The 288,358-nt window shown below is 39.8% G+C and overlaps 5 protein-coding genes across 17 annotated transcripts; 1 reads left to right on the forward strand and 4 right to left on the reverse strand.

The window, feature by feature from the left end:
• Positions 1 to 3,497: 3,497 nt before the first annotated feature.
• On the reverse strand, positions 3,498 to 114,081 carry INPP4A (inositol polyphosphate-4-phosphatase type I A). Of its 11 annotated transcripts, XM_050975607.1 has the most exons (29): positions 113,968 to 114,081; positions 73,325 to 73,385; positions 67,215 to 67,361; positions 52,948 to 53,031; positions 50,530 to 50,592; positions 47,963 to 48,181; positions 47,090 to 47,134; positions 45,508 to 45,626; positions 45,276 to 45,392; positions 44,195 to 44,274; positions 43,662 to 43,773; positions 42,717 to 42,807; positions 41,893 to 42,040; positions 38,950 to 39,080; positions 38,483 to 38,587; positions 37,590 to 37,698; positions 35,936 to 35,953; positions 33,290 to 33,473; positions 31,591 to 31,809; positions 30,182 to 30,452; positions 27,383 to 27,415; positions 24,566 to 24,738; positions 22,700 to 22,823; positions 21,743 to 21,869; positions 21,226 to 21,366; positions 19,754 to 19,851; positions 16,152 to 16,264; positions 15,644 to 15,798; positions 3,498 to 5,792 (listed from the first exon to the last, which is right to left on the reverse strand). In XM_050975607.1, the coding sequence occupies exons 6-29, from the start codon at positions 48,066 to 48,068 to the stop codon at positions 5,660 to 5,662; spliced, it is 2,952 nt and encodes a 983-aa protein (XP_050831564.1). In that variant the 5' UTR covers positions 48,069 to 48,181; positions 50,530 to 50,592; positions 52,948 to 53,031; positions 67,215 to 67,361; positions 73,325 to 73,385; positions 113,968 to 114,081; the 3' UTR covers positions 3,498 to 5,659. The 11 variants fall into 11 exon arrangements, with proteins under 11 accessions (XP_050831564.1, XP_030090993.1, XP_030090990.1 ...); XM_030235133.2 differs by lacking the exon at positions 52,948 to 53,031 and having other exon boundaries at positions 30,314 to 30,452; XM_030235130.2 differs by lacking the exon at positions 52,948 to 53,031.
• A 6,216-nt stretch (positions 114,082 to 120,297) lies between these two features.
• LOC103812348 (cytochrome c oxidase assembly factor 5) lies at positions 120,298 to 123,116 on the reverse strand. The gene is made up of 3 exons (XM_009085399.4): positions 122,974 to 123,116; positions 122,492 to 122,575; positions 120,298 to 120,702 (listed from the first exon to the last, which is right to left on the reverse strand). The coding sequence occupies exons 1-3, from the start codon at positions 123,073 to 123,075 to the stop codon at positions 120,661 to 120,663; spliced, it is 228 nt and encodes a 75-aa protein (XP_009083647.1). The 5' UTR covers positions 123,076 to 123,116; the 3' UTR covers positions 120,298 to 120,660.
• Positions 123,117 to 123,162: 46 nt separating this feature from the next.
• On the forward strand, positions 123,163 to 137,972 carry UNC50 (unc-50 inner nuclear membrane RNA binding protein). Of its 3 annotated transcripts, none has more exons than XM_050975649.1 (6): positions 123,163 to 123,304; positions 124,031 to 124,314; positions 125,142 to 125,262; positions 127,127 to 127,266; positions 127,343 to 127,444; positions 137,953 to 137,972. In XM_050975649.1, exons 2-6 carry the CDS (start codon positions 124,035 to 124,037, stop codon positions 137,955 to 137,957), a joined length of 648 nt encoding a protein of 215 aa, XP_050831606.1. In that variant the 5' UTR covers positions 123,163 to 123,304; positions 124,031 to 124,034; the 3' UTR covers positions 137,958 to 137,972. The 3 variants fall into 3 exon arrangements, with proteins under 3 accessions (XP_050831606.1, XP_050831600.1, XP_009083646.1); XM_050975643.1 differs by lacking the exon at positions 137,953 to 137,972 and adding an exon at positions 129,294 to 132,231; XM_009085398.4 differs by lacking the exon at positions 137,953 to 137,972 and adding an exon at positions 127,961 to 128,170.
• MGAT4A (alpha-1,3-mannosyl-glycoprotein 4-beta-N-acetylglucosaminyltransferase A) lies at positions 130,228 to 206,925 on the reverse strand. The gene is made up of 16 exons (XM_030234985.2): positions 206,844 to 206,925; positions 202,628 to 202,942; positions 178,522 to 178,689; positions 175,819 to 175,959; positions 173,191 to 173,324; positions 162,195 to 162,241; positions 161,546 to 161,659; positions 160,855 to 160,930; positions 159,263 to 159,377; positions 151,272 to 151,402; positions 150,563 to 150,670; positions 149,970 to 150,163; positions 137,497 to 137,575; positions 135,166 to 135,232; positions 134,046 to 134,158; positions 130,228 to 133,882 (listed from the first exon to the last, which is right to left on the reverse strand). Exons 2-16 carry the CDS (start codon positions 202,719 to 202,721, stop codon positions 133,856 to 133,858), a joined length of 1,608 nt encoding a protein of 535 aa, XP_030090845.1. The 5' UTR covers positions 202,722 to 202,942; positions 206,844 to 206,925; the 3' UTR covers positions 130,228 to 133,855.
• Positions 206,926 to 222,560: 15,635 nt separating this feature from the next.
• CRACDL (CRACD like) lies at positions 222,561 to 247,542 on the reverse strand. The gene is made up of 10 exons (XM_009085400.4): positions 247,494 to 247,542; positions 246,375 to 246,540; positions 243,302 to 243,437; positions 242,773 to 242,937; positions 242,086 to 242,154; positions 238,662 to 238,889; positions 235,453 to 237,013; positions 225,584 to 225,783; positions 223,814 to 223,946; positions 222,561 to 222,940 (listed from the first exon to the last, which is right to left on the reverse strand). Exons 1-10 carry the CDS (start codon positions 247,540 to 247,542, stop codon positions 222,807 to 222,809), a joined length of 2,841 nt encoding a protein of 946 aa, XP_009083648.3. The 3' UTR covers positions 222,561 to 222,806.
• Positions 247,543 to 288,358: the final 40,816 nt, after the last annotated feature.

Here is a 288,358-nt window from a genome sequence, read left to right on the forward strand (position 1 = left end):
CGGCAATTCAATCAACACCTTGAAATACCTAAAAAAAATGTGAGTTATTCCCATATTGCATTTCAGAACTTCTCCAATCTGTACTGTAGGCTAACAGCAGCATTTTGAGAGGTGTCTACAATTCAAGCAATTTGTTGACAAATACTAAGAACACTTAATAGCTATCTTGCCTTTGTGTAAGCATGTTTTACTGCGTTTATTTTAGGAACTCCAAAGATCAACTTGCCTCTCTTTCAAAATGGAAATTGCAGGTGCCACCAATATGCTGAGCCAATGGAAAACTAAATGACAGGCAGCAACCAGAGTATGATCCTTGGGATGTTTCATTTAAGGGCAGGATCTAGCAAACACTACAACAGGATTCTCAATCCTAGATGAAATGACACTACAGTACTACAGTCCCAGCACATTTCCACAAGAGGTGCTGCACAGCGGGAGAGGGGATGGTCTGTGCTGCCAAGCAGCCCTTGCCCACGAGGAGCGATGTCTGAGGGGACATGTGTGAGCACTATGCCACCAGGCCAGCCTTGCTTCCACAGCAGCCTCCTTCCCTCCCTCCCTCCCTCCCTCCCTCCTTCCCTTTCCAGTGGCCACTGCTGTGGGGCCTCTCTGGCTGCCCAGGACACCCAGAGTAGGTGGGAATATGCAGGTGGCCATGGGTGGAAGAGGACGAGTGGGAGCCCCTGGCTGGGTCCTGGTGCTCCCCAACCTTCCCTGTGTGTCTGTCACACAGGATCACAGAGCATTCTGGGTCACAAGGACCCACCAGGACCACCGAGTCCAACTCTTGAGCAAATGGCCCATACAGGGATGAAACCCCCAACCCTGGCGTTATTAACACCACACTCCCAGCAGTTTCCCGTGGTGAGCAGGGTTATGGCCATTCCTGGTGTCCAGGTTGAAAGGTCCCAGGTGACCCCTGTGTCCATGTCACTCACTCTTGTTACTTACTCATTTTCTACTTACCCCTCTTCAAATCACATTGAGAATAAATGGATAAACTGCATCCATCCCAGATTGTGAAGGGCAAAATACTTCATGAATTGGGAGAGAAAGTTTTCCTGACATTTAAAGCAATATGAGAAAAAAAGGTTGCTGTTATGTTTTCCTTCTTTGCCTTGAAGTCTTGTAGTTCATTAGGAAGAGGTATTTTAAACAAACCCATATGCAGTGAGCAACAATATATAGATACAAAGTTTCTAAGATACAAGACTTAGATATATTTAAGAATTCACAAACTGAAAAAGCTTACCCTTGGTCACCAAAATTACATACAGCTTCTTCTGATGAGGACTCTTTCTCTGGTTTAAACAAGTGGTTTGCTATTTTTTGTTGTACCCTTCTTGATTTTCTATTCTCTCATGCATTTTTGTGTTTCATCTATGAATATTTCCTCTCTTTTGTCACAGTACACGATTCAGACTTGAAGCACATCTTTGGCACCAGGTAATCCCTTCAGAAGTGGTGTTGGTGTCCGTACAGAGTCCTGTACCAGCACTTCCAGCCCTGCCTGAAGGGCAGCAGAAGTCATGGGGAGAGATGGAGTTCTGCCCCAGAGCAGAGCACATGGTCATTGCTGCTTCCAGCAGCTCCCCATGGGATCATTCACAGCCCACAGGCACACAAAGGCCCTTCACACAGCCAGGGGTGCACAGGGAACCCAGAGTCATGGTGGGCTCCCGATGGAGCAATCTTTATGGAAACACGTTCACCAGCGTCAAACATGGGACGCTTCCCAACAGCTCAGAATGCCTTTTAAAGATGCCAGATTTTCACCCATTTTTTAAACAGCCCACCTTTTAAAATCAAGGGTAATACTGCCAGATACTTTTTGAACACCAATTAGAAGTTTTGAAATCTGTGTATATATATTTTTATATATGCAACTGATTTTGCATTTGCAGTTCAGGAATTCCTTCCTACCTGTCAAGCACCTTCACTTTCTGTATTTTGAATGAAAGCAGAGTGGGTTTTTGTCTTCTATTGTTTTTCCTTTTCTATAACTAAAAAAGACTAATTCATTGAGCTCCATCAATGCTCCTCATCCCTCCTTCACACAAAGAAAATTCTATTTGGCAGTTCCCAAACTCCCAGTGGAAACAATTATATTTTTGTGTTCTATTCTTCATATTTTAGAGAAATCGATATGCTCCAAATTATTGTCTGTTACACTACTATATAAATTTTTTTTAATTTGAAATCAAAATGACAATCAACAAGGACAACCTGTCCATGTTGAAAAGCAGCACAACTGCTAAAGCTGCTTGGAGGGATCAGTTGGCTCAATGGCAAGCAGCAGCAGAGAAAAAATTCTGCTAATGGAAGGAAAAGTGAAAGAACAGAGAACAAAGCTCAGGAAGCTCTTACGGAATATTCACAGAGGAAGTAGGTAAAATTAAGGAAGAAGAATATGTCATATCACTTCTTTACTTTGCTGCTGCACAATGTGCAGCATGTGGGACAAGCTGGTGCCTCACTTACAACTACAGAAAATTGGTATCAGCTGTTCTTTAGCAGGGGTTAGAAGTAACTACTTCCTGACTTGCACATCTGTGTAAAATGACTCCCTACACAACTTGGCTTTATATGCTCTCCAACAGATAAAAGTGTATCAAGTCAAGGAGCCTGAAAGTGTTTATTTTCTCTTACCACAGACGTATTAAAAGTAAGCCACCATTGTTATTCTTGTCAGTTCTTTATTGGTTTTCATCCTAAAGACTAGCACATTTACAGCATACATGGATTGGATGAACTAGAATATATAAAACAGTAGCCATATGTTTATGATATATTAATACTGCCCAAAACCAAATAAATAAAAATATTTCAATGCACAAAGCATAGCAAATACAGTCGTGTTGGGACAAAACTGTGTCATATTATACAATAATTTTACACGTATAAATGAAAAAAAGGCAACTGTGCTGTAGGTACTTTCACAGAACATACACAGAACATACTTGGCAACAGTTTTCTTCTTTTACCTTTGTATGTTTTATAATTTAAAAAATGTACTCAAAAAAGGAACATTAGACAGAACTTCATTTTACAGTAATCCTTAGATTTGCCTCTCCTGTGCAACAGAAAAGCTCCCTTCCCCCTTGTGAGGGTCCCATGTGGACTTCACGTGTCACAGTTTTCTCTGGAGGCACCGCTCGAGCCCTCGCTGTCAGCGCTGCCCTTGGGAGGAGCCCGAGCTGTGCCAATCCCAGCAGTGCTGTGCCCATCCTGGCAGTGCCATGTCCATCCTGACAGTGCTGTGCCCCTCCTGGCAATGCCCATCCCGGCAGTGCCATGTCCATCCCAGCAGTGCCGTGTCCATCCCGGCAGTGCCGTGCCCATCCTGGCAGGGCCCATCCTGGCAGTGCCATCTCCATCCCAGCAGTGCCATGCCCATCCTGGCAGTGCCATGTCCAGGGCGCTCCGCAGGAACACCGCGCTGGCAGCTCAGCGCCCCAGCACAGCCCCGCGGCACCCAGGGCTGCGGCTCCACCATGACAAAATTCAGCAACTTTTTCAGATTACATTGCTTTACAAAATAAATAAAGGATTGCTAAGCTCTATAGCAGGTCTAATGATTGTTGGCCACCATCTAAGAGGGTAGCACTGCTAATTGTTACAAGAGACATTTTTAATTTCTTTCTGAAGCTGAACATTGGGAGATTTTTAGTGTAACAATACAGGACTTAAAATAAATCACGTTTGAAATAGACAAAATAAAATTATCAACTCATAAAAACTAAGGGATATAAAGAGCATAGTTTATACAAAAATAAAGTAGCATTTAATAATGGGCCAGGGACTGAAGGCTGAGCAGAACTAATGGAGTAGCATGTCTAAAGAGATCTCACTGAAAACTTTTTCATCATATATAAAACAAAATCAACATTTACTAATTAGCAAATAGGTTTGCAACATTTCTGAAGGCTCGTTCTACTGTAGATGATTTGTTCAAACCTGGGGTAGGTACTACAATACATTGCTTTTGCACAGAATTCCATGTTTTGTTATCCTAAAGAGTCTAAAATAATGGTAACAGCCTAGTTCAGCAGAACTATCTGTCCTGGCTTTGTGACATGCTGCTCAGTGTTAAACTGCAAAAAGCAAAATGCAAAAACTGCTGGACCTGTAACCCCCAGACCTACATGGGAGCAGAATGAACATGGCTGATTGATAGAGCAGTGACAGCACAGACAAACATCAGTGAGAGGGAGAAAGAAATCAGAAAACAGCCAAATACTTACCTGGCTGTTGCTACTCCCACAAGAAAAAATGGACAGATTTTTTCTATTCTAAAACTCAGATTCTTAGAAACCAAGAAGGAAAGGACAGTGTGCTGGATGAAACTAGCTAGAGATTACTGGATCCTGTTAAATTTGGAAATGAACATTTAGCTGCTTTTTAAAATGCTATCTTAGCTTCAAAGGCATTCTTTGGGAGATTATTTCAGAGGAGATCTGTTGAACATTTTTTATCAAATGCTATCCAACTGACCACCTTTGTCATAAGCTAGAACCCACCTGTGGTTCTCAGGCACGAGCAGTAGCACTGAGCAGTTTCCCTCTATCAACACAGGGCATTGCTACCTTCCTCAGAAATACCCTGACACCAGCCACGCTTCCCCCCACCAGGACTCTCAACAGGTGAAATGCAAAGGCAAACAGAAAGCAATTTTGATTTTGGAGCAAAGGGGATGCATTGGGCACTTTGAGCATTTTGGTAATGACATACAAAACCAATACAGAAAAATCGTACGCTGACCAAAATGACGCAACGCCCCGAGACACTGAGGCTTACAATCCAGAAGTGATATAAAAAACCATGGGTAAAAATGTGTTACTTAATGTACAACACCATGGAATATACTGAACACGTCACGTGCAACATCAGCAACTTGCTTGTTGCACTTGCCTTAGAGTGGGGAAGGGCATGAGGAACTGTTGCTGGCATTAAGAGTTAAGCATCATGATGTTTCTGAAATACTTTTAAAAATCAGTTGTGTGCCCAAGGCCTTATCTGCCAAAGATGACACGAATTTGTTTTATTTGAACAGAATTAAAATCCAGACCTCACATGTCTGGCCTTTTATATATTGTTAATTTCACACATGAAGGTGGCATCCTATATACAGTAAAACAATTCTTTCTCCTGGGTCTTATTGTGCTGATTTTTTTTTAATCAAACCCCCTTTTATTGATTGTAACAATGCGTTCTACAGTTACTAAACTGTCTAGGATCCTTTTTATTTACATCTTTTGAGTTTTACTCTCAGTTTTAAAAAGTTTAGGAAAAGCTCAATCTGACATCAACTCAGTATAAAAAGATGTTACGGAAACAGCTGCCTAAATGCCGTTCCTAGAGTCCTTGCCCATCCAGGAGGTACCTAGCTATTTGCATATAGGTAATTATTAAGTAGCACAGTATCTGCTCATCTTACATACACTGAAGGCTATTGAAACGGGCAGAGAGTCATCACACTATTCTCAAGCTAAGGTGTCAGAATAATTGTTACTATAGATTCCAATTCAGTAACATGCTCTGTATGACCTAACGAAACATACAAAAAGGTTATTTATCTCTTCTGGATGACAAAATAATGTGTTAATCTAGTGTGTATCCACATGTTTTAATGGAACAGCAATTAAAGGACATGGTATGCTTATGTTTCAACTTTTCCATAAGTTCCTTCTGGAGGCCTGTAATACTTTGGGAAAGCCTTCAGTTGCAGGGAATTAAATGCATACTTGCGACATCCAACATTCTTCATTGTATTTTCTCGGCGACAACCCTCACTGGGGAAAAAAACAAGCACAAAAAATGACAGCAGTAAAAGGGAAAAAAAAAAAAAAAAGAAAAAAGACTTAAACTAAGATGAAATGAACTGGTTATTTTATAGCATTAAAATAAAGTTGGTTATATTTAATGATCGTTTAATTAATTTGCCACTGCAAATATTAAAAGAGATGACTCATCATACAATGCCAGTAAGAAGCACACAGAATGGACACAAGCTATGTCTGATTGCTAGTTTTGCATTTCTAGAAAGCAGCAGCACATCTACTCAAAAGGTTCTTTCACGCCAGTTTCATGTATTTCAGGGTACACTGTTGTGGAGTTCACATGCTATTCACTGCACAAGGGATCCCAAGGGATTGCTCAAAAGCAGTTCTGCTAATTTATTAACACATAAGTCTGAAAACCAAAACCTGCTGATCTCTCTATAAGAGCTTTAAAGTAATTTTATTGTTCCCTGTATGTCAGTATTATAAGTACTTACTTAAAGATTAGAGCTGATACAAAAATAATGTATGCTTTTCTAGTTATCTCTGCATGCATAAATGGACGTGAAAACCAAAGCAATCTAAAAAAAAATCCTAACCAAGAAATAGCAGTGCAATAAAGACTGGCTGCATTGACAGTCATCACCCCAAAGAAACAAAGCTGTGCAGAATTTAATTTTCACCCAATATTTTGGTGCAACAGCGCCACATTACAAAGAGGTTCTGTGCTACAATAGAAAACTACTCCAGTTATAAGGCTTCTTTACACTTGTAAATCTAATCCAGAGTTCCTTTGATTATATCCAAAAAACAGACATACAAAGAGGAAGCACTATCTTTTAAATATATATTATAAATCAATTTAGGCTTGCAGGAGACTTATTTTCCCTGATTAAGGACTGGAACCTAAACAATGACTACGAAACCTTCATGGCAAAGTGTACAGTACAGCATCTTACGGTGGAAATGTCAGATTAGTCCTGCCTTGGAGACAGCTGCAGCATCTACCAGGTAAGTTGTGATCATCTGATTCAAAAGGAGGGGTTGGATTCTGGTTCTGTTTGGAAGCTCTCGTGCTCTTACAGACCTCACCATTCTTCTAATTTTGGTTCATGAAACTGGCTGTAACTGTGTTCTGTATGTAACACCTAGTTTAACTTCATAAAATACAGTAAATTCTTTTTTTGCTTCAAGGAATAGTTTAACTAAGTCTGAAATTTGTCTCTGGAGCACATTCTGTGCTTGCCTTTTATAGAATGGATCATCTGTGATGACACTGTTTTTCTGGCACTGGTTTGTATTTCACAAAACTCCCCCGACAGCTCTCGCAGCCAAATAGATACATCAAAAGTTTGCACAAATTATACTTCAGAGAACTAATGAAAGCAGTAAGTTTAACTAGCAAATATGTGATGCTAGGTGAGCATTTTAACTGCAACGTGAATCATTCTCTTCATATCACATTTCACTGCATCTGGTTATTGCATGTGTCCCTCATGGCACAGATAAGGTGACAAGGATTTATTTCCCACATTTCACATTCCATCTTCCTTTCCTTGGAAGCACATAAGTAGGATGCACTACTGCATCTTAAATCTGAGTGCCTTAACAAAAGCACAGACCTGGCCCCAAAAGGAGAAAAAAACCAACAAATTTGTCCCCATTGAAATGATAAAGAAAAAAACTACATTATTTCCCAGAAGCCTGGGCTTTCATTCCAAACAGTTTTAAGGTGGTCTTATTGCAACCCTAGTGGTAATCATGAGCTGCACCTTCATACTTTAAACAGATTAATAATCTCAGGGAGCTCAGTGAATGTGCCTGCCACCAGAGTGTGGCTGGACACTGGAACAGGCTGCCCAGGGAAGTGTTTATGGCCCCAAGCCTGCCAGAGTGCAAGAAGTGTTTGGACAGTGCTCTCAGGCACAGCCTGTGCCAAGCCAGGAACTGATCCTTGGCCCTTCCGACTCAGGATATTCTGTGATTCTAAAGTTACTTTCACATCTGGTTAGACTGAACCCAGGACACTCCTCACATTGCAAGATCAAGGCCACAGCCCAACCTGACAACTGCTCACCTTGTAAAAAGGTAGACTGGGGCACCCCCAGCAAACAAACCAGTGCTAACCATAAAGAACAGATGATTTCTGTGGAGACACAGCAGCGTCAGGTGTCAGCACAGCACAGGGATGTGTCCCAAACCACCACAGCATGGTAAACCTCAACAGCAGTGAGGATGTACCAATGTAATGAAATTCATTGCAACTAAAAATTAATATGACATGTGCTTTATATATATAGATAAACATATTGTGGTGGGTTTTTTTTTTGTTTTTCTTTTAAAAACAAAATTGGAAGAATAGTGAGGAAAAATATTAAGAGATAGTGTACTGCACAGTCTGATTTCATGAAGACACAAATATAACCACACAATTTTTTTTTTTAGTTAGAATAATTAAATCCAAATTTAGGATTTAATTCTGATTTTTATTCTAACTGTGCTTTTTTGTTTTTTTTTTTATTTCAGCATACTTCTCTCAGCAGCTCTCAATTCCATTAAAATTTATAATAAAAGCTAAAGCTATCTATATTTTTTGAGCAAGTTAATAGTAGAAAATACAAATCACAGTACTAGTTCTCCTCAGAAGCCCAATGTCATCTCAGGCACCAAGCGAAGTAAAACCCCGTATGAAGTTATCAAACTCCATTAAATGAGGTTAGTATTTTTATCAGCTATTGCTATTGACAAGCTCTGCCAGACCACAGCATCCACAAAATCTTTCTGTTTAAATAGGCCTCCCCTAGTTTGATGTTATATATAAATGGTGATCAGATTTCATCTGCATTTACTCTGCATCACTAAACTAGGAAGCCACTTTAGCCTCACCACTGAAATAAATGCTAACTTACCATCGCTCGCTTATCACTAAGCCACTATCAGCATCATAATTTATTAAAGCTGTGCAACGCTTAAAAATGAAAGTAACAGTAATATTTAGTCTAATGTAATTAAAATAAAGACCAGTGGAAAACCTGAACCCCACCTACCAAAAGAGTTAACTGATACCTCCCACTTCTTGCCTGAAAATTAAAGACCATTATCTTTAACTTCTAGGATGACCCTATTTCACAGTAAGTTCTATAACAGAGCACCTAAAATAGATAATGGATCATTAGCCAGTCATCCCCTTCCTAACCACAATGTTCATTTTCCTCATGTCTTTAATACATTGCAAAATGCAGATCTACAAAAAGAATGAAATAATTCTGCATGCAGCACACTGCAAGTTGTTTTATGAGTGTTTTCTAGTCTATTAGAATATATTTAACCATGAGAAAGGAACAAGACTATGGTTCTACAAACTGTTCAATAATGTAATTTGGATATTATGCTTTGAAATGAAAGTATAAATTTGTTACTTCTTTAAATAAATTTCTTATAAACCCCACCCATGTTTTTATTTTTCTCTTCATACCTCATAAAAATGAAAGGCAAGATTAGCATACACCTTAAATATACAAAAAGATACAAATTCTTTTCAGACAGAGTTCCTTTCTCTGGAATACATGAAACAAGTAACACAAAACTGTATTTGGTAAGAGATCTTCAGGCCGGCTAAAGTAAAGAGGTAACAGGCCAATGTCAGACTATGTTACAAGCACTGAAAGCAGAACAATAATTTAAAGTTTCAATACAACTGTTTTTGATAAAATAATTTGATGTATATTTACAGTTTAGTACAATAGAAACGTAAAATTGTAAGGCATAATAATAATTCTTGGCAGACAATGCTATGACACATTCCTTTGTCCAGCAGGTACCAAGTGGCAATACACATTCAAGCACTTTATTGTTTTTGTGGTTTTTTGTTGTTTTTCTTTTTTTTCTTTTTTCTTTTTTTTTTTTTTTTGTTTTTGTTTTTGTTTTGTTTTTGAACTCTATCATCACTTGCAACGTAATCTGGCCACCAGGTATGCTATGCTCAGAAACAGCCACACAATCAGTAAATTGGGGCTGAGAGCTAGCAAAGGAATAGAGTAGAGGAGGCTGGGATCTAGTCTGAAATCTCGGATGGGCACCAGGCCACTCAAGTTCTTCTGGGTGACTATCTCCCGTGTTCCAATGCTGTGAAAAGGAAGAAGTTTGGGAAGAGGGAAAATAAAACAGAAAGGAAGACAGACATGCAAATGGATGGATAAAAAGAGATGGCAACACAAGGTGGTCAAGAAAATGAAAAACCATGGAAGAACGCACAACAGAACCAGAAGATGAAGTAAAGAAAGAGTGGAAAAACATCTCAAAAATATGTATCAGTACAATTATAAAAATAAGGAGAGGGAAAGAGAATAAAAGAGAAAAATAAGAAAGAAGTACTGTAGTCTAGTGAAAATAAACACATGTAGGTTGAACATTAATGGTTTTCCATGTTCATTCTTTCAGATTACCAAGCAATAATACCCCATGCTGCTCTGCCATGCTTTGGCGTGCTGCAAAGTAGTGGAGCTCTGAAAAGCAAGCTGAACATGAATAACCATTGTAGTATTTGACCCTTTCAAACATCTTTCCATGTGGGCTGCAGTGATTTAATTTAACCTCTTAACTACCTGTCCAACACCTTAATCAAAAAAAAACCCACCCACCTATTTTTCTGCTTGGACATGAATTCAAGGATATATCATTAGGCTTATTTCTGAAGACATGCTCAAAGCCCATCTCATTGTACACCCACCCCTTCCATTGAGCACCGAAGGCTACAGTGAAGAACAGCTCCTCAGGTAGCCTGGTTGGCTTTGTGGTGTGGTCTTCAAGTTTGGATCACTCTTATACCCTGAGCACTCCAACTCTAATTATAGTTCACAAAGCAACAACTAAATGACCAAGATGAACAGAGAGATGGAGCACCTCTCCTACAAGGAAAGGCTGAGAGAACTGGGTTTGTTCAGCCTAAAAAAGAGATGACTTAGGGGTTATGGTATTGCAGCCTTCCAGTACTAGAAAGGAGCACACAGGAAAGAGGGAGAGAGACTATTTACAAGAGCATGTAGTGACAGGACAAGGGGGAATATCCTCAAAGGGAAAGAGAACAGGTTTAGATTAGTTATAATGAAAAAATTCTTTACTCTGAGGGTGGGGAGGCAGCCAGGGATGCTTATCCCTGGGAGTGTTCAAGGCCAGGCAGGATGGGGCTTTGAGCAACCTGGTCTAATTGAATATGTCCCTGTCCATGGCAGGAGTGTTGGAACTAGATCATTTTCAAGGTCCCCTTCAACTCAAAAAATTCTATGATTCTGTGATTCTAAATGCAATCTGTAAGCCTGATGCTGTTCAAGCTTGTGCACTTGCACCATCCATAACAAACCATCCATAACCTTGATGGTTGAGTAGCAGGGTTATGTAAGCATCAGACAATGTCCTGCAAGAAATCAGACACACCCTGGAGGTGGTGAAAAAGAGCATTCAGATGCTGGTGACACATCAAGTCAAACGGAATTAGGGGGGTAAGGAACTAAACCAACTGTATTTCTGATGTGGATTTGATCCAAATTGGTGATTAAGACATGTTTTCACTCCTGGTGCCTACAGTGGACAAGGCTAGATTGAATCTGTGATGCCTACATATCCCAATTTCTTTGTAGCATTGGGGAGAGTGTGTGTGTGATCAGGAGAATCAGCCAGTGGAAACCTAGTGTTTACTGGAAAGTGGTGGATAAAGGTTCAACAAAATGGCCTGGAGGAAGAAAAGTGTTTTAGAATTTCGAGAAAATGTACAACAATGGGAGAGGTAAAGAAGAAAGGCTAAAAATGCTAAGTTGGCATTATGAACACCACATGCCACATCTCCACCATTAAAAATTAGTATCATGCTACTAAATTTTACACAAAGACATATACACAGACACATAAGGTGGGAATGGAGGCAAGAGCTGGAAAGTGCTTTCCTTGTCACTGTTGGCCCATGAAGATGCTTCCCCCTGCCAGGTGGAAAGTCACCTTTTGGAAGTATCAAATATTCCAAATTGTACAGGGTCTTAAATCAAAATATTCATCAGCAGACTAGCTCTAGGAGAGGACTAGGGTTAGGAGACACAGCAATTTCTCTTCTAATTTAGCTTGGATATGGTAATTCTCTCTGTGAGGAGAGGCCAGGGCTGCCCCATGCTGGACACTGCTGGCTCCAGCCAGCTTCAGTGACCCACTGCAGGCACAGCTGAGCCCTCAGCCACGCTGGTGCCTCGGGGAAGGAGTGTGTGAGAAAAGGCAAAGCACTGCATGGCAGTGAAGAGTGATGGGAAAAGATCTGAGAAAGAGCCCTGTGAGCACCAAAGTCAGGGAAGGAGGAGAGAAAGAGTTGAAGCAGTCTCCCCTGCAGTTGTGGAGAGGCACTATCCACACTGTAGCCCATGGAGGACCCACAGTGCTGCAGATGAATATTTACTGAAGGAAACTGGAGACCATGGAGAGCCCATGCAGGAGCAGGTTCATCCTGAAGGACTGCAGGCCATGGGAAGGACCCACGCTGGAGTGAAGGAAGAGTGCAAGGAGGAAGGAGCAGAGGAGACTGTTACAGACTGACTGCAAATCCCTGTTCCATATCCACTGTGCATGGCTCAGCATGGGGAGGAGGTAGAAGAGCTGAATAAGAAGCAGTGGAATACTTTGGCCTGGGACAAGAAGGGAGATGGAGGTCAAGGTTCTCTAACTTTCATCTTTATTTCTTAACATCTCCAATCCATTGGCAAGAAATAAAAAATTTTTCTCTGAGTCTGGTTTGCAGGTTTTTTTATCAGTAACTGGCAAGGGATCCCCTTGTCTTTATCTCAACCCATGAGCTTTTTCACATATTTTTTCCCCCTGTCCTTTTGGGGGAAGGTAGTGAGCAGCTGAGTGGGCATCTGCCAAGTGGTCTAGCTCAACTCAATATGATTTTATTTTCAAAGCAGGTCAATCAGTGAAGAAATCCAACCAAGTTATCATAGCTGTTTTATTGAGTGGTCATACCCAAACATGACTCCTAGGACTTTATTATGTAGTCATTTTAGTCAGCACCATGGTGATTTTCCTCACCTCATTTCCAGCTGCTTTTCAAGAGCCCCTATCAGAGATGGCTCTTCTCTGTTGGCTAAATTGCTTGTGTTGCACCTCCCTCATTAATTTCATTTAATGAAAATGAGCTGGGTTACCTGAAACATGTAAAAGATTTTGCTACCCATGATGATCTTGACTGAAACTGCCTTAGAGCGTATTCCCACAAACAGCTCCACTGGCATTTCTGACAAGACAAAAATCTGGTAGGAAGAGGGAGGGCAGGGAGTCAAAGATCTAGTGGGGAGCGTGGGCTGCAGATGGAAGAGGCTACCCGAGCCAGCTGGACTTTGACTCTTGTTCTGCCTTTACTGGTCAGGTACCCATGTCCTCTTAGCTTGGACTTCCAGACACATCATCATGATTTTACTATTTGTGAGCTGGGTGTTACTGTGTGTTTAATTTAGGACTGGAAAGGCTGTAACTTATTAAGAGAAAATGAGATTATTGTAATAGGGTATTTGTTTCTAAGGTGAAAGCCACGAACTTGTATCTGTAAATTTCTACAAGAATCTAGAAGAACATTCAATGCCCCCTCCCTGATGTCCCTGCTCATTGCATATAATTATCACAGATACATAATTATCACAAGACTAGGAAAGAAGGGAAGTCCCTGGGGACAAGTAAGTGGGAACTAACATCTCTGAAGACCAACATTACATGGAAGAAGATGATGCTTTCCTAACTTGTTTAAGACTGGTACAAGCAAGGGCACTTTTCTTCTCTGGAAGTTTGTCAGCAGAAAAGAGATGAAATACTTTGAGTCTCACAAATTAGTAGTACTTCTTCCCTGTCCTTCCAAATGCCTCAGAAACTTCAAAAGTCTAAGAATGAGCCAAACCTTCCTTTTCCAGCACAATTAAATAAAAGACTCAAGTTAAAAGAACAAAACCCAAGTTTTCTGAATGCCCTGGAAGCAATTTGGGTACAATTTGCTACCCTTTTTTATCCTGTATCTGTCATCTATGTCAGGTCAAACTGTCCATACTGGATTGGAATTTGGTGGAGTTGGACTCCTACATATTTGTTCCATAATCCTGTCTCTCTCATTAAGCTTTATTAATTCTGTGCCATTGTTCCTGAGTGGAATTGACAAATAATTTTAAAAACACAACCACTAATCCCAAAGAGCAATAAGATGTGAGGAAGAGTGATGGGCTGGAAGAATGGTCTAATCTTGGTTTTCCTTCTGGACTAGTCAGCATTTGTCCTGCACAATCTCTCTTAGTTAAAGATTTAACAGAAGAAAAAGTCATGTCCTTCACCTGCCAGAGCAAGTCCCTGATGTTGGTAGAACACTCAAGCCAAAAGTTTTGATTAAATTGGCCCTCTTTCAATATCCCTGTGTAGGTCAACACAAAGCACTATTTTTCTTGGGTCATTATTTTATCTGATCCTGTGTTATATTAAATTGGCAGACTGAAGGACCAAAACAATGTTATTAACCTCTCTCTCTATATATTGTGTCCGTGATTGCATTAAAAAACCAAGTGACCCAGTAAAGAATTTGAAGAAAGTAACAAGATTCCCAGTATTTCTCCTAGTTGGTTTTATTATTACTAAATACACAACTGTGAAACTGTATAACAGTTTGAGATGTCTATGTCAACAAGAGACACTATTTAAATAAAGATGTTTGAGAACCACTTAGTCCATTTTAAGCTAGTAAATTCTCCCTCACAAAGCTGTTTCAAGTTTTGTTTCTAATATCAAGGTTTAAGTAGTTTATGAGTGCACTTTTCATGTACTGTACTAACTCTGTGACAATGTAGCAAAAAGTGCAGCAAAAAATTGAAAATAAGTCCTGTGCCTCCCAATTAGATGTAGGTATAAACCCCAAATTACTAGTGTAATAGGCTGCAAGTGTTATTATATGAGACATTTTTTCTTCTAGGTAACCGAAGAGTAAGAAAGGGTCAAACAGCAAAAACATACAGAAAGGATAAGAGAATTGAACACTCTAGAGAATTTGGTGAAAAGACACACAGTACAGTACATTCGATAAGAGTGAATGTTGAAAAACAGGACTGAACAGCATTGTTGAACTACATTGATAAAGACTAAAGCTAGATTTCTTATCCTTTCTTTTGGTATGTGACTTACGGAGTTTTCCAGCAGTGCTTGAAACAAGGCATTGAACAACAGTAAACAGATTTTTTTTTTTTTTTAAGTACAGTACTTAATTCTGCAAACATCTCTGCTGCTTCAGAATACAGAACATCATTATTTTGATATGACAACAGCACACTGACATGTTGTGATGAAATTTGGTTGCTATATAGCGTGAAACACTCATACTGACATTTCACCCAGTGAGCAGTGTTTCACTGCTAAAGAATACACTGGCAAACCAGTGCAAACTGCAGGTGTCTGTGTTTCAAAGAATAAAAACCAGGTCATCCCTGAGAAATCTCCCTGATCTAGAACTAAGAAACCTAGTGCTATGACGGTTGAGGTAAAGTCATCATTAAACAACTTTCAAAGAAGCACCAGTTTCCTGTTCTGTAAGCTCAGCATTAAGGGAAAACATATTTTTACATGCTTGTCTGAAAACTCCTAATTTTCTACTGAAAACTCAAGCCCATCTGATATAAATCTGGTAAGAACCAGCTTTAGCATATGCAACTCACATGCACAGGAGGGATGAATTCTAGCAGTCAGTTTTACAGTTCCTGACTTTAGCTTACTTTTTTTTTCTTTTGATGGAAACAGAGACCACCACTCCTCTGCAGTTTGCATGGTTCCTTATTTAGGAATAAGTAATGTGGTCAAACTCTTACCTCCTCATACACTCCAGAGCCTGAGTGAAGACCTGTGGAGCCATTCCATGTTCATGCTGTAGGATCAAACACTGCTCCAGGGTGATGGACATGGCAGTCCTATCCTTGGCACTCTTACAGCTCGTGAACCGAACACCGTTCAGTCTGCGGCATATCTAGAAATGGGATAGACAGCCCATGACTCCTTCCACAGGCAAAACTTCCTGCCAGAGACAACACCTGTACTTCCCCTCAAAGAGACACAAATGCTGACTAGGGCTTCAATGTCAAAGTTTGGTATGTTTGAGGGAGCAGAACTTCATTGTATGAGTTGAGGGGAAAGTCTGACATGGAAAACACATTTTATTTCCCCGTATCTCATTCTAGAGGAGGTCTAGCCTGGAAGCATTTGCAAGCTACACACAAGCAAATGAACAAATTCAAACATACCAGTAATAAAAAAGGGACAAATACATATGAATACAGAAAATCAGCTGAACTATGCAGAGATGGTTAGATGAATAAATACCTCAGCAGCTTGCCAAAGGATATCAACATTCTTGTTTTTCCTTGCATGAACATTTTGTCCCAGAAATCTTAACAGTTCAGGCAGGCACGTCTGACTACGAGATCGAGGTAGACCTATAAAACAAACAAAAGCAACTCCACTTATTCATCTGTATTCAACAGAGCTTTTACAAAGTGCTTCTATGTGCCTGTTGCAAACACATTTGGGTTTTCTTGGGACTAGAACAATTATTCATGTTCTGATTTACTTAGTACCATCAACGAAACAAATTCATGCTTAATTAAACTCAATTGGAAATATAAATTCCAGTTATTTAAAACTTCAGGGACTCAGAATCTAAAAGCAGTATAATAAGAGAATGAACAAAGGGAGCAAGATTGGTAGAGTCTTTTGGTTTGTGAGTCACAGACATGACAGGAGAACATGGATGTCTTCAGAGAAACTCTGCAGACATTTTATATTCTACTCACATTGTTGATTTTAAAATTGCACGCTGGTCAGCTTTCAGTTACAAGAAACACCCAAAGGACACCACATTGTCATGATCTGTTTATTAATACTTCACTAAGTAGAAATAAAGTAGTTGAAATTTTTCAGAGTACTTTCAGTATTCATCTTCTGTGTTCAAACTGTTATCCATACTGTTACATATATAGAAAGATACTCCAGACAATCAATTACAAGTATTCAACAAGTTCTCTTTTTTAAAAGGAGTAACCACAGAGAACACCAACTAAAGTTGTGACTGAATAAGTACAGAGGCATGCACTGTAAGAGATGACACTGTGACAAAAAGAATCCTGCCTGAGTGACACATGAGGCTTTATTTTAGGCCTACTTCTCACAGCAAATGGAATGTTGGACTAACCTGAGCTCCTCCTACAGGAAGGTGACCTGCTGTAGATGAGGGAAGGCTGTGGACATTGTTTACCTGGACCTTGGCAAAGCCTTTATCACGGCTCCCACAGCATTCTCCTGGACTGACTGCTCGTGGCTTGGTGGGACACACTGTTCACTGGGTAAAACAGCCCAGCTGCATGGCCAGGCCCACAGGGGGCTGCTGAATGCTGCTACACCCAGCGGTGGCTGGTCACCAGTGTGCCTCCCCAGGGCTCAGTTCTGCAGCCAGTCCTGCTCAAAATCCTTATCAGTGATCAGGAGGAGGGGATCAAGTGCACCCTCACTCAGTGGCAGATGGCTCCAAGCTGGGCTTCTGATGTACTGGAGGGCAGGAAAGCTCTACAGAGGGACCTGAACAGGCTGGATCAATAGGTCAAAGCCACTTTTATGGGGTTCAGCATGACCAAGTGGCAGGTCCTGCCCTTGGGTCACAACAACCCCAGGCAGTGCTACAGACTGGGGACAGAGTGGCTGGGGAGCTTCTGGCAGAAAAGGACCTGGGGGTGCTGATCCACAGCAGCTGAACATGAGCCAGCAGGGCCCAGGTGGCCCAGAGGCCAATGGTGACCTGGCCTGGATCAGCAATAGTGTGGCCAGCAGGAGCAGGCAGGGATTGCCCCCTGTACTGGGGACTGGTGAGGCCACACCTCAAATCCTGTGCTCAGTTCTGGGCCCCTCACAGTAAAATGGAACTCGAGGTACTGAAACCTCAGTGGTGTCCAGAGAAGGGCAATGGAGCTGGTGGAGGGTGTGGAGCACAAGTCTTATGAGAAGCAGCTGAAGGAGCAGCTGTGTAGCCTGGAGAAAAAGAGGCTCAGGGGGACCTTATTGCTCTCTACAACCACCTGAAAGCCAGCAGGCAACTTCTCCCAGGCAACCAGCAACAGGACAGGAGAAAATGGCCTCAAGCTGCACCAGGGGAGATTTAGATTGGATGTTGGGAAAAATTTCTTCACTGAAAGAGTTGTCAAGCACTGGAACAAGCTGCTCAGGGAAGTGGTTGAGTCAGCCACTGGAGGTATTTAAAAAACGTGGAGATGTGGCACTTGGGGAAACAGTTTAGGGGGGCACTTAGCAGTGCTGGGGAAATAGTTGGACTTGATGATCTTAAAGATCTTTTCCAACCTAAAGAATTCTACATTTCTATTCTATAATTAACAATACTGTGCCTGTCCTGGGCTGGGTTGTTTGGACTCTACACCTAGAAAGAAAGCAATACCTGTAAACAAAAAGAGGGCACAGGCCATCTCCTCTTTCTAAAGACAAGGAGAGCTAACAGAACAAGGACAGGGAGCTAAGACTAATTTCTTAGAAATTCTGCAGAGTTTAGAATTAATAACACAGGGACATGTACAGTGGATAAGGAATCAACTTTTCTTGGGTACTGCTCCTGAAGGGAACATTCCCTACAATCTGCCAGCAGATAGTTCACTGGTACCTTTGTCCCCTAGAGTGATCTGTTTGTTTTTCCTTTTGCCTCTGCCTACCACAGACTACATAACTGGGCATAATTACCTGGTTTGCAGTTCAATGTAAAATGCTATTCTCCCTTGATAAGGGTACACAGAAAACTATACTTCATTTTGTATATCCTAAATTATCACAACTTTCAGGAGGAAAAATAAAAAGGCAAAAGCAAAAAGATAATTGGATCAAACATAAGAGGTTTGGGGAAGAGGGAAGAGACTGAAGTTAAATAAAAAAGGCAAGCAAAATAAAGAGGAGAGGGAGGAGTTGAATGGGAATAATTATTATAAAAGACTAGACGGAGACATGAACAAAATTCATTTTAAATTGGTTAATTTTTGAATCGTACAAGAAAATCTGATGCTAGACTACTGTACAATAAAGAATTAAACTCTGCAGCTAACATTCCAGAGAATTTATTATGCAGCATTATGAATGCCTGGATGGAGAAAAGCTGGCTGTGCTCTCAGCTGTATCAAAAAAAATTCAGGGTAACCAAACTCACAATAACACACTTTAACAGACAGAATTCTTACTATCTTGTCGCATGCTGTTGCATTTGTATTTCTGGAATAAAATTGTAACTGTAGAGTACATGAAACAACCTTAGAAGAGGTTTGATTAATAATCATGAATTGATGAATTTTCACTATTTTTGTAAGTAACACACCGCTGCCTTCTCAACAAAACCCCAAGCAGGAACAAGCAAATAAAAGAACCAGTAAAAATGAAGCATGTAGCTTTTGTCACTCTTCTAGGCTCTCTGTTGTTGGCTGCAGACACAACAATTACAGGGAAGTGCCAAAGGAAAAACAGAGGGAAGTGACTGAGTTCCAAAAAACTGGCAGTTACTCTCTGTGCAGGTTTTATCATAAGTACAGGGAGCATCACCAAAAACTGCAGACAAAAGTGCTGCTGCTAGAACCTGTCACTTTTACACCTTTACCTTACAACAATCTCACTGCCTAGTTGGATGATTATACAGTACACAGTGCCACTTAGAGATGTAAAAGTAACCTTAAAAAGGAAAGTTAATCAGTCTGACCTTTAAACCCCTTGAATCCACTCTGCTTTAGTACTATAGTATTAAAAGTATTTAGTAACCTCGTTTCTTGGAGGTTACTAAAGCTGGTATATCATCAACATTTAAAAAAACAACATAAAGCAAACAAATGAAAAAATCAGCCTGAATTGTGCTGTTCCAGCAAATTTGTCATTAGTTACAAAATACTTACAATCATCAGGCAAAACTTCCTTGAACTGCTCAAAATATGAATTCAACCTCACTAAGCTTTCCATGTTAATTATTTCTTGCAGTGAGGTGTCTCCAAACCTTTCAAAGGAGAAAAAAGGAACAATTAAGCCCAAGGTAAAATGTGTCTCTGTTTCTTTGAAACAACTGCACTAGGCAATATGTTAACCAAAAAAAACAGTTTAAAGATTCATCCCAGGAGTTCCCTAACCATTCAAATGCCAGGTGAAGTGTAACAGAGAACCTGTTGTAATGATTCATTACAGAGAAAGAAAATATATGAGTATGCGGGGAAAAAGGGAAGGAAGGTATAAGAAAAATATTGTAGAAAATAGTATTTTAAATTCTTTGGCTTTCATGTCTCTCTTTCAATATTAAATTCTTACCTGGCTTATTTTTTTTTTAACCTAAATTTAAACTTTTAATAATGGACTTAATAGTTTAGTTCATAAACTAATAATAACAACCATAACATCAGTAGATAGGACTGTGACTGCTGACTTCAGGTATATAAATGAAAAATATGGCTCTAGGATTAATAAGCCATGAATGTAATAAATATTTACAACAATGCCCCAATGCATCTATCTAAATATATCCACATACACAGATGTACACACAGAGTGCTGACATCTGTAACTGTGCTAGTCATCTTGGGGCAACAGAGGACAGCAGTAATTGCTGGAATGCTTTTTTGTTAGACTTTTTCTCGTTGTCCACCACCACAGTGCACACTCCAGCCTGGTACCAAGGCTGCTGTCACAACATGCATGTGCCTGGCTTCACTGGAGTGCTCTGTTGGAGCAGTGCTCTGCCAATGTACTCTTTACAGGATGTGGCCATTACAGAGGGAATCTGCTGGCTCTTCCAGAACTGAGCAGTCTCCCTAGCAAATATAATTACATAATTATATTTTTCAGTTTTACAACAGCAGTGTTGCATTACATTAATACTGCAAGGGTGTGTTAAAACAGAGGTGTACCTTGCCCATTATCCTGAATTTTGACAGTGACCAGGAGAGGGAGTCTCGGGGAGAGTGCAAAACCAAGGCAGTAAATACACAGCAAGAGAGTGCAAAACCAAGACAGTAAATACACAGCAACACCCAGAATGATCTCAGCCTCTAGTGATCTGTCACTCACAGAGGTCTTAAGTCACAAGGAGCACCTGTGTGCTAACTAGCCCTTGATAGATCTCCATTGTAAATTCACATCTGAACCACATAAACCTGCACTAATCTCAAACCCACGAGGTAAGGAGTCTCACAGCTATGTGGCACACAAAGAAGGAGCTCTTTTTGTTTGGCATTTGGCAGATTCCTTTAGAACAGTGCTCCCATGTCCGTGTATTGGAGAAACTGAATTGCTGTCACTTTTGTAAGAGTGCAATTCCACATCAACATAGTTCCATTGCTGAACTGCCAGCAAGGCTGAGCTTGCCTGACTGGACACCTACTTCTCTGCTAGGGTTTGCTGCTCATTGATTCCCACGTTGAAAAGAACAGGCTGAACCCTCAGTAACATTCCACTTTGAATCTCACGCGGCAACAAATCAAACAAGGCGCTTGGCAGAGGGATCCTCACGTTAAATCCATCACTGAAAAGAAATAAATGGCTGTTAGACATAGGGATCAAAAAGCTACACTCCAAGAATGTACTACTTGTCTAAAGAAGGATAACACCTAGAACATAATACAACCATTAAAAAGCAACCATCAGTCAGAACTGACCCTGAGGAACTGCCACAACTTGCTTCTAGTCAGAAGATCTATCCTAGTTCAAAAACAAACCTGCAGCAACCTGTAATGTAGCATTTATATCCTCACAGACATTCACATCAGATCTACCAATCTCCTGACAATGGCTGATTTTGCTCTGCTCATTTATACTGCAGCTCTTCTCCTTGGGTAGAAAAAGCCAAATTTTAGCATGTTCCCACTCATCAAGGATAAAGTATATTCATTGTTTTTTACCGATTTCCAGTGATGACTGGCAGCATGTCAGTAGATGTATTTGATGTAGCCTGAGTTACTTTAAAGGTTACATTCCTCAAGTCCATGATTCCCAGACTCATGTCCTCCAGCATTGCCAGCTCCTCACCTAAATCCAAGAGGGAAAAGTGAATTGTAATTACTTGTTATGCACAACTTCCCTTTGTCAATATGATGGCAACAATAGGCCATTACTCCATAGAGAAGTTCCACAGATGAAGCAATGCTGCAGCCCCAGCCTCCCCCTTGACCTACAGACAATGTCATGGCTGATTTTTTGAGTTCAGCAAGTTTAGAAAACACCAATTATCTAGAACAGTCCAGACTACTGTTCTTTAAGTATTTTATATGCTGATTTTCCAAGTTAGGTGATGCTAATAAGTACTTCTCAGCATTGTCAGAGCCATGAAATCCTTTGCACAAGGTATTCTGGATTTGTCCAATAAAACATTCCCTAATGAGTATCCAGACAGCTTTTGAGACAAAGGAGTGAAACACTTCTGAGTGAAGTACTTTCCCTTTTTATATTCTCTCTTCACTCTCACATTGTGCTGCAAGACTACAGAAGTTTCAAGAAAATTCAAAAAGTGTATTTTGGGCACAGTTTCTCCCAGCTTACCAGAAGTTTCATCCAATTATTTTCTGAAAAAAAAACCCCAAAGACCACTGTGATACATTTTAGTCTTTCTTAAACCTTTGACATTCTATTATAAAAGAAGTACACTTATCTTTTGGAAGCAATTCAAGCAAGTGAGAAAAAATTCAGAGTTTTTAGATAATTAAGTCTTTCAGCGATAATTTAGTTTTGCGTTTTAGTTTTCAAAATAATTTTGTAGCTGAGCTGCAGATTGTCCCAAACACTGAGATCCTGCTGTAGCCAATTTAATGCAGAATTTGCTGACTCAACAGCTAATCCCACCCCTGGCCCTGTGCCTTTACCATAAGTGCTCAGCAGGCTCTCAAACTGTGCCAGCAAGCCAATGGTGTAGAGTTGTCTTAGAAATCCATCATCATGCAGGCAGTTCCTCAGCTTGATAATGAAACCACAAATGAGAGCTGTCAGCTGGGAGAGAGGAAACAGACAAGAATGAAATGATTCAAAATAAAACAGATTCTTCAGCCCCAAACAAAAATCATAGCATGTATAAGAGGTGCAATAAAATCTGTCACACAGACACTCTTTTCCTTTAAACATCATTTTTTCCTTGCAGCTGAAGAACTACCAACCAATGAAAGCCCAAAACATTCAGAAAATCAGATTCAGGGCACGCTGCCTTCATCTCACAAGCTGTCTCAAAATGGGGCTGCTGTAGATCTCACACCTTTTTGTTTTCTGAACACGATCACTTGTGGTAGGGTCTACAACTTGAATGAAATACAGAAGTTGCTCCTTAGAGAATTGGTTTCATTTTAGACAGAAAAGCAACACAGCTAGTTCCAGGCCAAGAATTTTGATAGTATGAATAAATTACTGCTTTTCAAAAATGACATTTGAGAAAGCTTAAAAATGCAGTATCTGTTGGCATTATGCAGACTTAAACTCTGATGTTACAAGATATTCAGAACAAGATCCTGAGGATTTAGTACTAAGGTCAGTACTATTCTCTAAGATTAATACTAGTCTTAATTCACTGTCTACAAAGGAATTTCTCAGGTGATGGCAATATACTATGGATACAGGTTATTACTTTGTTATAGAATTAAACAGAAGAGAATAAAGTCCTGGTCATGATAGGTTATCATATTCAAAGGATTGAATTTAAAAATTATCTGCATTAGGAGGTGGGTTTTTATATTAGAAAATTCCCTGATTTTATCTCTATGAGATCACAGAATCATTAAGGTTGGAAAACAACTCCAAGATCACCAAGTCCAACCCAGCAGTACCACCACATACACCACTAAACCATGCCCTCAACTGCCATTTCTACACATTTTTTGAACACTTCAGGGATGGTGACTCCACCACTTTCCTGGGCAGCCCACTCCAGGTCTTAACAAGCCCTCCCATGAAGAAATTTTTCCTAATATCTACTCTAAATCTCCCCTGGCACAACTTGAGGACATTTCCTCTCATCCTGTCACTTGTTCTACATTTTTGATAATACATTATTGGACTAAACCCCTGCCAATGATGTCCAAGAAATAAACTGTTTAAAATAAATGAACAAAACAGTGATTTCACAGGAAAGCAGACTTAATACAAAGGTGTAGTGGGCAGAGCAATTTTTTTTCTGTGGGCAGTGGAAATTTTTTTAGTGCAGACACCTGCTAATCAGGGTCTGATACAAAAGATGCCAGCAGGTCCAGAAACAGAACTTCTGGGAAAAAAAACCCAGAACTAATTTCTCTTCCTGTGGCTGGACTTCTCTCCTTAGGTACCATATGTCCTGCTGGGTTTCTCAATGCAGAAAACAACAAAAGGTAACTGGGGGAGTACACCTGCTACTCACAGACCTTTTTGCCCCCCTCTCTCACACCTTACTTTTGCTTTGGCCTGGTGGCATTGGAAGGCAAGGGCTGTTTCTGAATACAGTGGTATATTTTAGTATACTAGTATTTTTACTAGTTCTGGAATAATTTTTGTTTCCAATAGTGAATGACTGCATATCCAAGGAAACACCTAATTTATGAATTGTCAAATGCACATAACCAGTAAGGACAGGATAGCACAGCTTGAGAGGGGAAATCAGTGTCAAACCTGGGAAGAGATCTGAAAAATTCTCAAAAGGGTAATCTTTCATATTCATAAAAACCCCACCAAATGTGGAAGTGAAATCAAATCATGTCTATGTGCTTGCTTACAGTCTGGCAGAAGACAACATCCCTGCGATACTGAAGGCTCAGGCAGAGCCCTATTGTCGGGGCACTGTCCTGCATTAATAAAAACACCATGGCTTTCTTGGCCTTGTCGCTCATCATGGCTACACAGTCAGTGAGTGTGGTCAGCAAGGGGTAAAGAGCTTCACTCCATTCACCTGGTTGAAAGAAAAAAAAAATTAGTAGCAGTGGAAGTGCTTTATTTGAAACAACCACACTTTAAGAAGAAACTTCCAGTTGCAGGACAAAGTTGTTGATAATTCACATTTAGAGCTCATTTTATTTTGGCTGGACGGTTATTCCCTGCTTTGTAATAATTAAGTAACCTTTCAGTGTGGTTATTGCATGAGGAAAATATGGAGAATTTTACTGAATTTAGAATTTGTAAAGCCGTTATGACTTTCCAGGCCATGTAAAATTTACCACAATTTGTGCCCGCACAACAGGCTGTACAATAGCTGATTTGGAAATCATAACAGAAACACGAACAATTATACACAGAAGTGTATATAACTGCATGTCCATGTTCAAACAAACCCTTTCACTGCACACACATGGACAGACAGTAAGGAGTACAGAAACAGGGACCATCTGCTTAGCCATCTCTGTCAATGAGATTCTTCCCAAACATCCTGCTTTTTGAATCTCTAGCCCCATAGGTGTATCATTCAATTGCTTCACCACCTTATTGATCCTTATTGCACCTCACTGAGGCAGGATGATGCTCATCTCCTATTTGCAGCTAAGAATAATAAGGTGTGAGGTGAGAAATTAATGTAGGTACTCTTTTAAGTGTTTCCTGTCTCCTGAGCAGTTTTAAAGGCTTTAAGTTGGATAACAAGAAATATTTAACATAGTGAATTAGACGGGAGTCCTACAGATTGTTGGAAGTACTTTGGAGCTTTTCTTCCACTGAAATACACAACATATGACCCAGAGGGATTCTGTTCACGGTCCTGCACAGGAAGCACAGGAGTGAAACTGAGTTGTCAAAGTCTTTCTTTTTTTAAAGGGCAGGACAATATGTTTTATTTTTTTAAAGCACCAGAGTTCACAAACAGCACACACACAACTCCCACCCCAGCTGGCTGTAGGAACAAGGCAATGTACAGACCAGAACCTGCCTGAATGAGACACTTGGAGCCCCTGAAAGTAAATTGTTTGGGATTTTGACTCAAAGGCAGAACTAGGAGTCAATAATAATAAATGTTCCTTTGATACCCAGCCAAAGAGGGGAACTCTGGAACTTCTGCTAACAGAAACATATCTGGTGAGAGTAATAGAACTATCCTTTTGGCTTTTGTTCTATGTGGTAGATAAATAACCTAACAAGCTACACAAAGGGAAAGTTGTTTGACTCTGGTTTACTGCCTTTAAAAAAGCAGGAGACATCAAAAGACCAGGCAAGGAATCACAGCTTGTCTTTTACATTCTATTAAGTATTTTATCTCAAAATTAGTCAGATGCCATAACATGGCCTTGTGAACACTTAGAAAGCAAAATATAGATGAAACTAAGTGTTTCTCTTACTGCATTTAAGAGCTTTTCTGTAAGCAAATGAGAATAACAAGAACTGAAAATATCTTCCAGCACATCATCATCTTTTTGACTGTATGTACATACATGTATATAGCTACTAATTCGGCAAAGATTTAAAACTGCAGTGTGTCTGACAGCACTTCATTTTAAAGATATGTTTATCTTTGGTAATCAGAAAGTACATGGTAAAGGCAATGTAATTATTAGATGGGGTTTTTTCTTCCAACATTCACATACAAGGCAGGAACTCAACTGCGGTAGTGAGCAAAAATCCTCAGGGCTGTGTATTCTCTTGGTTTAAAATTCTGGCCATGAAAACACAAACCCTTGTCAGTCTGCAAGATTCTAAAAGATTTTTGCTACCTATTTCACAGAGGTGTCACCTGTGTTCATTTTTCTTTTTTTTTTTTTACTCAGTGGCAGTTGTTATTAACAGTAAACAGGAATAAAACAAATTGCACTCCTAGTCTCAAATTAGGCTGGAACAAGGTAGGGGTGTTGGGAAGGCCAATGAGTTCTCACAGTGAACATTTGCTGACTATATAATACTGACCATTTCATAAAAATTAATGTCTTATCAAGAGAACCAAATACATAAAGCTTGTAGGATGCAATGGCAGGCAGGAAAAGTTCTTGCTTTTTTTGCCCTAAGGGTCTCTTCTCCAGAGCAATAAAAGTATTATTAAAACAGCTGTCCTCCATGAAAAGATATTTTAGTCTTTTCATATGAAGTACAGAGGGACAAGGACAGAAGAAAGAAGGTTAACACTGGGATGAGACTCCTAAATTCTGCATTCTGGAACATGAGACTTGTAATCCCCAATAATACTTGGAGTGCACCCACAACAGAGATTTTCCATCAGCTTTGTTGACTCCTTGATGCTCTGCTCAATTTCTCATTCAGAAAGACCAGCCCAACAGCCCATGTGAAAGGACATGTCTGAAATGTTAGACTCCCACAGTCTTCAATGACATTTGGAACAGGCCTCAATCCATGGTCACCTACATCAGTTTGCTGAAACACATCAACTGGAGAGATCCAAGAGGCCCTGAACAAGCACTCTCCCATATCTGGACATGTGAAAGGACCAGATACCCGCTGCACTCTTAGGAAATAACTGCTCAACAGCTTAGGTAACTCACGTGGTGTTGTAAAGCACTGCCATTTCAAAATGGTCCATCTTAAAGCAAGGCACTTGTTCAGTAAAGTATGAACAAACCCCTGCAGTTTTCAGAAGAAGCAGAAGCCATGAATGCACATACCTGGGGCAGATTCTTCCGGAGTAGGGCTGCAATCTGCACAGAAATGGAGGGGCAACATGCATGATTAAGGAGCAGCAACACAGTCTAAATACAAGCAACTCAAATGCTCAGTGCCAGGGTTCTCAAACATTTTCACTGAGTGAAGAGGAGCTAGGCAGAAATACTCTGTTGCCCCCAGGCATCGAGGGCATGGGCTGCCTCCTCCACTCCATTGTTCTGATCAGAGGAACACCTGGATGGGGACTTGGAGGAAAGCCAGTACCTGCTAGCTCAGAGGCTCGCTGTGGATTACCAGCAAGTGCACTGTCAACCCCCAGTGATCCACAGGGCACAATTTGAGAACCACTGGTTTACTGCAATTACAGATTAAGCTGGCAGTAAGGCTGCTAAACAGAAGAGCAAAAGACCAGCAGTAAATTCAATGCACTTAACAGAAAATTACATTAAGGCACCCACAATGTAAGAGTAATAAGAAACCAGTACTTGGCTACCTGAGTCTAAATTCCATTACACAATTTCTGAAATAATTAACAGAAATATTAGAATGTATTTTAAGGGCTGAAACCCCACCAGTGAAGTCTGTGAGTATTCCATACTCACTTCAGTGGGAGGATCAAGCTGTCAGATGAAAACATACTACAGGTCAGTGCTAACAGTAAAAAAATAACATAAGCCCTGTTATAGCAAGTCCTGCATTAATGAAAAGTAGCTTACTAAGCTAACAGGATTTAAGCTTCTGTTGTTTATATCTAGATTCACTAGTCAATGAATTATAAATCTGAACTTAACAGAAAATATAAAATTCAACAGTGTGCATCAGGACAATAATCTCAGCTAGACAATCAGAAAAAACCTCTCAGTAAATTAAAATCCATCATGTTTACTAAAGAAACTGTATGTCCCCATGTGATTTTAGAAATGAATACCTAAGCCCAAGTACATTTGAAAATATCTTTTTTCAATTTCCCTTCTACTATTTCAGGCAGTATTTTCTTTCACAAGCATTCATTTCTAGAGAGATCCTTCAATAAAATTTTACTGTCCCTCTCTTACCGATTCTGGAACTATCTTGCTTGGCTTGGTTTTACATTGCTTTCAAAATAATTTCTGTCTCCTCTCTGCTCATTTATGGAATTAAAGTTTTTCCAGTCATAGTGACTGGAAAAACTTTAATTCTTTCAATATACAAAACCAAAAATGTTGTCATTCTGAACTTAGAGAAAGGACCTTCTTTGTCATTCAATTCTGCCCCAGGTTCTATTGGTTAAACAGAAGGATTTTTTCCCCCTTTTTTGGAGGGGCAGCAGGGAAAAGTTACAGAAATTCTTTGCACTAAAAAAAAAAAATCTTCGGTAGGGTCACACAGCCAATTCCACTTTTAAATGGTATAAGTGTCAAAATCCAGAGTAGATTTAAAAGAGCCACTGAAAATGGTAGGAAAATATTATTCTAAGGTGTTTCCAGCATCGTATTATCTTGGGAAAAGCTTCTGACAACACTCAACACAGATTTTTCCTGTGAATTTTTAATATTAAAAATCCACAACATTTAATAATTTATGTGAATGTGCATTGAAGGTTACTGATTAAACTTACATGTAAATACATATAAAACTTCATGTAAACTAGCTAGGAAACAAAAACATTTATAGGTATCAAACCAGCTGAAGGAATTTAGTCAAAGGTTACTGAAACAAAAACCTACACTCCTATTTTTTAATAATGCACAAACATGTCAGTCTAATCTAGAAAAACATAGTTGTCTAAGATACTAAATAAACTATAAGGTAACATGCAAAGCTACACAAAAAATATATTAACATTTATTGTTACTTCCTTTTTGCCTTTTTTGTCTTGAGGCACTGCCTTCCACTGCAACACTAACAATGTGATGGACATGAAGTCACAGACACACATAAGGGACAAGGGCCCTTAAACAAGAAGACAGAACAGGACACAGGCAATGAGAACACAGATCAGTCTTTTTAGAGCTTCACTTTGCCCACCTGCACTATTAAGTGGCCAAATCAGAGTGACCACACAAAGAATGTCAGAATAAGTCAAGTACACAAGTAAATGAAATAATTCTGAAATTTAGTGCACAGCTGCCAAACTGTCAGTCTAAAATGATAAGGATTTATTTCATTCACATGTTTACAACTTTACACTGAGTTCAATACAGCACCCACTTGAGCTTAAATTTTGAATGGATTATTCAACTAAGAACTTGCACTGCCAATTCCTACATTCCAGATACAAGATGTCTAAATAATTGAGTGCCACAGCACCACAGTTTAGGTTAAAATCTGCTCTGAACTCTGTTAGGTTCATCTACATTCAGCTCTAAATCTAATGGGACTGTTTGGGGTCCTCTCCCATGCTTCAGCAGCCCAGCTGGGACTATCAGTTTTTCAGTAGTGCCTGCACTTCCCTCATGTTTTATTTACCTGTAATAAGTTTTGATTGCTGCAAAGAAGCTGAAGCCAACAGGAAAGCTAGCAGAGGTGGTGTCAGTCATGTGATAACCCATACAACTGTTTCACCAGCTTAACACACACAGAGTGAAAACCAAGTGCCACTGCCATCAATGGATTTGGAAATTATTTCAGTGGGACCAGGATTTCAAACCAAGTAATGGGCTTAGCAGCTCCCAGTACACCTAACAGCTCTTTCTACCTGACATCACTGCTTAACACCACCACTGAGCTAAAAACACACGGAGGGCTGCAGGGGAGGCTTAGGAATGATGCCAGCACACAGGAAGAGAGCAGCAGTGAGAAGCAGTGTCTGGCATACGCACTTGTCTTGAGAGAATGGCATGCACAGGATGGTGTGGATGAAGATGGTGGTGAGGATGATGAAGGTGGTGAGGATGCTGAGGTCTCATTTAAATCTTCTGGATTTATCCAGTAGGCACGACTGTCCCGATTACCTTTCTTACTAGTACTGCTGACGTCACACTGGAAAACGTCCTCGCAGCTGTCACTCTGCAGGCGCTCCTTCTGCAGCAGTTTGTCCACCCGCTGGATGATGCACTCCAGACTCTTGTCAACATTCAACCAAACTTTCTCCTGAAAAGAAAACATTTCTTTCTCAGTTTAAAACCAAAAGGGTAACAAATCCTTGGTGATATATTTGCTCCTCTGATTCTAGTCACAATTCCTCTGCAAACTAAACTTTCCTCTGGGCTATTGTGGTTGCATGTGTGCACAGACAAATTATGGGTATATAAATAACATATACCAGGCTGTCAACAATATCTAGTGACATGACTTGTGTGGTAAATTGCAAAGTTATTTTCTGTGTAAGCTTGCCAAACAATTTTAAGCTCTTCTTCCTGCCCTATTATTCCAATTTCTAGCTGGCACTATTGTTTACTCTTGAAATTCATGTTTGACATAATAATTATATACAATCACACATCTTTTTTTCTCTGTAACTCAGTGAACAACAGACAAAATTATTGTATTATAGTAATGTCTAAATACTGAATTAGGTTTATTTGTATCTTATTACTGTGACTTTGACTGTAAGTCAAAGTATGCCAAAATAATTACAACTAGCAAGGATCCATTTCCAAAATGAATTTAATCTCTTTGAAAAATTGGTATTTCCCAATATTTATAATTGCTTAAATCAATCTTGACTATCTGTGAGATTTAGTTAACTTCTGTTTATTTAACATAATGACAGAATTTACACAGTCCAATTCTCATTTTGATTGGCAGTGTGGTAGGGAAAATCATTTAAATACTTCATGAAAACAGTTTTAAAATGCTGTTCATAATCAAGACAGTGATTGACTGCAAGTTCTAAATGTTTATGGTAGTATTTCTATAAGAGGAAGCCTAAATTGCATAGCTAGCACCCACAAAATACCACTTTATTTGGGAAAGTGCAAAAGTCCATTGTAGTGTGGTCAGTTTTTCACTTGATAAGCTATTTACTTTCCCTTGGGCCTCACCTTAAAAATGCTATGCACCTACTCTAACAATTTCCAGTGTTTAGGAGATCCAGAAATATTTATTAAAGCATGCTTGCATTCCCATCCCAAGGAGTAACTTCCTGCAGGATAGAGACAACATCTTTGCTAGCTGACCAATACCTCCTACATACTCATCCTATGCCTATCTGGTGGGCAGCTACAGAGCTTATTAAAAAAGAAAGTAAAAAGAACAAAGGATTCATCACTCCCCTATGCAAACATACCCATTCCTCTTCGTGCCAGTCCACCTGCAGAGAAGATCGGCTATTTCTTCCTGTCCATCTGGCCACAAGTGTATCTTGATCATTCCTTAGCATCACTTGTTCCCCTTCTCCAGAGGTTGGAGATGCTTTTGAAGCTATATAGTCTGGCCTTGCAGCATTCAGTCCATGTATTGAATTTGCCAACAGCTTGCAGTCACAAACTGTGACAAGTTGCCGGGTCTAAAAAGCAATAAAGCCCCACATTTTGAAAACTTTTCATTATTCCACACACACAATTTATACTGTATTTTTTTCAAGAAAGAAAAAAAAAAGAAGCAGTATTCTGTAAAAAACTATTGCTTGAAGGTGCCTTTAGAATACCTCTACAGAATGACCTTAAAAAATAGTATAGGAACCCAAGATAGAAATGATACATTTCCAAAGTCTGTACTACTATATTAGATTTGTAATTGTTGAAAATTTCACTGAGGAATGTGCAATTAATCTTTAGTTGCACTTCATTCTCCATTTGATGAAAGCTTAGAACAATGTGCAGACACATGTGGAGTGTTTGAGCACTGGAACAGGCTCCCCAGAGAGGTGGTCACAGCACCAAGACAGAGTTCGAGAAGTGTTTGGGCAATGCTCTCAGGCACATGGTGTAAGTCTGGGAGTGCAGGACCAGGATGATCCTGGTCCCAACCCACTATATTCTATATTAAATGATTTTTATACCCCACACAACAGTTGCCACACCAGAAGGCTCAGGTTTCACCCCAATCATCCTGAAATCATAATAAGACTTAAGAGGAGGGCTGAAGGTATAACCCATTAATCAATGCAATTTGTTCCTTGTCTTATTTAGCCCTGTTGTATTAAAGGATTTCTGTGAGCCATATGAATATGAAAATTATGTGGCCTGTGTGTCTACTAAAATAACAACAAACAAGACATGAATATGTTAAATATAAACATAATCCAGTTGTAGAAAATCCCACAGAACAATTATGCACTGTATTCATTTAGAAAGAGTATTATAATAAATAATACATTTACATGAGGTCCTATTATACAAAGTTGTATGTGTATCTCTTCCACTGGGACAATTTATGGCAAACTGATTGGCCACTACTGCTGCTTAGAGCCATCAGATCTGCTTCAAGGACAGAAGAGGTCAGTAAACCTGTATTTGGGTTTTTCCTCCCTGTAAGATTGTGTTCAGCTTTGGGTCCAGTCTGTTAGCACACACTGTTGTTAGCACACATCAAGAAATAATTGGTTACATCACTATAATTCAAGCAAAGGTTGTGTCACCATTATTCCTTATTTCACCAGTGGAAAAATACAGAATTGTTTCATTAACTTTCACACAGTTGCTGCTGCTTGACAGATGACTCAGAACATTAAAAAACCCCAGGTGGTTATGGAGAAAAGGATATAAAAGAAAGTGAAGAATGCACATTACTGCGATGTGATGAATGAATAGAGGGAATCCAAGGACACTGCACTTTCAAGAGGAGGTGAAGGCAAGAGTGTCAAAAGTAGGAGACACATAAATAAAACCAGGAACTTTTAAAGGCTACAACTTTTGTGTAGGTCTGTGCATGTTACAACACACTACTGAAAATGGTAAAACAGAAGTTTCAAGAAAACCTGCTAAAGGTACAGACAGAACAAGAAATACACTGTGCTTCAGCAGGGAAATTAATTATTCTCCTACCTTATCTGCTAGGATGGCAAGTGTTCTTTCAAGGCCATTAGCTGATCTATCCTTGGCAGCTCTTGAGAGCCTTTCTGCATAGTAACTGACTTGTGTTTTCAGGGTGTTGATTTGTGCAATAATTTCCTTTGCTCTAACGATGTCCTGTGGGATGTATATTATAGATTGGGAACCTGTTGAAGTGCTGAAAAAGAAAGACTGATTTTAGGAGGGAAATTGATCTAGAGGTACACACATTACAGTGGCATGCTGGGGAATTAATGGCAGACAACAAAAATGTACCTAAACTAGAGAACAACAGTGAAAGTCCAGTGGGCAATTGCACAGCAGGAACATGATGCTAGAGACTTCTCTGCCTTTACTAAAAGTATTCAGATGCAGATTTACTAATCCCTAATACCAAGGGGCTGTGGGCATAGTTTGTACACCAGGGGACAGTTTTGCTGAGGAGAATGTGGGTGACAGATTTTGTCATCAGATACAGAACCTCCTTTTGCAGAGACATCTTGCTCCATTCTCCCTCTCCTTACAACACAGATACTTCACGGAGGCCTTGCTTACAAATATGTTTTATCATATATCTACTAACATCATGAAAAGAAAATCTATGCTTCTTCTAACACAGAAATGTCACCCAGATCCATAATGCAAACACTGTTGTATTAACAAAAAAGTCCTTCTGTGAGTATAAAATTTCCCCTATTGCAGACCAGAATCAAGTTACACCAGCAAAAGCAATTTTATGGTATGTAAAAAATCAACATGCATCTTCAGGCTGATCCAAGGACACCGTTCTCTGTGTAGTTTCTATTAGCACATACTTAAAACACTAAACTAGGGACAAACACATCTTTATATGGGGATAATGCAGCTACACTAAGACTGTTATTTGACAGTGGAGAACAGTTTGTGCCCTTTTAAGTTTAGATGTCTACAGAAGTTGTTTATCCAATCCAAGACAGATGCTCTACAACTGCTGGAGAAAGAATAGCACTTCCAAAGGGTAATTTGATCCCACCTGAGAGTCATTCACAAAAGCTGCCTTTTAACTTAGAAAATTACTCAAAGTTTAAGTTGTGTTCTAAGTTAATTATTTGGAACCAGCTAACAACTACTCCCTTTGTCAAGCAAAATGCTGGGTTCTTCCTTCCCAGTAGAAAAGGTACCCAAATACCAGGCCTTTACATCATCTCCAGCTGTGCCAAGCGTGATGTCCATTCTCAACACAGCATCAAGCATGAGAGGACAACAATTGTGTATTATCTTATTTTTTTTCAGTCATGAATGGCTTCAGCATAGTGGCAGCCCAGAAGAACCTACTGTTTGCACCCATCTCAGCACTGTTAAATGGAGACAGCCTCACTGAGAGGTTACATGGAGAGGAGTTTCTTTCTCAGGAACAGTTACCACAGATCATGACCTCCAAGGATGTGAGCTCCTCTGCTACCCTTAGAGCAACGCTGTTCATTCCTGCAGCGTATCTGTGAGGTAGGACACGAGGGTTGCACACTCCAAAATCATGCCACAATTCCAATTCTTATCCCTTAAAGGATATTAAAGCAAGGGAGAAGCCTAGTGCCAGTGTCTGCCTGAGCTCCATTACAAAAGAAATATGGGGGATTTGTTATCAAAGGATGTAACTCAGAAGTGATTCTTGGAAGAGTTTCCTTGTTTGTGCTCTGCTCACCCACCTGAGGGGCAGAGAACAACCACTCCCCAGTACTGCTATCCCATACAGCAAATTAACCTCAGCTTTTAGGGCTTTCCCTGTACTTGATTTGTGCTTTCTAGTGACTGGTGATCTTAGTGACAATTCCTCTGAGCAATTTCTTTCCACGACAGTGTGGTTAACATGCATAAAGACATAGTTGGCAGAAAAGGCCATGCAGCATATTGAGATTGGATTTAGAATTATTATATTTTTAATCATAAACATTTGCTAGGATGACTGGGGGAAAAATTATGGTGTAAAGTTCACATATACTTACTTTCCAACCTGCAATTGCTTTTTCAAATGAACAGCTCTCATTGTATTATAGCAGCAAACTGTAACACAGACTTAAATTCTCAGTGAATTAGGGGTTCAACCTTAATAAGAGTAATTTAGAGGAGAATTTCTGCATTTTTGAACCACCCAGTAAAGTCTGCTTTTGATAGCACTGAACACCAAAAAATGAGAAAAAATATTATGTGAAAATGTTTTATTAAAGACATGGTTTACAAAAATATACACCATGCCAAATCTGTCACTATCAAGGTTTTAAATACATAAAATTATCTTAATTATCTTCCATCACTGGCAGAAAAGGTTCTCATTCCAGATAGTTTTCACTGGAAATAACAAAGGAAAATATGTAAAATCCTTGTGTTCTGATTTTCAGTTTCTTAACCTCTTATGGTCAGAGAGAGCCAGGAAGCTTGCTGTTCATTGCAAACAAACATTGCAGATGAAATGAAGTTCATTCACACATCATGTTCTACAAAGCAGCTACAATTACTTAGAGCACAATTAGGGATGCCATGATGCATGACATTAAAAAGCCCTGCACACTTTAAAACACACCAGATCTTTGCCAAACAAAAGGAAAATAAAACAACCCAGAGAACAGAAACCCTCTATAGAACTCTCAGAAACAGAAAACTCACCAACACTCCTCATAACTGCTACAAAAACAAAAAAACCAAAATAAAATTAGCAGATTGTTAGCAAATACCAAAAGCAGAAACAAAACAAATATGATTGGGGAAATAACTTATTTGAGTAATTTTTTTCAATAAGGTAGGTATGTAAAGTTGTAAGCAAAAAAACACAGGTTGCCAGATGACCATGAGCTGATCTGGGGAAATGCTGTGAATGCACCAAGCACAGTTATGCCAATGAAAGAAGAAGGAACTGAATGTAACAATGGAACTGAGGAGATGGATCTCAGTTCTACTATACTGGCTTTTTGATAGCATAGATGTATTTAAAATGAAAGTTATTCTTCAAATGTTGAACCTGCAGTTTTCACAGACCCAGAAGGAACAGTTCTGAAAAGCTTAGAGGAAAAGTACTGGACAGAAATTAAACTCTCCAATCAACTGAATTATTGAGTGAGGGGAACAAGAACAAATCCACATGGGGAATTAGTTATTGCAGGAGCAAGAACCACTTCAGTGGCTACGCTGACAGAAGGAGGTTATTGCAAAGAGCAATAGTGGTATCAAAAGAACAGAAAGGGTGGGCCTGGCATACCAGTGTTCCCAAGCTTACAGTTTCCTCTAGTCCTATCCTAGGGCACTCTGTCAGCCTGAATAATTACACTAGGTGTTTTTGCACCAATCTGTTTATCAGTACATGTCTGACTGACATTCACAAGATGCTGCTATTCATTTCTCTACTGCCAAAATTAATTCTGCAGTTGATTCCCATGTCATTCCCTTGTCCTATCAGCTCCAAATCCTACTAATCCTTTCTTTGGAAGGGCATTTTCAAGGTCCCCTTTTCCCTGACTACAACGACTCCTTGACCTGCTGCTCCTGTGTCTTAAATGCTCCATTACAGTAGCAGAAGCAATGCAGACCCTGCAGCACTCTCCCCTCTCTGGGAACTGGAGTGGGTGCCATGTTAGCAAATGTGACCTTCCCAGCTTCTGCAATTCCTACAGCTCATACATCCACACTTCTACAGAGGTCACTTGGGAGTCCCTGCAGACAGGACCATGGGGGTCAAGTATCCTGCCTGTGGGGCAAAGGCCAAATTCAGAAGCCCAATATGTGCATAAACCTTAGGCAATGCAGGAAAGCCTCCGGCAATAGTTTCAGAACTAAACCTATTTTTTTCAACAAGGAATTTACTAATCAGGCACAGCAGGTTCCTACTAAAGAGAGCTCAGCAACAGGACCTGGAAGCTATGAGAGGGGTGAAAGTCTCCTGAAAATAATGGGTTGAAGCATGATGCAGTGCAGCTGAGGATGTTCAGCAAATGTTCTGACCCACAACTGGGCAGAACCCAAACCCAACACCTAAAATAGCTAAATTAATTGAATCAACAAGTATTCAGAAAAATTAAAGTTTTCATAAAAAGACCCTTAGAAAGAGCCTGTCAGTAAACAAATAAATATAGTAATATAAGGAGGAAACTGTTTTCCCTCTCCTTCTTTGGAAAAAAAATTGCACAGAAAAATATTCAATACAAAATATTGTATAGTAGTACTATTGAATGAAATAAAAACAGAATGGAATGATTTTCCAAATAACTGAGCATGGGCCAGGAGGAAAAGGCACAATAATAGCTGACACAATAGTATTTCTACTTACTGTTTCTTTGCCTCTTCAAATTTATGCAGCTTTTTCCGCAAGCCACCTGATTTAAAGCCTTGACAGTGAGCTGCTGGTGCTCCTATGGTGACTATGTCGTAGTTCTGATCTGGGATGGACAGAAAGGACTTACAAATGAAAACCTGCCATCTTTAACATGGACAAACAATTGTGTAAGCTCAAAAACTTTTCTGAAAGTAGTTTCTGGAAAACTTTGCCATGGTTTGAAAGACATGGAAAACAGAATTGTTCTAGAGGCCCTGGAAATTCATCAAACACATTTTCAGGTGAAAGACCCACACATGAATGCAAGTCCTTTGTTTCTTAATCTAGAAGATGGACTGTGAAAAAGAAGTATTGAACACTGGTCTGTATACAAAGCTTGCCATTACTGGAATCCCTCATACAGACACAAGTGTGTCCATGGTCACAGGGAATTACTGTTAAAAGAAGGGAAAGCCCAGGTTATTTATGATGAAACAAGCTTGATGTGAAAAAAAATGTGATTTTGCACAACCATCCATGTTGATTCTGGAGAAAAAGCACACAAGCTTAACAAGAAACAACAGTCAGAACCTTTCTTATTCTACTGCAATTCAGAATGTCTGGAAGGGACACAGCAGCTTAACCCAACCCTAGTACAAAGGCTAACTTGTGCCACCTAGAGTCCAGTTAACTCCAGAACCTAGTTTTGCCACCTGTAGAACAACAACAATTATATTTTTGTCTCTTCTTTTGTAAAGAGATTTGGAATCTGAGACTAGAAGGTGCTACAAAAATGCCAAGTAGCACTACTACAGCAGTTTGTAGAAACTTGGCTGTATGGTTGACAATGGAAATAAAAAAAAAGTGGAGAGAAAAGTAACAAGATCAGTGAAGAAAGAAAATAATACCTGATCCTCCATCATCCTGGACTCTCATCCTCTGTATATGTAAATTTGTAGGAACAAACTCCAGTTTTTTATCAGCTTTCAAGCTACTGGCTTTAAATGAAGGACCTGAGAAATGCAAGACAACAGTAAGCATAAAACCCTTCTCCTTGTGCCTATGCTAAAACATTCAAGAAGCTTTATTCATCATTTTCTATGTGCTGAAAGTAAAGCAGAGAAAATTAAAAAGAAAAAACAAACCAAAATTTTTCTGTTCACGCCTTGTCCTCTACTCTCAGAGTAAGATAAGAGAACAAACACAACAGACAAATGTTCCCAGGTAATTAGCAAACTCACAATAATTATTAATAGAGACAAAAAATATAATAGCTTTGTTTACTCATGAAACATTCTGGGTTGCCAGTTTCAGAGGAGCACTAACCATCCTGGTAGAGAAGAATCACATTTTCATTTAAAAAAAAAAAAATCACCTTTATACTGGTGCAGGTCAGTCAGATTTTCCTGGTAAGTTAAAATAATAGTTTGGTACTGTGTAACTATTTGTCGACGAAGGCTTTCCCAACAAGGAGACAGTTCTCCCAATTCTTCTAGTTCACAAACCCTGGGGGGAAAAAAAAGTGGGGAGAGAGAAAAAGAGAGGTGTTTATGTCCATAGTCCACTTGAGCAAGAATGAGTTTCATATCTTATCGACAAAACACCATCCTCAGCTGACACACTCTCAATTTACTGTGTCTGGAAAAGCTTCCAAACACACATCCCAAGCACATCTCAGAGCACAGGCTGAGCACTGCTCCAAGGTAAATTGCTTCCTCACAGGCAGAATACACTGTACTCCCCCAGGAGTCTCAGGTGTTGGTCATAAGCAGAACTTCTCACCTTTCTGCAGGAGCTCTCCAACTATATGAGGATTGGTAAATGATGGGAACTGTCATGGTGTCAGGTGACTTGGGACAGTGAGGATCTTTTAAGGACACTTTACTGAACTGTGGTGGCTCTTAAACTAAGAGGTTAGGTGGATGTTAGGTACAAGGAGTATATTCACGCCTACCTGTTGTGTACCTACCTTACCTACTGGTAAGGTAGGTACACAACAGTTTGCAGGGCCAGGGAAAGCCTAAGAAGTCTAAGCATTAAGGGTTTGGAGAGACTGCAAGCATTAAACATTAAAGGTTTGGAGAGACTGAAGATGAGCCAACAAAACCTTCATCTGAAATCCAGGATTTTGGGTAGAATAAAGGAGGACTGGACATCCACAGATATAAACAGGAAAATCCCTTGTACCCCGACTGCCAGGTTTCCAGTGACACATGGCAATCCTCTGTTACACACTGTTCCCCAGCAGTGCTGCTGAGAAAATACTCAGGGTACTCCATGTCACGTTTGTATTTCTCTCTTCTTGAGTCAGTGTATTATTTGGAATAAAGGAAGAAGGGGGAAAAATAAACAAGTCAACACCAGACACAATTCAACAGCATGTTACCCCAGAAAAGGCAGAACAATCACCTGTCAAAAGGATCCAGCAGTTCTTTTTGCAAGTCTCTCAATATTCCTATTTCCATAGTTTTAACCAATTGTCTGTGTATAATTTAAGACAGCATTTCACAGAGCAATTCCCAGTCCACAGTAATTTGGATATTATCAAAAATAACTAAATTTCCAAAAAAAATCAGATTGATTTGCCAACAGGCAACAGCATAAAGTATATTTATCAGTGACCTAGATAAAGACACTTCCAGTTTCATCACAAAACCTGCTTTCTGCATAAGATGCTATTATGATTACCTCACGAAACTCCCTGCTCAAAACCAGCCATGCATCTGAGCCCTGGTCTTCCTGAAGTAAATTCACACCTTACCACTTCACTTGTTTGTCCCTTAGAGCCAAGACAGCAAGGAATATGGATGCCATAAGTAATGAGGCAGTCAAAATATCACACCCCCAGTAGATGCTTCCTTTCAAAGGGCTCTGGCCCAGAAGAGTTTTATCTAAGAGACAGCAATTGTAATCATCCAAGGACATTTTAAAAGTCACCAGGATGTGAAGACAGAAACAGCTGTGCTTGTGTAGCTGTCTGTCATTCCTCTGGGCTGCAGCCCTGAGAATGGAGAACAGAGCACCTGGTCAAATTTGAGTGACTCTATACAAAGTGGGATTGTGCACATCATTGAGGGTCACCTCAACTGAACAGAGACAAGGGAGCCTTTCTCAGTAATTACACAAAGGCCTATTTACCTTTGAGCCACACCACCCAGTGGACATATGCAAGGTCATATTAACAATCACCTGGGCTGTTATTAACCTGTACCTGTTTACAACAGGCCTCCACCAATCTCTGTGTGATTTTAGCAAGAGCCTCTGAACAGTCACATTTTGTGGCCAAGGCCTCTAACTTCACTGTCTACAGTCTTACAGAAAGACACATCTTTTTGCTCATTCACCCTGAATTCTCCTTATCTTCAAGTCCTTAACCTACATCCATCATACATGGCATCTTATGGATAAGCTTGCCATCTCTTCATTTTTATGGTTGTACCTCATAATGAATGGGTGCCTTTAAACCTACTGTGAGGAAAGCTGTAGAGAAACAAAGATACAAAATAAAAAACAAATAACTCATGACTAAATGTGCAATGGAATACCCTAGCCTGCTCCACCAACATTGTAGTAGGATAGCTGAACAAGATGCAGCATTCAATTTCTAGAATCTAAGCACCACTAAAAACATAACATCAGAAAGTTCAGAAACTCAATTAGCTTTTCCATGCATTCCAAAAAGTCTCTGCCATCTTCCTGTAAGAGTCTGTCATTTTCACAAAATATGAAAATATACCTACAATGAATGGATTAACCCATGATTTTATTTCACAATATCCCAAAGGAACTGAAATGTCCTAATATACAATAATGAGAACACTAGTTAGTATTAATTAAGGTCAGACTTAGTTAAAATCTATAGGATTGGATTCAAATACAGTCAAAATAAAAGCCCAATACTCAAAAACACAGCTAAAATGCTTTAACATTCCAATCTTGGCCTTTACAAAGAGTACATAAAACATTAACCACAGCCTAGAAATGTAGGGAAGAAATACTCATAAAGAAATATGTTGCCTGGAAGAAAGTTAATTGCTTCAAAAATAAGCAAATTCAGAATAAACCTACAAAATGCTTAACAGATTTCCTTCTCCCTCCCACCTCCTGAAATGAGGCAATGTCTTTATTGTACTACAGCATTTCCTTTCACTTGCTTTTATTCTGTTTTCCATTCAAAACTACTTTTCTGTCTCTCAAAGCCATTTCTTACCTCACTGAGTAGTCAGTGCATTAACACAGATATATTTATGCCTTTGCAACTCAGTAACAGCCACATCACTGCTGTATTACTGCACATGTAAACCATCCCAAAACTCACCTTGCTGCATCTTCCTCTAGAAGCAGCTTCACAAATTGTCTAGGGATGTGCAGTGACAGGATGCTCTCTGCCATCTGCTCCAAGATTCTCAAGTGGTTTCCATCGGTGGTTGGGAAACGATACATTCGGCAAATGGCACCACCAAACACTAAAGAATTCAAACCATGTTATTTAAGCCTGGGGTTTGACTTAGAAGTGTACAAAGTCTCTTCTTTCTTAAAGTAAATGGCTTCAGTTTACTAACATGCTGAAACACCCTGCTGTAAAGACCTGGTTTAACCAGGCATCAGTCTATCTTTTGCAAGCATGGTCTTTCTGTCATGGCCATTCTTCAAGTGTTTGCAGGAAAAGCCTCCACTCCAAATGACTTACTACATTGCTAAGGAAATTAAATTAAATACATATTCAACTTTTAAAATGCCTTTTTTTTTTGTCTGTGTACCGTGCATTTTCCTCTCACGCAATCATTTGCTGGAAAACTAACCCTTCTGCAAGATTCTTTTTCTAAAGCAACTTGCTTTCCTCTGTCCCTCTCCTCACCCTGCAACAATTGTTTAGCAATAGACTATGAAATTGCATGGAAAATGTTCTATTACAGTCAATCTAATGGCAAGAGTTTGCTTCTGCTGTTTTTACAATACAGAATCGTGCACAGGATAAAATGATTTATTCTGGTATGACCCTCAAAGGACTGCTCAATCAGCAGCCTGTTCCTATTCAAATGAAACATCTGCTGAAATGCCCTGGGGCCACCACAGGCACACAGGGAAGATTAGCTTTTATTGATACCTAAAGCTTACTTGTTGCAGCCCAGGGCAGCTTACCAGATTTCAGCAGTGCATCCTTCCGCAATGAAGCATATTTGGATCTGATTCCTAAGGATTCTGTTAAACTTTCATCAACTGGCAACACAGTCTGAACAAAAACAAAAAACAAGAAAAATCAGAAATTGTAAAGAATGAAACCTCAGTGCTCAAACAATATGCAGTGATGACCTATCAGAAAGACTTCAAAGAAATATTCAACTCCACACATGCTTTAAATACATATTTGATATTTTTACTGTGGATAAAAAATATTGCAGGCTGGAATAATAAATCCCAAGCATTCCTATTTACTTCTACTGCACAGTTCAAAATGCCACAATAATTTTCATCCAGCCTTTCAATTACTTATGCTAGCACAGCTCCAGAGTCCTTACAAGTACTGCATCAATAGGCATGAACAGATCTGGAGGATAAAAAGGGATTCTAATGCACACAGTGAATATAATACACATATAAGAGTGCAATGATCACCAGGATACTCAAACCACAAGCTTTACAGAATTAAATATATGTCTAGGCTCAGAAAGTACTGCAAACATCTGCTTTCAAACAATTCTGGGAATTCCCTAGCATCTTCATTACAGTTTTGCTTAATGGTACCTATCAATCCACAATGTGAAATAAAATACCACATATCTCTGAAACTGGTTATCCATACACCAAATGCAACTATGAACAGTACCAGAAGCCTCTTAAAGCTTAATAATTTTAAATTAAATTTTTTTCACAAGACTTTTAACCTCACACATGAGCACCAAGAGCTTGGCAAATCTCAGAATGGCTTCATCGCCATTAGGCTGCTCCTTACAGTATTTTGAAAATGTAAAGCACTACTAAATATCAAGGTGGACAGGAAAGTTGATGGCAGATGTCAACCTAGCTTATTTCAATGCTGGCAATAAACCTGCATTCTTTGGAATTTGGTCCAATGCTCATACTCACCCTTCCATTAATTGTATCAGGTGACCTTGTCACTGGAGGCCTTTGGTCAGATTTTTCCTCCATCTGCCATCCAATAACTGTGATGTTACCAACACGGTCACTTTCAGCCGACCTGCAACAAATACTCTGCGTTGAGATTTTTTTGGAGGAGGACCTGTTCATCAACAAGGAAACACTTATAAAAGGATATTAATCTTCAAACTTCAAGAACATTTTAAACAGGAAGCTTTTCAACTTCATTTGGAGTAATTTTATAATGGGTTAGTCCAACAGGAGAACATTCCCCTTATTCCACAAGGATGCTGCATGGAATGAAGGCAGCCTAGGTAGTGCTCTGTGCTCAGCTTATACATTTGAGGGTAACATGACAATGAGAAGAAATGCATGTACTCACACATTTTGATAATCAGAATATACTTGATATCAAAACAAGTTTAATTAGGTCCATTTTAACTTATGAAATAAGAGGTTTTCACCTCATCTTTAGCATGTTTTGAAGAATTAACAGTCAAAAGAAGGAAAATATTACAAACCTTAGTGTTATGTGCAACCTGTGGTACTTCTCCTGAAGAAGATCCTTTACAGTGAATGTCCCAGAACCCAACAAATACATCTGAAAGAAGATGAGTTCCAGAATTTTATTTACCTTTACAGTGAACAAAGGCTTTGACCACAGCACTGAAGTGCAAAATACAAGTGCATACTAGACCAAGAGCAAAACCATAACTAAATATGCCATATACAACTAATGAAAATCTCTTAAAATTTAATATATTTGATAATTTCTACAAGTTTTTCTTCTACTGGAGGACAACATGCATTTTTGTTTCTCTAGGATATGCAGGGAGGCACCTCAGTATATATGAGCTTAGGCCAAGCAATTCAGGAACACTGAAAGCAATGCCTGAACAGGGCTCAGGCTGCATCCTTGACCCAAATTTTTCTCCTTGTGAAGAACTCACTTCCTCTGGAGGTATTCATTTTTCCCTAGAGCTTCTCCACGAAGCACTGAACAGACAGGGACAGCTCTGGACGAGCAGACACATTGGGCCTGAAACAGTATTCTGGACAACAGTGGGAGAATAAATGGCCTGAAAATCCAAGTAGCAACATGGGAGTGCTGCCACTTAGTTTTTTTTCAGTAAAGTAACAAACCTCACCCCTTAACAAAATCTAATGTATCAGGGCAGGGTGATTCCCAGAATTTAGGTGCTCTGTTCCAAAAGACAGTTTCCTGCTGGCATTTTGGCACAGGCTAGAAGCCTCAGTTAGGGATCAGTTAGATCCTATTCATTATATGGTCTAAAGACTTGTGCTCTTACATTGTGACACTAAAGATGTCAAAATGTAAGAGCACAAGTGACAGGACCTTTTTAATTTAAATCCATGGATTCCAAACTTGCTGAAGACAAGCATTATTTGAGAAAAGTGGCAATGCTTCTCACTCTGCCAAGCCAATCTCATTTGTTCCCCCTTTCCCTACCCATCTTGCTTTCTGTATGATCAGTGCTGCTATCCCTTTGTTTTCTTCCACAGAAGTTACTAATTTTATCTCTTTGCCTCTCATTTCCTTGCTTCACTGACTGGGCAGGCAAGAGAATAAAGAAAACTTACTGTTCCCTGAGATCTATCTTTGACGTCATACACGGAGAGTTTGATTTGTGTCATTTGATTGATAAGAGAGTCTTGGAAAAAGGCAATGCTGCTTAGAAAGATGGGATTACTTGTTCCCTGCAATCACAAACAAAAAGCCAAAAGTTAATGTAAGGTTACATTTGTTAGGGAAGACATGATTCCTGTGTTAGCTTTGATTTTAAATGTAATTTAGAAGTACCTCAGCACTCACCTCAATAATTTCTGTCTGTGCATGCTTCGTCCAGAACGCCTGGGGAGGCGTAGTTACACTCACTGCTACAAAACTATTTGGTTTTCGATCTAGCGATGGAGTTAGCAGCTCACTGCAAGCTTTAGGTATGCAACAGATAAAGAAATTTAGATTCAGGATCTTTTTCATATTGCTGTAAGACTCTGCATTTTTATAACACCACATTATACACCCTGAGCAATCAAACCACAAAGAGCTTAATATTCATTCTATCACCACACTATAAAAGCAGACATCACTCACCTTTGTGCACGCAAACAGTAAACATGCAATCAGCTCAGTCTGGCTCCAAGCTCTAGGGCTGCAATTTAAACTTGCTCTCTTCTAATACATGCCTATCCACCCCTTGGCAAGCTCATCCTAGCAGCCCACATGCAGGTTTTCCCCTGGGAATCTCATGGCCTGGCTGCATTTGATTCAAAGTCATGCTCCATTAAGCCCATTATCAAATGGCATTTGCCCAGGGACAACCAACAGAAGCGCCTGAACATTGATCAAGCAGCACTACTGAGGAAAACCAGCCTGTACTTGTAAGATGGCAGCAATTTATTTATAAAATGTTACTGTGAGTTTAACTGCTGGGAAAAGGACTGTGGTGAGTAGGAAACAATTTCCAAAAATTTCCATGAGTGACTCTACACAATTACATTAAACTTCAGAGCCAAATTCTATCTGGCTAGATACAGGTAGCTATAATGTGGTCCAACTCAGCTTCAGCTACGTGAAGGAAGTAAATTCTGAAATTTAGCTGAACAGCTTTGTAATTCTAGATATTTTTAATTTATCTGAAAATAATTGAAATACCTCATTCAGCTCTGAGAATGCTTGTTAAGATCATTATTCATAACACACATAACTGAGAAAATTTTCTAATTTTTCATTAGCTTACTGTTAAAGAGCATAACTTTTCACATAATAGTCCACTATTAAGCCAAGAAAAACATCCTGCAGTCAAAAATGTGGACTGAATTTTCATGAAGAAAATATTATTCATTCATTCATTCTTCAAGTGAGGTAAGTCAATGCACAAGATTCTTGTACAAATTCAGCCATCTCACAATTCAGATCACTTCTGCATCTTGCATTATCACTTGACAGCAAAAACCCCAGGAAAGAAGTTAGGTGTAATTCACAATTCTTAGAAACCATTCTGCCCTAAAATGGTGTTTCCAGCAAATCTTCAGTTTGCTTGAAGACCTGAACTGCTGATTAACTGACAGTGAAGGGAGTTTCACTTCATCTTCATATAAACAAAGCAAACATTTAATAATAATAATATTCACATAGTAAACATTAAAATTTTTGTAAGACTAATGTTTTAGTTACAGATTTTTAGAAACTTCATAAAATGAAACTGCTGGCTGCTTATCAAAAGATACTGTACAGGCAGCACAAAAACTGCCATAAAAACATCTACATAAAAATCAGAGCAAAGTTGCAAACCTTACTATATGAAATGCACTTGAAAATCAACACTTACAAATCCCCACACACATTCAACAGCATGCATTATCAAAACTAGCATAAAAATCACTAAGCCTACCTAAACTGAACTCTAAAATTGGCTCATCTGGATCCTGAATGTTTCCTGTAAAACAGAAAATTACCACAAGATTAGCCAATTCACATCACTGCCATGTGAATTCTTTCCCGAAGTTGCAATCATGCAGACAAAGAAATTACATTTTATACAAAAAATATTTTTCTTTAATTCAGTGAGCCATGACTGGTATCTAAAATATTTATCTCGTAATCCTTGGTATCCAATAATTATTTGGAAAATCTGGGATGATCTCAGTTTATAAAACATATTAAAATATGTAAACCTATATGAGATTACATGCAATATGGGAATAGTAAATGCTTAATCTCAATAGAAAACAACAGGATTAAGGCCTGAGCCACTATTAACTCCAAATTATTAAATCTGTGGTAGTTAATAGGACAAAATTTAAAAGTACCTGTCTCTCTCACTAATGAAAGCAAGCCTCTGAGGGTTAGAATCCTAATTTAATAACCATAAAAGATAAGTGAGACAAAGCTCAGCTCCCTGAACTGTCTTGAAAATTTTATACAATGTCAAACAAGGAGGTTGCCAAGACTCTTCCTAGACCATGACATTATTTTGTTATTTTCTCCCCATTGCTTATTTTTGAGTGACAAACATAACTACACAAATTCTAATTTATTCTTTTTAATCCCCCTCTGATTTCAATGTTTAGTCTAGTTCAAAAGTAGCAAATTCAAGATTTTTAGAATTTTTTAGCCTAATTCCTTTATCTCATTACCTCCAGCTAACCAGACAGATCTAAATCTTTGAGCAATTAAAAGAAAAAAAAAAAACAAACCAACATTAGCACAAGGCAGATTCTGGAAGAAGCAGCAACAGAGCAGAAGCTGCCAGGAAGGTACAAACCTGTCAGGGAAAGGCCAACCATGTCAGAGGTGACATCAATGGTGGAGGCCCTCTGCACAGTGCGGGACTTGGCACCATGGCGGGGGCTGTGTTCTCTTGCTGTCATTTTCTCATGAAGAGCCCTTCTTTTCTGGCTGCTTGGCTTTACTGATGTTTGTCTCACAGAGCAGCAGAGTGCAGCAGGTTGTCTCCAGCTGCTATTCCTCTAACATTACCGTGCTAAATGGCAGAGAAAGCAAAAACATACACCAAAATTTTAGGCCATTATCAGCTACTGTTATTTTCAACAGCAGCAAACCTACTGCCATAAAATCATCTCAGGTCATTCAAATAAAATGCTCAAGGCAGATCCAATGCAGAGTAATTACATTTGCATGAACTCTGCATCTGCAGCATTTTACAGCAAATTGTTGAAAACTGGACCACATGCAAGAAAGCTTTTCTGTCAGAGAATGGGGCTTGAGAGAGACACTTTAACAAACCAGCTGCTCTTCTCCTTTGTCTAAGTTATTAAACCATCCTTAATGAAGTTTCCTGGTTTCTACTCCCTGGGGAGCACAAGTAAATTTATCAGATGGGGCCTCTGGTTGCAGAGGAAGCAAAAGGGATAAGGACAAAGGGACAACAGGTTGGTGCAGTGCTGAACAAAAGGGCAGGAAATGTTGTCAGTGTCAGCACACTGTGCTGTTCTAGGCTCTACTGCCATGAGAAAGGGATAATGAAAACTATAAATAAAGCCTACTGGGCCAGAGAGAGGTTGAAATTCTGGGATGGTGGAGGAAAGAAAAAGCAAAAAGGGATGCCTGCTGATGTGGCAGATGGCAGCATCTGTGCTTTTCCTCCACACCACACTTTTTTGGACTACAGACATCCATGCCAGTCCTTCCCCTCACAATGCCTATGAAGTGAAAAATTACAGTAGGAAAGAAAGCCTACAGCAAATTTGGTTATGATTTTAAATGTGAATGTTCCTTCAATCAACCACGCTAGCACTGCAGTTATGGAACTTTTTTATTTGTTTCATAATCTTATGACAAACATTATTAATTTAGAAAGTGAGGAGTAGGATCTAATAAACCTGAAAAGTACTAATAGAGTAACTAACACCTTCCCAGCAGTCTCTCATTCATTCTACAAAACATTTGAACCACACTGCAAAATTGGAGAATATTTATTTTCCTTTTAGGTTGATGGACCTAACAATGAGCAAGATGCATTCTAATTAAATAGAGCACCTAGCTTACATTTTGTTCTAAAACACCACTTTAAACCTGTCAGAAGGCCTCCAAAGGAACATTCAACCTGCTTAACTTAAGTCTCTGAATTTAATTAGTCAGCATATCCCTCTGGAGGATTTCAAAATAATCTTTCTCTCTCCATGGGGTACTCAAGCTTCTGCTTAACTATCACTGCTTCACTGGACACCAAAAATTCAAATGCAAGTTAAGCATGTGAGACAACTGAACTGAACACAGCCCCGGACATCTACATCAGCTTAGAAATTAGATTGTAAATGAGAAGCTCATTCTAGAGAGGAAAGAATTTGGACTTTGCCTACAAAATAAGCCAGTCTGCTACCACTCAGAACTAAGAATTTGATTAAAGTCAGGTTTATATAATATGTCATAAGTCAATTCCAAATAGGAAAAAAAAATTTTTTTGGATGGTAGAAGCAGAAATTGAGATCTCTGAACATCCCATCCCTAAAGCTCTGAAACTCAGTAACAGTGTATAAAAAACAACACTCTGTCTATAGATATAATTTCTGACAGCCAAATATTAAAGCAGGCAGATTTTCAATGCATATTGAATAGTTGAGGCTGGATAAATTCTGGAGTTTATCTAATCCAAACCTCTTGCTCAAAGGAAGCTTCTCAGGACTGCGTCCAGTTGGTTTTGGACAAGAATGCACCTCTCTAGCTAACCTGGCTCTTCCAAGGTTTGATCACACACAGTAAAAAAGCTTTATTGTATTTATTAATGTTTAAGTGGCTAGTGAATAACCAAACCTTTCTCAAACAGTGCTGAATGTCCTAGTATTCATTCAAATAAAACTTCCATCAAAATTCTTTGACAGTTTCCAAGGCTTTCCATTATCTCATTTTTTTCCCTTCTTTCAGCAATAGGTTTTCCTTGGCTTGTTCTTTATATAAAGTGATGTTTAACAGTCTGTAAGTCCATTAAATCTAACTGCCTGATGTAAAGACCTACAAAATGTACTTGCAGAGATTTAGACAGGATGCCACAGGCCCTTCCCCCAAAATCTACAAATAACATATTAGGGAATAACTAACATGTTCACCAAGGTACAGGCCAGACAGTAATTAGAGCCCGGCTGCTTTTCAGCTAAAATCTCTGCAATTCCTGACATCTTTAAAAAGGGTCAGTCCTTGATAAATTAAAAGAAGGTCAGACATTTAATTTATTTTGAAGCTATTTGTATTTAAATATTACTGAGTGTAGTAATTTTCCAAGGTTCTCTAAGGCCTCAATGATTCATTTAAATTGCAATATTAATTTATGATCTAATGATACATCTTTACATTACTTACAAGGATCATACTTACAGAGGGCTCTTTTCCTTATGTGGGGACGGATTTTGTCTATCATAATATAAGTTAGATCCAGATCTAAAAAAAAAATAAACAAAATAATCATCATAAATGCACAGTCTTTTTATACTGCATAAATCACAACCAGTGGGCAGGTACCATTCTCAGATTAACTGTAAATGTAACTTCTGATTACCAGTGCTCACAATAAAGTTTACTGAAAATGAAAAGATTGTATGATCTTCTACTGGACCTCACAGAGCATTAGTCATGGCAATACCTGGCCAGAGCAGGAGCACAAAGGAACAAGCTTATGCTGAACAGGACTGACTTCAGGTCAGCATTTGGTGAGTGGGTAGAACAGCTGTAAGAAATACATGTAAACATGTTTACCAAAAGGCTTGGTGGTATTAAGAAAAAGGAATGTATATGATATGCTGAGTTTAAGACAGCATTTGTTACTATGCTTGCTTTTCTACAGCTAAACTTCCAAAATGTTGTTTGGAAGAGTTGTAACTGTTACTGTCACAAGAGAAGATCCTGTGTCAAAATACAGAAGTTCAAAAGACCAGCACGTAGGTCTCTTATTCCATTGGGTGAATATACTGTGTGAGGGAGGCTTCTACAAACAGTTGGCAATGAGTATACAGTAAAAGCAAATTATTTTTAAGCTTACTACAGGTTAAATGAAGGTTTATATTTGTTAATGCCACCATCTCATTCAAGTACATTTATATTAAAAGGCTATGTCTTTTAAGATCTCCCATTTATCTCATATTGCAGTAAAAGAAAATGGGAATTCCAGTCTCAGTTTCTTGATTTAATCACCAGCCCTACCAATTACCCAAGAGTGCTTTAGAATTTAACATGAGCTCTTACCACTTACAGAAAGATATTATCTCACCTAAAGAACATAGGAGGCAGGTGTCTGATCTCAACTCACCACTCAGGTTCTCTCACTGTGAGACACGGGCACTTCCAGAGAACAAGTCACTCTTTTCCAAGGTAGGTGGGATGAGTCACCCCATGGAGATACCTCTCTCTAATTATAAAAATTATTTCGATGACTCACTTAGCCCTGCTGCAGCTGGGCAAACTGGATCCCTCCTACAGTTGTGCTAGCTCAGGCAGGGGTGAGTTCCCTTTACTCAATGCATAGCCAAACCACAGGTGCTCTCACCCCTCTCCTGAATGACAACTGCTTCAACAATTACAACATTATCTTCATGTTTTTGAGAAAACCAAAGGAAATAGCATTCTTACTAAATTTAAGGTTGTATTAAGAGATCACACAGTTTCCTTAGATGGTACCTGTCCTTAAATGGATAGTTTCCAAAGGCTGGTACCACTCAAGCAGACAGCAATGCCAAGGCTGATATAATTCATGCTGAGGCACCCTCTCCTGGAGATGGCATGATTTATCTACACATAGCCTTTGGCTTTACTCTTACTAAGATGGCAGACAGTGGATGTTGGCAAGTTGTGCAGCTTTGCACTTCATGAAGCTTTGCTGTAAGCCCAGTTTTCAACATGATAAGCTGTTGTTGAACTCCAGTGTTGGTAAAGGCCACATCCACAGTTCAAAAAGGCTTCTGAACAAGCCTCCCTTCTGTTATGTGAATATTTATTTGTCACTCTACTAGCACAAAAATGTATGACCTGAAGAAAGGATCTTCATCTGATGCCACTTCTGCCCTGCTACCCTCAGACCTGCCAGTTAGCTGTGGAAAGCAAATGTCATCCTGCTCAGCTACGTGAACTTGTGCCTTCTGGGACTGAAACTTTAGGACATTTGGTCTCACTCTGCTTGCAAGATCTCAAGCAAAAATGATGATCATCTCAGCCCCAGAATAAACCCCTGATGATTAGTTTATACAACTGCAAGCTAATATTCTCCTCATTTCACCAACTGTTTTGGCAAAGGGCTTTGGTCCGTCTCCTTCTTGAAAAAAAAAATCTCCTACAAATAGGAGATGTTGAAATAAACATGTGAGGTGAGATTAAACCTTATTTCAGCCTAACATCTACTTTTTTGACACTCCTTACACAACTGCAGAAAACAGGATTTTTCCAGTTCACACATCCATAAGCAGGAGAAAGAGGATATTCCAATTATTGACTGAATTGAAGTCTACTTTGAGACTGTACTTTTCTACAGCTATAGTGCTCTAGGCTTATGGCATTGGATCAGGTAAAGAGGCATACCAAAGCAAAAAATGCAACAGCAGTGGAAGGCTAAATGTTACTACATATAATATAACACAATGTTATATATGTTACTATGATATATCTAAATGAAGAGAATAATAAACAAAAAGGGAGAGTGTGACAGTTTCCTTAATGCTTTTAAAAAAAGCAGCTGGAGATGTAATCCTACTGAAAGTTTACCACCATCTCCAAGAGAGGGTGAAAAAGCAGCTGTGGGTTACTTACTGAAGTGCAATCAGTTTTAGAGTCTCAAGGCTCTCCAGGCTGTAAGGACCATTCCCTGAACCTTACCAATTGGGGTTCTTGTTCCTGAAAAATTCATTTTGAAACATCAAGAGGGCTCCTTCAGCCAACTGCATTCTTCAAACAACATCTTCATAAATTTTTTCTCTGACTGAAAATGTTTTGACGATACACAAAATCATAAAAGTGAATATTGCCCAAAACAGCATTTTGGATCTGCAGCATGGCCTGGTTTCCAACTAACATTCCATTAACCATATAAATATGGACAAAATAATGGAAAGGAAGAAATGCCTGATTATGTTAAGTTATGAACATGTTGCCTTTTGTGTAAGAGCAACATCTCTAGTACAACTAGCATGCAGGGAGTGTTTTATTATTTATTTATTACTTCCAACAATAGAAAACCTTGGTAGTGAAACTAGATTTGACATGTTGGCTCAAACCCAATCTTTCAGCAATTCCAGCAACCCACCTCCAACAACTGTTTCAAAGATGATGCAAGGAACTTTATTAGCCAGGCAAGGATCTGAGGTGAAGGTCTGGATCAACCCTATCACTCATGGCTGCAGAGGCAGCCCAAGAGCAGAGCATCAGCTCAAAGGACACCAGCTCCCAGCTAAACCCTGCTAAGACCTTCTCCAATTAAGAGCTATTTTCTTTACAGTCTGACATGCACTTCACTCTTCTGTCTCATTTAATGAGAAAATGAATGTCCTGAATCTTGCATAGATCAAAACAGGAAAAGTCAAAGCCATGAATTTGGCATCTTGAGCAAAATCCTTCCAGCCAAACTCACAGAGGCAGCAACACAGGCTATGTCTACTGCAGATCCAAGGGCTGACAACAGTTTCAGTCCATTCATTCCATGATCTAGGCCTTGGGAAGGCAAAAGAATGCAAGTGATGGCAACACCCAATATGAACCTTTGCCTCCCACTGACATTTCCCCACAAAGACACACCTGGCAGGTGCCAGTTTGTCAGCCCCACAAAGAGGCTGTATCTCCCCCTTCAGTCTGCTTCTTAGGTCCAGGTGCCCCTCATAATCTGGGTAAATGTCTCCTTCTCCCTTGATTAAAAATACTAAGTTTGGCCTTAATCTTCTTGTCACTCTCTGAAGATTCCCGGAGGATTCTGAGTAAGTGAATAACTGCAGCAAGAAGAGGGAAAAGTCTTCCACAAGAAAATGAAATCAGCTAATGAAGATGTAACAAAGGTAATTGTGCAACGTGGAAATCCCTGAATGCCACCTTTCAGTGATGTTTAGATAAAAGGGCATTTCAGCACCAGGAAGTGGCTTGTTTTCTTTTTGCTTTCCTGTCCACAGATCCCACTTAGTTGCAGATAAGTTTGTAAGGCACAAAATTTATTCTTGATCCTTCCCTACTACGAACTTCAGTAAACTCAAATACACTAAAACCCCAGTTTTACTTCTTTAATATATTTGAGTATTTTTTTAACAGGAAACTGCCATTTAGGCCACTTAGTTCTCTGTGCAAATTAAAACTATTTGTCTGTATGCACAACAGAAATACAATTAGCATTCTTTTTAATGATATACTGTTTTAATTTCACTTGTCATTACAATATTTTTACTCCTTTAGCGCTTCTAGGAGCACAAAAACACACACATCCAGAGGTGGAAGTGAGTATTTGTAACATACATGTCTGATAGCTAAAATGGAAAAAAATATGGCTCTGTTCCACTTTGCAGAGCAGCTTTTATCAAGCTGAATACAGTCCAATGCCATGGAAAATGCTAAGTTTTGCTACAGGGGAGTTTGAAGTCCAACCCTCTCAGGCTCCTCTGTCACTTTACCAGCAGAAACTGAAACAGCTTACAAGTGGTCTTTATCCTAAATTAACCTTTACCCTCTTCACAAGAAATGTGCTGGGCACTTTGTGGTAAAGTTTCCTGTGCATGGGATGAGTTCTCTCCTCCTGACCTGGGGTTCTCACACTGCCTACACAAACACAAGAAGCCCATGAGAACAGGGGACATATTTTCTGTTGAGGAGTCTGGACTGGAAATACTTCTCTGAGTTCAATGGTCCTTTCAACACCCTCCCAACACCAGCCTCTCCTAGAGCAGTCTTTCATCATAACCAAGACCACAAATAAACAACAAACAAACAGAACCCAGACAAAACTAAAAACAAAACAAAAACCACAAACAAATCCAAACCCCAACACTTTATGACCTGAAATGGAGATGAACCAGACATACATAATATTTGCTAAAGATTTCATACTGCTGTTGCTTACAGAGCAATGGCATTAACATATTCTCCCTCATACAGGCAATGAGAGGGGGACCACAGACAAGACAGAGGGATAGAAGCACTGAAACAAGAATTGTAATAAAAACTTTTGGTCCAGTTTGGATCACAACAAAATGTCTAGGGAAGTATGTGATCTACCTGCCTATAATATTCATCCACTGCACATACTAAGGTAGCACTAATTAAAGTCAGTGTATACTGGAAAAACAACCCAGGAATCACAGTGCACTGGCAGCACTGTCCTCTGTGTGTGTGATGGGATCTGACATGCTGCTCTGAAATCACTGAGCTTCACCTGGGCAACAGGAATGCACCACAGAGTCACAGGGGAAACTTTATTTTCCTGGCACTACATTTTCCCACATGGAAGGAATGGCCCATTAGGTCACAGGCACAGCAAAAAAATCTCTCAAGCACTCTTCATTTCCACATGGCATTGTTCTGACTCACTGTGATTCTTACACTTATTATTTAAAATGTTTATATAAAGGAAAACTACAAAACAGCACCTAACAGCAATGTACAAATTCTTTCTCTAATATATGCATTTTAAATAAGATATAACTGACTCAGAATTTGGAACAGTGCCAAGTATTTAGAAAATTAAAAATAAATGTTAGTGTAGGAGTAATATTCCACAAAGTTTATTACTCAGATTTAGGTAGCATAGCAAAACTGGAGTCCTAAGCTGCTAATGTAAATCTGCTGTACCTATTTCTCCATCAACACTTGGTTTGTACTCCTGAACTGTGTTTTGTTCATGTATTTCTGATCATGTAACTTTTATTCTTACAGAGCACATGCCTATGCTATGCCTAATGGCCACAACACTAGATATCTTTTTAAATATTTATTTTTCTGTTGTTCCAGTATCTTATTCCTTTGTGCTGCATTCGTCTCTTCTTCCTGGAAAATAAAATTATTTGTTTGCTTACACTGACCTTTCCAAATCAATGGACAGAGGGTTGCTGCAGGCCAAGATCCTGACTGCATGGCTCTTCCCTGCATTTCTTTCTGGAATCATGTGAACAGTGGTGGGATGCTGGCAGTTTGAAGCATAAGCCGCTAACTCCTCAGAGGCCAACAACAGCCCATGCTTCCCACCACTGTTCCCGTTCCAACGCCTCGGTGGAACAGCTGTCCCAGTGAAAGGAATCCTTTTTAATGCCAGTACTACCCTGTGGGTAAACAGTAAGATCACCCTGTAACATACAATGGAGGGGGTGTGCTGCTTTGGTTTCCTGCCAATTTCTCAAGATAGTTTCCCTGACAAGTTACAGGAAGCCTGTCACTAGTGGTGTCCCCCAGGGTTCAATTCTGGACCCAGTGCTGTGTAACTTACTCATCAGGGACTTGGATGAAGGGGCAGATGCCTCCTCAGCAAGTTCTAGTGACATAAAGCTGGGAGAAGTGGCTGATACCACAGAGTGCTGTGCAGCCCTTTGGAAAGACCTCAGCAGGTTGGAGGGATGGGCAGAGAAGAACCATCTGAAATTCAAGGAAAGCAAATGCAGAGTCCTGCACCTCGTGAGGAACAAACCTGGGCACCAGCACAGGCTGGAGGCTGACCTGCTAGAAAGCAGCTCTGCAGGGAAGGACCTGGTGAACAACAAGCTATCCATGAGAAAGCAGAGTGCCCTTGGGGCCAACAAGGTGTCAATGGTGTCCTGGGGACCATCAGGAAGGGCACTGGCAGCAGGTCAAGGGAGGTGGTCCTGCCTCTCTGCTCAGCCCTGGCAAGGTCACATCTGGAATGCTGTGCCTAGTTCTGGGCTCCCTGGTGCCAGAGAGACATGGGGCTCCTGGAGCAAGCCCGGGGTGGGGTGATAAAAGTGAGTAAGAGACTGGAGCACCTCTCTTTAAGAGGGAAGGCTGAGAAGGCTGGGCCTGTTCAGCCTTCAGAAGAGACTGAGAGGGGACATCAATACATACAAGTATCTGAAGGGAGGGTGTGAAGAGGATGGAGCCAGGCCCTTCCTGCTGGGGCCAAGCCATACAAGACACAATAGGTAGAAACTGATGCCCATGAAGGTCCACCTGAAAATGAAGAACTTCTTTCCTGTGCAGGTTACTGAGCACTGGAACAGATTGTCCAGAGAGGGTGTGGAGCCTCCCTCACTGGGGATATTCAAGAACTGTCTGGACACAATTCTGTGCCATGTGCTCTGGGATGACCCTGCTTGAACAGGAGGTGGGACCAGATGTCCCACTGTGGTCCCTTCCAACCTGACCCACTCTGTGATTCTGTGATTAACTTGTAGCAGAGCAACTGAAACCCAACCATGTAGGAATCGTGATATGAACTAATGATCATCAATCACTTCAAAATATACTGGAATTATATTTGGAATATATCGAAACTGGTTGGTATTTGGCTGCTTAATGAAAAAAAACCCCAAATCAGTAGCACAAAACTGGAATAAATAAAGAACACAAGGTACAAAGAAAGTGGCTTGACGGTCTCTGAAGAGTCATAAGAGGAAACCAGACCAAACGTCACTGACATATTTTTATGAATTTCATTACAAATCAGTATCTAAGATCAATAGCTTTCTATTAGAATATCATATTTCAACAATTGTTCCCTATTTGTGAAAATTCCTGTGAGTTTCCCCAGTTTTGACTATCAGCCTTACCAAAATACTATATTATTTGTTGAGGTGTGATTGAGCAAAAAAGCTATTAGAGAAAATAAATGTCATGTAGTTGATATTATGATCTTATCTCTGAGACAGAAACAACAAAAAGTAAAGTTTGGTAAGACTAACAAAAAGTATTTCAGCTGTTCTCATGGTATTCATGTGTAAGATGAGCAAACATATGAACAGCTGAGGATAAACAAAAATGTTGCAGGTACTTATTTTAAGGGTTCATGTCTCCTCATGCCAGCATATTAATGATTAAAATGCTCCATTCAGACAGAGAAGGTAACAAGTACTTGTGTAGCTGCAGTACGTGTTGTGCAACACTTTATTCAGTGATATCTTTCTTTTCTGTCAGCTACTAACAGACCAGATGCAATAAACAATTCAGTCCAAATTTCCAAGAATTCAAAGAATATTAAGACTCCTGTAGGGTATAGCCATGGATTTCTGGATTACAGGGCTTTTAAAAACAATGTTCAAGTAACTGTAACCACAATCTACTGGTTTGTTTTCAGTGGCTAATACTGATCAGTCTTTAGAACTGACACAGTTTAGTGGCCTTTAAAATTTTATTTAAAAAGTAACAGGGGCAGTTGCAGGGAGGTAACAATCACAAAAAAAAAAATAAACCTTATAAATGGTATGCAAAGACAAAGGGTGTATATTAATGCTGAGTTCCTTGCAGCACTCAGTGCCCAAAAATAAGAAGTTAAATGTCAGAGTTTTGTCAATTCTCCAAGCACTTACATGACTTCTAAAACTGGAATGTTACTATAGGCCAAGTTTGCATGAATTTCACTTTTTGTAAAAGCAAATTTTGCATGAGTACAAAAAAGCCTGAAAATGTGAATGATGTATCCCAATTTACTTTCCTTTCTAAAGTTTATGACTAACTCATTCTCATGACTATTTGACTACCAATTTTTGCATGTTAAGGCAAGCCACAGTGATGCTGACTTTTGCTAACTTCTGTTGCCTCCCACCAGACTTTATCAGAAATTCATAAGCATGCTGCCTACCTCAGCAGTCAAACCTCCACAGCAAGGCAGCAGGAATGATCATTTTGCCCATAGCTACTTGTCTTGATCTTCAGGCCCAGATGAGAGCAGGTAGCTACACTTCAGCCACATTGCATTTTCAGTCCATCACCTCATCAAAGCCCCTTTCAGCAACAGGTTAAACTAAGCTACTGAACTGCATCACAGTGTGGGCACATGTCCCTACATCCACAGTTTCTGCTGGGGAGGCAAAGAGTGGGACCCTTCCAGCCAAAAGGTGGGACCAAAACCTGGATATAGAGACTGGGTCAGAACAAAAGTCTCATCAAGCCTGGAGTCTTCTCTGAGACCAGGCAATGCTAGAGACTGAGAAAAACACAATAATGAGCAGCACTGGTATTCTGTGCAGCATCTCCATGCTTGCACTCCCATGCTCAGCTGACAAGCATCCTGAGAACTTCTGAGCTGGGCATCACACTCAGACCTCAGTATTTAAGGTCTGGAGGTAACATGACAGACAATGTCACCAGTGTCCTTCTCTGGCCCTTGCAGCTCTGTTACCCTGTAGCCCTGCAGTCACCACTGCTATCACCAGTGACTAGCCTGAAGCCTTGCAGCAGGGCTTGCAAACATTGAGCATTTTCATTTTTCAGGCTTGCTTTGTTTGAACTCCTATTGACCTGCCTGCAACTTTGTTTTAGCCCGCAATTAAACTTGGTTCAGCTGTGACAATTTTTTCCAACTGCACAGATATCTGTGGCTGATTTGTTTTAATTTTTGTTTATATTTGCATCATACCATCATCATTTTACAACTCAATACAATAATTTAGTGTAGAAAAATAAAGGCCTGGCATGCTAGCAGAGGCCTTCAGACTTGGAGACATAGGATGGAGAAGAAGCATGGGATAAAATGAGAGAGGGTACAGAGCTGGCACTTGATGGGACTGTGGCTATAGCTCACCCATGGTCACCTAAAGAACTGCAGACTTAAAGCTGGGCAAAATTAGTTCTAGAGTGATCAACTGTATGTATGGTATCACATACAGTAAATCTGGACGTAACTTGGAGCTGCAGACCAACGAAAAAAGGCCACCTTTAAAAGCTTGCCAGCAAATATAAAAATGACCCTAAGTGTATCCTAGAGTGGACAAGAAGAAACTACCAACATGAACATCATATTCCTCAGATATTCAGATCTTTCTGTATCTGAAGTCCTTTGGATCCTGACAACTGCTAAAATGCCTCCACATACCCACCACCAAAATGAAACCTTACAGTCCAGAAGGGGAGGCAAAAGGTGAGCATTACAGCATGATAGAGGTAGACACTTTATGTGTTCAGTGAATTTAACTGCATAGTTACTTATTGAGACTTTCCCCTATACAGAAGCATTAATTCTTTTCTTGTAATTATTGGATCCAGCCAAGTAATGATTCCTGGATCAAGCTGTAATGAGTTTTAATTATAATAACAACAACTACTTGTCTTTAGATGCAACATGAGTTTCACCTTTGTACTTACATAAAAAAGATTCTGAGTGTAACAGCATGTATGGGGAATTTTGTGCCATTCTTCCTTTTTTACATGTACCAACAGATGCTGTGGTCCTGTGCTTTATAAGATCATTTCTGCAACAGTTAGGAGAACTAATTTTATTGTTTCCAGCCTTGTCAGGTCCTGCAGATCTCCTCTCTACTCTTCAGAGTTCATTTACGGAGTTTTTATAGACTGAAGATGCAAGAATGAGAGCGAGCCATAAGAGCTCAGGACAGTTTGTGATCATTTGGATAATTTCCATGTTACAAGCACAATATCTCTGCTTCCACTGAAAACATAATATGATTGTCTGTCCACAGAGATATCACTGTGAATCACAGTCATCACTGTTATGCATCTTTGTCAAATTATTTTTTAAAAAAGCAAATGTCGCAAAACTCAACTTTTTAACTTTTAGAAGTGAAATAAACTAGAACTGCATGACAAAACTAAATGGGACGTTATTAAACTCAGCTATCAATAGCTTTCAATCTTTTCTGATTTGAAAATGCCCTGAAAATTTTCCAGTGGAAGAACAAGCTAATTTAGAGCTACTGATCGTGGGTTGTATTCCACAGTCACTTCCCACTAATTTTATTTGCATAGTTCATGGACAATTTAAAATCATCAATTTAAACATTCTAAGAACTAAACAGCTGTTTCCATCTGCTCAGAACTACACAAAATATTCACCTAACATTCTAAATTTTTCCATGTTTGGTGTCAATTTAGAAGCAAATTTGGAAAGCGTGAGCAAATGTCTTTCTGGGTATTTTCCAGTTCTGAAAAGGGAAAGCCTATTAATAACTTTCTTTATGCAATCAAGAAAAAAAAAAGCAATCTTTTTTCAACAAAGAAAACAAAAATAGAGTGTAACTGAAAACCTACAGGGTAAATAGTTCTTCATAAAGTATACAGTTACAAACAATTAGCACATCTGCTAATCCAAAACAAAGTGAGTTAGAAAAAAAATCAGTCTGGCATTTCCTATGTGGAAGAAGTCAGGAACCATTGGTTGACGTGAAGGAGAGTAGCCTTGACCTTTTAATACTGAAGCAACAACAGTGCCAAAGCCCTGTAAAAACCCAGCTACTAAAGGATGATGCAGAAAAAGTGGTATTAGTGTGCATCCAACAGGCACTTTGTTAATTTTTCCATTCTGAATATCTCTATGGCTAAGTACCCTAGGAGGGGTGGCTCTGGGGTAATACAGACAAGATTTTTAAGGAGCACTCTACAGGCAACAAGCTACTAAACTGCATCCTTATTTTGGCTATGAAATTATCTGAGTGCTAGAGAACGTCAGGCATGCAGCCTCAGTCCCCAACAGAGACTGTAAAAGTCACCAAAAAAATGTCCCCTACCCTTCATTTATACTCTACAAGTTATTATATGATCTAAGCCCCATAAAATGTTTACCTAATTTGAATGATCGGTACTGTAAATTACAATCTTGCAAATGGATGAGTGTTCTCAGAGATCCAGAGGGGGTGAGAAGGTAAAGAAGTGTGACTGTCAGTCAGGTAGAAGATGCAAAAGTTACCATATTTATTAACATTTGCATAAAAGCATATGTCATGAAACGGCAGCTATATCTGCCTTTTACAACTGCAGGTAAAATTAGATCGCCTGGGAGTGGACAACAGCAGCATCCAAATAATTAGAGTTCAAGCATATTCAATTTTTCTCCCCAGTGACAGTCTCCAGGCCCATCCTGCATAAGTAAGAATAGAATTTGTAAACACTTATCCAAATGGATTTTCCTAATGCGTTCTTCCATGTTATACAAGGAGTCCTTAATGTGCCAAGATCACAACTCAGAATGCAGGACTCAACAGGGCAAAATATACTGTGAATTTCCCCTCAGTTCTAGGAAACCAGTGACTATGTGGTAATTGCCCTGTTTTCCAGGCATTTTTACAAACCAAAATCCTTTCAGTTCTCATGTTCAGATTTTCCTTTTTGATCACTAATATGGAAACTGACCCCAGGACAAGAGATATCTTATCCCTTTTGTGCTAAATGACTTCAAAGCCAAAACATTTAAGTTACAATATGCCAGTGTCATCTCTGTAGTGATGGATGCAGCTGCACATAGAAGAGATCTTTCCTATTCTGTGAGGCTCCTATTTAGCAAACTGATTTAGTCTGGTCTAATGAAAGATGTTTTGTAATGGATGCCAAGTACTCATTGGTACTTAGTGGTGCTCCGGGGAAGAGGAAGAAGTACAGTTTTTAAACAAGACCCACAAGAGTGGCACCAGATGACTGGAGCTGTGCTGGGACAGTTACAAGCTGCTTTAAGACTTGAAGAAAAATCGTAAGATATTTTTTGTCTGCACTTGCCTCTTCCCTTCCCTGCACAGCAAGATATCCAAACTCTCAATTACAGACAAGCTGGAGTACAACCAAGTACATTTCTCCAACTCCTAAAGTAGAACAAATATCAACACATAGCAAAACACAGTCAACTGAAACCACTCATTCCCAGGGCTCTGGGCATCTGTTTTGTCCTTCATACCCATAACCACTGCCCCTCAGCTTGACTTTTGCTCCCAGCAGAGTTTCCCTGAAAAAACAGTCCTCAAAACCTCTTTTTTTCAATTTTTTCCTCCTTCCATATCAAATACTATCTGAAAGCATTTCTCTCCCAGCCTTCCTTCTGGAAGAAAGAGAAGACCCTGTGTGGCAGAGTTGACTTGATAACTGTTACTTAACCCATCAAAGCAAATGGTTAACAGACACAACCCATTGTTCCAGGATAAAATGCACCAACAGGCACCACAAAAAACAATGCTGATTTGTCCTACTTTGAATCCAAAACAGAAATAGCTTTTCTTCTGGTAGTATATGTTTTTCAAAGCTGATTCATGGAGAAATACCAGGAAATTATTAACAATTTTTATTATTATGAAAGTTATTCAAAGAAACTAAATGCTACTTGTCAAACTATTGATACATGCTACATGTCTTAAATATTCACAAAAGCCTTTTTTTCAGAATTTATCTTCAAAAGTCATTTAAGTACACAGTTAAAGAACTCATCCTTGAACTAGCAAGGATGAGCAAAGAGCTCATCTGTTTGATAGTGCATCACTGCTGACTTTGAAAATTTTGTATTATCCCCGAACTTATTGTTAAAAATATGTAAAATGCCCTTAAATTCTAATTTCTATTTTTACCTTCTTTGGTCTATGAACTTCAAAACAATAACAAAATAAAGCAGTGATGGCTTTCTTTTTTTTTTTTTTTATTTTTTTCCAGTAACTACAGAAACATTAAAATTACTATGTTGATAAATGCAATTCTATGGCAGGTTTTTTGGTCCACCAATCCCACTATCCCAAGATGCTTTCAGGACACTATACCAAACCTATTTATGTACACAACTGGAGTTTCCTCCACACCACTGTTTTCCTCTACACCTCCACTTTGAATGTTTGAAAGTATTTGGCAGCTGCCTAGGACAGCTCCAAAAACCACCTTGTTTCAGATCACAGCAGATTTGACTGAAGGAAAGTCTCCAAAATGAACATGCACAACCACAAGTGAAAAATGCCTCCATTTAGAAACACCAAATCAATGTTCAAAAGTCCTAGTAAAAATAGCTTGATGGTAATAGCTGAGCAGCACTTTTAAAACTCTTTCTTTGCTCATGGTAAAATGGAGAAAAGGCAAAAGTATCATTTCTGATAGCTTATTATTAAAATGTTTTCAAAGACAGTATGCTCCTACAGGGGTCTGTGCTATCCTTCAGATTATTTTATCTTCAAATTCTAGACATTTCTGGGGTTCAAATTTAGCAGGAACTGCATTATGTATAGGGGGGTTTAATGCAGAAATTACAGAACGATCTTGAACATAAATATTCCGTAAGTCGTATATTCTTGTTTCAAAACAAAATCAACATAAACACATTTCAAGAATAAATTATCTCTATCATGTTTGACTACAAACCCCCAAAATACCTTGGCAAAACTTATTTTTAGTTTTTGTAGCATATATTCTACCCTGACAGCAAACATACTATTGAAAATATCATGATGGAATACTCAAGTAAGTTGGAACAACCTTGGTACTGTGCACAGTTCAGCAGAGACACAGTTCACTAGTCCACATAGTTCTGCTGTAGAAAAATATTTAGGTTTTTATTACTGTTTAAGAATCTGTGTGGACAAAGCATAAGGACAGTGTTTACCTAGATTAAACTATGAAAAGGTTAAGCAAGGGGTACAGTCTTGGGATGGGATTTGCTTCACTGAACTGTACTGAAGTTAAGCAAAAGAGGCAATTAGATAGAATTGAGCAGGGAAGGATAGGAATCTTCAAAAGGTCATTTTCTCTAACTTTCAAACAGCTATCTTAAGAGACTATGAAACAAGATTAAATTTGCATTCCAGCACCTCATGGTTAGTAATTATCTACAGCAGTACATTGTGCTTATTTGATCCACCACCATCCTCCTCACTGCCCATTCCCACACACAAAGAATCTGGGTTTGCTGGAAATTCTTCTGTTTCTTCTTCTTCTTCCCCAGTATGACTGGGGGATATCTTTGTCCTGAAATTTAGAGGTGGGTGCCCTCAGACCTTATAATCCTTTCTCTTCCAGAAACATCTTCAAGTGATGTTCTTCCAGTTTTTCTGGGCATCTTTTTAAGTGACAGACATGCAGGCCTGACATGCTCCAAGTATTGTCTCTCAGGAAGAGGCTTAGACAGATTTTCAAAACAAACCCCCAGCTTACTAGCCAGAAAAACATGACTTGGAGCTAAATAAAACCTAGAATACAGGGGGAAAAAAAGACACATATAAACTGGGACAGATTCTAAATCTAAGGTAGTTGACCATGACTCTAATAAAAAATAAATCTGAAAGAGCTCTGAAACATTTTCACACTTATCTTCTCAATCCTCCCCTCCTTGCCATCCCTCCTCTTGGACTGTCATTCAAAGCACTCTGTTTCCAGCAGAACAACCCCCTTCCAAACTACTGACAATTCAGTGCATAAACAGAGTTTTTCTTCACTGTGGCAACTTTCCAAGTAAGGACTGTGAGATCATCATACAATTGTTTTTACCACAGAACAATAACAATGTAGTACCGCTATACAATAATTAATTACAAAGCAGAAGGGGAAAAAAAAGAGAAGCCATACTACTCTCCCCTGATATTCTTCTCAGCACTTAAAAACCTCAGAATCCCAGGCTGATCCCTTATTAATGAACAAATAACTAGAGAACTAAACATAGTGCTACCAGAAGTACATTAGAAATGTTTCTTGCTGCGGTATTTTCCTCCTGCTGTTTTATGAAGATTTCTGGTAAAAAGCAACCTGATCAATCTCTTAATAACTGGCAAAGCCAATAAGAACAACTCAGGATTTGCAACAGAGCAGAAAGCACATTACTCACTGTTGCTCAAAGGATTCAACTTCTTTTCGAACGCAGTGCTGGGACAAACCAACATCCAGGGAAAGGGCAGCTCTTCACTAACATATAATTTTAAGTTTCAGTGTTTGTCAAACTAAGGAGGTATCTGGGGCAAGGGCTGTCACTGACTGTAAGTGCTGCACCCATCACTTGTCACTACAGGCACATCAGGGATCTATGACCACAGTTTTCACTTCAGAGCAAGCTTTTCTCTCAGTGGTCATGAGTTTGCTACCCAGCAGTCAGCTTCTAAATATGTATTTGTCACAGGCTAAACTAAACATGCCTTGTCCAGCCCTACAAATTCACTCAAAGCCTGATTTATCACACAGCTTTCCATGTGCTGTGCTGGGAACTGCAGGGCAATACAGCAGACAGTAAGCATCACATTCTATAGGAGTTATCAAAAAGCATAAGCAGCCAAACAGCAGCCTAAGTCCAAAGAAACCAAGCAATCACTGACCTTTACAAATCTTTAAGCTTGTTCCTAATTTTACATAAAGCATTCTCCTACTGATTACTGTCCTGTATTATGCAATTATCACTATGCATTCTATGTTGGTTACATATTTTATCCATGTGCTAGGTGAATGCACACAATCAGTAAGACATGCCATATATTCAGTTCACGTCACCTCTAAATCACACAAGTAGACACTTTGGTTTTGGTATCACAATCTTCCTACAATAGCATAATGTTGCACATAGACCTGCATTAGTCCTCTGATGGTCTGCAGGCATCCTGCTTGTTGGCTGTAACCTAGCTGATATCAGCCACATTTCGATGTTCCCCATAACTCCAGCAGCAGAGCTGCGGCAAATGCATTTCCCATTTTACCAGTCTTCCTGAAATACCCAACACAGCTGCCTCAGCCTCCTCTTGTAACATAAGTACTTTGATCATCCCTGCACTTTTTCACAGAGTGGTTTGGGTTAAAATGGACCTTAAAGACCAACTAAACCTGCCATGGGCAGGGACACTTTGCACTAGACCAGGTTGTTCAGAGCCCCATCCAACCTGCCTTTGAACACTTCCAGGGATGGGGCACCCACAGCTTCTTTGGGCAACCTGTTCCAATGTCTCACCACTCACACTGTAAAAAATTACTTCTTCATATCTAATCTAAATCCACCCTCTTTCAGTTTTCTCTGCCTCTATCACATACTGAGGTGAGACTTCTCAGACACTGCAAGAGGTGTTGCACACTTATGCTGTATAAGGTCCCAGATGCACCCAGCTGAGATTCCCTCCTTCAACTGTCAATACCTCTTTTTGACACTTGCCTGTAACCCAGAGATCATTTTCATGATGGTGTCAAACTGACAGACTAAAGACAAACTTAAACCCACTTACCCTCATATAGGCCTTTCTCCTTCAAAATCTTCCATTGCTGAACTCCCTCTTCATAGGAAAAGTTGTTGCATTACTTCCTAAGCTGAGGCTGTAGCACCATCCAGTTTCAGGCACTCTGCACTGATGCCAGAGTCAGGTGCCCAGGCTCTGTTAACAGTCAAGACAGAAAGCAGGAGTTGGGTGCCTAATTAAAAATCTGCCTCTTTCCGCTGATTACATAAGAGCTCAGACTGTCATACTGCTAATTTTGACACCAAGGTTAAACTGGGTAAGGGAATTCATGACAATGTGTGGCCTGACACGTTGCTGGGTTGAATTCCACCCCTTTAGTATTATCTAATTGCCCAGTTAATTGTATAGTCACTCCATCTAAAACTGTGCACTAGAAATTAACGTCCTCCTCCCATCCCCAAGTTTCAACAGCCTGCTTTCAATACAGCATGCCAACAATATCAACTCCAGAAAAACACAGAACAAACCAAACAAAAAAGCCTCAAGAAAATTAAACAAGCCAACTCCCAGAGAAAAATCAATCATGTATATCTACCTCCTTCTGTCTCTCCCATGGGTGTGTTTACAGTTCTTACACTAACCTAATCTTCCTCCACCTTGAACAGTATTTTTGTTGCAACACCACGTTAAATGGCTCAGTAGAATCCAGAGAGACCAGATCTAGCCCATTTATTTTTCTAGAAAACCTACTTTCTTATTAAAAAAAGATACTAGGCCAGTTTGATATGACCTATCTTAGAAAAAGAGATTGTGTTTCATCCTCCCTCCACTCAATTCCCATGTCTTTAATTATTTATTCCTTAAAAATATTTCTAAGGTTATTAGGGTGAAATTAACAAGCCTGAAGTTGCCTGGATGATATTTTCCATATATGTAAAATTCAATATTGTGAGTAATAAAAATCCTCTAAAAACTCTTACTAACAGATCAATATTTCAATCACACATATAAAAAGTACCTTGAAAAAATTCCCAAATTGGAAACTCCCAATGGAGCAACTTAAAAAGCCATTCTGACAGCCAGAAAGTCTGATTGATTTTAAAATATGAGAGATGCAAAAACTGGATGCTTCATCTGAGAAATGTAATATCCTGAGTAAAACACCCAAGACTTCCTGAAATCTCCTGAGACCACAAAAAACACAGGATATAGCTAAAGCCTGTGTATAACTTCATATGTATTGGACTCTATGATCCTGGGGGTCTTTTCCAGTCTTATGGGAAATTCCAGTGCAAATCTGAAATGTTTGTGGGATTCTGTCACACAAGCCTCTAAGAGTTGCACAGTACCTTAAATTCTCATTATTCAGTACAACTTCTTATATTCACAAACTGTTGCATACGTTCATGTAGGCTTTTCAATTACTTGGGTCACTCAAGCATGCAACATCTGGAAAAGTTTCTGTCATAAGGCATGATGATTTTCTTGATAATACCCAAAAGCTTTTTAATAGAATAAGTGCACTATTAATTTCAAGAAAACTGTTAACATGCTGTGAGAATTTGCTTTTTGTTTTTCTTCCTCTTCTTGTTGTTTTAGTGTTTTGGTATCTCTACCAGCTTGACACAAAAATGCAAAAAAAAAAAAAAAAAAAACCCTTAAAAGTACAAAACACAAAACATTTCTTAGTCTGCAATTTCAAACTCTTTTTCTGATCCACATTTGCATTTCTCTGCCTTGAGCTGCAAGTAATCATTTTGTAAAAAGGTAATATTTTTATATGTTGCCTCTTTCAGACAAATTTGGCCTTAATTTTAATATACTCACTTACTGACTCATTCTTCAAACAGCAAAAGTGTGAGTTCTGCATCTTGGTGCTTTAGAAGTAGGTTTGTAGCTGCCTGCACATGTCACACAATAGTCAAAATAGGCAAGCAGTTAAGATTTCTTCTGAATATCATGGCTAAAAATGTCTAATTGTGCTAAATTAATAGCCATGGGGCATCCAATAGGAGGGGTAGAAGTGGGAGAGCAGGCACCAATCTCTTCTCTTTGGTGACCAGTGACAGAATTGCAAAGGAATGGCATGAAGCTGTGTTGGCAAGGTTTGGTTAGATATTAGGAAAAGGTTCTTCACCCAGGTGGCTGGGCACTGGAACAGGCTCCCCAGGGTGGTCACAGCACCAACCAAGCCTGACAGAGCTCAAGAAGCATTTAGACAACACCCTCAGGCACATGGTGGGATTTTTGGGACTGTCCTGTGCAGGATCAAGGGCTTGATGATCCTTGTGGGTTCCCTCCAACTCAGGAGATTCTATGACCAAGTAAGTTCTAGTTCAGGAAGGTGACTCAGCTGAGGGGCAGCACATGAGCAGACACATAACTATAAGCTTCAGTTCACTGTAGCAAGCAGAAAACCTAAGATTTTTCCTGGTGTAGATTTTAAGACTGACCTGACTTTTTGGGAGACCTCAAATCACTGAAAATTGCTCCTGACTTCACCAAGGGCTGCAGATCCTCAGTGTCTGCAGAGGACTTTTATTCAGATGTCTGACTACAGACTAAAGATACGAATTTGAAAATTTTCCCTGCCCCTCCAAAGTCATGAAAAATCCTGCATTAAAGTTAAAAATAACTATGAGTCTATTCTGCTATTTATTCTTCAGAGAGTAGCATGCTAGCAATGCCTCAGTCTGAAAAAAACTGCAAATTTTTTGTCTTTTATTGCAGTGCTCCAAGCTATTGCAGGCCATACATATGGAGACCATAGAGAGTGTTCACAAATGTTTGTACTGCACGGTCCAGACCTTTTGGTGTGGGGAAGTCTGTACCTGAGGACCTACATGGGCTCTTTCTATCTTCCCAGCTAAAAGGAAAATACTAATGGAAGTAGGAAATTATCCATATGCAGAGTTTCCATGAACGAAAGAAGCATGGTGGGCAGCTGGTTTTGAAGGTTGGTTTAGATGGTTCAGATTAAGTGTTAATTCTCTCAGTATGTTTTAGTGAAACAATTATTGCTGAAACCCTCATTACTATTCTGTGGTAGTTCATCTATGTATCTCCCAAGGATAATACTGAAATTATTAACAATTAGGTACTGGACATTTTGTAATTTAAACATTGTAGCAGCTTTATAATTAAAATGCAAACACAGGAGTAAAATTAATGTTATTGAATTGAATGCAAGCTTGGGCTGGATAAAGTTCCAAAGACTTTAAAAGGGTTGATGGAAGAGTAGCATTTAATTCCAGAAAAAGCTTGATTTTTGTGCTTGCACTGAATATAATATAGACAAAATATTTGTAAAAAGAGACAGAAGCCATAAGAAAGAACCAAAGTAAGAGACCACAGATCTGTCTTGTTTCCAGACACTTTAAACACTTGAAATTCTGCCTCTGCCTTCTCCCTTTGTGCCCTCTTCAGCTGTTCTCATTAGCTATGTGACATTATGTCCTCTTACTTTTCTTTCTCTCCCTCTCCCTGGATTCAGGCTCTATTCAATACCATTACACCTTCACATAACATATTATTCAACTCAGTTCTTCGTCTCTCTCTTCACTGCTAAAAGCCATGGGTAGCTCTGTATACTAAAGCCAGCAGTCAGAAAACCCTCTAATGGAATACAGAATATTACAGAAAGGCCAAGTGCCACACATTATGCAATGACTGCACGTGTAGTTATTGCAATTATCCAGGCCACATTGGCATGGGGCATGAATCCATCTACCATTAACAAGAGGATGATGAACATTACGCTCTAAGAAACAAGATCACTGCAGCAGTCACACATGGCCTGCTCTGCATTTATATTTTACAAACTGGCAAGAAGGAAAAAGGAACAAACTAGCAAATGCTGGTGGTTTTTGCTAAAAAACCCCAAACTGTAAAAGCAGATAGAAAATTTGCAGTAAAAGGTAACAAGAATAACCATAAAGCAGCTTGCTGTGCTTATATTAATGATCACCTCTCCTTAGTCAGTCTCCCGTGCTGTTTGTCCACTCACCACATTTTCTAGAGGTGTCACCCAGAGAACTGACTGAAGAGAAAGCTGTGACTTTCACTTAAAAAGAGTGACATAACTTGTCTTATACACAATTAAGGAGCCTTAATTAAAAAAACTACGTGGAGCCTGACATATGCAACCTAGAGTTTGACTCCTAAGAAAGAAGCCACTAAATCCACATCAGTGGAAAGAAAGCATTCACCAAAGTACAAAGCAAACAGGTAAACAGAAGTGGTGGCATTCTCTTTTCCATCTATCTTTTCTCCAGATCTACTCTAACACAAAGTTTCAAGCAGGTAGTGCAATCTGACAAAAAATGGAGTGGGTTGCACAGCCAGGGCCATGTTTGAGAAACACTTAATTAGGATGATATGCTGTCCCTGTAGGGGAGCCCAAAATGCTGGCTTTTAGCTCTATTATTATGGACTTCTTTGCAAGTGTGGAGACAGACCCCACAGGGGAGAAGTCATAGCTGTCTTGGGGTAGAATGACAATTCTTTTTTAATTTCTTCAGCAAAAACCAGAACTGCATTGGATGGAGATGAAGGATTGCCTCAGGCATTTCTTTTCCAATGCAGACAATGATTAATAAAAGAAAGAAAGATGATTTGAATGACTAGTATTACTGCAATTCCTTTTAAGTCACAATATAGCTACAGGATCTGGCAATGCTAATTTGCTGCTGGCAACTTTCTCCTGGCCTTCTTGGCATGGAGAAAGATCTGTAAGTGCATGCCTTGATTCCCAAGTTGTTCTTCACTGAGCAGTTCAAGATGGTCAAAAGAAAAAAATTATACATAAGTCCCTAGAGCATGCTGTTGTGCACTCCATTCCACTCTGCCCAAATTAAATAACTGAGTCCATGGTATCGACCATTTGCTTTAATTTCAGATGTAGGCACAGTCCTGGCAGCACACCTCTCTAGACTTTCCAGTAATTGATTCTCAGTCTGCTTTTAGACACACATTTAACACAAGAGAAGCAATGCTGCAGAAGAAAGTGCATCTGCTGACTTTGTCTGCTTGACCTTACAAAAGAATTTGATCTCCCTTAGCAGGAGCAGGGGAATAACATCTCTGAGAAGTCAATACTGTTCACCATTGACTCTACTCCACCATTCATTATTTGCTGAACTCTGTAAAAGGGGACTAAGGGTACCACATCAGGGACAAGGACACTGAGGTCCACCCTCAATTTCTGCATCACATCTGACCAAGAGCAACCTGTTACACCTCTCACTACTTCCTATTCCCAGCAAAACTTCCTGCCTCTACTAGAAGACTCTTTGTATCAGTCTGCTTCATACTGCTTTGCAGTTCAGGCCACATCCCCTCATCTCATCAGCATAGATGGCCCAACTTCTCTTACTCTCTGGAATGGCAGAAGCAGCTGCTTAGCTCAAAACACAGCTGCTCTGCACACAGGAAGCAACAGGAGTCCTATGACTGAACTTTGCTTGGAAACAAGTGGCCAAGAGTCTTCTCAGTTCTGCTAACAGGAGCCCCACCTGGACAGAGATTTCTTTCTCAGGGCCTAGAAATGTGACCATCAGCCTCTGAACCCTGCCACACACAGGACATAAAGCAGCTCTTTCACTGTGGAGAAGCAAACACTTGACAAATGTTTGTGAAGTGCCCAGCAGGGTTCAGATCCCATCCTGAAGGAGACTGCTCTATGTACAGCAATGCTCAGTGACAGGCAGACCTGCCTTCTTCATCATCTCCAGATGTTTAAGGAGAAAAAGTAAAGAAAGACTGGTTTGTTCCTACAGTAGAAACAGACAACAAACATTGGCCTTTCAGCCTTTCATGTACTTTAAATCTCACAGACTTCCAGAAACACATAATTTGTCCAAATACAGACATATCATACTGTCACTAGCTATTGAACTTCCTCACCTTCTGCGAGCAGTGCATCCAAGTAAGAGCAGAAAACCCCAGGCCAAAATAATGAACTACTCACACTACAAACCATAGGGTAAAAGCATGCCACTGCTATCAGAATGTTGGATCTTGTCAGTGCTTCATTATTTCCATGGCTGAAAGTTCCCTTTAGTTTCTCTGCCTCTAATTTATGATGAATCTTTGAACCTTTGCCTTCAGTGCCAACAGATCATCACACATTACAGTAGTAATCACTAAAATTATCTTACCTTACTCCACCTTTCACAAATTAAATTCAGCATGTGTATCCAGTTCTTTTTTTAATGAAGTCTGAAAGACATAAAAAGCACAAATTATTTCTGACTCAATCATATAAACAAGCTAGTAGTATAGGATTTTTTTTTGGGGGGGGGGGGGGGGAGGAGAGCAGGGCAGTAAGTAATAATTACAGGAATGAAACCCAACTAAAAACCTGTTAAAAATGCTGAGTGTTAACATTTTATAACATAGCTTCTCTATCATTTGAAACAAAATAGCTCATTCAGTTTCACACCTTCACCTCCTTATTTGCACTCAGAGAACAAAGTCTGTATAACTGTGAGGTAGGAAATAACTCTATGGATCAAACTTTTTATCTTAAGGTCAAAACATGAACTTATCAAGTAGCAGCCTTCCAGTATAATTTTTAACCTGAAGTATCTACCATTTTGCTTCAGCAGAGCATGTTAGAAATCTTTGAGTGTGGTACCACAAAACTGTGACAAGTCAACAGGTTCCTATGTGGGGAAGATGCTTCTCTATTAAAATGTACACACAGGGCAACAATATACAGTAAGATTAAGAAAGGTAAATCCATAATTCGCAGGAAAAAAAATGCATTCATAAGAAAAGCACTCCTCAAAACATTAAATTCAGGAAAGATTCATACATAAAGAAGTCTTCAAATCCGTGATGCAGTAACCAAGACGCAATTCATCAGCTTACAGCAAAACTAACAAAGGAGAGCCAGAACCGAAGTAAAAGAAAGAAGTTTAAAAGTACTAAGATAAAACAACACACTACAGACTAACAAGAACTTCTGCTACCAATTGGGAGCTTATCAGTTAATAAAAAACAAGAAGAAAGAAGGCCTTGAGTCAGATAACACAGCCACAAAAAGAGAGATACTTCACTAGGGTGTACCAGCCAACGTGCTCCTGTTGCTACAAGCAGCAGCAATGGAGAAACTCAGTTAGGAACACTTGCTACAATGAGCGGAACAGCATCCAGCTCAGTCTGCAACATGCAGAGAAAGGCTTGTGCAGACAAGGAAGAGCCACCTTCTGCAAAAACACTGCTAAACTCAGCAAAGTGGAAGCTGAGATGAGCTACAATTTGCTCTTCAGAGATACATAACAAGGGCTCCACCACTGTGGTGAAAAGAGTGTTAAGATAAACAGAATGTTAACAAAGTAACAAAGTAAGCTGAATAATACCAACGAAAAAAAGTCAGTTTAGACAAGGGCAACCTTGTTTTTCATATAATAAAGTGTTACCCCAACGTTAAAACAGATTTAACAACTCAGGAAACTGCATGCAGCTCACTGCTTTCATGGACTCATAAGCAAAGCATCTAAAATTTCTTGCAAAATTTCACAGAAGTGGCCTGCAAAGCAGTTTAAGTTTTGTTCTCTTCTCATTGTCCAAGGTGAAGGCAGAACAAACTCAAGGTTCACATCTGTGACTGTCAGTTCAGCATTTAATTAATCCTGGCTTTTTGTCCTCCATGAGGACAGAGACATCTAACATTATATGGAGCTCTTTTAGGGGTAACTGTGATAGACAAGTTATCAGGAAAAAAAATCATCTGCTATTTAAAGTCATTTTTATATTGGCAAATATATTTTATTCAGTTGTAAAGTTCCAATTTAATATTATTTAATATTATTATAACTATATTTAATATTATTTATAACTATTTATTTAGTATGGTTATTTTTTTCTTTTTCCACTCTAAAAGCAGGGCAAGTGCTGTGAAAGCTCCTAGACACCATGAAGGCTACTGTCAAGGCAAGTCATTGCCAGTCACAAGATCAAGGGCTGATACTCTGGACCTACTACATTAATATCCTGTAATATACTGTACCACCTTCACCTTCAGGACATCTAATATTAAACTTAAACATGGCCAGTTATTATTTATTTAATTTAAAGGAAGAAACTAAAATGGCAGAGATGATAAAGGAATCTAAAAATTCTATTTACAATACTGTGACAAAAACCAGATTAGTTCTGTGGAGACAGGCAAATCCTTTTCAACTTTGTGGCTTAGCTCACATATCTGTAAAAGAGACAATGTGACCTAGTAAGTACATGGAGCTTCCTTGCTGCCAAGTCACATTCCTAACTTGTTCACTACCTCCAGCAAGTCACACCCATCTTGCAAAGCAACGCTGAGATTGGTGATGTGTTTTAAAATCAGCCCATCAGTGAGACTTTTTAAAAAATATTTCAACTTCTGCAGAGAAGGCCAGACCTACCCCTACCAATCTCTCTGCAACTTCTGACCTCCTGCAGATGCCCTTCTGCTCTGCACCCCCTTCTGAAAGCAACTCTGGGTTTTCAACTACATTTTTAGAGGCCTTTAAGTCCTCCTCTTTGACACAACCACAGTTTTTAACTGCACTCCAGCTCTGTTGCACTTTGGTACCTGATTAAGAACTGTCAAAGGGCAGCTTTAGCTGTAACAACTAAACTGAAGACCAGCAGCACATGCCCAGGTATTACATTCTGAGATGCCAATGGCACTTGCAGATGAACAATTCTAACTGGGGACCAATTCAAGCCTTTTTCACCTTACATGGTAAAGTTTTTAAATTATATTGCCCTGTAATAGCAGTAAAACCATAGCCTAGGGTGGTAATGTACTACTGTAGACTGCACCAAAGGACATCTTCTTTACATGTTCTGCCTTCTTTCTCTGGCCTTTTGCATTAAGACAGCTTCATTACAGAAAAAAAAAAAACCCAAAAAACCACATTCTATTAAAGACTGCAGCATGGTTTTGCTTAATTAAAACCATTCAGAAATTGTTTTGCAATAGACTGATGATGGCAGTTCAAACCTTAGAGCTTGCTGCCAGATTTTTAAAGCCATTCAGATCCTTCACTGTACAGAAATTATATATAGTGAGGCTTTTTCTCTCCCCAGTCACTTATACTTGCATCCAGGGTTACCACATAAACTGAGGACATAATTTCTCCATTAAATCTGCCACACCATTATTCTAAAGTGCTGCAGAAAGTGACGTGGATGACACTACTTTCTGTAGAAAAACATCAATGTGATAAAAACCAAACATAAAAATAACAGGGAGAATACATGCCCTCACTGGAAATGCCTCACTTTCTCCTCCATGTTCCCTTCTTCCTTCTTTCTGACTCACTGAAGAGCAGCTAAATCATTCCAGGAAGGAAGGCACAGCTAACACTTTTCCTTTGCAATTAAATGTGGTGTCAACACCTCCAAAAGGTACCTGCAACCCATGACACCAGATGTGATTTTGTCTATTAGTTAATCAGGTAAAAACAGAGCTGCTTTGACTGGAGGTTAGCCTTGACAGCTTTTGTCCAGGTTCAGTCCAACAGATGTGCTATTCCCTCAAGAGCTGTGCCAATCTAAACTACTGTCTCCCATTGCTTGCCCTCACTTTTCCCCTCTTTCTGTCTGTCAGCAAAATGGCACATGTTGGTATAACCTAAACATCTTAAAAAAAAAATAAAAATCCAAATACACCACGTTAAAAGCAAGCAAAAGAAAAAAAAACCAAAAACTCCACCGCCCCACCCAACTTCTCTCCAGAATACCCGGACAGAAAAAAAAGAGCAAAACAGAACCTTTGCAAAAGGTACAATGCAAAACCAAAGCTCTCTAACAAGAGCATAGGATGGGGAAGGACTGTTTGCTGATAATACTGGCAAATTTGAGGAGCAAGAACCTCTGCAGTGGACAAGAAGGGGAGGATGAGCCACATGAAAGCAGAGCTGCAAACTAATGATCATTCAAAGCAAGTTGTTAGCTTTGAATGAGCATTAGCAAATATCTTCGGAGCATTCTGGAGCTCAGAAGATATTTCCTGTAAACATATTTTAGAGGCTGGAGTTTCCAATAATCAGCCTACAAACACAGGCAGCATGTTCTTTTTCTAGCAGACAGAAGGTAGAAAATACTGTGTCCTGCTGTGCTGTCTGATCTCCTTTGCTTTGGGGCAAATAAAATACTGCATTGTCTCAACTCTCTTGCAACTCTTGCAATACATTATTTCTTGGACTCTTTCTTCATTCCCCATTTTGAAATACCAGTTTACGGGAACCATAAGAAAGTAAAGAAGATAAACTCACTTCATTCTGAGCAAATCGTTATTGTGATCAATATGGTGCCTCTTTTTGCAGTATTTACACAAGATGCTATCACCATTACACCAAAATATACCCTCCAGGAAAAGAGTAAACTTGCCTTGTCTTCATCTCACTTCCTCAGAATTAATTCAGATTCACTTGCATTATATATGCAACCTGTACTGTGTACATTATGTACACAGCATTAAAATTTTATCAATTCCCAGCTTCTGGTTGTGAAGAAATAAAACACATGTCTGCAACTCTATCTATCACTTGGTTGCAGCAGTGTTTCAACATTCCTAGTGATAAGCTGTGTTCCTGAAGGAGTCACAGCTTCTTGTCAGGCAGAAACACAGGTACAATTTACCTTGCTCTGCACCTGATTTTTATGAAAAGAAAATCATAGAACACAGCAATACCTCCCCAGGTTGAACACACAGAGTCAGAACCCAGAGCATGACCCAACATTAGGTCCATTCCTCAACACTGTCAAATACACACCTCCACAAAGTCAGTCTTGATAAAGAGTGCAGTTCTGCAAGATGGGAAGCCAGGAAGAGAAGATTACAAAAGACAGTCTGAAGGTCAAAGTGGCTTGCACAAGTAGATCCTGCATTTCATATTCTATTTTACATAAAGAGAAGACATGGTTTGATTTCACAAGCATTACTGACCCAACAATCTGCTATGTGTTTATGCAAAAAGATGAGGTGACACCCAGGACCATGGTGCACCAACTGTGAACAATTTTGTAATAGTGTTGATAGCAAATGAATGGTGTCCAGTGTCTAAAATTCCTACTCTCTTCTTTCATTTATTCTATTCTTGTCACAGTAAGACACATTTTACTCAGCTACCAAATGCCCACAATGCCTCTCCCTTTTTTTATCATGGGAGGCAATGTTTTCAAGCTAGATAATATTTTACTAAACTAAACATTCAAGGAACAATGGCTGGAAATTATCTTCATGCAGTATAACTGATAATTTTCTGAGGATGTTCAGTTTTACATAAATTCCCAAGATGCTGAGACATTAAGATGGGTTTTCCTTACTGCACTGGCCTTGTAATGTTCATTTTATGAGCCCCCAAATGCAGCTTGAGAGCTCATGTAAATGGAAACATTGGGCACTCCAGCCATGAAACATACAGTACAATATGGAGAAATCTAGGCTGCATTATTCACTTTTCATATAAATGGTCATGTTTACTGTGAAAGTTTTTTTCCAGAAATCTGAATCACAAAGGAACGGGGGAAAAAAATGCAAGCTCTAGGGAAGTTGGGAAAGATGTCATACTTTCAAAAAAGAAATGCTGCAAACTGTAACATTCTTCCTCCATCAGTTACCACAGCCCTCCCAAATGCCTATTTGACATATACCTTCTTAGCAATCTTTTAGATGTCTGCAAATGCTGCTAGTGACACTAAAGTGCTGTACTAGGAGGAAAATGCTCTTCCCATTTATCCTGGGTGCCTTGCTTATGACTGGAAGGGGGATCAAATCTTCACACAAATTGAGTCAAATTACAAGAGTTCTTGTCTCCTACTTACCACAAAAATAACACCAGCTAAGCAGATCTTCTCTGGAAAGTGTTCTGTCCTCCATTCGTCTTTCTGCTAAATTTTACATTTATTTGCTATTTAAAGACACCCCTGGTTTTTAAAGAGACAGTTCTTACCTGTGCCAATTTTTTTCTAGCCCACAATAAAATCTTACCAGTGGCCCCTTGTGACATTTTGATTTTTCATTAAATTAAAGACTATGGTGATGTTTAGATATCTGAAATATAAACCCCTGTAACAAGCACAGAAAAGAACATGCAGTCCTTCTTGAGGTATTAGGAAATGTTTGCATCCCCCCCAAAAAAGGCAAAGCATTTACAAGGAAGTCAGAATGGAGACAACATGGGGTATTGAAGACAAACCCCTCTCTTCCTCAGATCACATACACATAAACACTGGCAGCCTTCCCTCACTTCCACACATAAAAGAAGCTGTTTCACTCACTCTCTCACTGTGAAAAAGGAGGTTTATCCTTCCATGTGCCCAACCAGGCCCCCCCGTCACTGCTCTCTGTACTCTGAAGGTGCTCATCTCTTTCCACTATGCCCATGCACTCTTTCTTACTACATTCCAGCAAAATCTGCCTTTATTACTATGCACCAGCAAAAGAGCAGCCACTTTTCCAAGCAACTTTCCTGTGTAAAATCAGTTTTCTGTAAAAGTGTCAGCATTACAATATCATGTTCTCATCAGAATCCACAAAGCTATGGGACAATGATGAGAAATCTTCCTTATGCAGGCAAAACCACAAAGGCCACATTCTTCCTATTACTCACTACCTCCTGTTTACCAAAACACAATTGAAAGTTATCTATTTCTCTCAGAAACAGAGAATAATTTGAGTAACTTTTCCCAGACACCCACATTTGAGAAAGGGTTTATGACAGAAAGCTCACTCTGGCCAGCTCAGTTGCATGCATTTTTATGTCATGTATTTAGAGCTATGATGCTAATATGCAATGACAGTAATACTTGTGACACAATCCTTTTCATACAAATCCACCATGCTATCATACAGAGCTCAAAAGAGCTCTTCTTCCAAATTCTCCTGAAACAACAGAGGTCACTGTCAACATGGCATTATTTATTTCATGTCCTTGTATGCGCATTACACAAATCAACATTTTACAATTTTGGTCCATATTTCCTCAGAAGAAGCCCTTCCAACTACTTGACAGAAATAACACTAAAGCCTGGAAAAAAAATAAATCTTACTCTGTAAAGTCAGGCCACTTGTGTCTATTTCTGAAATGAGACAGAAGAAATCTTTTATAGCAGTTTGTATTTCAGGAATCTGGGACTTATAATACATTCACCTATCACACACAGGAAATTGGATGAAGTTATTGGCATTTAGTGCAATCTAGAATATTGCAGTGCTGTCTTTTTTTTTTTTTTAACAGCAGGCTCCATGCTCTGTTATTCACCTCTGCCTGTAGCTGCTTTGGCATCTGGAACTAACAAGTATTTATCTAAAAGGTAAATTTGAATTAAGGATCATGAACCCACTCCCTTTAAACTGTGTTTCACCTGAACATAGAAGGTCAATTCAGTGTTATGTGAGACATCAAGCCTACCAATTAGGTGCTGTTTATTTAAGCTCATGCAGAGGAGATAGAGGTACTCTGGTGCTTTAAAGGCAAAGCATCAGTTTGAAATGAAAACAGAGCTAATCCCAGATTTCTGCATCCCTATAAAATACAAGGACAATTCTGCACAGAAATAACATGCCATCATAATCCAGGCCATAACCTCATTTAACCAGAGCAAAATGAACTATCCTCATCCTTACACTGGCTCTGACTCTGGAGCACAACAGGGGGACTACAGTCATGAAGTCAAGTGAAAACCCCGACCCTGAAGGCAAATGAAAGGACCATCATTGTTATCCTCAGAGTATAGGCTGTACCATTCACTCTTTATTTAAACCAGCATAAGCTTCAAAATACACAGAGGTTTAAACAGACAAAAAATGAGACTGTGACTTTTTCTGCCTGATGCAAAAGCTGGTGCAACTCAATGAGCTGGGAGCCTCTCTAACAGTTCAGGCCTTCCAGGGCAGCCAGGACATGTTCACTGTCTGATTCTGTGTCCCCCTGCTTGAACTGCTCCAGGATTAAGTGAAGAGCTTTTCAGGAAACAACACAAAGATTTCACAGCTCTTTCCCCCTCCTCTTTAAAATCAGGCAACAAATCTAATCCCTATAAGAAGAGTTCTTCAGAAAACAGCCAAAGGGGCCAAGGAGATGCCCTCTATGCTTACACTTGCACAAGACCCCAAAAATAACTCATGTAAAAACTGTCATCTCTAAAAATTGCACAAATAAAAAGAGGAGTTCTCCAACAAACAGGATGGTCCAGTACTGCAAATGCTGCTATTCATACTGCTCACATGCAAGGATTTTATTCCAACAGAACTCCAGTTTACACGGGTTTATTTCAAACATGCAAAAAAAAGAAACAAAAACTTGTCAAAACCCCTAATACAATTTTCCCCTCCCTCCATTTCAAATTCCTATTTGAAAACAGAATGCTGTGCTGCTGTCTGACAAGGATGTACTACACAAACCCCAAGAAGCTGCTTTTTCATATACTGCAGAGTCCTTTATCAGGAAGTTGAATGTCAACCAGCATATCACCACAGAAAATATGGCAACCACTTTTTCTGGGGAAAAAATATAAACTCTTATTCAGTGCATGAGCCATCTTTTACTCTGTGTAAAACTCAGCTTCTGATACAGCAGTGGTCCAGTTTGGGCTGATCATTAGCTAAAACTGTAATACAATAAAAAATATCACTCATATTAAAGATGACTCACATAAATTAAATTAATTACAATGACAGGATTGGATTTCCCCTAAGTTCTTCATCAGGCAAGGCTAGTTATAAATCATTGCTAATGCAGCTTTTGTGTAAAATAGGAGAGTAAGTGCTTCCTCCCACTAAAGAATTTTGGAGAAATGCTTTATTTTCTCTAGGGTCCTCATTTCTCTGTGTACTACCCACAGCAACAGCTCTATTTCCTGCAGCCATTTCCTGCTGTCACAGCAGGGAGAGGTAGAACAACATGCCCAAGGATGATGCCACTGTCTGTTTTCAAACTTCTGCTCAAGAACTGAGAGCAGAACATGTAAGAGATCACAGTTAATCCAGCAGCTGCCAGGAAGGCTGAAAAAGGGCTCAGAGTAACACAGAGCATGGCCACAAAAGAAGCCACCAAAAAAAAGCAGGAGGTTTTACAAAGGAAGAAACAAATAAAGGACAACCTGAACACCCCACCTGTTGTTTGGAACACAAGCAGCACAAGGAGCAAAAGGGAAATGCTGAATTACGTGAGCTTTGTGGCATTCAAGGCTTTCCTAGGTGGAAAACCTACCAAGGGGAGAGAATCCACACCTGAACAGCTGAAGTCAGAATCAAAAAAGGGGCTTAAATTTCAGCAGGAAGTTCATGAAAGCTTTAGAGAAAGCAAAAATGACAAAGCATGGCTCTGTAGTAATGCAGAGATGAGAAAAACAGCTGTGATATCCTGTAGGTTAGGAACAGGAGCGGGGAACAGAGGGCTGGGATCTTCTGTTTGGGTTTACAGAAAAGAAAGGCCAAGGATATCATGAACTCTCACAATTCAAGTCCTGCCAAAAAGTACCAGTGAAATAATCCAAATAGCCTCTGCCACGTGTTACCTCTGCAGCCTAATACAAAGCCATCTTAAGATAACAAAACTCAGCTTTCAGGGTGCCTAGAGAGCAGACTTTGACAAGCCCTGTTGTACTTAGTGCGAAATCCCTCCACAAAAGGATGGAATGCAGCTGGTTACTTTGCACTTAACACAGATATTATGTACCTAAATGCATACTTAGAGGCAATTTTTTAAGCCAAATTCTGACACAATCTTAAATAACAGTAATTAAGATACAAATCAGTAGAGAAATTCGGAATGTAAAGAATGTTTTATTTCTACTTATTTGGATCTGGGAGAAGAAGAAGACTGTCACATGCTAGAACTTTGTTAGTGAACAGTCCCAAACCCAACCCTAACACTGTTTAAACTAGTTTGCATTTATAATGCTGTAACAGGACACATATTTAATATCAGACACACAAGTTATAAAAATTAGTCAACAAAATTTTTCCTCTGGGAGTTGGGCATCCATGACAGACACTGTTTTAAATTCTCCCTCTCACACTGTAGTTTTCCAAGTTGTGTGTCATCAGAAGTATAAAGATCCTACAAATGCACTAACAGACCTTAGTTTCCATTTTATTAAGAAAACTAATCTATTATAAAAGCTAGAGTAACACCAAATCTGATTAATTCATAGCAATGAAAACACTGTGCATCAGTAAATGCTATAAACTAGCATACAGAAGAAGAACCTAAAGATACTGTCATTTTAAAATGCTATTACTACAGCACAGTATTTCTTCCAGAGAAGATGACAGTCATCCCTTTTATGTACATTCTACATGGAAATGAGTGGTAATTTCAAGTACCTGAAAACAATCTAGGAAATTATCAGGTTTTGAAAATACCCCCCATTCCCTCACTCGGAAAACAAACACAAGTGATCTGGCTCCTAATTACTGAAAGCAACTGCCAACCTCACCGTACTTTAAAAGGATACTGCTTTCTAAATATAAAATAAATTGGGGGGGGTGGAAGAGGAGAAAAGAAAAAAATAAATTAAGATAAATTCACTACTGCAGTTCAAAACCAGAATCCCTAGCTTATAAAATCTCTTGTGGGGAATATAGCAACTACTCAAGACTCAGAGGATTCTACACGAGCATAATAAGCAATAACACTCTAACCTATATTAAAATTATAGCACTAAAGTGAGTAAAACAGCAGTGAAGCCACTATAAACAAATGTTATACCTACTCTGCATATGTCAACACTAACTAGAATATATCTCATTTTTTTGCATATTACTAATTGCCAGAATATGACATTTGTGCTTTTAGTGGCACAAGATGAAAATCACCCCAATATCTGGAAGTACCACTTATAGTATTTGAAGAAACTGTTTACATCCAGGCACTGCACAGATCACATGCACAGTCCCAACCTGAATGCTGAAGGCAAAACAACACAGTGACTGTAAAGGTAAACAATTATTTTGCTACTTCAAATACAACTGCTTTTTTTATTCTATTGACACAGAAATTCATTAAGCAAGAACTAGAGAACTGCAGCACCCTCCAAACAACAGAGAGCTGCTTTAAAAACTCCTTGTTTTCCTTGCCCTACCGTCTAGCAGCACTGTTTCTTCAAAAGAGGTCTTCTGTCCTTAACATGGCTGCCATGCCTTACATAACATCAATGAATGAGAAAGTAGTTATTTTGTTTCCTAGGACGCACACTGCCCATTAGCCATATGATTCTCCATATGGCACAGCAAACAGCCCAGAGAAAGCTTTGCAGCTCCAAAGATCAGCATCCTCTGAGGATAACAGCAACAGTAATTCAGACTTCACAAGCTCCAAATTCCCTTTGGTACATATTTAAATAAACAGGCATTCTTACCTTAAGAAAGCAATACTACTAATAATAGCAGCGCTCAGCAGAGCCTCCTCTGTTTCATCTGTGCTCGTAAAAATGAATCTTGGTGCAACTGTCTGCTGCAGCAGGTAATCAATAATATAACCTGCTTCTTCTGCTGCCAGAGCTGCTCCATCTGAACGCTAGCTAACGTGAACACTGTCAGTGTGAGTCATACCAGTGACTCAGAGCAGATGCAGAGCTGCAGGAGGAGTTTAAGTTTCAAGGCTTCCTCTCGCTCCAGCTCCCTGTCACACAGGCACTCACTGCCTGCCTGTGTATCTGTGTGTGCCTGCAGACTACCCCAGAAGTTGGATTTTATCCTCTGTATAATCTTGGAGAGTTGAGCAGTTTCAGTTTGTTTGTTTGCTTTGGGGTTCGGTTTTCCCCCCAGAATAGCAATTCTGCTTCTTCACCGCAAATATATTTATCAGGAATGCAAAAGCTTGCTCTGCAGACCAAGTTAATACCATGGCAGTACTTGCACTACTACAAGATAGACGTGGGCTCATGTATCTCGTCAAGAATAGGGGCAGAACTAAAAAAAACCAGGAAAGACTGTAAAATGAAAGTATTGAGTGTGGGCAATATGCATTTATTCATGACAACTTCATAGCAAAGTGTCTGATTTCATTAAGTACTCTGGGCACGGCAAATTTGGTCTCAAATGCAGTGAGATGAGAGAACTGTAGGAAGGACTGTAAGAAGGGGGGCACATGAGCAGAAATGCTGTGTGCCTGACACCAGTTTAGCAGGGAAAAGAGCCTATAGGAAAAGAGAATAGCTGCATTATAAACTGGAACAGTGCATTTGGGTTTAGGGTTGAGTTCTTGCAGCTATCCCCACAGGTATCCATCTCACTGATAACCTAGTCAAAGAAGCATTTTGAACATGTATTTATTTCCCAGGCCTGCCAGACTCCCCACCATGAACAAGCAAGAACAGGCATCATGAAGCCAAAGTTAGGCACTCAATGTTGGACACTTGATATGCATTGCTGTACTGATCCCACTTATTTCTGAAAGGCACATTGTACTAAGCAGTTGCAGTATTTAACAGATTCAGCCTTCAAGAGAGATGAAGCCATCTAGTACTGAGCCATTAGGTTAAGTGCATGGAAACAATTTACAGTGGGATGAATCAAGCAAGTATTGTCAAAAGAAGATGCTGGCTGAAGGAACAATGCCACTAAAATGCATAGACCTGCTAAACAGCCACTTATATAAACATCCCAGATAGTCTGTGGAAAAAACACTTGGTTTATGTCAAAGCATTTACAGCTGAACAATTTTCCTCATACTTAGCAAATGTCCAGTTGGCAATCACCCAGCTAAACAGATTTGTGTTGAGATTTCTCATGGAAAGGCTAATATCAAAGCATGACTTTCATGGGTCTGTGTGTTTTGTCATTTTAAAGAATTCCTTCTTTTTCAAAACCCAGTAAAATGAAAGATACCCCTGCCCATTCAATCCAAGTATGCGTGCAGCACTCTCCAGGACTGTACCTGGCTGTTAAAACTGCTGAACAAACCTTGTACTACTGACGCCGAATGTTTACTCCGTGTCTCTCAAAGCAGCCAAGAACACTGCCTTGGCAGGGATCAAGAGATGAGAAGGAATCAAGCTGAGCAAAACAATTCTTGAAGCATGGTCATAGAGACAGCATAAACAAGGGGATATAGAATAGCTGGTATCTATGAAGATACACTGAATTAAATTCTTTCCCTTAAAACCATTAGGATTCTATCACCTGGAAAATCTTCTGTTGAATCCCATCCTTTCCCCCAGTTTACTAATGACAGTGAATATTTGCTCCTGTTAAGCTTCCAAGGCTTTATTTTCATGTTTTAAATGCTTGAACAGGCAAGAGAATGTTAAGAACCACAGCATATCAGGGGAAAAAAACAAAATGCAAAAAACACAACAGCAGCAACAAAAAACCAAACCAAGACCCCTGGGATTTTAATCAGGAAAACATGGTACAAATGGCATCTATGACACAGGCAGAGAAGAAGACAAAACTGGATGATACTTCACATGTCTGGGGGTTTGGAGGATGGTAATTAGTTTTCTTTTTGGAGGTGGGGAGTTGTGGGTTTTGTCTCCTTTAAAATATATGGCATGCAATTGTATACCTGCATTCAATTTTGTGCTGCTGTCCAACTAAGAGCCAAGATTTGGATCAAAGCTGACTCAAAGAAAAGAGCTGTTAAAGGCCTCAAAGGGATAAAGCACACCAAGAGTGAGCACCCACTGTGAAAAATGCATGTACTTGCCTCAGCTGCAAATGACCTCATCTACAAATCAGATGTGATTTAGCTGCTGTAGGCAGCAGTTTCCTGTTGTTTAATTGATCAGTCTTTTTTTACAGTAGAAAGGGGTTGGGTCAGGAGTTGAAAAGTGGGAAAACCTGAATCTTCTTACCCCCAAAAAAAGAGAATGTACACAGATGTGGATGAAATCTTGACCAGAAATTTAGTACAGCCTTCTGAACTAAACACTGCTGCAAGAGATTCTGCATTAAGAGGCAGTGTAGACTATTATACACTCTTTACAGTCTACAGATAATGTTTTTTCCTTCTTCACCTTTAGGTAACAAGCAAGCAAAGGCTTTTCTATAGTACCTATTCAACATGGTACCAGGCTCAAGAATCTTGTTCTTCCTTATCACCTCCTATGTCTCTAGGAATTAGTTTGTTTGGAATTACTTTTAAAGTCATCATTAAGCCAGTGATGGTGCAAATGGTTTCCCACAGCCTATTCCAGATTGTCAGATTTCTTATTAACCTGCTTTCTCATGAAAGCTCAGATTGTCCTTACTGAGAACACAAACCTCTAATCCTGTTTCTGAGCCTTATTCTTCTTAGGTTATACTGTCTGGGGGTGGGGAGGGAATGGGAAAAATAAAAATAAAAAAAAATCATTCATTTTCTTCAAGGACAGACCTGGCTCCTGATGCAGTAGGGCAACAGGAGCAGACTGAGGACCACTGCCAATATTCACAGTACCTCCTTCCACCCTCACCCTCCTAGCTTTCCAGTCATCTTTCCAACAGCTACACTCTCTGCTGCATCCTGATATTTTGTAATCTTGTTTTCCTGAGCCCTGTGTAAAGGTAAGAGTTCAGAGACACTAATTTTTGAGAAGCACTGATACACATTTTCAAGAGGAAAAGAAGAGCTATTGTCCTGAACAGGCTTTTACTCTTTTATCATTGACATGGGCATTAAAATACTTTCCCAAGTACCAGTGAGCAGCCACACACAGAAGTGAGCACCATGCACACACACAGTAGTAGACGCCCACTGCAAAAGGAGCATGTATTTTGAAAATACATACAGGCAAAAAGTTGGAAAGAGAAATATTTTTTACATTATCTTCCAAATGCTACAGCTAACTGACTTGACATATGTCCACAGAAAAGAAAAATGCAGAAACTAGATCTCAGTGTCTTGCTCATTAGACATTGCACTATCAGACTTCCCTTTCGATGCATCTCACTGGCTGGTTCCTTTCTTCCATCTAATTACCTTTCATGGGTATTTTGATATGCCATGACAAAAGCACTGTTTGCTTCTCAGGAAAATTAAGACTCCTGCTGGGAAAAGTGTCCGAACCAGAATCTTTACCCTGCACAATGAACAGAGGAAGCCACACATAAAAGCAGATCTTTAGTGATTGGGTATGGGGGCAGGGAAGAGGATGATGCACTTAGCACAGTTATCTCAAGGTTTCTGAAGATAAATAGCAGGACACACTGTAGCAGTTGAACTTTTTACCTTCGCTACATCATCCACCACTCAGTAGCATCTTGCAGTCCTCTCTAAAAAACAGTTAGCAAAGCAACCCACAGGAGGCTGTGGGAAACCATTTCCTGCACACAAGTACATCTCCTCACTGAGACCACCTCCTCAAGCTACTGCTATAGCTGTGACCCACGTAAAATGTATTTTTTATTACTCCCTAACAATCCAAAGCTCCATAGACTGCAATGGGAAGAGACGACAAAGGTACAAGCTGTCAGTAACACACTGCATGCAGATCTGGGAGGGAAGTACTTCTGCAAATCCAGTGAAAATGCAAAAGACAACCTAAATACCCATTTCCCCTTAATTGTCTTTTCTCACCAGATGGAACAACAAACTGCAGAGACTAAGATCAGAGAAATCAGCCAAAACGAGACAAGGACAACACATCTCATAGCAACAAAGATGTACTGACCAGATGAGAGACTGGCTTACAGACACTGCTGTGGCTCCTGCATATACAGACAACCATGCATTGCAAAGGCTTGCTTGGGTAAGGAGGACTCTCCAGATTGCTCTTGATGTCAGCACATAGTCAGCTGATCTTTTGGCAGCCAGCCTGCTCACATCTATCCACTTCTGCTCTCTTTTCCTCTCTAATGCTAACATCTGCCCATGTTTTGCAGCCACAGAAAAGGTCAGCAAACCCTAATGACACATTAAACCTGATAATCAAGCAATGCACCATTTGCAATTACTGTGTGCCCACTCTCATTCTCCTGATATTCAGAACCTCAGTTTTTTCCTAAAAAAATCCCAACATAGGGCAAGTGCAGAAGAATCTGTAATCTCAAATCTTACATACATACATAAATTCATTTTGGATAAAAGAGAAAGTACGTCAGAACACACCCAGTCTCCCCAGGCTTCCATTAAAATTTGTTCTATCAATACAACCACAAATTCCTTATTCCAAACAATCTTTATTTTTCTACACAATGCACAACTACCCTCTGTTGCAAAGCAGCATGCTCATTTTCTGCACTTATACCATCACTTCAATCGAATATTGACCTGTGAATCTTAAGAAAAGAGACACCCAAACAAAACAAACCCAGGCATAAATTCATTTTGAGGCAAGCCTGTCTGACTTAAACATCACAGTTCTTCACATTGTCTAACAAAATTCTATACTCTGATGGATATTCTCTAAACCCACTCATTTTGCTCATTCAATAAACATTTTCAAACTGAAGTTCCTGCTCTTGTCTCCACAATGCAGGAGTTGCAGATCTCACGCTGGTGACCTGTGACTGGTAGATTCTTCAAATGCCTCAGAAAGAACAATTGTCAGTGCTGGAGAAAGTGGATGCAAAGACTTATTGTTTTCCCAGTACCATCTGCTGCACTGGGGAAAACAAATCAAAACCCTGTAAGACTGAATGCAAAGCTGCACATTTTTGATGACTATTCCAGCAATATTTGTTATAAAATTTACTCCTCACTTCCACAAACAAAGAGCAGCTGCAATGAGAGATTTCGGTGGTTGCCCAACAGATTTCTAATGCTTTGTGCTGTCTTCCCAACTCATCTGTAGTCTTTTGCAAGTTAACCAGTCCCTATTTTCAGCAGGGAAATCATCTTTCAATAGGTTCCTAATTAGTAAGGCCATGAAAAGTAACTTCCTATCTAGACATGTTTACGGGCCTCATTCTCTTATTCCTATTTTTGTCATTCTTTGCCTCCATTGTGCCAAAAAAAAAAAAAAAAAGTCCTGCTCTTAGTACAGTGTAATATAGCACTTCACAAAATGCTAAGAGGATCCCCAAATGTAAGTTGATCAGTCAAAAAAATAAATTAAAGGCCACAGGGTTAAACCATTTTTCTTGCTTTTCAAAATTCTTTATTTCTCCTTTCAAAAGAAGAAATTATTAGAAACATTAGAAAACAACCCAATCATAAAGAGTTATCTGCAAGCTCACAACTTTGAAGTCATTATGTATTTGTGGTACACAGGAAATTATTCTCCAGATTAATGCCACCAAATAATCAATGGGACCACTCAAAGACAGAGGTACTGTACACGTTGTGCCTCCAGCGGGGAGCCCAAGGTGGAAAAGCTTATTAAAAGTGTTGATAATGGAAATGTTCCTTTCATGATTAATTTAAATTTTGACATTCAGAACTTAATTGATTTGAGATCATTTGGGATTTTTCCTAAAATTAGGTCACAGAAAAAGCTCACTAAAAGTAGCACTGTGGTGTTCCTAATGGGATTTCAAAAAATCTTTATGTCAAAGGCTACATGTCTTATTCTAAGAACAGTCTATTCCAAACCAGTAAACCTACAGAGACAGTAAAAGTAGGCAAGTAATAATGATTTTTAAAAATAATCAATTCAGAATCTCCTTATTAAATCAACCATTTTCTTTTCTGGCAGGTACATAAAAATACAGATCCCAAAGAGACCCACCGGTTATGACATCTTTTTCCATGTATCTGTTGGAAGAGCAGGTGATATATCAGTGCTGTGATGGGTTTCTGCTTTTCTTTTCAATGAGCTTCACTTGTTTATGTATAATCCATAAGTGTGCATTAATACATTGCTGTATGTTTAGAATATTTTCACTTTCTATTGGAGTAAAAGATCTCTGGCATGGGACGGCTGGTGACTAAGGTGAGACCAGAGATTACAGATGTTTACATCATACAGTGTTTTGGGAAAATACCAAGTCCTTTAATTTTATTTTAACATGCAACCTCTTTTTTATACTTAAACTGCACCAGTCTAAATTGGTAAGATTATTGGCATCATCTTTTTATATTACAAAGACAATAAAACAAGTATTTTCTATCAACCTGCTCTCTCCCATTTCCACCTCCTTCTAATTCTGTATTTCAGCTCTTTGAAATTGATGGCTGCGCCTGCACCTGCCTGATGATGGTCAGAGCCCACAGGTCCTGCCACTCTGCTCCCCTGGGAGCTGCAGCTGTCCTTTCCAGCCTGGCTGAGCCACAGAACCAAGGCTTCCTTCACACTGAGACTAGTTTGGTGAAAAGGACAGGTCTGTTGGCATGCATTTTGCATCTGAGACAACTGGGGATACAGAAAAAGCATGCACCTGGAGATGAGGTCATGTTATCCTCATTACTTGTTCTCTAGATTACCACACAGCTTTTAACCCAAACCAGAGGAAGGCTGGTTTTCCTTCCCCCAGCTCATTTTAGATGCTTCTGAGGGCAAGCTTGTGGGACTGGATGGCTGTGTCTTGTTGGTTTGGCTCTTTTTCAAGTGGAAGAATGAAGCAGATTGAGTCTGAGGCTCAGAGGTACAAGTTTCTAGGACCCACCTCACTGAGCTGGTAATGATTTTATTGCCTGACATGGTACAAAAAGTCTTGGGAACTGAATCTTAAGTTCTAATTAGTGCACTTTATATTGGACCAGCTTTCTTTAGGATATTATTAAGTAAGTCTGGGGTAATGTTTAATTTTGGAAGGAAAATATCAATTTATCTCCCATCCACATCTTATGAAGTTGACTCTAGTCAATGCAAAACACTTCAAAGAACTAATTAAAAATTACAGTCACATTCCTAGAAAGGTGCACTGCAAACTACATTCACTTTTGCAAGTTGAGGATTTCAAAAATTCATTAAATCATTTTAGAGACAAAGAAGACTAACAGAAAAAACCTGGCTATAAACACAAAACCACCAGTACAAGTCAACAAGAGTCACAAAGACAGGTAGCATGAAAATACTTCATCAATTGCTATATTCCAAAATAGCATTAATTTTTGTTAATTTCTTTTGAGAAAAACATTCTAATAAGCCTCCATGCAAGGCCTTCTGAAACAGACTACAGTAGATTAACATTTGCTGATTATATGAAAGGTGAACAGAGACAGCAAGCTGAGCAAAGAGGAAAAACTATGTGATCCACACCCATAACTCTGGAAGGAATCTTAAAATACACAGGCAGTAATTCAATGTTACACCCGTAGTTAAGATGGGAAAGGAAACAGAAACATTAAAATGAAGGACAAGTAAAAGCTATCCTCACATTAAACCAGTTTCAAAAGTATGGGTGTCTTTTTTTTTTACAGTGGGTCTAAAATAAGGTAAGATTTAAGCAGCACCTGTTTTGGGCAGAGTTTCTAAATAATCTGCCTTTTTTAGGAATTCATATAATAGACTGAAACCACACAAATACTGGCTAAACACTATTTCAAAAGAACTCGATGCTTTGTCAGCTACATATAAATAAGACAAAAATTTATTTTTATAGACTATAATAGGTAGTCAACACAAGTATTTTTCTTCTACAAAAATAGAGCTTATTTCTTCAACCTGCTCCCTCCCCCCAAGAGAGAAACTGAAGCAATCAGCATGAAACTAGTAGCAATCAGCACCTATATAAGTAAGTGAAAAGGAAATAATAATTTTTTACTTGCATAGAAAAGAAATCCACACAGGAAAGCAACATATTTATAGTACCTTACTTCTGATCTTTTAGTTTGTTTGCTTTTAAGAAAAGGCTTTTCAGTTCTATTACTCCAATGTGCAAACTCCTGTAATTTAGACACTAAAAAGATGAAATAGTTAGAGTTAAGTTTTTCATTGAAAAATGTCCCATTAAGGAAAAAAAAAAAGGAAAAGTGGGAATTCAAAATACTTCATTAAAGAAACAAATCTATTTATTCCTCCTACAGATGCAGCCTGCTAAATAGGAATAAAGGAATAAGTACAGAAGCTAAAAAGTCATGCCTTAAAATTCTGCAATGCCTCTGTCACTTCAATAGGTTGGAAATGACTACAATTCATGCTACCCCTTATATGCAATGTGGAGGATGAATAGACTCTGTTAACAAGAATGTCCAGGAGAGTCAGAAAATGCACTCTATTCTCTACTTTCTCAGCAAGAAGACAGGCAGAGTGCAATTCAGAGCACCTAAGCTAGGCAGGAGCTATGTTACTAACTTAGATTCTGTCAGGAATCACCTCTATAAAGGCAATTCTTTCCCTCTAAAACCACTGAGAGAATGAAGTCTGCTGGTGCTAATATGACCCCAATAAGGCCTACCAACAAATAAAAAATTCCCCAGAAGATCTACAGAAAGCTGCAGTGGATTAAGTCAAATAGCTATCCACTAGAAGCAGAGCTCAAAATAGAACATGGATGGGAAGAATCTCTGGTGAGATTTTGTACAAGATAATATAAGAAACCGAGGAAATGTCAGAGCAGGGGAATGTCAGCAAGGCAAAGATCAATGTTACCATCAACAGGATACACACCAACCTGAGAGCAGTTCTTAGCATATGGTGTTGAAAGGAGAGAAGTCAATAGCACTGTGGTGGCTCACTAATCAGCCAAACTGGTTTAGAGAGCAGGAAATAGCAAAGTGATGGCAAAAGTGCACAGCAAGTCATCTTAGGGGAAAGCGTGGCTGGGCAGGAAAAACAGCACAGTTAACTCTGATGGAGAAAGATGCAAAGAGGTGGATTCAGGACAGGAGGAACTCAGGCAGAGACAGGCACACATTTCCCCAGGCAAGAGTGAGCTGACTGCTTGACAGGCTGCTCAGAATAAAGAGAGATGCTTGGGGAAGTTGTGACAGTAAAGGGAGAGAGAGGAGACAAAAGGACCTGGGAAGAGATCATCAGGAAAGCTGCATGGAAGTATTATTTGGCAACAAAAACAATGTTTGCTAATTGTCTGTTGGAAAAGACCCAAACTTTTTCAGGTCTGTCTCTTGTTTTGAATTTAGGCAGAAGTTAATTATATGAATTTAGGCTGTAGTTAACTTTGTTCCTTGACAGCATCAAGGCCTCTTCCACTGACACGGCTGTATAGAAACTGCAGAGAGCTTTTCACCATGAAGAGCTCAATAGGCTTCAGTCTGAAAAAAGGTCCATTTACAACTTCTGATGAACACAGCACTTCCAGTAAGTTTGGGTCTGACTGTCAGGAAACCAAGTGAGACACTAAACCAATAAAGCTTTATTTAGTCAGAGGCTTCAAAAGTAACTCCCTTCCTTGTTCAAGGGGACTAACCATTTACCATGAGGCAACAGCTTACACCAAAGCAGTGCTACGTCACATGAAGTATTTAAGGTGACACTTAGCCTCTTTAATGCAATAAAGGCAATAATACTGACTTCAAGAGAAAGAAATACCATGCAAGTTTGCAGTGCTTCAGTCAGAAACTCCTGGCTGGGCATTAAGCAATCCTCAAAGGTTTGGCTCCTGAAGCTGTAAAATGGAGTTTTGCAAGTCCCCCAGGATTTCTGAGCGTGCTGGAGCACAGTTACATAAACCACATGACAGGCTGAGCTTGGATGCTGTTTTGGACCACCCATCCCTGAAACTCCTGGCCTTTTGGCTTGTGACAGAAATACTCTTTTAGTGTCAGCACAGCTTTCTCCAAGTGTCGCTTTGCAGATTGGCACCAGTGCCATTTTTCAGAATTGTGTGGTACCAACAAAAAAGCCAACAAGAAGAAAAATATCAGTTACTCTAAAAGAACTGCTGTGCAGAGCCTCCACATGATATTCTACTGCGTGGGCTTCAGGCCTGGAAAGGTACTGTAGCAGGTGTGGCTTCTAATACTGCAGAAGCCACATAGAAAAAGGAAAAAATGGTACTGCAAGTTAAACCTTTCCATGATACTCTATCAACCCTGAAATCTATAAGAAATCCACCTGTAGTAGTTACCTTTTATTGTCCTCCTTAAGACCACACTAGTTTCTGTACTTTGAGCAGCTAGTTAGTACAGGGTCTTCTTGAAGAGCTGGATGTCAAATATAGGAGGAAGGGGTAACTAATAGGATTGCTTTTTTACCTCTTGGAAGTTGTAGGGGCTGCTCATCCTTTTTTCTCCAAAAACTTCTCTCATTAGTTTTCATTACTACCTCTGCTACTCATCAGTTTTCTCTAAGTACAAGAAACACTGCAGGAAGATGTTAAAAACGTAGATACATAGTAATACAGGCAGTAGTACCATAGTACTCCAGTCTTAGCCTAGTTTCTAGAAACGAAAGACATTAACAGATGAACTACAGGACAAATCTGGCTTAAATGCAGCACAGTGGAGAATAACAGCACCAGCAGAATGAAATACTGTCTTTAGCTCAGATAACACTCAACATACCTCAATTTGTGTACCAAAGTACACCAACCCTAGTTTTTCAAAATAGCATAAAATTAATCCCAGCAAGACATGGGGGATAGCATCCTTAGTATTCAATTTGGGAGAGCAACTAAGAGCAGCTGGTGCAGAGCAGCATGTCTTCAAGCTAATCTCTAAACTGTTATCAAGTCCCAGAGTTCTCCTGCTATCATCTGCAAGCATAAAAATGAGACAATTCAGGAAATTATTGTTAGTCCTTTTTCCCTTTCGTCAGTCTTTTAAGCCTGAGAGCTAACAGCTCTTCTAAGAAAGAAAAAGAAAAAAAACCCAAACAAAATAATTTTTGATATAAGTAATTAGGCTAGTAGGTCTTCTTTTAGACAGAGATTACCCAGTTAAACACCCACAAATTTTTCCAACTCCTAGGTATTTTTTATCCCATTGCCTGTTTGAACAAACACAATATAATCTATTTTTGCACTATATAATTGCCATGGGTACTAAAGAATGAGACTTGTGCACTTGGGGCTAATTAAAGGTAATGTCAACACTTATGCAACATGCACCATAATCAAGCACTTACCTTTCTTTGCAGGTGAAAACACTAAATTAGCTAGTTTTTGTAGTAATTTTGTTCTGTTTCCTCGAGTCTATATCTTTTGTCACCCTTCGAATTATTAAAACAGTCCTGCCACAAAATCATTGAGAGTGAATTATCTGCTTGAAAAATAACCCTACAGACAGGTGTAATTTTTAAAGTAGGAATAGTTTTCTCCTGGCATTCTTTTAAGCAACATAAAATTTGTAACTCTTGCAACTGTTGTATCTAAACAACATAAAAGAAGTAACTCTTGTATTTATGAGAAATCCTTTAATATATTTCTCAAAAAATGTCACTTAGGACGTGAAGCTACATAGATAATAAAACTTGAATTTCTATAAGTTCAGGAAATACTTTAAGAGGACAGTACAGAGATACCTACCCATCTTACTGCACATCCTCATCCACATCTGGCTCAATGCTGCATGGAGAGACCGAAGATCAAACCACGGAAAAGCACATTTTGCAAAGAAAATTAAGGTAGAAAAACACCTTAGGATTAAACTACTACAAGAAATGTAAGGTACACAGGATACACCCTCTGTTATTATGTTGCCCCAAGGCCGGGGCAGAGTCAGAAGTTTTAAAGCATCTGTGGATGTATATAGTGTATCAGGAATTATAAACTCTGTGATATTCAGTGTTTTCCTCAAATTCCCAATTGCTAACATTGCAAGACTAGGCAAAAGTCTCAGATCTGACTCTTAAAATTAAGTAACAATCACTGCAAATCTCTACTCTTTTGTGTTTTAGCAGAGGGAACTTTGAAGACCTGAACCTCCAAAGTTCAAGTGTAAGAACACTGTTACAAGGACTTCCACCTCAGGGTTATTTGAAACCTCATCAATGTTTACAACTAGCTTGAATAATGAGTTTTGACCACTGGCAGGGTAGCTGCACCCAACTGCAGTCGCTTGGACTGGAACACTGCAGAAATACTTAGACCAGGTTCAAGTAGCAAAAAGAAGGATGCAGGTCGGCACAAAAGACAAAAAAAGAGTAAGCTGGTTCCCTCCATATGGACAGTACTATTCTCTCAAAAGAACAGCACCAAAGTGAGACTTTCCACTAAAAAGACAAAGGCATCTTCTGTCCATTGCTACATTACAGGGTACTCTCTACTCAATTATGCCTTCCCTATGCCTCTGTAGCCATACATCCACAAGCAAAGCAGCAAAGCCACTTCCCCATCTCCCTCTAGTAACTCCTTTCAATTTGTATTTTAAAAAGCTCAAGGACAAAGTAGTTTTGCCTATGGTTATAGGTAATTTCTTTAACAGAAGTTATTTAAAACACCGATTCCAGTCAGATAATTAACTTCCTGTTCTGCAAGTAACTTCACCAGTGCCAGGGTAACTTAGCACAAGAAAGACACCAAGGCTCCACTTCAAGCTGCTTTCAATATGTAAGATTGGGTGACAAACAGGAAGAAGTCAGTTTCCCAAGGTGTGAGTTTTGTGCCTCTGAGCACAGGAAGAGCAGAAAGCCAGCACGTTATCAGTCATGAGTGTCTCAGATGTCTTGTGCAAACCTGTCCCCTTTAGAACTAAAACTGCTGGGAAGCACTGATCAATAACTATATGTAACTCTGAACTGCTTCACTTTGTGTAAGGCTGAAGTAATCCATCTAGAGTGAATAAAAAACCCCAGGGAATCTTTGGGGACATAAGCACATCCAAAGGAGAGATCAGCAAAACCTAACACATCTGTGATCCACATTTCTGGGGGTTCTTCATAGGTATAAGCAGAAGTGACAGCAAAACATCAACTCTAAAATATAAACTACTTGAGAAACCCTTCTTAGCAACTGTTTCCTTGTTTCATGCCTAATACAGAAAACCACTTTAAGTATTCTAGTGATACAATTAAAAGCTCTAAGAAAATGAAAGTATTAAACTTTGCAGAGACCTCAGGTTCCTCTGACTAAACCTGTTGCCTTCAAATAGCAAACCCCAAGTCCCAAATGAAATCTGTTGGTGCTTTAGACCTCATCTTGCCTCTGGCTCACAACTGTTATCCCCATAACCCTTCAGCAGAATGAACTAATAGATCACATTATTTCTCACCTCTTTGCTACAAGACATTCTAACATGCCTACCTGTAGAAGCCTCAGCAAGTCAGTTCAACCTAGACTGGTGTTAGTTACACCAGTAAAACCCACAGAAAAAACAATCTGAGCCAGCCCTTCACTCCCATCCTACTTCCAACAGCAGGCTCATGTCTCAGTGTGCAGACAACTGGGCTGAAGCCCAGACAAATATAAGTGCACTTACAAAAGCCTTGATAAAAACACTAGTGCTGATGCAAACAAGCACATCCTGTTTCAGCTCATTTCCACCAGTTACCTAGAAAACTCTTAACTTTGCTTAAAGTATGTTTAATTACATTAATTAGTCATTTCTCAGTTCCAAAGGTTTGCAAAGTAGAAAGGAGACAGCAGTTAAAGCTGTGCTTTTCTGTTCCTCAAAGAAACAACAGGCAGACACCTGAACTCACACCTCTAAGAGCTAAACCTTTCATGATTTGTTGATGAACCAGAACATGACACCATTGATTTAAAAGGAATTACTTTTTTCATCTAAAACTATTAGATACTATTAGAGTTAAGTAGTATTTCTGTTTTCTGTACATTGCTTACTACCTTTCCTCATGTCAGCTTGTCCTATTTCTCCTGCTACAAAAATGTACAGATTTTTTTTCTTTCTATGATTCTATGATCTATCTCCAGTCTGTATGACTTCCACAGAAATAAAGGTTTGATCCAACACCCACTGATGTCAGAGGAAGAGACAAGTCAGACCAAAAAGAGAGGAAAACAGCCAGAACGTAAAAGGTCTGTTCTGACCAATTTAGTGTCTGGCTTTCACAGTTTTTAACGACACCAAGTGCCAAGAACAAAGAATTCCTCAGCAGGAGTCCTGGCAGGTATTATAAGCAAAGATGATGGGTTTGTGTAGTCTTCATTCTCAGTGTACTTATGTGAAATACAAAGCTGTGTTTCGAGTCAGGTACCTACAGGCAACATGTGTATTTGTGATTGTAATATGTGTGGAAACCAACCATGGGACAGTTATAAACATGAATTCTAATAATAACTGAGAAAAGTAAAGCATGGAAGAAGGCCTTTGAACCTATCCTTTGTTTGCAATTAACCTTTATAAGTCTTAAGTTGATTCAGGAGCATTTGAATTAAAGCTTTAAGGATGTTGTTTTTTTGACATGAACTTTCTGCTAGCAGTTAAGCCTTAAAGTGTTTTGCAATAATAACCTTTTGGAGTATAATTTTAGAATATTGTGTGTAGTAAGGATCTTTTGAAACTATAGCTTTAGAATATATGAAAAGGAAACATGCAGCTTGAGAAAGGAAGATGAACATCAACTCAAGGATTAATAGTTTCGACCAAGGGAAGCTGGACATCACTGTTATGAGATTTATAGTCCTTGCAATCAAAAGGTGGACCCACATCTGGAGATTGGATCTCACCATCTGGGAGACTTCTTCCTTCTTTAAGAAACCGAACCACCACCACCTGGGATACTCCTTTTTCTGAGATACATCCTGAGAAAAACTATATCACAATAGTGTATAGAATTGTGACATAAAAACTTGGAATAGAAACTGCTGAGAAAGCTTATGAGTACCCCTACAAATCCCTGTAAGCCCCAACTATTGGTGTGCAGTTGGAGGGAAAACTGCCCCCACTGGACCCAGTGCTGTATGGCTCATACTTTACCATATTAATTAATAAATGGATTGCTGCTTGAATATTGGCCAAGTCAAGCTTCTTTTTTATAACACTTATCATCATGAACTCCATTTGCACATTGCAATCTATTTATTCTCCTGCAACAGAACAGAACTCGAAATTATTTTTTAAAGGGAAAAATCCCCCAAACCTCAGAAAAATATTACATCTTTTCATCCTATCTTCCATTACCTACAAAAGTTTCTGTTGATCATAGTTACCTGAATACACACCCTCTACAGCCAAATTTAAGAGTCACTGTGCATTTGGAACTGAAATGTATATGTAAGTTTTCATATTTGCAGATATTTCTCACCTACATATATGACAAACACCTTTTTCTGAGCAGAAAAACATCTACAGATGTCTCACATCTCTCCATGCCCATAGCAAAAAAAACCAAAAACAAACGTATGTTTAAATAATTTTATCTTTACAATCTGTCATTAGGTCAAATTGAAAGAGAAAAGTAGCCAATACATTTAAAAGAAAAAAACCACATAATATTTTCATTGGCCTTTTCATTGTTTTTGGAGAGCTCCTGAAGAACGCACTATGTAAGAGACAGCTATCAATGGTATTCTATTTCTCTGAAATGAGAAGCTAATTTCAAGGGGAGCAACAATTCTGTCCAGCAAAATAATTTACCATCAAGAGTTGTTTCTGTTTTTAGACTTTGTTTTCCTTTTTTTAGACTTTGTTTTCCTTGAGCAATAAGTAAGCACTGATTTTAATTTCTCAAGCATTAAGAAAATTCTTCATCTCAAAGCCTACATCCACCCTGCCTGGGAAGAACACATACTTTTTTCCAAAGCAACATCATTGTTGACAGCACTGTCACAACCAGCAACTGCATTACACTTCACATCTGTCTGGGTTCTGTCCACCCACGGCCACTCACCCCTTCTACCAGCAATTCCTTGGACAAAACCAACGACAACAAAGAAAAGCAAAGCCTGCAGATTCTAAACCAGGTGGTGACTTGTACCAAAACATAAACAAAAGCACCCCAAAACCTAAAGAATTATTTGTGAAGTTTCTGCTTAAACTGTTTCTTGGGATATTCTAAAAGGACTGCAATTCTCAGCAGTCAACAGCCACATTTAGCCTCCTATGTCACCCTCCTGTGAGTTGTGTTGCATTTTTCCCCCACAATGCAAGCAGCCATAAATAGATGTGGGAATCCAAAAATATTAAATTAGTTTTGTGGAATTTGTTTTCTTTACTTAAAAAGGATGATGGTTAAAAGAAAGAAAAAAAAAATCACATCATACAGTGCAATACCTTTAATTACATTTAGAATTCTCTAGGGAAAAGAAAGATCTGAGCAAATTCACCATCTGAAACAAAACCCAGAGTTTTACAGCACACCAAAATAAAACCACACAGAAATACAGAGCTTTCCCAAAGTCAAAGCACAGGATGTATGTTTACTTTATGCAGCAGCAATTACTGTACACAACAGACATTACTGTCACTTCTGATAAGTAGATATCACAGCATGGCACTCCAGATCCCAGCTACAAATTACTATGGGGAACAAAATACATGAGAAGTTTCTTCTTCTACATGTCCAAAAACATAAAAATGGCTCTACCTAAGCTACACCAGCAGTTCCCTTGTTGCCCTGCCTTGGCCCATTTGTGTTGGTAAAAACTATCTTTTGCAATCACATCTAGATAACCATTGCTACTGACTCACAGAAGCACATTAGTAAAGTGGGATTTATGCCATCTTTTTTTTTTCAGTCAAGACTAATTCAAATGATTTGGCAACACTGCAAACACAATTCAGCATCTCTGGCACTGTTTAGAAAACTGTGATCACAGCTTCACATGTATTAAGACAGGTGGTCATCTGCAAAATTCCATGCTGATGCATCCAAAGAACAGATATCCAGCCAGCCATTTGAACTATGGGTAAAAAGGATGGGTGGGAAAAGAAGATAAGATCCAACAGGGTACGATTAAGCATATACCCTGTTTCTGAGAGGCTAAAATTCCAGCACTAAAAATAGACACTGTGTAATGCCATCTCAAGTGTTGCCTTTTACATTAACAACAAATTAAAAACTAAGACTTCAACAAAAATATAGAAGACAACTGATTTTTATACAAAAATACCTTCTTACAACTATAATTATTATATAAAAATAATTATTTAAATGTGTTATTGAACTGCAACAGTGTTTCTCCCCCACCCTCCTCTCTCCTTTCAACTTTGCCTGAAATCAGTTCTCCAATGACAGCAGCAAATCCACTTTGCTTCAGGCATTCTTCTGGCACCAAGAAATGGAGGCAGGGTATCAAGTTAATTAGGAGCATGATATTAAAAGCTGTGTTATCAGCAAATGGAAGGTGCAGACAGCAGCAGATTTTCTGTGACTCTTTATGAGAGAACTTGTCTCCACTTCCATCTGAAAGTCAACATCCAGTGCTCTGAATATGGAAATTCAGTTAAAGCCTGGAGGTCAAACAGCAAGAGATTTCAGATTCAAGCAGTTATAAGAGAGAAGTTCCAGCTCCAACAGGTAGACTGCTGAGCTACATGGGGCTATGCCTTCATTTGTAAGATTTTTACACAGTTGTTAGCAAATCCTTTCCAGAGGAACAATAGGCCAGTCAGCCTGACAGTGCAAACAAATGACAGGATCTTATTTCCAAAGCCTTCCAATGTGTTGCATGTCCATCTCATCACCACCATTTCTAGTAAAAATCATCTTAATGGGGACATCACAGACCTCCCACTTCAGCTTAATGCCCTTCCTGTTCATGAAGGAGACTGAATCCCTACTACTCACCTTACCACATTTGCTCATTATGTCTGTAATTTCAAGGATTTCCACACTAATCATTACTGCCAGGAACACCCCTCTTGAGCCTAAACTCTGCCTTCATTTCCACCCCTCCTAGCACCCAACGCTGAGTGCTGCAGAGGAATTCAGTATCTGATAAATGCAATGTCATACACACTCATCAGTACCAAAATATCACTTTCAAGCGTGAACACAACAGGAGGTCTCTGGGAAGGGACATTTTTAGCATTTCAACCACACAGACACAGAGTAACAGGTCTAAACAGCATATGGTAGAGTTTCTTTGTGTAAAAATCAGATAGAAAAGAGCAGAATGTGCCTGAAAGGTAACATGGAAAATGGTGTTAGCTGGGCTGCCAGAAAAAGACAAGAGTTATCAACTGTGCTGGTATTTTGGTAAATATAAGCACATTCTACATACATACAGAGGTGCAGTTGCTTTTTCTCCCTGAAAATTTCACTTAATCTTATTGAAGAATATTCAAATAAATTCCAAAAAAAATGTAAAACAACCCAACAAAACTATGCAATGTAGGAAGGAAACATGTAGCTTTATTATCTTCCTTTTCAACCGATCCACCCATTATCTTACTCACAGTGCCTGGTCTCAGCCATGTTCAATACAACTTTTAGGAGAAAACCAGGTCTACACCCAGATTATTTCCAGCCACACACAACACAACAGGAGAACACAAATATATCCTGCACCATTCTATTATTCCACTCTTGTCAGCAAACCATAATTTCAGATAAATGCAAGACGCTATTAGAAAGTCCCTCCACTAAACAAAGCAAACTAAACAAAAAAAAAAAAAACAAAACCAAAAAAAAAAAACAAGGCTTTTTTATCGGTTACCCACCTGCCCACTGCATTTAAACACTGTTAACCAAACCCTTCCTACACACACACACCCATTCACCTTGTAAAAGGGTACAACAGCTGTTCAAAGGCAAACAGGGAGGCAGGTGATGGGATAGGGAAGTGGACTGACTTCCATTAGCCAGCTTGGGAAGGCTCAGCCTTTGGGAAGGTCAGCAAACAGCTCTTCAGAGACAGAGACTGACTAGAACCACCTCTCATGCTGCCCGGTCTCCAGGAGGATAGAATTGTTTATTTCCTATGGGATGTTACTCAACTTTGGTTCAGTAGGAAGCAAAAAAATCCTTTATAGTCCATATGCCAGGGTACTCAGAGCTACCTGACAGGAAAGATTACAAGCCAACATTTTAGTAATGCATCAAACTTCCAGCTTCAACACAAACTTCCAGCCACAAGTGTTTCACCTTGACAAACAGCCTTACAAAGCACCCTCTCAGAAATAAAAAGCTGCTCATTTAGACCATAAGAATAGAAAGTGGTATGTATCTTGCAGCTGATGGAAACAGCAAAGATGAGATCCAGAATGCAGAGTTACTGACAATATAACAAACCATTTCCTTGATATCAATGTCTCATTGAAGACATAGTCAACTATCAACCATAGCTTTATTTTTAAGTCATCTTTCTTCCTCTCTGGAAATTAATTACATTTGCATACTTCCTTCTACCCACAGGGTAGCCATTAAAGAAGTTTTCATATTAGCAATCATCCTCACTAAAATCAAAGTAGCTGAGAATATTTTTGGATAACCATGTAAACTGAAATATTATTTTTATACGCATCAGCTAAAATTAATGGTTTTCTTTGATTTAGGTATCTATAGTAGTCAGCGTGGGAACCTCATGCTTCACTTCTAAGTTTTCTTTCTTCCTTTTATGCTTTAGTGAGCTGGTTTTGAAAGTAGAGCAAATTCTTATCACTTAAAATTTCTACACAGGCTCTGTACTGGACCTTCTAATTTGCACAGTACCTTGAAGGTACTCTTTTAAAGCACTATTTCAGTATTTTTAAAATTTATTGTGCACAGAGCTGCTTCTCCTTTCATTTTCTTTCTGAGAAATGTAATTCTCCCAACTTCTAAACTTTTGTGTACTTTCACTTTCTGACTGCTAATTCTGTTAATTCCTAGTACCAAAATTCTCTCAGAGTTCATAGTTCCCCTTCCATTATTTTTCTTTTTTTAATCTTTTTTAGAGGGTTGTTTTGGTAATTTTTTTTTCATTTTCAAGTCTTCCTTCTTCCAACTCCTTATGTTCTCCTGATCTTCAACCACAATTCTAGAGTGTCTTGCATTATCTCCTTCTCAGCAATATCATCAAAATGACAGCTAAATTATATTTTCCCTATATTATCCATAAACTAACATCAAGGTCTTTTAAAGTCGGTGAGCCTAGAACTGATACATAATCCTGCCAAACTTTCTCAGGCAGACCATGCCTCTCAACTTGTGCTCTGCAAGTACCCTTGCTGTTCAGGCATATATCTCTTGCCACCTTCACAGCTTCCCTGTTTCAACTGATCCAAATTCTAGTCTAATTCCAATGTGGAATCATGACTGTAGCAATGACGAAAAAGGGGTCATTGAAAAAGAAAAATCCCCTTTTCCATCTACTTATAGAAGTAACACTTTTCCCTTCTACTTATAAAAGTAAGACTTTTATTTTCTTTTTTTTATTCCCAAGCTCTTGCAACATTTTAGGTAAACTGAAGCTTGCCTCCTTCCAGGGCCACACAACATTACTCCCTCTAGAGGAATAAATCTTCAAGGTTTCCCTAACCAGGATGCTAAACAACAAACAAACAAACAAAACAAACAACAAAAAAGGCAAGAAAATAGATGTTTTTTTTAGCTCTTCTTGGTTCCTCTAATCCTCAGATCACACCATTTATTTTTAATTATTATTAGTTATACCAACTGTTCACACACTCTAATTTATAAATCTCAGCAGCAGGTCTCAGATGGGAAGTATCAGACCAAGGGGAGTAAGGCACTGCCACAACATTGCTCCCTCCACATCATTTTCCTTGGCACTACCCATGTGCTGGGAACCTTAGCCTGCTCCATTTAGGGTTAGGGTTACCCTTAGGGTTATGGCTGAGAAAACCACAAAGCCTACAGATCCAAGAACAGTGGAATTACAAAAGGCATGTCAAGTGGAGATCTCCATTAAATACAGTAAAATAGCATGCTGTGTGTCACCTGAAATTCTGCTATTCCTGAAACTCCCCTTGACTGACTGTATTTTGCTGTGTTTTCTTTTTATAGAATATACAATCTTCTGGTCATAAAAGATTGCTTGCTTCCAGCTTGAAAGCCTCTTGGGAACACAGAACTGTAACCTGCCATTCATATATTAAGTACAGAACATTTCAAAACACCATGACACAGCAATTACAAAGTGAGAACTTGAGATAAAATTAACAAGGCTTTTTTCCATATCCATCTCTAGATCAAGTGAAGCTGTAAATCCGTAGCTCATGCTGGATGTCTGTGTCTCTAGCACTGCTAGCACAGCCACTAGTATTTCTAGCAGAAATACAGTTCTTACTGTTACTTCTTGGAAAGGGTAATTTCACTAAAATACAGACTAGGTCAAACTAACAGGAACACGTATTCTTGGGTAATCTGTTCTTGCCAAAAGAAACATATTGTAGAAATATTCAATCAGAGCATATGTAGTTTTCTCAAGTCTTACAAACTTTGTAAGATGAAGTTTGTCTATTACTAGAAATAAAACACTCTAAGTAACAACTTAGAGTGCTAACAGCTTTGATGGCAGCAACCATACATTTTGGGTTATTGCTCAACAAATGTTTCCTCATGGTTGTTTGAGAAAAGGTACATTGCTTGGGAAGAGAAAGGGATTTTCTAGACAACAAAGCAAAGGTGCACTTCAACATTTCCACTATTCTTACCTAAAGGGGAAGAGAAGGAAAATCTCTGTTTACAGTGAAAGCAGTTCCTCCTTAACACAAGATTTCCCCTATTTTTCTAATGGCCAAGTCACTTAAATGCCATCACTAGTCCCACACTATTTTAAAAACCTCTTATATGCATGTCAAACATTACACTGCCATGCCACTGAACAACAGCTGGGATACACAGGCTCCTCAGAAGTGAATGAACAGTTTGTAAAGCACTTTCTAATTGTTCAGCACAAGAGGAGCAATCAGAAGGTGGGACCAGCAGCATCTGTGCCTGTAACTACGCCTGCTCAGTGCCACTTCTTAAAAGACCATTCTTTTCACTTGCTGACATTTTTCCAAAGTGTGTGCCCAGAAATTTTTCATGCTGAGTGTTTGTCTCAGACTGTTCTTTAAAGAACAATCATCAGTTTCAGCTCAAACAGTTCAGTTGCTACCATGAGTAAGGTCTAAAGAAAAAACATTTTGCATAATATGAAAAGAAAGCAAAAACAACCAACTGTAAGTCTTTCCTTTCTATTGTAATCCTTTAAAAAGTCACAGTAAACACAGATCTGGTAGAGGTTAATTCACAACTAAAATCTCCAAAGATGCAAAAAGAATGAGCACTCTTGATTTCCACAGGTACCATAGCTGCACATGCACTGCCTTACAGGCACCCCAAGAGGTTCAGAAGACAGTTTCTTATAATAATCATTCAATATTTGGCTAAATATTGAACTTGGCCAACAGAACCTGTATTTCTACAACAAGCCTTCAGGGATAAGAAATTCAAAAACACAGGTAAAAATGGCCAAACCAAAGGAGTAGAAAAAGTAACTGAAGAGCAATACTGGCAAGTTATCAGAAGACCAGGACTGATGTTTGGAGCCAGAAATAAAGTCAGACACAACTTGGCTGAGAGGAATATTTGCAGTAAAGAGTTGAGAAATTGCCAAAAATGGGCAGACCAAAGAGATGGGACAAGTAGCATAAGGAGAATAACCCAAGGGAGCAGTCTAAACTAGTGCAAGGAGGCTGGGAACCATCTCTGAAAATGGAAGAGATACTGGACACAGATTTCAAGGGAGAACCAGCCAGCTTCTGCAGAAAGAATAAAGTACCAACTAGACTGGGTGTCCAACTCAAGACACCCATGATTCAACACTGGAAGTATACAGACTCTTACATAATATATGCAGTAATAGATGGGAGGGCTTAGATATTCTATGAAACTGAAACAAGATCTTAAATCAGGCAGACAAAATCTGAGAAATATTCTACTGACCAATGACAAAAAGAAAATTTTCAGACTTGCCTTGCACCACAGAAACTCTGAGGAATGGTAGAGTTGTGTCACAGGCCTCTGGAAGGATGCAGCTCTCAATTAAAAAAACAATTTTGTCCTCCTTTTCCTTTAATCTCCTGCTTTGATGGCTGTACAACTTCCAATTTCTGCAACAAATAAAGCTCTTACACTCACTGATAGTCACAGTGAGTTCATCCCCATGAGAACAGTTCATCCCCAGATTAGACCCCCTCCAGTGCACTAAACACAACAAGAGAAAAGTAAATCATCTAACTAAAGATTTAGCCTAATTGGAATCCACAAGGCTAAACTCTGGCTACATAGATTGCTCTTTTAAGACAGCTCTTTTGACAGCAGTTTGGGTCATTTGCAGTTTACAATGCTGTATTCATGCCTCTAAACTGTCAGGTTTATATGGAGCAGCATTGCTTTCCATTTGGCAGGGAAGCAGTTCCAAACACTTCTCCCAGTCTCAGAAATAATGATGGGTGGTCCACCCACACTTTGGGATTAGAAGTGATGATCACTGCAAAACCTCAAGGACCATGTTATTAGAAATATGTGAGTGGAAAACAAAGCAAGTTCATGAGTCTACAGGGAGTTGTCACAGACCAAAATCTGTCCAGCTTCTATCTGTGACACCATCTTTTAAACATACATGTATATATAAAAATATATATAAGGCTTTTCTACTGAAATTATCATCTACTGGTATCATATTCATTGTTGCTGTAACTGTCTGTGTGATACCGTACAATTTTGAACTTTAAAAAGTGACCCATAAAACCTGTAAGCCATGAGATAATTCTCTTGTGCAGATAATGTCCATTCTCAAAAATGGAAATGCTGAGAAATGCTCTACAGACTTCTGGACTTGGACAGGAAGACTTATGCCAGATTTTACATTTTATGTGTAGCATCTTCTACAAGACAACATGCGAGAATCTTTTAAAAAAGAAATTATGCAATGTACAAGTAAGTTTTAATATTTACAGAAGTGTTATCAGAATTAACAGTGCACTAGCACTTAGCACTTTGTGGTAAAAAATATAACAGAAAAATGGCACTAGAAGCTTGGCAAGTAGCTCTGGTGACTGAACATATTACCACACTGCTGTTCAAGTTTACAGTCTCCCAAGCAAAGTCAATGGACCAGATCTAGTGAACACTCTTCAGAAATGTCAAGCCAACAGTTTAAATTAAGCCGCTGAACTTTGCACTAAAGTTGCTGAAGCGTAGGGACACATTTCTTTCCACCTGCCCTGCTGTGGGAAGCAGTAGTTTCCAGCCGAATGAATGTAAAAAGTAGCTACATGATTGAAAGAATTGTTACTGGCAAGACAAAACGTAGGTGGGTAAGGGGGAAAAGTAAAAAAAAAATTAAATCTTTAGACATTTTTAGAGATCAATAGCTACTCTATTCAGCACAACACAAACGTCACCCCCACTCCCCAGGTTGGTTTTTGAAAGAGCACTGTGAAAAATTAAGAGGCTGAACAAACTATGAAAAATTATTCTCTTAACACTGGTCATCACAGAGAAAATGTAGAAAAAGAGGTGGAAAAAGAACAGAAGAGACTCCAAATAGGCTAAGTATTTTTAAAATACCTGATACAAAGCCTTTTCATTCTGAAGTCTTATTTTAACTCTTAAAGACTGGACAATCATTTAAAAATTCTTCTTAAGTTTGAATCCAAGCTTCAGACTGCCAACACAAACAGGAATTATAGAAAGCAAACACTGACAGGAATTATAGAAAGATCCAGTGCCTAACCTTAGCAGTAAACCCAGCACTGCATTTCAACACAATAGATTTAACAACAGAGAATGAGTGGAAGAACAAACTCTCATCAAATCTCTGTGTCTCCACTCCTAGCTGCAATTTCTGCCTTAGAGACTTGTTCTACTCACGGCAAGGAGAAAATCCAGGTTATTAGAAATTCTTTCTAATCACATTTCATTTTGCTGGAAGGAAGTTAGAGAAAACTCAGTGAAACAACAGAGTAGAGCCAGGAAAAACAGTTTTTCAAGCACAGAATTAATCTGGACTTAGGCCTTGCATAAAGGGTGGGAACTGAGCACGTGCAGAGGCATTCACAGGAACTGGTTATAGTTGCAGGATTCTGCAGTTTGCTACATTGCAGTAAGGGCACCTAACTATAAACTTCCCCAAGGAATTGAAGTGTGCTGTTTCCAAAGATTTGCAACATCTGTACATACATGCTTCCTATAATTAGTCATACTGTGGGAAGAATAATTATTCTTCTAAAATTTTAGATGCACGGTAACTAACACATATTATTTTGTTAAGGAAGATAAAAATACCTGTGATTGTGAGAGCTGATGGCCCCAACAGCTCTAAAACCTCTTACCTAGCAATGGGAGTTAGCAGCACACAAACCTTGTAGCAGGCCTCTGTCTGCAGGTTCTCACTCAGAATGACACAGCCCCACTTGCTTCCCATATGCTCAGACTCAGGATGCATTTGGCCAGGGAAGCCCAGCCCCTGCTGTTGCATCCCCCCCAAGCACACCCCAGCTAGACCTACAGGTTTGGGATACTTCAGATTTTTTTCAGAAATTACAGCTCCAAAATGCTCCATTGGAAAATGCTACAAAACCTCGATGAGAAACATGAAGGAACATGACGAATTTTTCCTATCACTATCTGTCCTCCTTCCTGTACTGTCCTATCCTCTACACTCACTTCCCTTCACAGCCCTCCTCTATATCCCCACTCCTTTTCTCCTATGCTATTCCCTTTCACTTCACTTGGTTACCTTCTTCACAACAGAGGTAATCTGCTCTGTCTGCAGCAAACTGGAAGAACACAGCTGTATTTAGTGAGAAACAACTCACACTCAACAGGCTTCTCTGTCAGCACACCACAGCAGCAGATGCACAAACAAGATGCAGGCATTTGTGAGATATACAAGAACATTGAAGGGCACAAGTGGGCCAGGTCTAAATGTAACAGCTCAAGAATGTCAATGTTTTTTTGAAAATATCCTGCTGGTTTCATACAAGGTCTTAGCAGTATATCACTGCTGTACATAATGAGTACTTTTGGTGAATACTGATGCACATTTACAAACCTCTGTTGCACAGAAATCCTTGGTCACATTCTATGAGCTGGAGAGAAAGTCTCTCTCACCTAAGGTCAAGATCTCAACTTGCCTGGAAATTCAGGAAAAAACTACGTTACTTTCTCATATATCATCAAGATGGTTTTAGCAAAGTTAGGATGTACCTTGCTACTTCAATTTCCCAGTTCACTATTTATTGCATATTTGGTAAAATCATCATAAATTCAAGAATTTCACACTCAGTAGAAGTCCAGAAACAGCCCTCTAGCTGAGTGAATATACTTTTCTGAAAGCCTCAAATGCTGTTTTCAGGAAGTGCTAACATATTTCTGTAGTACTGGCACCTGCCTTTCCTCTGTGAGAGACCAAAGTAGCTGGATTGATGTGCTGACAGAAGCACAATGTCCAGCTGTGTTGGCTCAGGCAATGTCATTACTTTATGGTACAGGGAAAAGCAAGCAGTAATTGCCAGGAAAGCCTGGAGTGTTTGCCTTATCTCCTGGATACCTCCCTTACCGTGTACAACACAAACCACAAAGACTATGACCCTACCACTCCCCTGTGCAGTCAAGACACACGCCCTCCTCTCGGTCGTGTCCTGAATTTACAACATTCCTGTCATTTTCTGCACTTCAATTGATTTGCTCTTCATTGTCACCCTGCTTTGTCTTGACTGTGGCATGGTTTTGCCTCACATGCCACCAGCCTGTGGTGACACTTCCCACAGCAAGCAAAGCACTGCAGAGAACAGAGCATGGGAAGCAAAGGAAGGAAGGCAGCGGTGGCAGGAGGTGCCTGTGAAAAAGAAAAGGGAAATCCCTCCTTCCATCTGAGAGCCAGAAGAATCAACTTCATCTGTAGGAAAGAGCTTATTGTATTAGATAAAGCAGCAATAGGTGCAATTTAAATACTTTTGAGGCTATGTCTATCTGACTGAGAGATGTGCAGACAGAAGCTTTCTTCTTCCAAGGTCAACAACATTTTCAAACAATGTTTCTGCAAAGGATGTCTGTTTGAGATTTAGGTAGATAATCCAACAATGGAGAGGAAATTCAGTTTATCAGACAAGAAACAGGAAGGGAAGTGGCAAGCAGAAGCAAAGAACGTGTAAGACAGAGTTCTGAGCTGTGCTGCCTATATTATTTGATCTCTCATCTCTCTTCAAATACAACAGGTAGAGGTTTCAAACTTCATCCCCAAGCATGGCAATTGCTCTTCATATCCAGTCAAGAAACAGATTTTTTTCCAACAGAGATATCTGCAAAGGGGGTCCTAAAGTGTTATATTCTAACAGTGCAACTTACACAGTTTTAATTGGGCAATTAAAATTTGCTGTACCAGAGCACAGCCCAGAAGCCTGAATTAAATCTTAACAAGGAAACAAGAACCGAAAGGGGATCCCTGGCCTTCTCATTTTCCTTCCTAATTCTAGTAAAATAATACAGAGACTAAGGAACCAGAACATGTAGGAAACAAAGAAGTCATTTCTCCTAGCAGTCAGTTCACAGGGAGAACCTCCATTTAATACAGCATCTGTACAATCAGACTGGACTTGTACAGGTCTAAGAGATGATTAATGACATCCAACCCTCAATATATCTGAGATCTTAAGACTAAAAATTCTGCTACCTGAGAAGGGGTACAGCCTTCAGTCTCAACTGACAGCAAATTAGACAGATGTAAAATATGCAAGTTTCTGCAGAGGTGTCATCACTGTCTTCAGTAAGGGAGCCCAACACCCTCTGAAGATCACATGGTTCTTTTGCCACACTTTGGCAGGGTTCTTTGTTTCTCCATGGCTCCCTGCAAGCTACCACCCACTACACATTAAGTTAAAATTAGTTCATTAAAAATAAATTAAATCAGAAGCAAAGTTGTCATGTATCTAGCAAAATACATGCAGCCTGGATACAGATACTTGAAAACAGCCTTGAAATCATTATTTGCTATCAACTTAGTACTGCAGCAGGGAACAGTGAGTAAAAGAGGTCACATCCACCTCAAAGTTTCAAAGTGCCAGAACTTCTAAATTTAAGAACACTAAATGTCAAGTTCCTGCCAAAAATACATATGCACCCCCCCCCGCCATTTGCTCCCACCTAACATTTGCATAAGAGAGTCAGAGATACTTGTGAAAAAATTGGCAAGATATTGCATTCTTTAAGTTCCTAGAAGCAAGGCGGTCCACTGAATTAAGATCTTCAGAAGCAGGAAGAAAAACTTAATAAGCTTTTAATTAAGAGCTTTTGTGAAAAGCGTTAGCAATCAGCTGTTCTGCAGTGGGAAACTGCACAGTAATCTTGTTTTCAGCACAACAGGGTTTTCTAGAGTTTGAGGGCAGACAAAGACAAAGATGAGTCTTTGCCTCTGTTGCTTAAGAAGTAACCCAGCAAGACCCTCCCAGCTGGGTCTCTACAGCTAGCCTAGACAAGCTCAACAGCAGAGGCTTCTGCAGAAGGATGATACCGGCCTGCGGATGGAGAGCTTCTGTCAACACCGTGCTGGACCACGCAGGCAAAATCCCCTCTAGCGTCTCTGCAGTGCAAACTGGGCTCTGCTCAGCATATATTGACTTTACTCATGGTGTGGGGGGAATGTATGCCACTGGGCTAAAGCTTCAAGTTCATTCTTAGCGCTGCTCCGCCAAACCCACCATAAGACGGATGATGGTGCATTAGTACTGCAAAGGCATTTCTACCATATTTCACAACCATATTCCAGCCCAATAAACAGGCAAAAATCTGAAATATGCACCAAACTAAACACACAACCTGCTTCCTTTTAAGGCTTCTCAAAATGGGAAAGGAATCGTGAACCCTGGCCTGTAACAAATTAGGGGAGGTTAAACATCATCATCCCTGTGACCGCTGTCTCGCTCCCGCGTCCCCCCCGGAGGCGGCTGTTTACGCGCTGCACCTTCCACGCACGCTGTTTGCGCGCACCGCCGCAGCCCGGCACGGCTCGGGACGAGCCACGGCTCGGGCCGAGCGCGCACGGCCAGAGCCGGCAGCGCTGCCGGTGACAACGCCGGCCGCCGAACCGGGCGGGCAGGGCCTCCCCTCCCCAAGATGGGGGCTCGGCCGTGCGCGCCCGGCGCGGAGCCGCCTCCCGCCGCAGCCGCACCACCCCGCCGCGCTCGGCGCCCGCCCCGCGCCTTCTCCCGCTGCCCCCCGCCCCGCGGCCGCCCGGCCGGCACCCACCGCTCACCTCCACAGCCGCGGCTAGCCGGGCACCGCCCCGCGGCAGCAGCCGGCCCCGCGCCCCCAGCGGCTCCGGCGCCCGCCCGCTCTGACGGCGCCGGGAGCGGCGGCCCCGCCCCGGCCCTGGCCCGGCCCCCTGCGGCCTCAGCCGGGCCGGCATCGCCCGCCCGTCCGTCCGCCCGCCAGTGCTGGAGCGCTTCGCGCTGCCCCCGCCCGAGCCAGGGTGTCATCTCCGGCTCCAGAGGATCCAAAAATATAGAGACTAGGATTCTCTTGTATCTTCATCTGCAGTTCAGCATTGGAGGCAGAAGAAATTCTTCCTAATGTCCAAACTAAATTTCCCCATGCCCAGCTTATCACTACGTCCTTTCGTCCTGTCGCTAGTTGCCTGAGGGTAGAGGCGGACCCCCACCCAGCTACAGCCTCTTTTCAGGTGGCTGTAGAGAGACCTAAGGTCACTCCTGAGTCCCCGTTTCTCCAGGCTAAACAGCCTCAGCTGCTCCTCATAGGACTTGTGCTCCGGACCCTTCATCAGCTGCACTGCCCTTCTCTGGATGTGCTCCAGCACCTCATTGCTTTTCTCAAATTGAGGGGCCCAAAACTGGACACAGCACTCAAGGTGTGACCTCACCTGTGTGGAGTACAAGGGAAGAATTACTTCCCTAGTCTTGTTGCTCACACTGATACATTTGAGCATGTTTCCTCCATCCATCCATCCATGATTTTCCACACTTGAAGTTGTTTGATAGCTGTCTCACTCACAGGCACATGTTGAAATTGCTGTGTAGCTGGAAGCTGGGCTCCATTTCTTAACCAATTTCTGTACCCCGCTGCTATCAGTGAGAGATTTATCGTGCTCAGGCAATGTTAAGAGTCATTTGAAAGAATGTAAGAAGAGGTCAAAGTCCAGCTTTGGCTCATTCTGTTATTTTTACATGGTGCACAAAAGCCAAGGAGAACACTGGTTACTAACAAGTTACCTTGTGGGAACTCCCAGGAGGGAGGTGAGGGGAAAAGACTCTGAAGTGGGGAATCAGTGAGACACAGACACACTTGTCTGGATGCCTCCAGCCAACTGGGCATGACCTGCAGAGGACTGCTGCCAAGAACCAGCTGAGTCAGTCCCAACACTGCTCTAGTGTAAGAATTTCAATTTGCCTGTTGCAGTTCCCTCATGCTGGAAGCTGCCAGCTGAAGTCCCCAGTATAATCTGAACTGGGATGGAGAAGCCAGGACAGGCAGACTGAATTTTTCATTTTCCTTTCTGCATGTCATTGGTGAAATTCCATGAAGGACTCCCTGCTTCAAAATCACACAGAATTTATATCTGCCCATCATTTAGCATAAAGCTAATGAACTCTGCCACATTTTTTAACAAAGAGACACAAAATAAGAGTTCTTCTGCATACCATACAAACTGAAAGCCATCCTCACATAAAAATATTAAATATAATTGGTGAGAACAAGCTGGAAAGCAAGTAGATCTTGTCACTAGCACCTTTCAAATTAAATAAAGATCCTGACAGAAAAAAAACCCCCAGAGTTTATTTACATACAGCTGATGATATTATTAATCATCATCAACCAAAGTACTACCTTTGGAAACAGCATACTTGGACAGCTTCCCACCAAGGACTCTGCAAGAACAATGTTTACTATTGATAGTATTGATATTCATTTAGTATTTGATTTAATTCATTTGATACTATTGATATTCATTTAGTATTAGGGAATAGTAACAGCACTAAAACCCAAGGCACCAGAAGGGCCTTATGTTGCACCAGTGTTAGAGGATGTGGAGAATCACTGTGTTATGATGAACAAAAGAACTGGGCCATCACACAGAAGTTCTGCAACAGCTGATAAAGCATGCTGTTCAAAACTTCTATTATTCTTCAGTGGCCACATCTCAGGTTAATCATTTTGCAAAAGAACAAAAAGCTACACCCTGGGAAAACAAGCCATACACTGGGAAAATATCAGAGTGAAAACACTACTGACTCTGAAAAAGGCGTCAGGGTCATAAGGGACAGGGAACTGAATACAAGATTTCAACTTAACATGGTGTGTAAAGTGACAAAATGTGACACTCACCTTGGAAGCACAATCAATGGTGTAAAAAGAAAGCAGGGATTTTACCTGTACAGAGATCAATGAAAAAATCAGTAATAGAGGTTTTCCTCCTTCCTAAAAGAAGATTGCAAATCTTCTCCCCTCCCCTGTGATGAGACTAAGGCAGGCAGGTATAACACAAGTGACAAGCTTGGAAGTCAATCCATGCATTTCATTGCATCTTTTTCTTTTTCATTTTTTAACTTTCAAATGCATTCCTGCAGGAAAACATAAGACACTGCTAACCTCTTTGGAGAGCCATCCTCTCTTCTTCTCCCAGAAGTGAACACTGAAGTCAAATTCTAATCACAACACAGACATGCTCTTTCTACAGATGGATTACTGGCTATTGAAATATTCTATCAAGAGAAAACATAATCAGATTTTATGCCATTTTCAAGAGCTGATGCCTTTCTCTGGCATAAAAAGCTTCACAGAAAGTCAGACTGGATGAAAGGTGTCAAACTCTTACCTTAACTACTAATATAAAGCAGCAAGGGACCTGAATGCCCAGTCTCAGCTGATAAAGAGCTTTATGGAGTTTTTGGTCATAAATTGAGCAATACAAATTTTTACATATCCAATAATCAATCCCCTCAATGCACTATTTACTCTCATCTTCCTCAGCATGCCAACAATCCAATGACCTGTAACAGATTTCTTCCCACTCAGAATCCCAGAAAACATCCTGCTATGACCCTCAGTGAGGTATGGTTGCCACAGAAACAAAACCTTGAGAAAACAGCTAATAAATATAAGACCTTTGTGACCTCAAAAAGACTTCAAAACTTTCCCCACAAAAAAAGCCTCAAAATTTCCTGTCACAAATTGACTAGGAAAAGTTCATATTCCTCTTTCTTGGAGTGGTAATGAAAGACAACACATACAATTTTACAGTAGCACAATTTATCATTAGAACTTATGAATTATGACCCAATTTCTGCTTTGCTTTTTTTCCGTGGCTCCTTTAAAAGCAATAGTAGCAATATTGCAGATTTTTAAAATCTTGTTCTAGGTCACAGAGATTTACTTCTATCATTTCCTCTGTTACTAAGAAATCTTGAGGGAAATTATTCCGTTCCATTTCACTACAGCCCATTAGTACCTCCAGGCCAGCCAAAAAAGAATATTGCATATGAAAGCCTCCATCAGGATACACCAACCTCAGCTTGACATAAAAATGTATTTCCAATGTTCAGCTATTAAAATACATTATTACTTGAAATATATCACCTTCTACTGACCTGACTAAGCAACTGTTAAAATGCTAACCTTTTTGCTTCTTTCACTTTCAGTGTTCAAGAACATTATAAATGAACCTTCAGTAAATCCTGAAAATAAAGCATAGTCCACTTCAAGAAGCTGCTCTCTATGTTTACAGAATTTTGTTCCTACAGACTGTCAACCAAGTAATTGTGAAGTGTGCAACTTACAGGAATAACCAGTTAATGATTTTCTGAAGATATCTGCAATAAAACCATGCCAGAGACAGAAAAATGAGAAAGGATCTTAAAGCTTCTGGTTATTATTCTGTCAGCTACAACTTACGACTGGAATTAAGCTGTTGTGCTCTTCAGCTTTAGACAAGACACATATTTACAATAAATACACATATTCAAAATGACCAAATATCAAGGCAGTGTAAAATTCATTATGTTAACAAAGCTGCTACAGTTCTGTATTTGTAAACTTTCTAACCACAGGCTTGAACAACAGATATTGCTTACCACCTACATTCTGTGGCTGCATTTTTAGATGATGACTTCATTTAACGCTGCTCTTATAAGCAGAAGGTGCCAATCTAGTTTGTTCCAGGCTTTCATTGAAAACATATAATTTTAAATGTTTTCTTTGAAAAAAAGCATCTCATCCAACCTGCTACTCTCCAGAAACTTGAAGAAGTAAAGAGACTGGACAACCAATTTCTTGTGCCACTCACTGAAGCCCTTTATAATACAAATGCACCCTGTCTGTGTGCAGAAAATATTTCAAAAGTGAGGGCTTTATAAAGATACTTTGTCTTTCCTTCTGAGAGGCACATCTTAAATATTAGATGTGTGATACTTTTTAAACACTAATCCCTTTTCTCTCGCTTTTCAAGGTAGGTAGGCGTGGGCCTTTGTTAAACAGAATCATTTGCTTATCACTCTGTGCTGACTTGAAAGAACAGTTAACAGCCCAAAGAATTTTCACAGTAAACGACCACAGCCTATTTTTTATGATCATAAACATGTGAGCAGCTCTGCAATACGTGTTTACAGCTCTGTAAATAGAACCGTGTTTGCAGGACTTGACCACAGAGAGAACATTTTAATTGCTGAAACAGAATGTTGTAACACAGACAGGTCCTAACACTGACAGAACCACAGCCTGCAACGTCAGTCTCAACAGCATCTAGCACCCTCTGACTCTCCATCATGGAAAACAAATGAGAGGAACAAGAGCAGCAGTGAGGGTCTTTGCAAACTCTCTTCTTTACTTATTCAACACAAACTGGCAGCACTGCTAATATTCAGGATTCTGAAACTAGTATTAGCCTTTTGGCACCGTGCCAACAATTGGTCCTCAAAAACTCAATTTCACAGATCCCATCTTGCAAAATCTACCGAAGAATAGAAACATGCATCTTTTTTTTTAGTAAAAGTCCATAATGTAGCACAAGGCACATGATAAAAACATCAATACATTTAAATAAAAACATTTTGTGCATTAGGGAAAAAGCTGTAATCAAATGCATAGGACTTAAGGCATTAATGAAATTAATTATTTTTCTCAAAGGAGCATCAATACCCCTCAAGTAGGACAGTACTCAAAGTCCCAAGACAATTATATAATTACTTATCTTTAGACAGAGTATTATGTTACACAATATTGGAATTGAATAAGTCTCTTGAGCAAATCAGTATTTTGATTCCTGACAGTATTTTCATACTGTCCTAGGTAGTTTAGTGAACCATTAGGAAGTTTTGACACTAACATTCTACCGGATCAAATAATACATGTGTTCTATTAATTATTAAATCCATAAATATCCAATAGATTTAACAATCAATCAATCAATGGATCAATCTGATTACTAGAAATAACTATGTGTCTTGTCTATGATGTAGCAATGTTTCTGCTCCCTTCCAAAAGGAGTTGCTGCAGCACCATTAGGAGAGGCTTAGTGATTATGGCTGAGAAAGGAATAAAGATCACTTGAACAATCAACCTACAAACCCATGCATTAGGGCATACCATGAAAGAGTCCTTGACTACCAAACTCACATAACATTCCCACTCCTCTCTCTAACTGACATTTAAATACCTGCCATCTGGCTTTATATTTATTTTTAGTAACTTTTTTTATGTTTTTCCCCATGGAAAAGGCTTCTGAGTAATACTTTGGAATTACAGTGTTAAGATAAAAATATTCTTATAGACATAAATTATCATCTTAGTGTATGTAAAAAGATAATATGGTAAGTAGGCTGTGGAAAACAAAGGATGCTTACAGCACTTGAACAAATGAACTAGCTTCCACATGATCAACAGAACACAAAAATGTGAAATCAGAGTTGATTTAGGTGGCAAAAATAAAGTCCTACACATACAAGGAACACAAACATTCTCTGACTCATTACAGAACAGTTGCTTAAGACAGACAAAATTAAATAGTCAACATGTGCTCATTCACTGAAGTCATCAGTTTTAGAAACAAAAAGCATTGCATACATCTGTTCAGACTGAATGTGTATCAGACACTTGGCTATAAATTCAGCCAAGAAAAGAAGTTACTATGGCTCTCTCCCCTCTCATTATTTCCTTATCTTGCTTCTAATCAGCTTGTGTGATTTGAGCTTTCACATGTAAGAGTTACAACACCATTTATTTCTTAAAGGTTTGACACTTAAAGAGGCGGGGACGCTGAAGAAAGAAAAAGGAGATGTTCCTCTGGAAAAGCAGGTCTTATATAGAACCAGTTAACATTTACCACAGTCATGGTTTAAGCACTATTTAATGCTTCTAACTCCCATAAATTCCACTTCCTTAGCAGCGTGGGACTGAAAAACAGCACCACTCCCACCTATTACAGTTTTATTGGGTAGCAAATTTACTGGAGAGGAAGCACCTTGCACACACATTTTACAACCTTGGTCAATTCCTCATCTCTGAAAATAGTTCTATTATGAGAAACCCTCTGAGATACTCATCTAATAAGGAAACTCTTCCTCAACACATCAAGTGAACTCCCAGTTCCATGCCTTTTATTATTTCTAATAGTAAAACATAATCAGAATTTACAGTAGAGTCACAAATGGCAACTTTACTTCAAAACAGAATTGCAACTTCTGCAGCTTGTTCTGGATTTCAAATTTTTATTCCAAGTACATGACAGATAATAATTTTGGCCAGAACTTGTAGCTTTATGCTTGCCTTCTTTTTAACATTTAAATGCACATCCAGGTCAATCTGTTGGAATATAGATACCTTCCATGAAAACACTGCATGAAAGGATGCAGCAGGTACCATCTTCTTATTTTAGTCTGTTTTGTGTACAGTGCTGATGAACTCCAAATTTCCATGGCGAGATCTCTTGATGAGGACTTCAGTATCCCTTCCTTCCTCTGAATCTTGCCCTGGTATCCAACTGAAAATTGAAGACAATATATTAAGAGCAGGTATTTTCTTAAAGAGGTATTGTAGAGTGTTTGTGCTACCTTAGCACTTTGTAACATCAGAACAAAGGCCAGAATAAAGCAGAAGAAAACTAGTGACATAGCCAACAAGCCACAGGGGATTCCGATGAAAGAGGCATTATATGATTTTAAACCTCACACAAAACTAAAATTATGTGCTAAGTGCCCTATGTGTTCTGAAATAAACAATATAAATGATAGAACAGCATAGTAGCATGGCAAGGAACCAATGAAAAACAAGGCAGAGTAAATCTGCTTAGATCAGTTTTGCAAATATAACTGATAAAGTGTAGGAGGAAAATTCAGATCGGGTTGAAGTAGGAGTCACTACAAATGTCTGTGAGGAGAAGGATAACTTAAATACACAAAGTTTCTGGAAAAAATATAAATAAATCAGTAAAAACAGAAACAATATTCAGCATGTAAAATGTGCAAGTTTTTCTTGGCAATTACAGAAAAAGCGTTTAATGAAAGGCTAAAGAAGATGGTAAAGCTAAAATAAAAGCCACAGTGCAGCACTTACAGAAGCTAAACTGCAAGTTCTTTCCAATGAAGCAGAAAAACATACTTTGATCTTAGGAGAATTATTCTGAACTTAGATAGCCAATCTTGAAGATGGCAGTGACAGATTGCAACTGTGATATTAGACTGAAGAGGTTTTTTTCACCACCATTAACTAACCCTCTTCCAGAATTCAGAACTGCAGCAAAATTTGTAAAGAGCTGGAGTCATGATGACACCGCTTGTCCAATGACCAAGCAGCTTTCACTTTAAACCTTGGCCCTACTTCAACATTTCTGATAAGACTTTCTGTTTCCTTGAAAAGAAAACAGACAGAAAAATACAGACACATCACCTGGAGACACATATGTTGCTACTGTAGTTTTATACAGGCGTTTCAAACTTCAAATACACACCTTCCCATAAACTAAAATAATAATTTGTTCCTTTATGGATTAATACGGTTCATATAGAAGAGGTACAAAAAGCTGCTACAACGAATACAAAATGGAAGAAAAAAAAAATCCCATTTCAGCTGTACACTCTTCATCAGATAAAAATAAAAATGAGCCCTGCATTTCTCATGTTTGGAAAGTTTTTATAGCATCTTTACCACATCTTAAATAGGTTTTAAATGTTATGGAAACACAAGCAAAAAAAAATCTGGACAATGAACTCCTATCAAAACAAGAAAAACTTTATCTAATTTACATTTTAAAAGATGACTAGTCATTTCCATAAGGGATAGCTCATTATGTTAAAAAATAAACTGCTATTTATCATGAATTCTAGTATTCCAAGAAAACTAATCACTCAACATGAATTTAATGCAAGGCCTGCTTTAACAGTGAAAGTCTTACTTCTCTTCATTTAAATGTTCTCTATATAGATTTTTTCAAAGATCTTATAGGCAAAAGATAACTTGATTACATTTTTTCTTACAATTACCTGATCTACTAATATTTTTTAACCCAAAACTTTACTAAAAATAGTGAAAACAGCTACATCACTACCCGTGACGTTCTAAGCCTAACCCAATTTAAACATTTTTTTCCAATTTTTCCTACTCTGCAGCTTCTTCTTCATTAGAACTGAGTACAACACCCATTGTTTAATCAGGATTCAAAGGCAAGAGCCTGCTTAATGACACTCACCTTACTGAAATAACGTGATTTTATTAAAAAGAGAGGGAAAAGGACAGGAAACATGCAGGCCAGTAGCAGAAGACACACCACTTACCATTGATCTTTTGCATGCAAAGAATGTCACTTGCAAACTCCTACAGTGTCCTTCCCTCAAGCATTGTTTAGGGCTTTTGTTTTCCTAGTAGATGAAAAAAGAAATATTAAAAATTTGATTTCTACAGCTCATCAAAGAGACATCAAAACACCTGACAGAATCATAGATCAGAATATTCTGAGTTGGAAAGCACCTCCAAGGATCATCCAGTCCAACTCTTAAAGGAAGGTCAATACAGGGATCAGACCCACAACCCACGTTATTAGCACCACGCTCTGGCCGACTGAGTAATTTGAGTTGGAAGGGGCCTTTGAGGATCATTTACTTCCAACTTCAGACAAGTTCACTGGGGATTTCGCTTCGGTACGGTGACCTGCGCTCTTCTCTGGAGCTGTAATTCCCTAAACTGCTGCGAACAAAAGGTAAGAGGCCCAAAAAGGGCGACCTGCGGGCCTCTGGCCCGGAAAGGCAGCAGCGCTCACCTGCAGGACGCAGGGGCTCTCCAGCAGGCACTGCCGCAGGTCCTCCCTCACGCCGCTGCAGGCGCGCCCGTCCTCCTCCTTATCCTCGTAGTACTTGGGCATGGCGGAGAGCCCGGCGCTACGCCCCGCTGCCACCCGCCCCGCGGCCTCCTCCGGCCGCCGCCGCCATCCCGGGCGCTGCGGCCGCTTCCGGCGGGGGCAGGAAGAGACGGGGCGGCTCCGGGAAGGATCCCGAGCGCCTGCGCTGCGGACGGTGCCGGAAGGCTGCGGGAGGCGGCCGCCGTGGCGGTGCCGGGCAGGGCGGAGGTCGCGCCGCGGGCCGGGGCAGCAGGTGAGACCCTGAGCGCGGGGCGGGGCTCGGGGGCGCGGCGCTGCCCGGCCCGGAGCTGAGCGCGGGCCCCGCTGAGGGGGGCGGGTGTTCGTCAGCAGCAGCAGCGGCGGCCGGGCCGCTCCTAAGTCATGGAACCGTACACTGTTAAGGGCTGGAAAAGACCGTAAAGATCATATGGTTCCAACACCCCCTCCGTGGGCAGAGATACCGGCCGCTAGACCAGGTTATTCTAAGCCCCATCCAACCTGGCCTTGAACGCCTCCAGGACTGGCGTTTCCACAACCTCCCTGGGCAGCCTGTGCCAGCGCCTCATCCCCTCCACAGTAATTTGTTCCTTGTGTCTAACCTAAATTTCCCCTGTTTCAGTTTGTGCCCGTTAACTCCTTGTCCTATCACTGCCGTTCCTGGTGAAGTGTCCCAGGAACTGCAGTGTTTCCTGTTTTTCCCCTTCAGTTATTGGGGAGGTGCTAGGAGGTCTCCACACAACCTTCTCTTCTTTAGGCTGAAGTGCCCCAACTTTCTCGGCCTGTCTTCATAAGGGAGGCTCTCCGGCCCTCTTACCGACTCCACAGCCTCCTCTGGACTTGCTCCAACCAATGTCATTATTTATGCTTGTGCTCAGTTTTAGTCACTTCAGCGGTGCAGCCATGGCCTTCATCGCATTATTTTATTTGTACCCCATATTATGTGCAAAATCAAATATATCTTTTGAAATTCTTTCTTTAGCAAAATGCTGCCAACCACGCTGGGTAATTCTGGGAGCCAGGGCAATGGTGTGCTGAGCCGCAGAGATGCTGCGAGGCACACGGCCGGAGCAAAACGCTACAAGTACCTCCGGAGGCTCTTCCACTTCCGACAGATGGACTTCGAGTTTGCGCTCTGGCAGATGCTTTACCTGTTCACTTCACCACAGAGGGTTTACAGGAACTTTCACTACAGAAAACAGACAAAGGACCAATGGGCAAGAGATGATCCCGCTTTCCTTGTGCTACTCAGTATCTGGCTCTGCGGTGAGTGCAGAACAGACAGCATAAGGAACAGAGAGGGAAAGTTTAGGGATGAACGTTTAGTTTCCTTCTAATAACACACACACACAAAAGGACCAGTCTGTATGGAACAGAAGAAAAAGGCCTGTTTGAAGTTAACGTGGGAAGTAGAAATCGGAGTAGGCTTAAGTACACCTCCATAGTCTTGAATTGATCTCTCCATTGCAACTCATTTTCTGTTGCATTTTGAACTGCATAGTTCACTGTAACTTCACAGACAGTAAGAAAACCCTATGCCAGACGGCAGTGTTGTTGTTTAAAAATACTGAATATTTGGTTTACCTGAATATTATGGATAAAACATTGCTTTTACCATAAAGGCCCTGGTGAGATTCTATATATTGCAGAATTAAGCTATAACAAAGTGGCTAATATAAATGACTGAACTGCAAATTCAGTATTGTCTCAGTTACCCTCTATTAAATAGTGTATTCCTGTTCATAATAGAAAAACTCTACTGAGATAGAATTACACATGTTGTTTTGGTTAACAAAGAGCTTTTATAAAACAAAGAATGTCCTATTGTAGCATTGTCTGAATTTTTTTTAAAATAGTTTGGGTGGAGCATTACAATTAGACCCAAGTAGAGATGAGTGTTCATATTATGAATAAACTACATTATATCTATTTTTTCGTGGAAAAAAACCTGAGCTGTTGGACTGAAAATCTTGGGGGAAAAATAAAAAGGAAAGTGGAGATTTCATAACAGGATATAGTAAAAAAATCCATCAGTTTAAGATTTCATGCTTTCATTTCCACAGCTGACTTTAATGATCTTTCTCTGCTTTCAGTGTCTACTGTAGGATTTGGATTTGTGTTGGACATGGGCTTTTTTGAAACAATAAAACTGCTACTTTGGGTTGTATTCATAGACTGCGTAGGCGTGGGGCTCCTGATTGCAACTCTGATGTGGTAAGTAGTGATTTCTGAAGCCAAGTTCAGTATTGCTGTTTAGACACAGAGTCCTCTGCTGTTTGTGAGAAACTTGGTTCTTTATTTGGAGTAAACTTACACTCAAGTATTTTCTATAGGTTTTATGCTGTTGTAGTAATTGTTTCAAAATCATACCTTAAAAAAGAATATATCTCTTTCTTGACTATTTCCTACAAGGTTAAATGGTCAGAAGATCTATATTTTGATGAACATTCCAGCTTTTTTTTCTTTCTTCTTGAGCTGGTTAATGTTCAGCAGTAGTGCCAAATGAAAAAAAACAAAAGGTGATTAAAAAGAGAAAAAGCTGTTCAATCAAAATAACGAATGAAGAAGTCAAGTAGTGTGAGTCTGAGGATGATTCTGTTGAAGCAGGGCCATATACACTTGGCCCGTGCTTCCTGCTGAAGGTTGTAGCTAGTGTCACTACAGCCCCATCAGTTCTGTCTTGTGCTTGGCACCTCTTTGCTTTGTTGGTAGGTGCTGCCAGTTTTATCTGCTCCTGTCCAGAGACTTGAAGAAGTAGAGAGGCAGGAGCAAATAATTTTACAGTCCAGGCCTAATCAGCACCATAGATGGGTCCTGCAGCAGTGAGGGAACCATGAAATGACAGGAAGCCACTGTTTCTGTGCTGCAGCAAGGGGAGGGCACCAAATTTTTTTATTTTTTTTTTTACAAGGAACTTAAGAAAGCCAAGGGCATTTAAGAACTTTTAGGGATGGAGTTGACATCTGAAAGTGATGGTGATTGGAAAAGGGATAAATCCTGACAGTGTCCTCAGGAACTCCTGCTTGTAATTGCAAAATTGAGAATGAGGTACATAGAAGAAATGTAGCTGATAGATGAAAGGTCCACTTGACCTGTGCTCCTGTCTGGGACAGCAACCCATAAATTGCTTGGGGAAGAACTTATAGTAATGCTCCCTGCCCCACTCCTCCAGCAATTTGTGCTTCAAGATGCAGTCTCCTAAGCCAGGAAGACTTCAGCATCTGCTGGTTTTGCTCTGTCCTTTAGTCAGCTTCCTGCAGGCCTCATTACCAGTCACTTGGCTCGAGTTTGGTTCAAGTCCCTTCTTCCACTGCAAGCTCACCTTTTTTCCCAAAAGCTCCCCCCATTCCTAATCAGTCTGAACTCCTTGCCTCACCTCTCCTCACCTTGCACCCAGGCTCTGCCTCTTTGCAACCCCACCCTTGGCAAAAAGAGTAGGTCAGAGGAAGCTTGCATGAAAAATCTGGTCTCTTATTTCTGAGCATGTATTGACTTCTTGTTCCTCCTCTATATATTTTGATGTCAGTAGAACTTAAGCTGAAAGAAAGAGCCTTGAGGCTCACTCAGTAGCTTGTAATACCAGGCAGTGCACATTGCATTTGTAGATCTTTTCAGTAATAACAGGCACACGTTATGAGCACTCTCCTGCCTGCCTCCTGTCCTTGCAGTGCATCAGTTCTGTAGCCATCAGATAAATCATCTCTGTGTGAGGTGTGCTGATCCTGTAAGAGCACTTCACTGAAGTTGTCTCCCTGTGTGTACAGAGAGAAGTGGCAGCTTGTGACTGATAAATTGTAGCACTGATCTCTTCTTTATAAAGAAGTTTTGTTTCTGTATTACCTGCAGGGTATTTCAGCTGCCTGTAGCATGCAAGGGATATGATGATAGTTTTAACAAAACCATTTTAACAATAGTCTGGTCTGCATGATTCTTGCGCGTTTTTATTGCCAGACAGCAGAAGCAGAAGCTTTGTGGCGGAGAGTTGGGATCACATAAGACTTACTACATCAAACCTGTGTTTTGTCAGTCAGCTTTATAGATTCATATTAACAACAGTCTCAAATATCTTTTTATGTAGGTTCATTTCAAATAAGTACTTAGTGAAGCAGCAGAACAGAGATTATGATGTGGAGTGGGGATATGCCTTTGATGTACATCTGAATGCTTTCTACCCTCTTCTAGTCATTCTGCATTTTATCCAGCTGTTCTTCATCAACTGTAAGTAGAATACTTTGAGCTCTCTGCTTCAAAACTGTCCACTATCAAAACAGCTGAAAGCAGTTATCTCTTGCAGATGTCATCATATCTGATTCTGTCATTGGGTATTTTGTTGGGAATACGTTATGGCTGATTGCAATCGGCTATTACATCTACGTGACATTCCTGGGATACAGTGGTGAGTAACATCAGCTTCTTTTCTATTTGTTTGACTAAAAAGAAGAGCATGTTTTCAGGCTGATTATTTGATCTTAGCATATTATTTGTAAAGCAGACGCTTAGCTGCATTTTGAAGCAACTCTTTCTTTATGGTAAATGAAGTATGATAGAAATGTACCAATCCATGTTTTCAGCTGGATGGACATCTTAACCAAAGAATTTATATTCTCCACTTCACCAAACTCCCTTCTTGTAGTTTTCTACTACAATTTAGTTTTCTTCTTCCTCTGTAAATCTACTTGAAGATTTTTGCATTAGATAAAAATTCAGTAATGAGTTTAAGACCATAATTTTAGGTAAAACAGTTCCCCAAGGCATTTTGAGATAACTGTAGGGCTAGTAGGGCAGAGATGTCTGAGGAGGACAGCAGAATAGAACTCTTTTTTATTGCTACCTTGCCCCAAGGCTACTCTACATGAAGCACTTTTTTAAAGAGCACTACTTTTTACTTGCTTCAATATTGCTTCTGTTTCAGCATTGCCCTTTTTGAAGAACACAGCTATTCTTTTGTATCCATTTGCACTTCTCATCATGCTCTATTTGATCTCATTAGCATGTGGATGGAACTTCACCAAGATGCTTTGTTCCTTTTATAAATACAGAGTGAAATAAAACCAGGACTTTGTGTAATGTTTATTTTGTTTCTACCTTTGCCATTTTGACAGTAAAGAAAAAATTAAGAACATTTTTGTATGTAAATGGTTGTAAATTTCTCTTTATTGTAGATAATTGTGTAAAAAAGTTTGAAGTGTCCTTTTTTATTAAAATATTTACAACAGTAAACATGTTAGCAATTTTGTTCAAATACTTTTGCAGTACATTCCTAAAAACAAGTTACTTGTACATTTCTGTAGCTTAAATTTAACTGCAACAAGTCTATGAAGCATAACTCTTACTGCAGATACTATGCACATACCGGCATAAGCTCTACATTATGAGGAGTTTAAGTGACACCAAAAAGCAGTTTTATTGAAGAGTAATATTGGAATACCTTGCCTTGGGACTGTGTGAAAGTACAGATCAATAGTGTTGCAATGATAAAGCAACAACTGTCTCTAGATACAGATCTGTCCTCTCCTTGTATGAGAGATTGTGAGAACAGATTTACTTCAGTGACTACTTCAAATATACATGGACAACTCTGGCACACAGAAGAAACAGTGATGAAAGGCACAATTAACATGACCCATATCAGGTTTCCAAAGATAGCAGCAAGTTTTAAACCCAATCTCTAGCAGTCCAGTGGGTATTACTACATCCACCATACTGATGGCAGGTCAAAAATGAACATGGAAGGGAAAGTACAAGTTGGTTTGGCTACAAGTTTGGTTGGGCTCATGGCAATGCTTGCAGCTGTGAAGTCCACAAGGCAGAAGTAGAAACTGACCATCACAAACAATACCTTATGGAAAGTGAAAATGACAGCTTTCCAATGCAGTGTTCAGCATGAAAGGAGCATTGGGATTCAGGTTCCAAAACAACACAAGAGTAAACTGGTTACAGTAAGACAATTTCAATACTAGAATTTGATCTCTAAGGAAAAACTATAATTTATCTTAAAATACCAAATATGCTGGCAGTGCATCTTACAGTACTGTGTGTTTCAGCCATTGTTAAGGCTTGAAGAGATTCATGTTTCCCTCTCAGCAGATGCTGAGCAAAGTTCTCCTTTAAACAAGGAAAGCAGTGAACCGCTGATCCATGGAAGGTGAAGCATTCCAGTCAGGATCTGCTCCCTTTCATGCTGACAGCACAAGCTCCTGTCCTGCAGGCAGCTGCAGCCTAACTGTACACCTTTTTCCTAACAGGAATCCTACATCACTGATCATCCACTTCAGCTCAACAGAAAAAATACTTCATATTTAGTGCCTGTGGTTTGATACCATTGAAGGACTCGGGGCCTGTGTACCTTCCTTTTAGAGATAATAACGGTTTTCCCCTTGAAAAAAGGCTTCTTAAAATTAAGCTACTTCAACTTCCAGCAGTTCACTGTTTACAGCAGAACTTAGCAAAACCCTTTAGAGACTTCTAAGGTCAGAAAGGTGACACTCAAGGACTAATTCACCAGGTCTCCATGGGCTGTGTGTTGTACATCAGCAATCAATGCTAGCCTGAAAACACCAGTTGTTTAATAGCTTTTCAGCCTTATGCTGGTGATTGTAAAGATGATTTAAAAATACAATGACTTTTTTTTTTTCCTCCCTTTCTAGCTAGAGTTACTTGTTCTAGCTTTTTCAGAATACATCCTTCCTAGTAAGAACAAATGTAGAACCTTGGGTTCATATATTCTAGGGGAGCAAGGCTTAAGAGCATTTCATTTTTCTTTTCCCCTATGAGACTAAAATAATACTTTCCAAGTTGGAGGGGAACTACAAACTACTGATACTTCATCTGGAGCAAGTACTTCCAACAAAATACAGAGATTACTGAAATTATAATATATCTGGGAAAAAAAAAAACCAAACAAACTGGTACACAGTTTCCAAATGTTTCCAAAGACTAATCACAGGTCAGCTCATTCAAGGAACTGTGTTTCACACAGGCAAAGTATAAATCGCTTTGCTCTAAACTGACTCAAGGTATTTAAAAACTGCTTCAAAACAGCTAGACAAGCAGTGATACAACAGGAGACTCCAGTCTTTTCTTGGTCCATGAATCACATCTATCTGAATTTTTCTAATCCATCTTTAAGTACAAAAAAAAAAAAAAAGAATATATCCATAGGAATTTTTTCCATCAATGAAAACACACAATTGAGATGCCTGCAAAAGCTCAAAGCCTTATACAGTGCTTTAGAAACACTCTAATTATCACATCCTGTTCACATTATTTACAAAGTGTTCAGTAGCATGACCCACTGAATGAGCAAAGCAAGATTATACTGGCAGTCTTGTGTTTTCTTGGTCCCAAGCAATCCTGATCAGCTCAAAAAAGCAAATGTTCACATCAGCCAGGCTGTTAGGCATCCAGTATAAGAAGTTCATTTGCCCAGGTAATGCAGGTTTCTGGCTATACCTTTGGTTTCACAAAAGTTTGCTTTTCTGGAGCTTTAACAGCATCAGAAGGAGCTAACAGGAATATAGGATAGTGCAGTTTTTTTCCAAACACTTTCCATTATTGGATATCTCTTAAGATTCAGCGGCCTCACGGGGATTTTGAAGGTGACAACAAAAGTAACTTTAAATACATGTAGGGGAGAACTCCCTCAAAACAGGTAATAGGTTTAAGATGCTGTTTAAGGGACAATATTATCTTGTGATAATATTGTCCCTTACAATGGAGATGTGCGGGAAACACCCGCCTGCTGGTGCAGACCCAGTCAGAAACAGTACCCAAGCTAAAAACTGATGAGCCAAACAGCCCAGGTGTTCTTACTTCACCATACTTCCACGAAGGAGTCTTGCACCACTTTAGCCTGATTTGGAACTTAAAAGTACTAAGCCGAAAAGAGCTGTCTGCAGAAATAATCTACCTGATTACACCAACTCTGAATATACCTGAATCTATAAAATATAATTTGTATTGATAATGTGGCACATTTATCTAGAGAGCCTGTAAGCTCTCAGGAACATTGAAAGTATTGAAACAGCCCAGAGTATTTTTAACTCCTGCTACTACAATGTAATAAAAATGCATCAATCTTTAGAAAACAACCCACATTTTACCACAGACTAGTTAAATTTGTTGTCTTGGATCTTCTCAACATTTTTGAAAACTAAATATACTACTAACCAATCTTGCAATCAATGTGGTAAGGGTTCTGTGTATTTAAATATATTAGCAGTGATTCATCTTAACTACTGTGAAATGTCAGGAACAGTGATGCTTTTAGAATAAGCACACAGGTTTCTTACATAAATAGTACCAGTAAACTTCCAGACTCATGGAAAAAATGGAAAAGGTCACTGTCAACAAAATTAATTATATTAAGAAACTGCAATATCTAATGTATTTCTGCAGTCTGGATTGTAATAAATAACCCTAGTTTAAATAACTTGCATCATTCATTCACAGACACAGCTGAAAAGAAAACCTAAATACTTTCTCAGACCTTTGCTAGCTGATGTGTGATTAAAAAAAGCCATTGCATGTCAGTAATTTGATGGCAGGGCATTATACAGGAACCAAATGGGGCTGTAGCACCACAATAGGCTAGAGTCACATGGGATTCAGAGCCTAGTCACCCACATTCCTAAATCCAAGAATGAACTCCATTTATGTGTTTAGCTTATGCCTACAGCATCTATGGGCAACACAAGCTTTCCAAGTAACATTTTATTTGCACCACCTGATGCAATCAGGAAAAGTAAACAAGGTCCATTTGGTATCTATTTTTTCTTGAAATTACACCAGTCAATCTAAACAGAAGGTCTTGCTCTGGGTACAAATCTTGTCTTCCCTGTGTCCCCAGACAACATAGCTAAACCAAAATGACAGCAGTCTGTAGAAGTAGTTAAGTTCTTCAACTTGAATATTGCTGAACTGTCAAAGCTATGGCACAATTCTCCAACAAGGCAGAAGAGAAGACAGGTTGACACTATAATCCAGTGGCGCTTGCAGTGCTAGCAAGGCAGCTTTAGGCTCCTGCTCCTTACAAGCCTATGTGAAAGGGAGCCCAAATCTATCAGCTGAACTTTAATAGGGAAGTACAAATTCAAGACCCCTGCTCTAGATCAGGGAACCTGCAACAGGTTTTGTGCATCTGTGCCCTGATCACAAAGACAATAAAGGTCTTTTCCAACTTAAGTGATTCTATGATTCCTTGTTGGGAGTAGCAGAGTATGGTTTTTTCCACAGGGAAAGCTGGCCAGCTTTTGAGATGTCAGTTCCAGGAGGCTGGTTCACAGCACAAAGGACAATATCCAAGCCAGCGTGGATGCCTCCCTCCAATGTCAATCAGGCACTTCATTCCAATTAAAAGGGAGGAATTCCTGCCTCTCTTTTTCCTGGCTATTTCTGACAAACTGAAATCTTCCCATGCCTGAGTCCTTACACATAAGCACCTAAGCAGGACTTTTCAGAAAAGCAGCAGCATTTGTACTGCAACAGTTCCACTCTGATTGTAATCCAGACCACGTCCTGTTGCTGACCGAATTTCTGATTCATTTAAGATGACTGTTGTTTCCCTTGACACAAAAAGGCAGGCTAGTAACTTGAGGCCAGATTCAGTTCCTACTATAAAGTTAGTGTGAGTTACCATACTGATCCATAAAGGAATCAAACTAAAACCTTGTTCTTAAACAAAGGAAGAAAATAAACTGTAACTACTCGCTAATGTATCCAAAATAAATGCTGCAATAACAGAACTTTTTAAAAGGAGACCTCTGTAAATCAAATGTATCTACTGTTCATTCTTTTGATAAAAGGTAATCTCTTGTCTCTCCAAAGCAAAGCTGGAGAATGATTTTCTTCAGTACAGAAAATGAATTTGTTCAGCCTAGGAAATGTTTACAAATATTTTTAGAAAGAACTGGTTTGGAGTAAAAAAAAATTCTTCTAAAATGCAATGGATTAAATCTAAAATTACTGCAGATTTTGTACATAATATGAAACAAGACATTTCAACATGCTTTTTATGTGGCTACAAACTGTACATAGTGGAATTTCATAGCCCCAAAGAATAATGCTCTTCAGAACTCTGTTTATGCCTATGAACATCATTCAGATTCTGTGTATAAAACTACATAATTTAGAAACTTAATCTTGTTTTTTTTAAACATGGCAGTATATTTGAAATATGGTATTAATTTATGTTTGCATCTCCAAAGAAAAATGTAGAAAGATAACTTAAACTAGAGAATTCATAAAAAAACTATATCAATTTAAAATTTCACTGCATAAAAATATGTACTTTTCAAATTATTTTAATAAATTAAATACCCCTAGCATTTTTAATATATATCCCTGACAGTCTATAAAAGAGGGTTCTTGTTATAGAAAATAAATGGAACTCCGAAAGTACCCCCTTCATAAAACTTATTTAACAATAATTATATTTTTTTTCTTCAAGGAATGTAACAATATGTACAACTCTATATTACTATACTATCAAAATAGTACAGGTTAAGCGTAGCAGGGTTCTGCAACCATAAGATGGTAAAGTCACATTACAGTGGAGGACAACTTGGGCCTCAGACGAACGTTATCAGTGTGGAGCATCAGTTTCTGGATGGATCAGATAAGAAGGGATAAATACAATCTTCTCATCTACAGTAGATTTCACAAGAGGTAGAGTTCAAGTGAAAAAGAATGACATTTGGAATAAGGTGCATGCTCAGTATTTTCAATTTGTGACTTGCTAAGGATGTCAGATTTTATAGGAAGAATTTTCAAGAATTCTTTCTTTTTCCTCTAAAGCAGATTTCCATGATCAGTTTGTAATCTTTTTAATATGAATCTGAAATAGAGAATCAGAAGAAATAAGTCATGGTTTAGTGTATTACATTTCTCAGTAATAAGAGGTAACTATTTTTAGTGTTAGCCAAAAGTCTGAGTTCAAAACAGAATGAAGATATCTCCCATTCACTGGTTATGTTTTTCAATGTTCTACCACCTCTTACCTCATTCAGAATTGCCCAAACAGCTGAATTTTGTATCACTGAAAGCCGGAATGATGAAATAGGATTTAGGCTGGGGTCAACCGTTCCTTCAGCTACACCGTTTTCAAACTTCCCTGCAAAGGTACATCATTAAGTCCTGTTCAACAAACTCAAGTACAAAATCTAGAAATTGTATCTGCAGTATCACAATTCACAGTATCATTGTGACAGAATCACAGTGAAACCAGTATCATTCCCAAAATTAAAGGCAGTGAGTGATTTTTGACAGCAGATCTAGTTTTGCAGCAGCAAACAATACGGGGTACATCATCAGCTCACACCAATCTGAACAGGATTACACATAAGAATAAAAGCTTTGAAACTGTCTAAAGGCATTAACACCTCAAACTCTGTGAAGATTTTGGCACAGGTACTCATTCAGTATCACAGAACTAATATGATGCCTTTGGCTTATGTGTTTTCAAATAGGATTAAGGACAAGGGATATCATTCATGCATAACATATTCCTATTTAAAGCATCTTCAATTATATTAGGATGAGTAAGAATGAAATTTAAAAGCCCAGGTAGACTTTACAGTTAAGCCATATGCACAACAACTGTAATTTATTATGACAATAAAAGGTTATAACAGGATTGCCCAAACTGTGTCCAGCAACTAATTAAAATCCATGTGTGAAATTTTTCTTCCTTGATAACATTTATCCAAGCACCCTCCCCAACAGCCACTTGGCTGTTGAAATGCAAATCTAATCCTGATTGTCTACAGGGTGGGTTCAAATCCAGGCCAAGCACACAACTCACACCAAAGCACTTGTGCAGTCACAGGACAGAGGAGGTGACCTTACAAAACCTGGAAATGCCTCTATTATAATCCAGGTAATCAATCCTGGCAGAAAAGTTGGATGTCGCTGTACTACAACTAAGAGTAACAAAAGATCTCTGTTCAATACATAAGTCTCTGAAAAGAATTAGTGGACACAATATTAAGTAAAGTCTAAAGGGTCATGTACCCAAAAATGAATGATAAAAACTCAGGTTTGGGTTTGTTTTGGTTTTAATAAAGATGTCTTTGAGAGTTGCAATAGTAAGAATACACATTTTTTTCTACTGTTACATACCTATCCTGAAGTAACCATCCTCTAAGCGTTTGTCTTTGGTTTCTTTGCTTAATACCAGTTCTTCACTCTAGAACAATAAAGCACAAATGAAATAATTTATTTTGACATATGACTTTGCCAGAGAAAGACAAATGTGTGTGCACTCTTCTTATATATTCAGCATCCATTTTTTCCAAAAAAATTAAGAACAAGCCTGGAATATAGTTATTTATAGCCTTATAGAAGCCAACATTAAAAAAAAAAAGAAAAAAAAAAACTGAAAAAAAAAAAGGGAAAAAAAAAGAAAGCAAAAAAAGAGCAGCAGTGTTCCAGAACTGAACAATTCTTGGCTTCAAAGGAGAAAAATCAAGTACTCTAAGTGCTCCATGAAACTCACATGGTAACTGCCACGTGAACAGAATACTTAGCACATACTGCCATACACAGTAGGAGACAAGCAAAGGCAGGACCTGCCTTCTTTTTCTATGGCCTAACAAGAGCTTTCTCTCTTGGACAAATGAAAACTTACAGTTTACTTTTTGACCTAAGACTTTGGGTGAGATGGAAAGCCATCAGACCAGCGAGGGAAGCACCACAATTATCACTGCCTCACTATATGAATGGGGATCAGTAAGTTTTATTTAATAAGCACAAAAAAAATTGTAGAAGAGATCTTGAAAAACAGCTTGAAAAGTACAACCATGACCCAATACTGAAAGACCCACTCTAAGAATTTCCCAGGAATTAATTAAAAATGCTTGGCAAAATGGAGGTTAAATTGATCAGCTCCCTTTTTTTTTTTTTTTTTTAATTCCTATTCTGAACTAAAGCTGCTGAAAAAGTGGTGGCAATGTTTTTGGTTATTTATTTGAGGGGCAGGTGTTTTGGTTTTCTTTGTTGTTGTTGGGGTGTTTGGGGCAGGTTTTTGTTATAGATTGTCTTGAGGAGTTTTTTAGTATGCTGCTTGAATCCCAGATAAATCCAGTCTGGAGGTACTCTGGTTTCTAAGGGCTTTTTGTTTTCCTGAGTTCTACTAAAGGAAGATCAGGGTTAAAATATTTGAGTTTCTAGGCCTGCTGAAGTCCAGGGTGGAGAAACAGGGCCCTGAGGAGCTGCTGTCCTCAGCTGACATTGTTTTACTGACAATATCTTCTTCTGACACCAGTGGCTTAGGGACAGGCCAGGTGCAGAATTTCCTGTTCACCTTTTCCACAAATTGCATGGATAGCAACAGAACCTCTGGATCATTACTTCCTTAAAGGATGCTCCAGTGAGGGACATTCCACAGCCAAGTAAAGCCAAAAAAGAGATTTCTGATGCACATTTCTGCTTGGTATCTTGTGCGCTCTTGTATCTTGGGTTTAGATAAAGTGAGGGCTGCTGCTGTTTTTTGTGGCTGAATGTATTTCCACAGGTCTTGAGAAACAAACCCCTCAAATCTTATGATATAATATCCCACATGTCATGTTTTATACTTAGAACCAAACTAACAATTTCCTTTTTAAGGATGAGAATAGTAAGAATTTCCTACTTTTGCCTGATCTAAGGAAGGTAGACTAGGAAAATGGAGATGTGAACTCCCCCATGATTACTTACTTTAAAAAAATAAAAAGAAAGTTAAAAAAAAAATTCAATTTGCAGCAATTTCAGCCTAGATTTCAAGATTCCTACACCAGGTATATAGGGGAATGCAGAGACACTGTCATTTAAATACTAAATAAAGTAAATTTGCCTGAAGTAACATCTTAATCCTCTCAGTCTTTGTGATATAAATAATTAGCTGTAGTATCTAGTAGAAGAAAAAGAAGCCATACCATCTGACTTCAAACAAGAATGTACTTTAGATAATGTAGTACTCTCCTGTGGTAAAACTGGCTCATTTATGGGAAAAAAAACATCAGCAATCAGGAGAAAGGTACACGTTCTGTTTTAAGAATCTATATATTTCAGTATCTAGTGCGTTTGGATGTGTGTCAATCCCTGAACTAAGACTTTTTTATTAAGTCAAATAGCAGATTGACTTAAGTTTCCCATTTCCCAAAATACACAGGAGAGGGAAGACTTCATTTTTTTTGTTTTAAATAGTAGCAATGAACTAAAAGAAAATGACCTTGCTCACCTCAAAATTACCAACAGCACTTGTATCAGACTGCACCCTGAATGAACATTTGAATGGTTACAATAGTCTTCTGTGAACATATTCAGTTAAAAGAAGGAAAAGTATAATAATATCAGAACATCAAGTTCATGCAGTTAAAAGAAGCATTTATGTCTCCTCACAGTTAAAAAAGTCAAAAAAGAGGCTTTGTTTTTATCCTGTAATGGAGAAGATACGAATCAGAAATTTCGTACCTGAAAAGGCAAAACTTCTACAGTTGTGTTTAGAAGTATGTCTCCTGGATGCTCTGGATTGCCACTGTGAAACAAGTACCTATAAATGAAAAGGAAAACAAAAGACAGTCTATACATCAGTCAGAATCAGCTGTGTTACTGTCTTACATGTTAATTATTACATACAGATGTTACAAGGAGAAACATCATTTTTATACTGAGCCTACATCAGCTGGGGATAAGATTGCTTTCAAATTTTACTGTAATTGGAAGGGGTCAAGGTTTTCAGTTGCTAAAGAGTAGTTGGGCAGTATTTCAGACAGGAAGGGAGTTTGCATCATGTGCTGTTGCCAGACTGCATTACACAGAGCTGTAGTCATTACTGCCAGGTACACACTGGTATCACCTCCAGAAGCAGGAGCCCTGCCTTCCTTCAGCCTCTCCCCAGCACACATCACCCTCTCCCTGTGCCCACAGGATGAACTCTGCAGATCCATTCTGAAACAGTTCTGGGAACTTAGCCAAGTCAAGACTTTGCCAGGTGAGTGTTCCCCAAGTCCCATCTCTCCACCGTGGTTCATTGCAAAATCTCATTGATTATTCTGCCAGCAATTCCCAACCCACATCCACACCCTTCATGTTACCTGAATTCAAACTTCTATTCCAAAGACAGATTTTTTTTCCTAAAAAAATCCCTCAAAAAAAACCCAAACCAAAAAAGCCTGGTTTTGACATGTATACACACATAAAAAAACCTGTACCTTTTTAAACCTGCACAAAGTCCCCATTACTCTCACTCAGTTGTGCAATTCACTTTTTTTTTTTAATTGGACAGAGTAAATATGCTTGAAACATTATCTAAGCCAACCCTATCAGTATCAATCAGTGAAGTGTTCAAATTCTAGCTGCCTGCTCTGAACAGCTTTTGCAGTACTGCACGTGTGTAGATTATGTTACAAAAGAGACAGTTAATTCCTCTTTATATACGACAGGAACTTCATGTTATTCTGAATATTATGTAAACCAGTAATAATATTTTTTTACCACTAGGTGGAATCAATGCCTGAAAATTGTTCACTACTTGCCATTTTTTCTAGTGGACTGGAGTTAATTCAGATTACTGTCATAAACTAATTAGATCTTACACCTACTCAGATACCACTTTTAGGAAAACTATTTTACTTTTATTAGGTTTAAATGAATATGTAAAAATCTATCAACACATTTCAAATCTTTCTTCAATTGGAACTTAGATGGTACTTACTGTTAAATTTCTCTTTGACATTAAAAATATCACCAGCCAGAGACAAAATTAATTCAGAAATTATCACCTGATTAAAATTAAAAACATTATCTCAATTTGTAATTTATTAAGATGCAGTAATAAATGTAAATTCCAGCTTGTCTTTATCCACTATATCTGAAGCCAGGTTGAATAACTGCCATCATAGCTACAAGACAAGTAGAAGGAAACTGCACTCTGATCCCAGCTCAGAAATATCTGTGACCCCAAAATGATAGAAGTATTTTAAGAAAATGCACACACATGTAGAACATTTCTTTTATCAAGGCTCAGAGAAGGAGTAAAACCTCAAGTAGAACTTGTAATACAAGAAAGCCACACTGATTTCTATTCCATTGGTTTCAGCAGAACTGCACAGCTGTACTGGAAAACAGAACTGGACTAAATAAGCCTCACTCCTGTGTCTCAAGAAAAATAATTACCACACTGTATTTTAAAGTAAAGGTTAGTCAATTCCAAAGTATACAAGCTACCTAAACCATCTACAGTTCTTCCAAAACAAATCTTGTGACTTTTTCTAGACATTAATGACATCCAAAAAACCCCAACAAGTAATAGTAATTTTTACTAGGAAGATGCCTTCATTGGACATCTTAATAGTAACCAAAACAAAACTCTCAGGAAAGCTGACGAGAAAACTAAAAGTACATTCTGCTGTCTTTTGGCCTAATAGATCTAACTTAGTCAGTGAGATATCCTAAGCAGTACTGGCCACGTTTTCTCTTGAAAACACTGAAAATTCTAAGGAGACTTAATTTAAAATGGAACTTGCTGTCCAAGGTATTGCCATCAAAGGCTCCACCCAAACCACAGACATGCTGTTTTTCCTTAGCACTTAGTTCTGAGAAGACACACCTAAAAATCCACAAAGAAACTCCCTGTGATCTGGGATCACTGTGCTCTCAATGAACAGTGATTGGTTTTGGAGGTTTGGATGGGTTTTTTGGGGGAAGCAGTAGCAGTGAGAGCTCTGTTTGTTTGTGAGGGGTTGTCACTTATTTATTTGGGTTTGTTTGCTTGTTTTAAAAACAACCCTGCAAGCACACAGCCACAGCCAACCATTTCTCCTACTGTGCCATCAGCTTTGAGACTGAGCTGCAGCTTCCCCTCCTCAGCAGTTGTCACTCCATTAGAGCAATGCACTCCCGAGTTGGCACAGTGCCACAACAATTTACAGCAGTAATTAATCAAACCTGATTTCCATGTAATCAAACCTGCTATTTTAGTATATTTTCTATAACTATCTGTTAATCCATATGCACACACAAATGTAACACATGCTCATGTCACATTTTAAATTATGTTTAGAAAGGAAGGGATATTTTTATATCTGAGCCTTGCTTCAACACTTGACAGATAACACCTACTTAGACATTAAAAGTTACACAGATTGAAAACAGAAGCTTAAATACACACACAGTTAATCCATATCTATAATATTTTGTTAAGAACTAAAATTTACCAATTAGAAAATTTTATTTGAAATAAAATTTAATTTATGAACAAACAAATGTTCTACAGCTCCTAAAATAAGTGTCATTAGCTATTCTTTTGTAAAACTTGCTTTTCGGGCAGGGGAGATTTTCTAATGGAGATTCTTTGGAAATGGGTTGAGAGAGTAAAACTAATTTCAAAATAAAGGTCAGTTAAACCTCCCTTTCAAAAACCCTTGAAATGGCTTTTAAGGAACCTATCTTTATCTCCCCAAACCTTTTGGGTTTGCACTCTTTACATGCCAAGACCTTTTTTATAAACTTGCAGTTACATTACTAGATATTTAACTGGATGAGAGAGTATTATCAGTTTCTCCCCCCCAGGTGGAGAGAAGACTTTTATGTCCCCTAACTAATGAACTGATTTATTCATCTGATATTTCTTAAGTAAAACAGACATTTCTAAAAACCACAGAGACATTTGCAGGATATTTAGGGTCCTCAATAAATCACTAATGTAGAGTAATCCAGCTGATACCCATAGGATTACGAGGTTGTTTCCTTTTATTTAATTCCTACACCAGTAGTAAGATGTCTGAGCCAGTCCTTTTTTCTTTCAAGAGAAACACTGGTTTATAACTGGACTGAATGACCTTAAATGTCTTTTCCAACCTAAATGATTCTATGACTCTATGGTTTTCAGACTATGGTAGGTATTTCTCACTACAGATAGTGATGACCTGGGAATAGCTATGCTTTCAATTGCTAAATTATTTTGACACCTGTCCTGGGATTTACACATGACAGGCCATGTAAACAGAAAAAACATGTGCTTTTTCCCCCTGATTACTTAACATTTTTCTTAAGGTAGAATCACTAAGATTTCCTTGTCTACCTTCTGCTTAAAGCCGACACCTTCTAAAGCATTCCTTCAAATAAAAATCCTGAGAGCAATGGATCTGTAAATATAGTAATTCCAAACAAACATAAATTCACCTGAAGTTAAAAAAACAAACAACTATTGCCTTATGGACTATTACTTCACTACTTTCTTAATTACAAAATACAAACATGAACACAATTGAACATTGTTGATCAAAGTCATCAGAGAAAAGTAACTCTAACTTTCAATTACTAAGTGTAGTACTAATGTATCTGAATCTTAGAGAACCTTTTTTGCTGGCAGTGTCTTTTTAAAGAGTCACAGGTCAAAGATAATAACCAGCTACTCTAGATATTCAAACACAGAGAAAAACCTCCTCTCTACCAGAAATAATTAAATCTATGAACTCGCTTACATACATTCTGCTCATGACCTCAGTGTGGTATGAGAATAAGAGGAAGCTAAGTGTTAATATTTCCTGTAGCATTAAAAAATACATAGAATTTCAAGAGCACTGAAGGTTTAAAAAACAAGTACAAACAGGAAAAACCAACACAATCACCAAACTAAATGGAGCAAAGTCAAAGCTGCAAAGAAAAACTTCTGTTTTCATATTCAGTGACTTCAGTATTTACCCGGTTTGAGGGGTTGAGTTGTTGCCATGGAGCTAGATACACATCTAAAATCAAGACAAATAGAGGGAAAACCCCCCCAGCCAATAAGCTGAAACAAATATTCACACACATCCTAACACACAAAGGGAGGGGAAGGTAGAAGTGTGATTATCATTTGAACACTGACAAAAGATACCATTCGTCTGCCAATGCAGTTAACTATTTAGGGTACTTTAACAGCCCACACTCAGGTTCAGAACCCCTCCAATAGTGAGCACCCAGAAAGATTCTCACCTTTTGTAACATCCCCCATAAAATGGATTAATCAATATTACTAATCTGAACTGCTGACTTGAATATTCTTTTAATAGCTAAATTTTTTCATCACCTGTGCTTTCAAAAAAAACCCAAAACAACCATGCACACTTCTACCCGCCCCCATCTTGCTTATAAAAGGGTGAATCTCTCTACTTTCAAGCATATCCAACCATATTTATGCCCAAAAAACTATTATTCTCTATATTATTATTGTTTAGGTGTTAAAAAATCTTCTTTCTTTTATTTAAATAAAGGGCCAATTATTTTTTCATCTATAGAAAGGGTTCTAATTACATGCTCTAATTAAAATAGAACTGAATACACAACAATTTTATTAGTAAATTATGGCAGTTTTATAAAAGGAAACAGTATACAAAAATACTTTAAACAGCACAATTCGCATCCATTGTCAATATATCTGGATTTTGTTTTGAAGGAAACAAGTTATTGATCTGATACTAAACCTGATTCTAAGAATATGAGAATGTAGGCCTTTGTGCTCTGTAAACATCAGGAAGCAAATCCTTTCCTTCACATCCTTTCCTCCTTATGTCTCTTTTTAGCAATCTGATGTATTTTATATCCCATTTTCAGAAAAGGAAAATAGGTAGGAAGGCAGAGAGGAAATGTTTCCTTCCACATTTGAACAAATTATCCATAGCAACATGCAGCCTTAGAGTTTTTAATTCTGCACAACATGAATTTCTGTAAAAGCAATATTCAGTCAGCAATTTTTTGGCTTTCTACAGATGCCATCATCCATTGCAAGAGTCATTATTCACCAATTCTATCCAGCATTTTTGATCACTGGATGCAAATGTGGTAAAAGAAAACTAATCTACCTCCTTTGTGTCACTTTCTCAGAATCCTAATTAGGAAGTGTTATTCTACTGTCACTGGAAACCAGTATTAACCATGCACTATTTCCTCATGCAAAACACAAACAGAAGATGAATCATTTCTTTTCCTTCTCTCAAGCTCAATTTATTCTCCTATTCTTCATGCCTCTTACTAAGTCATTTGAAAAAAATTGCTTATACTTCCAAAAAAAAGTGCAGTTCCTCCAGTCTATATATATGCATCTGCAAAGTACTCACAATAGGTGAGCAATGTAGTGGAAGCTTTTGTTTTATATATTTTATACATGTTATATATATATATGTTATATATATATGTTTTATATATATATATATATCTATATATATCTATATATATCTATATATATCTATATATATATATATATATATATATACACACACATCTTGTTATTATAATTCCAAATTTGGAAAAAAACTCCCCACAAACAAACAAAGAAGAAATGTCCTGGCCTCCCCAAACAACACAAAACAGAAAATACCCCCACCCTATTACCTTCTATGCAAAATGCCTGGTAAGATTTCCACTTCCTCTGACCAAATGAGCCCATCTAAGTGTCTTTATATAAATTGGGCTGCATGGTTGAGAGCTGCAGGGGTTGAATTCCCCATTTTCACAGAAGTGTCGACCCAGTGCACCAAAAGGACTGAACTTTCTCATGTCTGTCAATGGACCACAAAGTAACTTGACTGAAGAGGATTCTGGGGAGTGGTCTGAGTCTGATTTACCTATCACATGCACAAGAAATTTATTTTCTCACACCACTTCAAAACTCAATCTGAATCAATGAAACCTGTACCATTTCCTAACCTTCTTCACTTGTGCAGTATGTGTAGGAGGTATTCAGCTGTGTAAGAAAATCTCATTCTCTGGTCTGCTCTTCTACTGTTTCCCAGACAAGACTGTGACATCCACTTTCTAAAGCTGCACTGTCTCTCTGGAGTGGGCTCACATCAACTGTGATAAAAATGTCTAGCATTAAACTATTCCTAAATTTTTCATTTTGGAGGTGGTTTGGGTTTTTTTCTATTTCGTGGATATGGGTTTTTTATTTGTTTGAATTTTTTGCTGGGGGTGATTGACTGTTCTTTTACAAGGTTAATTCTGATAAATTTTTAATCCAGTGAGATGTAAAAAGGCTTTGCTGGGGTTTTGAGTTTAGTATGTGTGTGTGTGTCTATGTGGGTGTATGCACATGAACATTTCTTACCCCTCCAGCTTGGCTGGGGAAGCACAGATAACTCCCTTCAGTCTTCCTATAAACAGGCATTTGCTACCATTTGAGATTGCACTTGGGTATGTGACCTCATCAAGATGCAAAGATGCAATTATGACATCTCAGAGACTCCAGTCCTTCTGGAAATCACGTGAAGTATTCTAGAGTATCTCAAGTGGCATTAGACATCCAACATTTTGGCAACAGCATTAAGCCTCCAAGATTTCTGACTAAGAGCTATAAATCCAGGAACACTGCCAAGTACACAAATCTTGGATATTAGTACCATTAAGGAAAAAGCAGCATGTCCTTGGCTTAGGCAGCTCTTTTCTTCTGTCCCTGATCCATACTTTAAGGATTTTTTCCCTTTTCACATGAAGTCCTGGCCTCATTGTTATGGGCAGAATTCCATGCCCAGAGCAAACAGCATCAGTGCCTGGGAGCCTGCCTGCCAAATCCCTACTGTCAGTGCATCCATTTGAGGATGTTCTACTCATTAGTACAGAAGCTTATGCAGACAGAAAAACCAAAGTTCTCAAATTCTCTTTTATGTACACTAAAAGTATTATCCCACCTGAAATGTACTGACAAACACCAAAACATTTAAAATAATAGACTCAGAGATTTTCAAATATTTCCTATCAGCTGACATGACCATTACAAGCTTCATAAAATGGTGTTATGCACTTTATTAGCATACATCTTTAGAATCAGAATTAAAGATTACTTCTAAATGATACACTCTATGTTTATGCACTTACAAGGTTCTTGAACTAAAACTGCCCATAAAAGGTTTAATATACTGGGCTGAAGGGGAGGTTCTACACTGAACAGTGACTATGAACAAACAACAGCTTATACATCAGGCAAGTCACTGCTGTACTCATTTAAACCAGAACAATTTTGCAGGTCTCTAGGTTTTGAGTGGTTGGTACTGCAAAAGCAAATGATGAGGAAGTCTCATTTCCAGTTTTGAAAAGCTGTTAAGAAGTTTTTTTTCTGATGTAATGCATTTGATCTTGTATCTCTCTAGCCACAGGAAGACTTCCATCCCTGTAGGATGGATAATTAATTACATTTTGGATACATACAAGACTGACTGCAATGATACTTTTTTGGTAATTTTTTTGTACTTAAAAAAAAAATTATTTTTCACTGCTAGAGAACTTGTTTCAAAAGCTGCCTTTATTTTCCTTTACAAAATAGCACGCACCCATCTGTCATGTTTTATGCAGGTATTTTTCAGCACTGTCACAATAATTTCAAAGCAGACAAAATAATGTATATATTTAGTTACCAGGAGTCCAACAAGATACTATTCACATTCAATACATTGATTTTCTAGCTTAAATAGTCAAATATATTTTTTCTTGCATGACTATTAAGTCTCTGTTGTGAGAAGATGCCACTGGAAATATAAGTGAGGTTAGCATCATGTGTTCCCTGTGATTCCAGTGCCCAGGACACAGAAAATGAGATGAACAGTCTCAAATACTGCACATCCAGTGTCTATGACAATATCAGAGCACAAGATGGCAAATGTAATCTACAAGGTGGTTTGTCAAGGTATTAAGATTCCACTTTAAAACTAAAATACCAGTCAGTAATTTGTACCTCATAAAGTCACTTTATTAACAGTCAATGTCAAATTAGAATGACTACTCAGTAAGTTGGTAAAAGGAGAGGCCAACCAGCTACAGGGCAGCTATAGAGTTCAAAGCAGTGATGAGGGGGAAAGGGAAGGAAAAAAACCCAACACTACAAGCAAAACCACATTAACCCTCCCCTAAAAAAAGTAAGCAGCTAATCCTTTTGAAAATATTCCAAGTAACACTATGAAGCAGTATTGCAGAAGAGTCTGGAGCACAAGTCCTATAGTTGGAGCCAGGTGAGGGTCAGTCTCTTCTACCATGTGGAAAGGACAAGAGGAAATGGCCTTAAGTTGCAACAGGAGAGGTTCAGATTAGATACTAGAAATATTTTCTGCACTGAAAGAGCAGTCAAGCATTGGAATATTGTCCAGGGAGGTGATGAAGTCACCATCTCAAGAAGTTTCCAAGAAGCAACTGTATGTGGCACTTAGGGATAGGGGGGGTTGATGGTTGCACTAGATGACCTTGAAGGTCTCTTCTAACCTTGATGATTCTGTGAAGCAGTTACATACAAGAAACAATGAGCCTCATATTCAAAAAATATAAAGCAAATTTAAATATGTATACTAGTGAGTTGGGGGGTGAGTATCGGTTTTTGGTGTTCCTTTTTTTTCCCACGGTATAAAATACATACTTGTCTTTTCCTGCAGCTTTTTTTCTTTTAAAATCAAGGTTAGCATTTAAAATGCTTTTTTACTGAAGCAAACCAGAAGCCCTTTCTAAAAATATCCATTCTTAATTCCTACTGCAGAACAGCCATAAGTTATGCACTTTCAAGGGCTTTCTCAAAGTAATTAGTGCATATGTTCTTTGAAAACAACATCTGATTTGTGTCCATCACACCTATAGGGAGGACTCTCAAACTTAGTCAAAAAAGAAAAGGTTGTGATGATGATGGACACCAGCATCACCTAAGTGCTGCAATGGAATGTCTTGCTCAGATGTGTTTTGACTGGTTCATAAAGAAACTCTTAAATACAATTGTCAGCTTTAATAAATAAATCTGTGCTTGGAACAGCAATGTACATGCCAAAACAGCAAAGTGGATTTCAATAATTATGCAAAAACCTGAGGGAACACACATTCAATATTATTTATCTTTACAATGTAGGCTGTTTTGAGCACTTAAAGAACAGACCATGCCTTTATTTAAAAAAAAAACAAAACCAACCAACCAAAACCAAACATATCTTCAGCACTGTTAAGCAATTTGTTTTTAAGAGGAACCTCCTTCAACCTACTTTCCTTCTCCAGGACTTTCTACTGAAAGAAATGTATCTATTTTCTTATTGCAAAGGATGAGACCCTAGATTACTCTTAAGGGACTTTGGTGTTTTGGCTGGAGAACTTTTGCTTGGAAAGAGCCTAGAAAGCTTCAGTACAAGAGCTGTCACTAAAGTAAGCTTTAGAATGTTTCAATTTACATGTGCCTGATCTCCAGGTGTGCTTTAGAACAAGCACCATCTATTGGACTGCTTAATATTCAGCAGGAATCTGCCAGCCAGATCTTGCATTAAATAGGCACAAATGCTACTTTCTGCTCAGTGAAGTGAACTCAGGTCTCACTTTCAGTTAAGAGATCCTTGACAGTGTTATCCCTGATAATATTCTCAGATCTCAAAAATTAAAGACTTAATGAGAGCTAATTACTGAACTGCAGAAATCTCAAATTCAGCTCAGCAAAACATTTGGTGTGGAAAAATAAACTACAGGAACAAGTCAGTGCTCTGTCACAGTGCAGTAAATGTGCTATTTATTCAGTCAGAGCTGTGGTCAGTATTTCCATTAAAAAACTTCTTCATCACAAATTTATTATGGCAGTTACTAAGCAGTTACCTCAAACTGACTTGGCAGACAAAATTTCCTTTAAATTCAAAGAGCTCTTCTAATACTTAAAAGAGAAAAAGGAAAAAGAAAAAGCCTGTTGCATCTTTTCACAGACACAAGATTGCTATCAAAAGTGTATTTTCTACTCTTAATTCCCACCATCAGATGCATTTCCCCACCAGGTAAGTCTTCCTAATGCTTGGTCCATTTTCCCTTTTCTGTGTTTCAATCTGCCAGTCACAGTTTTATTTTCGACTGCCTCAGTAAGCATCCTTGAAATATCAGGAAACTCCACTGCTCTGCTAGACCTGCACTTGCCAAATTCTGCAGCTGCTGGTCACGTTACACAGACAAACAAATCCCCAATAATTTGAAATTACAACATCTGTAAATCTAATTAGCCACTGACTTCAGAAAGGTAAAATACTGTATTTTTGAGGACACTGTGGCAATAGAAGCTAAAAGTTATAATGAACTTTGAAATGGCTTACAATGATAGCTGAATAGGTAGCATAATTCAAAATTGTGAACTTCCTTTGAGGAAGCAACAGAATACAAGATGTTTCCTTTCTTCTAAAACTAAAATGCATTTCTTCAATAAATAAAAATATTAAAACAAAACAAACAAGGAAAAACCAAAACAAACAACCACCAAATCATACAACCAAACAAAAAAGCAAACCAACCAACACAAAAATCCCCAAACAAATCCTACAACCGAATAAACCTCCACAAAAAATGCACAACCACAAAACCCCCCAGAACAATGACAAAGAAAACAAAAAAAAGAAACCAAAAAAACAAAAAAAAACCCACCAAAAAAACAAAAAACACCCTCCCCCACCCTCCCCCCCCCCCAAAACCCCCCAAAACAAACCCCCACAAACAAAAGAAGCCCCAAACCAAACAAAAAAATACCCTGAAAAAGCCCACTTCTTCCCCCCAAAAAAACCAAAACATATAATCCTCTACAGCTAAGACTATTCTTAACACAGCAGGTGGACATAACTACCTTAGGCCTGGCTACAATTTTCCAGGGCACCAAAATGAACATTATTTTCCCACCTTTTATACAGATAATTAGTACTTTCTCATTCCCCTAGTTCCCTTCAGAATTAAGGCAGCAGGTATAAAAAAATACATTTTTCAACTGTTGGCACAGAAAAAATATTTTGCCTTTAATCCAAGGAGGTGTGGCAGTTATGCTCCTCCACACATGCACCTTGGACAGCTAACCAGGGAAGTCTTTCAAAGCATAGCAATCTACTGAGACAGTAATCTGACATCTCAAACAACAACCTTGAGTTTCACAGGTCAGACCAGTTTGGAACAACATAGTCACAAGGAACTACTGATCTTCACTGTTGTGCTAAGCCAAGGTGAAGACTCAGCCTTTGATTATGTACCAAGGTACACAAGCTGACTAACTGGATTCAGTTCAGGACAGCAAAAATGTCTCCCTCACAAGAAAAACATCCAGTCAAATTGATTCAAAGAAACTTTGTTCTACCAGGCTGTAGGTATTGGTCTAAAAAAAAACCCACATAAGGTGTGTGAAGTAAGGAGAAAAGGAATCCACTAACATAGCGATACTTAACTGGACATTAAAAAAAAAAAAGTATTTTATAAATCTTGAATTACTGTGTTGGTGAGACAGTAGCCAGCAAATCAGCAAATGAGTCTCAAGAAAACTAAAGGATGACTAATCTCTACAGTGCTAATTACCCTTGATTACCCTTATTTAATCTGACCAGTAGTTGAAAAGAAGTTGCCTTTAGTACCCCATCAAATCTCAGATATTTGTATTTTGAAAGCACCCCCCCCTTTCTTTTTTGTTACATTTCAATATTTTTTAAACAGGTCAAGCTGGAATCTTAGCACAGTGACTTGTTTCAACCCCTAAAGCTACATCTTACAGAATATTGCCCTTCAGAGTCCCCAACTTTCAGGTCTGGGGACATCCTTAGATGCTCCAGCAAGATTTCTGATCTGGACAACCAAGGGACCATGGCCACAGGGCACAACACAGTGTACCACACACCATGCTGCACAATTGCTCTGTAATTAGAAACAGACTGACCAAATACAAAAATTTAAATTTTAAATTCTCCGCATCAGAGAAGCACTGGCTTTGCATTGCATTTTTCATAAAGGCTCTTAAAGATTAAAGGAAAAAGAAAATTTAAAAGCAAGACAAAATTTACCATAGTAAGAGAATTAGAGGGAAGACAGTAATAATCACTGTTTCAGCTGAACTCCAAATATCCTACACCATTTCACTCTAGGTTATAATGACAGCCCCAAATTCTACCTTCAAGCATTCTTGGCACAAGCAACTTCATATATGAGACCAGCAGCAAGTAATTACTAACCTTTCTACATTGACTGGCTTGTCAAATTTAAAGAGAATATAATCTCCAGCAACTGGTGTGACAGCCCAGAAAAAGTCTTCCCCTACGTAGGTTTTTTCTAGCGTATGCCCCTGGTAGACTTTTAAAGATGTCGAAACCTCTGCAGGTGGATTCACGTGGATTTTGTGCAGTAATGGTTTCAGGAAGTCTTTATCCTAATTAAAAGACAGACAAACATCATGCTGGTCAGTCAACCTTGTTTATTATGTTCCTTTCCCAAGTGGTTACACTTAAAACAAACATCGGCATAAAATGGAAAATGAACGCATTACTCATTTTGGGGGCATCAGATCTTGTACTGACTGCTCAGTAATATGGACATTCCATTAAAGTAAAAAAAATTAGAAAAATATCCCCTAGCAAAAATCCACATAAATAAGCTGGACTAGCACTTCTACTTTATAGTAACCAGTCTGTATCAGATTTAATTCCAGCTGGAGCAACATACATCATGCTTGAAAATGCAAGACAACAAGACAAGGCCTTTTTTTCTCCACAATGTTTTTCATTTAATCAGTCTGCTCTGTAAAGGAAGGGAAATATTTTCTACTAACTGTGAGTTTCTGGATCTTCCCTGCTAGAGAAGAGTGGAGGCCAACATGCTGGAAAAGAGAAGGCCTGAAGCGTATCCGTAGGTTAGATTTCTGTCGATCACAATGTTTCTGAAATGGTGGGGGCAAAAGGTAAGGGTGGGATAAAAAACAAAAACAAAACAACACATTAGTAAAAACCAACACAACCTAAGAACCTAGGCCTATTTATCCAGTTTTTCTTGTTTTCATTCCAGAAATCTACCAAGATTTCTGCTGTGCAAATGTAATACTGTTCAAGGTCCTTGCACAGAACCTGTTTATTCAGCCAGGGAGTCTCTTGAGAAATGGAGGACCAAAATGTGAATTTTATTCCCCCTTTGTAACTTTCTCCAAGAGTGCTATCCAAGCAGTGACATCCTGCAGAACTTCTCAGATGGTTACGTGTATAAGTTTATTTTAGGTCTGTTACACATAGAATCTTACTAGACTTTTCCTTTTTATCCTACTGCACCCATCTCTTCTCATCAAAATCTGAAGCAATAACATCCATGATGCCCCTGAGAACTTCCCTCTAAAGTTCTTTTTGAGATGAAAATCTTGGCAGGAAGAAAGACTCTTCCACAGCATGCAGTAACCATAATGTACACTATGCTGCCTTTCAGCTCACAAAAATTAACTCATTCATCATCATAAAAACATTTTAAAAGCTTTATAATAAAAACAAACTTACAGCATCTTTCTCAGGATTACACACTTTCACCCAGAGGATATGGTCCAGGAGCCAATCAATAGGTTTCTCTTTATAAAACATAAATATGAATTCTACAATAAGAGTGATATCTGGAGACTGGAACATTTTACCTGTGGGTGACATTAAGAATAACTGGAGTTACTTTAGATTAAAGACAACACTGTCTTTTGAAATACATGAGATAGCAGATGATAATATTTGTGCCAAGACAAGAAATATTAGCACTGAACAACTTGAAATTTCAATGTTATTAGAAGTTCCATACCTTGCAACTAAATAAAACAGCTATTCAAACAAGAACTTGTCATATATCTTAGTGCTATCAAAATATTCAGTGTATATTCAATGTGCCACAACACAGTGTCCTTAAGAATAGAAATGGTCAGTTTGAAATATTAAAAGAAAGAAGAATTATGGATTGGCATCTATTATTCCCCACGTCACACATAAGTACAAGTACCTGAGATGAGGAGTATTGCAACTGTTATCTGCCCAATCATAAAATTTCAGCTACTGCAGGTACAGAAAGCAGAGATGCAACACCTAACTCTAACTTCAGAACCTTCTGGGCAGGAAATCAAAGGGAAAGAAGAACAGAACATATCCAGAGACAATGCAACTCATTGACATCCCACAAGGACCAGAGTTTTTTTCTGCGGCGCATAGGCCATCAGCAGGACTTCTGGGTAGCACTGTGCTAAAGGATTCTTGGGAATCCTGCAGACTGTGAGACTTAAAGGAGGCCTTTGCAAAAGAAGGAAACTTACTGTTGATGAAGAAAGTCCATCTAATATGAGCAATCACCTACATGGCTGTGGAATACACTCCTCTGGCAGCAGAGGTGGCTGAAGAGAACAGTGGCCGATGCATGGGGCTACTGTGTCAATCTGAATGCAGCACCTGAAAAAGGTGCCTTGCATGAAAACACTGCTACCAGGAGCAACACAGCTGGGAGTGGGGCAGTCCAAGGCTGAAGACAGACTGACAAGTGCTTGTACCAGGGTCTGCACTGAAGCATTGGAACAGGCTGCTGAGGAGAATGCTTAAGGCACCATCCCTGGAGTAGACAGGTGGATGTGGTGGCACCTGGGGACATGGTTTAGTGGTAGATTTAGCAGTGCTGAGTTAGAGGTGTGTCTCGATGATCTTTGAGGTCTTTTCCAACCAAAATGATTCTATGACCACATGCCAGCTAAAATCCCAAAGGCAGCTCCAGATTTCAGATGTTTTCTGAATTTTGGTGATTCAGAAAACATCACCAGGTTTGCAGATGCAGTCTGAAGTCTTTGCCAGGTTACAACAGAGAAGGCAAGGAAAAAAGACATAATGGAACAATGAATCTCTCAGGAAGACATCGGCTGAAGTGATTCAGTTCTGCAGATGTTGCTGAGATGTGGGAAGTGCGGGACTAAACAGGGATGGGCTATTGGGGCATATGTGCACCAACTGGAACAGAGTCCAGGAGAAGCTCTTTTCCAATGCAAATCTTCTGTACATCCACATTTTGGAGTCCTGTACAACACACTGACACACAGCAGTCAGGCACAGGAAATGTCTTGAGGGTTTTTTTCCACTCCATAGACTCCATAGAGGCCTCCACAGACTTTCTAAATAGCAAGTTCCACAAGTGGTAGAGGTTCTAATATTTTCTCTACTCTTAGGAAAACCAGGTGGAGTCGATGTAAAGAGATCACTGGAAGAGCCTTGCCCCTTTCAGAAAGCAGGTCTGATGTAATCTCGTTTCTTTATGACTTGTGTGAAATAGGATCAGAACAAAACCAATGCAAGAATACTCAATGGAAACTCTGAGAGGAGTTTGGAGGTGTCTGAGTAAGGCTACATCATGCCATGCAATAAATATGGAAGAAGCATCTGACTAAAGTACCAATTATTTCACCTGTTAGAATGATGCTGTTCTCATTATAGTAGACAATTCACATACTGGAGTGGAAAAGTAAATGTGAGAAAACAATAACTAATTTGACATTGTTATATCAGCATTGTCCCTTACAGAAACTTTTTATCCAGCCCTTTACGAAGCAAAATATTGTCATCACTTCTAAGGTGCTGCTGTAATGAGGTCCTCAAATAGGTATCTCCACATGAAAATACTCTGTAACTAAAATTTGAAACTCCCACTACACAAGGGACAACACCTACTAAGCTAGGGACAATTGCAAAACTTTATTCTTAAAAGATATCAGAAAGATGTTCTTATTTTTATTAGTACATTGTTTAACATTATTTGTGGAAGTAAATATTTAAAAATGGTTAGGAAACAATCATATGATTAGTTAAATGTTGTGTAAAAGAGTCATGCAGAATAACAGCTTTCAGCTTGTCACACTTCCAACTAAAACAGACCCCCGTTTTCCTGGTGATTCATCTCAGCCTACTGCTTTCAATGGCATAGGGCAGGAGAGGAGAAAAATATTGTAAGCCCTGATGAAACACCAGCTAAAAAATGGGACTAATCAGATGTTTCTGGGATTTTTATGGGACTGAAACCATCATTTCTAGGTGACAACTGCTGAGGCAGTCTGTCAGTCACATCTGTTTCCATACAAAGTGCACCTTTCCATGTGTTGTCAGAGAGATGCACAATATGATGAGAGTCAGAAGACAGAAATATCCCCACATATTACCCTAATCTCAATGCCTCTTCCAGGATCTATACACAGCCATGATGCTCCAGAATCCTTTTATTCTTCTATTCAAGGACAGAGCAGAAGAATCACACTGACATTTTTTACTTTGACTAGCTCATCTTCTGAAGAACATAAGGATTATTGTCTTGTCCTCACTCGCAGACCATGTCACTGAGAACTTGGCATGAAGGTACAGGATCCTACAATTAAGCAAACTGAGAACAAGACTGAAGATAAGAGTAGGAATTTACTCGTATCCCTAATTTAAGTTATCCTAATTTTACATAAAATAGAAGCAGGATATCAATGTATTATTTACCTCCATATGTCAAACTTATCTAGGCTCAGAAGCAGTTTCCTTTAGGCTGGCACTCTACTGTCCACCATGAGTCAACCACTCCAGACTTTGGGAATAATCCAATTGCCATGGTGATGTCCCAGGGCACAGTAGGGAAAAACAAAACCCAACCAACCAACCACAAAAAACCAAACCAACCAACCAAGCCACTCTGCACATCCAACTGCAGCTAGTCAGAATAAGGGAGGTGAGCCAGCTTTACCTGCACTGGCATCTTTAGACCCAAGCAGGGTCCATTAGACTCGCAGCACCATGGAAGTGTTCAACATTGGAGACAAAGTCTTCTCAAGTTAATTCCTAATGAACACTGGAGCAAAGATGAACAGGAAACACCCTGATCCCAAGACAAGTCCTCCTGTCTTCCTTCAGTAATCAAGGACAGACATCCCCACACCACTTTCTGAAATGCTGTCACCACCTTCCATATACAGCCTGGTCCAAGCCCCTCGTCCCTCTGTATAACATCGCCTCACTCAACTATCATTTCTGTCTCAGGACACCACCTGTACAGCAGTTCTGCCATGGATCCATGTCCTCTTTTTCCCATTAAAACAGTCTCTCTATAGCAGCTCAAAACCAGAGCTCTACAGTGAAGTCTCTGGTTAAACAGGTCTTCAAAACTCTGGATCCCTAGCTGGCCACAGGAAATGGAAACTAAACCAGTACAACTCCTACTGCAGAGATCCAACACCCAGCCCCTCTGAATCCAAATCAACCAAGCCTTGCCTAGTCTCTCCTAGCCAAGAGCAGCAGCAGCACCAGCCTGGCTTCCCTAGGGCACAGCCACAGCCCAAGAACAAGCGGAAACATTTGCTAAGGTCCTTCTGCCCTGCAGCTCCCATGCAGCTGCATATGAGGAAAGTGCTGTGAGCCACACAACCACTGAGACACCACCCAAACCCAACCCAGGGATTGCCCATATTGGGCCATCCCCAATATGCAGTCAGAAATCATCAAGCCAAAGAGGCCTAAGCAAAACACTGCAGTGAACATGCACTGCCTCTAACTGCAAAGTCTGTGAAAGAATTGAAGCAATGGCTCATCCTGCTCCACGTAAATGCACTTGGTACCTTACATGGGAACAGACATAAATCTGCTGACAAAACTTCAGAGCTTTTAGATTCTGGGAACACACAACCTACCATTGTGAAGAAACTCCAAAATCTGAAAGAACTAAGAGACAAAGGTAAAATTTTACTCCATAAAATTCTAGATCTACAAAATATAGACTTTCTCTAATTTATCTATATTGATAAAAATTACAATCAGGACTGAAAAAATGACCAAACTGTGGAACACTTTCTGATTTATTGTGACCTGACAAGACTTCTATTCATTTTTCAGTCCTTTTAAAGGCCATCCTTAGTGAATTATTCTGGCTATCTCAGTATTTTGCTGGCAAATACAAGGCACACACAAAATATAGCACTTTGTTTTCTAGTTCCCTGAATTGCCAATATCTAAATCATTTTAATTCTTCCACATGAGCATCACTAACATTTAGTCTACACCAACAATAATTTTACACCTGCAAGCACATAGTCTAGCTATAGCTGATGTTTTCAATGCTTTCCCTGGTAATGATATGCAAATTGCTGGCATTAAAACCAGAATCTCTTTGAAGTTATTTAAAGCTCAAATGTTTGACTTGCTCTGCTCTTTCCCAAACTTCAACTATGTGCACAGCTTGAGCAAAACTGCAATCAGAACAACTTAAAATAATCACAACTACAGGCCTTAAAACATCAGGGCACAACAAGACTCAGAGGAACTGTATAAGAAAACCAAAAGGCCATTTCAGACCACTCCATGAAATATTTGTGACAGCTGGCATTATAGGTACAGTGCAAGGATTGCAGTTCCTCTGGAAAACACTTCAGCTTGCAGGCAGTTGGAAGACAAATCATTATTCCTCATAAAAAGCTCGTAGGACTTTCCTACATTATGTCACAGGTCTTGGGTGCAAACGAGAATCCAGAAGAGTAAAAGATACATCTCCTTCCACAGAGCTTCTTAAGGAAACAGCATACATCTCACCCATTATTTATTAGATACTTGACAGCACTTAAGACTATGCTTTCAGGATTAAAAAAAACCAAAGGAAGCAACGTCTGTTCTGTGGCAGAGGTGACAGAATTCTATAATCCTGCTGTCAGCCTAAATAGCTACATTTGCCACTTCCTCATGTAGCACTTGCATAAATTAGATTTTCAGTTCAGAAATACACTATGACAAAAAAACCCACATTTTTACCTCGCAAACTTGCAAGCTAAACAAGGTTTCCAGCAGCTAACAGTGAATCAACCACAGCTCTCTTGTTGAGAGATTGTTTGTAAATCAGTAGCATCTAGACAACAGTTGCCCAGAGAAGCTGTGGATAGTCCATCCCTGGAAGTGTTCAAAGCCAGGCTGGATGGAGCTCTGAGCAACTAGGTCTAGGGACAGGTGTCCTTTTCCTTGGCAGGGGGGTTGGAACTGGATGACTTCAAGGTCCTTTCCACACCAGACCATTCTATGATTCTGTGAATTCAGTGCTCTGCATTCTTTCTTGGACATCTAGACATAAAACTGATCCCCAGTTACAAACTACTGCTGCTCTTCCCAAAGGTCTCTGCATTACCAAATTGCCACAGTATGTTTGCATCAAGATCCATAAAGGGATAGCAGAGATGAGAAAAAAATCTACATTACTTGCATATAATTTCCAAGCAATATATGGTTATAGCACACCAATGTGTACCAGAGCCAAAAGCTTTAGTTGCTCTTATGAATACTAATTTTTCTCTCAAAGCTTAAAAACAGAATAAACAGCTATATTGGAAGAAGAAAAAAAATCTAATTCAATTTTCTAGGTAGAAAAGCAACGTTAAGATATGTAGCCACAGCTAAATCCGTCTGAAATTTTACTGATATCATCTAGTTTAAAGGAGGCAAACAAATATGAGACAAGAAACAAAGAACAGGGATGCAAGCAGCAGGAGCTAACAACTAAATTTAACTACAGCTACTTTCAGAGCCCACACTGCCCAGAAGTACACAGACAGTACAGAAAAACAAACAATTGTGCTTTTGATTAAGCCAAGTCTCAGTATTAAGAACTACCTACCTACCCCACCTGGCTTAAACACTGTGCCCTCTACAACAGAGAATAGAAAGGCGGGGTGGGGTGGGGGTGAAATACACAAATACTGAGCAAGTTAAGTGACCTGAAATACAACTGCATGGGGTAGACAGCACACATCCTAAAGTGTAAGTTGGTTTTATGCACATTTGAATGTGTCATTCTTGCATAGTGGCAATTTGTAAGCGAGCACACTCTACTACTAAATCAGGCAAATGTAGAATAGATGTAAATTCTATAGCCCAGGAACTCCATACAGAATTTACATTTAAAGTCCAATTAGACTGGAGCTTAAACTCAAATTGTGGGCTGAGTCTGGGTTAGTGTTTAACTGTTCAACAGTAGAAACAAAGCCTTATCAAATGCTGTATTCAACCAGTCCCTGCTAACACAAAACCAGAATGTTGCAAGGAGTTCCCCAACCAAGAAGAAGCTTGTTTAGGGCAAGATGTCAGTAAACTACTTAACTTCTTATTTTTCCATGCTAGGCAGCATAATTTCCTATTTCTCCCACCTCTAAGGCCACAGAATCAATTCCACAATTATTTCATCAACAGTGTATCTCTGGTGGTAGCCCAAAGCAGTTAGGTGATGGCCAGGTGTATAAGAAGACTTCACTCTGCCCAATTCCTTTCCTCCTCCCCACTGTTTCTGTAGGTTAAACTGGCAGGCAAGTCTACAAAGTCTACATTCTGTCCCCTAACATAGCATGTAGGAGGGATAATTACTGTTTTCCTTTCTACTCCAGGAACCTCTGAGACCCCCAGAGTCAGGGAATTATTGCCCACCTGATGCTGAGCTGGAAACAGGACAGCACATATTCAAGCAGTGCCAACATGCTCAGTTCTCAGTACAACCATTATGGGTCACTGAGCTAAAAATGAAGCCATTCTCTGGCAAGTAGATCCAAAGGAAAGAGAACAACAAGAATTTCCAAGAGAATGACAGAACTGAGGGCTGCACTTCTATCTGTTACACATAGGATTTTCTTTCTGTTCTGAACTCAACTCACAGCCTTCATATTGGAACCATTTGTGTTGACCACAGGAATCTCCAAAGTCTGCCCCAGCTTTTGATTTTTCCTTGCATATCTCCAGCTTGCTGCTTTTAAAAAGATCATGACACATCAGTGTAGTAATGAAATAGCCTTTTGATTTCTAAAATCTCTTCCAAACTTCTCTATCATTGCTTTTCTGTTAAGTCTAGTATCTCTCCATGAAAAGATGTTAGTGTAAGAGCAAAGAACCATAATTTCCAGAGCACCCTGACAGTTGACCCACAGCCCAAGATCCTGCATTAACTCCTCTCACTGTTGCTCACTGCAAATGACAGACTCTGCATCTAGGAAGGAACAGATTGTCATAACTTCTCCTTCATGAAGTAGAAAGATGGAGATAGAACAGGCTTTGCAACAAACCCATGCCTGCTAATTCTTGGAAATTTTGGCACAAACAGCAATGAAGTTATTTTAGGTGGAGCTAATTTACATGGGTTTTCTTTATTTCAGTCAATTATATTTTAATTACATTTTCATTTTAACAGCAGCCAAATTAAATCAGGCCTTGCAGTTTGATTGTTAGTATTTTTATAAAATTTTTGGTTATAAAAATGCCCTCTTTTCCAACAGTTTGAGTTTGCATCTGTCATACAAAAGTATATGAAACAAATGAGGGGCAAAAGCAACAACCATGAGCTAAACCAGACTTCCAAAAAAAGGCAGTGAATTTCTACTACTTGGTCTATTTCCAGTACAAAGAAGATAGCTTTGAAGTCAGATCACTATTAATTCACAGTTTGAGTATGAATGTGTTCTTTCAAACTGCAAAAGGGAACATTTTCTTACCAATGAAACCCAGCTGAGAAAATTCTAGAATCATCCAATCTTCAGAGGCAAGCTGAAGTGCAAAATTTTTTATTGTGCTGAAATAATTCTGCTTGACAACAATGTCATCTTCAAGCTAGAGGAAGGCAGAAGCAATATCAACATTAAAAAAAGCACTAGCAAAGCAACAGAAAAAAGTACAGCTAGGAAATACTGACTTATAATAGACTGCTAACATATAGCCATGTATTTCTAATGCTAGCACTGATATAAAACATAGATGTCATAGCCTGGAATAACTATTGTAGGGATCAGTCTGTCTGTTTGTGGAGAACTAATACAGAATCCTTGTGGAAAAGTTATACAGAAACTAGTAAGAATCCACAAACATATCTCAACTTCCTACTTTAGAACCCTGCTTTTCCAGCTTCTTTCTTCATAGGAAAAACATCCATGAAATAATGTTAGTCTAAGTGTCATCATCAGTACAAGTTTAATATCTGTATTATTTGTACACAAATGTGACTGTTGACTCACAAATGTAAGAGCACTGAAAGAGTTCCTCCTCTGAGACAAGAGGCTAAGAGACACAGCATCTGCAGAGGTAGGATTCATTTCACCTGTCCAACAGAAGCACAGGTGCATAGTCCATAACCACCTAGTCCAGGCTGCAGAACTGCCAACATGGGGTGCTACATCCCTTAAATTCCCAGTAAGAGCAGACCATTGCTGCATTAGGGATCCTGCTTCTCCTGTCCTTTCTCACAGGGCAGTCATGCTCTCCCCCTTGTGCTGGCACTAGTATTTGTGCAGCTTCTCAGTATCAAACCAGACTGTCACATGCTATTGCCTCTGCAGCTTCCCAGAGAGCTGAGACTCCAACAGCTCTCAGAGAGGAGCCAGCATAGCTTTGTGAAAACTAGATGAGATGTGTGGGACTTTACACCCCAAGGACACAGGCACAACATCTAAATAAAGATCATTTAGTCACTAAATCTGCAATACCTGTAGGTAAGATGTCTACTTCAAAGCAGAAACACATGATAGGAACAATTCTGAGCTAAAGTGGAGAAGAACTACTTAACTCTGTTGTTAGAAATATCTTAAGAAAGAAAAATTCCATGTCTATACATAACAGTCATATTAAAGTGACATTGCACTTTCAAAAGAAAATAAATATAGATTTTAGCTTCATTCCCACTAAAAACTACGCTGGCTTTTTTCGTAGGTTATGTGGGTTTTGGTTTTTTTTTTTTGGTTTGGGTTTTTTTGTTGTTGGTTTGTTTTTGGTTTTTTTTGCCTAGGCAACTCAACAATAATTCATTTCAGGGACAAGGAAAAAACAGTCAAGTTAAGCTGCTTGGATTCCTTCATTTTTTTTCGCTAGGCCTCTTAAGAGAAGTGACAGGACAAATTACTTTCTACTTCACAGACAGGGAGACAGTATCCTCCTCAAATTACTTTCCCATATACCATAACCACCATACTTAATGCCCTCTTTAAATGATGGGATCAAGTTCTCTCTTCTGTGTAGGTCCTTCTGATGTGTCCAACAACATAATTTCCAGAGACTCATTTATAAACTTGTCTCAAAATAAAGAAGAAAAATTTACCTGAATATAATAAACCCCTTTTTTCTGGGCATACATCATAAGAAAACAATAATCCAAGTTTTGTTTTGTTCTCCATCTGAAATTAAATTGAAAGCTTAAGTTTTATGAAAAAATGTTATTTCAATACAAGCTGGCAATATAAAGTAAATTTCATTATGAAGAATGACACATATTAGTGAAATGTTAGGACAGCTGCTTTTAGCATTGTTCCCTCAGGAAATCCACTGTCTGAAAAAAAAAAAGGAACAAAGCTTTCACCTATGCTTTAATACAGACATCAAACTGGTTTAATCTGAACCTGACTTTGTGACAACTACCTGACATTTCACTAAAAACACATGTGCATTTAAAATGGTAATTCAACAAGTACTACTGGGTTTTACCAGTATTTCATTAAGAAAAACAGCAAATTAAAGAGTCCACATACAGGAACAAAAGTCTAGCCAAAGTCTTAGTTCTCCTCCCAAATTTTACCACTAAATGGATTCAACCAAGCACAGGCTCTGATCATGCACAGAGCAGCATGTAGCTAAGAATGAGATGGATTCACAGAGCACTTTTAGCATCCCCACTCTTGCAAGAATTACAGTAAGAAAACATTTCAAGAATTCACATCCCACTTGCCGTTTTATAAACAACTGAAGTGTGGGTGTGGGAGGAGATGGGAAAAGATCTGGGGGAATAAACCTACCTCACTCTCTCTTTTGAGTCTCCAAATGTTTCTTTCAAGTTTGTCAAGTCAGGATAGTATGTTGCAGGAGGGGCTATTACTTCCACCAAGCCAGAATTGATCTCTGTAGAAAACCTGCCAATAGAAACACCCTGAAGTCACAGGAGAGATTCTGAGTCCTGTAGTTCCTGCTCGCTGTCTGTTGGAGCAGTTGTTATGTCTGGGAATGAGGACTTGCTCACATGAGCCATATAGAAGAACAGCAGTATAGCATGTCCTTCAGAGCACTATCACCTTCTGCCAATCAGAATCAAACACATTCTAAACATTTTTTGTGCTTTTTCAGAAACTGGTGATTTTTTTTCCTACAGTTCTCTTTGAACATACAGAATACAAGGCCCTAACACAGACGTCACAAATTTCCATTCATGTTTAAACAATCCCACCTGTTTATGGTGCATCAAATAATTTAATCCCACCTAATATTTTACAGTTTAATTGACTGAATCACTACCTCTTAATTTGTCTTACTTTTTTATTCAGAAGTCCAAAGCTCTACAAAACAAAAAGGCATGACCTCTATTTCCAGAATATTTTTAATTGCTTATTACAACCTGATTTATTTTATCATCAATAAAGTAAGAAATCCCCAATTAAAACTACAACTTACTCTCTTTCCAGGCTTGCAACAACACTGTTAACATAATCAAGATCAGTCTGGGGGAAAAAAAAAAAAAAAAAAAAAAAGAATAGATTACTTGATAGTTCTAGAGTTACATGTCAAGAGAATGAAGTAAAATAAACATTGCAGGTGGCTGTCCTTCAAAACCATTTTAATTGCATAAGATATTGGAGCAATAAAAGAACACAACACACATGTAACTATGTCTTACCTCTGATATGAGAAATTTTGCAAACAGAGGGGAATAATAAGTGCATCCCTGCACTTAACAGAAAAGTGTTAAACCTTACACTCTTGATGACGAAATGATCGCTGAGTGTTTGTGTAGGAAGAACTTTATGTTATTATTATTATATACAACAATAACAATGATATATAAGAAAATATTACCAAATAAATCTTTCTGGAAAACAGTGCATTGAACAGACACACACACACACGCACACACACACACACTCTCTCCTCTTTCAAAAGTACATCTCCTAAGCTTTGCATTTAAAGCAAATGCCCTAACCACAGAGAGCAGTGGAGCCTGCTGCCTTTCTGACTAGGGCTGCTTTTTTGCATCAGAGACTAAATCTGAGGGACAACCAATCCCACCAATCACTCACTTCTCATAGATGCAACAATTCTAAAAATTAATCATTGGTGAAAATATAAATCGTGACATTCTGGAAAAGTCTAGATCATCTAAATTCCCAGCACTGGGCAATTATTCAACCTGGCTGTACACATGCATTCCAAGAAAAGAGAATTTGTGAACTCATAAATGTGACTGAAAACCCTGGTCTTTGTTACACTTACTAATCTAATGATTTGACATATTGTTTAACTTTTTTAAAAGAATAGTCTATAAATCAACCCAGATTCTGGCTCATGAGGATTCCGAAGAAAGAGTTGTCTTTGAAATGCCAGAAACAAAGGAACAGCTCAAATTTTTTCCGATGAATTTGTAAGACAGGATATCATTAAAGGATTATACACAGAGAATAAATCCCCCCCAAGCCTTTCTATAGAACTTTTAATCTTGTTTGAGAAAGGTGCTCACCCTTTGATCTTAAAAAAAAAAATCACCATTTCTATTTTTTAAAGATTTCTTTTTATGAAATCAAACATAATGCCAGTGACGCACGCTTTTCAAAACGGATAACAACAGCAGTGGATTTCTTCCAAAAGCAGATTTTAAATACCACAAGAACATGTGAATAGAAAGTATTTCTTGTAATTTTGCCACAGGTATTTTCTTTTAAGTGCTATGCCTTATGCTGGGAAGAAGTTTTAGTAAGCTGGTAAGGTGCTCACAATTTAAACTCATCTCACACTGTGTTCCACACAAGGAGACTCACAAGTCCATATGGACCTTTATACATCACTGGTTAAATACTTTTATGGAGTGTCTATACACATTTAATTGATAGAATGGAGTTACACATAACTTTTTCTGTTTTGTGTAACAGCTGCAAATCACAGTAACCCAGTGACTACCTAAAAATAATTTTAGTATATCCATCTTTAACTGAAGCATTTCTTTTTCTCTCTTTTCAAAACCTTTTAAACATTAAAAATACAGAAATTGCAGTTCAATCATCACATGAAAAGACAAAAATTTGCATTTCAGTTGGCATGCTAAATTTCAATTACTCAGTCCAGCATTAAGACTCCAACAGATGTAATACAGTCCATATTGAAATTGCATTGAAAAATATAGGATTTATATATCTACCTACACACACTCAGGAGAAACACAGCTAGTTCCTATTCAGTTTTCCAGAGATTAAAATAAATGACAAACTTCATGCCAACTGGAATAATCTATTTGATCACAAGCTGGTGCCTTAGTGCCCATTTCCCTAGTGAGAATAGGTTTGACCTGTTTTCCAGACTACCATGAAGCCTTGCTACTGCTTGTAAAACCTTACACTCTTGTACAGGAAACAACACAATCAGGGAAAAAAAAAGTCCAGAATAAGAGAGTTTTCTCCCTACTTCCCACTATTTGTTTGTGTGCTTCACATGAAAGGCTGGCAGTTCCCCCAGTCAGAGCTGTAATCACAATAGGATCACATCAAAAAGATGCAGCTTGAAGTCTTCCAACCTCATATGGTAATCTTGGCTGTCACAAAAAGTCAAGAAGGTCTGGTCTAGCTGCTATGAACATGAGATACAGAAAATACCACTGCTGGCTTAGTAGGCAACTTTTCCTTCTCAATCAGCAATCACTGTATCACTGCAGTGCAAAAGCAGATGACACTTTTAGAAAGAAAAAGAACACGTAGATGAGAAGAGCTGATGTCATTTTTCACATGATCAAATGCATTAAAACACTGTATTCTGCCATCATTTTAAAGTAAGCAGTTGTATTTATATCTACCAGCTCCATATGAGATTCAGAACCAGGATTTCAGCACAAAACATCTTTCTACATCAGAACTTCAAGAGACAATCAAGTCCTCTCACTGCCCAGGCTAACACTAAGTAGGATCTTTGCCAACACCCTTTGAATGGACATGTCCCAAGAAGGTGGCACTTTGATGTTAATTCATACAAAATCATGAAATGAGAATACACAACAAATTTGATCAAGCTGTGACTATACCAAGGGAAGAGTTAAGTAGACGGAAGACTTTGCAGGGTAGCAATGGAAGGAAATTTGGAATAGCTAAATTAAATCTAGGGATCTTTCAAGCAGTATCAGTAAATTCAATCAGCAACTTAAAAGGAACAGAAAAAAATTCCATTATTAATCAAAATCTATTCTCCATTTTCAAGGAATAAGTGTTTACTGCCCTGACAAAATAAGATACAAGGTCCTCTTTATCAACCTGAAGGACACAAGACAGCTCATCTCCAATCATCTTAAACAGGACAAGACAAATCCAGATTTAAAAAAACAAGTCACCAAGAAAGAAAATGTATAACTGTTCTTTAGGCTTCCAGCGAAAATCGTTGGGTTAACTTTGGAGTAGACCTGATGAACTTAAAATCTGTTTCATGGTATCAGTGCTGCTTCTAACTATTGAAATGAAATGTTGCTGGTGATCACAACAATACAGCTAACAATGCTTTTTTCTATCAAATCCAAAGGCATTACTAAAACTACCATTTTTTCTTACTAAAACTCCTAAGGCTGAAGATTAAAAAATCCCTAGGAATTCTGGACGCGTAAAAAAGAAGCACAAATGAATATTTTAAGAATAAATCCCTTTAAAGCATATAAGTGCAAAATTGTGTAAGGCCCCAGCCAAAGAGTTTAATTTCCAGCCACAAGGATGCATCTTATCAATGAATCACATGAAGCCTTACAAAGAACTTTGTCCTGGTGAGTGGATCTCAGAGAACTCCATATTGAAAGGCATAAGTAGCGATGGTTATTTTAGTATCAGCAGTTCAAATCATTTGGGCTGTTCTTTCTTCCTAGTCACATGAAATTACTGATCTTCCAGACAATGAAAAACACTTGAAGTAGGACATCCTCCTTTACTCACACCAGACCAAGGACTGATTGCCATCAGCACCTTGCTTCCATCAAAGGCAGCCATGAAATGATACATGGCAAAGAATAAGAACAAGACAAGCACACACAACACCCCCTCCTGCTATCATCCACGCTCCAACTACTTTCAGTTCAGGTTACTTCCTGAGACAGATGTGATGATTTTGTGTATTTAATATTCCTCAATAGACTCATCTTCAAGGTACCTCATTAGCATCCCCTTGAGCCTATCTAAACTCTCAACAAGAAAAGATTCTCGTTTACGAGATCTGTGGAGTTTCATAAACCAGTGAACATGGCTGTATCTAAGTTTTAACTGTTTACATCAACAATTTTGATGACAAATGCATGTAGAATGCTTTGATGAATCTCTCTTTTAAAAAAGCCTCAGAGTCTGTTGTAGAACAAACTGAAGTTGCAGATTGTCAGTGAAATAAGTTTTAAACTTTCCTCTGTTTTTGCAAAATGCTGTGCTCCAATTCTCTAAAGAACTTTTCTGAAGTGCTGGCAAATCAAATTTGTGATTATTCTAACATTTGTCTGAATCATAATTCTCAACAAATGAAGAAAGAGCCAAAGCAGCAGCGAACTTTCTGAATTTCCTTATTGATTTTTATGAGTGAGTGTGTGCACAGCAAAGCAGCAGAAGACATTAGCTAGCAGACAAAATGAGAGGCTAGGAAGTTCTGATGAACAGCTAGCCAAATGTCCTACAAAACCAAGCTTTCTTCTTTTAAGAATTAACCCTTTCATACTGTTAAATCCTTACTTCATACCCTCAAGAACAACAGAAGGTAGACCGTTTCTAAAAATGTAAGAAAAACCATGGCATTTATGACCAAAATTTTATTTAATGTCCTAAGTGGCAGATGCATAGAAAAAAAAAAATGCAATTCATAGAATCTCTGAAGCTAAAAAGGACCCAAAAGGATCATCAAGACCACACCAAGTTCCTCAAATGACTACTTAAAACTAAACTATATGACTAAAGGCATCATCCAAATTCTTCTTGAGCTCTGACAGCCATGGCGCCATGACCACTTCCACCAGCTGCCTATTCCCATGACTGACCACTGAGTGAAGAATCTTTTCCTGGTGTCCAGTCTGAACTTCCCCTGATGCAGCTTCACACCACTTCCATGTGTCTTGTCACTGGTCACCAGATAAGGGACATTAGCATCTCCCTCTCCACTGACCACGTGGGGGAAGCTGCAGACTGGGATGAAGTCACCTCTCAGTCCTCTCTTCAAAGTTCAACAACCCAAGAGACCTCAGCTACTCCTCCAAAGTCTTGCCCTTGAGGACTTCCACCGTCTTGGAAATTTATCTAGACTAGATTATCTAGATTATCCAGATCTCAATTCTTAAATGAAATCTACTGGAAGCAAGACTTACATTATTCAAGAACACCTTTCAAGAAAACCCTGAGAAACAAGCATGCTAATCTGCACAGTGTGGTCATTTCATTGCTTACTAATTACAATTTTGTTTGATCTTTCATCATCCCATAGCACAGGAGTGGGATAATTTTACCATGTATTTCACATAATGACAAGCAATATGAAATTACAGCCTTCAGAAAAGGCAAACTACACTTTTATTTGCCCTGAAATAGTTTAAGTACATATAAGTATCATTACCTACACACGGGGCATAAAATTTTCATAGGAAAAATCAGCCACTAATGTGGCATTTGACCTATTTGGGATATACATGCAGTAAAGACAAAGCCCTAAGGAAAAAACATGCAGCAGTGGCTTCCAGTGGTTGCAGTGGTGTATATACATAAACAAAGACTGTGGAAAAAGGTAGTATCATCTTTTAGAGTTCAACAAATGCAGCTTAAAAATAATTAAATTCAGAAATACTGGGTCTTTTGAATCTGAAGCAGTGAGTTCAAATTAAATACATGGAACGTGAGACCAAGTAGCAAGGCAAGAAACAGGAGTGAGAATAGTGTCATAACATAACCAGCTAATGTTACATAAGCAAAATGCAGCCTGTGTCCTACATGAGCTAATGACTTCATCTCTCCCTTAAATTCCCCCCTCCACCACATAGGCAAGACAATTCTTTCTGTCTCCAGTCATTTCTATGATTAACCCAATGCAGTTCAGGGCAGGGTTTCATAATGCAAAAGCCTTTGGCAGCAATAGCAGGAATACAAGTATACTCTTGTACCACTCCACTCTTGTTTCTCCCTACCCTTGTGCCCTGCCTGTCAGATCCTCAATCATGAGAGCAAATATCCATATGGATTGTGCTGTGAAGCACAACAGCGTGTCAAAGAACAAGCTGAGTTTTTAAGAAGGCCAGCCAGAGCAAAAAGCATCACATTACAATGCAAGACCAGACTTTCAGATGCAAGTTATGCTAGTGTCATACAGCCACTACTAGTTTTGTGGAGTCTGGAAGAAAGCAGCACATATTGCCTTGCAGCATGGGAAACCTTTTGTTCTCCTTGGGGAAGCCATTGTTGAAATGGTCTAGCCAGTTTGTCTTGCAGAAGATGGACAGTTGCTGTGTAGTCTGAAGTACTCTTCTACAATTTGTGCTCTTTATTTGGAGGACAGAGGACTTTTTAGGTCAAGGCAGACCACTGTAGCAAAACTTGATAGTGTTGTCAAAAAATTCAGTGCCAATTCACTCTACCATACAAGTATGAAGTCATCTGCTGCAATGCTTCTGAAATAAGATTATTACTGCTGCTTCCCACCTCACAAATACTCTAGATGTCACCAGAGATACCAGACAACTCTGGCTATCAATAGTGATGTTCCCTTACCAGAAGCATCAGGTAGTTATTGTGGCCCAGGTGCACCTCAGCAATCATCTCAGAGAAGCTTTTCAGTCATACAAGTCTAGGGCTTGGGGAAAGAGCAAAATCCTGGACTTTATCTTTGTGCTGAGATAGCAAATTTGTCTCAGGTACATTCAAGTTTTCACATCCTGTCAAGGATCTTTTCTTAGAGCTAAGAAAGATTTTTATCACTGGTTAAATTCCTTATTGAAAATTTGCTAGTCACTGACATGAAAAGAGAAGCGTAAAATCCTATGCTGGTGCCCAGTATCAGCAGTCCATACTCCTGTGTACCAAAGCTTAGGTGACAAAAGAGAGGGACTGCAAAAACAGCATAAATATCTCAACTTCTCACTGACAGGTCAAGCTACCTTTTCAGATACAAGAGCTGGCAGTGTATCAAGAAGGCATATTCATCCTGATCAACTTTGAGTGAGATGTCCAAAACAAAGATTCCCATCTCTGTAGGCTTTTAATGTTATTTTATGTATCTTGACATGACTTCGATTAGCTTTGATTTTTTTAAAAATATATGTACAGTACACATGTACACATATTTATGTACACACTAAGATCTACAAGACTTTTTCCAACTCAAGATGCACTGTCAGATCTTTCAGGGACTGGGAGTACACTCTCCAGAGCAGTTCGAAGAAGGGGCAGCTCACAAACAATTAGCAGAAAGCATGAACATCTCTGTAGCTAGGATGATGTTAATACATCCAGGTTGAGAGCAAGACAGTCAAAATACTCTTTTGTTTTCTATCAAGAGAGCTGCCAATCAGAGAGAACTATAACTCAGGCCCAGAGCAAGAAGAGGTGAAAATACAGGCTTGTTTATTTTGTGGAAAAGGTTTACATATTGCACTGCAATGTCAGTACTTACAAAACAGGTTCAGCAAGATTTGACCCAGTACATGCAGCCAGTCCTTAATTTGCTAAGGCTTTGTTCATATCCATGCACAGGATGGTACCTTCCTGGGTGCTTGTGTCACACTGACCTAACTAGGGCAGAAACTTTTCCAAAGAAACAATAAATAAAAAAATATTCTCAACAGAAGGACCACAGAGAAAACACTACTAAAGATCAACATCTCTTAATTTAGCAGCCACTGTTTACATAAAGAGATAACAGTGACAGTAAAAGATAATCTAGATATGTAAATTTTTCCAGCTTAAGTGAACTGTACATACATGAAACAACAGAGTAAGACTTAAATCAGGAATATGTAAGAAAGTAAAACTTGTGGCCTAATGCTCCAAGAATAAATGGCTGGTCAATTACTACCTAGTCAGGTGTAATCAGCAGCACACAGAAATAGCAAAATGCTTTTGCATACCTGTAGTGGCTTCCAATTCCTCCTGAAATGATTTGTCCTTCTGATATTTTTGGTCAAATCAAGGGCTTATAGTCTTTCCAGTATGCACTGATTGCTGTTTGTACAAAAGACTGTGCTAAGTGCAGTCTCTGATTAATGAAGTGAACTGACAATAATTTCTGATATATTTAGAACAAGTCTAAGATGCATTTTCTTCATTGTAAATGAGACCTCACCACAGAAAAAAAGAAACAACATTTTGTTTAGATACCAGGAAAGTATTCTAATTTCTCTCATATTGAGCTCTGTGTGTCTATATACGTCTGTTGTTCCACTATGTTCATTTAAAGTACTTCAAAGCCATGTTTCCCATGTTAATTGCAAACCCTAATAAATAAAAATACTAGACAACAATTTTAACTCAGAGTTTATGATTTCTTAAACCCAGAGTCTGTGGCTTATTCTAAAAACGAGTTCTTGTACAAAGCAGGTTAATGAGATTTAAATAATTTGTTTTCAACTCATATGAACTAGAAACTAGCTACATAGTGAGGGGGAACAAAAAGATTTTGAAGTATTAAGGAATAATGAATCATACCTATTTATTAGTCATCCTAATGAGTACCTGCAAATTATTCTGCCATAAAGTGATTTTAACAAATTGGAGAACACAGACATATGTCAGTAACTAGGACAATTGAACAGTTTACTGTCAAGCAATGCTAGTAATTATTTAAATTGGTGATTAGTTGTCACATCAGCTGAGATATTTCAGAGTTTCTTGAACTTCCAGTATGGAAATTTACTATGTACAATTATATTACTGAGAAATATCCATACAGTAAATGAATATGCAGATCTCTTTATTTAGCAACCATACTGCATCTATATTTACTAGCTCCTGTTTACAGTGTTGATGCTGTTTGCAGAAGGCCATCAGCCTTCTAATTTGTTTTCTAGTAAAAAATGAAATTACAAGAAATGAGTGAGATTGAACTACTAAAAACATAGCAGTATTAGAAGAGTTTTGTAGCATGCTTAGCACAGAGATCACAGTCCACGACTATGGCTCCCAGTAATGCTTCTTAAAAACTGTAAATTAGATTTCTCAAATAAAGATAGCAAGAAAAACACTAAAATCCTTTTAAAATGCTATTTTTTTCCAATCATTTTCTTCCAAACCCACTTTTGTAGCCTTGTGCTCCCTTTTTTGCTGTTGCTACAAGGCACAGATAGTAATTTTAAGCTTATTAGCAAAATTACATAATCTCACCCCATGACCATTTCTTGCTGTACTTAAACTGCACATATGTTTGAGCAGAGGCCATACCTTTTTTTAGAAACTTTTGACATAATTTTTAAAATAAGCATAGTTGGTCAAAGCTCTAATGTATTTTTAAATAAGCTCTTATTATTGCATGTGTTAATGACAGCAATAGTCTAATGCATTTCAGACCAGGATATGCCACAGACAAGGCTATTTTAAAAGACACAGCCCTTCTTTTTATCTAAGGAGGAACAGAAGTCTACCAGAGGAGTAGGACTTCTTTCAAACAGCCAGAGAAAATGCTTAATAAACCTACAGTTTTCATCTTGCAGAAGGAAACTGAAATACACAGAATAACTCAGAAAAAGCACTGCATAATTCAGGATGAAGTATTTAATGCACCATATTAATCATGTAGAGAGTCCCCTGTAGCAACTGCAAAGCAAACAGTAAGATATTGAGCTTAAGAAAATAAAAAGATGGTCCAAGAATAAAGAAGGAAAGATAACAAATTGGATGGAGTAAAGAACAAGAAATGCAAATCTAGCAAGTGGTTACAAGAGAACGAAAATGTACACTTTGGTTCTTCAGATGTTCCCATACATTCCTGACTTGCAGTGCCCAAAACAGGTGCTTGAATAAGCACACAGAACTGTTCTCAAAGTGCAATAAAGAGGTAAGACACAGGGGGTAACTGCTGTGTAACCACACAACTCTCCATGGGCACAGGAGCAGTAGCTCCAGTGTTGAAATGTTCCATTCACTGGTGGTCACTTCTGCAGGAACACTCCCAAGGTGAGACTATCCCACAGCACCTCAAAGGAAGGAAGTTTCCAGTCATGGAAAACCCAGGTACAGCAATATGGCTTGTCTAAGGCAACAAAAGGTGGGGCACTGGGGACACTCCACTCCTAGTCCAGATTTTGCAGAAGACAGAGAATCCAATGATACCAGACAGACCTCATAGCTCAGACTTCCTTAAGCAAAACAAAAGAAACTTCAGTTTTAAACCTTGAAAAGAAGCCACATTCACAGGCAATAAAATTTCTCCAACTAATACAGTGAAGAAAAACAGCATTCCAGTAATTCAGAAAGAATTCTGTTCCCTGATATTTCAACCAATAAATTTTTTGAAAGCTTTTTTTTTTCCAGAAAAACAGTATCTATCCAGACAGATAGTTTTTGAATGGCTGTCAAGAAAAAGAAAATAGTGCAATTTGCATTAGAAAATATTAAGAAACAATTCTCAGATAAAAGCAAAATGTTTATGAACTTTCCAATGAAAGTTTTAAAACATGTTGATAATAGAAGTATTAAAATGCCTGATTTTCCACTGATTCATCCCTGAATGGACACTGGCTCACTAAATTAAAACCATTTTCAGTTATAATTGGGGATTTGAATTTTCATCTGTGGGACTTATAAAAGCCTGTTTCAGCAGAGGACTACAGTTAGATGGATGAAGGTCAAACATAAACATAAATTTCCCACTGTCCAAGTCAGACTTCTGAGAAGGGCATAGAGAACAAAATAGGTACATGCAATTCCCAGCATCCAACTGAATTATTTCTGAAAGTACTCTATCATTTTCCTGAATTTGATTTCCACTAAATCAGAGCCAAAGTGAATAAACAGTCCAACTGAACACTGAATTAATCCATTAAAAAGGTCTGGGCTTCAAACATCCACATTGTCCAGAAAATTAATTCAATAACAATCTGTGCCTCACATCTCCAACTGCAGCACTCGTTTGACAGAGGACTAAGCAGCAGCACAAAGAAAATGGGAGGAATCCTCCCCTACAACAGAGCTCCTTAGCCATTATTCTTATGTTGAGGAATAACACATCTTTGCCACTAAATATAAACATAAGAAGATTTGCAAAATAACCACTCCACTGAATCCATTCCCCTGAATTACAGAAAAAGCTGGGCTCTTCAGGATTGTATGTCAGAAACCCAAGACTGACACTTTCCTTTTCCTGGAAGGAGAGTCATCTGTCTGCATCTTGAAGAAAAAGCAGATCCTCATCAATTCCTGAAAGGAGTGTTACTTGTGATTAAAGGCAGGTTAGAAATTGTATAAAAAAATTTGAGCAATTTTACCTCTCCTATAAAGACAACCATAACACAATCCAGTTTTTCTTCAGGGGACAGCTTATCAATAAGGGAGTGGAGAGTTTCTGTAAGGTAAGACTTGACTTTTCTTTTCACTGTAGGTATTCCCATTACAATGGAAACTGAAATCAAACAGATCAGAAAGGTACTTTCAGTGACTGCATACACAAGATAGAAAACAAAAATCTTGCAATAAGGCATTGCTTAATGAATGCAAAGGTTTAAAAGGTGGAGATTGCAGTAATTAAAAATAGTTTTAAAATATGCCACCCAGCATCAGGAGCATGACTAACAGTTAACACCAATTCTCAGAACACAGAAGACAAAAAACCCCCAACCCTAGACATGCCAGACTATTGTGTAGGTGTGATGGGCTGATCCTGACTGGACGCCAGGTACCCACCAAAGCTGTTCTATCACTCACTTCCTCAGCTGGACAGGGAGAAATATAACAAAAAGTTTGTGGGTAGAAATAAGGGCAGGAAGAGACCCCTCCTTACTGTCACAGTCAAAGCAGACTTGAGGAAGTTAATTTATTACTGAGCAAATGAACAGAGAGTAATGAGAAATAAATCCAAATCTTAAAACACTGTCACCCTTCCCTTCTTCCTGGGCTCAACTTCACCCCTGATTTCTCTACCTCCTCCCTACCAGGAGCACAGGGAATGGAGGCTGGAATTCAGTTAATCCCACATGACCTCCACCACTTTTTTCTCCTCAGTAGAAGGACTCCTCAGACTCTTTCCCTAATCCAGCATGGGGTCCCTACTATGGCAGATGGTCCTCCATGAACATCTCCAGTGGCAGTTCTTTTTCCAGGCAGCAGTTCTTTATAAACTGCTCCAGCATGGCTCTCTTCCATGGGCTGCAGTCCTTCAGGAACAGGCTACTCCACTGTGGGTGCTCCACAGGGTTACAAGTCCTGCCAGTAAGGCTGCTCCATCTTGGGCTCCTCTCTCCATGGGTCCACAGGTCCTGCCAAGGAGCCTGCTCCTGTGTGGGCTTCTCGTGGGGTCACAGCCTCCTTTGGGCACCCTCCTGCTGTGACATGGGGTCCTCCAGAGAGTGCAGGTGGATCTCTGCTCCGTGGGCTGCAGGGACACAGCTGCCTCTCCACGCTCTTCACCACAGGCTGCAGGGGACTCTGCCCTGCAGCACCTGCTCCCCCTCCTTCTGCACTGACCTTGCAGTCCTCACTCCTCTCTCCAGCTGCAATTGCCCTTGAGCAGTTTTTCCCCCCCTCTTCCATCTGTTATTCCAGTGGTGCTGGTCTGGCTATTGGCTCCACTGGAGACAGGGGAAGCTGCTGGCCCCTCTTAGAGAAGCAACCCTGTAGCCTCCCTGTTACCAAAATGCTGTCACACAAACCCCAGTGCAATGGGAAATTATCAACAACCAAGGTATTACTCAGACAAGGGAAACCAAGAGTGATTAAATTCCCTAACTGAAGTTTAAAAATAAAACTAATAAAACCATTCTTCAGAACTCAAGTATTTCATTTCTCAGAAGTCATCTTTTAAAATAAAACTCCTGAAAGCCTCTATTACTTTCCTTGCACCTGGTTGTGGTTCTTCTAAATAAACAAGTCCAGGACAACAGAACTGCATGGAAGTTCTTCAACAAAATTCCTTTCCTCTGATAAAAGCACCACAAATGCAAAGCAATACATCCCCAGCTACAAAGTTATTAACACTGCCTTTCATCAAGCTATTTGAGTCCTGTGTTGCTTAACTTTTCCATTGTTTTTCATCTGCACTGTACCTAGGGCTGGTTACCTTCTGGGAACACTACAGACAGCACCAGGAAAGCAGTGAAAGGATAAAGCAGACTTCATCAAGTCCTAAAACCCTGAATTTCCTCCCTCTGTTTAATTAAATAAATCTGATTCCAATTCCTATTTATAATTCCAAATTTGTGCTATATATTCCCAGGGGATATAATACAGACTTCACTTAAAACAATAACAAATGATTCGATTTTTCCTCCCTGAACAACAACAACGAAATAAATTGTATTTATAGTCAGAAAAATAAACCTGTGGCCTGAGCCCACACATTTGTCATACAGGCATACCTTCTGTTAAAAGAAGGAGCAATCAAACTCACTGAAGTAATGAAAAAATACAAGCTAGGATTAACTACAACACTGTCCAGATTTTATTGATGAAATTATATCTGGTTATCTTAGTTCTCTCAACTTTTAATTTATATATTGAAATATACTGTTCAGAACAAGAGAAACATCAATGCTAAAGTAATTATGACCATGCATGGTTGCCCTGTAAATCTGAAAGCCAAAGGGATATACCCATTAGCAGTTCAGAATCTGAAATGCCTGAGCTTTGTTTCCCTTTAGCTACAAAAAAATTCATCCAAACTAAATGCTTCTTAATGTGCACCTTAACATGGCATGGGGTGTGACTGAGATTATGCAGAAAAGAGCAAAGCTGAAACCAAGCTCCTTTCATCTCAGATTCAGTGTGAATTCAAAGGATTTCAATATCACACAAGTTAAATGAGATGTCCTTCATCTACCAAAATAATGCAGTAAATTCTTTTCCTAAAACTAGAAGGTCCTCCAAATATAAAACATGAAATAACCATCATATCAGCATACCTCCTGTCCTTCCAAGGCCAACCTGCACAGAAGGTTGAAGGCTTCCTTCATTTTTCAACAAATGAGGCAAATGGTAATAGATATTTGGCACTTGAAGAGATTTTCTACTTGTTAGCTCTTTTAACAGTTTCAGCGTCTCATCTGCAAACATACATGAAATCAGAAATGCAGAAAACAAATTATATGAAATTTTTAGCAATTGTAAACAGTATAAAATTCCAAGCTTGATCCTAACTGAAAGCCAGAATAAATTGTGCAGTTTTCTGAGTCACCATATTTTGTCTACAAAGACATCTTTTCTTATTTCAATTTTCTTAATAAAAAATGGCTAAGACTATTTTGCACATATAATCTTGTTACAGATACAGTTAATATTTATTTGATCACATAAGACTTAATGTGAATTTACAGAAGTAAAGAATGCTCCATTTATTTGGGGGGGTTGGTGATTTTGTTGGGTTTTTTCCCCCCAATTAATCAAACGGGAGGCTTATTTTCCAAAATAATTTTTCACTTTTGCTTACAGAGGTCATCACCATCCAGCAAAAACTACTGCAAATAACTTTTCAGAGCTATGAATACATATTGGAATATACTGTACACAGAGATACAAAATAAAAGAGCATTACACATAAAGTTGATATTTTGAGTATTCCTGCAAAAAAAAAAAAAATTAAAAGATTAATGCAAACTTAATTTAGTCCATTAGCACAGAATTATCCTATTAGATTCCATTAGAATCATTCTTGCTTTTTCTTCTGCAGCTGCCTTTTAGTATGTCCAGGTGGCTCTCAAAGTTGCAAATAACAGTTTTTAAAATTACCCTGCTTGGTGTGTTGATTTTTTTGCACCAAGTGTGAAAACAATTTATTTCAAATGAAAAATATGGTAGCATATGGATCTTTGAAAACTTATGGGCTTTATAATATCAAGTTAAGCAAAAAAATGTTGTCAAGGTTTCTTGAGATAAAATTGAGAAGCAAGAAAAAGAAAGCCATAAGTGTAATTCTTCTCAGATTCTTGGCACAGCTTCTACAAAGATAGATGGGTTTTGCTGTGGATTTTGGTTCTGTATGTTTGGAGATTTTTAAAGTATTTATTTTTAGGTGAAACTAAATTCCTAACCATGTCAAACCTCACAAAAAGCTTTGTAAATAGATGCCATAAGTAGGTATGTCTATTTTGATAGACTCCAATACAGGCACATTTTACTTTTCCTGCTAACGTTTCTTTAACTTCAACTGCAAAACCTGGACTAAATTCTGTCCAAGTATGACAGCTCTTGTCTGAATGAATAAAGATCTACACAAAACAATCTGGAATTCTGTCAGCTTCAAAGAGAGCAAAGAGTATTATGTGTACTTAAGTGTATTAAGCTTAATAAAAACCTATCTAATACTATGTTCTGAGCACAAAAGCTCAGTAATTCAGATGGCTTCCCATTATGGCTCTACATGAAAAAAGTGCATGTCCATCCCAGCTAGGATCCAGACATGGCAGAATGCTAAATGAATTAGTACTTTCAGCTGCAACAGAAGAGAGTAACTCCTTATAAGCATATTGCCTAAAAGCAAGCTAAGTCAATTTTAGAAACAAATGTGGTAATAACTTAATCCTAAATCCAGAATCAAAATCATTTGACCTCCTCCATGCTTTACTTTAAAAGCAAAACCACACACATAAATAGGAAGACAAGATTTATAGACCATGCTAAATGTAACCTTTATCTGTGCAATTCCTGGAGATCCAGGAACTACTGAGATCAGGCCATTAGTGTCAGACAGCAATTCAGGAGTGGCATAAACATTGGAGCCTATAATTATTACCATTTTCCAACCAAAAAACAAAAAAATCTATTGAAAATAGTAAATCATAGCATAAATGCAAATAGACAACAAATCGAAAAATCTTGTTCCAGGCTTTTGAATTGCAAAACCCTTCAGGTTTCAACTCCTTATTAGACCAATACAGAGAAATGTGTGCAACCTACCAAGTCAGACCTCCTGACAAAAAATTTGTACTTGTTATTCATCTTCCATCCGCAAAAATCAGAGCAACAAAACAGAAACAGTGTGATTTTAGAAGTCAACATCAATAGTCTGGTGAATATTGCAGTGTTTTTCTCTAATATTGCCAAACAGCTTTTTGTAAATCTGACCATCAGTCTCCAAAATGGGTAAAAATTAATGGAAGATTTTACCAGTTTAATCACTAGTTATTGAAAAGGCCATTTCCTGTACTTCTTACAAATCATAAGCAATACTTTATTATCTTTATTATCTTTATTACTTTATTATCTTTATTATTTAATACTTTCCAGTTGACTTTCAAGCTTCTTTTAACTGCTTCAAGTTCATCCATTTTTTCTGTTTGCTCACTTTTCCTCTCTGCCTCTATTTAAAAAGCGATGTAAATTAATTGTCAAAATATATTCAACCTAATAGATAAGTAACCAGAAATTCCAGACTTTGGGAGCTAGTGTGAAGTAAGAATTCTTATGACTTTAGGGACTGAATGAGGGTGGGTGAATCATTAAGGACAACAACTGGAAAAAACAAACCCAAACACCCACATGAGATACAACTTCATTCACACTGCTGAACAGTTTCATTCACCTCTCTTGGGGGCAATTTCTTATTCTAGAATAATAACAAGAAATATTGGCATTGCAGAGTTATAAAAAAAATATTTTGGAGCGTGTACCTGAAAAATTATTCATGGCATTCTTACTGCCATTGGTCTCTGCCACGGCCCTCCTGAACTGCTCCAGGATGGCGTTGAGCTCGGAGGAGCGCTGCAGCGTGCGGTGCTCGGCGATGCGCAGGCGTTCCTTCAGCGCGTGAAACTCCCGCTGATAGGCAATCAACTTTTCTGGGGAGAAAAGCCACGACCCGGGTTATTTGTGGAAACAAACACCGACTGACAGATCTGAGCTGCAGCTAACACTGCTTGGCTTTGCAGCACCTGGAATGATCCCAGGAAGGCAGAGCCTGGCACCGCCCCACCTGAAGAGCTGGGCGCCAGCACCCAATGCGAGAGGTGGATGGTGGACACTGCTGCCTATTATCTGTTTCCAACAAGCACCTCCTGTGGAAGAGCCAGCTGGATTAACATTCAGACAGTGAAGTCAGACACACACCAGACTCACCACAGCTGGCTCAGTGAGAGGGGCAAGAAGGCGCTTTCTGCAGGAGCTAATTCCGGCGAGATTTATTGTGTGGAAGCCAAAGGGAGCGCAGGCAAAAAACGAGGGCTACCATGGGCTCTGGATAGCTTCAGAATGGGAAGGGATATGGGGCAGAGTTAAGGGCAGGGCAAGGGGGATTGGTCTCCAGGGGAGAGGGGGCAGCCACCAGGAGTACCCAACCAGTGAGGAAACAGGGAAAGGAGAAACCAGGGTAGGTTGCGAAACACGGGCAGAGGTCCATGAGGGAGACTCGTCTGTCCCACAGGAGGAATGAACTCTATGTAAGTCTTTCCAAGGCAATGCCCTTGGGAATTGGCTGAGGGGAGGGAGTTCATGGGATGCTACAATTGGCAATCAACTTTTCTAGGGAGAAAACCATGATCTGGGTTATTTGTGGAAACAAACACCTACTGACACATCCGACCAGCAGCTAACGCTGCTCAGCTTGGAGCACCTGGAATGCTCCCAGGAAGGCAGAGCCTGGCATGGCCCCATCTGAGCAGCTGGGTGCCAGCACCCACCCAGCACAGCAAGGGGAGAGCTGCACACAGTGGGATGGGGGCAGGCATTGAGGGGGATGCCCCTCACCACAGCCACAGACCAGGGATACCCTGAGTACCCAGCACTCGGCACAAGGCAGTTCTGAACCATTTCTTGGAACAGATGCCCACAAACCATTTCTTTTAAGAAGCTACACAGCAGTGGCCCCTTACAAAAGCACAGGTTGCATCTTGTGAAAGACCCCTCTGAATACTTTGTAAGAATGAGTGGAACTTGACAGTATTTCAGACATATCAATTTTAAACCCAAGTTTTAACTTAATGTTATGGTCAGTGCCTGAGAACTGAAGAACAAAAATTTTTACCAAAATTTTGTTGATGTTGATACATAGTCATACTCTTGAAAGGGGAGATCTCCCAAAAGGGAGATGATTTGCTGATACATTCCCTTTTCCCTTGACACCCAGTAAAGTAGATTTTGTATCCTTCCTTCTTCCCATTGATAATTTCCTCAAATCTTCTGCTCACTATCATCACTATCACCCTCCTTCAACCAATATAAAGACACTGAGTAGAGTATTTTAAGTGAATTTGTAACTCAATCAATAGTCTAGCCACTCAGCTGACATCCACAGACATATCTCTTTTGTTATTTACCTATCCACTCCCAGTCTTTTCATATTGCAATGGCAGGGAAGCAGAAGTTTAGCAAGCAATTTGAAACCCTTCCTGTTGCTATATTACATAACACACAAGGCAAAAAAGGAATTACAGTCAGCTTCCCTTGTTAATAAGGCTGCTTTTCCTCCAGATTCTTCCAATTTACATTTATTTTCCTCTTTTTTTTGGTAGTTGGGATGTACTGCTCCAATTATGTTTAGAAAACTTAATTAACTAAAAATGCCCTCTGTTCTGAAGACGGAAAAATAAAAACATAGTTCACTACCTCTTAAAAACATCTCCTTTGCCAGCTTTATTTTGCTTCTTTCATTAAAACCAAATGGTTATTGCTTTGGTGCCAACAAACCCAGAGCACAGATGCTGGTCCACACCACAGTGCTAGGCACACTATACACTGCTGACTGAATCCAGGCTGCTATTTGAAATAGGAATTGATGCTTTAGTCAGCAGCACTTAGAAGACTGGGAAAATTTTTTGAAGTTTCTGGCATGAAGGCCATTCTTATTTGCCAATGATAACTAACAAAGTAGTTCAGTTCTGATCCTTCCAGTGAACTGTAGTGGTATTGCATTCATGGTACTGGGGACCTCAAAAGCATTCATTCCTTTGAGAAAGACTAGACAAGTTTTTGTTGCTTCAACCAGACATATCTAGGTTAAGGAGGCTGCTCTAAAAGATATATAAACTCTGGGCACCTATCCTTCACAAATAGATAGCAGGGTTTTTTTTAATTAGGCACAATACTATTCAGTGAAATGTAACTAAATAATCCTAAGATTAAAAGTACAATACAATTTTTAAGTCTAGTACCCTATGAGTATTTTTCTAGTTATTTATGCAAAATTAAAGCAAAAAATTATCCTTTGTTTATGTGAACTTACAGGACCTAAAACATTTACATCTCTAACATTAGTAAAGCACTTTTCATGTTTGTGGAGATTAATGTGTGGTTTGGCATTTCGGTACTTGTTTTATAGTATGGCTACCTGTACTTTTAAATTAAACAAATTAAATTGAAATGCCCAACACTCCTATCTTTAGCATACTTTCAATACTTCAAAGATCAACTGCTCAGATACTTATTACTTACAAACAAACAAAAAACCACAACAAATTTGATCTCATACTGAAAGGCACTTGCAAAGAAGAAAACACTTCTTAGACTTTAACAGTACCACCATTAGCAGTGACCACATGTCCCAGGTTTTAGAAAAGCATCCCTTAAACCATCAGCAGTTTATAAATATTTTATTTTGTACTTTTTAGAGTTCCTGACTAAGTACGTGAGAATGAGCCTACAAGATTAAATTAAAGAATCTATTTTTATTTAAACTTTGACTGAGCTCAAGTTTGGTAGAGAAAGTCCAATTTAACTAAATTGGTATCATTCTGTGGTAAAATCACCCTCCTCATGGATGAAGGCAAGGCAATGGTTGGTGCAGTCTCACCTGGAATGCTGTGTGCAGTTCTGGGGCCCACAGTTTAAAAAGGACATGGAGTTCTCTGAATGCATCCAGAGGAGGGGAACACAGCTGGTGGCAGGGCTGGAAGGTCTGTCCTGGGGCGTGGCTGGGGACTTTGGGTCAGTCTAGTTTGGAGAAAAGGAGGTTGGATAGGTGACCTCATTGCTCTCTGTAGCTTCCTGAAGGGTGGGAATTGGAGAGGGATGTGTTGAGCTCTTCTCCCTGGTGTTTAGTGATAGGACACATGGGAATGGCCCTAAGCTATGCCAAGGGATGTTCAGATTGGACATCAGAAAGCATTTCTGTTCTGAGACATTGGTAAAACACTGGAACAGGTTTCCTGGAGAGAATAAAGTATTTAGGAGGCATCTGGACAATGTACTTAATAGTATGCTGTGGCTTTTGGTAAGTCCTGAAGTGGTCAGGCAGTTGGACTAAATGATTGTTGGTAAGCCCTTCCAACTAAGATATCCCACTCTATGACAAGCTGATTGCAAGCAGTGTAGATACAAAAAAGTCAATAGTACACCTGATATTTTCAAAATACATTTGACCATTTAGTGTTTTATTGTTCAGAGATTTCCCCCAAACCAAAAGAAATTGAATTGCTTTCTTGTCCAGAAGTATGAAAACAATTTTGGATTGCTATTACAGTAAAAAGGAGAGTAGTGAGCCTAAAACCACAGAGAAAACAGTGATCACCACCAGTAAAAAAAGATTCTTTTTCTACAGGATTATGGATTCTGTTCTTATTCTCATACTGAAATCTAGAATTATTTAAGAAAATAAAAGAAGGAATTCAGACAGTAAGTTATTAGCATTACAACACTGATGGAAGAACCCCAAACATATCTGTCTGTTCTCTGACAAACAAAGCATCCCTCTAACAGCAGCTGTAGCCAATATTGAAGACATCTGGTCTCCAATAATTTCAGCATACAAGCAAATTTTTTTTAAGAATAATGTACTATTTTACATTGAAATGAGAAGACTGTTCACACTTTTCTCTGGAAGCCAGAAAGATCAAATAAAATAAATATCTTGTTACGAAATTACTTGCGAAATGAAAGCAATAATTCTTCATTATTTTTCTCAAAATTCTAGTTGGTCCAGCAAAACTCCAGAAGCTAAAGACTAAATATTTTAGCTGGCCAGATGCTGTGTAATTCTCCCAACACTATGTCAACTGAATCAGTACTTTGTCAACTTTTTTCCTTTGTTGCAATACATTCTCTTAAATATGCAGAACTTAGAATTTAGAGAAGCTCACTTGAAAGTTGATGCAGTCTTTTGAAAAGTGAAAATTCAAATGAAACTCAGGTGGTTTGCCAGTTTTCAACCAGAGATGAAATCTCAGCTCTCAGCCTCCGCTGGGTTATTTACAGTTTTTCTACTACATAACTGTTTAAAAAAAAATTATTCCAAAAAGACCACTAACCCAAAATTACAAACTCAGTCCACTCTCCTCTTAGCCATACACAATATTGACTACATAGATTGCTAAAGAGTTGTCTAAATTTGAAGAAAAATTCAAAGTTTTAAAACATGGAGTTTCTAACATCTTAGCATGCATATAAATTCTTAATTTGGGCTTTTGTACTTCTTGAATAATCTGTTCATGTACTTTCACCCCTGCTTTTTGTAACAGCAAAGAGTTTTCCCTTGAGATAAAAAGGGACTTCCAAGTAAAGGAATAAGAAAATAGGCTGTAGTTTGAATTTAGAAAAGCATTTTACAGAGTATTTCAGCTCAACTGAAATAGCATAAATCTGAATTGCAGGTAAATTACCAACACTGTCAGAACACCTGCTGAATTCTAATTCCAAATGAAATATCTACTGAACAACAAAACAGAAAACATACTGTGGAAACTCAATCAAAGCAATTTTAAGGCTACAGAGTCTCAAAGTCAATAATCATCAAAAGCTTAGTTTTTTGTTCATTTTACTTTTTTAGCCAAGTTAGATTTTTTAATGTCCCAAGCCTGTCAGTGTCTAAGAGGCATTTGGACAATGACCTTAACAACATGCTTTAGCATCTGGTCAGCCCTGAGGTGGTCAGGCAGCTGCATTAAGTGAACACTGTAGTCCCCTTCCAACTGAAACAGCCTATTCTACTCTAATAGGAAAACTTTATGGAGAAACTATTTGAGTGCACTTCTAAACTGAGTGGAGTGCACACCTGTAAAAGGAAACAGAATTGCCTGAAAACCCTTTCAAAACCGGAGAATGTTTCGGCAATTCTCAGTATTGCCAAGGAAAGCCTTGACTGTCTGCTAAAAGAACTACAGCCTACAACACAAAAAGCAGTATGAAAGCTTTGCAAGCTGTTATTTATCTTATCAATCAAGCAGGTTCCCAAACATGTTAAATCACAGGCCATTTTCACAACTGAAAACTGAACACATTGAATTAAGATTGTTGAACTAAGGTGGCTGTATTCACATAAATAAATAAATAAAAGACAAGCTATAATTTCCTCAAGAGCTCTGTTTTAATATGGCTGGTTGTAACAAAGACAGATGCATCAGACAAGATCAGGAAAAGCTTTATGACCTTCCCATATCACAAGCAGACAGTTGAGCTTTGCTTCATACTCCAAGGCAGCTAAACACCCAAAGTGATGGATCTGCCACACAGACAAAAAGGTAATCAGCAATAGACTTGGCACTCAAAAAAGATAGCAAGCCAAGCACAGAGGGCTTAGCTTTGCCAATTAATTGTAGGCCTGATTTATATTTTTTGCCCTTGCCCAACTGAACCATACCTCACCCCCTTTTTTCATTGAAGAACAACAGGACACACAGACAAAAGGCTCTGGTTGGCAACGAAGCACTGTACACAAATACTCAATAAGTAAAACATCTAGAGAAGGAACAGATACCTGATATAACAGGACTTTTCCTCTATCCAAGTGGGGAGACTTCAAATCATTATTCAAATCAACAGTGTATCACTGGCAACAGTCCTACACTCACCAATGTAAAAGTTTATGGCCCACCCTAATGACAACCCTTTCAGCTTTCACAAGTTAAAGGCTCTGCAGCAAAAACCTCATTTTTCTGTACACCCTGTTGAAGAGTTATTAAAATGCCATTAAATAAATGTTTGAATCTGTGAGAACACACTGTAGTTAGTGCTAATTCAGGTATTTCTGTGATTAGTGATTCTACAACTCATTTACTCCCATTATAAAAAGCCAGCAGTAGTTACCATCATGCCATGGGTCAGAGGCTCTAACAAGCTTCATGTATTAATTCATTACACTCCCATCAAGGATGTTGATCAGTTTACTGGTTGATAGAGAGTAGAGGTCTTTACTGGCAGCAAGCTTCCACACTGAGTTTCATACAGAGACAGTGGTGAGGCAAGTGGAGCTTACTCTTCAGTGAATTAGGGATGTGTCAACATGCCAGCCAATTCAACCTGGCACGGCTCTTACAGGAACATTTCTTTGTTTGAGCTACATCAGGTATAAAAATTAAGTTCCGCACTTCCCGTAAATCAGTTCAGCTGTTTTATGTGATCCATGAAGTTGTAGTATCAAGTAAATCAGTATCCAGTAAGTCATGATGATACCTGCATGGACCTGCACTTCTTTCCCACAGATGTAAGCAACAAGAATTTTTTAGATCATGCTTGGTTCATAATACCCAAGTACCTTACAAGCCAACACATCTGTAGTATTACTGATAAAATACTAGTCCTCATCTCTTAAAAGCAGATATCCTTTTAAATTAAAATCCTGCTATGCTAATATGTGGCAGAATAAATTTTATTTCCACTGTGAGCCAAAAAGAGTCAATTTCTCTAATATATAAAATAAAATTCTTACCATGCTAGCACTTAAGAAATTCTAAATTTCATCTTAAAACTAACGCTCTTTTTGACAAAGGCTACACTTTCTCTTTAGCACAGGTTTAGCAAAATATAACTGCAAATACAATTTCCCAATATTGTGATATGAAATTCTTACTGCACTGTACAGTCATCCAGTATCCACAATAAAGCTGCACAGACAAAATCCACACACTGGCATTTACTGAGATAGCATGCACATTGCTTCCATTGCCCTTTGGAAGTGATTCCAGAGCTCAGAAGACATTCACAGGGCACACACGAGGCACCGCGTTCTCAAATGTCCGGCCGAGGGGAGGCAAGCAGAGGAATTGTCAAACCAATCACATGGGCGCAGACAAAAACCTGTGTCCACCCAAGAGAGATACAAAAGATGTTCCAGAATCCTCCTGTGACATTTAGACTTACAAAAACAGCAAAACACTGTAGCAAGCTGAGCTAATTATCAAGTGGCAAAACCTGCACATAGGCACAAATTATATTTATAAATCAGCAATGTCAAACAGTGAAGAGTAAAGAAGGTGTTAATAAAATTTGTTCCCAAAGTTTAAACCTCAATCATGCTCACAAATCAGATTATGACTTGTCTCAAAACTGGCTAAAAGCTGATATATGGTGTCCTTGAAATGTTACAATGTATTACCATGGATGACTACTCAACAAAAGCTAATTAGCTTCCCTGCTCTTAAAGTGAAATTAAAACCTTTTGTAAACAAGCTATGATGAGTTATAAAATCCAAAGCAGTAAAGCAATCAACCATGCAAATACAAATAAAGCAGTATACTGTAAAGGCTAACAACAAGACATGCTATAAATAAAAGCTCTTAAAAAAAACTGCTCAAGGTCAAATTTTATCAGTCCTCTTTGAACACTTGATTCTGTAGGTCTTTTTAGTTACAGAATTTGTAGCTATGCCTATTCATAAAACTATCTTATTATTTTGAAGGGATTAGAGAATATGCAAATTTTTGTAAGTATAATACTCTGTGAAATTAAAGACAGAAAAATCTGGGAGCTGATTTACAAAAAAAAAATGCATCCTACTAATCATGACAAAACATTTTCTACATCAGGAAACAAACAAACAAAATCAAGATGCAGAAAAACAACTGGGCAAGTAATTTCCTTATCCCTAATCTTGTTATTCAAATTGATAGGTCATTTCAGCAATTCACTAGTTCAATCTACCACAACAATCCATCAGAACTACTCTTTATTGCCCTTGTTTTCCACATAGAAATGTACTTATCAGGATTGCAAGTATTTTTAAAAGTGCTCATTCAAGTAGCTTTCATTGTGAAGAACAACTTGTTTTTGAGGGAAGGTTCTGCAGGTTTTCCTAACTTTGGTTAAAAAAAAAAAAAAAACCTCAATAGTTCTAACAACTTCATTTCTCATTGCAATTTTTTCACGTTTTGCACTTCAAGGATCTCTATAAAGAAATAATGTTTTTTGTTCTTTCCAATTTTAGTGCACTAGCACAAGTCTGAAGTGCTTGCTTTGAAACTTTCAGGGCCTGATCCAATCTCAGTCTACATACTTTTGTTTGAACATTCCTTTGCAGCAGGAGCTGAAGTTGTTTTCTCTAAAATTTTTTAAGCAATCTGAATATGATCCTTTGTCATATCAACTGGTAAAACCAGTTTGAACTGTAAATTTCAAAATCAATTTTGAATTTTTTTTCTACTCTCTACTTTGAATTGTAAATTTCAAAATCAATTTTCTTGTAAATAGTTCTTTGATATGAGAATCTGCTTTCCCTCCATTTTTTCAATCTTTAATATAAATACACTAAAAATTATGTAGCTTACCAGTCAAAATGGAAGCATGAAATGGTACATCATGTTTGTTTGATTTTTTTTTTTTTTTTCCTAAAAGTCCATAAAATTCAACATTTTTCTAGAGGAAAAACAATCCTAAGAAATTAAAAAGCCAAATAAGCCAAACTAGAATTGTGACAACTGATGAATGATTTACTTAAGGAGTATTTTCATAGCTGGATAAACAATCAGGAACAGTTTTAAATGTCTCCAGATGCAATTGCACACCTTTGCTTCCAGATATAATTTGTTTAATAAAGAAAGGTCACAATTAAGAAGATTCATAAATCAATTATAAAATCCAGTAGGACACCACATTCAAACCTCCCCTGATGAGGGCTGACAGCAAATCTAAATGTTCCTTTGGACGCAAGGAATAAAAAGAATAATATATCAGAAAATCCAGACACCCACAAATAAGGAGGTCAAGTCAACAGAAGCATATGGTCCTCTGTCTGTGCACTTGCTTCAGACAATAAGGATAATTAAACACATGATTTGTTTGAGAAGAGTTATTGCCAGCACTTGAGCTGAAGGTCTTCTTTCAAAGCAGAGAAAAGCAAACTACAGTAATGGGGGGAAAGCAAACAAACAAACAAACAACAACAACCAAAAAAAAACCAACTAACCAATCAACCACCACCAACAACAAAAAAAACCCAAAACCAAAAAACCAAAAACTCCCCAATCCCCCTCTCCAAAAAAAAAAACCCCAAACAAATAAATAAAAGAACTCCAAAAAAGAAATTGCACAATCATACATTTGCAAATTATTTATCCTGATCTGACTGTTAACTTTACTAGGATTCACACTTCTCTGACTAGTAAACAACACTGCCCAGCACACTATGGATGAATATAAACCTCAGGGCTTTTTAGGTTCCAGCTACTTGGTTCTTATTTTATTCCCAGTGCTAAGTAAAGCCACCTCTACTGGCATGTCTTCCTTAAGGGGACAGTGATATAAAAACGTCACTGAAATCATGTGCTAAAGCTGTCCCACAATAAGCAATCAGTATTTAACACATCCCTATCCCTGAACAGAAACACTAAGGGATGTGTTCATACATTCTATTCCCAAGAAGAAAAGCAGAACAACAAAAGTTATTGCAACTTCTGCTGCTGTAGACATTCATTGCACAAAGAGTTCAGTTTAAGAAATTGATAAAAGAAAAGCTCAGCTGAGTACACAAAGCACTGAACTCATGTAGCCTGGACAGTAACTCTTTACAGTGAAGAAAATTACCTTCAAGGAACTGTCACTAAAACATCCCACTTTGACATTTCTAACATGTCTTGCACAAGATTTAAAGCACACAGCAGTGTAAAAGAAACTAGGAAATCTTCAACATCACAGTATTACCTCAAAAACCACAATTTACAGAGACAGCTTTTACAAAGATCATAATTTCACAATTATTTTTCAAACTAACTGCCAAATAAAAAGGAAGACTGCAACTATACTGCTCAAGCAAGCACAAAGCTCCAGTTTAAGCAAGCATTACAACCATAACATTGAAACACATTTAAGATACAGGACAGGTCAATGTCTAGCCTGCATTCTTGGCAACACTGAAGGACTGAAGCATGTTAGGAGAAAGAAGGCATTTCTATTGCTTTTTCAATATACTAACATAAAACAATCCCTTCTACATTTCTGCAGAAACGTGTATTAAGCATACATATTGCATTCATTTATTATGTTTGCTTCCATCATTTAGGTTAGATGCATGTATATCCATACATTTTATTGCTACCAATGAACAGGAGTATCTTCCAAAAACCCCATAACAGCTAGTAACACTCATTCCTAACAGGACATATCAAAGCATCTGATCTGAGCAGCCTGTGGCTTTAGAATCAGCATCTCTGTATGGTATCATAATTTCAACATTAAAAAAACCAACAAAACCTAACCTTGATAGGTTAGGTTACACATTTCTTTCACATCTGTTAAAAGTGCACAAGGAACAACTCTTCACCTGAAATACTTACAGATTTGCTGACCATGTAAACAAATGTAATTACCCCATAGGTAATCTGACCTCTTCGAGTCAGTTTGACTACAAGTCATCTGTGACATCTCATGTTTCTCCTCAGATCTCAATCAGACAATAATACTCTCAGCTACCTTCTACAAACAAGCACATAGACCTATATTATGATATCATGCTATCTCGTAGCCTCAGATTCCTGGGGAGTTCTTTTGTGGTGTTTTTCTTTTTATTTTAAGGAAAACTATTTCTCTGCATACCACTTTTTATAACCTACTGAACTTCTAATTCCATTTACTAACATAGCATTCCCTACTCTAATTTAGGGAAGTAGGGGGTTTGATTCTCCTTGTTACTGACTTCCTAAACTAAAACTGAAAAAGGGATTTGAAAGAGAAAACAAGTTTCCATAAAATTACCAATTTGGTAATCATTCATGCTTCTTCTAATCCTCTAACCTGTCGGAACTCAGGACATCCCTCTGGGTGTCCAGAGTTGCTGGGACCCCTCCCAGGGGGCTGAGAAACCCTGGCACAGAGCCCAGAACACCTGTGGTTTTGATTATGACCAGTGGAGCAGGTTACCAGCTTTGTATGAAGACCAGCAAGCCACAGCAGCTTAAATAGTATAATAATGAAATTATCATAAGGTGAAAAAATAGATTTTTGGGGTTTCTAGAATGGGGGTTTTGGGGGCAAGATGGAGGGATTTGGTCGTGTCCAGCCTTTCTTCTTCTTCTCTGCCTCCATCTTCTGCTGTGATGGTGGCACTTTTAGATTGGTTTGGAGTAGAAGCTCACTGTCTAACATAGGTGACAGGTATTGGAAAGTAATTTAAACATTGTATACGTAATTTTTAGTATAAAGACATAACACCACCCCAGGGCAGGCAGAGTGCCTGGAACTGTCCTGCTGGATGGACCTCAGCAGGGCAAGAGAAAAAAATTTATAGATAAGATACAATAAACAACCTTGAGACCAAGAACTGAAGAACTCCGACTCATTCTTTGCGTGCGCAGGCTGAAACAGACACTTTTCACGCATCTTGGGGTCGCAGCAACTTTGACCCCGGAGATTAACCCTCACCTCTTGCAAACAGCCAGACTTGTGCAAAACATTTGACACTGTCCTGCACAACATCCCTGTCTCCAAACTGCAGAGACATGGATTTGACAGATGACTCAGTGGGTAAGGAATTAGCTGGATGGCTGCAGTCAGAGTTGCGGTCAATGTCTCAATGTCCAAGCGGAGACCGGTGATGTGTGGCACCCTCAGGGGTCACCATGGGGACTGGTGCTTTTTAACATCTCTGTTGGTGACAAGGGCAGTGGGACTGACTGCACCTTCAGCAAGTTTGCCAACACCATCAAGCTATGGGGTGTCTGATACCCTGGAGGGAAGGGATGCCATCCAGAGGGACCTGGACAGCCTTGAGACGTGGAACCAAGGGAACCTCATGAAGTACAAGGCCAAGTGCAAGGTCCAGCTCCTGCGTAAGGGCAATCCCAAGTTCAAACACAGGCTGGGTGGAGAATGGATTGAGAGCAGCTCTACAGAGAAGGACTTGGGGGTATTGGTTGACAAGAAGCTCAGCAGGACTCACCAATGAGCAGGTGTAGTCCCCAAAGGCAGCTGTGTCCTGGCCTGCACCAAAAGCAGTGTGGCCAGCAGGGTGAGGGAGGTGAGCCTGCCCCTCTCCTCTGCTCTCATGAGACCCCAGCTGCGGTGCTGCATCCAGCTCTGGGGTCCCCAGCACAGGAAAGACACAGATGTGTTGGAAAGAGTCCAGAGAAGGGTCATAAAGATGGTCAGAGGAGTGCCTCTCCTAGAAGACAAGGCTGAGAAAGTTGGGGGTTGTTCAGCCTGGAAGGGAAACCTTACAGCACTTCCTACATAAAGGGAGCCAACAAGAAAGCAGGGGAGGGACCATTTACAATGGCATGGAGTGACAGGAAAGGGGAAATGGCCTCAAACTGAAAAAAAATAGGTAGGTTTAGATTAGATGCAAGGTAGAAATGCTTTACTATGAGGGTGTGAAGCACTGGAACAAGTTGCTTAGAGCAGTTGTGGATGCCCCATTTCAAGAAATGTTTAAAGGCAGGCTGGATAGGGTGTTATTTGCACTATGCTCTGACCAACTGAGCTGATCTCAGTTGCCTCATAAACAGGAAAACAATGGTCTTGAAACAGTAACAAAGTTGCTTGCACAAGGTTAGAGAAGGCTTCTATTACTGAGCTTCCAGTTAGCCTTGACTAAGGCCATTAGGATGTGTGTGCCACAAAGTATAAGAAGGTGAAATTTTAAGTGTTTTTGGTGACAAGTAGAGTCTCCAAAATACTCTGTGCAGAAAATTAGTATTTTGGTTAAAATTTTCCAAATCACTGTGCTAAATACATATTTTTAATTATTTTTTCACTGTAATACTCTTCATCAGTATTACTGAACATTGTGATGCTACAACACTGAGAAATATGGCACCATTTGTATTGTAAATGGGTTAACATTTCAGAATAGAATTATAATTTTCATATTGATCCTTTCTGCAACAAGGAAACAAGGATTTTGAAGAAGAGATACAAGAAGCACCATCTTAATAAAGATTAACTGAAAAAAAAAGTTTTTATTTTCCTTACAGGAAGGACTTTGTGTTTTGTTAAAGATTTGTACCCAAAAAATTTTGCATTGCCAAAATTCTATGGAAAATTCAGTTTTTAATTTTGAAAGATGCAAATCAATAAAGCCATAGAAGTTTTTATTAAGTGTCCTGTTCCTTTCATGCCATTATTGTGGTATATAAATCAATTTGCTATAAAGCTTTTTTTTTTTTTTTTTTTGAGAATGAAGGGTAGAGTCAACCACATCAACCACACACTCTGTAGTTCCACCTAAACAACACAAATGGCAACACTCCCCTTTGGTATAAAACCCTAACCTAACAACAAACTCCTACATCCAACTCCCATTTGAAAAATGCATCTATAAAGGCTCAATAAACAACAAAGCCAAGTAGCCTTTAATGCCTTTTTCTTCCATGGCAGATTTAACACTAACAACAACATGGACAAGAAATTAGGATGTACCACACCAGGTATAGGTAAAAGCAAAAAGCTGAAGCATAGGTTCTTGCCAGGCTTTGAGAGCTATTCTCCACTAATTAAAAAAATTACCAACTACAAAAATAAGACTGTGAACACTATCACAAGCATTTATCTTACATTTGAAGGACTGAACCAGCAGTATCATGAAAAATCCAAAACTAAGGCATACAATGTACATGCCTGCTTGAGTTTTAAATAAGCCATCTCTCTCACCTGACACTGGTAAGTTTGTGTGCCTAGAGAGTGCCAAGACTGTGAGGAGGGGAGGGTACCCCCAAACTCAGACACAGCATCCACACAAGCTTCACAGATTTGACTTCCAGCAGTTTCCACCCCTCCTCACTTACAGGAGGTTCTGTCAGAGCAGCCCCTGCTCTTTCCCAAGACTCTGTTCCACACCCCAAGACCCTCTGTTCCTCTGCCCCAGCCCTCAAAACCAGCATTCAAGCCAAGCACACACCAGCCCTAATGCTGTTCCCCATGTATGTCTCCCATACATAACAGACCTTCTACCTTTGACCAGCAGCAGCCTTTAACCCTCAGCAGCAGCAGTGCTAAAGCAGCTCTGCACCCACACAATTAGTGGAATGTGAGCAGGCAGCACAGAGTATTCCTCCAAACTCAGAGGAATACAATGCTAATTTTTATTACGCAGTAAATTTGAACCAAGCCAGAATCAAACAGTATTATGAAAGAGTGACAGAGGGAAAAAGAGGATACAGTAGCATGTTTTAAATGCAATTTTTGAAAAAAAGCCATCCTACATTCATTATTCAAGATATTGGGTTATCTTATGAACTAAACAATCTGTGAATGTCCTAACATCAATTGCTGTCCTGTAGAAGAATAAATTCTCAGCTTCACTCAATTCAAACCTTTGATCACTTTAATCTACACATAGCTAAAATACCACAAAACCCAATTCAATTCATTGCTGGATCCCAAAACACAACAAGAGAAGTCTTCCATTCAGTTACAGCTCATTCCAAGTTAAACACTTTCCTCAAACTGAGTTAAATACAGTTAGGTCTAAAGCAACATACTGCAAATACAGACTAAAGCATTACATCTAGGGTCTTTGTATAACATCAAATAGCATTCTATACAACTCAGTAAAGCAATGTGGAGGAGGAGACCAAGAGAAAATGAGACCTGACCTGAGGGAGTCTACCTATGAGAAAGCAGTTCTTCTACCAGCACGTGTGTACACATGTGAATTCCAGAAAGGTCTCCCTTATTTCTTCCAGAGCCCCTCTCATCAACAGAAAGTACAAAAAAACATTTGTGCAAAGCAAAAATGTTTAACCCTGATGCTTCCACACAAACTCTACAACACATGCACCTCCACACATCCTCCAGAATGTGACTCACAGCACATACACCAACCAACTGTGCAGTAACTGAGTGGCTGACCCCTCTTAGACATCCCAAGCACATGGACTTGAGCACTATTGTGTAATTGCTCAGCAACTACTTGTCACAAATATACACTCACACAAAGCCTCCCAAAGGTGTCACTTACTGTGCATGCTCAGTCTGTGTACACAATTGGGGTTTCTGGTCATGCAGTAACCTCATCAGCAACAGGATGCCTGTGCAGCAGCACCCACCCATCCAGGCTGCAGGCTCTGCATCTGAAGGGATTTCTGCCCAGGCAAAATTTCCATGAAGAAATTGAAGTCTTGTTCAGAAAGACCCATGTGTATGTGTCTCAAATCTTGTCCAAGAATTATCACATTAATCTGTTCACATATTCTTGAACTTTCAGGGCTCAAGATTTTTGAGGGTTAAGATGCTGAATATTCTCAGTATAGTTAACTTAGAGCCCAATGAGGCAAGGAAACAAAGTACACAGCAAAGTGGAACACAGTAGAACACAGAAAAAGCAACTACTTCTGACAACCTGAAAGCTTTCAACACTTTAACATGATTTGTTTCTACTACAGAGCTGTCAGTAACTCAGTGAGTTTCTGTACATGTAAATCAAGATGCTCTTACTTTAAACCATTCCTTTCCCTCCTCTCAGAAACAAACATATACATACAAGGCAGGAACTACAGCAAGAAAGCCCAGTTTCCTAAAAAGAGATTAATGATTGATCTACAGCCAAATACCTAACATAGTAATACATTAGAAGAAAATTCATCTAACAAAAATAACTGCTCAGAGGAGTGAGTACTACAACCTCAAAATTACCAGCACTATTTTAAGAGCTGAAACTTTTAGAAATTCTTAATAGCCTGGGCACAAAACTCAAGTCATTGCGGAAGCCTGGTTATTGTTTCCACACACGCTAGCGGGCTGAGGCTGCTGATGCTGCTGGTTTCTTTGTGCCTTGACAACTGTGTTGAACAAACTGTTTCTGAGAACATATTCCTTCTAACTTGTCCTCCTTGCAAGCAACTCAGGATCAAAGCTTCATCATGCTCACACATTGCTGCAAATTAACAACAACCTTGTAAGTCAAATGGAATCCCATCACATTTGTTTTATTCAAATCTCTCTCTAAGAGTAGCTCTACAGTTTGTCTCCAGGGGCTGTGCAACCAAGTATGAGGGCTGTTTATTGGCACAAGTACTACACTAGTAATTTGTAATGGCAAAAAAGATTGAGTTCAGCCCATCTCTGAACTGTCTGAGGAAACTTACACATCCATGGCATTGATATGTAAGACCACAATGGATCTGCCTGCAGAGGTGACTATAGCAAAATTTATGCTTGATAGGCATTGAAAGCTTTTAAGTTATTTTTGAGCATTATATAGTAAAATTACATACTGTCACAAGCAAAAAAGAGGGGTTCTGTTGTTTACAGTTAGATGGATGGGTGGCACATCTGTGGGAAGCATCCACAGGAATAGGCAGAAATCTGCATGAAAGCTGAGGAGACAACCAGAAAAACAGCTGGAAGCACAGCTCTAAAATACTGCAGAGCAATTGCTTTTTAGGCAGAGACTAGCTGGAATAAAGCCTTTCACTGTGAGCAAGGAAGCTGCTTTCTATTCACTTTCTGCCACGCTCAGGAAAACAAAATATAGTGCATTATAAACAAAACTAAATTATAGACTTCCCAGTGTATAATCTTAAAAAAAAAAAAAAAAAAAACCAACTTTCAGGATTCTAGTCCTAAAGATTGTATCAATAATGAAAAATCCTTTTTTGTCCAGCAGCAAATAAAGTAATAATTACACAGCAGGAAAAAGGTTACTGAGTAAGATACTGCTCCAAACTGTGAGAGTGAGGGGAAAAAAAAAAAAGAGGGGAAAAAAATCGCACTTGAAAATTAATGTAAGTCCTTTTTTGATGTTTTTCTAACACAGTATGTTCATGGTTCCTAGCTATAAAAGTAGTCGTTTTTTGTTAATAACAGTAAGAGACTAAAAATAAACAGATAAAGGAATCTGATAAATACAAGCAAATATTTAATGTATTTTAAGGGATCAAATTATATTATAAGAAATGGCAACTCTCACATATCTCATGCAAACATCAATATTATTTAGTAATGAAACACACTGTCATGTTGCTCTTGGCATAAGGAGAGACAAACCTGGGAAATGTCAAGAATAACTAATATATTTTAGGTTAGAAGGGACTTCTGGGGGTCATCTAGTCCAATCGCCCACTCAAAATTAATTTCACCACAATTGCTACTTCAAAGCTGGAACATTCCTGCCAGCTCTAGGTCTTCCCTAGCTAAGATTTATTTTGGAAGTGTCATACTGACTTTAAAAATTAGTTTAACTCATTCTTTTTGTGCTGGCCCAAATCTCTATTGGTACCAATTACGGTATCATTTATTTATCATTGCTGATTTAACTAATCTTGAAACTGCCTACATAAAAATTCTTCACCAACAACTCCTCCCCAATAATCTACTCTAATATGTAACTACACTTGCCACTACAAAAACTGTCCACTATCAAACCTTCCTCTCCCATTCAATTTCAGTCCCTTAGATCCTGTTATTCACTATGGTCACAAACAATAGATTAAGTCTTTTTTTTTTTTCCTTTTTTGACAAGAACTTTTAAAATATTTGAAAACCATCTTCCTGTCTCTCACCTCACACCTCTCCTTTAAGGTAAGGAATGTCAAGGCACTGACCCTTTCCTTACAGAGTAGACTTTCTGGATCTTTGATCACTTGTTACTTCTTGAACCCCATCTAATGCATCTATTTTCTTTCCAGGGCACCCTCCCAAAGCAGACCCAGTACAAAGTAGAGCAAAAAGATTTCCTGTGTCTTGCTGGAGCAGTAGACTTCATACGTATTTCCTTAAACCTCTTTTTTGCTCAGCTCCTATTGTTTTCTGCAATAATATGATGAGTCACATGTAGCATGACTGTCATTCCTACCTATAATGCCAACATAAAGCTTCTTCCCAATTCCTCCTGTAGACATTTGATTTTCTTTTTCTTTACTGCACCCCACATTTTGACTGGGGCACTTTCACCCATCTCCAACTGACTATTCACCACACTTCCTGACTCAGTCTCCAAGTGGCTTAATCAATTTTAAATTTCAATCTCTTTGTCTATCTTTGTTGCTCCTCCCATCATGGTGTTGTTTGAAATCCAGTAAGAATTCTCTGCCTCTAATCATCTAGATTCACTAAGGAAAATATCAAATACCATCAAAAAAGGACAGATCATTGCAAAGACCCTTCTACTTAAAAATGTTACAATAAGGTATGAGCAGCTGTATCAGATGCAACTGTCTTTCCTGGCTTGGCTAAATTACACCCATGATAGTCTCAATAGTCTCTGGATATGAGCAGCAGCCAGCATTTTGGATGAGTTGTTACCAAAAATGGGTAAAAATAAAACTCCTTAACACTAATGAAGCTTTAGGAAGCAGGGATTGTTTATTTGGCTGGATGCAAGAGGGGATATCTCATGGAAGCGCTGAAGAAGAATTATGAGAAGCTACACTGGGCAGAAGTAAGGGCTTTCCCCAACTTTAACACTAGCCTGTCATAAAGAGCAGTACCTCAAGATGCTGGCTAAGGCAGATCCCATTAAATACTCTGGTAGAAACCAAGTTTTATAATCCTATAAACAGATGAGCTAACCTAGCCAGCAGGTTCCAAAAAAATGCCAGGAGCAAGGCAATGCTGCAAAACCCCTTGGTAGCAATTCTTTTCACTGCAGTTCTCCAAAAATCACTGCTGCCAGAGGAGCTCTCCTGCAGCAGTCATAAGGCAGACAAAGATGCTGCAAACCCAAACACTGCCCCACCTGAACAGCTATACAGATCTTCTATATCATTCACCTAGGACAGGGTGCTCACTACCAGTAACCAAACCTACATTCCTGATTAGCTTCAATGAAAAACAACTCTTTTTAGTATCAGTAAGCTCTAAGCCAATTTCTTGTTGAAAAAAAGCTTGAAATTTATTTTAGATAAAGAACAGGACAACATTCATGTGCTAGTGTTAAAAAGAAAAAGGAAATTCTTATTTCCTTTAATTTCAGCTCCTGGAGGATATGGAACAGAATTTCCAAAGGAAATCAACATTTTCCTTCTATTTAACAGAAATGAAAGAGCCCCCTCTTTTTCAAACTGGCATAAATTGTTATAGCACCTTCCACTTTAGCATTCCAGCCCATCCCTTCCCTTCCCTTCACTCCTCCTAGTTTGTAGTCCATGTAACCTTTTTGGTTGGTTGGTCTTAACTCACACATCAGTGGGAAATGAGTGTCTAACTCTGAAGATCAGAATACACAGTCAGAGGGGTGTAGCAGCATTTACCTGCACAACAGCTTCTCCTAGGATCCATGTAGAAACTAAGGTGGGTTATAGCTGCAAAATACATGTATCTCTCAGAATTTTCACCTTTTCTTAATGAGAATATTGCATAACCACTGCCAAGGGGGAAGATGATAGATAGATAGATAGATAGATAGATAGATAGATAGATAGATAGATAGATAGATAGATAGATAGATAGATAGATAGATAGAACGAACAGATTCTGTCCTCCTTGCCTTGTTTCCTCTGTGGTTCTTCCTGTAGGACTCTTCTTCCTCTGGGGATAAATATTGCTGCTTCTTACTCCAAAATTAGCCACCCCTGGCTGAGGTTTTTTGTTTTAGTCACAGTTAGGTTTTGTTATCCTTGCTAAGTTTAGATGTTTTTGAACACTTACAACTATTGTGGCTGAGAACCAGCACTGCAATTCTAATTTTGTGAAAACAGACAGAGGAGAGAGAAGATGACACTTTTATTATAAAGCCTAGGCCATTTTCTCTTCAAATGAGAGAAAACTTCATGCTTAAAAGAAAACACATTCGACCTTCATTACTTAAGCATGAGTGACTGTTCAGTGAACCAGGAAGCTAGATAAATATCTCAAAAGTTTTCCTGGAGGTCTTCACATGGGAATTTGTATTGGTGTACCAAAATAAGATCTCCCCATGTAATGAGGAAATCCTGCAGTGATGACAACACCCCTGGAAGAATGGAAAAACAGAAGTTCTTCAACCAATTCTTCATCATTAAAGAAGAATGATTAACTACACGGATGATTTCAGGGTGCTGTGACAACTACATAGTTTAACCAATTCTGAAGGACTAAATTACATCAGATTTTGACAATAGATATTGTAGTACCTGTTCTCAACACTTCAAGTAGCCAAACATCTCCTAGAATTGATGCAAGACACTGCCAACAACTGCCTTTGACTGAGAATAAAAGTCACATACTTGAAAAGAAAAAATACTTGAATTCCATCCTACCACACCTGCACTAATTCAGTAAAGTTATTTACCTTCCTTCCCAATTTCCACAGCCATCAGGAAGTTTGTTGATCCAAGAAGGGGATGTTATTTAGCATTATGGAGCATAGGGCTCTTCCTGGAACATTATGTATTCAGACCAAAAGTCACAATAAAGAGAAAAGCATCAAAGTTACACATTTTATGTAGCACACAACTGCTTTGATGTAAATTTTGTGACTGGTCTAATAGGTATGCAGTACTGTTCTGTACTGGTTAGATCTTAAGAGCAGTGCCTCCAGGGTAAAAAACCCACCACATTTCTAGAGCTCACAAATGAGGCGGTGAAGACCAGTGACCCTGAGCAGGTCAGCAGTACCAGAAAACACAATTCAGTCAGAAGAGATGGTATTAAGCATAAAGTTATTCCTTGCATAAGGGCTCAGGTTTAGGAGGAACTCAAGGACATCTTACACTGAACTAACTGTGAATGTGAAGTGACTGCAGATCCTTTAAATGTGTTTCTTCTGTGCACCACAGTAATGAGCATTTTTAAGATTCAATTTCCAACATGTACTTCATTCATGCTAACCATAGGACATTTTAAACCCTAGAAAGTGGTCTTTCAACTGATTTGCAAGAATCCCCCAGGAGAGGTCTTTCCCAGGTGCATTCAGGACTTGTACTGCTTCCTTACAACACCAGTGCTTCTACACATTGAGTGAAGTCCAGAAAGCATCAAAGACCTTGGACTAATTTTGAAGACTCTCTCCAGTGACCAAAGATATTTCAGTCAACCATCTTCCAACACAGCTATTTTAAAAGCAAAATCATATAATTGGCCATTTCATGCAAACAGCAATATAGGACTTGTGAAATGTTATTCACATAATCAAACCTCTGGGTAAGATACAGCCACGCTCTTTCCAGCAATGGCGCTTCAAACAGAATATTTCCTTCAGCTCCTGACAACTTCTCAGCATATCTTAAAGTTTGTAAAGCATTGTTCTGCTGAGACAAACTTTTGTGCTTTAAAAGTCTGTATCACTTAGTGTCTAAATTCTATCCTGTGTAGACTAAGTCTACATACATTCACTAGAGGAAGGTATGATCCACAAAAATATCAGATCATCCCAGTCTAATTGGTATTCTACAAATGATGCTGCATTTTAAGTGACAATCATCCAAGATCTTAGTTTCTAAATTAAAATTAATCACTTGAAAACTAATTAGGGTAGTATAAAAAAAAGCATTATGCTTCTGCTTTAAAAAGCAGAATTTGTTTTAGTTATCATTGAGTGATTTGAAGGAAGTAGCTTTTTCTTTAAGAAAGTGTAAAACAGCATTTTCTTTCTAACTGTAGATTTAACTTGCACTCCAAAGATTGACAAATACCTACAGGAATCTAAATGTAACGAAAAACAAAATATGATCATCAAAGAATGTGACACCCCACAGCCTTTCAGTGAATGGGAACAGCAAGCTATGTTTGTTCTAACTTAGTCACTCAAAAATTTGTAATGAAAGCGTTATCAATGAATTAAAATACCATCCCACAAGGCTATCAAATTACATTGAACTGGAAAAAATAACTTGAGCAAATATTTATCATCAGTTTCTGAAACCTTTCCATTGTGCATTGATTGAAAATGTGGTACTGAATTAACTCAAATCTGGTTTGATTTTGAATAACCTGTTAACAAATTAAAAAACAATGTTCTATGTAAAAACTTCTCGTGAACAATATTGTTAGTTTCATAACTGTGATTTATGATTAATTAACAAATTACTGATGTCCTGTTACACTGATTTTTATTTTACAAACTATCATCTTAATGCTCAACTGTAAGACCTTGAAGAAGATAATGCAGAACTTTCATACCAGCACTAAGAAAGTAATGATTTTAAGTATTCAGATGGAAAACAAAAGCATTAAAAAAAGAGCAGTCTAACAAACAAAAGCTTAAATTGCTGCAAAGTGCCATATATTGTATACTCTCCAAATAGCAGGGTTTTGCTGATTTATCAGAGACTTTTCTTTGTGCCATGCTTTGACAAAAGAGAACAAGACTTGCAAGTCATATACCAGGTGAGAAAGAAAAAAAACATTTGGAAGAATTTCATAGAAACGTATCTTTGCTGAAGTGAGAACAAAATTCTTACAAGCTTCTTTTGCAAGAAATTAGTAAAAATGTAACTACTGAATTGGTTAGTAGTCAAAATGAAGAAAGTACTACTTCCAGTGCTATTCAGACACCCTTTTCTTGTCTTAGCCACATCTAAGCTTTTGTTGTCTAATTTAAAATTCTATATATTACCATAACCTTGAGAACCTGACATTTTTCCTGCTGCTTATATTCAGAAGGGTAGCCTACCAACCAACTGCTACAGCGGAGATCACAAAGCACCTGCTTCTTCCACAAGTGTCCAGTGAAAAAAAAAAATCAGCATGCCACAGAACTCATCTGGTTCTTTTTGGCTTTAATAGTTGACCATGCTACAACAGACAGTATTCCTGGAAAACCTCAGCTTCCTCTAATTGGACTTGAGGAACAACTGAAAATAATATTTTCTGCAGAACAATCTAACAAACAATCACTGAAGATAATTATTAGTTTTAAAATTACTTGATCTTTGAAGGACATAGTGTACTATTTTCCAGGAGATCAGATGTTTATAAAGTAAAAACCAATCCTTTCTTCCTTCTAGAAAACATTGCTGAACAAGTTTATTTGCTTTACTGAAGGACAAAACCAAAGCACCTTTCATAAACAATCCCAACCCTCAGAAAAACTGAATTTCTCAGGGTTCACAGGGAGTGCAGTAAGATCAAAGATATATGAACAGATAAAAGTCTACTATACAAAACAGTCACTTTAGTATTTTATAAAATTGCCCATTATTTTAATAGATGCATTTTCCATTACCTAGTGGATTTCATAATTGTATTTCCCTTCTTACGTGAAACTTTAACAAAAAGTATTTTAAAAATTTTTTCAAAGACAGCAAGAAAAGTCTTCCAACAGTGTTGATTGGCAGTTTGCCACTGCCATCAGTAAATCACCAGGGAAGACAGAAAGCAGAACCAAAAATAACATTGTCTAGTTGGGTCCACCGGCCATATGTTACACATGAAAAAAAATAAATAAACCACCAACCAAAAACAAACATATGTTTCTCCAACAACCATAAACCAGGAAACAAAAAAATAATAAAATCGAACCACAACTCCTCAGCCTTGACCAACCCATTCCCCCAAGAGCAGCATTTGTTTTTGTTAAGGTATCTTTTTCTTTTTTCCCCTTTTTAAATGAGAACCACTCAAAGTTAATTTTCCTGAACTTATTAGCACGTGTTTATTTCTCACCAAGGCAGTACCCTCTGTAGCAGAGCTAGTCAACAAGCAATTTACAGATGGCCAACATACAGCAGCAGCACACAGAAATGCAGCCACCTGAAGCTGATGAGGTTTTGGAGCTTTTTCCTTACCTTTCCCATTTTGCCATGCAGTATACCAGGACAAACTGAGGAAAGTAGTGATGAAAACTAACACGGTGGCCACAGTTCCATTTCGGAGCCTCATCTCATTTCAGCATCACACTTGCTTACGTTCTGCTAGTGGTGAGGACTGATCACTTGGGCTTGCTGCAGTGAAGTCAGCTCAAGTACTCCAGCAGCAGCTGGACAGCAGCAACACGAAGTGTAGCTCTCACATATCAGATGTATCATAAATCAATCCATTCCAAAGTGCTGTACGCTTTTTTATAGTTCTCATCAACCCAGCTTCTCTTTATTCTTCTAGTCCTGTTTAAAGGAAACAAAATTTTAACAGATGATGCCAAAAATACTTAGAAGAGTCCCCCAAGAACCGAAATACAATACATCTTCTTTGCTGTGTCTTGGGTGCACTGCCCTCTCACTGCCTCAGTCCTGGCTAAGAGAATAGAACTTGTTAGATTAATGTGTGCCTTTTCTAAGACTATTTGCATCTGGGGGAGCTGTATTTCACAGGAATTTGGTCACTGAAGGACAAACACTCACATCACCAACATTACAATTTGACTTTCAGCTCAAGAGAAGGTCACGTGTCACCTGGCAGGTGTCAAACTGATAAAACAGCTCCTTTCAGGATGCAGTAACTTTCAGGAGGCCCCGCTCCTAAGACCTCACATCAACAAAACCCTTTTGAAATCAGTGGGTCTCATGTAACTGCAGGAGCAGAACTTTTTCCAGCGAGTTGAGAGACCAGAGCTTTGAACACTGTGTACAAAACTATATCTCTCATCTTTGCTCAGTGCAAGAGGATTTGATCCATCCACAACCATTTTTTCCTATTTCAGCTGCAGCTAAAGCACAGACTACAGCCCCACATGCAGAGACTGCTCAATCCATACCAACTGGCATCAACCCACAAAACCCCAAAAAAGCCATGGTTTGCTCCTTTATACTACACAGGCATAAAGATAAAACCTAAGTTACTTCAGTTTAGTTTTATCTCTCAGGAAGGTTCCATATCCTGGTATTAGAAAATCATCAACTGGCCAAACCCAGCCAGTCGTGTTAATCACACTGTCCTAAGTAAGACAAAGAGAGTATATAGGGCAATAAATAAACCAACTTTAAAAGAGAAGGGAGAGGTTTTCAAAGTACTAAATCATCTCTACAGTAGTCAAACATTACCAGTCAACATTCTTTTAAGGCACTGCCAAGTTTTTTTCCCCCACTATAAACAATATCTGATACAAGTATTTTACTCAGCAATAAATAACTTGCTCTGCATTTTCTTTGGAAGCAGTCTCTGTCACCTTCTTGCCTTGCTGCATTCAGAACAACAGGGGAAAAGTACTCTTTATTATTACAGTACCAAGAGACTCCAGTCTAATTTGAACTATTCTTCCCAAGCTTATATCACAGCACATATTACCTCTACCAAAGAGCCCACAAAACAAGGCATAACCAACAAGCATGGTTAACAAAAGAATGGAAATGATCAATAAAGTTGCAGAACTACACACTCTTGTGTTCAAATCTCAGTCACATCATCTAGGTTACTGGAAGCGTTTACCTTTGGACCACAGGTACCTCACCTATAATTCCAGTAACGTGCTCTATTTGAAAAACTTCATGCACAGATAGGTTTGTGGTTTTAAACATTAACTCAGAAAGCCCACACTACCTATGAGGAAGGGAACAAATGCAAGTACATGAGAAGCAGATCCAGTGGATGATAAAATTCAGAGAGAAACAAAATAATGAGCTGGACTAGAAAGAACTGCAAAAACACCTTACGATATGAGAAACCCAAACTCAACACAATGTAAAAGACAACTGAAACACCTATAAAGAGCTAACATAGAGAAGACAGAATGCCAGGAAATATCATCAGTACCAGAATGGGAGATGGACATAATAAAAGCCAGAAGCATTGGCAATGATAATTGTCTTGATGAACTTTAATAGCAAGAAGAGGCAAAGATCCCAAGTCCCAAAGTTTTATAAGGACTGTCTATGTGAATTTGGGAAGTTCATGTGATTCCCAAACTACCAGAGTAAGTGACTAGGATACCGAGACTAACAGTTCAACTCACGTGAAGTGTCTCAGAAGCAAGGATGTTGTTATCCTGTTTCAATATTCTGAAACTGTAACTTAGCTTCCCCATTATTTTAGCATTAGACAGATCGCTCTGGAGCAGCTCAGGTGTGCACAAAGGACCAGGCTGCAAACTAGAGGGATTATCCCAGGGAGGACAACTGGCAGCTGTTGGTCCAATGTGCAAACAAGAGAGGGCAACCAGGCGAGTAGAAATATTATCCAATAATGCAAGGAACTGTCTGCCTTTCCAGAAAACACAGACATAGTTTTTACATTTGCTGCAACAAAACCAAGATGCTGCGATCAGGGCCTCTCATTGTGCTATTTGAATCCTCAAAAACAGAGTCAGAAAAAAAATCAGAAAACAAAAAATTAAAAGGAACAGTAGTAACCTGATTTAACCAGCAGTCGGTACGCACAACATTGTGTCAAATCAATAACTATCATGAGTTTGAGTTGGCTGGTTCTGCTTTCATCCTTCTCTTTGGGTGCCTCTTAGCACAGGCAGCTCAGCTACAGCTCAGCAGTACTTAGATGATTATTTAAGCATTTCACTATATCAAACTGCATTCACCAAGGCCATGCATAAACCAGACATGTTCCAGCTTTTAAAAATATATGTAGCTAAACCAGCAGAAACACATGTGTAGCTGCAAATAAATTATTTAAACCCCAGGTGGTCACTTTAGGTTTGTTCAATAATTTACAGCACAATCTAAACAAATTCAACTGAGGGGTAATCCAGTTTGAGATGATAGTATGATAGGGTACAACTAGACAGACGAAGCCAATGAAATTTGCCAGCGTCATTATGACCTGAACCTTTCCCACTGCAGACCAAAGGGAATGACCCGGCTGGATGCTGAAGGCCAAGGGTGCCTAAGGTGCCGGCACCTCTCAGATGCTGAGCAGAACCCTACTGAATCACGTCTTAAATAAACCAAGAAGTTTTTGCTTGTATCCTCACACTCCCAAAATACATACAAAGCATATTCCCAACCGCAAACCATAAAAACTGATACACTCCAGTGCGCCTGCAAAGGCTCTTCACATAGCTGCTGAAGGGTTGTATGGTGCGGGATCACAGGCACGAAGCGTGCCAGACTTCCGAGAGGATGAGCCAGACCCCATCCTGCCGGGAGGGTGCGAAATCTCCTACCGCGGTAGCGCTGCTGCACTGAAAAGGGCGCTCTTGAAGGCACGGAAGAGCGGCCCGTGAGGAAACGGCAGCTAAAAGGCGAAGGCGGCGGGGAGCTGCTAAGCAGGGGTTTTTCCGCCGTATTTCCACTGACACGCTCCCCCACAGCCCGCGGTGCGCAGCCCGCCGACGCCACCGCCGCCCTGGCATCCCGCAGCCCTCAAACGCGGGGAAGAAGGATCGGCTGCCTCCGTGGAAACCGTCCGAGTTAGTCAGGACCTTCCCCGCTGTCCCTCCGCCCCGGTCGCAGCTATCTTGTCGGGGAAGCGAAAAATCGGGGGGGTGACGGGCACCGGGAGCCGCCAGCTCTGCCGGGCGGCAGAGGGCGAGAGCTGACGGGGACGGAGAGAGGGAGGGAGGCGGGGAGGGAGAGCGCCGGTCCGGGGAGCTGCGCGGCGCCCGGGGCATCGCGGCAAGGCTGCGGGGGAAGGAACAGACACAGGAAACTGCAAAAACTCTGCCGAACGCCCCTGCCATCCCAGCGCGCGGCAAGGAGGAAGAAGGGTGGGAAGAGGGGTATCCCTCAGGCACCCCAGCAGGAGAGGGAGAGGGCGCAGCGCCGCTCTGCCCCGGAGCCCCGCGGGCACCCCCGAGCACAGGGCGAAGGGAGAGGGCGGCAGCAAGTCCTGCGGAGGAGCGGCCGGCGCTCCCCGCACCGCCACGCAGGTGCACGGGAGCGCCGAGGAGAGCGGGCGGGCAGATGGCGGAGCAGGACGGCCCCCAGCCTCCCTCCGGCGACACCGCAGAGACCCGCGGGGAGGGGAAGCGCCTCCGCCGTGCTGCCGCTCCGGAGGGTGAGAGCCGCCCGTCCCTGGACCCCCCCCCCCGCCCGGAGCCGAGCAGAGCCGGCGGTCCGCAGGGGCGCGGGGCGCGCAGGGACAGCGGGACGCGCTGACCGCCGCTGCCGTCCTCACCTGTGCGCGGCGCTCCGGCACGGCGGTCCCGCGGGGCGCGGGGGCTGTGCGGGCTCCACCGGGGCTCTCACTCCCCTTCCCCGCCCGCCCCCCGCGTCAGCGGCGCGCCCAGCCCCGGCGACCGCCCCCCGCCCCGAGCGCCATGGAGCGCGCGGAGTCCCACCCCGCCCACCCGCCGATACCGCGGGCATCCAATGGGCGCCGCCGTGGATGGCACCACTCATTGGCTGGGCCGCCTGTCACTCTCTTCGGCAGCGACTATAAATGGCGCTGTCTCGCATAACCTCCCTCAGCGGCTGCGGCGGGAGCCGAGAGCGGGGGTGGTGTTTTGGAGTACTGCTTTCGGCAGCGTGTTCCCTTTTTTGGAGCCGCTCTTGGGGGTTTGTGGCTTTGGGAGAGCCCCAAGAAAGCCTTAACTGCGCCACGCTTTAGTGCTCATTGCCCCCTAGTGACGTGCACTCTGCAGTTGGGTCAGGGCTGAGCCCCTCGCCTACTACGTTGGTGTTTCTCCGTCTGCCTGTCAGTGCCGCACAAGCCGCACGTATCGATGTCCCTTGTGACCTGCTGGCTCACCACTCACCAGAAGTCGCAGTCATGAATTTCACCGTTGAGTTCATACCCTGCTAATAAACGCCTCCCGGAGCTTGGATTGGGAGGTGTTGAAATTAAAGAGCGGCTTGTTGCTTCACGCCAGTAAAAGGAGCCCTGTGTGCTTTGTCCCGCTGTGGGCAGGGTGTTCTCGTGCAGCGGCGTGTGGGCCGCCCCCGGGGTGGTTACACAGGTACAGCCGTGTGGCCGGGAAAACCAACCCGCTTTTCTCCAGAGTCTTCTGCGCTCTGCGATCACTGAGAGAAAGAGGCAGCTTTATTCTGTGGGTTCACTATTTAGGGTCACGATGCTGCTGTTCTGTAAGTAGTCCCCTATCTTCAGTGGTTTGTTTCATGTGTTCCAGGAATTCCATGTGTCTTTGAGGGTCTGAAAACTTCAAATCAGATGGCATGCTTAGCTTAGAGTAGGGTCCCATCTACCTCACAAGAGCTCTGCTCTTGGCTTGTGATGCTGACTGGCTGGCAATGTTCAGTCCTTTTCATGGACTTGATTTCTTCCCCTTCTGTGCTTACTTTCCACCTACTTATAAGTGCATAGTATATCTTTATATCTCCATAGAATTATAGAATCATAGAATCGATTATATTGGGAGGGACCTTAAAGGATCCAAGGCTCCTTGCCATGGGCAGGGATCCCTTTCACTAGACCAGGTTGTTCAAAGTCCTATCTTACCTGGCCTTGAGCTCTGCCAGGGCTGGGGCATCAATGACTTCTCTGGGAAACCTGTGGAATTTTATTCTCCATTAAGGCTCTTACGCTGGATATAGTGGGATAGTTCCCCACTAGATCTTTGGAAACTGTGGAAAAATCTTGCAAGCTATTCTGTCTGCAGAATGACATTTAACAAGTTTCCATATGCTTTCATGTTTTTGTAACAGTGCTTCAACACATTACAGTATTTTTACACATTTGGGTACCTGCACAGTAGCCCTCAGTGATTTTTCTGTCTTTCTCAAGGATTTCAAAGAGGGTCTGGTGGCAATTCAGGCAGATCGCAAGAAAGAAGCTCAGGAGAAGTTTGCAAGGTCTTGACACCCAGGCTGTTCTGTGATTTTACTCATTGAGTGGTAAGAATTTATTATGTAAATGTGTGCTTCAATCCTCCCTTTTACAAAGAAGTGGAATGAAGTGGATTTTTTTATTGAAAAACAAATTTAGCACAATAACTTTCAAACAAAAATTAGAGCATGCACATCCTCATGCACACAGACACATCTATGGCAGAATTTTCTGTAGAGATCCTAACAAGCTAGAAACATTAAAGGCACCATTGTTGCATCTAATAGATTAGTGCTGCTTAGGGATATGAATTTTTGCATTTCTGTGCTGGGGGAAAAAAAACTGGCGGAGACATTTTCAGATAAAAGTCCTTTTGTCAGGAGAACTTAGTCTGCTGGAGAAAAGACTGTTACAAGATGACTATAATGACAGTTATTTTACAAGGACTGTCTGAGCCTTCCTACTTTTTGTCCTTTCACTAATTGAACGTTTACATTAGGAAGGTTTACTGACTGGAGTTAGACAGTACCCAATTAACTATTAACTTCCCCAAACAATAGAGTGTATGTAATGTAGCTGTTCCTCTGGCAATCATCCTCTTGAGTTAGCTGTGCTTCTTTCCTGAGAAAGAAGGCAAAGTTCAAAACTGGAAGAAAAAAAATCCACATTGCCCTCATCTGACCTACTACAGCAATAATCAAATGCCTCTTGGCATATTCCAGAGCTTGATGCATGGACAAAGTGCACAGTGAAGGAAATGCTGGAAAGGAGTTGAGGCAGGCACACTGAAACATCCCTTACTTCTGGTGAAGATAGCAGCCCCCTTTTAGGCCTGAACAATATTTAATGCCAGCAAATTTCTAAATTTATCCTTCCTGCTGAGTTCTTTCATTCTACAGCCACTGCTGTTGAACTGGAGTTATCTGTCTGAAATGGAAGATGATTGAGCAATCTGAAACTGCCAAAATTATTTAAATGCAAGTGTAAGGTACATATGCTGTAACAGCCTTAACTGGGGAGACCTGAGGGGAGAAAATAAAATTTTAAAAATATAGGAAGTTTAAATCCGTAGTATTCCGGCTTTGGTTGCTGAAAAAAACCAAAACAAAAAAAAAAAAAAAAAAAAAAAAAAAAAAAAAAAAAACCCAAAAAACAAGAAACTTGCTATTCTATACCAGCAGGAAACAACACAAGTGAGAAATGAATAATCGTATTTCAACAGAGGGAACATTTCAGTCTGGGAGATTTTTGTTAAGGTATTACCTAACTATCAGAGTAAAGGCAAATTGGTAAAAGATGCTCCAGGCCCGCCATAATTTCATATATGCTGCAGTGGCTGCACACCTGGGAAGCCAGCTTCTATAGAGCCGTGTGTTTGCTGCTATTCATCAGATCTGGATCTTGTTTTATCCAAGCATTTTCCTGAATCCTTCAGAAGCATAGCAGCTGTTGTTCTTGCATTTCACTGTGTTCATGTTCTGGCTTTCTCGGGCACTGGGAAAGATGCAAAAAAGGTAGAGGTGCTTGGCAGTGGCAGCAAAAATCTGAATGGTTGTTTGGCTAAAAAATGGCCATCTGAAAATTGTCAGCATTTCCCAACCAAAAACTGAGTTCTCTCTTAGAGACAGGATTTATTCCCAGCCTGCCACTTTACCCTCTTTTTTTAACAGAGCAAATTCCTCTCGATGCTTCTACCTCCATTTAACCTCAGTTTTTCTTTTTTCAACTGTAAACATTTCATGACCATCTCTTTTTTGCTTCATGTTAGCTGAGCACCTTGCTCAGAGAAGCTGTATTTTTGCTGGGCCTTTTCTATACTCCCATATCAACAATGAAGAAAGAGGGGCACAAATACACCCAGTGTGTATCACAGAAGGACTGGCCATGGTTTCCCACTGCCCCTGCAGCTGTTCTGTGCACCAGGCTGGCTCCTGCTTAAGGCCACATGCCATCCCTACAGTGCATGGATGGGGGAAGGAAAAGCCAACTGCCCTTCAACCCTGTTCTTAAACCCAGTGTGGTGAGGAGCTAGGCATCAAGTCATGGCACATCACAGAGAGGATCTGAGGCCCTCACCTGGCACCATGGCAGGGCAGCAGGAGGCCAGGCTCATGTGAAGGGAATGGAGGAAGAAGGGGAGCTCTCCCATCCCCTTTCTATGAGTAGGTTAAATGGCACAAGAATAGAGGTTTTCCCATCTCACAGACAGATTTCATGCTCATGCAAATTCAGATCTCATTCTGGTTTTTTAGATGTAAACTGAAACAAATGAATGCCTCAGTTGCTGAGCTAGTTTGCAAAACACAGGTTTTGATTTGTAGTATTGTAAACTTATTTTGTACACAAAGCTGCTGGATATAGAGTTCATGGCTCATGTAGCACCTGCTGTAGCACTAATACTCAACAAGAAAAGGGACATAGAAAATCATATTGAAATATGATTATATATACAAATGCTTAGTAGCCACATTTAGGTACATGCCACATTTAGGTAATCTTCACTCTGTCTTTTCCATGATAACATCATGAAATAATCCTCTATGTTGTGATGCTATATCTTTACACAAAGCTGTTTTGCTTAGAAATCAGGTGTGATCCTTTCTAGTAGGTGGATTGTTGTTCCATTTTGACAAGATAAAAACTGAGGAGTGAGAGAGAGCAAATGATCTGTCTGAGAAGTCTTTTGGAAAGGTAGGAACAGAGATTGGTCTCCAAACTTACAGAATCATAGAATCATTTAGGTTGAGAAGGACCATTAAGATCATTGAGTCTGTGTTTCTTCACCCTCAGCCCCACATCACTGTTATTCTCCTCTCTGTGGAGATTCTGTCTTAGCTGCAAATGCCTCTGCCATATGTTCAAATGTGGTGAACATTTACATTTATTCATCTCTTTCTGACGGTAGAGGCTTGTAAATGCATTTGTACTGTTACATAAACCTAAACCCGGAAATTGTGAAGTTCATAGTGTGCCAATATTGTTGATGGTAGCTGAGGTCCAGTGTCTGGGTAAAGAGCAGTCAAATACACTTATATTGAAGAGATAGTCCAAGTGAAAGGAAATCACATGAAGAATTAGGGATTTTGATTGCCAGCTTGTTTTCCAGTTGCATTCTTTGTGGTACTGCTCTCGTACGGTTAGAAGAAAAATATTCAGGGAAATTTTGATAAATAGACTTCACACACTGGACATCTTCATTGCAAGCAAAACACCCTGTGAAGGTGGCTCCTGTGACTTACCTCAGGGTAACTTAGGAGATGATCCACTGATAGCCAGTAAGCTGCAGTTAAAGGGATGTCTGAATTAGGTCCTCAGCAAGTGTGGTTTTCTAAAGGTCGTCTTCTTCTAAAAGTCTGTTTATCTCTTTCCTAGAAAAACTGACCATAGGTCCAGACAGCATGGCAAGAGAATCCAAGGCAACTTGCACAGGCAAAATAGACGATATTTTAGAAGGGTCTGTCAAAATCCAGGATATTGTCTCACTGATAGCTTTGAAAGAGACACACAGTCTGTGTCCCCTCTATAGCCCTTAATCATTCTGTGCAGAATTGTTATGAGCTCAAATGATTTTCTAGCTCTACTCACTGCAAATGCCCAAATACCTACTTGAATAATGCACAGTTAAGGCTCTCGCGTATTTTCTAAAGATGGGAAGATTTGTAATGATTGATCTAAAACTTGCAAAAACAATACCAATCTAAGTAACTGAGTGCCAAGGGGCATGAACTATAAAACTTTGTACTCCAAACTTCTGCCACAGGCTCCCCTGCCAAAGAATGGACTGGTTGCACATTAGTCTTTGCATTGCTTTCTTTGTCTCATCTCTCTTCTTGTCTAACCCAGCCTGCTTCCTCTTCACCAATCCTTCTTCCCAGAGGAAGGTGGGGTTATTCAGGGCATGGTTCAATCCACTTTGTTAGAACCAAATATTAAAGAGTCAAAACCAGGCACCAGGCTGTTGGCTAAAATCTAACTCTGGGGCAAGTAGCTCCCTCCTACTCTTGCCCTGTCACTCAGGAGATGTCTGGAGAGTCAGTGTCTTTTCCTTCCACTGCTGGCTGAATGGCAGATCTGGGCATCACTTGCCGACCAAACTGGAATAAAGCATTTGTTGCCATATCCCTTCACTTTATATTCTGTTTCTGATGGGGGTCAGTAGCCTGAGAAAAGCCTCATTAAGACAAGAGCTCTACAGATGCAGGAGCAAGGGAAAGCTCCCTGTGCTTCTTTTTGCTGACCTGACTTCTTTCTTTATAAAGAGGGAGCACTAGGATGAACATTTTCTGTCACTGGAGACAGCACAGGGCAGGGAATGAAGATTCCTTCTCACAGCAAAAGATTAGCTGTGAGGTAGCAACAAGTTAATAATGGAATGTTTTCAAGGATGGAGCAGGCTGCATGTCCATGAATGACTCTAGCAGTGTGCAATTCATGCCTAGTGACCTAATTCCCAGTCCAAGCTGTGTATGTGGAACCTGGTGCTGGAGATGATGGCTGGGTGAAGATTTGCACTAATAGCAGTGCCCCACCAGCACCTGAGTCAGCATCACCTCAAGGGGCAAAGCAGCAGAGCCCTTCCTCTTGTGCCTTTCTCACCACACCTGCTGCTCTGATCCTGTGCCACTCTCCTGTCTTCCCCAGCTGCTTTGCTTTCATAATGCTGTGCCAATATTGTGAAGAGCAGGCAGAAGTGGTTGATCTCATTAAAGCTGGTATGAATGGAAGAAGGGACAGATTCATGGGGACCTTGACAAAGCATGACCCTGAAGCTTGCACTCTTCTAATCATGCCCAGCACCATCCCATCAGATATGGGTAACATGTTCAAATCCTGTTGATCCCTAATGATTGGTAAGGGGTTTTTGGTCTTCTCATTAATCTGTCTGCTCTAAATTTCACCCTGAACAGTGTATTTACTGTGCAAGTCATTCCACACCACAGCAGGGCCATTGATCAGTGGGGTCAAATCCAGCCCGAAGAGGATGAGGTCTGTTGCTTGAACCTGAGGTTATACCCAAGTGATTCTGTCAGCAGGCAATTTGTGGTGGGGGGTGAAGGAGTAGGAGAATTTATACCTTTAGAGCCCCTTGTTCAACCTGTAGTACATATCATTAACATTAACTTCTCTTCTTCCAAGACACATCAAGTGTTAAGATAATCACTGTGAGCCTGTGAACTGCAACACTGAAAGTAATTATCAAAGCCACTCCATTTAAACTAGGAGAGCTGTTGCTCTGCTGTAATGAAAAGATCTCATGCTTTGCCCTATCACAGCAGGGATCCAGGCTGTATTAAGTCATTCTTACTGGCCTTAAAGGCTTTAGTGATGTTTCTTTCATTTGAGCGTTTTCTTTCTGCCAATTTAGAACCCCATCTCCTCCCCATAAAGCAAACCTCTCGTTATCCAAGCAGTAGTGGAGGATGGTAGGTGGCAAGGAAAACATAGATAGCACAGGAGCATTCTTTGTGGCATTTAGAAATAATGAGTGCAATTTCCTAGGTCTTAGGACTTTTTAGACCATAATTTCAGGAAGAGGAGAAGTGAACCTCAGTCAGACAGGAGCCCTAACCATATAGCTGTAATACCACGTAAGTAGCAACAAGCTGGGCACTGCTGCAGCTCCAACAGGCACCAAAAATTACAGTAATAATGTAAGAGCTTTGGGACTATCAGGCAGCTTCCTCCCCCAGGAAGGACAGTGACGACATACATTTTTTAATGAAGCAATGTATTCCCTTTCTTCACTGATTTAAAAAAAGCTTTAGATTCCCATCTCCATTTGAAAAGTAGGTGTTCAGCCTCCTCTCAATTGCATGCAGGTTACTCTCTTGGCATACAAAGAGAAACCAGCAGTTTAAGGGCAATGTGTTGATATTGTATTTTATTCCCAAAAAGTACTTTTCATAATGACAGCTCCTAGTGTGATCCCATGTGCTGTGGGCAAATGCTAGTTCCACCCACCAAAAGTGCAAGTAATGAGAGTGAACAGGACAAGGGTCAGGAGCAGACTCCAGTCAAAGCTGTTGAGAGCCACAGGCAGATGGAGCACCCTGAGCAATTAATAAACCCTTTCTTAGGTTGGTACCGTGTTGGTGGTGGTGAGTTTGATAACTGCAACATCTGTATCACTGGCATATTGCATGTCATGCATAATACTGCTGTTAGCCCTATGCTGAGAGAAACAGAGCTTTATTAAATGACAAGACTGACCCATGCAGTCCTTTGTTTTTTAAGGTAATTACAGGTACAGTTAGGCCACATGTGTAGCAACATGTTCCAAGGATGACTCCTGTTAATGGATAATTAAACTTTAAAACTACCAACGACGGGCTGTTTTCCCTGACTGCCAGAGCTGAAGGGGGGTAAAAGCTAGGACAAAACAGAGAGGTTCACATTGGGCACAGGCGAAGTGGACTTTTCCACTGGAGAGCAATGGCTTTCCTCCCTGTCTCTCCCATGCTGCAGGCTGTGTCTCCTTTTCCTTTTGCATATAGGTGAGGTTGCCAAGTGCAAGAGTGTGAGCCTGGAGCTGGCCTTGCTTGCCAGTGAGCCCAGCTGATGTGGTCCTTGAGGAAAACACATCTGACTTTCTTCTTGCAGAGCGTGGCTGCAGCCTGGCTCTCAGTCTTACCATTGCACCCATCCTGTTTCATTAGAACCTGCTTATATTTTTAATACCGTATCTGCTGCTAATTACAGCCCAACAATACTAACTCAGTATGCAAACAAGACCATCATCCAAATATTGTTTTGCATAACCAGAATGCTGGGGTTGCAAACATTTGCATAATGTTTAATTATTTAGGTAGAACATAAAATTTGTCTTCCTCTCAAAAGGATTTTTGTGAAATGTCTCAATAATTAAACACCGCTATGTTTATTAACAGCAGGGAACATTCATGAAATATATTAGTCAGAAAAAAGCAAGTAGCTGCATCTACAGTAATCAAAATATGCCATTCCAAAGTAGGTCCCCAAGCAAGGCAACCACCAGCATGAACTCCTACGTGCAACCAAGCAAAAGACAATTAAAAGGGTAACAGTTCAGCAGCTGTAAGTTGGAGGGGTCAGGGAGCCAGAATTCAATGGCTTAATTCACTCTTAAATCGATACATAACATTTTGAGAAGACTGGATCAATTGTATTGAGCCAGCTGAAGCGAGCCTTTTGTCCGTGAAAGGTGGAGGCCTACACGTGGTGCTGCAGAATGGGAAAGGCATCTGCAGGCTCCTGCTCCCACATGCTGCCCATTGGAAGGCACCTGGGCCCCACACCCATGTGACAGGCACACATTTGTCCCACCCCAGTGGCACATGGGCTGGGGGTGTTTCTTCATAGGGTTCCTCTAGGCAGTTGCCTAACAGGCTGGAAGAAAGCAAAACAGGATCTAGTAAAGTAGGCTGTGGCACATAATAAAAGACATCTGCCTTGATGGCATAAGAAATGCTTCTGCAGCATTTCTGCACCATTGCTTGCTGATAGGGAAGACTGACCAGTTTGGATCTCAGTCATTTTGGTGTGTAAGTACAAACATTTCCCTAAAATGAATGGTCAGAGGAGAGACTGAAGTTGGCATATGTGTTGGGATACCCCCGCACCAGGCAACATCCAGAGGTTCTTTCAAGCAAGTAAAATTTGCAGGCTGCAGAGGAAGAGACAGACCCTGCCTGTCACCTACTGGACTCCAATTTGATCAAAATAGTTTATTTTGCCCAAGTGTAAAAGCTCCAAATTGTGTTAGGTTGTTTTAAAGGAAGGCAGAATTCAGGACCAGAGATTGTTTCTCAATTAAAAGAACAATTGCCCCCTAAATTGAGAAGAAGTATGTTGTATGTCCTGGAAACAAGCATTCACCTCTGAAGTCAAATATTTTAATAATTTGAAATTATGAGCTTGCATATAAGAGAAACATAAAATTAAAACGTTAATTTATTTTATTTGGGTAAGATTGAGGTTTTTATCCTCTCTTTTAAATTTAACTTTATACTTCAGTTGTATTTCAATAACGTTATGCAAGAAATTAAGCTTGTGTCCATCTACCCTCTCTAAAACTCATCTGCTACTTGCTAACAAGAACTCTACATTACTCAAACCAATTTCTGCAACATGCATATAGTTAAGAGGTTCCAATTTTGTCCATCAATTACATAAAAGCAGCCAAGGAAACCAATTCTCCTGCTCCAAAGCCATTTATGTAACTTGCAGGGCTCAGTCTGAGCATTACTGTTTTGTGGCATGGTGCCAGGGGTCCTGTCTCCCAGGATGGGCTGAGGGGATGGCTGACTTTGGCAGGTGAATTTGGGGAGGCATCTGTGCAAAAGGATAAAGCAATCAGGGAAACCAGCACAAGTATCTCTGCTGGAATAATCACCCTCTACTTTCACCACATGAAAATCTGGGCCCACATAAAAAAGCTCCAACAGCAAATGCTGCATTTTTCCTCAGCCAAAGCAAAACCTTCCTTCCCATCCTGCTTTAGGGCAGTAGATCACAAATCAAAATCTGCCTCCCAAGTCTCTTCTCCATGACCCCAAGGTAAAATAAAATATATTCTCACTTTAATGGGGGAAGTTGGGGCATGAAAAGGCAACTCAAAGTCTTTCTGGTGAGCAGCTGACAGAACCATCCACCATGGAAAGTGCCCTGCACTCTGCTGCAGGACTAGGCTCAGTAGCTGAATCTGATGCTGCAGAAATACAAGGCACCCTTGGGTGGCAGGCAGCTCACTCTGGGCTGCTTCAGCACGCATGTAAAATATACAGAAAATCATAGAGGAGGAAGCAGCAAGGAAACCGGGCAGTTGGAATTCCCAGCTGAAGTGGAAAGGTTCCCTCTGTTATCTCCAGCTCAAACTTACTACTTTGTATGGCTTTTCTTCTTTCCAAGACTGTAGCAGCACTGTAGCCAGGCTGTGCCCAACACACTGCAGTGCTGCCCAAAAGCACAGGCAGCAGATCAGGTGTTGGAGCACATCCTGTGAGCAACGGAGCTGCATTTACTGAAGAAGCTTTGCAGTGCCACAAGGTTGGGGGCCGGGGAGTGACTGCTGCCATGACTTGTCTTACTTGGGACTCTCATTGTTGTGGTTCCACATAAGGGCATAAGCCAACCTACAGGCTTCATTAAGCAGAAAGCAGTCCCTTCTGTGTACTTGAGGTGAGTGCTGCAGGAAGAGGCAAAGGAGTTAAAAGAAGGCAAGTCTTGTTTCAAGGAGTGGCTAGATGGGGAAGATGATGTCTGTTTTGCCTGGACAGGCTCAGGACCTTATTCTGCTGCCTTGTCTGCAGGCAGCCTGCCCATCAAAATTATCTCCGGTGCTGAGTGCAGAGAGGATGAGCCAACAGCTTATTAAATAGGAGTCTCTGTTATTTCTGCTGAGAAAGGTGGCTTTTATTTTCCTGAAGGGTTATTAACTGAATTCTTCTCTTGTCATAACTCTGGTTGTTTTCCTCTGCTTTTTCCAGACGGTTCTCCTTGGTTTTTCAATGGAGGCAAGGGCTTGGAGGGATTTACTGGTAGCCTTGTTAAATTTGGGGCAGGAGGAATAAAAATAATATGGAAATAGGATTTCTTTGGGAGATACAATGACCAGAGCCTGATTTTGGGACAAACTTGGCTGTGCAGTTCAGCAATTGCTCATTTCTGATGGAGTGTTGAAATCTTCACAGCACCTTGGACTGCCACCTGCACAAACAGTCCCATGACTGGAGTGGGACCCTGGAGATGTGTAAATGCTGGCCTCACCTCAGCATGTTCTGGTATCAGCTGCTGGCTGGGGAGGGCAGCACAGATCGTGGTGGGCCAGAGGAGGGTCTTGCTGGATTCCTCTGCCTCCTCACCATCTCTGATGGGGCTGTGGTTTTCTGCTGCTTGGCCCAAGAGCAGCATGGGTGGCCCATTTGCCTTGCCCCAGAGCTGCCAGCATGGGTGACAAGTGCCAGTGTAAAAGCCATGTGATGGTAATTGTTGCAGGACCCATTGGTGCAAAGTGTCATTTTTTAGCAGACACCGAACAGAGAATTCTTTCTTTTTCCTTTTTTTAATTAGAGGTTTCTCAGGTAGAACTGACTCTCAAAGGCAGGGTAATAATTTACATGTCAATTCCAAACTTGAGAAATCAAGCCATATTTGGGAAAAAGTGGAGACTACTGGTTACAATGAGTTAAGATACCACAGTATTTGCTCAGCAACCTTGAATCTGCTTCAATGGAATTATGAACCTGCAAAATACATCATTTCATACTTATTTGCATAGGTAAATGAACAAAGCAAAAAGAAATAAACAGTGAAAGTATTCAGTGTGAGGGTGAGTGAGATGGAAGGAAGAAAAATTGTCTTCAATCACTTTGCTTCAGTAATATTTATATGCTCTTAGCTGCATTCCTAACAATTCTTAAGAGAGAGATTTGGGATCCTGGAGAGGGAGATAGTTCAGCATTTCCCAGAATGATCTCCATTTAAGTTGCCTTAAGTAAGCTAGAGTGGATTTCTTCTGGGAATACAGCCAGTGTACATAGAGAGTTAGAATCTGCAGCAAAGGTGCTGCAAGATACTGCAAAGGAAGAAGATCTGAATGGTCTGTGAGTATGTCCCATCAGTCCCTAGCTTCAAAGTGAAATGTGATGCAGAGCATTATCTGGGAATAATAATCCATTAAAAAATCTATATGTGGTTTTTATTTTGTGAAGTCAGACAATAAAAGATCCCATGCTACAAAAACTCAGTGTTTTCTGTCGCTTGTTGGGCATCTTGTCAAACATTGGGAGTATGTGAGCCTGAGTGAGACCTGTGTCCCACTGGAGCTGAAATGCCTTCTCCTACAAGAGTTAATCCCAGGCAGCCTCATTGTGCAGGATCACACAGGGTTACCTTCCCCCTGGGGTTCTTACAGACACACAGCACTGCCCAGTGTTTTTTGACTCTATAACAGTACAAAAGTTATCTTCTAACCACAAACACAAAATCCTATAATTAAACCTTTGTTACACACAGCAAAGGGCTCATCATGTATACAAAGCAAACATTTTGGCAAGTTTATTGTGCTCCTTGAGACTAAGACAGAATTAATAGCATTGCAAAATTACAGCAAGCTGCTTGCTACACCACTGCTGGATTTTTTCACTGGAACAAGGGCTTTATGTTCCTCTTCATCTTGAAAACAAATGCAACAGTTTTTATTATCAAAGGCAGCACAGTGCAAAACACCATATCAAAGTAAAGATGGGATATTTTGACCTTAAAAAATTGCTCTTCACTGTCCATTTAAAATAATTTAGGTGCATTTTTTTTTATATAAAATTACTAAACGTTGGGAGGTAGCTGATTAGGGTAATCCAACTAGTAAACTGCATAAATCATCAAATTTAGGGCTTTTGTGCTGAAAGACTCCTGATAGATGATTTCATTTGCATTATGTGAATCCTTTCACTGCTGGGAAGGCACCTTGCTCATTAAACAGAAAGCCAAAGATGTCTCATGCAGCACTTCTGGAAGAGGAAACTTCTATTTTTCAAGTCCATTTTGTTGTTGTTCTTTAACTGTAATTCCAACTCTGTTAGTTTATGTGCATGAGTCATGAACAAAAGGCGAATTTTTACATTTTATTTCCCTGTTAGATGTTATATTCCAACAATATATATTGCAGCTGCCTGAGCAAAACGGATCAGTCGAGTTAGTCATATTGCCTCTCAGCTGGAAAAGTGTAATGATGTCCTCAGGAAAGCTGATCAGATCTGAAAGGCTTTTCTGGTGGCATTGAGCGTGAAACATAACTCACTGTTCATACAGGGGAGAGAACTGTATTTTTATTTGCATCTTTCTATTTCCACAAATGAGCCATTTCACAAAAGAAAAATATATGAGTTCTAAAATTATTTTCTGCCTACCTGCTGCAGGACACCTGTAGCAAGTCCTACTTTCATGACCCTTTGTCTTAGAAATCTGGAGACAGAACAACACTATGAGAAAATAAAAATTCCCCTGGCTGTCATATCAGAGATTGAAGTAGCCAAGTGGCTTCTCTTGCACAAAGGCCAAGGCCATTGCAGAGGTGGGAGAATATGAAGAAGACCACTGATTGCAAAAGTTCTTGCAGTTTTAATTGTTTCAAACAGGGAGGGAATTGTAAGAAGACAGAATGTACCTTTAACTGCATTTCCTGGAAACCTTTCTGTGGGGTGGAAATAATTAGAGGGTACAAATCTGGTCTTTTTTTTTATATGTTATGTTCCTTAAATATAGAAACTGAGGTTTTTTCAAGATTGTTACAAAAGGTAATAGCATATATTAACATTACACTTTTTGCTAATTAGTTATTTATTTCAGAAAGGGGGTTTTGAAAAGAGGGGGAGTTAAGATGGTTATAATGTATCTCAAAAATATGTCAAAAGTGTAGGTCCTAGAATATTAATACCAAAACCAAAAAAATATCACTTGAGATTAAGGACTTTGCATGCTTGCTCATGGGGAAGAAGTGTGAAAGGTTTTTGCACAACCAACCTTCAGGCAACTGAGCCCAAGGCTGCATGTCCCGTGATTAAGTTACCATTTCTGGTGTGGATCTGTTTGACAGAGAGCTGTCTTGCCACTTGTGATTTCAGAAAGTATCTCACACTGCCTTTTGCCATCTGCAGGAAGGAGAAAACCCTGGGACAGCTGGCAGAACCCTGTTTGGGTCGGGGCTACTGCCAGCTCTGTGATGGGCTGCAGCAGGTCTGGGCCCATCCAGGACCCCAGCTGCAGACCGAGCCCGACAGCAGTGCAGGCTCACTGGCTCTGTCCTAAGGCTCTGCAAACATCAAATTAGCTTCTCCTCCTCCTGTTTTTAACAGTGAAAGACAACCTGACTGAAAGCCTTTTACAGCGTCTTGGATATTCACGTGCTCAACACTCTATTTCTTTATTCATTACTAAGTGCAGTTGTCATTACCAAGAGGGCTCAGGTTTTCCTTCCTGCGTCCATAGAGAAGACAAGATTTCAAAATTGCAAACACAGGTGCTAGAAAATCCTGTTTCCTAAAGTCTCCCCACATTTTTCCAAAGAGAAAGTAATCTCATAACAGAACCAAAACCATTAATATAAATATAAATAAACCTAGCGATTGCAGTGCTAAGGCAGTACTTTTCCCATGCATACACAAAATGAAATGGTTGTCTTAGCAGTGGGGCATCACAGGGTTTGTCCTTTGCTTCTGTAACTCATAGGGAAGTCTTGAAATATGTTCAGAGTAGTTGAACATATAGTTTCAGTCAATCAGCAGTAAATGATTTATCTTGTCAATCTTGTTAAACAAGCGAAGGTGAAGAGCTAAGGAGACTTCATGAGTGGGAGTCACAAACTGGTGGGGGAGGCTCAGGCCAATGAGCATGAGGATGTTATATAAAGGTAGTCAAGTACAGACATGCCATCTGTATGTTACTGGTTTTTAATGAGAGGAATTAAGATTATGTGGGGGGGTTATATGTGAAGCTGGCACTGTGATAAAATTCACAGTTTTCCCCAGCATTTCAGTTTGAACTTTAGCTTCAGTATTTTCAGTTCTTAATTTTAAATGAAATTCATATTGACCATTGTTACTAATACCGTCTCCTGACTGGGCACAAGGTTTCACAGGAAGGAAAGTCAGTTGCAGCCAGATGAATCCAGGTAGGAAAGTATATTGATGAGCTTCCAACTGCAGTTCCATTTCCTTACTGTTTACCTGCTTGAAAACACTGTGCAACCCAGGTTGCTCACAGAAAGAAATGAGATTTTTTTTCATGGTCACACATAAATGTGCATATTTGTGCCTCCCAAAATGCAACCTAACCCCAGAAACTGTACCACTGGCTTAGCTAAGCAAACCTGAAGTTCAAGCAACACATTTTAATGGAGTACTCACTAGCAGCTATTCAGGAATACGTCCATGGGCCTAACAGCTTTGGTAGAAAGTGTGTCACGTGATTCCAGTGAAATGCATCAAGAGAATCAGGATGTAAGTGCACAATTTATAACTGTAAACAGAGAAGACCATAACAAATAGAATTTTCCAGCAACAACAGAAGTTCAGAAAAGTTTAGCAAAGAGCCTGTTTGGATACAAACATCAGTAAAAGCAGAAAATGCAGGAAATACATAAGGCAAAAGTTTTATTTTCCAAAGCGTAAGTACATCCTTAGCATAATTTAAGTAATCAATTGCCATTGCAATTCTGATTGCTACAAAATTGAAGGTAAACTTTTTGACTGCACCTATTGCACACTTTCTCCACAGCTGCATAATAAAACTCTTCTGTATCAAGAGATTCTTCACTGTGATTTGCTGGTCTGTAGGAGTTCAGTCAAGTAGTTATGAAAGATGCTCCTTGTCTGCATCGTTCTATTTTATAATCTGTGGCATATCACTCCAAGCTTGAGACTTCTTTTTGGCCAGCTCCATCCACGATGGCTGATTGGGAACAGCATTACTGGCTTTCTTCAAGTGGCTTATTTCCTCCTTATCCACCAGTGCTACTGGGAATAAAGCACATGGACATTTTACACTTACCTGCTGTGCAACTAAGCACCCTCTTTTATTAAATACTTCCCATGCCTTGCCCTGTGGTAGAAAATCTTCACGTTTCACATGGAAGCTTCGTGTGCAATAAGTTATTGAGAAAATTACCATTCTGTGCTTTAAATAATACAATGTTTTTCTCATCACTAATATATTTTGATCCCTCAGTTTACCAAAACTCAATATGATGATCTGGATTCCTTGTTGTGCCCTGTGTTAACTCCCAGGCCAAAGAAGAGAGAGTCTTTTCATTAGTTAAAGTGTTCACATATGAATTCCTCCTTTACTCAGCCCCCAATTCACAGGAATTTTATTACTTCAAAACTTCTGCCCTTTTTTCAAATTTGAATTTACCAAAGAGATTTACAACAAGCCATTGTGGGAGGACTGATGGTCAGACAGTTTGTGATTGCACCATTCCTCAGCTTGCTGAGGAAGCCGTATTTAAATTGAGTGCTATTGTAAATATTTTTGTTTACATTTTACACTGGGATAGTGCATTTGGGCCTCTGTCCTGTGAAAGGGCCTGGAGGTTTTGATTCACATTTCTTTCAACACAAGTTTTTAGCTACCCCTTTTTACTTTTTTGTTTGTAATCAAACTGGTCAGAAGAATATAAATAAATAAAACGTCAAATAAAATAATAAATTAATAAAACACAAAATAAAATCCCAGACATGAGTGCTGAGAAAACTCTTTGTCCTGGCTGATGTGGGGCTGAGGAAGAGATTAGGATATAGCCCCTACTCCTTTTGCAGCACACTCAAGCAGGATTTCCTCTGACAAGGCTGAGAGGTAACAGCCTACATTTTAAGAATTTTGCTTCTTACCAGGGACACAATGTGACAAAGAATTGATTCTCAGCAGGGGCTTTGCTTCAGACTTTGTGTCTTTCCTCTGCTCTTCAAAAGTGGTTTTAGGTGCCAAGTGTGAAAGTTTACTCCATTGTTGTTTCACTGGCCCCTAGGTACAGAGAGGGATAAAATCCAAGTAATTCAGGGAGAATTAGTTCAGTTTGGAAGAACACAAGCAAAGTAGTGGATGGGGAGCCTGTCATAGTTCAGCAGACATCGGTCCCAATCCTCTCCTTTGAGCTGACACCTGTTCAGAAAGTTACAGTGTCTTCATGTAACATCCATGATACTCAATTTTACTAATTGAAACTATCCTTCAGTATCTCTTATCCATAATGGTATGAGTAGATAATTATAGTCTTCAGTGCAAAATGTATTCCAAGTACTTTGCACATCTCTACAAGCATACACAGGATTTGGAAACAGCCTCATTTTCTCATGTTCTCCTTCCATTTCCCAAATTTTGAGGGCTAGGGCACTGTATTTTTGGACAGTTGGTGGTAAATGGATTTTTCATAAAAAAGAAGTCAAACATATCCTCCAACAGATTTTCTTGCCAGTATCAAAAACTACCCTGAAGTGATAGTGCCTGGTGCCATGTGGGAGAAAGAGAAAGTGGGAGTAGTACAGTGGCACCAAGCCTCACATGCTGCAGTCAGAAGCATCTTGGCATGTTTCTCTGCTAGCTGCTACAGGGAAGTAAAATGCATGGCACGAATTTCAAAGATCATTGCCAGCTAAAATCTGGAGTTTCCTGTTCTGACATAAAAGCTGTATTTTGGGATCATGTTGGGCATTACTGCAGTTCAGAAGTTGGCCTAGACATCTTATTAGGTATTGTTTCTTGTTAATCTAATCACTGCTATTTTTCATCATCTAGAAACCATCTCTTATTCCAGGATATAATACACCTGTCTGGGCTGCTAGTAGTGCCATCTGAAGCAAGAAAGTAGGTCATTTGCACGGGGTATGCAATACTGGAATAGGACACACATGCTCCTGCATCAGAGCAGGGTTCTTATTTGTGCAGGATGCAAAACAGGCAGCAGGTAAGTGCTCTGGATCCATGCCAAGCACTTCCACTGGCACAGCTGTGTCATCTGGGAAGATCATTAGCTACAGGAATCACCCTGTTTTGCATGGGATCTCTGAAGAGGCAGTGTCAGCCTATATTCCATGGCACAACATGGGATTCTGAATTGTCCATGTACAGGGAACCAGAATTTATATATTGGCACTCTCTGCAAATGCAAAAGTTATTTTTATCCTATTTCACTTCTCTGGGCTCTAAAAATTGTTACCTAGGAGTTTCTGGGACCAAGCTGCTCATTCAGTGTTAACTCAGTCAGGAGGTATAAGAGGTTCAATGAAAGGCTGTGCTTAGAAGGATAGTTAAAAGAGAACATATTTCCTCTGCATTGAGGAGGATCAAAGACTACAATTTAGCACTTCCTTTTGGATATTTCAGCATGCAATACATGTGTTAGATCTGGTAGGTATGCCAAGAAATTTTACACGCTTCACATAGTTCCAGAATTTTGATTTCTTGGAGACACAAAATTACATATCTGAACAATCAGAGAACTTTGAATCTGTAACACATTTATGACAACAGTGTCTTTTTCAGTTACAGTTACACCCATTAAGTATCTGTAATCATTATGGCATGACTGGTAACATAGCAATAGATCCAAAGAATACTACAGGAGGGGGTACAAAAGCTTCACAAATATGTACTGCAAGTACCTCTGTTTGTTCCTTTCCTTTATTCTGTTTCTCTGTATTTGACTTATTATCTGGAGCCACGAACTTTTCTCTCTCGAGTTCCTTCTCCTGATGCATGCCCCTCTGCTTTTGCCTTGCAATGGAAATCCAGGCTGGCTCAGTAGGACTGTCAGGATCTTTTCCAGAGTCTCCTGCAGCCATGGGGAAAGGCACGTTTTTCTCTGTTGACAGATTATTTATGTACATCGTTAGAGGAAAAAGAGTTGTAGTCAGCTTCAGCTCATACTTTCTCAATGTACTGATTGGTCCCAGGACATGAAACCAGCCTGGATAAACAGGAATTCTGTTTAGTTTGGTCTCCAGAGAGCAATTTTCCCATACTCACAGGTTTAAGTTATCGTTCTACTGGTGAGAAATGCTTTGCATCTCTGTTCAGCTGGAGTTGCAGTGTCACTGCCCTCACGTGAGGGAGATGCAGAGACATGAATGAAACTTCTCTAACCTACCCATTTCCCAAGGTCTGACCCTTCTGCTCCCTCTCCCACAGTATCTTAGAGACAAGCAGCAGACAATGCAAAGGTGGACACAGAGGGACTGTGGTGTTACAAAGGCAAACTTCTCCCCACTATGGCTGCCCTCAGCTCCCACTCTTCTGAAGTCCATGCAGCAGCAGCCCATGCCTGAGTCTGCTTCCTGCCTTCCTTCCACCCCTTTAGGAGCAGCTTCCCCACATGCAGCAGCAGCCCATGCCTTAATTGTCTCCTGCTTTGCTTCCACCCCTTTTGGAGCAGCCCCCCCTTCCAGCTCTGTGGAGTCTGCAGGTGCAGATTCAGTCATGGGTGCCTGTGCACAGCAGTCTGTGGAGACTGAGCACACAGAAGCACTGCTAAAACCACAGAGGGAGTTTCCAGTCTTTTGATGTGAAGTTTACATTGACTTATCCCTGCTGATGCTGACCATGGTCTTCACTGGGGCCAGTAACTTCCATTGTGCTCCACCAGAAATGAGACTTGAGTGACACAAAAAGAAAAATGTCAATTTCTGGAGAAGAAAGTCAAAACTACTACCCTGCTGACCTCACAACTACTACCCAAGGATGAGCAGAAGCCAGGGTTATGGGAAAGAGAAATACCCTGTATTCAAATATTCTGAGAAGGGAAATCCTGTCTAGTCTCTGAACAGAACTCAGTCAAGAGAAGAGCCTCAACAGCTCTATTGGCTCCATCCTCCTGGTTCTCCATTTTTCCCTCACACTGCACACAAAACTGAGTTTCCCAATGAATGGTAGAGCTTTTATGTACTTTAAGTGAAGAAAAAGAGCAGGACTAACATCCTCAGACTCAAGAAGGTTGATTTCACCTTTCCCAGCCAGTTCTGGTCACTGATGTATCAAAATTTGCAGAAGGCTCTTGCAGAGCAGAAGTTAAGCTTCCGATCCGCTAATCACGTGTGGTCCCGCTCTCTGGAAAAGTTTATTACTTGGTTCAGCATCCTGTTCAGGGCCCTGGGAGGAGGCAGACCCAGCCAGAAAGGATTACTGCCCTAGGGTCCCTTGGGGGCTCAGCTGCTCTGCTGACAGTAGAGCCAGCCATGGGACCCTGTGGAGCTGTCAGACACATTTCTGGAGCACTGTGGTCTAGTTTGGTGGAATGTGGCCCTGATCAGGAAAGCAGGCAAACGTCTCTGAAGGCACATTTGAGATGCCTCATAAAGGCATGGAAGATAAAAGGGATGATGCACTCCCAGGAGCTGGAGTCTGCCAACACAGGCATCTTATGAAAGCCCACAAAGTTGCTTTGCTCAGGGATTTTCTCAAGTCCTTTTTATACCTCACCAGAGAGAGAGTAGTTATTTGAACAAGAAAACAGGAAAACATTGTAAAGCCTATGTCAGCTAAAAAATGAAAAAGAGAAAAAACCCCATGCTTTAATGCCAAAGCAAGATGTTTTGCCAGCTGATGCCTGCATTTCTCTTCACATTCACCTCATGCAATCTTGCAGGAAAACCTCTGGAAGAAACAACACAGAAGTCCAGCTGTGCAAATGCAGCACAGATAAAACAGGGTCCCTGAACACTGAAGGAGCTTCTCTCCCTCATGTTACTCTAATTCTGTGCATCCCACCTAACCCCCATCTTTGCATGACAACAGCTGTTCCTCCCATAGTCTTTTTCCAATCATGTCTTTTTTTTTCCCCAATCAGCCTTCCACTGGCTCTCCTTGCTTCATTTTTCTTTTCTTTTACAGGATGCTAAAGAATAAGGCTGGGAGAGATCTCAATATGTCATGTAGTCTGTCCTTCAACCGCAAGGCAAGATCATCTGAAAGATCAGTTTCATAGAAACTGTTTCCTCACAAATATGTATCTAACTCTCCAGAAACAGGACAGGTCTCAGAGTCTCCCTAAGCAACCTATCCTATGGCACAGCTCTTTTTTTCTACCTTTTTTTTTTTGCCTGCTGGGTGAGTTAAATCTTCCTTGCTCTAATTTAAATCCGTAACTACTTCTCCTACGCACTATGGACATGAGCAGATTACTCATAGTCTCCTTACAACAGCCTGTTATGCATTTGAAGACTTAGACCACATTTTCCCTACTTTTTTAACTTTTCTGCATAATCTTATTCTCTGGATCACTCTTTCTTTTGTAGGAATTGTCCTAGTTTGGTCAAATCTCCTTCAAATATGATGGTCAGAAGTGGCACTTGAGATGAAACAGTGTTAGCATCAGCTGACATGGAAGGACCACACCACTTCACCTGGAATGGTTTTCTGTCAGTCAGTGCCCCTTAACTTCCACAGCTCTCCAAGATAACCACTAACAAGTCAAAGTCTGCTAGCCACTTTATCTCATTATCTTGGGACAAACCTCATTGGGAATGTTAAGCAAAGCCACACAGTTGAAAGGATGTGAAGTCTGCTAATGCATCTGCCATCACATTCCCTCCTTTGCTTGCAGCCATGCCCTTAAGCCCATCTGCAGCCATCTGCACCTTTTCAGGTGGTGGGCAATTTGGGCAGGGCTTATTAGTGCATTGCCCAGTAAAACCAGGTGCTGTGCTTCATCAGCTCCCAAAGCGCTCCTGCGGAACGCGGATGAGCCACGACTGAAGGTGATGTCCCCTGTTCCTCAGAGCTGAGGAGCAGCTCTCTGGCTGTACAGCTGCAGACACACCACCACATGCATCCTCTTCTACCACCTCTTTACCTTCCTTCATTGTCTGTAATGTCTCGATGCTCAAAAATTCCAATGTCTTTTGCTGAAGATCCTTTTCAATCCACCCACACTTTTTGATAATACTGGGAACCTGGTTTCTGCCTTGATGCTGCTAATGGTGTACATCTTAGCTGCTGTGACTCCAAATCCCCCTTTGTGTTTTGTCCCATTTTCCCTGTCACACTACAGGAGTTTATGTAAACATCACGGTTGTTCCTTCTCTGCTTCCACCACACAATCCACATTGGCAAAATGAATGCTATGCCCAGGCTCTATTTACTGCACTACATGTAATGCTCTTATTGCTACCTGTGCTTCCATTTCTCTGTCATCCTCATGAGCTTAGGATTCATCCTGCTGTTATTTCACTGTGTGTTGCCTGGAACAACAGGGTTCCCAGTTCCCTGGGTTCCCAGTCCTGCAGTGATACGTCTGGAGGCTGCTACTATAACAATGTTTTTCATAAGGCAGATGCTCTAACGAAGGCATCAAGCACCCTTACTCTTCAGGCAGTTCTCCCTGATGAGATGCCAGACATCCTAGTCATGCCAATTAGAAGGCAGCCAAATTAGAGCCAGGTATCATTCCATAAGAGATGGTATCCAAATTTGCCTTTGATAATAGGGAACAAAAGTTCTTCATCATAATCTTGAAGATTTTATATATAGATATATGTATATGTAAAGGCCAACTTGGGACAGCACAGTAGTATCACCTTCAGAGGATCAAGAACTGGTATAGTGCTGGGAGAGGCTTTCTTGTATCTTTAAACAATTACATTCTGCCCTTGTTCCTTTGAGTGTCTTTGCTGCAGAAAGCCAGACAGGCAGACAAGGCAGGGAAAGTGCCTTATCTTCAGAAAAAAACCCATCAGATGCAACCCACACAGGATTTTCTACCTCATCCATCAGCCAGAATTACTGTAAGAGGTAGAAGAGGCATATTCACTATTTATTATCTATCCCATTGCCCAGAGGTCCTTTACATCCTCCCACCTCCAATTAGATAAGGTTTTTTGGCAGTATACATGCACCATTGTTCCAGCCAGAAGGATGAAAGGTGGTGAAGTAATCCAGGAGATAGTATGGTGAAGAGAGCTGGCAGTTTAAGGTGACCTGAGACTGTCTTATGAAGCTCTTGGTACCCTCAGGGACACAAAGAAGCAAAAAGTTTTCTCAGGAAGTGACTGTTCTCAAGGGAAATGCTGCTCCCACATCTTCCTGGGTTTGATTACCTTGAACAAGCTCTGTCTTATCTAGTCATGGGATAGTCCATGTGCTTTTATGGTTCACCACGTGGCAAAGCACAGCATTTAAGGAACTGGATAGCCAAAGTGGAACCAAAAGGACTCAAAGGACGATTTTAATTCCCGTTTCTGCTGCACGTCACATGCACAATAACTGACACAGAAACTCCCAGCTGGTAAATGCCACTCTGAGAGAGATAACAAAGTACAAAATGCAAGCAGTGGTATGCTCCATCCAAAGCTGAGTCAGTTTTGACAGATCACAGTCTCCACAAATGCCCTGTGTTTCATTTCTCCTTTGTTGAGCCTCTTCTTTCTGTGTTGCATTTGAGAGATTTTCAGAACAAAACTAAAATCTAAATAATATTCTTCATTTCATATTACAACATGTTGTTTTAAACAATGTGCTATTCAACTCATTCCTTAATAACTTCATAAGCTAATAAAGGATATTGCTGGCAGCAATTTCTCTCTCATTCATTCACAGCTTTAACCTTTTGATTGCATCTTTCCCTGGTTTCCTTGGAGCTGGCTTGGCCTCAGGCTTTTTTGAAAGAGAGGAGCCCCTTCTTCCCCTTGGGATAAGCCACCAACAATGGAAAGATACCAGGTCGGAACTTGTCAAGCCAGTCTGTGCATAATGTCACCATGTATTAAAGCCAGCAATTAATGTAAGCTGAGATCTTCTGCTGCCTCTGGAAACCACACCCAGAGGCTGCTGAAGCCTTCCCTTCATATCCTCTCCACAGCCAACAAACACTCATGGGACGGTCACAAGGTCAGCTGCTCTTGCTGCATTCTTCACCACTTCCATAGCTTCCAGACCAACCACTGAGGATAGCTCTGAAGCCAAGTGAACCATAGCCACTTTCTCAATCCCTCCTGCAGATCAGAATCCCCTGAGCTCTCCTCCACTGTGCCTGAAAGCATCACAGCTGGTTGCCTCAGTGGTCCTCTAGAGGGGGGGAAATTCCCCTTCTGCAACCCCATTTAATACAGGTATCTGTTTCTCTTAGTATCTTACTAAAACAACCTCCTTTTTTTCCCCAGACTAAAGCTCTGATCTTATAGATGAAATGTCTTCTGCCTAAATATTGTGGAAATAAATTTGTACACTTCTCAATGATATTTGGATATTATCCTGTAATGTGTGTCAGACTGGTTGTATGAACAAAAAAATAAGATCAAGATAATACCTTAATCTTAATGTACAAAAGGAACTATGATTGACTTGTTACTGTGCATGGGTTTATACACACACGCAGGAAGTGAAAGAAAAATACATACCTACTCCTGTCTATTGACAGACAGATATACTTCATGTATTCAAATGTATCTCCCTGTGTGTGCTGCTTGTACGGATAAACACAGCAAAGACATATTTAACCATTACCCTGAGATTTAGGGATTAACTTTGTCTTTTTTAGAGATGGCCTCAGATTTCTTTAAATCTGAGACCTGCTTTTTTTGCATCTAAAAGCCTCTGTGGACACAAATTATAGAGGAGGTTCTTTACGACGTATAGTTCTTATACTTGGGAAAGAACATCTTATGCCTGCAAGGACTGCAAAGACTGGTTATTCTTGGCCTACATGTGTGCAGGTGAAAGGTCAGAGCCAGAATTTAGAGTCTTTTGAAAGTCAAACCACTAACAGCAAGCAACGCTAGCTTGTGTATTCCCTGACTGTTTTAAAAGCAAACATACTCAAAACTAATCCAAACAACTTTACACAGGGAGATAACACCCTCTGTATGTAAGTGTTATTGTTTTATAACACTGCTTATGCATGCATATTTAATTCCACACTGTTGTATCTTTGCTCATTTATAAAACTCCAGTTATTTTAAGAAGGGCTTTACAAATGCATATAGCATTTAGAATATCCTGGCCTACATATTTCCCTTTGTTTATTAAATTACTACATGCATTCATGTCAGTATACACACCCTACTGCTTAATTTCAGACAAAGCTATTCAAAGATTTGGTTAAGTATTTCTGACATTTCTTTTTTTCCCTAAGCTGCTCTGAGAGATATTTGGCTTTTGATTGGATCTATACCACTGATGCCAGAAGAGTCTTTTTTACACAAGAAACTGCTGTTTGCATCAAAGTCTATTTCACTGCTGGAAAACAGCCATGTTGCAAAATAGCCTGACACAACTGAGAAAGCAACTTCTTTTTGGGAAAAAAAAAAGACAGCTTGTTTTTCAGCTGTAGCCTGGACAACATTAAAGCAATGTCTTTTTGATGTAGAGAAAAACATTTCTCTTGTCATTCCTCTATTTGCCGGGCAATGCACACCAATTTCATTCACCATAACATCCATCGTTTTCCCTGAGCTCTTTTGCTCTTTTCAGAGGATGTCTGCCCGCTACAGCTCCTCAGTTGCTGATTTTTGTTTTTCCTAATATGCAGATTCAGACAAGTATTGCTTATGGTTTCGCTGTTGTAATAACCTGTTAACATATGGTAATTGCTTCTGCCCTTTACAGGATTTATAGCAAAGTGTATCAACTCCAAACAACACAGCTTAACCTTTTAAATCTTGCAAGGACTTGTGCCTTTAGCTCCAGAAACTTAAAAATTACTCCTCCTGGGGTGACTAATTTCACACAGACATTAAAGGGCTTCCTTGCAGCCTGGGAGAGGTAAAGCAGTCCCTCATTAGTTCCCCAGAAAGCTCTGGGGAGGAGGAGTGCTGCTTTCCCCTGGTGTGGTAAGCCAGCATCCCATCAGCTCTCCTGTTCCTTTGGTACCAAAAGTGCTGAAAAGCTAAAATGTGAACTGAAAGAACCACATTGCTCCTGCTGACCTCAATGACACAGCAAAATGACTTTTTTGAAATGAGTGTGCATGAGAAGGGAACTGCATCCCCTTGTATCACCATTTCACAGCTTCTCTTCTTGTTCAGCACACAGATTTCCTAACATGAGTGGAAACTCCTTGACAGCATAAATAAACAGCATCTCCTGATGGTGACTACAGCTCTTTGAAAATACTGATGAACTCAAGGGCTAGGAGAGGGCTGGGTGAGTGTAAAGTTAAAAAAAGAAGTGAGTGTCCAAGCAGATCCAGAGGCCAGAGATGCCTGATAAGACACATGTGATCCATGAAGGGCTATGTTGATTATGTTTGTCAGATTTCTCCTGTTTGCAGTTGCAAAGACATGTTCCTGACTCATTGAGCTGAGGGAAACTTTTCAAAGAGCTTAAAATTATGTTTGGGCAGAGCTATTTCCCTGCCAAGTCCTCATTGCATCCCATGACTCTCCTATGCCTCAGAGAGGGACATAATTTTTGGGGTCACTGTGAAACTTTTCCCAATAAAGCTGGTTCCAGGGCACTCAGAGGAGGTGGGCACACCTCCTTCACCCATGACTTCAGGTGGCAGGTCAAGCTGATGTGGCAGCTGAGCACAGGGAGGTGCTTGGTCAGATGTCTAAAAGGCAGGCAGATAAGGAGGAAAACTAATTGCCATCACAGACTAATCTGAACCATCATTTTAAACAACCTCAGACCATACAGATTTCCTGCAATACTCTCAGGGGGAGGGGAACACAGCAGGACTTCTTAACCCTGTTTAAAACTCCAAGCGCATGCATCTCTATCAGGGAGACCAAGGCAAAACTCCCACCCACAGGTCCTGTTTTGCAGAGGGCAGTTCTGCATCTCAGGGCAGAGTCTCCTTCATTCTAGGGCTGAGGAGCCACAGGAGAAGCCTGGAGGAGAAATGTGCTCCATGGCTTCTTTCCTTCCCCTTCTTCCTTCTCTAGCACTCATTGTCTTTCACTGCAGGAAGACATTCCAGTCCACCTTCAGGCACCCTGGGACTCAGCAAGAGGGATGTGATAAAGGGCTGTGTGAGGGAGCACTGGTACTCCCACTGCTCTCCTCCGTTTCCTGCCAGAACAGCCCTGCTATGCCAGATCTTCTCCTCTCTTGTCCCAGTATGACCCCCCCCAAAATCTCAGTCCATCAGACATGTGGGCATCACTACAAATAATCAACTACGGGCAGCACAGAGGGGAAAATGCCTTTCAAGGGAGTGTATATACATATATCTCCTGCCTTGCCTGTAGGGTGTGGGGAGGCTCTGGCTGGATGGCTGTGGGGACCTCACCTGGTTGTGGATCTTAATGAATTCCCTCCTTTATGATGGCTGGGAGAGCAGGAAACTGTGAATGTGGCCAAAGTCCTGCAAAAATATCTGTGATGCTGCAGCAGAAGACAACTGAAATCAGATGTCACTCAGGACATCAGTAAGTTGCCTCTGGGGCTGGGAGGCAACTCACCCTAGAGGAGACAAGTGGAGTCCTGTGCCCTGAGATCTTCTCTTTTGGTGTTTCCCTACTCCAAAGCTCAGAGACAGACCCCAGTCAGAAAAGAGCAACCAGACTGGGGGAAGCTCTGCAATGGCACAGAGACAGCCTATTATTTACTTGGCCAGCATCTTCTCACATTCATAACATCAAACCCATGCCCATACAGGTCCAGGACAGGGAAGACTTTTCTTCCATGTATCAGAAGACCTAAAGATTTACTTTTCCCCCTCTCAGCTGTTCTGTGAAGTGAAGAGCAGAGGTCTCCTGCTAGAACTGCTTGAGTGTTCTTCACCTAACTTGTTTATTGTCTTTGCAAAGACCCCAGACAGTGGTGCCACTTCCAGTCTTTTCTGTTCTCTGCCTGCAGTCCACAGTATATAATTAGTCTCCAGAGGTCTGATTTTTTTTTTTTTTTGATCTCTAACCCAATTATATAATACAGAAATACAGACAACAGGGTAAAGAATAACAATCATCTGCAGTAGACACGATCTTACGGTCTCTCCTGCCTTTGAACTCCAGGAAGCTGCAGGGTTGTTAATTTTTGTTTTAAACAAGGAATGACTAATGACTAAGATAGATAAATGAATAAGAAAACCTCACAGGAGGCAATAAATAAATGGTGTGTTTACCATGGCAGGCAGTGGCAGGGCCTCATTGCATTTCTGCCTCAATGCTATGGTGAAAAAGAAGGTCTAGAGGTCTGAGTCACTTGTCCCACAGAGGGCACTACACTAAATATGGGCTCTTGGATTTTGAATTGCCATGCAGCAGCTCTAAATGGGGACATTTAGTAGCTTACGATTTCTGTTTTCCAATACATGCTAGTGTACTTTATTTTTTGAGTGTCACTCTGAACATGCTTTAAACAATACCCTGAAATTCAAAAATCAGAGGTAAAAATATCTTATTCTGTCTGCTGTTTCTTCCCTTCTGTCTTTTTTATTATCTTTTCAGCAAGGGAAAGTAAGGGAGCAACCTCATTGAAGGCAGATCCATCAGCCCGTGCTCACCAGGCAGACACAACAGTGCTGCCTCATACTCTCTCACATGTAAGATCATTCTTTGCAAGTGAAGGTAACTTCATAAAGTTTTGGGAGTCTTACCAGGCACTTTACAAGCAGTTGACTGTTTCTCCAAGTCTCTGTCTTCATTTCTGGATTCAGGAGAGTGAATAGCTTTGTCCTGCTTCTCCTTGCTCGCAGTAGTGTTTGGAATGGTTATGCTTTGCAACACTGGCTTTTTCGGCAATGGAGGTTTGCAACTAAGCTGCTCAGAGGACTTTGCTTTGGGTTTGATCTTTTCATTTAATGAATCACCAATATTTGTACTGGCTGTTTTTCTCATGTCTACCTTATCACCCCTTAGAAAGGAAGGCAATCCCTCATTTTCTAAATTAAATTCTGCACTGTATCTTTTAATCCCTTTTGATTCTGGTGGTGAGTTGTCTTCATATTTCAAGGACAGTGAGGTGGATCTAAGTTTCACTTGAAAAGGATTTTTATCTTTAAAACTTGGCTGATTCTGAGATACCACTGAAGAATTGCTTGGCATTGGTACTGCATCAACAGCTGGGGAAATATAACCAGCCAAACTTTCGGTAGGTTGGCCTGGGTTCTCAGAGTAGGACTCTGGCAGGAAAGTCTCCTTTTTGCTGCTACTTTTTTCCTCGTCCAGATCTGATCCCTTCTGGAAGTCATCTTGCCACTTCTCATTTCTTGAGGAGACCTTTGCTTTGGACAGGAAGAATCCAGTATTTAATGGGCTTTCCAATGCTGATCTTTCTGGGAAATACAGGCTTCTGGTGCTTGGTCTCTCCCGTGCAGAGGAAACAGAAAACTTTTTGAAGGCATTGAGTTCATTGACTGCTTTTTCAGCTTTCTTCCCCAACTGTTCCTCCTTGTTCTCCTTATCAGAAGCAGCTGCCTCCTGTGCAGTCTTTATTTTCTCCAGAGAGCAGAAAGTAGACGATCCCATCTGCATTGAGGAAGCAGGATGTGAAACATGGAATGAGTCTGTGGGCTGGGAAGAACCCATGAAACACTCCTTGGTGGACTCTGACAATAGAGTAAACTCTTTGTCTGCCTCTTTATTACAGGGCATTTCCACATGTACCTGATCATCCTTCTGGTTATTTTCTTCTGACCTTCCCAAGTAAACAATACTATTCTTACTAATTGAAATATTTTCTTCAGAAGGTAATTGATTTAATGGAAACACAGTAGGAAGCTCCTTATTTTCCTGATTTACAATATTGATTGACCCATCCCCAGACAACAGAACCAGTGTTTCTGAGGAGTCTTCTTGCTTTTGCACTCCTCTGTCTGAACTGGAATAGGAAGAAGTTGCAGAGTCTTTGCCTTCTGACAGCAATAAGGACTCAGACTCCTCACACGAAATTTCCAGTGCTGGTTGGCAGTCCTCTGGCTTGTTCTCTGGTAGCAGGGTTTCCTGTCCATCAGCAGACTCGGAAGCAGGCTGAGTCATCACTGGTCTCAAAGCAGGAGGGGGGTCCTCAGGCATTCTGGGCTTTGGCCAGAAAGCCACATCCTGTGTTGCAGCTGTGCCGCATGGCAGTTCTTGATTGCTGGGTTTGAATACAGCATCATCCTCTTCTTCTTCCTCTGGGGTACAGCTCAAATCAGTCAGAGATTCAGACTGGGTCCTCTGTAAAAAAGAAATACAGAAAGCCCCGTCACCATGTACAGCTTCACTTTTTTCTTATTCATCATTACATTTACAGCTGAGATCTTAGAGGAAGGCAATACTTGCCTCCTGTGCTGAGCTTGCAGTTTTCTTAACTTACACACTGGATGCTTTTTTAATTAAGCAGATCCTGGAATAATGCATTTACCAATATAAAAGCAATGCGTGACATTTCCTTCTGCACAAGTAGTGCTTTCATGCCCTTGTAGATGGGAAGTCCATCAGAACAATGGCCATTGGACTGTCCTTGGCAATTGATTCTCCAGAGCATACTGCCTATGTTTTGCTGCTCTCAAGCAAAAAGCAACACTTGAAAGAGAAAAATCTGTCTCTGTATTTTGCTACTCCATACTAGCATTAAAAATAAAACAACCCATTCTTCCTTAAGCATGACTCTGAAGAGGAAAGGGTACATAGAAGCAAGAGCAAAAGCCTAACAAATCCATCCTGTTATGATACTCCATTTTAGCTGAGTATCTGCCCCATATGGCAGTCTTGTTTCTAATCCCGCTGTCATACAGCATTACAGGCTTGCTCCTTTGTGTAAAAGTTTTCTTTTTCTTTCAAGAGTTAAACTGTTTGATAAAAGTTTATAAATGCATATGTAGTTTAAAAGTTAACAAATTCATAGGTAGTTATCTGTGAGGTCTTGTGATTAAACTTGATATGAGGACTGGCTAAGTACACAGGATTATTTGAAAGCACAGTAGTGAGCTGCTGAATATGCCTTTTCATATGGTGCCTGTATTAGCTCACTGTTTCCCCATAGTTTCTTGGGTAAATATATACTTTGGATGTAGGCCCTAACTCTAAGAACACAAAAACTGCACTTTAAAGATATTTTAGGGTGCTTACAACTTCTTGTTTTGCAAAGGCAATTGCAAAAAAATGCAGTTGCAATGCCACCTCCATTCACGAGAACATAAAAGTACAAGATATCGGCCAGAAGCAAGGAGCACAGGCAGAGCTGGGCAAGAAAATATTAAAAATTGTTTTATCAAAACATGTGAACGCTCTCTGTGGGAGTCCAGAAGGGCTCAGTCAGCTGGCAGTTATAGGCAGTCTGGACAAAGCAATCATATTTTAGTAACAATGTTAGAATGGAAAAGAAGGATTGATCACTGAATTATGGCTTTATGTGTTTTTCTAAATAACTGGCCTCATCATTGTGCTGCTCACAGCAGTGCTCTACCGAGCTGAAAGGTCACTCACAGATTTGGGGAAATACTGAATATCAGGGGGAATAATATTTCTGGTAGTAAGCAAGCCAAGTTAATTGGTTTACTGTATTCAAAACTGGATGAAGTTTATACGATGAAGTATAAATACTGTGGTAAAAGTTGAAAGCTTTAGTGCTAAAAGGGAGGAAGGAAAGAAAGAAGGAAGAAAAACTAAGCTATGCCCTTCACAAAATATGACAAGGGACAAGATAAATTGTGTTTAGGATGGTTTAGAAAAAAATATGTTTTTTTAAAATATTATACACTTTTTAATAGCCTTTTTAAAATAGTATGCACTTTCATTTATCCTATCTGAGTTTGAAGTAAAAAGTCCAGTAAGAACTTTCTGTGTTTGTGTCAAAAGTGACACTGTTTATTTTCACATTTACCTGAGAAAATTTTCTCATTCTACTGGATCTGTGGTTCCGGGGTTTTATTAAAAGCTTATGCTTAGCAGCAGAATTATCCAAGAAAGCAGAAAGCTCAGGTGGAGTGTCAAAATTGGCTGTAGGGGAGATGGTACTGTCAGATGTCCGGGGAGACCCAGCTTTGCTACTTCCATGCCTAATGAACAGCTGACCGTCTGTAGAGTGAGATCTAGAAGAACCCAATGTAATCTGAAAAAAAAAAAAAAATCCCCAAATGGAGAAACAAAAATAACAATTCTACAAATAAGTAGCCATATTTATTATAATTTTAAGTTTGCCTCTTTTTCTTTTTGACTTTTCTTTAAAATACATTGCATTTCCTAATGTTGCATGTGCTGTACTAGTGTTAGCAATTCTGTTTTTTTTAGCTGCTTGAATATTGTTACATACTGTCCAGGGGGAAGGAGCAAATCCCATCTAACTGGAAGATCTAAAGCACAAAAATACATGGCCAGCATGTTTTAGAAGACAGATTTATGAAAAGTACTCAGTTACAGAACCTAAAGGGCCATTTTCCTTTCTGGGTCTGTCCTAGCATCTTTGTCTAGGCTCCTATCCACAGTTGTTTTGTGCTGAGCATCTTTAGCTTTCTACATGTGAGCAGGGTCCTTCAAACTCTACAATACCCTCCCAAAGACAAAAGAAATTAGGAATTAGTGGCATTGACACTTAGGTCAGCTTGTGTTTTTACATCATGTAAAAACATTTGTATCTACATTTACTGGAAATGTAAACTTTCATTAGTAAACTATTCCAGGGAAGGAAGCAATGGATAAGTCCTACTAGAGGACAATAATCCATCCAGAAACAGCTCCTGAATGCTGCAAGGGGTGTCATACTGTCACGAAACAGGAATTTAGTTTGCCTTTGAGCTTCACCAAAAAACTACCCTAGTTCCAGGGATGATGCATCAAGAACACTGGAAAATTTGTTAAAAATAAACTCTAAAAAGGGTTTCTCCTTCCTCTCAGATTCAGTTTTGCAAATAGGCATAATGGTATTTCCAAACTATCTGTCACAGCATTAACATCACCTCTGGCAACTCATTACAGCACTCCATGTAGGCTTGAAATTCTGGTTCACTTCTTTGGAGGAGATTTCCTCCTTTGTCACACTTTCTTCTGTGGGCATTCTTCTTTCTTCTTCTTCTTTCTTTTTTTCTGGAAGTGGTATTTTACTAAGGAAGTTGGATGGGAGAAGGGCAGAGCAGCTTGGTGTTCATTTTATTTTGGAAGGGAAAAAGCATCAGCAAGATGTGCAAGTAGAATTCTGCAATATGCACTGCAGCCCAAAGATACTCTGTAGTGTAGTGAGGGCCTGCGACAGCTTGCTCAATGGCCAGGGAAAAACTCCCATTGATTTTAGCAGAGGCTGGATCCACACCTTCTAATCATACTTTCTACTTAAGAAAAAGAAGGTAGCTCAGACATGCTGAATAATGGATAATGGCTGCTCTCATTAATTTTAACTCTACAATATCTGCAGTCTAGTAGTCACACATGACTAATGTACAACAAACGATAGGTGGCTGCATTATACATTAGTAGCAAACAGTGAATACATTGACATTTCAGCTCCATGATAAAAGCATGGCACATGTTCTCTTTCAAAGCACGTCATTATTTGCCTGCCTTTCTTCTGGCTCCTGCTTTTCCTCGAGAATTTTGCATGTCTTCTCCTTGGCAGTGCTCAGTGTTGGCCATTACACTGGAAAATCCAAAATCTGGTTTCTTACTTAAATTTCAGCAGCCTTAGTGAATGCCAGCTCTGAGCCGGCTGCAGAAGTTGTTTGTCCCACAAAGTTTGGCTTTGACAAAGCCTGCTGGAGAAGAAAAGAGCTGGCAGACCCCTTTCTCCAAATGTCATTTGCACATGGCTCAGTCATCCTTCAGCTGGTTGTGCTGGGTGGCACAAGGATGGAGGGCCAGGAGGAAACCCCATCCCCAAAGCCCAGACAGGAGAGTTGTGATTTCTTTCTTCAGTCCAGGAAATCCTTGCTGCCAAGACACAGCAAGGTGTCACTGCTGCCCAAAACCTCAGGACCTCAGGGTTGTGTAAAATTCCTCAGTCCTGTGAACTGGTCTCCTCTGACTTCCAGAAGCAGGGCTAATTTCTCTGAAATGCCAGGTAGTAGATCCTGTGGTTTGGGAGGAAAGCCTTTAGATGGAGCTGCATTCTGGCTGCACTCTCAAACTGGCATGGGTTGAAGAGAACTCTGTGCTAAATGATAGGGCATGTGGAAAAAGCTAAACAGCTGTGTAGTCATCACCACGACTCAGGAGTCAGCAAGTGAGTCAGAAAGTAATATTAATGGAGCAACAGGGAGACATAAATCCTCTTTCAGCAAACATGCATCTGGACTGGGCACAATTACAGTAAGCCCATAACAGCTTTCAAGAAATACTTCCTTCGTGAGTTCTGTTGTTTTTATTTTAAGAATAATAATATTGCACTGCATATAAGCAGTTTTTTCAACCAACTTCATGTGGAATCTAAGATGTAAGGCCTGAAATCTTTGCTGAGCCCTGCTTCAGCTGGTCCTGAAATACATTTTGCATAATTACCAAGAAATGGTCAGCTCAAGACTAGTTTCTCTATTTCATTTCTGCAATTTCCTTCCACCCCTCCTCCTATTCCTAGAAAATGTTCTTCCCTCTACCTCCTGTGTTGTTTCCACCAAGACTCCAGCTGCAGACAGCTAAAAGGGACTCTTCAGAGCTTTCCAAACAGCCCTTTAATCAGCCAGAAGGGCTGGCTTCTGATTGAAGAAATCCATCCATGTGCCTATACTTGAACTCTGAAAAACATCACTTCAGCAAAATTCACAGCCAGAATCTCACTGAAGGCTGAACTCAGACTCCTAAGTCAGCCACTATCATCAGGCAAACACTTTCTGTGTCAGTGTGAGGTAACTTTGTACTTAAAGCAGGGTCTGGGCAGATTTCAAAGGATCTAGAGCTGTTCCCATCTCTTCAATAAGCTTTCTCCCTTACCCTGTGCACGTAACTCAAGCAGCCTTTACTGCAATTTCCCATCTTTGAAAAAATGGGCACTGCTTCAGTCTTTAAATCTGGTTGGTTGTGCTTGGAGATTAAATCATGTCTATAAAGTTTGCTAAAGGATATGAGCTTTGCTAGAGACGTTAATTATTATCAATGGGATAATAATGGGATGATTTTGCATCAGAGTTATGTTGATAAATAATCATAGTTTTTTATGTTAGACAGACAGATATTAAAACAGCAAACAGACAGACAGGCAATTACATGCATACAAAATTGGTTTCTTTGCAGCAGACAGGCAACAAAATAATATTTTTTTAATATTTCTTTTAAAAACTACTATGGGTAATTACTTGTCCCTTAATACATTTGGCAGAAGTTACCTGTTCTTCTTCTTCACTTCCTGTTCCAGCTAAACTCAAAGAGCTAAGGTGCTTGTGAGAGTCAGAGAACTGTGGGATGGAATGAGGAAGAGATTCAATAAAAGATGACAAACAAGATGGATATAATCACAGAAATAATCTACACAAAGTGCACAAAGGTACTGGCAATGTGAGTTGTTTTCTCTACAGTCTTAAGGATTAGCAAGGACACTGCAAACATAAAGTGTAAGACATGCAGATAAAGAATGAAATAATGTCTAACAAAACTGCCATTAAAAAAAATCAGATTATTTTATGTTTCTTTTTCCAATGACAACCTAAAAGAATGTTAGAGAGTTCTCTTATCAACACTCTCAAGGGGAAATACAGATTTTTCAGCCTTATTTTTAATGCCTGGAAGATCTTTGTAGTCTCTATAAAAAACACAGCATTCCCATGCATGTACACAATCACATAGTCTTCTTCCTAGTTCTGCATCTCCTGGTGTGACATTTATATTTTAACAGGAACACAGATTCTAAGTATCTGTTTACAGAGAGAGGGTGTTTTCCCAGTTTGAGTAAGGTATTTCTGAATTGCTCAGAAGTAAAATAGGGATACATAAAACCAAATACTTTATTCTACCATCCCCATATAGGTAAAACAAGTCATTTAACACCCATTTTTGTCAACACTGGAACTACTCACTCTTGTTCTCATGCCTGAGCTTAGGCTTTCATGAAGCAAAGACATTTCTGGAGGGCTCCTGGGTAATCCATCATCTTCAGAACTGGTCCCAGCATCCTCTGTTCGCTTTGCATGAAGTCCAAATGGAGGCGGAGGTCCCAATTTCATGGTAGGCTGGAGTTTCATCTTCAGCGTGGCATAAAATACATTAGCTTGTGATAGTGATGGAGGTTTCCCCAGAACATTTGTTAGCTGAGGTCAATGAGTTACCATTATTTTAACTTCACAACTGAATGATCCAGGGCACAGGACGTCTGACTTTACACATTCTCTCAGGGAGCCAAATAGACTACCCATTTTTCATCCATCATTTATGTAGAACCAAGACGGGATACTGCTGTCTAATTAACAAATGCAACATTGGATATAAACTGCAGCCAGATATTACTTACTAATCAAACATTCGACTACAAATACTATCCAAAAAAATCAAGCCTGGAAAGACATTCCATCTCTTGCGTTTGAAAAAATATTATATTGTCTAAATTACCTGTAAAGCTCTAATCCGATCCGAAATGTTTTCTTGAGAAAACACTCTCACTGGCCTTGCAGGCTCTTGCCCAGTCTCAAGGATGAAAATGCTATCATGTGACAAAGCTCTGCTTCCCATAATGCCTTTATGTGTCCTAGAATAATATAACAAATGAGTGAAAACATGCAAACTTTTTTGCCATTTCTCTTAACTCAAGGGGTCTATTGAAGGTGGAATGAGACATAGGGATGCACAGCATATATCACAAACAAGATTCCAGACTTCCCATAAATACAGCCATTCAGGATAATCTAAGTAACACCTTTAAAAACAACAAAAAAATTGTAAATGCTGTTATCTGTCACATTAACAAACTGGATCAAGGTTAAAGACAGTTTAACGCCAGAAGACAGGTTATGTCTTATGAAAAAATCTACTGCCCCTTGGGTGGAAGCCAGCAGCTGGGTGGTGTCACAGTGCCACAGGCAAGCCCAGGTGCAAAATTGAGTTCACATGAATGAGTCTGTCCTGAGACTTCTTGCTAATGTTAAGACCATGTCTTGCAAATGAGTGACAATTACCCTAGGAAGAACCTTTTACTATCTAAATGTGGTACAGCATTTAATATATCTCTGCCATACAGATCATTAGCAAAATCATTTCAGGCAATGTAGTCCTTACACGGAATCCTTTAGGTGTTGTGCTCTATATCAAGGTATCTCAGATTTTCTCTTATGAGCCTGTGGGACACATTTTTTCAATGACAATCTTTGTAGCTTAGTTGGGGGAAATAGGAGATGCTTTGTAGGCAGTTTATCTCATATTCTGATGCATGGTTATGTAACATCTTTTGCAAATGGGGCATGTGGGGCATGAGCACCATGCTTCCTTATGGGAATGGTAGAGGAGGCCCACAGAGAGACAGCTAGCTGCTAGGAGGTTCCTTGTGCTCGTTTTCCTCAGCTTAGCTCATACCCAGACTGAGAAGAGACAAGAAATGTGTGCACACAGCATTTTTTAAGAGTACCTTTTTCAATTTTTTAAATCAGGGAGCTATGAAATGGTAAATCAGTGCAGAATAGATAATTATTTGGGTTTATGTAACTATCAAGTAAATTGAGCAGAAAAGAAAAAAGAACTGTATTTCTGGATCCTAAATACTGTCATAGGGACATTGAAGACAAACAATCATGGCAGACTGTAACATTTTCCACATAGTGGCTGCTATAAATATGTTTGATAAAACAATAGCAGGAAATAGTTGATCTACATTCTTGCTGCAGAAGGAAGGAAAGCCTGCCACATCTGCTTGATGCATTAGAGACATTAGAAGAGCAATTTATCTGAGTGCAAATGTGATCTGTGCAGTGCATCCAAGGTCAGACAGATCTATAGCAATTTGCAGAGTAGGTGCCAGTCAGGGCTGCAGTGGTGCCCCATGCACCAGCACTCAACAAGCGTGCAGCCACACAGGCACTGTCACTGCATGGGCACATTTATCCCAGCATTCCATCCTCATTTCCTCTTTCTAGCAGATGCATCCCTCCCAGACACATAATGGAAGTACCCTGCATGTCTCCTCAGATTAAGTGCTCAAATTAATTTTCCTTCCTTTCAAATAATTTCCTGGTCTTTGTCTGTCTACGTAAATATTGAGAAACAATCATGTAATAACGCTTCAGGTTACAGCACAGAAATATGGCCAGAACAGCCAGAGATGGCACCCACTCAGACATGACCTTGTTAAGGCACACATGGGGGAAAGAAAATCTCACCATCCACGTCTTACAGGATGTAATAAGCTGTCAAACGACAGAAAATCTCACCACCTGGTGCTGCCAGCCCAGAACTCTGAGGGCCTCAAGCTGGACTTACTATCATTACTATTGCCAATGCCATGAAAGCAAAAAGAAAAAAAACAACACCAAACCATCAAAAAAAAAAAAAAAAAAAAAGAAAGAAAAAAAAGAAAAAAAAAGAAATTGTTAACAATTTCTTTTGGTTGTTTGGCGCTGCCTGGTGGCCACATCGAATAATGTCGTTTTAAATGGCCGGGCCGGGATGGTTTCCTTTCCCATTCCTGGGCACAGCAGCACCCTTGCTTGAGGACCAGAAGGCTTGTTCTGAAGAGCACAATGTCCACCAATGCAAAGACTTGCTCTTGAGTTATCGAAGGGGGTCTTCAGTCCACCTGTCTGTCCAGAGATATAGCTGAATGTTTGGGCAGGGTTTCTCATGGTCACTTTTCATAGTGGGTGACATGAAGACAGGGTTTTCAGAGGCAAAGAGGTACACAGGATGGGACTCTTCTGGTCTAACTTCAGACATCAAATTGCAGCTATTTACACTGCAGGTGGCTATCCCAGGCTCCTGTTTACATTCAGTGGAGAGATATAGGCACTCCTAGAGCCTATTTCATGCATAAGGATGATACAATCTTTGTTAGGAATGCTGACTTCTGACTATAAAAGACAGCTGGTAACTAACTATACCTGTCCATGGCAGAGAGATTGGAACTGGATGATCTCTAAAGACCCTTCTAACTCATACCATTCTATGAATCTGTGGTTCTAGAACTCAAATGTAGACATTTTTACTTTGGTCAGATGGATCCCTGTACACAGAGGAAAAGAAGGCTTCAGAGCCTCTGGATCCTGCTGATTTCAGTTGCAGTCATCCCATTACTCCTTCCTTGCTTTCAAACTCTGGCATAAAGGGTTAGTCATCCAACCTTCTCTAACAATCCTTAGTAGTTACATTTTAGGGACATAAGGTTTATATCCTGGTAGGATATAAACCGATTATCTAATTCATTTTTGAAGATGGGAATTACATTCTTTTGAAATTATAACCCAAGGCTTATTTATGATTAAATGAAAGCATTTTTCATTAATATTTCTTGCTACACCCCACTCAATTCCCTTCTGAATTGCCTTGCATCAACCATTTTAATTTGTACTTTCCTGGGAAAAGCAACTATTTGAAAATACAGCATTATGCACAAAGGGAGGCGGCAATTTTGAGGTGTTTTTAATCTACAGACATTGTAGCAATTTTGTATTTGTTCACCAAACGGAGTCCAAAGACTTACTCAAGTTCATCTTCAGAATCATAACTAGTGCGCGTGTCATGAGAGGCCGCGACATCGTTTGTTGACTGGCACAGCTTCAGGCTGCTGCTCACAGAAGATGACGTCTCTTTCCTTTTCTTTTTACCAAAAAACTTTTTGAAAGATTTGAACTTTGATTTTTTCTTTCCTAAGTGAAGAAACATAAAGATCATGCAACCAGCAGCATGTGAAAATTTTTGAGAAATAACATTTCTTTCTAATTTTTTTCATAAGTGGATTTTTTTCCTGGAAAATGTAACACAGTCCACTGTTGCATTATTGTCTTTCAACACTGTACACATAGTATGAAATTACTGTTATCTTGGAGAATGGATTACAATGTTTATGAGACATAAGAAATAACCAATGGTGTAGAATCATTCCTAACAGAGTTTCAACTTGCCTCTTGGGGTAATTAAACTGTGAAGGAAAAATTTCGTCTTAACTGCCTGGGATATGAAAAAAAAATTATTACTTGGAAACACACTGTCTTTGGTCAGCAAGCTAAATAGTGATGATAAGAGCAATGCAACCAAAACCAATTTAAATGTAGAAAAGGTGAATGAACAGTGTTGGGAGGCTAATGCTGTTAAAATGTTTGGTTTATAATACACTGAGAGTATTTTTAATGCTGATTACAAGATTCAATGGGTCACAAAGTATTCATCTAGGAATCAAGCAATAACCTTGAAAAGCAATTCTAGACTGCTCAGTGAGAAAGACCTAAATTAGGATCAGTTTAGTTGCAGCTCTGTGAAGGAAACTATTTCAAATTAAATCAGTGTTTTCCACAAGAATCCCAACAATCTGTGCCTGGCCTGTTTAAGTTGACATGACAGTACCGCGAAGCATCTCTTTCAGCATTTCATTCACTCTTGGATCTTGTTGGGTAAAAAAGTTTGCTTGGTCACAAAATGCTATAAAAATCTTATTTCAAGCCTCTGAAAATGCAGAAAACATGTAACAGCTCTTGGAAAAAGGTGAAGAGAAAGGCAGAATGCATTCTCTAAACAAACAAATTCACTTCTATGAGAGAGCTAAGGCATAGAAGCTCAAGAAGTCACAGCACTTTTCATTCACCAGGGAAGGGAGAAATTATACCTGAATTGTCCTCTCCATCTCCTTCAGCCTCTCTCATCTTAGGGTCCATTGTCCTGGAGGAACTCATGGGGCAATCACTAAAGGAGGAACAAAAACTGTCAGTTGTATCAACAGAATAACAGTACTTCACTGTATATGTTTCAGATACATAAGGCAAGTTGCTAAAATATAAAGATAGAGAATAGAATATTATGTGTATGCTTACATAGTGTATGTCTCCATACATATCTAAACATATGTGTGTGTATATTATATATAAACATACATAACATATAAAAATATCCCATATGGTACTTATCAGGCTGTAGAGAGGTAGAATAGATTACACAGACTGTTTCTACTTTCAGAAGACAATAGTACTTGACAGTTTAGTCAACCAGCCCCTCCTGTCTCAAGACTGAATTTGGTGAATTCTTGAATGCTTCTAAAAATATGTATTAGGGGAGATGGGCTTCTTTGATTCTCCCTTTCTCAGCCCATTCAGGTCAAGAAACAAAACAACAAAATTACAGCATTTGAGCAAGTGTACAAGTAACAATAGTAGAGAACCCCACGTATTTTTCCCTTATTTATGTCCAATTTTAAGTATTCTGTAGATTATGTTTTTTCTTCTTTCTAAAGAAACTTGGGAAAAGGTAGAGACTCTTTCCATCCCTTTCTTTTTGTATAGATAACAGAGTTAGGGAGAATTAGTAACAGAGAAATACAAGTAAAAATAAAACAACTGATTTTCTTATTTTCTTCTCTCTTCTTTCTTTACTTTTCAGAAGTGAAATATTACTTTGCTTATTGAAGTTCCTAAACTAAAAAATAATTCCAAAACTGCACATGTCCAAAGCCTGAAGACAATTTATTTGCAATTTAAATTACATTTCTGGTGCAGTAGTCTGTTTGTGCTCTCTTTTCTTCATCTGGAGAGCCATAATTTCATGGTCAAGGGAGAAGAAAGTCGTGGGTGCCATTGATTAGACAGTGAGTTAAATGCTGTAGAGTCACTCTTTGGGCTGTAACAGAGGCAGATGCTCATGCCACAACCTGCATGGGAGGGTGAGTAGACTGTGGCTGTTTTGATCCACTGAAGTACCAGGAGATTTAAGAAATAAGGCTTGTAAATCCAACAAGCTAAAGGAAATGAAACCTTTATTACTCAAATCTAAAACACAACAACATATCACCTGAGCCATCTGCAGCCACTTGGGCTGGGCCACAGTGCAGGGCTGCAGGACAGCCACAGCAAAGGCACCTCTCCTGGCTGGCAGCTCCAGGGCTGCTGCACCAGACAGACCCATGGCTTGGGTGTGAAACACCCCCTGCCACCACCCACCGGGTACCAAATCAGAACTAACACAAACATGAGGGTGAGCAACTTTTGGTCATGGGCACCTGCCTGAAGTATGGAGAATTAATAAGGCACTTACCCTAGGTAAAAAAAAATGGATGAGGGTGGTGAGGCACTGGAACAGGTTGCCCAGAGATGCTGTGGATACCCCACCCCTGGAAGTATTCAAGGTCAGGCTGGATGAGGCTTTGAGCAACCCAGTCTAGTAGGTGTCCCTGCCTATGGCAGGGAGGTTGGAACTAGGTGTTCCTATAGGTCCATTTCAACACAAACAATTTTGTGATCTAGGATACCTTTATTTTTAAAGTAAATGTCCACTGGGAGGTGACAGATAAATATGTATTGTGGGCTGTGGCATACCTAGTCAATTGTTAAAGAGGGTGTCTCAGATTCCTGCTGTCACGTTGCATAGCAATGGCAGGAATGTAAATCAGTATCTTTAAAGCTTCAGCTGTTATATGCATGCCCTGTAGCATCTCTAAGCTACACACACCCAGAAGTGGGATTCTACAGTCTCTGTATAAATTGTGGATGACATAACTCACATCCCCATCTGTGGTTCATTGGCATCAGCCCGCTGCATTCAGCTGCACTCAGGTGAGAGTATACTATTTTTTATCCAAATGTTTGTATGCCATACTTCACTAGTTCTCAATAGTAAAGCCACTGGGAGATAAACTCCCACACAGTGACAATGTTTGTTGGAAACATGCAGGCAAGTATAAACATGTTCCCTCTGGCAAAATTCAATCAGATAGTGTATTATATTCCTGACAAATCAGAATTATGTTCTTGTCCCAAACCTTGGCAGCCAAATTTCTAGAGAATAAAGCAAATTAAAAAAAAAAAAAAAAAAAAAAAAAGTTAGCTCCACCATAATGCATGCAAAGATTAGTGTGATTTATTTTGTAACATCTGAGGTCACAAAGAGTGTTTCCACTGGATGCTTCAAACACTGAGGGACAGGGTGACCAGGGGTGAAGCATAAATCTCCTCACTTAGAGGAAACTGAAAGACATTTAACCTTGAATGGGCTCTCTTCTTGCCAGTCGAGCATTTTGAAGCAAGATCCTCACTCCCTTTCTTTCCTCAGGCAGCAATTCTTTGGGCCCACCACGTTTTTGCTGTTTCCTCACATTATTTAAGAATATAAATACCAGAGGAAGGCAGAGGAAGGCAGCCCTCTGCTACTGTGTCTCTTGCAAGACTACAGAACTGGAGCCCTGGCTTGTGAGAAGGAAGGAGGTGCTTGGCCACTGCATGTGCGTTTGCAGTTTGCACGTGTACTCATATTCCATAACCCCTGGAATCCTGGGGATTTGGTTATGTGGAGAAATCAAATTCCTATGTTAAGGGAAGATGCAGGTCAAAGTGCATCATTATTTTATGTTATTTGTTCTGGATATGACCCATCCTGGGCCAATGCTGGCCTGTTGCTGAAGGAGTTGTTCTATCCACAAGAACAAGAAAAAGCAATTAAAAAAACCATGTGAGTTGAGTTGACCTAGTGGCAAGGGGAAGTTGGGCTTTCTGGCCTCACATTGATCCTGATTGGGATTGTTATAATCAGAGAGAGATAACTCCCAAAGTGTGATTAGAGCTTGTGAGGAGATGAGTAAATTGAACTGAAGTACAGGAATGTAGACAGAGACCAGAGTAACATAAAATGAGTGCTAGAAAAGGTTGTAATGGGTATGGTTGAGATAGAAGGGCATGACTCTCCAGAATCTTAATAATATTTTATTATTATTTATTATTATAAAATACAGCAGCAAGTGTGTTTCTGGACCCAGATACCTCTGACATCTGCAACTATTTTAAGGATCACATGTCAGAGTGACAAAGAGAAAATCAAAAAGATATTATATTACCTGGGGGGTTCTAAATTTGTCCAATATGTAACTGATTTGTTACTTGCCAGCAAAATACACAAAGATTGTTTGAAATATACTGTTTTTCCATGTACTGCTTTATGCAGGGATTTCTTTATTTAAGGACCTTCTTGAGAGATGCCCAACTCAGGCTGTAATGCTATTAATAAAAAGTACTTTTAAAATGCTTTTACAGAGGAATCTGTCTTTCAGCTTATTGATTGAGCAGAAACATAATTGAACCCAGTTATTGTGCTGGCATGTGTAATTTCCATAACACCAGCTCCTACCACTGCTGCCAGAGTAATCCCAAGGCAGCTCAGTGTCACCTGGGGAAAAACCTGGCTGCTTTGTTGTGGGAGGGCTGCCCAAGAAACCTGGGCTGTGTGCAGGGAGGAAGGTTATCCAGGTGAGATAACTCTGGAGTGAGGCAGAAAGCAACCCGAGGTGTGGGTCAGAGGCACCTGAGTGCAGGAAACACCAGGCACAAATACCAGTGGCCTCAGCCTCCTGTGCAGGATCCCAGAGACTCCTTTACCCTCAGCAAGAAAATGGTTATTTTAAGTTATGGTAAATAAATCCTGTAAGTTTGGGTCGGGTAAGCAGTACTGGCTTTGCAGTGGGGTGACTGTAAGGCTTTTAATAAAAATTGTCTCTCAAGTCATCATGCCATTATAAGGAATTCGTTTTCAGTTCAAAAGACAAGTTTCCAGCCAGAGCCCAGGGATGGGTGTGACTGTCCCAGGCCAGTGGTGGCTGACACAGAGGAGGAGGTGACAGCAGCCCTTGCAGCAGTCACTATGTTGTGCAAACATACACCATGACAAGCGCAGCGAGGTGCAGCCACCCGCCCCATACCAAGGATGCAGGAAGAGTTTTGTGCCTTTGTTGTAAATGTGAGGCCACTGATGAGGGGAGAGAACAATGAACCTGACTCCATCTTATCAGAAGGCTAATTTATTACTTTATTAAACTATACTATATTAAAAAAATACTAACAATACTAAAGAATACAGAAAAGATACTTACTGAATGCTAAAAAGATAATAATGAAAACTTGTGAGTCTTTCCAGAGTCCTGACACAGCTTGGCCCTGATTGGCCAATGAGTCAAAACAACTCACACCAGAGTCAAACCAGGCAATCACCTGTGGGTAAACAATCTCCAAACACATTCCATGTGAGCACAACACAGGAGAAGCAAATGAGATAAGAATTGTTTTCCTTTTCTCTGAGGCCTCTCTTGCTGCTTTTCAGCTTCCTAGGAGAAAAACCCTGGGTGAAGGATTTTTTTCAGAGAATGTGAATGCCACATGCCTTCTACTACCAAAGGGAGATTTGTTTGTATCAAAGTATGAATGGACACATGCTTGCTTAACCTGAAAAGGTCACAGGGTGGGGGAGAATCAGCAGGCAGGAGAGAGGACTGCAAGAACTTGCAAAATGCTTCTGGGCAGTGTGCTTGTGTTCAGGTTTTCAGAAAAATGCTCAAAAGTCAACAGATTCATTTTTAGTGTTTGGTCAAAACCTTGGTTTTGAGCAAACAATGAAGCTGACACTTAGCCACTTACTTGAATACTTTGCCAAGTGATGGTTTGCATTGGAGCAATATCGCAAGACAGTGTGAAGAAATACTGGTCCTTGCTGAGCATCCAGCAGCTGCCAGAGATCCCTCTGTGATGCTCTGCAAGCCAAGCACTGCCTGCCTTAGTGTCTCACCAAACCTAGCTGTAGACAATCACATTCATTTCTACTTAAAATTTACTGTGTTGTTTTTATTAACATGGGGGAAGCTGGGCTTCCTTTTAAAAGCTTCCTTTGGTGAAAACACTGGTTTCTACCACCAGGAGATAATCCTATTTTTTTCCCAAATATATAAACTCAGAGAAGCATACTATCTATATCTTCCCTTTTTCTTCCAGGATAATGTATTTCAACAGTATCTTTAGGCAGATTTTCAATCTTTCAAGCCTTTTCCTCAACATCTGCAACAAGCCCTTCAGTATTAACACTTTCATCATAGGAAAGATTTGATTAAATCATGATACTTAAGAGGAGAAACAAAAAAATCCAGAGTTTACCCTTGATATGACTCTAACTGCTTGTCACTTCCCTAATGTAAACAGAGATTGCAGTTTTTGCTCTGGAGCCGAGTTTTTTCCCTCTCAAAGCTTTGTTTAAAATCCATAATGGTCTACAAGCTTAAGAGCTGTGCAACAAAATACTGACAAAATCCAGCAGCTTTGCATTTGGCACCCACTGGGATGGGTGGCATTCATTGTGCACTTATGCTTGGATTTAGAGGCTTGGCTGCTGAGCTTTCTCATTTCCAGTTTCCCCAAGGATTTACTGAAGTCCATCACTTAATTAAATCATCCTGTGATCTGAAAACTCAGCAGGATTTTCATCCCAAAGCAGCAACCTGCATTGGTTCTCCCTTGTTAGCAAGGGCAAGATTTACCACACCACTGGCAGTCACACCCTTTTCCTCTTTTTTTTTCCACATTGTATGTGTGGTTCTTTTCACAGTGGAATACTAGACATACTTGGTTTATCAAATTATTATGAGCTTTTATAAGACAAAGATAATGTTTGCTGACAAATTGCTAAATCTTACCTGTTTATAACAATATTTTTGCTGTATTGGACTTTTCCCAGCAGAGACTTTTTTCACTTTCCTTCCTCCATCCTAGGTTCTTTCTAGACAAGCTGAGATACAAGAAATACATCTGAGACTATGCCACTGCAGAGAATAGAGATGGAATATAGCAGCACAACAAGTTTTTATTTCTCTTTTTATCCCTTCCAAATGCTGGTACACTCAAATTGTGTATCCAAAAACCAACAGCAATTTACACCTTGCATTTCTCCATTGTATAAGAATATCCCTTTTCTAGTAGAAACACGAGGAGTTAAAAAATCTGCATTTAGGGAAATTATTTCACATGAGACAAAGAGCTGCCCCTTTCTAAGAATATCACAATATACACTAACATTCCCTGTGGTATTACACAGCCTTGAAGATATTTGGGGGGGGGAGGGGTAGGGAAAGAAGAAGATAAAGCAGGGATTCTGGGGATATAAAGAAAACACAAATACTTAGACATACTCCTCTAGCTGAGAGAGCAACCAACCCAAAACCATCATAAGTGCCTGGAACAAAGACTGAGGCAGCCTTTTCTCATCTTCCCCCTCTATGAGGACTCAAACCTGAAATGAAGGCCCCATCCAGAGGCCACCCAGCCTCTTCTCCAGTCACTTGGACTGCAGAAATGGGACAGCTCCCAGTTTCCAGAGGGAGCAAGCCCAGAGTGCCTGCCATGGTCCTCTGCCACCCCAGGCACACCAGCAGTGCTTTCACAACCCTGGAGGCACTCCAGCTCTCTGAAATGTGCATCAGCAAGAGCACCACCTGGACACTGCCCCAGGGTGCCATGCCTGGGCATAGCACAGGTTCAAAAGTGTGTTGTGATCTCCTGCCTCCCACACAAAGCCATATCTCTGCAACCATGGGAGACCTTGTGCTGAAAACATTGTGCAGGGTGTGGCAGAAGGAAGTGTAGGACAGCAGGCAGGTATTCACACAGCTCAAGAAACCCTGCTGTTCAACACAGCTCTCTGCTCAGACCTCCTCCTGCTAACAGAGATCATTGTCCCCTCCTTTCAAACTCTCAAACAACCTTCAGTGCTCCCAAGTGACAGTGCTTGAGCCTAGCCAAAACTAAATCTCTCACATTATGTCCAATTATAAAATCATTTCCAAAGGGCAGCCATCATCTTGAGCTTTTCTTTGTAAGATAAATCACCTGCAAGAGGAGGTCTGAAAAGCATAGTGAAGTGCTCTGCCTGAGCTAGCACAGCACATATGAGCCCAGGTATTAGGAGTGTCCACATGAGTGAGAAGCAGGTCTCTGGGAATCTCATTAGTCTGTATAAACACATCCAAAAAGCTCATAAAAAGGAAAGGAGAATTTCATAACAACTGCAACACCATTTCCAAAGCCATACATTTTCCTGCTTCAGACGTCTCATTAGGTCAAAGAAGTTTCACTTTTCATTTTTTATTTGGACTCCAATTTTTAAATCAAGGCAATAAATGCACCTGAGTGCATGCTTACATACACAGAGCCATCATAGAACCTTTATCCATAGGGACTGAATGGTCATTCTGCCTTTGTCATATGTCAGCCCCTCCACAGTATATGTTCTAGCTGTGTCCTCATGATTTGTGTATTATTAAAAATAATTTAACCCAGAGAAGACATTTTCTGAGAAAAGAAGACATTTTCTGAGACATTTTCTGCACTGGTTTGTACTAACAAGTCTAAATAAAATATCAAAAATAAACTTCATTTCAAACCAAGAAAAAAAACACCCTCACTTTTTGTATACAACTCTGCTTTTTGTTTTCAAAATTGGGCAGACAATCATCTCCTTCCATTTTGTTCAAATGGTGTGCACCAGTAAACAAAAAGTATTGCTTTGCAAAGTCTACAACTTCATGTGCTCTTTGCTGTTAGTACTTTACACTGATACCCATGAGAACATCAACAAAATGTGGTATTTGCACAAATGGTTAAATGCCTAAATGATAGTTTGCTGTCCATTTTCGTCTGTCTCTCACTGAAGCTGGTACACTTTACCCATCTTTTCTTATCTGCATTATTGGCTAATAAAAGGCTTTGTTTCCTTGCTTGTGGCTAACGTTTATCTCCAGCTAATGCAATGTTTGCAGCATGCTCTTACATTAAAAGATAACTTGCATATTGCACAACCAAGTTGTGTGGTGAGAGCTTATGAGCCACTCCTCGTGCTCAGAGCAAGGCTGGCTCAAGTGTCTTTGCTGCCAGCATCCTCTCCATAACTGCATGAGTCCTAGGCCAGCATCCAGGTAACACAAATCCTGAACATGAGTCAATGTCCTTCTCTTTTAAAACTCTGCCAGTTCAGGACCCTCTAATCCTCCTTCCACTCACTGTCATAATGAACAGAGCTACTGTGATTTGCCCTTTCTCTCAGAAATAGCTAATAAAAGTCAGTTGCATCAGCACATATCTCTTCCAATGCTGTTCTTTGCACCAGAGTTTGCTATTCTTCCACCCTGAGCATAGGTGGAGGTGGAAGAATACCAAGCTGTGCCACAAGGACCAGCAATGTGTAACTATTGACACGCTGCTGCCCCTTTGCATCAGCCCTTGCCTTTGCAGTTCTTGCATCTATCACTCAAATTCCTGTTGCATATGATGTAAACATAAGGTGGTGCTGGATGTCCCTGTGATCGCTGAGAAAAGACAGCAAGGGATGTCATGCAATAAAATACCTGCTAAAAGGAAGACTGGACAGGGGAGATAGGACAGAGTTTGCTGCATGGGTTTCAAGCCTGAGCCTTTGTGCAAACAGGGCAAGGCCTGCCATGAACAGCAAGTGAGGTTTTAGAGGCTACAACAGAGAACTCTTCCCAATCCTTGGAGGGTTTTCTGGGCATTCAGTTGTTTTCAGTCTTCCACTGCTGTTGGGCAGTGTGTATTTTCCTTTGCCTAACTAGCCCAAATTACCTCTGTTGCATCTGCCCCTGCTATTCCAAAGGCTATGCAGATTTTCATCAGATCCTCATCAGCCCTTCTGCCATGCCCCTGCCAAGAGCACATTCCTTTCTCTATTACAAGAACAGTGCATTTCCAAGAGATGGGAGAGAGAGGTAAAAACTTTCATTTTCTACCTCTTTTTTCTCCCCAAGAATTAATAGCCCTTCCTTCTCTCAGCATTTCTGAGAGAGCTGAGAACTACTTCATAAAATAAACTTTCCTCCCAAGCAGCTTGTAAGGAGTGAGATTTTTATTTTTTAAAACAGTGCATTGCTACAGAACACACACAAAAAAAGAGGTCAGAAGGCATTACTAGGACTGCTCAGTCGGGTGTCCTGGATAGTGCAGGGAATCAGCTGTTCCAGAAGGGTGAAGGGAACTTTCTTTCCTGATAGTAACTTGAGGGTATACACCTCCACAAAGGTCACACTTGTTCAGGGGAAAAGCCTTAGTTTGACTTGCATGCTTTCTTTAAACAAACAAAAAAACCCAACAAACAAAAAACAAAGCAAAGCAAACAACCATATAAAAGAATTACAGGAAGGGCTGTGGGGGGAGGAGTCTGCATGGGCAAAAGAATATAGCAAACTCATGTGAAATGTCTTATTCCTATGCAGTAATCCCTCTTTCTTGTTTTCAGGCTTTTACTTTTTGTGATTTAGTAGAGGGGCCAGGAGATTTATTCCACCAACATGGAAAGCATGATTATAAAGAGAACTGTTGAAGTAAAAAAGCCACATTTGGTCTCCTTCTTCCTCAGTATTTAGGGATAATAAAGGCATAGCTGTTTTATACAGAGGCACAAGATCTCCCATAGCTAGCTGCCTACCAGAGATCCTCTGCTCATATTTATGAGAACAAACAGCTCAGTACACTACCAGACTTTTAGGTTTGTACCAGCCATTTTTACTGATAGAAGCACAATTTGTATTTTTAACTTAAGTAATATTGAGTGTTCACATAGAGTATTTTGCTAATAATGTTCTGAAGAAGGTCATACTTTTTTACAATAGTGGGCTAACATCACTCAGAGTCAAGTGTCAGTGAAGCATTAAAAATTCACTGTGCTTTTCCTTGAAAAGCAAAAGAAAAAATAAAGTAAAAGGCCTTTATTTAGTTAGAACAAAATTACATTTGATTCTACATATTGCAATTGCAATTACTGTTTAATTCAGCGCTGGGAACATTCCTGAAGCTATTTCACAAAAATAATTATACTAGGTCTTTTGGTATTCAGTATGAGTAGAAATATCAACAGTGTTAGAAGGTCTCGGTGCCTTTAAATTCAGGGAAATATAACAGGGCTTTCATTCATCTTTCCTTGTTTTTTTGGAACCATGAATACAATAAATTGTCTATTCACCCGCATACACACACACAAAAACACACTTCCCTTGTGAAGAAGGAAGAGTAAGTCTCCCCTGTAAGCACAGCAAGCCCTGAGCAGTGGCTCACTGACACCTGCTGCCCCATCAATTAGTCTAATGTAAGGGTGTCCTTGTACAGTGCAGAGGTTAATGGGAGTTTAAGATGCAGAAAGTGTTGAGCAGTACCTGGAATGAGATCCTTGTTCAACTTTATCTGCTATTGTGAAGAAGACTCAGTAGGCCAAGTTAGCCAGACAAGGAGATCAACTGCTAACATCTAGAGCTGAATTTGCCCCAAATTTCACAGGTCCATAATGTGTGGTATAGTCAACAGTGTAATTTCAACAGTTTTATGAAGTTTCTTCAAAAGTTAATGACAAATCTTTAAAAATGTTGTGTTCAAATGAATACAGAATATAGTTATATCCTAGGCCTACTTCCAAATATTTTGCAATTAGTACGATGAAAAGTAGGCAAACTTAAGTAAGAAGGAAATTGAATGAAATAAAAAGACTAAGCTGGACTTTACCAGCTTCCTTGGGAATTCCTGTGGTGGAAGGATGAAGTAATTATTGAAATAATCCATGAATCATGTGCAGAATATTCTTAATATTGGACATTTAAAATAGAGAGAAAGAAAAAAAAGAAAGTTGGAAATGCAAAGAGAACAAAATAGATATTTCTAGGAGAAGCCTGAGTCCTTCCAGACAGAGATACACCAGCCTACCAGCTGAGACTAGGCAGAACCTAAGCAGGCTGATTTCCAGGACCTGCTCATGAAAGGTGCCATCAGGGGCTCCCAGTCCCCAGCTCTACCTCATTCCAGCCCAGCCCACTCTGCTGAACCAGCTGCGGCCGCGTGCTAACCTGGAGTCCCCTCGGATGCAGGGATAACAAGAAGCCATGTCTCCAGCACAAGGAGCAGGTCACACTCCTGGGTCATCCTAGCACAGAGGAGCAGCAAGAATGGAGTGAGATCCAGCTGAAGGTGGGGAAGGGGAGCATCATGCCCAGCATTCCCTCTGTAGATTGCAGACTATGGGGGCAGTTCCCTCCCCAGCATCCACACAGTCCGTCCAAGAGGTACAGCCACTGTCAGCACAGTCACAATCCTCTGAAATTTCCCCAGGCAACAGAGTTCACATATTTCAGCAATAACTGCTACCTTGTAAACACATTCCACATTCCTGTTGCATTAAACCCCACAGGTCAAATGCAAAGCTGAACAGCCTCTTGTTTAACTGTTGTATGAGGCTTGCTCTGAGGTAGTACATGTGGCAGGCTTTCATCTGGAAAGGACCTTATTTAGCCTCTTTTGACCCTTCCTAATTTAGGCCTTCTCAGCCTTCAAATTATAATTATTTTCTTGAGCCCTGATGGAAGACAGATCAGCCACGGGCTCCTTTATCTTTCATGCACACCAGTAACATTCAGATCACCACTAGAAGAAAGAGATTTTTAACACAAGGTTACTGTAATACATGACTTCCTCAGAGGTTTCTGGTAGAAGTCCAGTTAAGTTAGACTTCATAATCCAAATAATTTCCTACACAAAAAGACTGGAAAGTTACTTTCTTGTAACTTTCTATGTCCATGTCACAATAAACATCATGGCTGAGTCTTTTCATCTTTGTTTGGAACCTTTCTCCACAGTCTATAAGAAAAACAGTCAGGATTTCACCATTGTAAGAGCCATACTTATTTGTCATTTCCTCCCTTCATGACATGAACTTACAAACTTTTCATACTTATTATCTATTCAGGACATAATTGTTCTTTATATTTGAAAGAGAGGAAATATTTTTCTGTAGCTTATCTCATTTACTTGCAGGTCCACACTCCAAACCACACTGTGCTCCAAAGCAAAGATATGAGCAAATGGAAATAACTGCCACTAGCTCAGATTCTTGTTTTCTCATTCACTCCTTCCCTGCAGCAATAATCTCAGCAAATATAACCTCTGGCAAGCCATTCTGTATGTATCACCTCCAGCTGCTGCTTCAGACTCGCAGACTTTTGAAAGTCAAAACCCTGAATGCAGCCTAATAGTTTTTACTGCCACCTTGTCAGAAATCCAGAGGCAAGTCCCTAGTGTGCCACCTGCACAAGCCCACTCATTCCCTTGGACTGGGAAGTAGAAAGCATAGCACAGAATCACAGAATTGTTAGGGTTGGAAGGGAGCCCTGGAGATCATCTGGCCCAAGCCCCCTGCCAAGGTAGGGTCACCTGGAGCAGATGACATAGGAACATGTCCAGGAGAGTTTTTTAATGTCTCCAGAGAGAGGAATTCCACAGCCTCCCTGAGCAACCTGTTCCATTGCACTGTCATGCTCATACATAAAGATGTTCTTCATGTTGAGATAAAACTTGTGTTTTAGTTCATAGCTTTTGCTCTCATTCTGTCACTGGGCACCACTGGAAAGAGTCTGGCACCATCCTCCTGACACCTGCCTTTGAGACATTTATAACCATTAATAAGATCCCTCTCAGTCTTCTCTCTTCAGATTAAATAGGCCCAGCTCCTGCAGCCTCCCCTCACAAGAGAGGTTACATGCTTCTCCTGATGCTTTTCAAGTTTCTCCCAGAGCAGGGACCAGAGTAAGCCTGTCATGCAGAAGGGATGCTCAGCTCCAGGCCTGTCCCTTGGTCCAGCTCAGCTGGAGCCAATGGCACAGACTGAGGTGCCCTGGGGCCCAGATCCCCCTGGCACCTTGTGGGGTAGTGGAACTCAGGAGGCAAAGGGAACTTGATCATGCTGCCCAGGTCTCCACTGGAAGGGGTTCCATGGACCATGGATGGGGAATACACTGTGAGAAATGTCTCCCTTTTCCCACATCACCATTGCCCCAGGCCTCTTCTCCTTTCTGCCACCGGGACAGAAGTTCTTCCCATCCCCCTCTGACATGATAAGCACCTTCCTTGTTAAACTCCTCACTGCTTAAGATCTCTGTCAGAAATCTCTTGCATGCACACTTGCCTCTGGCAGCATCTCCCTCTCAGCAATGGAAAGAGGAAGACATTTCAGGAGTGAATAAGCCTAAATCACTTCACCTGAAATAAACACCCCTCTGCAGAGGAGATCTCTTCCATTCTGCCCCTTCTAAAACTAATTTTCAGGTTCCTGTAAGCCTTTGGGGCTTACTTGGCAAGGGGGATAGGATGGTGGGGACAGGAATGTAAATCCATTTGGAGACTCCCATTTATCCCCAGGCTCCCTTCTTTGAATGTACCACAAATGTTTTACTTCAATTCTCAAAAGCCCAATGAGACGCAGGTTATTAATTCACGACTATGACAAGATTATTATGGTTAATTTAAGATGTGCAGGCACTTAAGTAACTACTGTTGGGAAATATTTGTCATTAATTCAAAAATTTCCTGCCTGTAATTTGGCAAATATAAATGCAAGTGTGCAGCAGAAATCCAGCATGACATAAAGAGCACTCATCTGCCAACACCTTTACATGTGACTATACAATGCTTGGTCTCTGCCTTATTTAAATAAGCACAACAAAACGTACTGCAGCATTCATAAATTAAATGCCATTGACATTCATATGCTAGAAAGAGCCCAGATGTAGGAAGAGAAACAGAGAAACAGACAATATCCCCATGGGCAGCAAAAGGGACACCATTGGGAGAGAGGGTGGCAGAGCAGTATTCCTAATCAAAGCTCAAAAAGCAAAGCTGTGCTTAAAAAACCCTGCTTGTGTGGGCATTTCTCCCACCTCCCGTGGGTCTGCAATTATTCCTACCAAGGCACGTGGTGCAGAGTGAAACCACCAAAGCGGTTTCAGTCAGGAACACCTTGTCTCTCAGGCATGGCACAGACCTCCATGGTCACCCCATCACTCCTAGGGAGGGAACTCCCTGCCTCAAACTGTTGTGTTTTTCTTGCTTTCCCAGGGAAGTAGGTGAAAATTCCATGTGTATAGAGCTAGTTACAGCAACAAATCAGAAACTCAAGTCCAAAATAATCAGTCTCATGGCATCTTAGAAGGGTCCCAGCACTTCTTGGCCTTTGCTGGTCCCTTGGGCAGGTCCAAAGTCAGATGAGTCATTTTGCTCACAAAGGTTCTTTAGCTCTGTGGTTTTGCAAGACCTGTCACTATCAGAAGCATCCCACCTATCAGGGCCTTCTCATTGCAGCAGCTCCATGCATTGTCTGGACTTTTTAAGTTCTCTCATGTGGTGAAAACTCCTTGGGAAAATCCTGAGGAATGTTTTGGTACACTTATATCTTCGAGCTTCATCTACGTGTTTCAGAATAAAACTCGGGAACATACTATCAGAGCAAATTACCTGAGCATTCAGTGCAAGCAAACCCTCAATATAAGCCCTTCATAGGCTGATTAAAGCCTTATTTTGAAAACTATTCAAATTCAAATGCTATTCCAGAACTTGGTAACTCTGATGGTTAGAAAATCCCAGACTAAAAGACCAGTGTATACCTGTTGGTTTTGTGCTAATGTAATACTTTCCTTGAAGGAGCCTTTTTCTTTTGCCACAGGTATTTAGAGAAGATGTCTATCTCCCCTTTCAGCCTTCATCTGCAAAGCCATATAAGTCATGGCATCTTAAATTTCCTCACAGATAGAAGCTCTCTATTATCCTGACATTTTACTAACTCTTCCCCACACCTGCCCTACTCCAAGCTTACTTCTTCTGGCAGCCAGATACCCAGAACCAGACACTGGGTCCCAGGCAGCCTCTGTAGCTAAATGACACAAAGATAACTCTTGGATTTAAGCTTCCCAGCTCCTAGTTAGCCTTGCACATGTTGACAAACAAATAGAGAGAAAGCATTCACCTGCCTCCTCTTGACTACTGAAGAGTCCAAGTACATGTTTGAGCTATTTACTATCAAAAAACACTGTTCATGCAAGGTCAGTGTTGCAATAACCTTTCCAGACTTGGCTCTTTCCTAGGTCCAACCCAGATGCTGCTGCTGACTGCCAATACCAGACTGCAGGACCCATTCCAGCTTCTTTTCAAACCCTGAAGTGCCAGCATACGTTCCCTTGGCTGAATTTGCAAGGGCCCAGCCATCTGTGTATCTACAGAGTGTCTCTGGTGTAGGTATAATGGGAAAATATTTAGCCTTTTACATGTGGTTGGCAAATATACTAGCTCAAGCCTGAAGAAATTCTGATCCTCCTTGCTTAGAAGCCTCCTTTTTTTAAACATTTTAAAAGTATTTGTGAGTCACAGCAGTGGGTAGGGAATGAGCTATCTAGCAGACCTCCTAGCTCTGCCAGAAGAGCAGTACTAAGAGGACACTACCAGGCTTTGTGAACAGAGAAAAGATCAGGAGGTGCTGTGTGACTTAATCTCTCGGGTCCCACGCTATGCTCTGAGGGTGCTATTTTACTGAGAGAGCTGGATCAAAGCTACTGAAGAGGTTTCTGCTGTTAACTGCCTCCTGAAAGTTGTTGACCTAGAGACCAGAACAATTAAATGAAATGTGAAGCACCTCCTCAAACAGATATTTTTCCTACTCTGTCCTACATCACCTAATCAGACAGTAGTATGAAGTTACACACTAGGGAGAGCTTTTTGTAATAAAGGACATGGTGAACTGCATGAAGACACTGACCTGATATATATTTTTTCACTCTTCTAATGTGGACACGCACCCTGTGAGTGCTAGGAATGAATGTATGAGCACTCTCAGAAGTATGATAGAGACAAAAAGTCTGGGATACCAAACTGGACATGCACACTTAAAAAGCAGCTGCTGTATCAGGTATGCAATGTGAGACTCCAGGAATTGTTTTTCTGAATACTAAATGTGGAAAATATCAATTGAAGCTGCACTTAGTCTCTCTGAAGAAATCAGCTTCTGAACACCTTAGAGTCAGCACTCAAACTAAACAGCTCCATATTAGAAATAATTAAAATGTATTGCTTAAAAATAATCTGGTCTTTTATGTCCCTATTCAGAATCCACCACTAAAACCTTCTGTAAAAAAACCATATAAACATGCTTACAGTGCACCTGTCCCAGAGATGTGCAGTCAGATCTTTGGCTGATGTCACTTGGCATGCCTTTGCTCAAGTCAATTTGAGCTGTATCAATTCATATTTCTGAAGAAAGGGAATGTGCTGCTTATAGACTTCTGAAAAAGGCAAGTTAAATAGCTTGTATGCACCTGGAAATGTTAATTTTTATGTTTTTCAAATATGGAAACTGTATTTTCTGTGAGGAGTGGTCCTTCAGAAAACTATCATGCCAGCCCTGTACCAACACTAGATATAATTCTGGTTTGATTCCCACCATCTTTACTATTTGAGTGAAAGAGAAGCTACAACACAAGGGAGACATATTTTTTTAATAAATATTTTTCTTAGAATGGCACATCGCCCTAATTTTTTCATTTGACAAAGGGTTTCTACTTGTAATCTATCACAGGGAAACAAAATCCCATTGTGTTACTAACCAGAGGCAATGATTGCTGGCCTCTGCAAACAATACACAGCCAGAGGGACTTGCTGCTTTCTATTTTGCAAATATGCTACCAGCAGTGAGTTGCAATGAGAGCATGGCAACCAATAACTCTTGATCACTTAAGGATTTTTCATTAGCTAATTCTACAATAAATTAACTAGAGAAGTCTAAAGGTCATTTTCAACAATTTGTACATAAACACACACCACAAAGAACAAGGGAAGACAGTTCATCTTTCTACTTAACTTTTTTACTTACCATCCAATGAAACTTTAATAAGTACAAAGGCAGGTCAATAGTCCCAGAACTGAATGTTGTGCACCTGTGTAACCAAGAAACACATTTCACCTGTAGAAAACAACCCTTAAAGTACCTCAGACATAAACTTTCTTCAGCTGCTTACCTGCTTAGGTTCCTGTTTGTCAGATTCAACACACCACAAAAGGCTTCTGGTGTTTCAGAAGGGATCTGTCACCTTGCCAGACATTTAAGTGGTAGCAAAACCAGCAGAGGCACTTTCAAGTTTGTGCAGAGAATTCTGAAAGTCTCAATTCCGTTCAACTTGGACAGTGCATCCTACACCTCATCAGATAGCCAGCATGGGACTACTCTGCCTTCCTGGAGCATGAGTTATGAGCACTGCCCTGATCCTTCCCCAAGTGATCCCTGGATCTACCGCGGAAGGAGTCGGTCAGAGGGAAAAGCACCAGTATCCCCCAGTTGCTAGGTAACAAGCAGGGAGATCCTGACCTGAATTCTTAGCAGAGGCTGATGTTACTCAGGAAGCTTAGCTGGGTCCTTCCTGGAAAGGGAGGGCCATGCCAAAAGTTCCTCCTGGCTTTGTAAAAGCCACTGCGAAGCACCCAGGACAAAGGGACAGCTGCTGAGCTATTTTTATGATAAAAAGGCACCTGTTGCGAAAATAGGATGTATACATACAAAAACGGAGGGTAACATTTTCTGCTCTTTATGCCAATGAAACCAGAAAGTTTTTAACCTTAAAGTAAGATCTATTTCAAATCTGGTCATTAAATAAAGCAAAAGACACCACCCACCATGTGCACAGCCTCAACATTAACAAATGCAATGAGAGAATATTAAGCATATGAAAACAAAAAATGTTATCCCATACATGACACTATGAAGCATAATCTAAAGCCAAACTCAACACAGAAAACTGAAAGGAAGCAAATCATGGAAGTTTATGATGACACAAGAACTCTGCATTTTCTGGCCATGTAAATATTTTAAGTTATTCCCATGCCATTGTATTAATTACTCTATTTAGCTTGAAAATTCCTCAAGATGTATTTTCTGAAAGATGAAAAGTAAATGCTGAGCCAGACCTGAAGAGCTAAAGTGCCTCTGAGTCCCCTGGATGGGGTATACCTGACCCTATCATCCTGCATAGCAAAAGGAAATAATGCCTCCTCGTATGCAGCATAACACAAATGTCAAAGACCCAATTATCTGGAAAAGATGCCTGTTTGCTTTCTACTGGCTCCAAGGAACTTCTTGACAAAAATGGCATGAAAGCAGTGCTGTGCACACCACGTATGGCAAGGCTCCCACAGGCTGGAGAGGCTCATGAGGCTGGGAGAGCTGAGGGGTATCGGTGCAGAAACAAGTCCTTTCATTCCAGCCGGCTGCTTCTCCATCGCATCTGAGCACATTCTCACATGAGAGCAACTCCCTCATTGCTCAAGTAGATCCTGCCAGTCCCAGACAGGAATATCTGTAAGGACTCCAGCTCAGCCAGGGAAGCAGCTTCCTTATCTATGCATGAGTCTGCAGTGGGTGTACCTACCTCTGTTTGCAATGGGTGTCCCTACCACCCAACCACCACACAGGCAACTGCTCTCCTAAAGAAGGATCTCAGGGACAGGAGAACTGGCCTGTCATGTCTAGAGAAGTCCAGCTATAACCTTAAAAGGAATTACTCCACAATAGCCTTCTAGCTGGTAGAAACAAAGCAATGCTTTAGTGGAAGGGCAGGGCACACAAGTGTCATTTCAGAACACCAGCCCCACTCAGCTGTGCAACGGCACACCTAATGCTTACTCCTAATGCATGCAGTGTATCCCCAAAAAGGTTCTCCTTTCACTGTAGCCAGCTTCAGTGGCCCGATAAATCTGTGTTCAGCACAGGCCTGAGGTCAGGAAGCAGTCTCTTAGCTATGCTTCTGATCTCTCCCTCCCCATAAATGTCCCTATTTATCTAGGGAATCAGTCTATCCCTGCAGCAAATACAACTGCCCAAAACTAGATGAGTACTATGGTGCTTCAAGTACTTTTCTGAACAGGAGCTGAAGCTCATCATATTGATAGGAAAATTATAGTTCTTTCATTCATGTCCCTTTCTCATTTTATTGCAGAAACGGGAAGAGGCCAGAATTAAGTCCTATCCCATAAGCACTTAAATTTCCAGACATAATAGTTACAAATGCCACAGTCTGAATTCGGCAGGGTTAAATTAATCCGGGTTTTAAATAGACTCAAAATATAAAAATCCCTGTAGATAACCAATAGGCATTTGGAGGAAGCATACTGAAAATTTAAGATATTAAATATATACTCATCTGCTGCTAAAGAAAAACTGATCATGTAACAACACAGCACAAATCAGAAATCACAGCTTTGTTCAGTGCAACTGGTTTTTAAGCAGTGCAGATACTCTGAAACAATCTTCTGATGAAAGGCCATCTTACAGATACCATCACCAGGAGGCAAAACAGTGCAGAGAATCTACTCATAGAAATATTCATGTTTTAGATAGATCTAGACTAATTTTTTCACTGTCGATTCAGCTTTTGCAACCAAGTGAAGTGCATGGCACTTCAGTGCATTTTTTCCTACAGATTCCTCCAAATGGTCTTAATGTTCAGCCATGCAACAAGCTGCATTAAATAGCAGATATTTGAGAAAACAGAGAAAGCTTGGCAAGATCAAAAGTGTGGCAAATATAAGCTTTTACTAGTGAGGCTCTTAATAGAGGCAAAGAGAAATAAAAAGACACAAGTATGGTAGATTTGAGAAGAAATGGATAACTGCTCAGCCCAAAAGAGAGAGGAAGAAGAAAATCATTTCAGGGGTTATGTAAAAGTTAGAAAAAATATGTAGATGGAAACAATGCTGTGGGAAAGGCTGATTCCATGGAAAGCACAAACTGGAGACCTCTCATCTCTTCTAACATTTTTTTCTAGGCATGCCTTGAGCAGCAGGAACAGGTAAGAAGTAAAACGGATTTAAGTGGGGTAGAGAAAATTCACTCCATAGTGTTAAAAACAATCTGTCACATCTTCCTATTGTCTAAACTGGCATAACTCCACCAGTTTCATTTTATGCCAGCTTAAGACTTGGTCAAATGCAATAAGAGGAAGGTAGCAGTTCCTCTTACATGTTTCATTTTGCCTGCAGGCAGGCTTCAGCAAATAGAATGTCTATTCCAGAGGAACATACTTAATGAAGGATTTAATCTCATTGATGAATATAGAAGGATGCCAAAGTACCAAACTTGTCAAACACACCTTGCAACAAAACACACTGTTAAAAATTTGCTTTACTTGGCTATATACTTGTAAAGCCATGTAAAACAGACAGCTCCAAATTGCCTGACTTCAACCACTGAAAGTCAAACACAGCTGTCCAACTCCCTCTGCAAAGGTGTAGTATTACAGTAATTGAGATGGTCCCTAATCTGCTCACATCTCTGATCACATCAGTGAAACAGTGCCGAGAAGTCTCCGGGTTGTTCAGCCACAGAAGGAGCTGCGTGCAGCACTGATTCACACTGATGAATTGTAACCAAGCAACACTGCCAGCATCTCTCCAGCCCATTGTTCAGCTGAGCTGGGGAGAATAGCAGCAGAACAGCACTGAAAAAACCTGCCAAACTTCAACTTCAATAAAGGATACCATCCCTCTAACACTCAGCATAGTAAATTCTTTAAACAAAATTTAACAGAAATAAACTGTGACTTCCCTCTCAGCAAAGATAATGACATGCCTGAAGGCAGCAAATTCATTTCTGTGTGTGTCCAGGACCTCTCGTAAACCATCTTTACAAAAGCAAGAGTTGAAATTTACTTGACACAAGAAAATGCAGGGCAATGAATTATTCATCTGAGGAGGACAGAAATACTGCCTTTTTGTTAGTCTGGCTATTAGACACTGAGGGAAACTAAAGAAAACTTTCTCAGATACAGCAATGAATCAGTAACAACACAGATGAAATGGAAAGAAAATAGATATTTGAAAATTTTGTTCAGTGAGAGCTGACAACTTTTTCCTATATGAATGTCTGAAAACAACAGTTAATGCACAAAATACTGCTACGACATCATCACTCATGTGAACCTTATTATCAACAGAGGCATTAAAAACTTAGGTTGCAATACTGAAATATTTTCCTTTTACTGCAGTTAAGTGGTGGGATTATTTGTTCTGTTTAATGCCACGGGCCTGGATATCAAGGACAAAATTCACTGCCCAATTATCCACTGCTGCCCTTCATGGAAATAAGATGAAACAGTCTGTTAACAAAACTGTTGGTTACTAGATGTTTTTGCAATGTTCAACAGTATCCCCATTTTACCAAAAAAAGAAAAAATCATGTATAAATTAAGAATACCATACTGAATTTACTTGTTTTTATAACATGAAAGACAGGCTAGCAGCTGTAGGCATTTCTCAGAGCATAAAAACCAAAAGCACTGACCTGTAAAATAGAAATAGTAATAACATCTGCTAGATTTCTGGGCTCTGAAATCACATTCCCTGAGAGCAAGTTTTCAAAAGAAAGGCTGGGCACTTATGTAAGATACCAATTCCTTTTTCAAGGGACAATGTTTCTCTTTTGAAATTTTACATAAAAGCCTAAGTGCAAATTCACAAACATCTTTCTTCTCCAGGAATTAATGTAGTAGGGCAACGTAACAAAATGCCATGGCATTGGCATAAAAATAGATTTATCAGTGTCTTTCAGAATTTGTGATATCATAGAATCATAGAATGATTTGGGTTGGAAGGGACTCAAAGATTATCTAGTTCCAACTCCCCTGCCATAGGCAGGAGCACCTTCCACAGATCAGGCTGCTCAAAGCTGCACCCAGCCTGGCCTTGAACACTTCCAAGGATGGGGTTTCCACAACTAATATTAGATCACCCTCCTTGCTTACTTCCATGCTTATCTTTCTAGTTTCTTTCTACAAATGAGTTTCCTAGGTGGGGTCTTTTCAATCCCATCATGGGGGATCAAGCAGTTCTGTAGTCACTGTTCTGTGGTGAGTATCACCAGGACCTCACACAGGCAGGAATGCTGCTACTTAGGCTTGATAGTTTAGGGTCCTTAAAAGTCCTCAACGCTGCCACAGGCCTTGACACTACACAGGACTCCTTATAGGCTCAAAGCCTGCTCTCCCATGGTATGAGTTCCCACCAACTTCCTCTCAATGTGAGCATATATTTAAAGCAGAACTTGGTCCCATCATCTTCTCTCCCTTCATATGTTTGCCAGATGGTTTTATTTAATGTCTGTTCTCTGAATTGGCTCTTAGATTGATTTTTTTTTTCCTTTACTTTTGCCATCTGCTGGTCCAAACAGCTGAATGATACACTTCCTTTTTAATCTCATGGCATAAATTCATTCTTGCTGTCAACTTGGCATCCAAAATAGTATGGAAGGCAGCCTGGCAGGTCTGGGTAATGCCTTGCTCCACCAACACGAATTTTATCTTTGTCCATTTGAGAGCCATTAGCATAGGAGCAAAGTTTTTAAGAGGGAACAAAGTACAAAGCCAGAGCGAAAGACAGGTACCAAGAAGAACTGTGAACTGTGTTCGGTGATGGAAAGTGGTCTGTATTGCAGCTATTTCTTGGAAGCAGGATTGCAGCCCCAGCAGCTGGCTGTGCGTGTTTTTGTACAAAGAGAAGACATCAAGTTGTGCAGCAGCTAAGTGCAGAGAATTGCATGTGGACTTCCAAAAGAAACAAATGCTGTGTGGGAAAAAAATTGACTTGGAACCTTCAAATCATTTTCCAGAGTCTTCAGCAAATGTCTCGCTCTTTGCAGTGAAAATGTATGAGGACTCTTGTGAAATAACCAATGTGGCTATAGGACCATGCCTGCACCCTGCAGGGTGCCCAGCCTGGGCTACACTACAGGGGCAGTGCCAGAGCAAGGGCTTGCAAAACTGCAATAGCAGCTGGCTTGCAAGGGTGTCAGGAGGAGGACAGAAGCTGCATAAGAGGAGGAGGAAGGGAAAGGTGACAAAAAGTCTTGTTATGACCCCACCTAAATGCCTAGCAGCAAGGTATTACGGAGCTGCCTGAGTGAGCATGTTTTACCTGTCTTGTTGCGTTAAACTCCGAATTTTTTAGAGACTATTCTGTCTCGAGTGTTTGCAAGTTCTAAGCACAATAGCTTCTTGTGCTAGTTGAGTTCTTTGAAGACTGTAAGAATACAATTAAATAATAAGAGCAGTAAAAACCTTGGTGCTATTCATACTTGAGAAGAACTCACATGGCTCTGGAAAAATCACAGCCACAGCAATACTTTTAACAAACACATTTGCTAATCCTCTCATTACTATTGTGCCTTTCTTTTATAGGTAAAGACAGACAAAATGTAATAAAAAAATATTAACTGTATTTCATATGTGAATGCCACAAAAGACCAACAGCTTATCCAAACAGTGTAAGCAAACAAAAGCTTGAGAACTCCTACTTCAATGCTTCTCTGTATATTTAAATTTGCAAACACACTTGTCTTTTTCTGTTTCCTCTGTGGCTCAGCTGACATCCAGTAGCCTGTCTACTCTCCACTTTCTCACTCAACACATTACATGGTCAAGTAAGTGGGAACAGTGTGAGGTTTGCAGTGTCTTTATCTCTTAATGTTTAGATGAATGCTGATGCTACAGAGCTGGTCCTAGTTTCCCAGAGCTTCCTACCTAGTTATGAAGGTAATAAACCTAACCAGGTGGTTCAGTGCCCTTGGTCTCAGCAGCTCTGATCCAATGTCCACTGAAGCCTAAAAATTCCTTAATTAGCCAGTTAGTGTCAAATCAAGTGCAATTAGGCTCGAGTGCCACTGAAGAATAAGATTTATATATTCTTTTGCAATGCAAATTCCTTTGCTGCTGGACTGTATGGAATTGACCCACCTGCTCCAGGTGTCCATGTAACCTCACACTTCATACACCACCCAATGTTCAAAGGAGGGATGCTGAGAAACAGATTTCTTGAAATTCCCAAGCTGCTTTATATGCTTCACATTGGTGGTTCACAATCAGATTTCTGGTTGTCACCATCATGAATGGAAGGATAAAAATTCAGTGACAAGTTATGAAATGTTACATCTGCTCAAAAAGGTAGAAGGACCAGCCAAAACCAATGTGTCAAAGAAATGTGTAAAACAGCTCCAGATTTAGCCAGATCCAGCACAAGCCAGGCCTATATTTGAAAGCTGCACTGGTGCAGATGTTAGTAGGTGTATGAATAAAGGATGGGAAGACTGTACCTCCAGTCTACATATCCATGGTAACTAAGAGAGGATCTCCTGAGAAAAGGAGCTGTGAGATGGGGAACAAAGAATTCTTTTCCCCATTGAGGGCTAAATAGCTCACACCATCTAGTGAGATTGTTTAGGCTGGGGACATGTGCACCTCTGTATTATAAGAGCAACCTGGCTTCTTCAGTCCTCAGAGGGCTTGTCTAGCCTGCACTGCAGTCCATGTCTCTGCATGTTCACAGCTCTTGTTCCATCTAGGCTGAAGTTGATGCAAAGACATCCAGTGGCCATTGAAACAACCCATACATAATACAGTACCGTACCCTAGGCATACACTGGCTGGTTGGGACATGAAGACTACAGAAAGAAACAATGGCCTTCTATGCAGATCTCAGCTTACACTTATTAGGCACCAATCACAGAACCATTGAGGCTAGAAAACATCTTAGAGGCCATTGAGTCCAACTGCTAATCTAGCACTGCCAAGTACCAGTGTAGCTCATTTCCCTCTGTGTCTATGAGTATGCTCTGAATTCATTCATGATGACACAACTGCATCAGCTCTAAGCTGGTTTTTACAATTTTTACTGTTTCATGACTAGTCATAAAAGTTCTATTACTATTGAAGGACAATGTCCAGAGGAAGCATAAGCAATTTCAGAAGAATTAAAAAGCCGAAACTCCATGCAACACAGAGTGATACCAATGTCCTCACATGTACCATGATTCAAATGATTCAAAGGGCAACCACTTGAGTTCCCAAGTGCTCTGTGTTACTCAAACAACACTCACAGAACTATCAACAACACACAGATCTATCTCCATTTCCTTACAGCCATCATTGGACAGGAGGGCACTACCACCACCAGCTCTGAGCTGAGCCCACCTGGACTGATTCTGGATGCCTGCATGTGGAGCTGCCAGGCAGAAGTCTGACGGAAGAGAAGAAATAGGCACCCTTTTCATGCTACTGTACATAACCTCTGAAGCAAGAGGCTGAAAGATTTCTACAAATACAGTTTCTTTTAATAATCTCCTTTTCTTATTCTCCTGCCCCTGCTACGATTTTTAGTTTTAGATATGTGAGTTCAATTCTCCAGCTTATTTCATGTCCAGGTTTTTCTTGGGTTTTACTAGAGGCAAGAAAGACTGATATCAAAAAGAAAGGGGAAATAGAAAGAAAATTGAGGAAAACAAAGCCTTTACATACCCAGAAAGTCATCTGAACATCCAAATATAAGCAGAAAAGTTCCTTCTTCTTTTTAAATATATCTTCTGTTTCCAAGCTATATTAACTACATGGTATGTTTTTAATTAATCTGTTTTAAAATAAGTTGGGTGTGATCTAGTTACTAAATATTGCATGATTTGATTTGATAACTACACAGCAGAGCAAACTACTTTCCTAATGTAGAATAAGATGTAAAATTCTACAAAGCCTTTAAGAAAATGGGACTTAAATACCTCTTATTTTCTCCAATGACATGTAAGCCCAGGAAAATTTTTTCTTTTCTATTTTAGTTGGTTTTCAAAGTCTTAGAATTGACAGTTGGATGAAAAAATTTACATCTTCACTTTTATAGCTACATGAAACAAACACTGATTTATGCAGCACAATGTCTTTATTTCTTGATCAACTTCCCTTCAGGTTTTCACTGTAAGCCAGTGATATTTTATTAGAGATAAGAGTGATACTTGTATTAATTTCCTTCATTATATGCAGTCACTCATAACTTTGGCAGGTGATGTAACTTTTAGGTCCAAGTGAGAGGACAAAAGGGTGAATAACTTGGGATGGTGTAATTGGAGTCCACCCCACATACAAGAAGCAGATTAGAGCTCCACAATGAACTTTGGTTCTTACACACTCAGCCTTGTGCTTTGACTCAGCAAAGTAAATAATGCTTTCTACAAGCAGCCTGCACAAAATTGCCAGGGTGTTCTGGTTTAACAAACAGCATCTTATCAGGCATTACACATCCAATATAATTAATTAAAACTGAAGCGGTCTCACCCAGTATTTGCCGATTTCCTCTTCGTAAGCAAAGTGGCTGAGTAATAAGAAACATCACACAGACTAGCTAAAAGTTGAAGATCATTTTGATAATTAATCTTCTCATGTAAGTAGATCATTTGCATGTTCCTATCACAGTAGCACTCTTACCTTCACTAGCAAATGGCTTTTGCTTCCTTACCCTAAACTTTTAAAGCAGACATTGTCTCCAGATCACTACAAACTGTACAGACTGTTGTGGAGTAAAAAGTTTAAATAACATCACAGCAGACTCTTGGGCTGAGCTAGTATAAGCACTCAGCTTCAGTCTAATTCTAACAGCCAAATAAACAGTTAGGATGATGCTCAGTGCTATTGTAAATTCCAGCCACGTTCCATACCGAAGACTGGACTGAGAAAACAAAATGGTGTAATCACTTATAAATACAATGAATAAAACAAGATTGGTCACTTTTATTTTGCCCTATGCTTCAGAAATAGAGGCTATTAAAATAACAACTAGTCAGATACAAAAAGCTAGGAGGAAACGAGACTTTATATTAAGGAAATACAGCTGACACATGCAGTGCTGTGTAGGAGCAGATGTGGTTGAAAAAACAATGAAATATTTTCAGCAGAATTTGCAAGTTTGTTTTGTGGAGGTGGAACCAAGAAGCCCTTGCTGGAGATCATCCACAGATCCAAAGTACCTAGGAGCTCGACAGGAAGTTGAAATGTACTGATCTGCACACATGGTCCTCTTTATCTTGTGACTGAGCTACAGCTTGTGAATTTCATTCAGAATAAGATGGCAAAGCAGCTGAGCTGGTTATTAAACCAGACTGTTGAAGCAATGTACGTAAAAGCTACAGAATCTGATTTAAAATTCTAATTGCCAGTATTTTGCTTTGACTAAGGAACTTGCTACACCAGGCTCATTGCAAGAGTGCAGAGAATGTTTCAAGAAAACTAACCAAAAATCATTTCTGTATACATGACAATTTACTGTGCTCTCTGCTCACAGAATCACTTCATATCAGATTCACAGGATTAGCTATTGCTAAAAACCTCCTCTCACGGTGAGAAAGGTCATGGAAACAACCTCTTTACTCTAGAGCAGACAGCACTTCCTTAAAGCACTCCATCAGAGTCCAAATAAAAACACTCATATGCTTGTGCTAACAGTGTTGAGTTACACAAGTGTTGGTAACCACTTTAAAGAGGATAATTTTGTCAAAACAGCAGGCCAGCTACTATTATCCTTCTGTATAGTGCAGACTCAATGCAAATGTCAGAGGAGCCAGACTGTTTACTCAGTTCAGGTATTTCTGAAATGGACTAACCTTCAGTGTCATAAAACTTTGCCTGTTCAAGGGTTGAAGCCCACTTGGGGACTCTGGATTATCAGATATGCAGTGGTACATTATTACAAACCCATGATTTCAACTTTCTTCTAGGAAAGAAATATACTTCTTTTCCTCCTATCATCTTCCACTGTTAAATTCCAAGTTAATAACTCCTTGTGGTGACTGGTTTAAGCATTACTGAAGCAATTCCAAGCAAGAGTAAAATGCAGCAGATCTTCCTTATCCAAGAACATAATGTAAGCCACAGCACCATCATCTACAGATGCATGGCATGTCCAAAGGAGCAACTGATGTTCTGGGGCAGAGAGATGTCCCTTAAGATTGCTATCACAAATGCAGATATTTGTACGGCAGAGATGTTTCTGTGCAAAAGAAGAAAGCAAGGAAGGAGAAACTCTGCAGAAAAACCAGCAGTAAAGGCTGCAGAAAGTCTGAGTCAAAGCAAGAATAGTGTTTGAAAAAAAATTCCTAAAAAGGGCAAATGATAGAGCACCACTTCACTGGTGGCAGAACAAAGTAGGGAGTGATGCCCAGAGAAGCCTCCCTCCCCTTCAATGAATTCTACTTCATCCATGGAATTGAGGTTTGTTTGGGGTTTTGTTTTTAATTACCAGGATTATATCTGGCTTCATCATCAGATTAACATTAGCTAAAAGCCTGGTTTTGACCTAAGTTTTGACAGCCTCAGATCTCAAGTGAATCCAGAGACACAACCCAATTCTGACCTTGCAGCAGATCCTTGTTCTGTCTTGCCCACATATGGCTTTTCATACACACTACACTGTGATCTCAAGTGCCTGTGCAAAAGTGGAAGCAGCAGCAGATCGACTTTCAGGTGGCTTTTGTTGACTTTTTTCACAGCTGTGGGAAGAATTAACACTGGCACATCTGCCAAAAGAAGCCAGAGAGCCTGTTATACAGCCGAGAGGCCACAGACAGGACAACAGCTCTGCAGCCCACCAAACCATAGGACCCCATGCTCACAGGCTCCCTTCTCCTGTGCTGAACTCCATCCACCTTTCCCAGGAGCCATAAAACTCCTCACTGTGCTCTGCACCCCAGCTTACCAGACACGTTCCCTTCGCACCATCACGGCACCCAACACGACCCTCCTCTAGACACAATTGCAGGTACCTCAGAAATTTTGTCCAGCACATAGAAGGAGCTGGTTTCCTGAAGTCCTTTCAGCTTCTCTGCTGACTGCTATGTGCCACAATTTCTCAAAACTAATCTGCTGTTTCAGAGAAACACGACACTTATGAGAACATGTCAATTCATCCACGATATATGCTCCTCTACAAATATGTAACACAGATTGGAACTGACATTCAAGATGACCCACACCCTATATAAGCCTCACAAAAACTGCCTAGTTATTCACTTTTCCAGCTTGGCAAACTAAGCCTCCATACTCACTGTCAAGCTAAAACATTTGTTAAAATAATTCTTGGCTTCCTTCCACTCCAAACAAATTCATCAGACAGATATTTCAAGTCATTTTTGACTCAAGCAAGCAGAAGTAGGAAGGTACAAAAGTAGAAATGTAGGAGCCTTCAGTTAATTAGAATTTGACTTTTTTTTTGGTACACCTTTCTCTTCCACATAAGGATAATGGAAGGTTTCGGCTATTTTTGAGGTCACTGTCTCCAATTAAGAGAAACGCATGAGCTTTAAACAAATCAGACAACCGTGGAACAATTTTAATCCCTGAATGAATAAATCCCTTGGGGGACGTGGCTGCAGAGAAATCAATGGGCAATTCTATTAAGCCTTAACAGCAAATAAGGCACAATCTGGCTTCTACAATGAACCTCAAAGCCACAGATCCTGTCATAAGAATTTATCACATTTGTGTGATCAGTCACCAGTGTACAGAGTCCGATTATACCCAGAATATCTTCTGCTTACAGCAGCTGTTGGAACAGTGTTGTACTAGACCATCTTTGAGTTAGGGGCTATAATCTTACAGCAAAAGAAAAGACAGAAATAAGTGTTAGCTGCATGAACACTCATTTGTTCCAGTGAACTCCTACTCTTGTCGGCACCCTGCTGCCCACTGACCTTACCTCCAGCCCCGAAGTGTAAAGAGGAAGTGTGAGCTGTGACTGTGAGAAAATTGGCATTTGCTCCCACAGCCTTTCACAGCAACACATAAATGACCTCCTTTGCCCTACAGACTGGAAGTGCTCTCTCTAGCTGTGGGATCAAACACAAATCATTCATACCATGCTATAAAAAGTCCACAGACTTAGACCATGCTATAAAAAGTCCACAGAAAATAGAACTGTGCTTTAAAAAAAAATCATCAAAACAGAAGACACAATTTTTCCTCCCCTTCAATATACCTAAATGCTCACCTACTGACACCTGCCAGAGTAAGGACAAAATCACTTTGCTTGATGTGGTTGATGCAGCCTGGCCCATATCCAGGAGCCTCTGTCTCGAGCTGCATCTGCTCTTATAAGTGAAACACTCTCAGGACTGTTCTGTAGCATGGGGGACAATGCTTGAAACCAGAATGCTAAACTCTCATGATCTTCAAAAGAGGTTGACTACATCCACTCTGCTTGTTGCAAATCATCACCAGCCTATCCAGCCACAACTGCGTCCAGGGCTGTTCCAACAACCCAAGATCACTGACAGCCTGACCCAGGAACATTTCCTGCACTGTTCAGTAGTTTAGATGTCTCTTCCCTCTCCACCTATCTGAATTGTTCAGATCTGTAGCATGTCCAAGGCACATGGCAGCTGCCTTCTTTGCTCACAGAACCAAATTTCCTTTCCTTGAAATCAGGGTGTGTGAACAAGGAAAAAGGGTGAAAATGGCACACATACAGCTACTACAGACATGTCTGTATACTAAAGACATGGCACACCCAGTGCTCACAAGTTCAGAAGTACTCCCTACAAGCACCCACTCTTTAGATAAATAGTTATTGAGGGTCAAGTTTTCACAGCCATTAAATACCTGAAAATAGAGATGGGAGCCATTACTTCTTGCAGTGAATAGGAATCATTATCCAATGAGATGCACAGTGAGATTATGAGATCTTTCCTGTTGCAGTTGACTGGGATTTATCCCTGAAGATTTTAAAAGCCTCTGTGTTGAGTGTGATGCCTTTGTTATCTCTTTATATTGAAGTACAATGTCTCTAATCCATTACACTGGCTTATGAACGAAAGAAATACAGGAATAATAGTACTGGCAAGTGTTTTCCTCCCTCTGCTGGGTAAAAAAATAACACCTGCATATTTCAGCTTTGCAACCTTGCTTCATGTCTATGTCTGAGCAAATAAATTAAAGTTCTGTGGAAGCTGCTCAGGTAAATTTCAACACTACCTGGTAGTGTGAGACACAAGACAGGCAGAAATAGTTAAATAGTTTAATTCACACTGGTTTGTCATTTGGTCAAAGAGGTTTTGTAGGCATAATCAAAAAAAGGGAACCTTTAGTCATTAGAAAGGACAAATTATTTTCACAGTGACATTTGACTTTTTTCCCCCAGCATCCTTTCACTGATGCAAGTCACCCAGAACTCTGTAATCTGCACAGTTGATTTAAAACACTGACGTACATCTAGCACCTCACTTTTAAAAAATAAACCAATAAAGAAGCATAGCACTCTTCACCAGTTGGTTCAGTAGCAATTAAACAAACTGAGTTTACAGTCTGCACCATACTTCATCTCACAACAACACCCGGAAAAGAGCTAGACTACAAGATTAAATAAAAACAAATCTATACTTGTGATCCCATGATTTTGTATCAAATAACTTCTGAGAGAAGTACATATATAATTGAATATTTGAGAGCAGTAACCTCTACAGTATCTTTTAGAGCAAGTTGCTGAGGAACAAGAAACCCATGGACCAGATACAGCCTATGACTTCACTTTGATAATTTTGGACTGAGTGATTTGAGGGGAATGCATTAGTGCAAGAAAAAAAGTGAATCTCTACCCTGCCAAATGGGTCTGACAGTTCTCCCTGGGCTGCAGGGGAAAAAAATCTCATTTCTCCTATAAACCAGTACTAGGAAAAAATTACAGCACACAGCTGATTGACACAAGAAAGAACTCCTCATTAACAGTTTCTATAAACCTTAATGGCAAGTAAGAGGCACAAAAGTAAAAAATGTTGTCCTCCTTATTTTAAAAACAGATTTTTTTTTCAGAGTTAACTTGGAAGTATTCATGTTTGGAAGCTACATCCAAAATACCTGAAATGGGCTCAATTTTCATAGACTGTTGAGTACTCCTCTCCATTAAAAAAATCAACCTTTATTTCATCCACCTTCAATGTCTCAAAGACATTAGCCACCTAGGACAGGACACTTCACTAAAGTACACTAATTTGTCTTTCTTCAAATACTCCTTTTTAAAATCTTGACAGAACAGTCCTAATGAGAATAGCTATGGAGTTCGGCTGTTCGTCTCTGCTCCCACACACGCCCAGGATGGTTCTGGCAGGCTGGGCCCCAAAAGATGAGTCTGGACTCCAGGGTTTTTCGGTCTTCAGAATTGTTTATTATATCTTATCTACAAAGTCCCTTCTCTGCCCGACTGGGGTCTGACTAGCACGGCAGCCAAAGGCACTCTGACCTTCCCCCAAAGCGGGCACATCTTTTATAACAAAAACTACGTATATCATATTTACTTTTTATCCCCAATACCAATCACTCTTGTCACCGGATACACTCTCACCCCAGACCAATCCCCAAGTGCCAACACCACACCAGAAGATGGACGACAAGAAGAAGAAATAAGAGTCTTGTGACATGCCCCGATTCCTCCATCTTGTCTCCATAACCCCCCTGTACCAAAACCCCAAAATCTGTAATTTACCCTATAACTATGTTTCCCCTTCACCATTCACACCCGAGTAATTCCCACAGGTTCCATCTCCTCATACATCGGTGGCACATCCCTAGATGGATCAAAATCAAGCCACCAAGTGCTTTTGGCAACATTCCAAGACCCCCGAGCCCCCCAAGGGTTCTCTCGGTAGCTCTGGACATCAGAAGCGATGTGCTGAGCTCCCACAAATAGCATTTTCTTTTTCTTGCTTGGATTATGTGCCAGTGTGGCAAAATTCAGCTACCTCTAATAGCTTGAATGCACCAAGAAAGATCTCTGCAAGTCTGCACATTCATTCATGTTTACAGAAGTGACATCACACAGATTGAGAGACTGATTGGAATATTTTAACTGTTTGCTTTAATGATTATCAACTCCAGGTTTCTTATCTCCTCTTTCTGTTTCACACTGTCTTATATATTTGTTCATGGCATGCTGTTGAAGAAACCAAGGGCTGATTCCTCTTTGACTAATGACATTAAATAAACTCTATTTTATTATGATGCTGCCACCTATAGTCTTTCTGAATGCCACACTACCTCTGCACAGTTTTGATTTTCATTTAAATTTCTAAAAATTGCATTGTTTATCTTTTGCTAAAACTTTCAACCTCAGCCCACCCAGCAAGGAAAACATCAAATGAAATGTTTGAGGGGACACTCTTTGCACATCCTTCCTCTATGATTTCCAGCCCCACCAAGTAATCTCCCCACTTTTGGATACTCTGATGTTCTCTGATGAAGAGACTGCTTTCAGAAGGTCTGAGAAGAACAGGTGACTTTGAGGTGAATATCTACTAAACCAGCATTAATGGTTCCTTTCAAACACCAGAGAGCATGCCTGAACACACTACACAACCAGCCTACAACTCAGAAGACAGGATGGAAATCAGATCTGAAGTTTCTGTGAGGCCTAAAGGAGAACTCTCAGCAGATACTCCCATATATACTTCATTCATGCTCTACTTCCGTACTCTGATTAGGACAACTAAGCAGAGACATCAATTCTCTTCCTCTCCCGATGCCTTTCTGTACCATAGTTTTCTGAAGCTAACATCATTAAGTAAAAATCAGACCCCAAATAGACCAGACATACATGCCTTCCACTGCAGAGCAACAAATGAAGTGATGTGGATCAGGAATCTCTCTGTCCTGTAGCCCTACCAGTCAAGACCTAAGCCATAGGGATGTTTTGCACAGTGCTTCTACCTATGAAACTGTCGACTCTATGGTGATGCAGTAAACACCACTACACCAGCTCAAAAGGCCTGTAGTTCAGGAATTAGCAATTTGTTCTTCTTCAAGGAATGGAATTAGAGGGACAGATAGATCAAATGACTGTCCCTCCTTAACCTCCAATTTGCCCAAGTACCTATGGAAACTCTTGCATGTTTCCATGGTCAGCTGATGCAGTGCAGCTCCTGCATCTCCCCAACCCCCCAATACCTTGAAAAAACCTTAGTGATACTGATTCCAGTATTAAGGAAAGAATGCCACAACTGTAAGATTAAAAGAGCGACTAATTTTGATGGCATACAGTGCCCTGAGTCCTTTAAGTTCCGCATTATATTGTATTTATAGCTTCTTTGTTCAGTTCTAGAATATTTTCCATTTTAGGAAGGAAAGAAATCTACTCAAGAATCAAACAAACCCCATAATTCTAAAATACAGGCAGCTGATTGCATTGTATTAGACAATGAGTTAGAAGATGAAGCAGTTCCTTTGTTATATCCTACTTCTCTTTAAATAGCAGAATTGCCAAAGCTGTTGTGATAAAAGAAGAATGACATGGAGAATGAGAACTGTGTAATCTTCCCATCTCACTCACCACTTTAAGATACAAAGAAGTAAAAATGCTACCTGTCTCCATTGCCCAGAACTTGTATGTGCTTCAGATAAAAACAAACAAACCAAAACACACTGAGTTTTTAGCTTTTCAGGGATGCAATATTAAACAATTTCATTAAAAATTAATAGACTTTTTAAAAAACAAACTCCTTTTCTGTAAAAAAAAAAGAGAAGAAAAGAAACAAAAAAGAAACAAAAACAAAAGCAGAGCTACTCTGTATTTTTATCCACAGAACAAACAAACTGTTTATGGGGACTATTTCTTAGCAGTGTAAGCTGAAGCGCTTCTTATAACTGTGTACTCTCAGGCTGTAAACTCTGACATTATCCCTAAAATCATTTTGTGTTTCCATAAAAGAAAAAGTTGTGCTGTCAAGTACTGTCAAGAAATTTTCCTTGAAAGACTCTTTTTAAAGCTACTTCTGTCTTAATTTAGCAACAAAATTCAGCAGAGAACCAGCTGGCAGAGGACACCACTAAGTGTGAGTGCCAGCTTATACACATATAGGTTTACCACACTCCTGAAGCTGACTGATGAAGTCTGCTCTGAAGCACCTGGGAGCATGGAGAACCACGGGCCTGAGAATTCTGAGAAACAAACTGCACTGGAAGAAACACCAAAGAAATCTGTGTCCTGTTTCATCTCATTCTCTTTGAACATCAATAGGCTGGCTAAAAACCCATTTACCCTAAGTAAATACTCTAGTAATTACACTTCACTAGACTCATTCAAGGTCATGAATGGTGATAAACTGCTAGAAAAGCCCCACTTCATCTCTTATACCTGTTTTGATGCATATTTCTCTGAGTCCTTGATTTAATCTTCCTCTTGATTATTTCAAAATTTGTCAGAATTTAAGGCATCACCAATGTCTACAGTGAAACTTGCTCCCAAGGTGCATTTCAAAAGTACTGCACAAAAGCAGATATACCATCTGCTGTTTAAAGTGTTCCAATTTTCTGTTACATTCCTGCAACTACTGGATAAGCCACTACTGCCAAGAGGAATTCTGTTGACTCCCTTTGAGGCTATATGAAGTACAGGCATCAGGAGTAACAGGACTTGCAAGAGGTATGAAAACAGTAAAATGGTACCCTTGAAATTAAGACAATGGTTACTTAAGTCTGAGCTTCACTAGAAGCATCACTGCTGATAGTTTTCACAGAAACATCTACTAATACATTTACACTCTGCTCCCAGACTGCTGTCTGTATTTTCCCAGAGGCCAACAGACCCAGTTGCTTGGCTTTGAGCTGCCAAGACTTTTAGTTTCATCCTGTTATAACTCATCAAACAGATGTAGGCATTTTACACTCAGAATTCTACAACCCACTATGTGCACTCTATATAGACACCAAAAAATTGAGTACTTCAGAATTCCTGTACTGATTGCATTGTTTACTTTTATGTTTAATTTCAAAACTTTTCATTTTAAATGTATTTCAGAGCAGCCAGACTCTGTGCAAGTATTGGCCAATTTAAACAAAACTGAAAGGACCCAAGCTTATCAAACCCAAATAATTCTGAGGTAGTTCTGCTGACTTGAGGATGAGCAGCAATGCACAGAAATTCTTTGGTACAAATAAAGCCATCTTCCTTAAGTGACAACATCCATGAAAGGATGTTTCACTGAATAAAATAGGTAGGTAGATGGTCTCCTTTCCTGACTTTTTTGCACAGACTCTCCCTTTAATAATACAGAACCATAAATCTTATAGCAAGAGAAGACTGTATATTTAATATCTTAGATAAATTACATTTTATGACTGAACTTCATCTCTCTTGTGATTGTTAACTTTCTTCCAGTATATGCACAGCTGAGAAATGAAGCAGCTTTTCTAAGAATATCTTACAATCCTGGCATGTACAGCCTTCATTCTATTGCCTTCCAACAAAGATTCCCATGTTCAAGTGGATGGCCTTTAGCATTTTGGACTTAACAAACAAGCTATATTCAGTTCATCAGCAGCCACAATTGCAGAAAGGCACTTCTAGGCTTCTGTAACAAAAAGATAAATGAACTGTGCATTGCTGGATAAATGCTATGTTTAATGGGCCAAAGCCTGAGCTTGCTGTTATGAAGCAAGACCACAGAGAAGAAAACTGGTGGATTCCAGCTGTGCAGGGCACAGGACAAGAGATCTGTGACACTAGTAACAGACTTCAGAGTCACCTTCACTTCCTTACAGTGAGTGCTCTTCAGGTCCCTGTCTACAATGGGTGTTGGTTATACTCTCCAGTCAAAGGACTCATAACATACATTTGAAATCAAGAGTGTAACAGATGGGCTGTGAGGCAATGACCATTTATTAAACCTTCACACAAAACAGGGAGAACTTGTCTATGTATTGTTAGACATTGATGATTTCACTTTTGTCCTGGTGAATCTGAAATGCAGCTTTGCTATTGCAATAAATATTTGCCTGAGACAGTTCCATAATTCAATCCTGTTTGCAGCTCCTCGGTAACAGTTCAGTGCCAGTCCTTGTTATTTAGGAGGTTTTTTTCCTCCTTTTTGCTACTCTTTTTTCATGACTATAAACTCTGAGGCTACCAGCCAAGTAGTGTTCAGCTGTTAATGTCCTGCACGACAGAGAGGACAGCAGAAGCTGTCAGCACTACCACAGGCTGAGTGGGAGCAGAAACTTTTCTTCTGTAGGGCTCAATGGCAGGCAGCACACATTCATATTCCCATCCACTGCCTTAGAAGCAACACTGCCAGGTTAGCTGGGCTTTTTCCAAGAGAAGAATTAGACCCTATACACCCAGAAGCACATGCTAAATAAAACATTTTTTAATTAAAAACACAGCCGAATTTAAGTTCACAAGGTCTCTGTGAAAGTAAAGAAACATGACCTTCTACTTTCTCTAAACTCTGACGTTTGTACATAGACAAACTAATTACCCATCACTATAAACAACCACAGACAGTTCCTACCTCATCACTGGATAAGCCTAAATGCACCTGCTCCCTTTCCTTTAATGATAAGCCAACTCCTGCCCTGATACGCCTTCTTTCAATGATTAAAGGGCTACAAGGCAAGTGCCAGTAATAAAGTTACATTTTTTTCCTTCTGTAATCTAATCTTTGCCCTGTAGAAACTGCTGATGAGAGCTCAGTTCCACTTAAAATTTACATAAAAACAATCTGTATCATGTTGCATGGAAAAGGACTGTTGCCCCAGTGTTTATTGGCATGGCGAAACCAAGACTGAGAAATTACTCTGATGCAAAAAATGATGTACAGCCTTACATTAGCATCAAACAGGCTTTGATGCATGGTTGCTATTTTTGGAAGCTAATGATCTCTGAGTGGTAAAGCAAATGAACTTCTTAATGATGACAAATACAGGAGAATGTACAGTACTGAGTAGAGAACACGATGTCCAACCAAAGAAAGATTTATGGGAGATAGTTATGGTACCTAAGATTTATAATGGCAAAATAAGAGAACAGGAAAAGTTTCTGGAAGATATTGTGTGTCTGCCTGGAATAACAATTTACTTTCAGACAAAGGATGGAATGTACAGTCCACTGCATGCTTCTAGCCTCTAACATTGCTTTGGTATTTATATGCATGTAAAGCATAAGACATGCATTACTTTTTATCCAATTTAAATACTATTTTAAAAGCTATAGAAAAAAAAGCATTTTTTAGCTTTCATGAAAATATGCAAACAATTAGTGTTTATATTGTTGGGGTGTTCCCATAAACTTCTTTTTATATAAGGGGTGGTTTTCAGCTAATTGTATGGCAAAACTGGTAAGGTGATGTTTTCATAACTAAAATTTCATTGTGCTCTTAAATGGTTTTGAATTGAAGAGATTCCTTTACAGTAACCTAAGAACCATTAGTGGCAATTAAAATTCAATACACTAAATCATAATAATTAAAACAATGCATTTGTGGTATTTCAGGTCTCATGTCTGAAAATATCTTAAAGAAAGGGAAAAGTCAGACAATTTATGGTTAATTTCAGGGTAGAGGATCAGTCAGCATTTTGAGAGATATTTGAAGAATTGGAGAGGAAAAGCCACAGCCTTTCACGGCAAGAAAGCACTGCCTGCTGAGCTCGGCCTTCCTGCAGGGAGCCGGGCTGGTGGGAGCACAAGCCTGTTCACTTCAATGCAATTCACACCTTGGAGAAACCCGGACTCGCCTGCCGCGAAGGAGCCGTCTGCGTACACGGAAACCGGTGTCCCACTCGGTACGCGTGGCTCTAAATTGAGCGCCTGCTTTGCTTCAGGTTCAGCGTCTCCCGTCGCTGTGCTCGCAGACAAACAGCCTCCGGACAAGACGCGGGGAAGGAAGAGAAGCCTTCCCGCCGCCCAGCCTCCCCCGACGGCAGCGCCCGCGGCTTGGCCCGAGGAGCCGCCGCCCGGCAGGTCCCTCTCTGCCCTCACTCACCTGCAGCCCGTGAGGGGCGGCGCGGCCCTCGGCGGCCCGGGGCGGCGGCACGGCGGTGCCGGCGGCGGGGAGCGGCGCAGTCGAGCGGCGTGGACCCATGCGAGCCGCGGACCTGCCGCCACCTGCCTGCGGGCCTGCCCGCTCCTCCCCGGGCCCGCCGCCACCTGCGGCCCAGGACCCGCCCGCGGCCGCGGGGCCAAAGGCGAGGCGAGCCCGGGGCGGGCGGGGTGCAGCGCTCAGGTGTTTGCCACCTCGGTAAGACATTGACCGCGGCCGGGTCACCGAGCCACGCGGGGGTGAGGAGGAGCAGGAGCGGCCAGGCACTGAGAAGGGGCGATTTCAACATTACAACTTTCCGCCTCGGCTTTTCTTTCCCCCTTCGCCTACCCTAAGGGGCTAAAGGCAGCGATGAGCCATCTCCAGGTTATTTTCTCGAGCGAGTGTTGGAGGTGGCGGGGCAATTGCAGCACGTAGCTACAGTCAGGATCCTTGCCGTGGTATCTGGCGAAAGGCTTTGGCTGAAGCTGCTTGCATCTGTGAACTGTAGTACCCTCGGGTCTTCAAATGGAGCGTTTCAAGCTCAGCTTCTACGCTAGAGGTGAGAAAGGAAGGCTGGACGAAATGACTAGAAGAATCGACCAAAATAATATTGGGTAGTTGGTTCCCCACTTCGGCATCTTATATATTTTAATAAACTTCTCCCAAACTTGTGAGTTCTGGTTTCAACATGAGCAATTTTTTTTTTCCTAAGTAGTGTCTCCCGTTTAAAGGTGGTGAATCTGAGGACAGCAGTTTTGCATAGAAAATACAGGTGTTGCCTGATAAATGAATGAACACCACACTACACTGACTTGCAGTCCAAGGTAAAAGCATTAGAGTGAAAAATGCTGTGGAGGTTGCTTGCTTCTTAGGGCACTGATAAGGAAGGCAGAAATGAAAATGGAAAGCTGGTGCACACTGACTCAGTCTTAAAATGAAAAATCATTTCAACACTACTGCCAGAGCACTGTGGGTCAAAAAAGAAATTCAATTAAAGGTTTTATTTCTGCCAAGTAGCATTGTTTTAAAAATATTCATGCTATACTGGCAAAAGTGATTTTATAAAATATTTCTATGTGCAGGAAAGACATACCCTCATGTAAAGCAAATCTGAGAAGTACATTGTTCACTTTCTGGGTTGCACTGCAACTCTGACAACAAAGACGTTTTCTGCTTTGTGTACTCTATATAATTGCTTGGGTGTAGGCTGCATTTGAGATAAAAAATGTTTGTTCTTCTCCCACCTCAGGAAATAAAAGCACCAAAAATACAACATAGATGAGAAGCACAAGATAGGAAACTTAAAACTAAGCTTAGACTTTGGCATCTGCTGAAATAAATTATTAAACTGCTTCATGGATTTTAATAAAAATCAAATGCGGGACAGCCTAAAGAAAAATCGCATTACAGTACAATAGAGAGTCAGGTAAGAAAAAATCCATTGGAAGGGAACATCATTTTAAGCCATACCTTTATACATAATGTTTTAATTACAAGCCAATATTGTTTTTTCAAAGTTTATTAATAAAAAATCTGATCCTTGCTGTGAAATAAAGTTGTGTTTTGATATATTCAATCCAAGTGGAGTTATATGAGAATTTTATCCATCTTATCAAGTTCTTTTTCTTCTGTTTGGAAAGTGTCCAACATGTTAAACTAACTGAAATATCTTTCCACGTGTTCAGATAACAGTGCATGTTAATACCACAAAGCTATGTATGATTCATTCATCTTCATTTCACTTACTCCCTCTGCTGGGAATTAGCGTGAAAGTTCAGTGGATCAGAGGGAAGATCATTAAGAGTGCAACATACATTAAAATGACTCTTTTGCTTCTTTTATTAAAAGATCACACTCCTTTACAGACTCTCCAGTCTGTATCAGTAAATCAATTTGCATTTCTTGTTGCAGGGCAATTCATTCCAAAATGATGTGGAAGGAGAAGCTAATGCAAATTAACTAGTTAAATATGGAATATATACTAAGTTTTTATGTGTTCTACTGTATCATTGTAACTGCCAATATCAAAGATTAAATAAATATAGAAAAACAACTGAGTAACAGAACTACTAAACTATACCTGATGCTGACAGCCATGTTGCTAATACCCCACTGCCTACACTGACCCCAACACGATTAGTTAGTCTGAGAAGAAAGGGGGTAGAAGGGGATAGAACAAAAAATTCAGTTGTAGTACTACCAAAGACTACCCCGTACCATGAACATTTCTTCTGC

Source organism: Serinus canaria, chromosome 1, assembly GCF_022539315.1.
Source record: "Serinus canaria isolate serCan28SL12 chromosome 1, serCan2020, whole genome shotgun sequence".
Classification (NCBI taxonomy): Eukaryota; Metazoa; Chordata; class Aves; order Passeriformes; family Fringillidae; genus Serinus; species Serinus canaria.

Bases quoted from the DNA above. Each gene is read 5' to 3' on its own strand.
- UNC50 (XM_009085398.4), top strand. From the start codon at position 124,035: ATGCTGCCAACCACGCTGGGTAATTCTGGGAGCCAGGGCAATGGTGTG. The intron at 124,315-125,141 runs GTGAGTGCAGAA...CTCTGCTTTCAG, and splicing joins ACTCAGTATCTGGCTCTGCG to TGTCTACTGTAGGATTTGGA. The intron at 125,263-127,126 runs GTAAGTAGTGAT...CTTTTTATGTAG, and splicing joins CTGATTGCAACTCTGATGTG to GTTCATTTCAAATAAGTACT.
- LOC103812348 (XM_009085399.4), bottom strand. From the start codon at position 123,075: ATGCCCAAGTACTACGAGGATAAGGAGGAGGACGGGCGCGCCTGCAGC. The intron at 122,576-122,973 runs GTGAGCGCTGCT...TTCATCTACTAG, and splicing joins AGAGCCCCTGCGTCCTGCAG to GAAAACAAAAGCCCTAAACA. The intron at 120,703-122,491 runs GTAAGTGGTGTG...TTCAATTTTCAG, and splicing joins TTGCATGCAAAAGATCAATG to TTGGATACCAGGGCAAGATT.
- INPP4A (XM_050975612.1), bottom strand. From the start codon at position 48,068: ATGACAGCAAGAGAACACAGCCCCCGCCATGGTGCCAAGTCCCGCACT. The intron at 45,627-47,089 runs GTAGGCTTAGTG...GCATACCTAAAG, and splicing joins AATTTTAGAGTTCAGTTTAG to CTTGCAGTGAGCTGCTAACT. The intron at 24,739-27,382 runs GTATGTGCATTC...TCTTTCAACCAG, and splicing joins TCCGGAAGAATCTGCCCCAG to GTGAATGGAGTGAAGCTCTT.
- CRACDL (XM_009085400.4), bottom strand. From the start codon at position 247,542: ATGGACCCTAAGATGAGAGAGGCTGAAGGAGATGGAGAGGACAATTCA. The intron at 242,938-243,301 runs GTAATTTAGACA...GCCACGCTGAAG, and splicing joins ATCGGATTAGAGCTTTACAG to ATGAAACTCCAGCCTACCAT. The intron at 242,155-242,772 runs GTGAGTAGTTCC...TCCATCCCACAG, and splicing joins GCTCAGGCATGAGAACAAGA to TTCTCTGACTCTCACAAGCA.
- MGAT4A (XM_030234985.2), bottom strand. From the start codon at position 202,721: ATGAGGCTCCGAAATGGAACTGTGGCCACCGTGTTAGTTTTCATCACT. The intron at 161,660-162,194 runs GTAAGTTGTAGT...TTCTATTGGCAG, and splicing joins GTTGCAAGCCTGGAAAGAGA to GTTTTCTACAGAGATCAATT. The intron at 133,883-134,045 runs GTAAGAGGTGGT...TCTCTATTTCAG, and splicing joins TTTGGGCAATTCTGAATGAG to ATTCATATTAAAAAGATTAC.